The sequence below is a fragment of the Lithobates pipiens genome, unplaced genomic scaffold, assembly GCF_037356315.1.
Source record: "Lithobates pipiens isolate NorthernLeopardFrog02 unplaced genomic scaffold, aLitPip1_a1.2 Scaffold_18, whole genome shotgun sequence".
In the NCBI taxonomy this organism is placed as follows: domain Eukaryota; kingdom Metazoa; phylum Chordata; class Amphibia; order Anura; family Ranidae; genus Lithobates; species Lithobates pipiens.
Genome location: NW_027507758.1, coordinates 630,161,243 through 630,389,131, shown reverse-complemented (window position 1 = coordinate 630,389,131; position 227,889 = coordinate 630,161,243). Strand labels below are relative to the sequence as shown.

The following is a 227,889-nucleotide window of genomic DNA, read 5'->3' as shown; positions in this document are numbered from 1 at the left end:
GCCCTTGTGCCCATCAACATGGGGACATGGTGCTTTGGGGGGTACCCCAAAGCAACCTCCCAATGTTGAGGGCATGTGGCCTGGTACGGTTCAGGAGGGGGGGTTCCGCTCTCTTGTCCCCCCCTCTTTTCCTGCGGCCTGCCAGGTTGCGTGCTCGGATAAAATTTGACGTGGGGTTCCCCTTAATATCCATACCAGACCTGAAGGGCCTGGTAATTGAATTTGGGGGAACCCCACGCTTTTTTTTTTAATCAATGACTTTCAATGAGTGTTCTCTGTATTACGGGAGCCGACAATTCATGATAGCCACGAGTGATTTTAAATGACTTTTTTTCCTGCAGAAATGACACTTTGTGCAGGGACAGTTCTAAGCACGGGAAACGTGCCCCTTCACAGGCATACTATAGACATCCCCCAGGTACGAAATTTAAAGGAATATTACACTTTTATTGTTTCGCTTTAATCATTATTAAAATCACTGCTCCCGAAAAAACGTCTGTTTTTAAAACTTTTTTTGCATTGATACATGTCCCCTGGGGCAGGACCCAGGTTCCCAAACACTTTTTAGGACAGTAACTTGCATATTAGCCTTTCAAATTAGCACTTTAGATTTTGAACGTTCGAGTCCCATAGACTTTAATAGGGTCCTAAAGTTCACGCGAAGTTTAGGTCTGTTCGCAGGTTCTGGTGCGAACCGAACTGTTTGGCTCATCATTACCTGCGACCATCCCACTCCCTACATAGAGTCAAGTCTAGATGTGATCAACCTTACTCCCTACCTTTTTAGTAGTCAGGAGCTTGAGGTTCTAAAATTTGGGCTTAGTTTCTGCCCTTCTAAGAACATCGCTAAATATGAAGCCATTAAGGACATCTACTTGTTCACTCGGAATCTTACTTATAAATTCCTGTTCGACAAAGATTATCTTCGATCGAAATAGGACAGACAGATTTCTGAAAGGGTTAAGCATTACACGATGGAGGAGTTTCGAGCCCTCCGTGATCTAATGCTCCTACTTGAAAATGATAAATCAGTTGTTACTTCAAGTCAAGTACCTCCAACTCCCAACCAACCAATCTCACCTCCCATCGTTAAATTCAAACCCAAATTCCAGAGATTTTCTGATGACCAATCCCAACATTTGGGCCTTTCTGCTAAGCACAGTCAACAATATTAAACGTATGACCATCATCCCTAGACAGAATAATATAACAAAAATTCAATTAGAGGCCATCCAGAAACTAAAGAACCACCCCAACCTTGAAATCAAGGCGACAGGTAAAGGTGGTAATATTGTATTGATAACTAAGATGAATTATGAATAAATGTGCATACTACGCAACAAAGATTGGTACTCATGTATTTATGTGAACCAGACTGTGAAATTTATGACTAAATATCTATCCAATAGGGATGAGCCGAACACCACCCCAGTTCGGTTCGCAGCAGAACATGCAAGCAGGCAATTTGCTTGAACACGCGAACACCGTTAAAATATATGGGACACGAACAGGAAAAATCAAAAGTGCCAATTTTAAAGGCTTATATGCAAGTTATTGTCTTAAAAAAGTGTTTGGGGACCTGGGCCTGCCCCAGGGGACATATATCAATTTAAAAAAAAAGTTTTAAAAAATGCAGTTTTTTTTAGGAGCAATGATTTTAATAATGCTTAAAGTGATACAATAAAAATGAAATATTCCTTTAAATATCGTGCCTGGGGGGTGTCTATACTATGCCTGTAATGTGGCGCATTTTTCCCATGTTTAGAACAATACCACAGCTAAATAACATTTCTAAAGGAAAAAAAGTAATTTAAAACTACTCACGGCTGTAATGTATTGTCGGGTCTCAGCAATATAGATGAAAATCATTGAAAAAAATGTCATGAGTCCCCCCCCCAGTCCATTACCAGGCCCTTTGGGTCTGGTATGGATATTAAGGGGAACCCCGCACCCAAACTAAAAAAAAAGGATGTGGGAGGGCCCCCAGGCACTATATACTCTGAACAGCAGTATATATATACTATACGGCCTGCCCTATATACTCTGCAGAAAATTGGGGCCTTTGGTGGTGGTGGTACTAGAACACTGTAAACCCTCACAGTTAATCTTGTTGGGTGCAAGAACTGCTGTGAAATATTATATAAAGAATTGTAATTACATGCCCCTGTTAAACAGGGGCAGAAAATTGGGCCTTGGGTGGTGGTGCCACAACACTGTAACTCCACACAGGTACTCTTTTTGGGCGCAGGAATGGGCCCTGCGTTGCAATATTATATTGAAAATTGTAATTAGATGCCCCTGTTAAACAGTCGCAGAAAAATTGGGACTTGGGTGGTGGTGCCACAACACTGTAACCCCTCACAGATACTCTTGTTGCACGCAGAAAAGGGCCCTGTGTTGAAATATTATATCACAAATTTTAATTACAGGCCATTGTTAAACAGGGGCAGAGAAATTGGGCCTTTGATGGTGGTACCATAACACTGTAAGCCCTCACAGATCTCTTGTGGAGTCCCTCAAGGTTCACCCCTGTCGCCAGTGCTCTTCAACATCTACATCCGCCCACTCCTCAAAATCATCAGAACATCAGACCTCTGCTTCCACTCATACGCTGATGACACTCAACTTTACTTTCGCATCACCGGGCAAAAAGACCATCATCAACAACTAGAAAAATGCCTCACCCTGATAGACGACTGGATGACCTCTAGCTCCCTTAAACTCAAATCAAAAACAGAGCTTCTTTTCCTACACGCAAACCAAAATTCCAAAACGTAGACCCCTTGGACACCTCCCACCATCTTTGGACAGGCCATCTCGCCAAGCGCCAAAGCCAAGAGCCTCGGAGTCACCTTTGACAATGGATGCACAAATAGGATCAGTAGTTAGTGGATCTCACCATCTCCTCCGCCTGCTACGTAGACTCATACCCTTCATTCCAACAGAGAACAAAGCAGCAGTAGTTGGAACAATCATTAATTCATGACTCGACTACGCAAACTCCCTCTACATAGGGCTACCCCAATATCAGCTTGCGCACTTACAACTCATCCAAAACACAGCAGCAAGGCTGATAACGGGGAAAAAAGCCCTGGGAATCCATCTCCACCGCCCGGAGGAGCCTACATTGGCTAACCGTAAAGAATCGGATAACATTCAAGACCCTCTGCCTCACCCACAAATGCATACAAGGAAATGCTCCCCAATACCTTTTCGAGAAGATAACACACTACACACCCAACCGCAGTCTTCGATCATCTAACCAAAACCTCCTCCTCATTCCCAAATCCCGCTACAGATCAAAGGGAGAACGAAGATTCGCAGTCCAAGGACCACGGCTATGGAACGCTCTGCCGACTTACATCCGGGTGGAAGAAAACCATCAGGCATTCAGGAAAAAACTCAAGACCTACCTCTTCTAAGAAGCAACTCAGCTGATCAAGTGCCTTGAGGCGATTCATTTCGCAATTGCAGCGCTATACAAATCATTCATTCAGATACGCTTGGGTGCAGGAATGGGCAATGCTATGAAATATTATATCAAAAATTGTAATTACATGCCCCTGTTAAACAGGGGCAGAAAAATTGGGCCTTGGTGGTGTTGGTGCCACAACACTATAACCCCTCACAGATACTTTTGTAGGGTGCAGGAATGAGCCCTGCTGTGAAATATTAATCAAAAATTTTAATTACATGCCCCTGTGAAACGGGGCAGAAAAATTGGGCTTGGATGGTGGTTCCCTAATCCAAAAATATTGTTGGAAGCGAGCATCATCAAGATTGAGGAGGAATAGGATAGTCACTTAGCATGGGCAGTGTTCAAGGGATCCCACATCCATAGAAAATTCAATCAGTTACATCAGTATCAGGCGCCTGTGTGCCTATCAGTGGAGTCTGTAGACAGGCGCATTCTATGATCCGTTACAAACCCTCTAGAAGCATGGAATGTGCATTCAGAAAGAACGCTGGATGCAGGACAGGCCAGTAGCTCAATTGCATATTGAGCAAGGTCTGGCCAGTGGTCCACCCTCAAGACCCGGTAACCCAGTGAATGCTCTGTTGGAAAGGTCTCCAAGTCTGCTCTTTCCCCTAGATATTCCTGCACAATGTAATGTAGATGCTGGTGAAGGTTGCTTGAACCAATCAGACCTTGGCACTGAGGACTGAAAAATAGTTTAAAGGCTTTGGTCAGCCGGCCACCTTCTCCACCACTCTTCCTGTGACTGAACGAAGCCTCGGCAACACGTTATCCAGCACCAGGAAATTGTAACCTTCTGGGGTCTGGAAATGCATTGCACAAACCTTTCTTCAAGGCCTCCTGAAGATGTTTTATCCTCTGCTCCCTCTGTGAAGGCAGGATGTGTTCTGCAACCTTACCCTTGTAACGTGGATCAAGAAGGGTTGCCAGCCAGTAATGATCCCTCTCCTTGATACCACAAATCCTAGGGTCCTTTTGCAGGCTTTGCAGAATCAGGGAGGCCATGCAGTGTAAGTTTGCAGAGGCATTCAATTCTGAGTCCTCTTGGTAAGTAAGGATCACATGATCCATAACAACCTCCTCCCAGCCACGTACAACTCCTTGGGTTTCTTGGGACTGCAAACCTTCCTCCCGCTGTTCTGCCTCAAGTGCCCTATCCATTATTCCAGGAAGCGTGTGCTCCAACAGGAAGACGAGAGGGACAGTGTCACTGATGCATGCATTGTCGCTGCTCACCATCCTCATGGCCTCCTCAAATGGTGACAATGTATGCATCCTTGATCAGTAGCCACTGGCGTGGCAAAAAGAAGCCAAGCTCCCCTGACCCTGTCCTGGTGCCATGCTCACACTGGTACTCATTGATGGCCTTCTGCTGCATGTGCAGCTGCTGCAGCATTGCCAACGTTGAGTTCTACCTGGTGGGCATGTCACAAATGAGGCGGCTGGTGGGCAGGTTGCATTCCCTTTGAATGTAAGCCAGCCGAGCACTGCCATTGTATGACCTGCGGAAATGACCACAGACTTTTCTGACCTGCCTCAGGAGATCCTGTAAGCCTGGGTACCTGCTCAAGAACCTGTCAGGGCTGGCTTAGCCCTTCCTTCTCTGGGCTGACTGCTCAGCTATCGGCTAATTGCCAGCTCTTATCTCTCTCCACAGTTACCAGCTGTTCCTGATCATGCTCGTCTGACCTGCCTACATAAAGCTGTCCAGCTCACTTCACCTTTGTCTTCGCCTTGGTCACATCACAAGAAACCATCTCCTGCGGTTCTGTTTAAAGACTGGCTTGCTGACATCTCGGCTTCTTATCCTGCTTGCTGTTGCTCTACTTGGATCCCTGACTTCTGGCCTGGCTGATTACCGACCTGGTTATTGAACTCTGGCCTGGCTGACTACTCGATCCGGTTACTGGACTCTGGCTATGCTTTGACTATGCTTTTTCTATTTACCTTTTTACTTTTATTTAATAAACAAGTGTGATTTAATTGTACTTCTGTCTCGGTCTGATTCATGGTTTCTGACAGAACCGCTGCACCACCGAATTAAGGACATGTGCCAAACATGGGTCAAGTGTCCTTATCGGAGGGCGGAGAGAAGGTTGGTACCATTGTCACATACAACCATTCCTGGCTGAAGCTGGTGTGGCATCAACCACCTCTGAGCCTGCCATTGCAGAGCTGACAGAATCTATGCCTCAGTGTGGCTCCTGTCCCCTAAGCAGACCAACTCAAGCAGCACATGACATCTTTTTGCCTGACTGCTAGTGCAGCCCCTTGAACGCTTAGAGCACTGCTGGTTCAGAGTACAAATCTGCAGAAGAGGCCATAGAGGAAGAAGAAGAAGAGGGGTGGAGGAGATAGCTGTGGCAGACTCACAACTAGCATTTTGGAGGCGTGGTGGCGAAACAAGCTCCAACAATACTGAACCCTGTACTGCATCCTTCCCAGCTGCCAGTAGAGTTACCCAATGCGTTGTGAAGGAAAGTTAACGTACTTGCCCATGCCTGCTGGACCATAAGTGAGCAGTAATATGCACCTTACTGCTGACAGCCCTGTTCAATGAGGCCAAAACATTGCCTTCCACATGCCGGTAGAGAGCCAGATTGGCCTTCCATGAAAACAAATGGCATTTTGGAACCTGCCACTCAGGTACAGCACATTCCACAAATTCATGAAAGGGGGCAGAGTCTACCAGCTGAAAAGACAGCAGTTGCTAGTAATTTGGCCAAGCTAGCATTCAAGCGCTGAGCATGTGGATGGCTGTGACCGAATTTCTTTTTATGGTTCAGCAACTGGGGTGGGGAAATTTGCCTGCTAAAATCAGATGGTGGTGTACTGCTAGCAGATTGGCTGCAAGTACTTGGGACACCCATTGCTATACCTTCATTACTCTCAGTGCAGGTTTTTGAGAGGACTGGAGGTATAGTGGGGTTGGAGTCCGCCTTTTTCTTTGATGTTGGTCTTTCAAGTGCCATTGCCAACGGACTGCATGGCAGGTCGTTATATGTCTGGTCAAGCATGTGGTGCCCAAGTGGCTGCTGTTCTGGCCATGCTTGATCCACTTCAGACATAAGCTGCAAACAGCAATGGTGCGATCTGCTGCATACGTGTCAAAAGGCCCACACCAAGGGGTGTCAGCAGTGCCCTGCACCTGCGGAGCTCTGCGGTGTGATTCAGTAGGGTGGCTGCCCTTAAGCTTCCCTCTAGAGGACATCCTGCCTTGTTGGAGCTGTGCCTCTTCTTCCTTCTATCAGGCACCCAAGTAGGGTCAGTGACCTCATCATCCCCTCCCTCCTCATCACTGGGGCAAACTTGGTAGTGTGCTGCAGGGGGGGAACATGGCTGCCAGTTTCTTGTCCTTCTTGGGCACCCCCTCTCTCTAGGCTCACGTTACTCCCTTCCTCAACCTGGGAACCAACATCGGAGCCTTCAAATCACTGAGCATCCTCCAGCAGCATGCACCTGACACTGTGGTCAAATAATTCTGGGGACTCCTCCATGCATGATGGGGGGCTATGGAAGGAGTGACTATGGACAAGGAGCCGGCAGAATGGACTGCTTTAGCAGCTGCGTTGGAAGGCAAACTACTCTGAGCTTCGGTGACAGAGGATGAGGAGGATGAAAACAGCTTTGTTATCCACTCCACCAACTCTTCTGCATGTTCTGGTTTGATAACATGGCCAGCAGCAGAAAGAAAGGACAGGCGTGCCCCGCGGCCAACTGCAGACAATGCACCATATCCATGACCAGCACTGTGGACTGTAGATACAGTGGCTGCTTGCCCTCTTTTAGTGGCCTCTGAGCATCCGTCTTCTTGGTGGCCTTCCGGACATGATGTAAATTTTGTTCTGTAACATCACACTACACTGTATTAGATACTGTGTATACCACCAGAAGTGTAGTAGAAACTCTACATACTGTATTGGATACTGTGTACACCACTTGCACTGTATTAGCAACTGTACTACAGCTGCACTGTATTTTATACTGTGTACATCACCAGAAAAATAGTAGAAACTGTACTACGGCTGCACTGTATTGTGTACTGTGTACACCACTGTATTAGATACTGTGTAAACAGCCTGCACTGTATTAACAATTGTACTATGGCTGTATTGTGTACTGTGTACACCACTTGAAGTGTAACAGAAACTGTACACACTGTTTTAGATACTGTGTACACCACCTGCACTGTATTAGCAACTGTACTACAAATACACTGTATTTTATACTGTGTACACCACCAGAAGTGTAGTAGACACTGTACACACTGTATTAGATACTGTGTACACCGTCTGCACTGTATTAGTAACTTTACTACGGATGCACTGTATTTTATACTGTGTACACCACCAGAAGCGTAGTAGACATTGTACACACTGTATTAGATATTGTGTACATAGCCTGCACTGTATTAACAACTGTACTATGGCTGCACTGTATTGTGTACTGTGTACACCACCAGAAGTGTAGTAGAAAATGTACACACTGTATCAGATACTGTGTACACCGCCTGCACTCTATTAGCAACTGTACTACGAGTGCACTGTATTTTATACTGTGTACATCACCAGAAGTGTAGTATGTACACACTATATTAGATACTGTCTACACTTCCTGCACTGTATTAGCAACTGTACTGCAGATACACTGTATTTTATACTGTGTACACCACCAGAAGTTTAGTATACACTGTACACACTGTATTAGATACTGTGTACACTGCCTGCACTGTATTAGCAACTGTACTATTGCTGCACTGTATTGTGTACACCACCAGAAGTGTAGTAGACACTGTACACACTGTATTAGATATTGTGTACACCGCCTGCACTGTATTAACAACTATACTACAGCTGCACTGTATTGTGTACTGTGTATACCACCAGAAGTGTAGTAGAAAATGTACACACTGTATTAGCTACTGTGTACACCGCCTGCACTGTATTAGAAACTGTACTACGGATGCACTGTATTTTTTACTGTGTACACCACCAGAAGTGTAGTAGAAACTGTACACAAAGTATTACTGTGTACACTGTCTACAATGTATTAGCAACTGTACTATGGATGCACTGTATATTTTACTGTGTACACCACCAGGAGTGTAGTAGAAACTGTACACACTGTATTAGATACTGTATACACTGCCTGCACTGTATTAGCAACTGTTCTATGGCTGCACTGTATTGTGTACTGTGTACACCACCAGAAGTGTAGTAGACACTGTACACATTGTATTAGATACTGTGTACACTGCCTGCACTGTATTAGCAACTGTACTATGGATGCACTGTATTTTATACTGTCTACACCACCAGAAGTGTAGTAGAAAGTACTAGGGTCGCTTCTCTGCCTTTTGGCGAAGATCAAGTTTAGTATCTGTTCTTATCAGTTGCCAGAGGAGGTGCTGTGCCACTCCCATTGGGGAGGGCAGGCGAATCCAATGGTGTCATTGCACCTGGAAGGGCGGTTTCATTAGTGACTATGCCATGTTGCCCGACAGATACTGGGGGTTGGCCCATAGTTGTGTCTGAGCCACCCGGAAGGGTGCTCTTGGTGAGGATGGGTGCTGCATTGGGTCTGGCCAGAGGGTCAGGTCCCTGGCCTTCTGACCTTGATTGGGGTAGTTCACCTCCTTTTGAGGGGGAGAGGAGCGGTTAGTACTTCCCGAATGTAGGAGTGATGGGGGCAACGGCGGAGCCTGATGGTAAAGGGCTCTCACAAAGCTCTCAGAACTTCAGGCCTTCCTGCCTGGGGTGGGGGCCATTGGTCAGGGTTGGTACTGGAAGCCTATGGTGTATGTGCCCCTGGAGTGGCAGTCCAGGGGTGTTGTACAATCACTGTGAGTAAGGGTCACTTTGATTTATGGCACCACAGTCACTACACCATATACATGCTTTTTTTAGCACCTGTCTTCTGGGCTGGGCCTTTTGGCTGGGACTGGAGGAATTTTTTATTCCTGGCTGGAGGGCTTGGCCATTGTATTACACAATGGCCACTTTTCATTCTCCTCTCCACTTCCTTCCTCCCCCACTTTATTTTATTTATTCCTTTGTGCGTCACTTGTTGTATTTTTGTGTTTGTACACGGTTTGTTGCACTGTGTGACTGGTAGGGTGCAGGTCCTTGGGCCTGCCCTGAAGGTCTTGGGAGGGGGTGGACATGGTCTTTTGGCTTAGCTCACCCTCTCTCATGGGGTCTCCCTTCGGGGAGCCCCACCAAGTACTTGGGTGGCTCTGTTTCGGCAGACCCTCCTGAGAAAGGGGTTTATCTGGTTTCGGCCATCCCCTGGGAGGCATGTGAATATTCCCTGAATCAACTACCCTTGGAGTTATTACCCTTAAATATTAATATCCAGTTATATTATGTACAATTATGAATGCATCAAGGCCTTTTTTTTTTTAAACAATCTACTGAGCTGGCCAGAACCAGATCTTGAGGGATTCTATAACACATTTTCACAGCTCTCACTGTGAAGAAGCCTTTTAGTATTTAAATGTTAAAGCTCTTTTCCTCAAAATGTAAACAGTGTCCCCTTATCCTCTGTGATTACCTTAAGGTGAATAATTCAACACCAAGTTCACTAGTATGTTACCCTTGAGGCCCCCCTTGCCATTTTAAAACAGCGCCCATCTCAGCAGCTCCTGAGGGTTCCACTGGGTCTTTGAAAACCAGGATCCATCACTAAGTCCAGGAGTTGAAGTGATCAGGTCATGCTCTTTCCATAGTTACATAGTTAGTAAGGTTGAATAAGGACACCAGTCCATCCAGTTCAACCTGAGTGTCTACAATTGTCCCTATCCCTGTACATCGCACACTCCCATCGGTCCCTACTAGGCTTGTGCAATTCGTTTTGTAACAAATCGAAATTCGGCCGAATTTTGCATCTTTCGGGCTTTCGGATGCATCCGAATAAAAAAATAACAAATTACAACGAATACGAAAGAAATATAACGAATGAATTCGACATGATTCGAAATTATTTCAACCGCATTCGAAATTATTTCAACATGATTCGACATTATTTCAACTGCATTCGAAATGGTTTCAACATGATTCGACATTATTTCAACCGCATTCGAAAATATTTTGTGACCCGATTTTGGGGCCACATATCTCGGGGTCACTTATAGCTAGAAACCCCAAATTTGGTATGCAAACACAATAGTACTAGCACTACAACATATCCAAATATGGAGTTGGAGTTTCTAGCACCAAGTGACCCCGAGATACATGGCCCTAAAGTCGGGTCACAAAATATTTTCGAATGTGGTTGAAATAATGTCGAATCATGTTGAAATCATTTCGAATGCAGTTGAAATAATGTCGAATCATGTTGAAATCATTTCGAATCCGGTAGAAATATTTTCGAATTTGGTTGAAATAATTTCGAATGTGGCCAATTTTTCGAATTCGGTAGAAAACTAAACGAAATCCGAAAACGAATTTAAGGAAGTTAACGAATATAACTAAACGAAATTAATGAATTAACGAATTAAAACGAAACTAAACAAATTTTTTCCTTTTGCACATGTCTAGTCCCTACCCTCAAGGAGCCCACAATCCAAGGTCCCCATTCATATACTAGGACAGAAGCCAATTAACCTACCTGCATGTCTTTGGAGTGTGGGAGGGAAGGAAACCCAAGCAGGCACAGGGAGAACACGCAAACTCCAGACAGGTAGTGTCTTGGTTGGGATTTGAACCAGTGACCCTTTTTACTGCTAGGTGAGAGTGCTAACCACTACACCACTGTGCCGCCTAACTATACCACTATGCCACCCACATTTCCATGCTTTTACAGATCACTCTATAGGAGCACACTCCAAAAGCAAAATAAAACAGAATGTTTCAATGTTCTGTTTACATTGGGAGTGTAGTGATTTCACAAGTGGTGTCAGGACATCACATTCCATACAAGGTGGGGACAGATCTGTTGTAGCTCTGTTCTACCTCCTCCTGCAGCAATAGGTCACTTGTAGTTGCAGCCAGCAATAGACAATTATTAGAAGTGACCTGCTGCTGCGCAGATATCTGATGGCGATGAGGGAGGGGTTAGGTTTCCAGACCCGCCAAGAGAAAATAAAGTGTGGAAAAAAATTACTTATACAGTATGTAGCAGTGATGGCGAACCTTGGCACCCCAGATGTTTTGGAACTACATTTCCCATGATGCTCTTGCACTCTGCAGTGTAGTTGAGCATCATGGGAAATGTAGTTTCAAAACATCTGGGGTGCCAAGGTTCACCATCACTGGTATATAGTATATTTGTAATCTATCTCAATTCCATTGTTGTGCCAATTTGTGTCCATATCAACACAACTTAATGTTCCTTCAACAACTTACACAGACATTGTGTGCATCACATTGTAGTGCGGAAAGGTGACTAAAGCTCTCCTAAAGTAAGATGCAGACATTCACTTTAAGCTAAGTGATATGATATTGTAATCCACAGATTGTATTATATTTTGCAGAAGTACAGGAGTACACAAACTACCTATTTGGGAGAGATTATAGGAAAACTTATTTTTTTTTATTATGTATTCGCAATAAAAACAAAGGGAATAAAAATACATGTACCCAGGTTTCCTACCAAATGTAAGCTCTATTTGTCCCGAAAACTGATGTATAATACATTTGGACAGACTACAAATGGTAAAGGTGTAGAACTGATTCATCGCTAAAATAAAAAAAACAATCTTTAGTGAGAAAAAGGCGCGGGGACTAAAGTGGTTAATGTCAGATTGAAGCTTTTATGTAATTATTAACTTTGCCCATAGTTACACTTTAGGGCCAAAATTATAATCAAAACATTGTAATGTTTCAAGGGTCAAAAAGTGTTCTTCACAAAGTTTACCAAAAAATTTGATTTGCCCACTTAGAGTCATTAGAAAACTTTAAACAGAGGAATTTTAGTTCTCCAGAATTTCATCAGTTTGTAAGTTCAGATCTCTTGCCGTTGTATTTTGTGATTGGACTGGAGATGAGCAATAGCTGGACAAAGAAATAAGATAATACGGGCATCCAAATCTTCATTTGATGGAATCTCTTGGACTTGGACTCTGGGACAACTGGATGAAATACAAGTGGCCAGTTGGGCTTAAGGGGTACTTTCTGATGCAACCTATAAAACAGCAGCAACTCGGGTTTTGGAAGTCCTAAACCAGTTTAAGACGTTGAATTCTCGTTGAGCATAGACTTCTCCCTCCCTGGCGTCCCAGCCGCAGACCTGCCTGCAAAGCGGTCATCCATTAGAGGGGTTGGAGCTTAGAAAGGAGGTACGTATCATGGTAGGGGAAGTGAAACATAACCAGAGGGTGGGCTTAGCCTGGAGCTCTCCAGAATGACTGATATACTGTAGCAATAGACAGCCGAACCCAAGAAAGGACTCTCTCCCTGAGGATTCAGAGGCTTGGCAAGATTGCACTTGACCACTATCCAGTCTCTGGTGCTGAGGCAGTTCTGTAAGGTATCAGTTCAGGATTTGGCTATGAAGGAAGCACTTGGGAACACAGATCAGTTTGTGAATCATGTAAATTCATTACATGTTCAGCCAAGGCTTCATATAAAAAAATATAAAAAAAAAAAATTATATATGAGAATCATAAACAAAACATATTTCAGTCAATAATGGTTTGCCAAAATTTTTTTCAAATTGTCTCCACTGTGGACACTTTGGTGTGAAACAAGCTCTCTCTGGGCTGTTAAAGCTTTGTCATCTGCTGAACTCTGATTTGGCCTCTTTTTAATGTGAACCCATTGGTGTGAGCCAAGATCAGTCTTTTGTTTAAATGCTTTATCACATTCAGAACACTGATACGGCCTTTCCCCAGTGTGTACCCTTTGGTGTCTGATAAGGATTGCCTTCTGTGTAAAAGCTTTGTTACATTCAAAACACTGATACGGCCTCTCCCCAGTGTGGACCCTCTCATGTGTAATAAGGTGTTCCCTCGTCGTAAAAGCTTTGTCACATTTTGAACACTGATATGGCCTTTCTCCAGTATGAATCCTCTTGTGCCTAATAAGGTGTGACTTATCAGAAAAATCTTTATTACACACAAAACACTGAAATGGTTTCTCTCTAGTGTGGACCCTCTCGTGTTTGATAAGGTGTTCTTTCACTGTAAAAGCTTTGTCACATTGAGAACACTGATATGGTTTCTCTCCAGTGTGAATCCTCTGGTGTTTGTCAAGCCTGATCTTGGTTATAAAAGCTTTATCACATTCAGAACACGCATACGGCTTCTCTCCAGTGTGACTCCTCTGGTGCCTGCTAAGCTGTGACTTTGATGTGAAAGCATTGTCACATTCAGAACACTGATATGGCTTCTCCCCGGTGTGAATCCTCTGGTGTGTGATAAGATTTGCCTTCACTCTAAAATCTTTGCCACAATCTGAACACTGATACAGCTTTGCTCCGGTATGAATGCTCATGTGTAAATTAAGATTACTCTTCTGTGTAAACGTTTTGTCACATTCGGGACACTCAAATGGCTTCTCTCCAGTGTGAACGATCTGGTGTTTCATAAGATTTGACTTGTTTGCAAAAGATTTGTCGCACTCAGAACACTGAAATGGTTTCTCCTCCATTGTGAACCTGATGTGTGACAGACTTTCCCTTCACGGTAAAACCTTTATCGCAATCCAAAAATGAAATATCTTCTGAAATGGGTTGGACTTTACGATAAAGCTGTAGTCACTTCCACAACACTGAAATCACTTCTCTGCTGTTGTCCTCTGAGGCTGGATCAATGTTGAAGAGCATCCAAACCATTTACAACACTGATATGTCTTGTGTCCTGTGTGAATCCTCCAGTGAACTGCCATAAACACTTTCAGTCACTTAAGACACCCATATGGCTTGTTTCCCATGTGACTTCCTAGTATTTATTAAGGCCAACATGACTAGAAACATGGTTCATTAATCCACCTGTAAAAATAAATAAAAAAGCCAGAATTATATGTAAAGGGCTGAATAAAGTTGGTTTCTATTTCTAAACGTTATTAGATATATTTATACTATAGAAAGAATTTTTACAATATTATACATGTTTGTATTTTATTTTAGTGAGGACACTATATTATTCCCATGGATTGGTAAACTGGACAGTTTTTTTTTACAATTTTTCTACAGAAGAAACTCGCTCTTTGTTCCCATTCAGAGCATTGTGCTGCATAGTAATGGATGGAGGCGATTGGGTTCAATTTGCAGGTACGTTCGGCGTCTAAGAATCCAATAATTGCAGACTTAAATACATATTCCATTGGAATAAACAGGAAACGAAACTTGAAAGTCAATTCTCTCCATTTTCTAAGCTAATAGGCAATGGATTGTCAAACAAAGGGCACAGGGAGCGGGACACTGGCAAGTGAGACATGTACCAATCCAAAAAATATAATACATTTTTTTTTTAAATAATAAACTGCTCAATGTTGTTAAGTCTTAAACTGAAACATTAAAAATACAAAATTCCTTTGAAGGACATGCTTGGGCGATGCCTAAAACCTGCCTGTGAAAAGGCAATATGGTGTAGAACAGTGGTCATCAACCTTGTCCTCTAACAGGCCAGGTCAATCACAGAGCATCAAATGATATCACCTGTGATGTATTTCAGTTATCTTGCAAACCTGGCCTGTTAGTGGGCACTGAGGACAGGGTTGATGACCACTGGTGTAGAATGTAGAAAAGCAAAAAATACAAAAGCAGCAGCGATTCCCCTCAACATCCATATCGGCTCCTTATCCTTGATGAGGGTCCAGTATGAATTGTAAGAGAGACCCCCCCCCCAGAAATCCATAGCAGATCCTTATCTATGAATACAGTTGGGCGGCCAGGAAAAGAGGACCAGCAAGCATTCACACTCCATCTGAAGCATACCAGGCCACATGCCCTCAGTATGGGAAGAATGCGCTTCCAGAAGCCCCTTAGCAAAGCACTATGCTCATGTGTTGAAGGGAACAAGGTATCTTCCCCACAACTGTGCGAGGGTCTGTAGGGGGGAGAATTTATTCAGAATGTGGAAGCCCCCCCAAAAAAAAAGAAAAAAAAAAAAAAAGGGGGGGGTTCCCAGATATCCAGCTCCCCATACATTAATATTTAATCATCATCTCTAGCGATGTAGATCCCTCTGACACGCTGACCACCAAGACTCTCTGTTCCCAACAGATTCTCTCTGCAATTGACATTTCCTGAGCTGCCAGCTAAATATAAAATAAGGGCCGATATTGACAAAATTTTAACTTTGTCCTAGTAACCAGTAACATCATCAGTTACTAGGATGGAAGTTGTCATTTAGTGGTAGTAGAGATACTGCCACGAAATAAAGGAGCTCTGGCTGCAGCAGAGGTTTCGTGGGTGGATGAAGAAAAAAAGCAAAAACTAGCCAATAGGTGGTCAACCTTGTAAATTGTAAAGAATGTGCAAACAGAAGACCAGGGTTTACAGATCTGAGACACAGAAGCCTGATGAAGAAAAGCACAAATGCGCACTACTCTAGTGGGGTGGAGTTTAATGGGAAAAGGAGGCACTTTAATACACATCTCATAGGCCTACAAAACAATCTGTTTAAACTTCTTAGGCCGTGTACACACGCGGGGACTGTTCGCTCAACTTTGTCCGCTGAACAGTGTTTCAGCGGACAGTCCGCTCGTGTGTGGGCTTCAGCGGACAGTTTGACGAACAAAGTTTTTCGGAAATCCCGAAAAACTGTCCGCTGAAACTTGGTTTGAGCGGACAGTCCGCCCGTGTGTAGGCTTGTTCGTCAAACTAAGTCTCGCGCATGCTCAGAAAGAATTTACACGCCAAAGGTTGCATTGCAGTGTATAGGACGTCGTTTTCTAGTCCCGTCGTACGTGCCGTTCACGTCATCGCGCACGGTTTCAGCGGACTGTTCGTTCGTCGTGTGTGGGCAAGTCCGTCCATGTTAATTTTGAGCAGACTGTCCGCTGAAACTGTTTGACGAACAAAGTTGAGCGAACAGTCCCCGCGTGTGTACGCGGCCTTATGCCGCGTACACACGACCGGACTGTGACAGACTTGGTCCAGCGGACTGGAATCCGTTGGACAATTCGATCGCGTGTGGGCTCCAGAGGACTTTTTCTTCCCCAAAGTCCAGCGGACCTACAAATAAAACTTGCTTCAAATCTTTACGATGGACTCGAGTCTGGTCGTAAAGTCCAGTCGTCTGTATTCTAGTCCGGACTAAAGCCGACGCTAGGGCAGCTATTGGCTACTGGCTATGAACTTCCTTATTCTACGTCATCACGTTTGAATCCGTCAGACTTTTGGAGTGATCGTCGGTGGCCAAGTCCGTTCATCTGAAAGTCCGGCGAACCTCAGCTGCAAAGTCCGTCAAAAAATCCGGTCGTGTGTATGCGGCGTTAACCACAGCATCCATGGAGGATGAGGACACAACTGCAATCTGGGAGGGGGGGAGCACAGCACTCCCCAACACCTCCCCCTAGATCCATCCATGTCCATGCCACTTTTCCAGTTTGTGCAGAGGAATAGCACAGTCCCTGTCCATGTTTACTGTTCAGGTGTGGGCCTGCTTAGTAGGCAGGACCACATCTACCAATGGAGGCGGGACAGAAATAGGGGGTATATTGCTGATGTTTTACACCCCCTCTAAACGTTCAAACAGCAAATGGACCATTAATGGGATCTATATGACAGATGAAGAGTTCCTACTGGAAAATCAAAATGAGGGAGAAAAACAGTCGATTGATTATAGTAATTTGTGTTAATTATTTTGCTTACCCCATACTTTGCCTTTTAGGCAAAAAGCAGAGACCAGTTTGGGTAAAAAAGGAGATCCTTGGTCTCAAAAATAACCTTGTGACCGTATGTAAGGTCACCTAATGGAATAACAATTTCATATGTACAGTCACCAGCCACTTTATTAAGTTCACCATGCTAGTACCAGGTTGAACCCCCTTTTGCCTTCAGAACTGTCTCAATTCTTTGTGGCATTGAAACGTTCCTCAGAGATCTTGGTCCATACTGACATGATGGCATCACACAGTTGCAGATTTGTCAGCTGCGCATCCATGATGTGACTCTCCCATTCCACCACATCCCAAAGGTGCTCTATTAGATTCAGATCTGGCGACTGTGGAGGCCTTTGGAGTACAGTGACCTCATTGTCATGTTCAAGAAACCAGATCTGAGCTTTGTGACATGGTGCATTATCCTGCTGGAAGTAACCATAAAGGGATGGACATGGTCAGCAACAATTCTCAGGTAGGCTGTGGCGTTTAAATGATGGTCAATTGGTATTAGGGACTCAAACCATGCCAAGAAAATAGCACCTTGTCCCCATATTGATGGGGACAAGATCATCTTTCTGACAACCCTGGGCGGTGGTTGTGGGAGTCTGCGGGGGGGGGGGTATCTGAATCTGGAAGCCCCCTTTAACAAGGGGGCCCCCAGATCCCAACCCCCCCATGTGCATAAATATGGGGTACCCGCAGATCCCCACAACCACCACCCCATCAACTTGAGGACAAGGTGCTTTGGGTGGGGGGACAGAGCTTGGATAAGGGTCTGGTATGGATTTTGGGAGAGAACCATGGCCATTTTTGTTTTAATATGGGTTGCAAGGGGAAACCCATTACAAACCTGAAGGGCCTAGTATGGGTTAAGTGGGGACCCCCCCCTTTTTTCTCACTTTTTTTTTTATTGGTGGCAATTTTTTTTTTTCTATTCAGCCGTCAGCTGGGAAGCCCATTGACAGCTGATGATTCATTGGTTGCTAAGGAAGCCACGGCTGTCTTTCCAGTCTCGCTCCTCAACAACCAGCTATTCCCTGCACCCCAGTAAAGGCATAGACCAATTCTCAGGCAATGCAACCGCTCCTGTAGAGCGAGACATGTCTGGCCAAATTGCATAGGTTCTTTAGATGCTGGCATAGTTGCAGAGATGGGTTGTTCAGGAGCTTTCTGGAAAACAGGGGCTAAACAACCCACTGGGGTGGTGATGAGCTCCTGGAAGCGGACATGCTAAGGGCGATCAAATCATCCAAGGTGGTAGCTGGTTCATCCTTAATATGATCTGCTAGACCATGACAAAACGTTGCTTTAAGGGCCTCATTATTCCATGCGAGTTCCAAAGCCAAGATGCAAAACTGAACTACATATTGACCAACAGTTATGCTCCCTTGACAAAGCTGAAGGAGAGCTCCAGCAATGGAAGAGGCCATACCAGGTACATCAAAGATTTTGCAAAAAGCTTGCTGGAAACCGTAGGGTCTTGACACTCCTACAGTGGTGAGGCCCAAGCCAGAGAATCTCCAGAAAGGAGTGGTATCACCACCGTGGACCAACCAGTAAGGAAAATGGTGGCCCATGAGCACAAAATGAATAAAGCACTGATTTATGAAGCCCTGACAAATTTTGGATCACCAAAAAAGCGAGACGGCGAAGGCAGGTGGAGTTTCAAAGGACTGCACTCCACCGGGGGGGGGGGGGGGGGCAGCGGGAGCAGCAGGAAGCAGAACAGGAGCTGGAAGAGAGGGTGAGGAAGTGGACACAACATGCAGCTGATCCAAAATGGGAGGAAGGTTCCTGCAGACACTGCTCTTTATAGACCTGTTGGACATCAACTCTGCACCAAACACTGAAGTTGTTCCAGAAGAGGCTGCAGTGTCTTTGAGGAGCTCATGGCGTGAGCAAACTGTCAAGAGTCTGTGGTAGGGAGACCTTGTAGATCAACGGGACACGGAGTCTAAGCCCCCAGCCTGCTTCTTCACCAGAGCACCTGATGGGAAGGATGGACTTGCAGTAAGCTTGAACCGGGTTCTAGCCCCCAAGTATGCCCAGATGACTATGCACTTATGTGTGCAGAGTACAAACAGCATGAGACAACAGGAAATTCAGAAAACAAACCAAGGTCAGGATGGGCAGCAAACAAGCACAGGCAATGAACAAAGCCAGGGTCGGTACATGGGTAGTCGGGCACAGGATTCCCAAATGGCAAACAACCATGAACTCAGAGAACTGTGAAGTTGCTCAGGTAATGTGGGCTATGCTGAGCATGTCTTAAATAGGCAAGAAAACTAGTAGGCGGGCCAGGGAGTGATGGAAGGGGAGGAAATAAAAGCCCACAAAATAGCAGGCAATGCCCATAGGTGAGCACAGCCAAACCACACATGTGAAATAAAAAGGGGTAGAAAAAGCACAGCAGAAGGTATGAACACACAGGCAAGGTATTATCATTCAGCTCTCAGCCTTTACTCAATGGAATTCAGATTTGGAATTCAATTTTTATCTGAGATACAATAGCCAGAAATTGTTTAGCATAGCTTGACAGTATATAAGCAGCTTTTTTTCCTCCTTTAGGGAGGGTAATATGAGGCAGATTTTATCCTGAAAAACACAATCTTAGAGTGTATTATCTGTGAGAAAATAGCCACAAATATTTTATAGTGTGTAGACACTTTGTAAGCTGCTCAATGAAAAGGGATATAAAAAAAAGAGGGAGGTTTTATCTTGAAATAAGTACAGTATTAGGTTGTACTATCTGAGGTATAATAGCCAGAAATATTTTATAGTGGCAGGACGGTATGTAAGCAGATTGTATAAGCCGCAAATAAAAAGATTGAGATGAGGCAGGTTTTATCTGGAAATAAACATTAGCATGAATTATAGGAGAGAAATAGCCAGAAACATGTTATAGGTTGGATAAGCCGATTAATTGGCCTGTAATTTAAGGGGGTGAGACATTTCTTTTTCTTGAATACAAATTAGATTGTATTTTTTGTGAGGCAACAGTCAGTGATATACAGTATTAGCCCCTGTACACACGGTCGGAAATTCTGACAGAAAATGTCAGATCGGACCGTGTTGTCAGATAAACCGACCGTGTGTGGGCTCCATCTGACTTTTTCCGTCGGAATGTCCGACCAACAACGTTTGAGAGCTGGATATAAATTTTCCCACAACATAATCCAATCGGAGTTTGTCCAATCGTTTGTAGACAATTCCGATCAGACAAAGTGCCACGCATGCTCAGATCAAATTAGGAGACCAAAGCTATTGGCTACTAGCCTGAACGTAGTCCCGCTGTAACGAACAAACGTCATCACGTTCTGAACGATCAGATTTTCCGACAACTTTGTCCGACCGTGTGTATGCAACACCAGTTTTGGAAATAATCCGATGGATTTTGTGGTCGGAATGTTCGACCGTGTGTACAAGGGCTTAGAGTGGATGAATTGTATGTAAGATGCTTGGTTAAGCCACAACTTAAAAGGGAGAGGCAATAGAGGTTTTTTTTTATCCTGAAATACAAATTAGAGTGTATTATCTGAAAGACAATGGTAACTAATATTTGTTGGTGGCTGGACAGTAGGACATCAACTTGGCTGCAACTGCAAATAGGGTCAGATGGTGCAGGTTTGATCTCGAATCGAACATTAGAGTGTCTGAGAGACAAAAGCCAGAAATATATTAGTGACTGCATGCACACCTCATTGTTAGGATGGAATTCGAGAAGGAGAAATTAATCGGGTTTTATCTTGAAATAAAACATAGTGTATTATCTTCAAAACTATTGCCAAGGATATTTAAAGTGTCTGGACAGTCTGTAAGCCATTGAGTTAGGCCACAATTTAAGAGGTATGGTATGATTGTAGGTAATAGATGCAAGAGTGGGGTTGCAGATGGTATGATGGTGGATAGGATGTGCAGATGAGGAATTTGAAGGGCATGAGAGGGGTATATGAAAGGGTGGAGGGTATGGCAGTATGCACAGGAGAGGAGTGTGGAGGGTATGACAGTGGGCAGTATGCACAGGAGAGGAGTGTGGAGGGTATGACAGTGGGCGGTATGCACAGGAGAGGAGTGTGGAGGGTATGACAGTGGGCGGTATGCACAGGAGAGGAGTGTGGAGGGTATGACAGTGGGCGGTATGCACAGGAGAGGAGTGTGGAGGGTATGACAGTGGGCGGTATGCACAGGAGAGGAGTGTGGAGGGTATGACAGTGGGCGGTATGCACAGGAGAGGAGTGTGGAGGGTATGACAGTGGGAGGTATGTACAGTAGTGGAGCATACAGACACATGCACAGGTATATCCTTATCATTCACCATAGGAAGAGCCAATCACAGATGATTGATGTGTCTATAGCAGGGACAGGAGCCCTGTACCAGGAATAGGATATCCGCCTGACTTACTTGTGTGATCTGACATGGAGAAAATCCCATGCTGCCCCTATTGTGGCCATGTGTTCAGGATGGAGACTAAGAATCTGTTCAGCCTGTTGGAACGGGATGTAAAATGACTGAAAACAGGAAGTGACACGGCACAGGAAGTGACACGGCACAGATTAATACAGATGGTGCAGTGCGGAGAGCAGACACTAGATGGCACTGTTCCAATTAGCTAAAAAGCATAAAACACCACAGAAAAATAAATAAAAAGTTGAAAAACAAAAAAGACAAGAAAATATGAAAAGACCAAAATAAAAAAAGGACAAAACAGATTCCCCTTGGGAATTCATGCTGTCCATATTTAACTGTTGGGGAACAACCAAAACAGCAAAATAATAAAATGAAAATAACGAAGAAAACTAAAGGTGACTGGAGAGATAGAGAACATAAAATATAAATTGTGTGAACATCAGCAAGTTGTGTGTATGAAAAAAAAAAATGAAATGAAGGTAATGAGGTTCTGGTAAGAAGCACGATAGTGAGAAATCGGTATGAAGCCCCCCCGGGATTCCCCGTATGGAAGGTGTGGATCCAGAAGGAGTGATGATGTAGATCTCTCTCGGCCGCCTCCTCTATGGGGATCAGGAATGTCATTGATGACCACGTCTCGTAGTTTGTGGATTGGATGATTTGCCCCCACACACTGATCAGTGATGGGGTTGTTGCCATTAGTGATGAGGTGAGCTGCCCTGGGATCGGGTGGAATGGAATTTATGAAACCTTAAAGAAGTTTGAATGCCGAATTTGGATCCCAATGAAAATCGATGGAAGCCGAATCTGTCAAATTACAAATACCCATTTCCTGGGCTAATAGGCATGGAGGTGTCAGAAAATAGCATGGGGGATGGGCACTGCCCTGGGGAACATGAAAAAAAACAATAAACCAAAAAAATGTTAAATCTTATTCAGGCAGAAGCAGGGATTTTTTTTCTAGATACTTAAAGTGAAATATTCAGCCAGCCTCCAACACAAGGAACTGACCGCGTCTAACAGATCACATTAAGGCCGGGGATGGGGGGGGGAATTACACACATTTACGAATATATATGTGAGCTCCTGTGGCCACAAACCCCCACCCACCACCTCACTATTATCTATTATCAGTCCAAACTCTATACATTTTGATGCAGACTGGCAAGTAAGCTAGGAAGTTGTTTGTGTGCGTTTACATTTATATTTCATTTTTTTTTTTTTTTTTTTACACTCTTTTAACCACTTGTCCTCTGGAAGATTTACTCCCCTAGATAATCAGGCCATTTCTTGTGAAACGCCACTGCGTTACTTTAACTGACAATTTCTTTTGGTGGTATTGGTTACCTCTGCGGTTTTTATTGTTTGCGCTATAAACAAAAAAAAAAAAAAAGAGCAATCATTTTGAAAAAACAAAAAAAAAACAATATTTTTTACTTTCTGCTATAAAACATCCAATAAAAATAAAAAATAAAAAAAAAAGAAATCAAATTTATTCATCAGTTTTGGCTAATATGTATTCTGCTACATATTTTTGGTAAAAAAAAAATCCCAATAAGTGTTTATTGATTGGTTTTCACAAAAGTTATAGCATCTACAAACGATGGGATATATTTATCTATTTTTTACTAGTACCCACCGATGGGCTCCTCCCACATCCACCCCCTATTCGGAAGTACAGGAATATATATATATATATATATATATATATATATATATATATATATATATATATATATATATATATATATATATATATATATATATATATATATATATATATATATATATATATATAATCTGGCGCACAGCTGCCACCTTGTAGCAGTAAATCTGTTATAGGGCAGAAGGTAAGTGGATCATTGTGGTGCAGGCTGGGAAGTTTTGTTTGATGTATCCCATTCCAGTGTTCCCCCTGTACTCCCCTCCATGGTCCCCCATCCCAGTGTCCCCCCCTGTACTCCCCTCCATGGTTCCCCCATCCCAGTGTCCCCCCTGTACTCCCCTCCATGGTTCCCCCATCCCAGTGTCCGTCCTGTACTCCCCTCCATGGTTCCCCCATCCCAGTGCCCCCCCTGTACTCCCCTCCATGGTTCCCCCATCCCAGTGTCCCCCCTGTACTCCCCTCCATGGTTCCCCCATCCCAGTGTCCCCCCTGTACTCCCCTCCATGGTTCCCCCATCCCAGTGTCCCCCCCTGTACTCCCCTCCATGGTTCCCCCATCCCAGTGCCCCCCCTGTACTCCCCTCCATGGTTCCCCCATCCCAGTGTCCCCCCTGTACTCCCCTCCATGGTTCCCCCATCCCAGTGTCCCGCCTGTACTCCCCTCCATGGTTCCCCCATCCCAGTGTCCCCCCTGTACTCCCCTCCATGGTTCCCCCATCCCAGTGTCCCCCCTGTACTCCCCTCCATAGTTCCCCCATCCCAGTGTCCCCCCTGTACTCCCCTCCATAGTTCCCCCATCCCAGTGTCCCCCCTGTACTCCCCTCCATGTTTCCCCCATCCCAGTGTCCCCCCTCTACTCCCCTCCATGGTTCCCCCATCCCAGTGTCCCCCCTCTACTCCCCTCCATGGTTCCCCCATCCCAGTGTCCCCCCTCTACTCCCCTCCATGGTCCCCCCATCCCAGTGTCCCCCCTCTACTCCCCTCCATGGTCCCCCCATCCCAGTGTCCCCCTCTACTCCCCTCCATGGTTCCCCCATCCCAGTGTCCCCCCTCTACTCCCCTCCATGGTTCCCCCATCCCAGTGTCCCCCCTCTACTCCCCTCCATGGTTCCCCCATCCCAGTGTCCCCCCTCTACTCCCCTCCATGGTTCCCCCATCCCAGTGTCCCCCCTCTACTCCCCTCCATGGTCCCCCCATCCCAGTGTCCCCCTCTACTCCCCTCCATGGTTCCCCCATCCCAGTGTCCCCCCCTGTACTCCCCTCCATAGTTCCCCCATCCCAGTGTCCCCCCTGTACTCCCCTCCATGGTTCCCCCATCCCAGTGTCCCCCCTGTACTCCCCTCCATGGTTCCCCCATCCCAGTGTCCCCCCTCTACTCCCCTCCATGGTTCCCCCATCCCAGTGTCCCCCCTCTACTCCCCTCCATGGTTCCCCCATCCCAGTGTCCCCCCTCTACTCCCCTCCATGGTTCCCCCATCCCAGTGTCCCCCCCTCTACTCCCCTCCATGGTTCCCCCATCCCAGTGTCCCCCCTCTACTCCCCTCCATGGTTCCCCCATCCCAGTGTCCCCCCTCTACTCCCCTCCATGGTTCCCCCATCCCAGTGTCCCCCCTCTACTCCCCTCCATGGTTCCCCCATCCCAGTGTCCCCCCTCTACTCCCCTCCATGGTTCCCCCATCCCAGTGTCCCCTCTGTACTCCCCTCCATGGTTCCCCCATCCCAGTGTCCCCCCTGTACTCCCCTCCATGGTTCCCCCATCCAAGTGTCCGTCCTGTACTCCCCTCCATGGTTCCCCCATCCCAGTGTCCCCCTGTACTCCCCTCCATGGTTCCCCCATCCAAGTGTCCATCCTGTACTCCCCTCCATGGTTCCCCCATCCAAGTGTCCGTCCTGTACTCCCCTCCATGGTTCCCCCATCCAAGTGTCCGTCCTGTACTCCCCTCCATGGTTCCCCCATCCCAGTGTCCGTCCTGTACTCTCCTCCATGAACCCCCATCCCAGTGTCTGTCCTGTACGCCCCTCCATAGCCCCCCACCCCAGGGTCTGTCCTGTACTCCCCTCCATGGTCCCCCATCTTACCCAATCCATCTGGAAGTTTCTCCTTCAACTTCTTGTCTGTCTCAGTCTGACTGCAACTCCATGTGACAAAGAGAGGTGGAGGAGGGGCACCCCCATTTTCCTGTAGCTCAGAGAGGGGGAGGGGTAGCCTCCATTTTCTTGTAGCTCAGGGAGGGGTGAGGAGTGTCCTCCATTTTCTTGTAGCTCAAATAGGGGGTAAGGTATCCTCCATTTTCTTGTTGCTCCGAGATGGGGAGGGGCATCCTCCATTTTCTTGTAGCTCAGGGATTCAGTCTTCCTGTAATGACACAATGACTTCTCATTGTTTAAAAGAAATGTGGCCATTGATAAAGATCTTCCTCCTTTATATACAATGTATCCATGGGGAGAGGGGTGTCCTTAATTTTCTTCTAGATCCGAGAGAGGAGAGGTGATATCCTCCATTTTCTTGTAGCTTAGAAAAGGGGAGGGATGGCGTGCATTTTCTTGTAGCTCAGAGAGGGGGAGAGGTATCCTCCATTTTCTTGTAGCTCAGGGAGGGGTGAGGAGTGTCCTCCATTTTCTTGTAGCTCAAATAGGGGGTAAGGTATCCTCCATTTTCTTGTTGCTCCGAGATGGGGAGGGGCATCCTCCATTTTCTTGTAGCTCAGGGATTCAATCTTCCTGTAATGACACAATGACTTGTTTAGAAGAAATGTGCCCATTGATAAAGATCTTCCTCCTTTATATACAATGTATCCATGGGGAGAGGGGTGTCCTTAATTGTCTTCTAGATCCGAGAGAGGAGAGGTGATATCCTCCATTTTCTTGTAGCTTAGAAAGGGGGAGGGATGTCCTCCCTTTTCTTGTAGCTCAGAGAGGGGGAGGGGTATCTCCATTTTCTTGTAGTTCAGAGAGGGGGGGGGGTTGTCCTCCATTTCCTTGTAGCTCCGAGAGGGGAGGGATGTCCTCCATTTTCTTGTAGCTCAGGGATTCAATCTTCCTATAATGACACAATGACTCTTCATTGTTTAAAAGAAATGTGTCCATTGATAAAGATCTTCTTCCTTTATATACAATGTATCCATGAGGAGGGGGGATGTCCTCCATTTTCTTCTAGATCCGAGAGAGGAGAGGCGATATCCTACATTTTCTTGTAGCTTAGAAAGGGGGAGGGATGTCGTGCATTTTCTTGTAGCTCAGAGAGGGGGAGGGGTTGTCCTCCATTTTCTTGAAGCTCAGCGAGGGGGAGGGGTGTCCTCCATTTTCTTGTAGCTCAGTGATTCAATCTTCCTGTAATGACACGATGACTTCTCATTGTTTAAAAGAAATGTGTCCATTGATAAAGATCTTCCTCCTTTATATACAATGTATCCATGGGGAGATGGGTGTCCTCCATTTTCTTCTAGATCAGAGAGAGAAGTGATATTCTCCATTTTCTTGTAGCTTAGAAAGAGGGTGGGGTGTCTCCCATTTTCTTGTAGCTCAGAAAAGAGGGGGAGGGGTGTCCTCCATTCCCTTGAAGTTCAGAGGGGGGGTGTCCTCCATTTTCTTGTAGCTCAGTGAGGGAGGGGGTGTTCAGGAGGAGTAGTACAGAAGAGCGTCTATTGATTATGGCCATTAGTAGGTCTTTTGTGAGTTTAACCACTTGCTTACTGGGCACTTAAACCCCCCCCCCGCCCAGACCAATTTTCAGCTTTCAGCGCTGATGCACTTTGAATGACAATTGCGCGGGCATACAACACTGTACCCAAATGAAATTTTTTTTCCAAATAGAGCTTTCTTTTGGTGGTATTTAATTATAGCTGGGAGTTTTATTTTTTGCTAAACAAACAAAAAAAGATGCAAAAAAAAAAATCATGTTTAATAGTTATAAAATTTTGCAAACAGGTCATTTTTCTCCTTCATTGAAGTGCGCTGATGAGGCGGCACTGATAGGCTGCACTGGTGGGCACTGATAGGCTGCATTGGTGGGCACTGATAGGCTGCACTGGGGGGCACTGATAGGCATAGTTAAGGCGGCACTAAAAGGCACAGATAAGGTGGCACCGATAGGCACAGATAAGGCAGTGCTGATGGGCACAGATAAGGCGGCACTGATGGGCAAAGATGGGCTCAGATAAGATGGCACGGATGGGTGGCAGGGATGGGTGGCACTAAGGGGCACTGATAGGTACCACTGATAGATGGGACTGATGGGCACTGATAGGTGGCACTGCTAGGCACTGATGGGCGGCACTGATGGGCACTGGTAGATGACACTGATGGGCACGGATATGTGGCACTGGGGTGCAGCACCTTTGTTGAGGCAGATTGTGGGCACTGCTGGGTGGCACTGTGGGCACTGCTGGGTGGTACTGACGGGGGCACTTATTTTTTAATGAGGTGGGCACTGGCAGGGCTGATGTCCCGATCACGGCCACCGGTGATCGGCTCTTTTTTTTTCTCCTCGCGCTGTTAGCGTGAGGAGGAATAATAGCCGATTACCGGCTCCGTTATATCACATGATCAGCTGTCATTGGCTGACAGCTGATCACGTGGTAAGGGGTCGGGATCGACCCCTTGCTCGGATCAATGATCAGGCGAGTCTCATAGACTCGCCGATCACAGAGCGCGCCGCGCGCGCCCCTCAGGGGGCGCGCAGGCCACTCGTGCACGGGACGATGTCAATAGACGTTGTCCCGGCAAAGGAGGTCCGCGCTGTAGCCGTCATTCGGGGTTGAATGAGGGGTTGAATGAGAGAAGTAATGGTTGTACCCGTGGACTTGGTGTTAAATGGAGAAGGTATCTGCGCATTGGAGATCTCCTCACGAATTGTATCAATCTTATGTTTGAAGTGATTGGCGAAGTCCTAGGCAGTGCGTGAGTAATGCCACGTACACGCGATCAGAATTTCGGCCAGCAAAAGACTGATGAAAGCTTTTCATCGGAAAATGCGACCGTGTGTAGGCTCCATCGGAATTTAGCTGTCCGAATTTCCACCAGCAAAAAATTGATAGCGTGTTCTCAATTTTTCCGACAGAAAAACTTTCTATCGGTAATTCCGATCGTGTGTATGCAATTCCGACACGCCAAAACCCACGCATGCTCAGATTCAACTACGAGATGGAAGCTATTGGCTTCTGGCTATTGAACTTCCTTTTTCTAGTCCCCTTGTACGTGTTGTACATCACCTCGTACTTGATGGTCCGAATTTGGTGTGACCGTGTGTAGGCAAGACAGCTTGAGCGAAATCCCGTCGCGAAAAACCATCAGAGCTTTTTCCAACGAGAATTCTGATCGTGTGTACGCGGCATTAGTGGGTGGAGGACAAAGTAGAGAGTTAAAGGTAGAGAAGAGTTGATAGGGATGGAATGAGAAGCTTTTAATGAGAGTGATAAAATAGCCTTGGCAGCAAGAATTGTATTTTTGGGAGGGAAGATTTATATTGGTTGAAGTCTTTGTGAGACTTAGTTTACACCACAGATGCTCAAGAGCTCAGCTGTATTTTTGAGACTTCTGGTGTCATCTGTTTCCAGGGTTGTAGGGGCCGGGGCCTGATTCTGTGGGGGGTGAGCTTGTCCAGGGAGGGTAAGGGGGAAGTGTTGTAGACAGAAGTGGCTGGATTGAGGCAGGATAGGGGTGAGCTTTTGTTACAGAGGTGGTCAGTAGCAGAATAGAGAAGGGTTGAAGTGGTGAAGAATTCTATTGGTAATTTGTTTGGTGGTTGGAGGGAGAGGTGGTGGAAGAAAGGGAAGGAGTGAAACTAATAAGGTATTGATCAGAGAGAGGAAAAGGATAGTTGGAGAGGTTGCACAGAGTGCATAGGTGGGAGAAAACAAAGTCAAGGGTGTTACTAAGGATGAACCAAACACCCCCCTGTTCGGTTCGCACCAGAACCTGCGAACAGACCTAAACTTCGTGTGAACTTTAGAACCCTATTAAAGTCTATGGGACTCGAACGTTCAAAATCTAAAGTGCTAATTTTAAAGGCTAATATGCAAGTTATTGTCCTAAAAAGTGTTTGGGGACCCGGGTCCTGCCCCAGGGGACATGGATCAATGCACAAAAAGTTTTAAAAAACTGCAATTTTTTCGGGAGCAGTGATTTTAATAATGCTTAAAGTGAAACAATAAAAGTGTAATATTCCTTTAAATTTCATACCTAGGGGGTGTCTATAGTATGCCTGTAAAGGGGCCCATGTTTCCCGTGCTTAGAACTGTCCCTGCAGAAAGTGTCATTTCTGCAGGAAAAAAAGTCATTTAAAATCACTCGCGGCTATAATGAATTGTCGGCTCCCCGTAATACAGAGAACACTCATTGAAAGTCATTGATAAAAAAAAAAGCGTGGGGTTCCCCCAAATTCAATTACCAGGCCCTTCAGGTCTGGTATGGACCCATAACGGAACGGAAACCTGCGTTACATCAGAGGGGGGCGGGGTGACCCACACGTCATTGGGGAAGCCGGGCTTCCCCACCTGCGTCAGAGGGGAGCGGGGTCAGGTGACGGGTGGGTCCGCCCTCCTCATATAAGAAATGTCAGGCTGCCGGGATCCCCGCAGTGTCTCTGCCGGGGGAGACAAAGGATGGATGCGCTGCACTGGATGGATCACCCATCGCTGGATCAGATCAGCCATCGATGGACCCCGGAGAGATGATCATCCGTCGCTGGATAGCAAGAGTGGATTACCACCGCTGGAATCTTTTTAAAAAAAAAATATTTTTAAAAAAGGACTTATCCCAACGGGGTCGGGATCTGGGGGTCCCCTTGTTAAAGGGGGCTTCCAGATTCTGATAAGCCCCCCGCCCGCAGACCCCCACAACCACCGGCCAGGGTTGTGGGGATGAGGCCCTTGTCCTCATCAACATGGGGACAAGGTGCTTTGAGGGGTCACAGACCCCCAAAGCATCCTCCCAATGTTGAGGGCATGTGGCCTGGTACGGTTCAGGAGGGGGGGCGCTCTCTCGCCTGCCAGGTTGCGTGCCCGGATAAAGGGTCTGGTATGGATTGTTAGGGGGAACTCCACGGCATTTAAAAAAAAAAAAAATTGGCGTGGAGTTCCCCTTAAAATCCATACCAGACCTGAAGGGCCTGGTAATTGAATTTGGGGGAACCCCACGTTTTTATTTTATTTATTTTTTTATCAATGACTTCTCTGAATACAATTCATTATAGCCGCGAGTGATTTTAAATTACTTTTTTTCCTGCAGAAATGACACTGTGCAGGGACAGTTCTAAGCACGGGAAACATGCGCCTCTTTACAGGCATACTATAGACACCCCCCAGGTACGAAATTTAAAGGAATATTACACTTTTATTGTTTCACTTTAAGCATTATTAAAATCACTGCTCCCGAAAAAACAGCCATTTTTAAAACTTTTTATTCCATTGATACACATCCCCTGGGGCAGGACCCGGGTCCCCAAATACTTTTTATGACAATAACTTGCATATTAGCCTTTAAAATTAGCACTTTAGATTTCTCCCATAGACTTGTACAGGGTGTTCCGCTGCTTTTCGATTTAGCTGCAAACACCCCAAATTGTTCACTGTTCGCCGAACAGGCAATGTTCGAGTCGAACATGAGTTTGACTCGAACTCGAAGCTCATCCCTAGGTGTTACCATTAGTGATGGGCTCGGGTGTGTTCGAAACCCCCCACGTGCCCGATCCCGCCAGGAAGCCAACACTGCACAGGCAGTGAGACATTTCCTGATCTGTGCAGCTGAAATGTCATTTTGCTGCAGTACTGTTATAAACATGGGAAAGATGCTCTACTTTACAGGCAGAATAAGGAGACCCCTGGGCACAATATTTAAAGGAATAAAACATTGACAGTGATCGCCCCCCCCCACCCCTCCCATTTTACGTACCTGAGCCCCGTATTTCCCTCGGTGGAGATGCGCTCTCCCTCTCTGCATGCTCAAGATGATGTTCCCTGCAGATCCACAGCTTCCACTTTGCACCTACTTCGTTAATCTTATAATATTTGCTGCTATATCAAATAAATTAAAAATCTGTGCAAATTCATGTAAACATACAATATTTTGTACGCAATATTGTTCTCTGCGAGTCCACTGCTTCCACTTTGCATCTACTTCAATGGATGTATTTTTCTCAAAAAAATCCACCAATCAGTGAAAAGTTGATAAGGTATAAAGTTCCTGGTGCTCCAAACTGTGGCAGCTGTAGTGTAGCCACGCCTTCTTCCTCCTCTTACACACGTGATGCTGAGGGCGCCTCCTTAGTGGTGCTTCCCCACTCACCAGAGCAATATGACTCCCAGCTTTTCATCTACCAGAGTCACCAACATCCTTCACACCCTCCTCACTAGTGATGGACGAACTTCCGACGGGATGTTTCGCGAATGCGGACCGTGAACGCGGCCGATAGTTTGCGAACCAGAACGTTCGCAGCGGGCCCCATTGACTTCAATGGGAGGCGAACTTCGCAAACCTACAGGTCAAATTTGCAGCCACAAAATAATTAATAGCTGTGCAAACATAGTCCCACCACATGGCCAATGACATAACACATGTATGAGGTGAATCTGGGATCGACAACTACAAGCATTCTTTTTTTATATGGGAAATTGTTGTGACAATTCAGGACTGTGGAGCGCATGAAGGCAATGGAGGAGAGGGAAGGTCAGGGACCAGGGTAGGCAAAGAAGAGGGTGCAGGAGATGATCACCAGCAGCGTGACATACAGCAATGACACCTGCACCGTGATAGAGTCATCTGACAACAGCACCGTGATAGAGAGCACTGACATCAGCAGCGTGACATAAAGCACTCACACCAGCACCGTGATATACAGCATTGACAGCAGCACCGTGATAGAGAGCACTGACATCAGCAGCGTGACATAAAGCACTCACACCAGCACCGTGATATACAGCACTGACAGCAGCACCATGACAGAGAGCACTGACATCAGCAGCGTGACATACAGCAACGACACCTGCACCGTGATAGAGTCATCTGACAACAGCACCATGATAGAGAGCACTGACATCAGCAGCGTGACATAAAGCACTAACACCAGCACCGTGATATACAGCACTGACAGCAGCACCGTGATAGAGATTACTGACATCAGCACCGTGATATACAGCATTGACACCTGCACCATAAGCAGCCCCAGGAGGAAGTCAGCATAGCACAGGGATGGTGGGAGCCCCTCATAATGAACATAGCACAGGGATGGTGGGAGCCCCTCATAATAAGCAGCCCCAGGAGGATGTCAGCATAGCACAGGGATGGTTGGAGCCCCTCATAATAAGCAGCCCCAGGAGGAAGTCAGCATAGCACAAGGATGGTGGGAGCCCCTCATAATAAGCAGCCCCAGGAGGATGTCAGCATAGCACAGGGATGGTGGGAGCCCTTCATAATAAGCAGCCCCAGTAGAAATATGACACCGCTCAACCTCTTCAAAGAGGAGGGTACGGGCATATAGTACGGTGTGATTTTTTTGGACAAGGAAGTGAGCCAAATGAAGTAAGAAGGTCTCTGTGCTCGATTAAAAAATTGTTTATAGACATATACATGGTCTACTGGTCACATGTGTTGAATTCCTCCGAGATCCATGCCTCATTCATTTTTAGAAATGTGAGGTAGTTAACACTGTCGTGATCTAGGCGAGTACGCTTATCGGTCATGATCCCCACTGCTGCGCTGAACGTCCTTTTGGACAGGACACTGGATGAGGGGCAAGCCAACAGTTCCATTGCAAATTGGGCAAGCTCTGGCCAGAGGTCAAGCCTGCCCACCCAGTAGTCCAGGGGTTCATCACTTGTCAGAGCGTCCACATCGGCCGTTAACCCGACGTAGTCGGACACCTGACGGTCTAGGCTTTCCCTGATGCTGGATCCGGATGACACCTGTCGATGGGTCGGCTGAAAGAATGACCTCATATCCGAAGTCACCAACACATCTTCAAACCGGCCTCTTCTTGCAGGCGCTGTTGGATTGGTACCCGCAACTCCTTCTCTGGGAGTGGGAATTGCTCCTCTGCCAGCGCACGCAAAAGCAGAATGCAGCATTTCTCGAAGCAAGGCCTGGAAGTGCTCCATTCTGACAGCCCTCTGTGACGGCGGTAACATTTCCACCATTTTGTGTTTGTACCGGGGGTCTAAGTACGTTGCCACCCAGTACTGGTCCTTGACCCTTATGCTTTTTATACTGAGGTCCCTATTAAAACACTGGAGCATGAAGGCCCCCATTTGCACTAAAGTGGAAGCGGTGTGGTGGCCTGGCTCCTGCTCATCATCCAGGATAATGTCGTCCTCTTCATTCTCTTCTCCCCATCCACGCACAACAGGGATCCCAGAAAGATTTAAAACATGCTCTTCTTGCTCCTCCTCACCCGCCCCGGCACCATCCTCCTCTGACTCCTCATCAGACTCCTGTTGTTGACTTGTCTCAGATAAGATCTTCTGAAATGGGCCGAGATTTTCCTTGCCTGCCGCAAGATGTCCTGGACCCCAGGGTATTTGACAACGCTGCACGACCAAGTTTAAGACGTGTGCCATGCATGGCACATGCGTGATTTTGCCCTGTTTCAATGCGCTAAGCAGATTGGCACCATTGTCACACACCACTTTACCAACTGTCAAATTGAGCGGTGTTAGCCACTGATCTGCCTGTGAACGCAAAGCTGAAAGGAGTGCCGGGCCAGTGTGGCTCTTGGCTTCCAGGCACAACAGACGCAGCACGGCATGGCAACGTCTCACCTGGCATGTCGAATAGGTTCTGGGGAGCTTGGGCGGTGCAGCGGAAGAGACACTAGCAGCGGAAAAGGAGGAGTCAGCTGAGGAGGATAGGGAGGAGGATGGAGTAGGAGGAGGAGGAGAAGAAGAGTCAGGCCTGCATGCAATCCGTGGTGGTAAAACCAAATCTACACAGGTGCCACGGGTTACATGCTTGATGGCCGTCAGAAGGTTCACCCAGTGGGCAGTAAAAGTGATATACCTTCCCTGCCCGTGTTTGCTAGACCATGTGTCTGTGGTCAGATGTATCTTGGCACCGACACTGTGTGCCAGAGATACATTCACTTGCTGCTGAACATGGCCATATAGCTCTGGGATGCCCTTCTCTGAGAAATACTTCCTTCCTGGGACCTTCCATTGTGGTGTTCCAATGGCCACAAATTTGCGAAAGGCCTCCGAGTCCACCAGTTTATATGGCAGTAGTTGGCGGGCTATGTGTTCTGACAAGCCAGCCGTCAACCGTTGGGCAAGAGGGTTATCCGGCGTCATCATTTTTTTACTCTCGAACATTAGGCCCACGGAAGCCTGCCTTTTTGCAGAAAAACGTGAGCTTGGCGTGATGGAAGGTGGAGTGGAGGACAATTGTGAGGAGAGTGGAGAAGGAGAAGTAGAAGACGAGGCTGGACGTCCCTTCGAGCTCGCGTGCAGAAGCGAACACATACGTGAGTAGCGCCCGCATATGAAAGCGGTGTTCAAACCACACATGTGAGGTATCGCCACGATCGGTAGAGTGAGAGCAATGATTCTAGCCCTAGACCTCCTCTGTAACTCAAAACATGCAACCTGTATAATTTTTTAAACATCGCCTATGGAGATTTTTGAGGATAAAAGTTTGTCGCCATTCTACGAGCAGGCGCAATTTTGAAGCGTGACATGTTGGGTATCAATTTGCGGCTTAACATTATCTTTCACAATATAAAAAAAATGGGCTAACTTTACTGTTGTCTTATTTTTTTAATTTAAAAAAAGTGTATTTTTTCCAAAGTGCACTTGTAAGGCCGCTGCGCAAATACGGTGTGACAGAAAGTATTACGACCACCATTTTATTCTCTAGGGTGTTAGAAAAAAAAAGTATAATGTTTGGGGGTTCTAAGTAATTTTCTAGCATAAAAAAAATGTATTTAACTTGTAAACAACAAATCTCAGAAAGAGGCTTGGTCCTTAAGTGGCTACAGCAGGCTGTATTGAAGTGGGAGGATCCCGTAGCACAGCACACCAAAAGCCTCTGGTAATAAGTCAGGTAATTGGTATTAAAACTATATTGAGCACAAAATATTGTATGATTATATGAATTTTCACAGATTTTTAGTTTATGTAATATAGTAGCAAATATACATTTAACCACTTCGCGCCCGCGCTATAGCCGAAAGACGGCTACAGCGCGGACGCTACCTGCCGGTAGAGCGTCCCTGGACGGCCTCCTGTTTACTTCCGCAATGCGCGTTCCTGAGAGCGCGCATCGGGGAAGTTCTGTGTTGGCCATGTCCCTTGGACACAGCCAATCACAGATTGCTGTAAACGGGCAATCACAGTGGCTCTTTAGCGCGATTGGCGTGTCCAATAAGAGATGATCTCATATGTAAACATATGAGATCATCTCTCAGCGCCGCTCTCCCTCCTCACACAGAGACAGCGTGTGAGGAGGGAGAGATGAACGGCTGCAGCTGCCGTAAGTAAAAAAAAAAAAGTAAAATAAACTGCCACCTTTCCCCACTGCCACCTGTCCCCAGTGCCACCAGCTAGTGCCATCTGTCCCCAGTGCCACCTGTCAGTGCCATCTGTCCCCAGTGCCACATATAAGTGTCATCTGTCATCAGTGCCACATAGTGCCATCTGTCATCAGTGCCATATCAGTGTCACGTGTCATCAGTGCCACATATTAGTGCCATCTGCCATCAATGCCACGTATCAGTGCCATCTGTCATCAGTGCCACGTATTAGTGCCATATGTCATCAGTGCCAACGTATTAGTGCCATCTGTCATCAGTGCCATGTATAAGTGCCATCTGTCATCAGTGCCACATATTAGTGCCATCTGTCATCAGTGTCACGTGTCATCAGTGCCCCGTATTAGTGGCATCTGTCATCAGTGCCACAGTGTCACGCGTCATCAGTGCCATCTGTCATCAGTACCACGTGTCATTGTCCTGGTGCTCCAGGGCCTTCAAAAGTGTAATAGGTAGTCAACAATTTAGATGTGTAATTTATGCTCCTAGAACACATGATGGTGCTCCCTGCATGTTGGGCCTCTCTAAGTGGCTAGGCTGTGGAAAAGTCTCACACATGTGGTATTGTAATACTCAGGAGGAGTAGCAGAATGTATTTTGGGGTGTCATTTGTGGTATACACATGCCATGTGAGAGAAATAACCTATTACAATGACAATTTTGTGGAAAAAAAAACATTCTTCATTTTGCAAAGAATTGTGGGAAAAAATGACAACATCAAAAAGCTCACCATGCCTCTTACTAAATACCTTGGAATGTCTACTTTCAAAAAATGGGGTCATTTGGGGGGTATTTGTACTTTGCTGGCTTGTTCAGGTCGCAAGAAATGAGATAGACCACCAGTACATCAGATGTGATCAATTTTGTATGATTCGCACCACAGCTTGTAGACTCTCTAACCTTCATAAAGACCAAATAATATCTACTAATTTGGGTTATTTTTACCAAAGATATGTAGCAGTATAAATTGTGGCCAAAATTTATGAAGAAAAATTAATAATTTGCAAAATTTTTGGTCTTTTTTCATTTATAGCACAAAAAATAAAAAAACTCAGAGGTGATCAAATACCACCAAAAGAAAGCTCTATTTGTGGGAAAAAAAGACAGAAAATTCATTTGGGTACAGTGTTGCATAACTGAGTAATTGTCATTCAAAGTGTGAGAGCACCAAAAGCTGAAAATTGGTCTGGGCAGGAGGGGGGTTTAAGTGCCCAGTAGGCAAGTGGTTAAAGAAGTAGGTGAAAAGTGTAAGCAGTGGATCTGCAGGGAACAGCATCTTGAGCACAAAGCACTTTATGTTGTATATGAATTTGCACATGGATCAGTTTACTTTATTTATTGATAAACACCATAAGATCAGTGAAGTAGGTGTAAAGTGGAAGCAGTAGATCTGCAGAGAATATTATTTGAGCCCCTAGCACTTTATATATGAATGTCTCCACATATTTTTGTGTATTTGTGATGATTTATGTGCACACACAATAGGACAGCGCTGTGACACATAATGCTCTTCTAGTTGATAAAGGGAACACTTACCTTTGTTACAGCAGCAGTCCGGTATAAGTTATTTCTGTAGGTATTTGAGTTGTTACACATAGCGCGGGTTTTATTCTATTTATATTGGGGACATAATTGCCCAAATCTGGGGATCAGGAGCCATTTCCACCCTTTACTCTCGGCTGGGGCTCTTTGTATCCATATAACAGATGTTCTACATGACTAAATCTGACATCAATTTTACTGCAAAATCAAAGGTGCCAAAATGTCTCCCCCCGAGCAGTAATATATTTCTTTCCCCCTTGGGAGTGGAGATGACCCATCTATAAGGATATACAGTACATACACACACAGCACAGGGCACAAGTGTTCACACTACGGGATGTTTCTCGGGGCTGCAGTTCTTCTGAGCTCCACAAGGTGGTGATCTCACTTCTACCCACACAGGAAGTCTCTATGGAAGACAGGAAGTGATGTCTGCTACAGACAAGATGTGATGTCAGATTCTGGCATGAAGTTGCATTTGGTAGGACGTAGTCGTGGAGAGAAGACAATGCAGGAAATGGCAGCAGAGGAGGTAATATGTAGATTAACCCCTTCAGGGGGATCAGTTGATGATGAATATATCTTCCTTCCAAATCTGGCCATACATGGTTCAGTTTTATCGTTCATCCAGCGGGATGAGAGGAAAAAACGGAAATGATTCCCCCATCCACACATTGGAGGGGATGGGGGAATCCTCCCCGCTGCACTATTGTATTTTGACAATGGGGGGCGCTCCTCCGCTCTCAGAATACACAGATCAGTGATGAAGCTATTGGCTGCAGCCGCTGATGGAGTGACTTTTATCCGGCAGTGACCACACATGGATGGAAATGTGACCGATCCCTGCTGAACCAGCTGAATTTCCATGTCTCTATGGTCACCATAAGTGACTTCCTCCCCTCCCCCTCATCTCCTTCATTATGTAAGTCATGCTGAGATCATCTCCCATTGGCTGAGCAATATTCTCATTTGTCTCTGAGCTCCTTCTTGCTATTCCTCGTCCTGCCTGTTGTTTCCTTGGATTGATTTTCTGTGTAGTGACCCCGGCTTCATCTCTTGGATGCGCTCGTCTGTTACTTGTCCTGACCTTTATCCTGATTCCTGGATCTCCTCCTCATCTCTCCTCCATATCCTCTTACACAGCTTTTCTCCACACCTGCAGTGATCCTGGGGGGTGGGAACTTGGCACCAGCACTCAGCAAAATCCATCCCCACCATTAGGAGCCCCGGAGAAAATTGTCTGCTATTTACACTCCGTTCCTCCGCACGTCACCTGATCACATGAGAGCTTACTTTCACACATTCCTGACAGATTTCTGTATGGTAAAGGTCAAAGTTCACTCTTCAGTTTAGGAGAGGAAGGACACACCCAGGAACAATGCTTTGGTTTTCACAGGAGCCTCATATAGAGGACCCTCAAATCTCCCCATCCAAATGTCCCTCCATCCAGAGTCTATATGTCCTATGACATCACACTGACCTCACAGCTACTCCTCCCAATGTCCCTCCATCCAGAGTCTATATGTTCTTAGATATCACACTGACCTCACAGCTCCTGCTACCAATGTCCCTCCATCTGTTTATTTTTTCTGATACTCTTAGGATGTGGGCGGACCCTTGGCATCCTCACTAGCAAAGTGGGACTGTTGGTCCTGCATTGTATGTAATGATGTCAAAATGCCTGAAACCTCATATTTTCCAAGTCTATGGAGCGCTACCACACAGATGTCTGTCGTGTGCTTCAGAAACTAAGAGAACAATCTCTATTGTAAACTGGACATGTGTTCCATCGTAAACAGGTTAAATTCCTGGGTTATGTCATTTCCACTGCTGTTTTTTCGATGGACCCAGAGAAACCTTCGGCAATTCTACAGTGGCCTCGACCCGTGGGTTTACAACCTCTGCAGCATTTCCTGGGCTTTGCCAACTATTATCGGAAGTTTATTCGTAACTTCTCATCTCTGGTCAAGCCCCTGACTGATATGACCAGAAAGGACGGTAACCCACAGAGTTGGTCTCCGGAGTCCATTAAAGCCTTTGAGACTCTCAAGGCTGCCTTTATTTTTGCTCCTGTATTGGCACATCCTGATCCTACGTTGCCTTTTATCCTTGAGGTTGATGACGGGGTTGGTGCCCTTCTGTCTCAACGTCCTACCCCTGTGAGCGTTATGCATCCTTGTGGCTACTTTTCCAAGAAATTGTCACCTGCTGAGTGCAATTATGAGATTGGTGACAGAGAGCTGTTGGCGATCATTTTAGGCCTGAAAGAATAGAGACATCTCCTTGAAGGTACCACTGTGCAGGTTCTTATCCTTACTGACCATAGGAATCATCTCACATTCTTGTCTGAGGCTAAGCGACTCTCTCCCAGAAGGGCGCGATGGGCTCTTTTCTTGTCGAGTTTCAATTACATTGTCTCATTCTTACCCAATACTAAGAATGTAAGGGCTGACGCTTTGTCAGGACAATTTTCCTCCACTTCCATGTTGGAGTCTGTTTCGGTTCCTGTGATTCCTCCTGATCGTATTCTGGCTGCGGTTCGCACCAGTCTCCTACTTTAGGTGACAAAATTCTTTCTGCTCAGGTCCATGCTCCTCCTGATAAACCTTGTGACTGCTGCTTAGTCCCCGTACTGCCGTGCTCCAGACTTACCATTCTCCCAAGGCTGCTGCCCACCCTGGGAAGAATCAACACTTTTGGGCCATTTTCCAACAATTCTGGTGGCCTAGTCTACGGGCTGATGTAACTGCCTTCATAGCTGCCTGTCCCGTGTGTGCACAGAATAAGACTCCACGACACATTCCAGTGGGCCTCCTACAACCCATAGCCAATGGAGAGAGGTCCTGGACCCACCTGTCTATGGATTTCATTGTGGAGTTACCCAACTCCCAGGCCAACAAAGTTATCCTTATGGTGGTTGACCGGTTCTCAAAGATGTGTCATTGTATTCCACTTAAGTTGCCCACTTCTAAGGAACTGGCTTCCATTTTTGCTTGGGAGATCTTTCCTTACATGGGCTAGCCAAGGTGATTGTTTCGGACAGGGGTAGTCAGCTTGTGTCCCGGTTCTGGCGAGCCTTTTGTGCACAGTTGGGAATTCAGATTGCTTTCTCCTTTGCATATCACCCACATGGTGTCTAATGGGGCCGCAGAACGAGCCAATCAGTCCTTGGAGAAATTCCTACATTGCTATATTTCTGACCATCATAACAAGGGGTCAGACCTATTACTATGGGCAGTAATTCTGCTTCCCGATTTTCTCCATTTATGGCGAATTATGGTTTCCAACCTTCCATGTTGCCTGACTTGTTTGTTCCTGCAGAGTATTCCTGCATTAGAGGAGCATCTCCGTGGTCTTCTTTCCACTTGGGCACAAGTCCAGGAGCCTTTGCGACATGCTAATGATGGATACAGACTCCATGCTGACCGCAGACGCCTGCCGGCGCCTTCCTACCAGCTAGGGGACAGGGTCTGGCTGTCATCTTGCAACCTCCGACTTTGTGTTCCTTTAATGAAGCGCACACTTCGGTTGATTGGGCCTTTCCATATTCTTTGTAGGATTAATCCAGTGGCTTACGCATTAAACCTTCCTTCTAATATGCATATTTTGAATGTATTTCATGTCTCCTTATTAAAACCTTTGGTCTGCAACCGCTTTACCACCTCTGTGCCACATCCTCACCCTGTACAGGTTGAGAACCATGAGGAGTATGAAGTACAGTCCATTGTTGACTCCCGTAGGTTCTGTGGACGCATACAGTACCTGGTGCATTGGAAAGAGTAGGTTCCGGAGGAACGCTCTTGGGTCTCATCCTTGGACGTACATGCCCCTGTCCTCCTCCGTGATTTCCATAGACGTTTTTCCCTCAGGCCTGGTGGTCCTCCTCTGAGGAGGGGGTACTGTGAAGACTGGGCTCAGCCCTTCCTTCTCTGAGTTGGCCGCTCAGCTGTCGGCTAATTGCCAGCTCCTATCTCGCCACAGTTACTCAGCTGCTGATGATATCCCGCTCGTCATTCCTGCCTACTTAAAGTGGAGGGCCACCCTGAAGAAAAAAAACACATTAAAGCGGGGTTTCACCCTAAAGTGGAACTTCCGCTGATCGGAACCCTCCCCCCCTCCGGTGTCACAATTGGCACCTTTCAGGGGGGAGGGGGGTGGAGATACCTGTCAAAGACAGGTATTTACACGCTGTGTTCTGGGAACTGTGTGTCCCAGAACACAGCGCACCCCATTCACTAAGCGCTGCGCGACTCGCGCATGCGCAGTAGGAAACGGGCAGTGAAGCCGCAAGGCTCCACTGCCTGTTTCCCTTACATAGAATGGCGGCGCCAGGACCCGAGAGCCGAGGGACAGGTCGGCCTCGGGCGGCCGACATCGCGGGCGCGCTGGACAGATAAGTGCTTATTATAAGTCAGCAGCTACAGTGTTTGCAGCTGCTGACTTTTAATTATTTTTATTTTTTTTTTTAAACCGACCCTCCTCTTTAAGCTGTCCAGTCCAGAGGAGCTCTGCCTTTGCCTTGGTCAACGTCACAACAGACTATCTCCTGCATTCCTGTTTAAAGACTTGCTTTGCTGACATCCCTTCTGGCTCCAGATCCTGCTTGCTGTTCCACTACATCCCTGACTTCTGGCGTTGGCTATCTGTTCCCGGGTAACTTTGTCTATGTTTTGACTACATTTGTTCATTTTACTTTTATTATTAAACAAGTGTGATTTAACTGTACGTCTGTCTCGGTCTGATTTCATGGTTCCTGACACATGTATTATGCCATATGTTGTATCATGTGGCAATTTGCCATTACTGTATGTATATCTATTGGAATTTCTTTCCTTGGAAATCATCCTTGTTGAGTCCCGAGCTGTCCAAATCACCTCAGCTCCCGCCAGTGATTCCCCTAGGGGTTCTCTGATTTGATTTTGGCACACTCCCATTACATAGATACATATAATGTAAGTACTTTTGAGAGAAGTTGGGGGGGGTCTTTCCTGGTTAACTTTACCTCCCATTTATTCAATTTTAATTTGTCTTCCTCGACAGGGTCAGACCATATAGATTATTTTTTTTATCGTACTACAGTACTCATTTATCCACGTGCATGCTCCTGAAGAGTGGTTGAAGCTAAGAAATGCATAGAACTACTATATGCCGTGTTTTTATGCCAAATTGTACGTTTTACCTGACCAAATCATTGCATGTATTCTGCTATATGTATTATTATGTGGTAATTTGCCTTTACTGTATGTATATCTGTATGTATATCTATTGAATTAATTATTGGTTATCTATGTCTACTCATGATTACCCTCATGTAACATACTATTGATTATTATATATATATATATAAAACATATTATTGATTTCCAATAAATTAGAATTTTTACACCTGCATGCTTCATCTAAAGTCACAATCCTCTGTTCTCTTTTTTTGTCTCGGGATCTGTACATTATCTGCATCTACAATTTATGTCATTTTATTATATATTTAGAGTGAAAATCTGAGAGATTCCAAAGTGGAGGGTAAAGAAGAGATAAAAGAGGAGGATGGGGTGATGGAGGAATCAGAGTTTCTAGGACACAAAGATCTGTACCAGGACGCCATGGTGGAGTCATCCAGCTACAGAAACCCACCAGAGAGATGTCCCCGTCCTCTGTATTCCCGGGATTCCACACAGGAAGGTCACACCATCCCCCAACATCATCAGGTAGATCAGGGGTTGACAAATTTTCTTGGAATCTAGGAGCCAGCTAAAAAAGTTAGGAGCCAGGTCCGTGACGGCGATCTGGACCTGTCCCTGGCCTGACATGGAGACGAGTGAGGGGAAGATAGTGCCGCCCCCCCTCCCCCCCTGTCTCCAAGTCATTGCCCATAGCGCTTAGAGGGACATTTTATTTATTTTATTTTTTTCAAATGACAAATTTTTTTTAAATTGCATTTTAGTGTAAATATGAGATGTGAGGTCTCTCTGACCCCAGATCTCATATATAAGAGGACCTGTCATGCTTTTTTCTATTACAAGGGATTTTTACATTCCTTGTAATAGGAATAAAAGTGACACACATTTTTTTTTTTTTTAAAGAACAGTGAAAAAAATAAAGGTTAAAATAAGAAAAACATTTTTTTAAACGCGCCCTGTCCCACCAAGCTTGCGTGCAGAAGGAAAGCTTCACATGTGAGGTATCGCTACGATCAGTAGAGTGAGAGCAATAATTTTAGCCCTAGACCACCTCTGTAACTCAAAACGTGCAACCTGTAGAATTTATTAAACTTCGCCTATGGAGATTTTAAAGGGTAAAAGTTTGTCGCCATTCCATGAGCGGGCGCAATTTTGAAGCGTGACATGTTGGGTATCGATTTACTTGGCATAACATTATCTTTCACAATATAAAAAAAAATTGGGCTAACTTTACTGTTGTCTTTTTTTTTTTTATTAAATAAATAATTTTTCCCCAAAAAAGTGCGCTTGTAAGTCCGCTGTGAAAATACGGTGTGACAGACAGTATTGCAACGACCACCATTTTTTTCTCTAGGGTGTTAGAATAAAAAAAAAAAAAAAAAAATTTTTATATATATATATATATATATATATAATATAATGTTCAGGGGTTCTGAGTAAAGGCTCCATTAACATTGCTGGTTGTCATTCCAACGGCCACCACCAGAGGGCGCCAGATTCCAGAAGGAACCATAGGATCACAGAAGGCCTCAAAGCAGGGGGCTCAATTACCGGCCGGCGGCGGCGCAGCCCGACGCGATCACGCCGGGGGGTCCACGGAGATAGGATACCCCCAGCTGTGCTGCCCCAGGCGCCAGGTCGCTAATTCTAGTCGCAAATGCGACCTGGCGCCTGGGTTTTGTCGAGCCCTGAGGTAGATGATTGACAATTATTGGTAGTTCTGATTTATACACAGCATGTTTTGTTACAATTAAATTTTTATTATTTATTCAGAGTGGAAACTTTGGGGATGATAATATTTTTGTTAAAGAAGAGTATAAAGAGGAGGATGAGAAGTATGGAGTGATGGAGGAGTTTTCAGAAGGACACAAGGATATGATGGAGCCACCAAATACCAGGAACCCACCAGAGAGATGTCCCCGTCCTCTGTATTCCCGGGATTCCACACAGGAAGATCACAAAATCCCTCACTGTTACAAGGTTGGTGGGAAGGAGGTTAAAAAACACACCTATAGAGACAATGTGTGGATTTTATATGTGATGTCACAATAGAAAAGTTTATATCTTACAGACGATATTCTCTCTCATTTTCTTGATTTAGAGTGGAGATCCAATCGATATAGAATTTGAGGTTAAAGCAGAAGAAGAAGAGAGATATGTGAGGGATGATCAGCAGTCTATGGAGGAGGATGGAATAACGGGGACATTTATAGAGAAGGACACTCCTACAGAGATCAGCACAGGTGGGTCATTAACACTAAATACATTCCTCCCCCCATACTGCTCACTGATTTGTCCAGAGTAGGGCGGGGACTGGGTGACATCAGCCTGTAATCCCCTGGTCACTTTCCTGAGCTGTGTTCCCTGTCCTGTATTCCTATATTTCTCTCGGATAATCTTCCTTCTTTGTGCTGCAGACACAATTTATGTATCTAGACTGGATTTATGGAGATTCTGGGGTTCAGCTGGCAGCAAAATGTTCATTTTCACCATAGATGTTAGTAGATCTAGGCACCTGGGGTATGTGCTTTGGGTCTTCTGCCCCATGCCGGATATGGCAAAATCTCTGACAGAAAAATTCTCCCAGGGTTACTTACTCTGTTGTTTGCTGGCTGTGCCGGGTGGAAGGATATGGCTGTATAGTCTCAGACCCAAGTCACTGAGTGCAGTCTCAGGAGATGGGAGGCAGCGGTGTGGGACCTCTGCAACTTGTCTCATGTAAACACTACCACTGATTGCTGAATATCAATATTATGAATCCTGACCATTACACTGTATGATTTATATAGTACATTACATACTCCTGACCCCTGCACTATATACTCTATGTTGTACATTACATCACTCTGATACTATAAAATCCTAACTGTTGTATCCTTTATAATAAGTAGTACATTACATAACCCTTACCTCTTTTACACCCATTTCTTACCAGCTGGACCGTTTGTATCTGATTTGATTGGAGCACATACATGTTGATAATAATGTGATAACATCCTCAAACTTTGGAACCTTAAACAAAGTGATAATGAGGGAAGAATCGATAACCCAATGATGGCCTTCAGGATCAGTCTAGTGTTCATCTTGGTTGTTCTGCCCCCATCCTCACTCTCTTACCTCTGGTGGGGCTCAGCCCCGCTGTTATTCATGATTAAATCATGGAGTAAATAAGGAAGGTCAGGACTTCTTGTGTTGGGAAGATGACTATGAGTGATAGAGGGGGAGGGGACACTCATCCTATAATCTCATCATCACTGTCACTCCTATAAAAGACAGTTCTCGTTGTTTCCTCACTCTGACTAAGGTCCACGAAAAAAGAAATGAAAGAGGAAGTAAACCCTGATGGGTTTACTTCCTCTTTCATTCCCTGCAAAGGCAAAGCATAATGGACTACTATGCATTGCATAGTAGTCCATTATGTGTCACTTACCTGACACAGGAGCCAGCGAAGTCACCGCTGTCCCCTGTAGTCCAGCGCATCCATCTTCTCAGTGGGGTCTCACAGCTCCGCTGCTGTCATTCGGCGAAGCCACGATGGCGTCACTCCCGCGCATGTGCACGGGAGCCGACACGCGCGGCATCACCCTTATTGAAGATGCCGCGCTCAGTGCGCCTGCGCGCCGCTGTCTACGGTGCATGAGCCGTAGACAGCGGTGCCTGTCTTCGGGCAAATATCGTATAGGTTTAGGAGCTATTTCTTGGACCTACAGGTAAGCCTTAATCTAGGCTATCAACTATTTTCATAATCAATTAGTTGGCCTGCATACAGAATGCATTATTTCTTTACATATCGAAATATACAGCTCAGTACACCATCTATACATGTCAGTAAGTGCCTGAGAATTTGAATGCATGAGGAGCAATGCCTCATGGGACATATAGTCCTGGGCAAGAGAAGGAAGCAAGTGATTCTAAAGGCAGAGGTTTTTTTTTATCTTCCTATAGGGGAACTCTATACTATAATTTGTGACTTCCTATAGGGGAACTTTGAAGGCAGGATGAGCCAGAAGAGGAGAATCCACTTTTATTCATGACTAAAGCATGAACTAAATAAGGAAGTGCAGTACTTCTTGTGTTGGGAAGATGGCAATGAGTGATAGAGGGGGAGGGGACACTCGTCCTATAATCCCCTCATCACTGTCACTCCTATAAAAGACAGTTCTCGTTGTTTCCTTGCTCTCTTACTAAGGTCCAGGAATAAATAAATTAACTCATAGGAGATCAGAGGACCCATTTACCAAGTACCTTGAGGGGGGAATTGTAAGATCCTCAGAGACAAAACTGCCTGATGTGGGCGGAGTCCTGGTTTAGGGGAACCAATCAGCTCATGTCTAGTAATAATCTTTTTATTTCTATTTTAGTACATGGACGGGAGCTGAGGAAAACCTCAGAGGATTGTCTCACTTTGTCTCCAGACTGTAAAGTAGAAGATGAGGACATCACACAGTATAGTCCAGGAGAAAACCCGACTACCTCAAATGTCCATCCGGCACCACACAGTGTAGATGGACCATCGTATTCCTCCTATCCTGAGGAACCTCAGACTGTGAGGGAGGGTGCTTTCCATCCAACAGATAAGAGGTTTTCATGTGATGAGTGCGGGAAATGTTTCAATTTTGAATCCGGTCTCAATAGGCATAAAATAACTCACACAGGTGAGAAGCCATTTTCTTGTCCTGAGTGTGGGAAAGGTTTTGCATTGAAGTACAATCTTTACACACATCAGAGATCTCACACAGGTGAGAAGCCGTATTCCTGTCCTGAGTGTGGGAAATGTTTTTCAATGAAGTCCAATCTTTACATACATCAGAGATCTCACACAGGGAAGAAGCCATATTCTTGTCCTGAGTGCGGGAAATGTTTTTCAGTGAAGTCCAATCTTTCCACACATCAGAGATCTCACACGGGGGAGAAGCCGTATTCCTGTCCTGAGTGCGGGAAATGGTTTTCAAAGAAGTCCAATCTTTACACACATCAGAGATCTCACACGGGGCATAATCCTTATTCCTGTCCTGAGTGTGGAAAATGTTTTTCACATGAGTCCCTTCTTTACAGACATCAGAGATCTCACACAGGGGAGAAGCCGTATTCTTGTCCTGAGTGCGAGAAACGTTTTTCGGTGAAGTCCAATCTTTACATACATCAGAAATCTCACATGGGGGAGAAGCCGTATTCCTGTCCTGAGTGCGGGAAATGTTTTTCAAAGAAGTCCAATCTTTGCAGACATCAGAGATCACACACGGGTGAGAAGCCGTATTGCTGTCCTGAGTGTGGGAAATGTTTTTCAGACAAGTCGAATCTTTCAATACATCAGAGATCTCACACAGGGAAGAAGCCATATTCTTGTCCTGAGTGCGGGAAATGTTTTTCAGTGAAGTGCAGTCTTTCCACACATCAGAGATCTCACACGGGGGAGAAGCCGTATTCCTGTCCTGAGTGCGGGAAATGTTTTTCAAAGAAATCCAACCTTTCCACACATCAGAGATCTCACATGGGGGAGAGCCATATTCCTGTCCTGAGTGAGGGAATTGTTCCTCACTAAAGTCCTGTCTTCCTGTACATCAGGGATCCCGCACAACCCGGGGGGAGGGGGGGGGAGAGATTAATACCTTGAGTGCGGGAAATGTATATGAATGTTGCTGGACATCACAGCTCTCATGTGGGGAAGAAGCACACCCTGATATACACCTCAGATATACTCCATGGCTGATCTTCATCATGGAAAAAAACTGTTCCACCAGGGGTGTGGGCATTTTTTGAAAAACTACTTGTGTAAGGGACTAAATGCGGGTCCCAATCACTTGTCCCTTATGACAATCTTGTCCTTTATGACAATCTCCTTGTTCTGATAAAATAAAAAATTATTTTAACCAAAACCATATATAAATCTGAGGTGCTTTTAGGAATGTCGGGGACTTTTATAACTTGGGTGCTCAGTACAAGCGCATGCTGAGCAGACAAATCACGCTAAGGTGTCCGCTCCAATAAAGGTAAAGTTCTCTTTTTATAAAAAATAATAAATGCACATTTTCTGCAGGTAAAGAAATGTTAATTTACTAATAATTTTTTTTTAGGAGCTTGGAAAATATTGCAGCCATGTTGTTCTGATGACTGGTGCTATGCAGGACTCTTGCAGAATGTCCGTGTAATCTGTCTGCCTGTACATTATACTGGAAGGCAGTGACAGGAAGAACCAATCATCTACCAGGGAGCTCAGCAGCAGTGTGGGAGTTCATTAAAAACTACAAGGACAGGCATAGGACAGAACACTGTGAATGAATGGCACGGCCGCGCTCTTTTCATAAAGTGACAGCTGGTACGGGGAACTTCTCCCTGCACTGCTGTCACACAGAGGACTCGGTTTGATGAGCCACTGCAGGAACATGTAACATGTTCCCGAAGGTGAATGTTTTCTTTAACCCTTTCACTGCTAGAGCTGTATTTTTGCGTTTTGTTTTTTTGCCCACATGTTTAAAAAATTATTTTAGGCCTGAAGATTATTTAAAACCCCCAAACATTATTTATTTTCTGAAAGAAAACACCCTAGAAAATAAAATGGTGGTAGTTCCTTTTTTATGTCGTACAATATTACTGTAACAGCCTAGGAAATGCAAATATCAGTAAAAAAAAGTTAATTTTAAGGGGCCCAAAAAAACAAGACTTTTTTTTTGGTAAAATGTAAAAGCTGAGGTTTCATTGAGTAAACAGATACCCAACATGTCAAACCTTAAATTTGTGTGCGCCTGTGAAATGGCAAAAAACTTCAGTACCCGATATTTAATAGGTCATCAGTTTAGTGTTACAGAGGAGGTCTGGTGCTAGAATTATCGCTCTCATTCTGGAGATATGTAACACGGGTATCTCAATCAACCTTTTTCAGGCATAGGCGCCCCAATGTGCAAGTTTGTTTGTAAGTGTGTGTATATATGTGGGTGGGGGGCATAAACATTTTTTGGGGGGATTTTATGTGCTTGAGTGAAACTTTAATTTTGTACAAGTAAAAAAATATATATTTTTTTACTTAACTTTTTTTCATGCACATATCTATTATCCCGCTAATCTTTATAACTCATGACCAGCTGACTGTGCAAGCTACTTTGCTATTGCCATTTATCACTGTCTCTTTGCTATGTCCCCCAAGCATTATGTAAGCGGCACTGATGATAATTTACAATGTTATAAAATTATGAGATTTCTATGGATTTATATTCGGTATGTGTTTTAGTTAGGCTGGTTTTCTTTGCTCCCAAGACTTAAAATATCCTGAGGAAGCTTATTGATGTGAAACACGTTGGCTTCTTGGACAATTCGGTAAAGCTGAATGAGTCATAATGAATATTTATATGGCCTTATGTTTGATGGATTTGTTCCCATGTGGCTTTAAGACATAATTTTAATATCTGTAAGAAAGATTTATATTATATGTAATTTTTATGTTTGGCCTTTTTCATACCAATAAAGTCCGACATACAAGGTTCTTTTTGAAATTATATATATATATATTATGGATGTGGTATATTTATAGAAGCCAAGTCTTCTTCTTTTTAAATAGAAAAAAATATATATGTTTGAATGAATGTGACCAGCATTAGCTCAGCTGTGATGAATATTGGATGTATTTTATTTCATACACTGATTTCCTTGGCTCCATCTAGTGGTCATAATGCAGTATTGCGCTATTTGTTATTTTGTGAAAAATAAAGTTTTATGGCCACTAGATGGAGCTGACAATCATAGGATATCACTGTGTTAAATCATGGCAATATTTGTAACGGCTGAATGAATTTTCTATAAATAGAATCCTTAGTTTCCTCGGTCAGACATGGTTTTATACTAACATCATACTCATACAGTTATAAATACAGTACACACTGAAGGATAGAAGGTAAAGTGTATGTAAGCCCTCACCTTGTAAAACAGAAATGAATGGTAAAACATTTATGTAGAGATATAAAAAAAAAAATGAATGCCTTTTTTCTCCCCTTTTTATAACCACATTCCCTCGGTTCTCAGCTGCATAATAGTTGCGACAGGAGAAACAGCAGCACACCGGTCTGTCAGGAACCATGAAACAGACTGAGACAAAAGTACAATCAAATCACACTTGTTTATTAATAAAAACAAAAAGATAAATAGAAAAAAAGCGTAGTCAAGCATAGCCAGAGTCCAGTAGCCAGATTGGGTAGTCGGCCAGTCCAAAGTTCATAACCCAGAGCGGGTAATCAGCCAGTCCAGAAGTCAGGGATCCAAGGAGAACAACTGCAAGCAGGATAAGAAGCCAGGAGGGATGTTAGCAAGCCAGTCTTGAAACAAACAGCAGGAGATGGCCCCTTGTGATGTGACCAACGCGAAGGCAAATGAAAGAGTGAGCTGGAAGGCTTTAAATAGGCAGGTCAGACAAGCATCATCGGGAACAGCTGGTAACTGTGGAAAGAGAAGAGAGCTGGTAATTAGCCGACAGCTGAGCGGCCAGCCCAGAGGAGGAAGGGCTAAGCCAGCCCTGACACGGTCTTCCCAGTGAATGGGTGTGCAGGGGGGGAGATTCAAAGCACAAGTCTGATAATTGGAGGAGAGCAGACTGTTCATGTTATACAGAGGGACTGGCAGGCTCACCAGGGTTTTCACATGAAGGAAGCAATACAAAGAACAGGAGACTTCTTCATATCAGTACATGGTGCAGCAGACACATGTCACTGATATGCAGCACTAATGGGCACGATAGACTGCATTTATGGGCACTGTGATCTTTCACAGCTGCAAAGGATGTGCATTGAAGCTGAACTTCAGCAGAGAAGTCAGAGGAGACAGTATTTCCATTGTAATGAAATGGACCTTTCTCCCTGGAAAGGTGAAGAATGGCAACCTTATCTTGAAAGTTAAGGATCTGCGCAATTAGGGATCCTGGAGGAGCTCCTTCTCAGGGAGGACGTGATGGACTACAGTGTGCATGCTCAATAACCAGAGATGTGGGGAATACCTCAGTCCCCAAGGTATCCCGCAGCCACGAGTAAAGGAACCATTCTGGGCGAGAGCTCTTAGAATATTCAGGAAATCCCACAAAGAAGTTTGTTCCTACAGGAATGGTTCTCTAGGTCATCGAATTTAGCCTTGAGGGCCACCATGTCATCTGCAGCCATACGTACTGTGACAGGGTGTAAAGTGTCTTCTATAGAAGTAATACGTTCCTCTGCCGCTATTGCCATTTCAAGCAGATTTTGCACTTCTTGCTTCAAAAGAGAAAAGTCAATATGGATTGTTTCTATGTGTGTAGTAAAGGAAGCTTTGCAAGCATGATTTGTGCCAGTGTGGGTTCTGCTTTGTGAAAATCAGAATTATGGTCAGATTCTGGACTAGGAGGAGCGTCCTTGTCATGGTTATGCAATAGAGTTTGTCAGCTTACCTGTCTCCATGAATTCATCTCTAGAGACCAGCCGACTCTCACCTGACTGCTTTTATAATCCCACCTCTAGCATGGCTCCACCCTAGCTCCTATCAGAGAACTCTATATTAACCTGTGCACTGCAGGCCAACCCTGCTCAACCTTTGTGTGTTCCTGGTTCCTGCTTGCCGTGTGCTCTGTTTGTTTCTGTTACAGACCTTGGCGTGTTCTCAACTATTCTTGTCTGCTCGTGACCCTGAACTCCATTGTCCTTGTCTGCGTGTGGCCCCGACCTTGACTTACCCCCTTACTATCCCTATCCTCCTGTTGCCTACTGTGGGTGTGAGCTGGGGGACGTGACCTGGAGCCAGTTGCAGCCCAGTCCATCCTCACCACTAGAGGCTCCTGGTGAACACCTGCTGGCTCTTAGACTAAGCGCCCTGGGGAATCTTATGCTCTAACCCCGGTGGGATCCCTCTTGGTGATCCAGCGGCCCTGCCTTCCTTGCCACCTTGACTCCCATCCGCAGCAGTCAGCCGTGGGGTCCACTACCTTGTGGTGCACTCCTGATCCCAACGGTGTGCATCTGCCACCTAGCTCAAGGTGACCTGACAGTCCTGAGGGGAGAGAAGGTCTGTCTGTAGAAAAAACAGCAGGAGCAGAATCACTCACCCAGATTGAGGAGGCTTGTGCTGAGGAACAGGAGGGTTGCAGCATGGCTGCAGGCATATCAGTAGAGTCAGTGCCATCTTGCCTCCTAAAACAACTCAGCTGCTCCACTGTGGATGGGGCCACCTGTGGCCTGATTTTAACCATTATATCGGTTGCAGGGGATGCCCACCACTGTTGGGAGGACATTGTGTCATTTGTAGGCTGTAAAGGTGTAGGATTCCCTTCAGGATATAGTAGATGAATCGGAGGCACGAGTTCAAGTGGCCGCACGGTCCAACATCGACCCACGGCCCTCAGCCATTGCATTATCTAGTTTTAACTACAATAGCAGGCTGCACCTGGTTCAAGTGACAGGAGTTACACACTGATACTGATGAACTTGTACAGCACAGCTAGGGACATCTATAGGCTGTGTTTTTCTCCAGATTTTATCCAGAGGGACTCTGATAGGACTCCAGCCATTACCCCTTATGCTGCGTACACACGATCAGACAATCCGCCCCTGTGTGGGCTCCGGCAGACTTAGAAGTTTTGACTCAAAATGATCAGAGACTGGGGACATGGTACAGGAGATGGTCAGAGACTGGGGACATGGTACAGGAGATGGTCAGAGACTGGGGACATGGTGCAGGAGATGGTCAGAGACTGCAGACATGATACAAGAGATAAACGTAGCCTCCTGAGGAGGATTCTGGGATTCTAACACAATATTCCTATTGGTTCCTCAATACAGAGATCTTGTGAAGTCAGGTGATGATATGACAATCCGGCCGTTTGTGTGCTAGTCCGCCGGACTTTTGAAATGAACGGACTTACCCACACATGGAGAAAAGTCCGTTAATTTTGAATGTGGCTCCAGGTAGACTGGACTAGCGAAGACCCCGACAACCAACGGCCAGGGTTTTCGGGAAGAGGCCTTTGTCTTCATCAACATGGGGACAAGGTGCTTTGGGGTGGGGGGGCTGCAGGGCCCCACTTCCCCAAAGCACCCCCCCATGTTGAGGGCATGCAGCCAGATACGGCTCAGGAGGGGCGCTCACTGGTCCCCACCCCCTTTCCTGACTGGCCGGGCTGCGTGCTCGGATAAGGGTCTGATATGGACTTTGGGGGGGACCCCCATGCCATTTTTTTTTGGAGTAGGGCTTCCCCTTTAAGTCCATACCAGGTGACAGGGCCAGCGACGTGTCAATTTCGCTGATGGAGGTGGTGACATTGACCTTCACTAATCCTGTCTACCTGGAGCGGCATTCAAAATTAACTGACTTTTCTCCGTGTGTTGGCAAGTCCGTTCATTTCAATAGTCCGGCAGTTTGTCCGCCGGTCCTAGTCCACCGGAAAAGACCGGTCATGTGTGGGCAGGTCTGCTCGTCCGGCGGACCTCTGCTGCAAAGTCCGGCTGTTTGTCCGCCAGACTAAGTCCGCCAGATAGTGCAATCGTGTGTACGCGGCATTAGAGGGGAAGGGGGATTCAGGAGAGGGTGGGATCACAGGGTTAGGTGTTGGGTAGTGGTTGGGTATTTAGGGGAGAATGGGGGCAGGTGTGGGTTCTGGGGGGGCGAGGAAGGGGAAGAAGGTTACTTATGGGCTTTGGGGATATTATCACCAGCATGTCTCATTTCAAATAAGAGGCACACAGTAACCTTGGCAGATGCTTTATCCTTTATGGTGTTTTTTGTTATGCAGGATTTTTGGATGCATCTCGCCATATTTAGCATTTGGGCACGGTAACCTTTCTGCACTCCCAGGATCAAATTTCTTGTAGGTTTTGGTGGATTCCTTCTCCATCCTCATTGGTGCCATAATTTGATCTATACAGGTCTCCTTGTAGATAAATGACTTTAGGAAATGAAAGTAGGAATTATTTGGATGGTATTGGTTACACAATAGTGGGATGTGGATGTGAGGGGGGTAATAGGAGGGTTGCAGTACATTTAAGGACTACTGTCCACAGGGGAACACATTTAATTTGGTCTGTTCGGGTTGTTGAATCAGAAATTCACTGTTGGGTTTGTTTGGTTTCATTGCTCAATCACTGAGAGGAAAAATGGATTACATCAAATAAATGTACAATGTATACGTATACACACATATACTGTATAGACACTCAGAGTCCTGATGATCCAGAACTAAGAATATAGAAGTGAAACGTTCCCTTCTAGTGAACTGAACCAGAGAGATGAACTACAGAACGCACAGCAAAGGAGGGGTACCCATTCATAGGGATGAGCTTCGTTCGACTCGAACATTGGCTGTTCGGGCGTTCGGCGAAATCCGAACTCTTGGTCCGTTCGCGTCAAAATTCGTATGGCGCGCGCGGACCACAATGCACTGCGATGGCGCAGTGCATTGCTGGCTCATGATTGGCCAAGCATGCACTGTGACCACACATGATGCTTGGCCAATCGCTTGGCCAATCGCAGCGCCAGCGAGGAGAGCCATGATTGGCCACAGGCATCCTGCCTGTGGCCAATCATAGCTCAGGCTGTGTAGTGCACGCCCCACACTATATAAGGCCGCCTTTGAGGCGGCCTCGTGTAGTGTGTTGGAATCTGAAGCAGTGGGTGTTCTGTGTACCTTCAACACAGTTACACACCAATCGTTTTTTGCCCACATCGCTGCTCACCGAATTTAACCCCTCAATTCCCTGCCAATACTCTGCAATACCAGTGCATACTCTGCAGTACCCTGCCATTACTCTGCAGTACCCTGCCTTTACTCTGCAGTACCCCCCATTACTCTGCAGTACCCCCCCATTACTCTGCAGTACCCCGCCATTACTCTGCAGTGCAGTACCCTGCCATTACTCTGCAGTACCCTGCCATTACTCTGCAGTACCCTGCCTTTACTCTGTAGTACTCCCCAATACTCTGCAGTACCCTGCTATTACTCTGTAGTACCCCGCCAATACTCTGCAATACCAGTGCATACTCTGCAGTACCCCCCATTACTCTGCAGTACCCTGCCTTTACTCTGCAGTACCCTGCCATTACTCTGTAGTACTCCCCAATACTCTGCAGTACCCTGCTATTACTCTGTAGTACCCCGCCAATACTCTGCAATACCCTGCCATAAATTGCCATACCCAGCCATACTCGGAGATACCCAGCCATACTCGGTGATACCCTGAAATACCCAGCCATAGACGCCCCCCACCCCTCACCGCCCTCCGGTGCTTCTACCAACTCGCCAGTACGATCAAAGCCAGAATCTTTTTTTTATTTTTTATTTCAGGCTTCCCAGCCTAGAGGTGAGATGTGGGGTCATATTGACCCCCAGATTTCACTGTAAAGAGGACCTGTCACCCCATATTCCTATTACAAGGGATGTTTACATTCCTTGTAATAGGAATAAAAGTGATCAAAAATATATTTTTGGGGAAAAAAATGTCAAACTAAAATAAATAAAGTAAAATGAACAATAAAAAAAAAAAAAAAAAAAATTAAAGCGCCGATGTCCCCATGTGCTCGCATGCAGAAGCGAACGCATGCGTAAGCCCCGCCCACATATGAAAACTGTGTTCAAACCACACATGTGAGGTATTGCCGAGAACGTTAGAGCGAGAGCAATAATTCTAGTCCTAGACCTCCTCTGCAACTCAAAACATGTAACCAGTAAAAAAAAAATTATGAAGAAAAAATTACTAATCTGCTAAATTTTATAACAGAAACAAAGAAAAATTCATTTTTTCGCAAAATTTCCGGTCTTTTTTCTTTTATAGCACAAAAAATAAAAAAACTGAGAGGTGATTAAATACCACCAAAAGAAAGCTCTATTTGTGTGAAAAAAAGGACAAACATTTCATATAGGTCCAGTGTTGCATGACTGAGTAATTGTCATTCAAAATGTGAGAGCACCAAAAGCTGAAAATTGGTCTGGTTATTAAGGGTGTTTAAGTGCCCAGTGGTCAAGTGGTTAATAATAGAGCTTGCAGTCAGTAGTGTTAGGAGTGCGTGCTGTCTGCGTGTTCTGTACCCAGTACATACCGCTATAATATAGGGCAGGCCCCTACTTTCAAACATCCAACTTACAAACATCTCCTACTTGCAAACGGAAGGAGACAGTAGCAAGTGAGATGAAAAAAGATGGACGACAAAACAAATTATACAGGGGTGATAACCCTTCCCTATGTTTTCCAAAAAGCTTAAAAATGTTTTTTTTGACTGGAGCTACACTTTAAAAATGTACCAGTTGAAAATTACAAACAGATTCAACTTAACACAACAAACCTACACAGTCCCTGTCTTGTTTGCACCGCCTGTATACTGCTGTTCTGAGTATATAGGGCCTGGGGGCCACACGCATTTCCTTTTTTTAATATGGGTACAGGATTCCCCTTAATATGCGTACAAGACCTAAAGGGGCTGGTAATGGGCAGGGAGGGCTACCCATGCCATTTTTCTCAATGATTTTCAACCATATTGCAGGAACCAGATATAACATTAAAACCGCAAGCAGTTTTAAATGATGTTATTTCCGTTTAATGTCATTTTGTGCAGGGACTGTTCTAAACACGGGAAACACGTGGCATTTCACAGGCATACTACAGACACCCCCCAGGCACCATATTTAAAGGAATATTTCACTTTTTTTTTCACTTTAATCGTCATTAAAATCAGTGCTCCCGCCAAAACGGCCGTTTTTAAAACTTTTTTTTGCATTGACCCATGTCCCCTGGGGCAGGAGGCAGGTCCCCAAACCCTTTTTAGGACAGTATCTTGCATATTAGCCGTTAAAATTAGCACTTTCCATTTCGAACGTTCGAGTCCCATAGACTTCAATGGGGTTCTAACATTCGTAACGAACGCGGGGGCCGTTCGCAAGTTCTGGTGCGAACCGAACCGGGGTACCTTGTAAAAGACATATAAACAGAAGAAAAAACAGCGCCAATCTAAGTGCAGTATTGTTGAATCAAAGACATTTAATTTGTGAAGTTATGCACTCACACTCTACCAGAAAGTTTCAGGCACATCATGTATCTAGAGGACATCGCAGGGCTCCCGAGGAGAAGCGGTAACTCGTTCGGCTGTATCTCTCATCCGGTGGCGCCGGTGGTTCCCAGCGTCGCACGGCTCGGTGTAGCAGCGTCAGGGAGGTCCGTTCGTCCGTTCGTTGTTACGTTGAGGGGCGCACTGCGATGACGTTTCGTTGTGGTTTACGTTGCACTCGTTCGGAGCATGCGTGCTCCTTCATCAGGCATCTGGGTTACCATGTTTGAAGTGGTTTAAATAGGGAAAAGGGGCAGTTCTAATTGGTCGTTCGAGTTCAGGTTCCACCTTTTGGGGCGGAGCTGTTCCGACCAAGGCATGGTGTTGATAACTCATGTGTTGCAGGCTGGTTGTATGTTATTATTGTGTGTGTGTCCATCAAAGAGACAGTTTAATTTATGTGTATGTGAATACAAGTTGGAAATGTGGAAAAAATGTGGAAAAAATGATAAGAGTTGGAACTTTTTTATTTATTTAACTGTTTTAAAAATTGTTTTAAAAAATACGAAAATACTTGTAAAAGGTATAAAATGGAAATGGATTTTGCAAGAATTAATATAAAAAAAAAAAAGGTTGTTGAAGGTTGAAAAAATATATAAAATATATATAAAAAATATATAAAAAAATATATAAGAAAATATATATAAAAAATATATAAAAAATAAAAATAGAAGTAAAAATAAAAATAAAATTAAAATAGGAATAAAAATAACAATAAAAATAAAATAAAATAAAAATAGAAGTAGAAATAAAAATAAAAATGAAAATGCAAAAAATACAAGAATATAAAGAAGTAAAAAGAATTAAAAAAGGGGGGGGGGATGGGGCAAAAAATTGTTAATTGGATTGCTGAAGGTATATTTCTATGGTGGGTATTAGGACATAAGATAGTGAGAGACATGTATATTGATAGGATTTGATATTGTGAAATTTGGTACTATAAAATACAATAAAATGGTGTTCAAATGAGACGTGGATGTTAAAATAAAACATACACATATATATATATATATACATATATATACACACATACACACACATGCATGCACATAAAAAACATATTCAATAAAAAGTGGGAGGAAATATTTTATGATTGCATATGTGTGTGCATTTAAATTCACATATACACACTCACGTATACACAATATACACCCATACATATATACGTGTAGACACAAGTGTACACATATACACACACACACACACACACACACACACACACACACGTGTGTGAACCCACATACAGTGGGAACAGAAAGGGCGCGTTAATACTGATTTGTGGCGGGGGGGGGGGGATTTTAAGTCTCATTAAAAAAGTCTCATTAAAAAAGTGTGATGGGTAAAGATTAGACAACTGAGTTGATTTCTATGTCCTCGTTGAGGCCTCCAGGCGTGAGGGTGTCTAACGTATATATCCAAAAAGTTTCCCTCTCGCAGAGACGTTTGAAACGCTCTGCGAGGGGGAAGGATCCAGGTATCTGTTCAAGGGCCCAAACTTGCATGCCCTCTGTGGACCCTTGATGGTGTTCTTTAAAGTGTCGTGGGATAGTGAGATTAGAGTCCCCTTCTACTGATCGGCGATGTTCGCCGAACCTTTTTCTTAGGGTACGAATGGTACGCCCTATATAAAGTAGGTTGCAAGGGCAGCGGATCGCATATATTACAAACTCAGAGGAGCAGTTGTAAAACTCTTTCAGTTGGTATGTGTTGCCCTTTGTGGTAAAGGATTTTTGGCGGTGTTGGACAAATTTACAGGTGAGGCATTTTTGTTTCTTGCATTGGTACATGCCCTTCAGGGTGAGGAATGTCCTGAGTGGCTTTGGTTTGTTATCGGTTTTTAATTTGCTCGGGGCAATAAAACTTTTTATGTTGCGTGCTCTACGATATGTTATCTTGGGGGTATCTGTTATGGAGGTTTTTAACAGAGGGTCTTCTAGAAGGATACTCCAATGGTTTTTGAAGATTTTTTCAATTTTTTTGTGTTGGGAGTGATATTGAGTAATGAATCTGGTACTGTGGGTTTGGGGATGGACAGTCAGTTTGTTCGGTATGGTTTCATGTGGTTGGGGTGTGACCGGGTGTGTTTCTGGCTGGGTGTCCAGGAATTTGGTGAAGGCTTCATCTACTAGGGTGGGGGGATAGCCTTTGTCTTCAAATTTTCTTTTAAACAGAGTGCCCTGCTCGATATAATCTGAGTTGTGAGTACAATTTCGTTTTAAACGATTAAATTGACTCTTTGGGATATTGGTGATCCACCTTGGGTGGTGGCAACTTTGGAAGTGTAAATATGAATTTCCTGCAGTGGGTTTAATGTGGTTTCTTGCGAAGATGGTTTTATTGATATGACAGAGTTCAAGATCTAAAAAGGGTAAGGTATCTGGACTGGATTCAAAAGTGAAAGATAGGCCTAGATCATTAGCGTTACAGTGTGAAACGAAGTGGTCTATGGGTGGCGGTGTTGTCCCATATGATGATAATATCATCTATGTAGTGACCTATGTATATAATATGCTCTGTGTATGGATTGTTGTTCCAAATGTAAAGAGTTTCCCAGAAGCCCATTGTCAGGTTTGCATAGCTAGGTGCAAAATTGGCACCCATAGCTGTCCCTTGGGTTTGCAAGTAGAATTTTTTATTGAAGGAGAAGTAGTTGTGGGTGAGGCAGAACTTTGTGGAATCTAAGATAAACTCTGCTTGTGCAGTTTTTAGGGATGGGTCTAGGGCTAAGAAGTGTTTTACTGCCTGAAGGCCAACAGCATGGGGAATTGAAGTATAGAGGGAATTGACATCCAAGGACACCCATTGGTAGGTGGGCTCCCAGGAGTAGGTTTTTAGGATCTCTAGTAGGTGTGTACCATCTCGTATGTAGGTTTGGAGATTTTGTGCCAGTGGTTGCAGGAAATGGTCAATGTAGATAGAAAAGGGGCTGGTTATGCTTTCCATTGCGGCAACAATTGGTCTCCCCGGGGGATTCTCTGAATTTTTATGTATTTTGGGAAGGTGATAGAAATAGGGAGTGTTATAATATGTTTTGGATAGAAAGGAAGCTTCTGCTTTTGTAATAATATTATCTCCAAGGGCTCGTTTTATGAGTGCTTCAGCTTCTATAGAGAAGAGGGGGAGCGGGTCACTTTTTAAGGGTTTGTATGTATTATTATCGGAGAGTAATGTGTTGGCCTCATTTAAATAGTCATCCGAATTCTGAATTACTATACCACCTCCTTTGTCCACTGTTTTGATGACAATAGAGTTATTTTTTGCTAGACTCTGGAGGGCCCGGGTTTCTTGTGGGGTGAGGTTGTTCCTGTGGTGATGCAGGGGGGAGGGGGGGGGGCCTTAATTTACAAAGTCGTTTGATATCTGCATAAACAACCTGGTAGAAACTTTGTATGTATGGGCCTTTTGCCTGGCTGGGGTTGAAGATGGATTTTGGCCTAAAAGGAGTGTGTTTTATTGGGGGGGAATCTGGTTGATAATATATGCAAGAAGTGTCTGAGAGACTAATGGTGGTGACGGCGGGGTCTTCATTCATATTGTATAATTCTTCCAAAATGGCTAGGCAGGGATCATCTTGGTATATATTTTTTGTACATAAAGGAGAGGTATTATTCATACTGGGTATTGTGGTATTGTTGGGATTTTCCTTATTGGATTTGATATTGAAAAAACGTTTCACTGTGAGATTACGTATAAATTTGTTTAGATCCACAAATAGAGTGAAAGGGTTGGGCTGGCTGGTGGGTGCGAAGTTGAGTCCTTTATTAAGTAGAGAGATTTCATCTGGGACCAGGGTATGTGAAGAAAGGTTGTAGATTTTTATAGTTTGGCAAACTTTTTTTTGGGTTTTGTTTCTTCTCCCCCCTCTTCTGCCTCTTCTAGTTTTCTTTTTTGTGCAGGTTGAGGGGTTAGGACTAAAAAAGACTGATCGTCTGTCTGTGTGGGAAACTCGAGAGGGCAATTTTGGACTATTTGTGAATAGGTTTTATATTGACCCATTGGAATGTTAGTATCATGTGTGCTTTGGAGAGACTGTTTTACAGGAACATCCGGAGTTGTTGTATTGGAGGTAACCTGATTACTCTTTTTTGTGTGTCCTGGAGGGGTATTATCACCTCTATTGGTATTATTTTTATTACTATTTTTGTGTTGGTTGGGGGTGTTTGTTGGTTTGTTATTAATTACACTGTCAGTAGGAGTAGTGGTATATTTTCTATTTTGTAGGGTTTCTATATCTCTTTTCGGTTTTCTATACCGTTTAGGTTTTGGTTGTAAGGTGTGGGGGCTGTTCTCCCTTATGGGTTCTGGATTATAGGACGGTATGTGTTGGGTTGGTTGGTTGGTGTGTTTTGAGTATGGATGTTGGGAGGGATATTGGGAGGGAAGTATGGGAGGGTGGTGGGTTTTGAAGGGCCGAAAGGACGGTGGAAATTGGATCTGCATTAGAGGCACTGGAGCAGAGTTACGGGTTTTCCATTGGAAGACCCTTTTATTGTTGTAGTCGTCCACATCTCATCTCATTTTTTGGAGTTTTACCTTTATTAGTTTATCTTCATCTAATTTTGTTTTTTTCTTTAGTAGATCTAGCCATGTGCTGGGAAGGTTTGGTGTCTCCTTAGTGAGGTTTAGTATCTGATTTTTTAGCTTTTCTGAAAGAGACATGCTTTTGAGGTCCCGCTGTTTCAAAATGATATTTATCCATTTTTGGGAACAAAATTCAGAGATATGTTCCCATTCGGTTTGGAGATCAGGTGAGAGGAAGGCACATCTAGTTTTTATTCTGAGGCCCCTCGGGGTAATTTTGGAGGAAAGGTAGTTTTCAAGAAAAAACTTGTCCCATTTTTGGTGATTAAGTGTTATGATTGAATCCTCAATTTTTCTAAATAGTGTGCATAATTTCATATATACATTCTCTCCTATTTCGAAATGTACCTTGAAAAAGTATTTTGGGAATTGCGAGAATAATTCATCTAAAAAAACGTATTTGGAATGCTCTACTGATTGAAGCATGTCCATTGTAAAAAAAAAAATTTCCCCACCACAAATCAGTATTAACGCGCCCTTTATAATCCCACTGTATGTGGGTTCACACACGTGTGTGTGTGTGTATGTGTACACTTGTGTCTACACGTATATATGTATGGGTGTATATTGTGTATACGTGAGTGTGTATATGTGAATTTAAATGCACACACATATGCAATCATAAAATATTTCCTCCCACTTTTTATTGAATATGTTTTTTATGTGCATGCATGTGTGTGTATGTGTGTATATATATGTATATATGTATGTGTATATGTATGTGTGTGTGTGTGTATATATATATATATATATATATATATATATATATATATGTGTATGTTTTATTTTAACATCCACGTCTCATTTGAACACCATTATATTGTATTTTATAGTACCAAATTTCACAATATCAAATCCTATCAATATACATGTCTCTCACTATCTTATGTCCTAATACCCACCATAGAAATATACCTTCAGCAATCCAATTAACAATTTTTTGCCCCATCCCCCCCCCCTTTTTTAATTCTTTTTACTTCTTTATATTCTTGTATTTTTTGCATTTTCATTTTCATTTTTATTTTTATTTCTACTTCTATTTTTATTTTATTTTATTTTTATTGTTATTTTTATTCCTATTTTAATTTTATTTTTATTTTTACTTCTATTTTTATTTTTTATATATATTTTCTTATATATTTTTTTATATATTTTTTATATATATTTTATATATTTTTTCAACCTTCAACAACCTTTTTTTTTTTTAATATTAATTCTTGCAAAATCCATTTCCATTTTATACCTTTTACAAGTATTTTCGTATTTTTTAAAACAATTTTTAAAACAGTTAAATAAATAAAAAAGTTCCAACTCTTATCATTTTTTCCACATTTTTTCCACATTTCCAACTTGTATTCACATACACATAAATTAAACTGTCTCTTTGATGGACACACACACAATAATAACATACAACCAGCCTGCAACACATGAGTTATCAACACCATGCCTTGGTCGGAACAGCTCCGCCCCACAAGGTGGAACCTGAACTCGAACGACCAATTAGAACTGCCCCTTTTCCCTATTTAAACCACTTCAAACATGGTAACCCAGATGCCTGATGAAGGAGCACGCATGCTCCGAACGAGTGCAACGTAAACCACAACGAAACGTCATCGCAGTGCGCCCCTCAACGTAACAACGAACGGACGAACGGACCTCCCTGACGCTGCTACACCGAGCCGTGCGACGCTGGGAACCACCGGCGCCACCGGATGAGAGATACAGCCGAACGAGTTACCGCTTCTCCTCGGGAGCCCTGCGATGTCCTCTAGATACATGATGTGCCTGAAACTTTCTGGTAGAGTGTGAGTGCATAACTTCACAAATTAAATGTCTTTGATTCAACAATACTGCACTTAGATTGGCGCTGTTTTTTCTTCTGTTTATATGTCTTTTACAAGGTACCTTCTACCCTTGAACATGCTGCCTACCTGCCTGTGCTAAAGAAATCCTCCCCTGTCTATGGCTATTTTCCACAACCAGTAACTGTGGACTATAATTTGTGATCCTGCCAGCTATCCATTACTTTTGCTGCATTTACTGACATATACAGCAAGGATTGCAAAACTCTGTGATAAGCAGACTTGACATCCCTAAATCCGCCACACCAACTTACTAACTTCAGCTGTTTTTTCCCCAAACCCTCCCCCCCCCCCCCTCTCTTTTTTCCTTCCTCACTCCCCCCATCCAGGACATATATAATCCAGCAGCGCAACGCACAAAAAAACAATTTTTTTTCTCTTACTCTGTACTTTCACTAGAAGTTTGTGCCTGCAGCTCTGCTTTATGGACAAATAACATACACACATGCGCCCACGTGTGTATACACATACCACTCACATCAGAAGAGTTATACAAGCGCATCAACCTGCCCAGATACTCCCATAACAATACCACATACACACATCTACATCCCCCTCCCCTAACAATTTTTTTATATATATATTTGTTATATTTTTTTCTATATATCTTTTACTTAATCTCTTTTATCTTTTATCTATTATTATTTTTTATTTTCTCTCTAAATATATTTTTTATATATATTTTTTATACTTCTTATTATTATTTTTTCCAATTTTTCACAGTTTCCCCCCCTTTTTTTTTTTTTTTTTTTTTTTTTTTTTTACAATGGACATGCTTCAATCAGTAGAGCATTCCAAATACGTTTTTTTAGATGAATTATTCTCGCAATTCCCAAAATACTTTTTCAAGGTACATTTCGAAATAGGAGAGAATGTATATATGAAATTATGCACACTATTTAGAAAAATTGAGGATTCAATCATAACACTTAATCACCAAAAATGGGACAAGTTTTTTCTTGAAAACTACCTTTCCTCCAAAATTACCCCGAGGGGCCTCAGAATAAAAACTAGATGTGCCTTCCTCTCACCTGATCTCCAAACCGAATGGGAACATATCTCTGAATTTTGTTCCCAAAAATGGATAAATATCATTTTGAAACAGCGGGACCTCAAAAGCATGTCTCTTTCAGAAAAGCTAAAAAATCAGATACTAAACCTCACTAAGGAGACACCAAACCTTCCCAGCACATGGCTAGATCTACTAAAGAAAAAAACAAAATTAGATGAAGATAAACTAATAAAGGTAAAACTCCAAAAAATGAGATGAGATGTGGACGACTACAACAATAAAAGGGTCTTCCAATGGAAAACCCGTAACTCTGCTCCAGTGCCTCTAATGCAGATCCAATTTCCACCGTCCTTTCGGCCCTTCAAAACCCACCACCCTCCCATACTTCCCTCCCAATATCCCTCCCAACATCCATACTCAAAACACACCAACCAACCAACCCAACACATACCGTCCTATAATCCAGAACCCATAAGGGAGAACAGCCCCCACACCTTACAACCAAAACCTAAACGGTATAGAAAACCGAAAAGAGATATAGAAACCCTACAAAATAGAAAATATACCACTACTCCTACTGACAGTGTAATTAATAACAAACCAACAAACACCCCCAACCAACACAAAAATAGTAATAAAAATAATACCAATAGAGGTGATAATACCCCTCCAGGACACACAAAAAAGAGTAATCAGGTTACCTCCAATACAACAACTCCGGATGTTCCTGTAAAACAGTCTCTCCAAAGCACACATGATACTAACATTCCAATGGGTCAATATAAAACCTATTCACAAATAGTCCAAAATTGCCCTCTCGAGTTTCCCACACAGACAGACGATCAGTCTTTTTTAGTCCTAACCCCTCAACCTGCACAAAAAAGAAAACTAGAAGAGGCAGAAGAGGGGGGAGAAGAAACAAAACCCAAAGAAAAGTTTGCCAAACTATAAAAATCTACAACCTTTCTTCACATACCCTGGTCCCAGATGAAATCTCTCTACTTAATAAAGGACTCAACTTCGCACCCACCAGCCAGCCCAACCCTTTCACTCTATTTGTGGATCTAAACAAATTTATACGTAATCTCACAGTGAAACGTTTTTTCAATATCAAATCCAATAAGGAAAATCCCAACAATACCACAATACCCAGTATGAATAATACCTCTCCTTTATGTACAAAAAATATATACCAAGATGATCCCTGCCTAGCCATTTTGGAAGAATTATACAATATGAATGAAGACCCCGCCGTCACCACCATTAGTCTCTCAGACACTTCTTGCATATATTATCAACCAGATTCCCCCCCAATAAAACACACTCCTTTTAGGCCAAAATCCATCTTCAACCCCAGCCAGGCAAAAGGCCCATACATACAAAGTTTCTACCAGGTTGTTTATGCAGATATCAAACGACTTTGTAAATTAAGGCCCCCCCCCTCCCCCCTGCATCACCACAGGAACAACCTCACCCCACAAGAAACCCGGGCCCTCCAGAGTCTAGCAAAAAATAACTCTATTGTCATCAAAACAGTGGACAAAGGAGGTGGTATAGTAATTCAGAATTCGGATGACTATTTAAATGAGGCCAACACATTACTCTCCGATAATAATACATACAAACCCTTAAAAAGTGACCCGCTCCCCCTCTTCTCTATAGAAGCTGAAGCACTCATAAAACGAGCCCTTGGAGATAATATTATTACAAAAGCAGAAGCTTCCTTTCTATCCAAAACATATTATAACACTCCCTATTTCTATCACCTTCCCAAAATACATAAAAATTCAGAGAATCCCCCGGGGAGACCAATTGTTGCCGCAATGGAAAGCATAACCAGCCCCTTTTCTATCTACATTGACCATTTCCTGCAACCACTGGCACAAAATCTCCAAACCTACATACGAGATGGTACACACCTACTAGAGATCCTAAAAACCTACTCCTGGGAGCCCACCTACCAATGGGTGTCCTTGGATGTCAATTCCCTCTATACTTCAATTCCCCATGCTGTTGGCCTTCAGGCAGTAAAACACTTCTTAGCCCTAGACCCATCCCTAAAAACTGCACAAGCAGAGTTTATCTTAGATTCCACAAAGTTCTGCCTCACCCACAACTACTTCTCCTTCAATAAAAAATTCTACTTGCAAACCCAAGGGACAGCTATGGGTGCCAATTTTGCACCTAGCTATGCAAACCTGACAATGGGCTTCTGGGAAACTCTTTACATTTGGAACAACAATCCATACACAGAGCATATTATATACATAGGTCACTACATAGATGATATTATCATCATATGGGACAACACCGGACCACCCATAGACCACTTCGTTTCACACTGTAACGCTAATGATCTAGGCCTATCTTTCACTTTTGAATCCAGTCCAGATACCTTACCCTTTTTAGATCTTGAACTCTGTCATATCAATAAAACCATCTTCGCAAGAAACCACATTAAACCCACTGCAGGAAATTCATATTTACACTTCCAAAGTTGCCACCACCCAAGGTGGATCACCAATATCCCAAAGAGTCAATTTAATCGTTTAAAACGAAATTGTACTCACAACTCAGATTATATCGAGCAGGGCACTCTGTTTAAAAGAAAATTTGAAGACAAAGGCTATCCCCCCACCCTAGTAGATGAAGCCTTCACCAAATTCCTGGACACCCAGCCAGAAACACACCCGGTCACACCCCAACCACATGAAACCATACCGAACAAACTGACTGTCCATCCCCAAACCCACAGTACCAGATTCATTACTCAATATCACTCCCAACACAAAAAAATTGAAAAAATCTTCAAAAACCATTGGAGTATCCTTCTAGAAGACCCTCTGTTAAAAACCTCCATAACAGATACCCCCAAGATAACATATCGTAGAGCACGCAACATAAAAAGTTTTATTGCCCCGAGCAAATTAAAAACCGATAACAAACCAAAGCCACTCAGGACATTCCTCACCCTGAAGGGCATGTACCAATGCAAGAAACAAAAATGCCTCACCTGTAAATTTGTCCAACACCGCCAAAAATCCTTTACCACAAAGGGCAACACATACCAACTGAAAGAGTTTTACAACTGCTCCTCTGAGTTTGTAATATATGCGATCCGCTGCCCTTGCAACCTACTTTATATAGGGCGTACCATTCGTACCCTAAGAAAAAGGTTCGGCGAACATCGCCGATCAGTAGAAGGGGACTCTAATCTCACTATCCCACGACACTTTAAAGAACACCATCAAGGGTCCACAGAGGGCATGCAAGTTTGGGCCCTTGAACAGATACCTGGATCCTTCCCCCTCGCAGAGCGTTTCAAACGTCTCTGCGAGAGGGAAACTTTTTGGATATATACGTTAGACACCCTCACGCCTGGAGGCCTCAACGAGGACATAGAAATCAACTCAGTTGTCTAATCTTTACCCATCACACTTTTTTAATGAGACTTTTTTAATGAGACTTAAAATTCCCCCCCCCCCCCGCCACAAATCAGTATTAACGCGCCCTTTCTAATCCCACTGTATGTGGGTTCACACACGTGTGTGTGTGTGTGTGTGTGTGTATGTGTACACTTGTGTCTACACGTATATATGTATGGGTGTATATTGTGTATACGTGAGTGTGTATATGTGAATTTAAATGCACACACATATGCAATCATAAAATATTTCCTCCCACTTTTTATTGAATATGTTTTTTATGTGCATGCATGTGTGTGTATGTGTGTATATATATGTATATATGTATGTGTATATGTATGTGTGTGTGTGTGTGTATATATATATATATGTGTATGTTTTATTTTAACATCCACGTCTCATTTGAACACCATTATATTGTATTTTATAGTACCAAATTTCACAATATCAAATCCTATCAATATACATGTCTCTCACTATCTTATGTCCTAATACCCACCATAGAAATATACCTTCAGCAATCCAATTAACAATTTTTTGCCCCATCCCCCCCCCTTTTTTAATTCTTTTTACTTCTTTATATTCTTGTATTTTTTGCATTTTCATTTTCATTTTTATTTTTATTTCTACTTCTATTTTTATTTTATTTTATTTTTATTTTTATTGTTATTTTTATTCCTATTTTAATTTTATTTTTATTTTTACTTCTATTTTTATTTTTTATATATTTTTTATATATATTTTATATATTTTTTCAACCTTCAACAACCTTTTTTTTTTTTTATATTAATTCTTGCAAAATCCATTTCCATTTTATACCTTTTACAAGTATTTTCGTATTTTTTAAAACAATTTTTAAAACAGTTAAATAAATAAAAAAGTTCCAACTCTTATCATTTTTTCCACATTTTTTCCACATTTCCAACTTGTATTCACATACACATAAATTAAACTGTCTCTTTGATGGACACACACACAATAATAACATACAACCAGCCTGCAACACATGAGTTATCAACACCATGCCTTGGTCGGAACAGCTCCGCCCCACAAGGTGGAACCTGAACTCGAACGACCAATTAGAACTGCCCCTTTTCCCTATTTAAACCACTTCAAACATGGTAACCCAGATGCCTGATGAAGGAGCACGCATGCTCCGAACGAGTGCAACGTAAACCACAACGAAACGTCATCGCAGTGCGCCCCTCAACGTAACAACGAACGGACCTCCCTGACGCTGCTACACCGAGCCGTGCGACGCTGGGAACCACCGGCGCCACCGGATGAGAGATACAGCCGAACGAGTTACCGCTTCACCTCGGGAGCCCTGCGATGCCCTCTAGATACATGATGTGCCTGAAACTTTCTGGTAGGGTGTGAGTGCATAACTTCACAAATTAAATGTCTTTGATTCAACAATACTGCACTTAGATTGGCGCTGTTTTTTCTTCTGTTTATATGTCTTTTACAAGGTACCTTCTACCCTTGAACATGCTGCCTACCTGCCTGTGCTAAAGAAATCCTCCCCTGTCTATGGCTATTTTCCACAACCAGTAACTGTGGACTATAATTTGTGATCCTGCCAGCTATCCATTACTTTTGCTGCATTTACTGACATATACAGCAAGGATTGCAAAACTCTGTGATAAGCAGACTTGACATCCCTAAATCCGCCACACCAACTTACTAACTTCAGCTGTTTTTTTCCCAAACCCTCCCCCCCCCCCTCTCTTTTTTCCTTCCTCACTCCCCCCATCCAGGACATATATAATCCAGCAGCGCAACGCACAAAAAAACAATTTTTTTTTCTCTTACGGTGTTCGGCTCATCCTGTATAACCAAAGTAGCCCCCCCCATGACAATCATTGAAATGTTTTGCTACATTGGTGGATTGTTTCTTATGAATATGATACAAGAGATCATATAACCGAATATCTCAGTCTCCTTATTTTTCCACCCACATGCTGGATTTGAGAGATCTTACACGTTACAATTCAGCCAATGAGAGTGAATGTACCTACCTTCTCTATGAATAGGGATGAAAAACAATGGGCTATTATTGGGCTATTTGCTGTGCTGGTTGAATGTTTTCTATTGATTTAAAATTAAAAATACTGCAATTGGCAACTAGATGGTGCTAATTCCTATGATTATTATTGTAAGGGTTAAATCTGCTCAGACCTGGACAATCAGTAGAATTCTTTTGGAGCTTCGGAAGTATCCAATGCAGACAAGAGAATCGTTCAATGAATGCGCATTGGTTTTAATGGTAAGAATCGCATCTTTATGCAAATTATGGACAAACCCAAAGCGAGAGGACAGAGTTCATTACATGACACATAATTCCTATACAATAATAGCATCTCAGACATAGTTTCATAGTTAGTAAGGTTGAATAAAGACACCAGTCCATCCTGAGTGAGTGTCTACAATTGTCCCCATCCCTGTACATTGCACACTCGCACACTCACGTCAGTCCCTACCCTCAAGGAGCCCACAATCCAAGGTCCCCATTCATATACTAGGACCAATTTTGGACAGAAGCCAATTAACCTACCTGCATGTCTTTGGAGTGTGGGAGGAAACCAGAGTACCCGGAGGAAACCCACGCAGGCACAGGGAGAACATGCAAACTCCAGGCAGGTAGTGTTGTGGTTGGGATTATGAACCAGTGACCCTTCTTACTGCTAGGTGAGAGCGCTAACCACTACACCACTGTGCTGCTGTCTAAACTAGTATTTTAGCTGACAGGGGATATTATCTAAAATCATCATTTAAACTAATGCTGACGTTCTGACTTTGTCTGAAGACATCATTTCAAAACCAGTTCTTACCAGACCTTATCTATCCTGTGGTCATCGTGACAAACAAGACCCTAAAAAAAGGATATTCCTCTGTCAGCTATTTTAAAGTTTTAGTCATGTTAACGCTTTCTCCTCCTTCAATTATCATTTAATGCAGTGGCCCCCAACCTTTTTGGCACCGGGGACTGGCATTGTGGATGAAAATTGTGCCAAGGCCCGAAGCGGGGGGGCTGGCGGTCTGGGTGACGGTGCAGTTTTTCACAGCCAATTTGTCAGGAAATGGCTGGTGTTAGTACTTCAATCATAACGACACCATGGTTATTATGGTGTCAGGATGATTGAAGTGCATTATTTTCATTATTATATTGTAGCATAAATTTAAATAGTTGAACTCGCCATAATGCAGAATCTGCCACCAGATGCAGCTTGTCACATGCCACCAGATGTAGCATGCCACAGTCACATGCCACCAGATGCAGATTGCCACAGTCACATACCACCAGATGCAGCATACAACAGTCACATGCCACCAGATACAGATTGCCACATGCCACCAGTTGCAGATTGCCACATGCTACCAGACGCAGCTTGCCACCAGATGCAGCTTGCCACAGTCACATGCCGCCAGATGCAGATTGCCACATGCCACCAGATGCAGATTGCCACATGCCACCAGATGCAGATTGCCACATGCCACCAGATGCAGATTGCCACATGCCACCAGATTCAGATTGCCACATGCAACCAGATGCAGTTTGCCACAGTTTCTTGCCACATGCCACCAGATGCAGATTGCCACAGTCCACATGCCACCAGTTGCAGATTGCCACATGCCACCAGATGCAGATTGCCACCAGATGCAGATTGCCACAGTCACATGCCGCCAGATGCAGATTGCCACATGCCACCAGATTCAGATTGCCACATGCAACCAAATGCAGTTTGCCACAGTTTCTTGCCACATGCCACCAGATGCAGATTGCCACCAGATGCAGATTGCCACATGCCACCAGATGCAGATTGCCACCAGATGCAGCTTGCCGCATGCCACCAGATGCAGATTGCACATGCCACTGTCTCCTGCCACCCAGACGCAAATTGTCATTAAGCACAGAGGCGGTGCAGTGGAGCGGTGGGTTCCGCGTGAAGGGGAACAGCGGTGATGCGGGGCAGGCAGTGAGAGATGATGTCACCTCTCTGCTCCCCCGCTTCACCTCCAACAGTATACCGGCCGGACTGTGTGGGCTGAACAGCAGTGATGTGGGCGGGCGGTGGGAGCTGATGTCATCTCGCCTGCTTCGCCCCCAACAGTGTAGCGGCTGGGCTGTGTGGGCGGAGGTGTGGTGATCTCTCTGCTCGCTCGCCACCGCTGCACTTCAGATAGTGCAGACTTCGCGGCCCAGCTGCAAACAGGCTGAGGCCTGGAGTTTGGTGACCTCTGATATAATGGACAAAAGTGCAATTTTCCATTTTTAATTAATGGTTGGTTTAATACTATTGGTTTACTTAACTTATGGTTTTCAATGTCTACTGTGCACTCAAAAGTACATGAATATGATCTCAGTTATTTAAATGAGACCATGCCTGATGAAGGAAAATAGGAGGTCTATTTATAAGTAATTGGGTACACCAGTGTGACAAGCATTCATACAGCCATGACAAATTCTGGCTGTATTTAAATAAATACAGTTATTTCCTATGTCAGCTCCATCCAGTGGCCACAGTGCAGTATTTTCCTGAAATATCTCAATCAGGAAAAATAGTGCATTATGGCCATTATAATGGCACTTATGGTCATAGGAAATTATTGTATGAAATAAAATACGACTAAACTTTGTCATGGCTGGCCATATTTGTTACATAGTTACATAGTAGGTGAGGTTGCAAAAAGACACTAGTCCATCAAACCATCAACAGTCCATGTTGTTAAACACATTTTTTGTTAACAATAGACCTCTAATGCCCCGTACACACGAGAGGGATTAAGTCTGACAGACCTCCAAAGGAGTTCCGACGGAGTTCTGGCGGACTTTTCGACCGAACGGACTTGACCACACACCATCACACTAAACTCCGACGGAGTCGAACGTGATGACGTACGACTGGATTCGACGTAGGAAGTTCATAGACAGTAGCCAATAGCTGCCCTAGCATCGGTTTTAGTCCGTCGGAGTAGCACACACACGAGCGAATTTTTCGAAGGGGACCGGGTCCGGCGGAGTTCCGACGGGAAAATTTAAAGCATGTTCCATTTCTAAAGTCCGTCAGACTTTAGCGAAGATAAAGTCTGTTGCAGCCCACACACGATCGAATAGTCTGACGGACTCAGTCCATCTGAGTTTGGATGTCGAAAAGTCCGCTCGTGTGTACGGGGCATAAGTGTTTGTGAAAGCTTACACCACAAAATGTACTCAGCCAATGAAAGGTAATGACTCCATTTTTATTTTTCTACTGCTATGAATGGCCAACAGGGTACAACACTTCATCCATGTCTTTGGTGATCTCTGATCTCCTTATCAACTCTTTCTTACATGATGAAGATCAGCCATGGAGTATATCTGAGGTGTATATCAGGGTGTGCTTCTTCCCCACATGAGAGCTGTGATGTCCAGCAACATTCATATAGAAGACATTTCCCGCACTCAAGGCACTAATACACCTCAAGGGTTGTGTGGGATCCCCGATGTACAGGAAGACAGGACTTCAGTGAGGAACAATTCCCACACTCAGGACAGGAAAGTGGCTTTTCCCCTGTGTGAGATCTCTGATGTCTGGAAAGATGGGACTTCTGTGAAAAACATTTCCCACATTCAGTACAGGAAAACCTCTTCTCTGCTGCACAGTCTGAGGTTCCTCAGGATAAGAGGAATACGATGGTCCATCTACACTGTGTGGTGCCGGATGGACATTTGAGGTAGTCGGGTTTTCTCCTGGACTATACTGTGTGATGTCCTCATCTTCTACTTTACAGTCTGGAGACAAAGTGAGACAATCCTTTGAGGTTTTCCTCATCTCCCGTCCATCTACTAAAATAGAAATACAAAGATTATTACTAGACATGAGCTGATTGGTTCCCCTAAACCAGGACTCCGCCCACATCAGGCAGCTTTGTCTCTGAGGATCTTACAATTCCCCCCTCAAGGTAACAATAAATGGGTCCTCTGTAGGGCGGCAACTAATGATTATTTTCAGAATTGATTTGTTGGCCGATTATTGTTTTGATTAATCGACTAATTGGATAAAAACCTCAAAAAAAGGTTGGTGCATAATTCAGTTAATATTCTTGAATATCTATATACAGCGGTAAATATAAATATCCAGATATATCGTTGGATATTTAATCCACTCTGAGAATAACAGACAGATAGATTTGTGTGAATATTCTCATCCAAAAATGGATCCGTGTATGGCCAGCATAGGACATTTAGTAGCAGCAGCATGATTTTTTTTAAATCATATGTTATGATGGGGTTAAAAAAATAGTCCTTTATAGTACAAAAACAGAAGATAATCACTATTAAAAGGGATTCATTTATACTGTGAAATAGTGAAAGTAATATATCTTATAGGGATGACAGTGATGAGGGGATTATAGGACGAGTGTCCCCTCCCCCTCTATCACTCATTGCCATCTTCCCAACACAAGAAGTCCTGCACTTCCTTATTTACTCCATGATTTAGTCATGAATAACAGCGGGGCTGAGCCCCACCAGAGGTCAGAGAGTGAGGATGGGGGGAGAACAACCAAGAGGAGAATTGTTCTGTCAGAGATCTTGCCATACCCGGGTATGGGGCACAAGGCCAAAAACACAAACCCAGGTGCCTAGGTCTAGTAACGCCTATGGTGAAACTTAACATTTTGATGTCCACTAAACTCCAGAATGTCCATAAATCCAGTCTAGATACATAAATTGTGTCTGCAGCACAGAGAAGGAAGATTATCCGAGAGAAATACAGGAATACAGGATGCGGAACACAGCTCAGGAAAGTGACCAGGGGATTACAGGCCGATACCCCCGCCCTATTCTGGACCAATCAGTGAGCAGTATGGGTGGAGGAATGTATTTAGTGTTAATGACCCACCTGTGCTGATCTCTGTAGGAGTGTCCTCCTCTATAAATGTCCCCGTTATTCCATCCTCCTCCATAGACTGCTGATCATCCCTCACATACCTCTCTTCTTCTTCTGATTTCACCTCAAATTCTATATCGATTGGATCTCCACTCTACATCAAGAAAATGAGAGTGAATATTATCTGTAAGATATAATATAATATTTAATAATGCCTCTATAAGTGTGTTTTATAAGCTCCATTTCACCAACCTTGTAACAGTGGGGGATGGTGTGATCTTCCTGTGTGGAATCTCGGGAATACAGAGGACGGGGACATCTCTCTGGTGGGTTCCTGGTATTTGGTGGCTCGATCATATCCTTGTGTCCTTCTGAAAACTCCTCCATCACTCCATACTCCTCATCCTCCTCTTTATACTCTTCTTTAAAAACAATATTATCATCCCCGAGGTTTCCACTCTGAATATATAATAAAACATTCATTGTAACAAACATGCTGTGTATAAATCAGAACTACCAATAATTGTCAATCATCTACCTGATGATGGTGGGGGATGGGGTGATCTTCCTGTGTGGAATCCCGGGAATACAGAGGACGGGGACATCTCTCTGGTGGGTTTCTGTAGCTGGATGACTCCACCATGGTGTCCTGGTACAGATCTTTGTGTTCTTTTAGAGACTCTGACTCCTCCATCACCCCATCCTCATCATCCTCCTCTTTTATCTCTTCCTTAACTTCAACTTTATAATCTCTCAGGTATCCACTCTGAATATATAATAAAAATGACATCAATGGTAACAATGCAGATAATGCACAGATCCTAATGATACTATCAGTGATTGTTCCTTATCTACCTGATGATGATGAGGGATGGTGTGACCTTCCTGTGTGGAATCCCGGGAATACAGAGGATGGGGACATCTCTCTGGTGGGTTCCCATTAGTGATGGACGAACGTTTCGCCCGGCGGTCGTTTCGCGGCGAATTTCCGACTTTCGCCGTCCGCGGGTTCGAACGCCTTTTTCCGTCGTTCGCCCCGGCGGACTTACGTGTTTAATGTATACAAGAACTTTAACCTTTCGTGACACGTTTATCATGTGTTACAGGACAACCAATTGAGACATGACAGCTCATGGACACTTGGACATTCCCCCTAACCTATAAATACACCCGATCCGGTGGCCATTTTACATTCTTTCTTCTGTCACTGTAGGGAAAGGATCCTGTGTGGAGTAGGGACAGAGAAAACGCTAGCTATTTGGTACACAAAAGTTCTTTTCAGGACTGGTATAGGTGTTAGGTCAGCAGCCTGAGTTTCTTTTGTCAGTTTAGATAAAGGGACAGAGCGCTGTATGCTGCTATTTTAGGGACAGCTCAGCCAGATTAGTCTTTCTTCATCATCATCATCATCATCATCATTAGCTGTTACTATCAGGTCCACAAAAGAGCTATTCCAGCTAATCGTTCCAGCCTACTCTTTTTTGCCAATTTGTATAGGGACAGGCAGGAAGCAGTGTGTCAGGCAGTGAGGATAATTTTAAAGACTTGCTGTTACTATTAGTTCCACAAAGGTTCTTTTCAGGACTGGTATCAGTGGTACGGTAATAGGCTTGTACACGTATAATATTCTTTCTTCCAAATATAGAAAGAATATTATACTTGACTGCTGCCCTTCTGCTGCAGTCTGCTAATCATTCACAACTCACTTGTTCCACAAAGCTCTTTATCAGGACTGGTAACTTGGTCTGTCTAGGGTGCTACGGTACATAGGCTTGGGTGCGGTACAGTCTGCTGTTCTGTAAGGACCGCTATCGGTCCACAATACATAGGGTTGCCGTGCACTACTGCTGACCGCTGCCCTATACTGCAGCAGTCCTTCAGCGGTATAGGGACTGACGCACAGTCTGCTAAACACTAATACACAACCTGCTTGGTCCACAAAAGTTCTTATAAGGACTGGTAACTTGGTATAGGGTGCTACGGTACATAGGCCTGAGTGCGTTACAGTCTGCTGTTCTGTAAGGACCGCTATCGGTCCACAATACATAGGGTTGCCGTGCACTACTGCTGACCGCTGCCCTATACTGCAGCAGTCCTTCAGCGGTATAGGGACTGACGCACAGTCTGCTAAACACTAACACACAACCTGCTTGGTCCACAAAAGTTTTTATAAGGACTGGTAACTTGGTATAGGGTGCTACGGTACATAGGCCTGAGTGCAGTACAGTCTGCTGTTCTGTAAGGACCGCTATCGGTCCACAATACATAGGGTTGCCGTGCACTACTGCTGACCGCTGCCCTATACTGCAGCAGTCCTTCATTGGTATAGGGACTGACGTACAGTCTGCTAATCACTAACACACAACCTGCTTGGTCCACAAAAGTTCTTATAAGGACTGGTAACTTGGTATAGGGTGCTACGGTACATAGGCCTGAGTGCGTTACAGTCTGCTGTTCTGTAAGGACCGCTATCGGTCCACAATACATAGGGTTGCCGTGCACTACTGCTGACCGCTGCCCTATACTGCAGCAGTCCTTCAGCGGTATAGGGACTGACGCACAGTCTGCTAAACACTAACACACAACCTGCTTGGTCCACAAAAGTTTTTATAAGGACTGGTAACTTGGTATAGGGTGCTACGGTACATAGGCCTGAGTGCAGTACAGTCTGCTGTTCTGTAAGGACCGCTATCGGTCCACAATACATAGGGTTGCCGTGCACTACTGCTGACCGCTGCCCTATACTGCAGCAGTCCTTCATTGGTATAGGGACTGACGTACAGTCTGCTAATCACTAACACACAACCTGCTTGGTCCACAAAAGTTCTTATAAGGACTGGTAACTTGGTATAGGGTGCTACGGTACATAGGCCTGAGTGCGTTACAGTCTGCTGTTCTGTAAGGACCGCTATCGGTCCACAATACATAGGGTTGCCGTGCACTACTGCTGACCGCTGCCCTATACTGCAGCAGTCCTTCAGCGGTATAGGGACTGACGCACAGTCTGCTAAACACTAACACACAACCTGCTTGGTCCACAAAAGTTTTTATAAGGACTGGTAACTTGGTATAGGGTGCTACGGTACATAGGCCTGAGTGCAGTACAGTCTGCTGTTCTGTAAGGACCGCTATCGGTCCACAATACATAGGGTTGCCGTGCACTACTGCTGACCGCTGCCCTATACTGCAGCAGTCCTTCATTGGTATAGGGACTGACGTACAGTCTGCTAATCACTAACACACAACCTGCTTGGTCCACAAAAGTTCTTATAAGGACTGGTAACTTGGTATAGGGTGCTACGGTACATAGGCCTGAGTGCGTTACAGTCTGCTGTTCTGTAAGGACCGCTATCGGTCCACAATACATAGGGTTGCCGTGCACTACTGCTGACCGCTGCCCTATACTGCAGCAGTCCTTCAGCGGTATAGGGACTGACGCACAGTCTGCTAAACACTAACACACAACCTGCTTGGTCCACAAAAGTTTTTATAAGGACTGGTAACTTGGTATAGGGTGCTACGGTACATAGGCCTGAGTGCAGTACAGTCTGCTGTTCTGTAAGGACCGCTATCGGTCCACAATACATAGGGTTGACGTGCACTACTGCTGACCGCTGCCCTATACTGCAGCAGTCCTTCAGCGGTATAGGGACTAAGAGTTTTGTCACAGGGTGATTTAAAAAATGACAGGCAGAGGAAGAGGCAGGCCCTTCCGCAGGGGTGGTAGGGGTAGGGCAGGAGCAACAGCCTTGAGCCAAAGTGGGAAGTTGCAGAAGGTGCGTTCAATTACTTTAAAGGACGCACCAGACTTGGTTGAGTGGCTCACTCAGCCTTATTCTTCTGCACCCTCCTCATCCTCTCGATCTGCACCCTCTTCTTCACTCTCTGCTATGTGCACCCCCAAAGACACTACCACCAACAACACCACCACCACCACATACCTTCCGCTTGAGTGCAAATGGGGGCCTTCATGCTCCAGTGTTTTAATAGGGACCCCCGTATAAAAAGCATGAGGGTCAAGGACCAGTACTGGGTGGCAACGTACTTAGATCCCCGGTACAAACACAAAATGGCGGAAATGTTACCGCCGTCGCAGAGGGCTGTCAGAATGCAGCACTTCCAGGCCTTGCTTCGAGAAATGCTGCATTCTGCTTTTGCGTGCGCTGGCAGAGGAGCAATTCCCACTCCCAGAGAAGGATTTGCGGGTACCAATCCAACAGCGCCTGCAAGAAGAGGCCGGTTTGAAGATGTGTTGGTGACTTCGGATATGAGGTCATTCTTTCAGCCGACCCATCGACAGGTGTCATCCGGATCCAGCATCAGGGAACGCCTAGACCGTCAGGTGTCCGACTACATTGGGTTAACGGCCGATGTGGACGCTCTGAGGAGTGATGAACCCCTAGACTACTGGGTGGGCAGGCTTGACCTCTGGCCAGAGCTTGCCCAATTTGCAATCGAACTGTTGGCTTGCCCCTCATCCAGTGTCCTGTCCGAAAGGACGTTCAGCGCAGCAGGGGGGATTGTGACCGATAAGCGTACTCGCCTAGCTCACGACAGTGTTAACTACCTCACATTTCTAAAAATGAATGAGGCATGGATCTCGGAGGAATTCAACACATGTGATCAGTAGACCATGTATATGTCTATAAACAATTTTTGGAATCAAGCACACAGACCTTCTTAATTCATTTGGCTCACTTCCCTGACCCAAAAAAGCACACCGTACTATATGCCCCTACCCTCCTCTTTGAAGAGGTTGAGCGGTGTCATATTTCTACTGGGGCTGCTTATTATGAGGGGTTCCCACCATCCCTGTGCTGTGCTGACTTCCTCCTGGGTGTTCTTATTATGAGGGGCTCCCACCATCCCTGTGCTGTGCTGACTTCCTCCTGGGGGTTCTTATTATGAGGGGATCACACCATCCCTGTGCTGTGCTGACTTCCTCCTGGGGCTGCTTACGGTGCTGCTGTCAGCGCTGTATGTCACGGAGCTGCTGTCAGCGCTGTATGTCACGGAGCTGCTGTCAGCGCTGTATGTCACGGTGCTGCTGTCAGCGCTGTATGTCACGGAGCTGCTGTCAGCGCTGTATGTCACGGAGCTGCTGTCAGTGCTGTATGTCACGGAGCTGCTGTCAGCGCTGTATGTCACGGAGCTGCTGTCAGCGCTGTATGTCACGGTGCTGCTGTCAGCGCTGTATGTCACGGAGCTGCTGTCAGCGCTGTATGTCACGGAGCTGCTGTCAGCGCTGTATGTCACGGAGCTGCTGTCAGCGCTGTATGTCACGGAGCTGCTGTCAGCGCTGTATGTCACGGAGCTGCTGTCAGCGCTGTATGTCACGGTGCTGATGTCAGTGCTCTGTATTACGGTGCTGCTGTCAGTGCTCTGTATCTCCTGCACCCTCTTGTTTGCCTACCCTGGTCCCTGACCTTCCCTCTCCTCCATTGCCTTCATTAGCTCCATAGTCCTGAATTGTCAGAACAATTTCCCAAATAAAAAAAAAATGCTTGTAGTTATCGATCCCAAATTCACCTCATACATGTATTATGCTATTGTCCAGGTGGTGGGACTACGTGCTACCCCCTAATAATTACCCCGTGGCCGCAAATTCGACCTAAAGGTTTGCGAAATTCGCCTCCCATTGAAGTCAATGGAGCCCGCGGCGAACGGTCGTTTTCGCGAACGTTTGTGTCCGTTCGCGTTTCGCGTTCGCGAAACGTCCCGTCGGAAGTTCGTCCATCACTAGTTCCCATTACTGGATCCATCTGTAGGAAACACACACACTGACTGAATACATTGTTTCTATGTGTTTATCAGATGATGGGGGATCTAGGTGGAGCCTCCGTACTGCTCTCTCCTTTACAATAAAGTCTCCTCTTACCCGGTGATGTGAGGGGCGGCTGATTGTCCATCATGACGTCCTTGTAGAGATCCTTATGTCCTTCTAAATACTCCCACTCCTCCATGGAGAAATAGACAGTGACATCCTGACACCTTATAGGAACCTGACACACACAATGATACAGTCACCATCCAGACACATCCCTTGTCTGTTACTGGATAATGTCCCAGAATTCCCAGAATCCTCCTCACCTCTCCTCCATCATCTCTCTGGTGACTTCTAGAATCTTCTTTGTATTTCTCTATTCTATCAGGGAGGGAGGTGGAGGCAATGTGATGGTCATATGATCTCCAGACTTCACAGGAGGAAAACTCTAGATCTGAAGACAAATAAAAACATGTAAATGATATTCCCAGAATCCTCCTCACCTCACCTTTCAGGTTTCAGTTTTATTAAAGCTCCACTTCAGACTGAGATATAATTTACCCACACAGGACCCCCACACTATGCAGGTTAAAAGCTTGCAGCAGGTATTCTGATGTCATTACATACAATGCAGGACCAACAGTCCCACTTTGCTAGTGAGGATGCCAAGGGTCCGCCCACATCCTAAGAGCATCAGTACAAAAAAAGCCAGATGGAGGGACATTGGGAGGAGGAGCTGTGAGGTCAGTGTGATGTCATAGGACATATAGACTCTGGATGGAGGGACATTTGGATGGGGAGATTTGAGGGGTTCTCTATATGAGGCTCCGATGGAAACCAAATAATTGTTCCTGGGTGCGTCCTACCTCTCCTAAACTGAAGAGTGAAATTTGACCTTTACCATACAGAAATCAGTCAGGAATGTGTGAAAGTAAGCTCTCATGTGATCTGGCGCCGTGCGGAGGAACGGAGTGTAAATAGCAGACAATTTTCTCCACAGCTCCTAATGGTGGGGATGGATTTTGCTGAGTGCTGGTGCCAAGTTTCCACCCCCCAGGATCACTGCAGGTGTGGAGAAAAGCTGTGTAAGAGGATATGGAGGAGAGATGAGGAGGAGATCCAGGAATCAGGATAAAGGTCAGAACAAGCAACAGACGAGCGCATCCAAGAGATGAAGCCGGGGTCACTACACAGAAAATCAATCCAAGGAAACAACAGGCAGGACGAGGAATAGCAAGAAGGAGCTCAGAGACAAATGAGAATATTGCTCAGCCAATGGGAGATGATCTCAGCATGATTTACATAATGAAGAAGATGAGGGGGAGGGGAGGAAGTCACTTAAGGGAAGACTTGACAAATTTGCTTTGAATCTAGGAGCCAGCTAAAAAATGTTAGGAGAAAGTTTTTAATAGCGTAGCTTGGGTTGTCAGCGCCCAGAGCAAGGTAAGTAATTTGTGGGTGCTGAATATGGGGTTCAGGGGGCAGAAAATGTGGTGAAGGGTGCAGAACACAAGAAATGGGGTGCAGGGTACTGGAGAAGGGTGCAGATCACTGCAGGACATGGGATGCAGGAGAAGGGTGCAGAATGCTGGTCATGGGGTGTAGGGTGCAGAATGAAGAACGTGGGGTGGTTTGCAGAACATGGGGTGCAGAATATGTGGTGCAGGGTGCAGAAAACAGAACATGGGGTGTAGTACAAGTGGTGCAGGGTGCAGAACATAGGACATCGGGTGAAGGGTGCAGAACACAGGACATGGGGTGCAGAATTCAGGACAGTAATCCAATCCCCCCTCCCCCCGTGTCCTCCTGCATGTCCTGTACATCTCTCCCAGCAGTGTGTGAGAGCAGAGTGGATGGAGAGGACATCTTATGTACATAAAGCCTGGCTGGTTTCTTAGCTGGCTGCTTTGCAGACTTGTCCTGGTTCCTCCTGTAAGGACCCTATATTCCTGTTTCTCAGCACCTTGTGGGGAGCTTTGTGCCAGTGCCAAGGCGGCGCCATGTTGGAAACTCCCACGTTCCCGATCCTGGCAGTGAGATCGCAGGCAGTGAGACATTTCCCGATCTGTGCAGCTCTGGACCAGGAAATGTCTCACTGCCTGTGATTAGCGCTGTGCAGTGTCGGCTTCCTGGCGGGATTGGGAACGTGGGGTTTCGAACATGCCTGAGCCCATCACTATTCATTATTAACGATGAGCTCAGGCTTGTTCGCTGCAGAGATTGGGAAATGTCTCACTGCCTGTGATTAGTGCTGTCCAGTGCCGACTTCCTGGCGGGCTCTGCGCGTGCTGTTTGCGAACGCGCCCCAGCTCATCTTTATTCCTTTTCAACTGATCCTCCATGAAGGGGTTCTTCTACATTTCCACACTATATATGTGTGCATCATCATCTGCTGGAGATAAAAGACATCACAGTGACTATGGAGGAAGAGGACGGACATGACGGGGGGTTACTGGGTGTAAATAGAGAATAAGATCTTATTACCTCCTCTGCTGCCACTTCCAGCAACGTCTCCTCTCTACTTCCTCCTGACTCACCTCTCACCCGCAACTTCCTAACTTCAATTGCTGTCTTCCATAGAGTCTCAGATTATGCGACCCCTCAGAATTGGTAACGGAAGTGACGTTCCGTCACCACCATCTTGCTACACTCCGCACTCCTCCACAGTAATGATACACTGTGAAGGGGGTGCAGACATCTTGTTACACCCACCAGAGTTTTGCATTTCACAATTTATTTTTAACAGTAAAAAGGAGCTTATCAGGTGAAATACAGTATTTAGAAATCCGATGGACTGTTTACAGGTTTCATTTTAAAAGCAGTGGCAAACCTGCTAATCTCATAGGTTTGCAAATGTGACAGAACACAGCTGTTTTTATAATTCAACATGACAACGCGAGTTTACGCACAACTAGTTTTTATCAATACCTTCATCTTCACCATCCATGTTCTATTCAAACCAGGTCCACATCTCTCATACAGATAGACAATCCACTCATAGATCAAGTAGATACTAGCAAGGAGAAGAAAGGTCTTATATCATCTTTATATGGGTCTCTTCTTCTATCATCTTTATATGGGTCTCTTCTTCTTTCATCTTTATATGGGTCTCTCTTTATATCATCTTTATATGGGTTTCTTATATCATCTTTAGAGATGGCCTTGCGGTTCGCCTGGCGGTCGGTTCGTGGCGAATTTTGCTTGTTCGCGATTCGCCAAACCAGCGGACTTCTGGCGCTGTTCGCATGGCGGACATATGCGTTTATATTGTGAAGAACCTTGACCCATGACACATCCATCATGGGGTACAGGACCGCCAATTGAGACATTTCAGCACATGGACAATTGGACATACCCCCTATCTTATAAATAGACCTGATCTGGCGGCCATTTTACATTCTGTATTTTGTCAGTGTAGGGACAGGACGCTGTGTGGAGCAGGGACAGTCAGTTTAATCACTAGCTATTACTATTAGGTCCACAAAAGTCCTTTTAAGGACTGGTATAGGTGTACAGTATATAGGTTTGTAATACACTTATAATATACTTTCTTTCAAATATACAAAGTATATTATGGTGCACTGCTGTACTGCTGAGTGCTGACCGATTCTGCAGCTGTCTTTTATCAGTGTAGGGAGGAACAGTTTGGTGTTTGGAGCAGGGACAGTCTGCAAATCACTAGCTACTAGGTCCACAAAGGTCCTTTTAAGGACTGGTATAGGTGTACAGTATATAGGGTTGTACAAGTATAATATGCTTTATTTCAAATATAGAAAGCATATTATACTTCACTGCTGTGCTGCTGAGTGCTGACCAATTCTGCAGCTGTCTTTTATCAGTGTAGGAACTGTGGACAGTTTGGTGTTTGGAGCAGGGACAGTCTGCAATTCACTAGCCACTAGGTCCACAAAGGTCCTTTTAAGGACTGGTATAGGTGTACAGCATATAGGGTTGTACATGTATAATATACTTTCTTTCAAATATAGAAAGCATATTCTACTTCATTGCTGTGCTGCTGAGCTGAGTGCTGACCGATTCTGCAGCTGTCGTTTCTCAGTGTAGGGGGGGACAGTTTTGTTTTTGGAGCAAGGACAGTCTGCAATTCAGTAGCTACTAGCTAGTTACTACTAGGTCCAAAAAGGTCATTTTAAGGACTGGTATAGGTGTACAGTATATAGGGTTCTAATACACGTAAAATATACTTTCTTTCAAATATAGAAAGCATATTATAGTGCACTGAAGAAATAAAAGTGCAGCGCTTAGCCTCTAAATATGAATGTGACTTAATAAGAAAATATATAAATTTTAGTGAAAAACCTAAATAATGTGAATCTGAATATTGTGAATCTAAATAATGTGAAAGTCATTAATAAAAAGTACTTTCAAAGATCAAATATCAAATAGAAGACGTTTGTCTGTAACTCAAATGTCCAATGAAAATTAAAAACGGATTATAAATTATAAAACCAAATAGTCAAAAAATGTATAATGGTGCAACACAGTGTAGATAATGTCCCATGTGAATATACAACAAAGTGTAGTTAATCTTGTTTGTTCTAACAACAATAATGCTTGACCACGTGGACCCTTCACCTCTGTAAATCAATAATGAATGGAGGCTTACCAGATCACCGGTCGGTATGCGTGGATACGAACACGTAGGCGTTTCGATACAGGAAGCCGGAAAACAACCCACTCCTTCGAATATCTCGTAATCACCAAATCAGCTCGGATCCTCTCATAAGCCTCGAAGCGTTATATCACCAGAAAACAAAAATAAAAGTGCGCCAAATCGTGTAATAAGGTTTGAACAAAAAATTTTTTTTATTATTCAACCGAATGATTTAAGCGCTTAAAAATGACTCCACCGAGTCACACGAAAGTAAACGTATCGTTAAAAATGAACAAATTGCTAGCAACAAATAAAAAAAAAAAAATGAACGAATGCTAAAGCACAAAGGGTGAGCTCACAAATATAGAAAGCATAGTATAGTGCATTTCCACTGTACAGCATTTCCCACTCCCAGAGAAAGAGTTGTGGGTACCAATCCAACAGCGCCTGCAAGAAGAGGGCGATTTGAAGATGTGTTGGTCACTTCTGATATGAGATCATTCTTTCAGCCGACCCATCGACAGGTCTCATCCGGATCCAGTATCAGGGAATGCCTAGACTGACAGGTGTCCGACTACATCGGGTTAACGGCCGATGTGGACGCTCTGAGGAGTGATGAACCCCTGGACTACTGGGTGGGCAGGCTTGACCTCTGGCCAGAGCTTGCCCAATTTGCAATCGAACTGTTGGCTTGCCCCTCGTCCAGTGTCCTGTCCGAAAGGACGTTCAGAGCAGCAGGGGGGATCGTGACCGATAAGCGTACTCGCCTAGCTCACGACAGTGTTAACTACCTCACATTTATAAAAATTAATGAGGCATGGATCTCGGAGGAATTCAACAAATGTGACCAGTAGACCATGTGTATGCATAACTCTATAAACGATTTATTTAATCTAGCACACGGACCTTTTTTCTACCTTTGGCTCAAGCACAGGTTTGGCTCACTGGGACACTGGCACAGGACTGCACTGCCCTGACTGTGGCACTGATCATCTCCTGCACCCCCTTCATAGCCTGCCCTGACCTTGCCTCTCCTCCATGGCCTTCATGCGCTCCTGAATTGTCAAAATTTCACAGATAAAAAAAGAATGCTTGTCGTTGTCGATCCCAGATTCACTTTATACTTTTGTCATGTCAGTGTCCATGTTGTGGGACTATGTGTGCACAGCTAGTAAGTATTTTGTTGCTGAAAATATGACCTGGAGGTTTTTAAGGTTTGCCTGCCATTAACGTCAATGGGGTCCGCCCCGAACCTTGCGGTTCGCGAACTTTTGGCCACGTTCGCGGTTCGCGTTTACGAAATGTCACGTCGGAAGTTCGTCCATCACTAATCATCTTTATATGGATCTCTTCTCATATCATCATTTTATGGGTCTCTTCTTATATCATCTTTATATGGGGCTCTTCGTATATCATCTTATATGGGTCTCTTCTTATATCATCTTTATATGGGTCTCTTCTCATATCATCTTTATATGGGTCTCTTCTTCTTCCCTCTCAGAGAACTCTGTAGCTTTATGTCAGGACAGGGTGGTCTACAGACATCTCTAACATGGATGGAGAGTGATGGCAATCTATATTACAGCAAGTACCTTTAATGTCTATTTCTCCTACCCAACGGTTGTCACAACATAGAACTCCCCTTAAATTGTATGAATGGCAATGTAGAGAGAGTCCAGAATGTCCAAGGTGTGGAGGTACCCCTGCAGACCATTTACACATGTGTTGGTGGCAGGGCCACCATCAGGGGGATATAGCCGTTGCAACTGCAAGGGGCCCCGGGCCGCCTGAGCCAGAAGAAGGCAGGACGGGTGAGGGGTATCTATGCTGTGCAGTATAGAAATGATCTCACAGTTTCTGCAGTTCTCATGTCATTGATTTTAGACATCGAGCTGTTTACTGCCACCTCTGGCTACTATGTGCATGTGCACCCCTCGTGTGACAGTGATCTGCCTGTACTATGCTTCTCAGCAACATGTCAGCTTTGTAAAAATGAGCTGGGACCAGGTAGGAAGCTACAAGTAGGGACTGTGAAGGAAAGGGAGGGGCCAGAGGCTTGTGTGTGTACAGATTTGTGTATGTGCGAGGCTGACATATATACAGGTGTGTCTGTGGGGGGGGGCGCTGACATATATACAGGTGTGTATGTGGGGGAGGGCGCTGACATATATACAGGTGTGTATGACATATATACAGGTGTGTGAGGGGTGGTGGCTGATATATGAGGGAAGTGGGGGAGGTGCTGATATATATATATATATATATATATATATATATATATACAGGTGTGTGTGTGTGTGGGGTAGCTGACATATATGCAGGTGTGTGGGGGGGCTGACATATATACAGCTGTGTGTGTATGGGGGCTGACATATATACAGGTGTGTGGGGGCTGACATATATACAGGTGTGTGTGTGGGGGTCTGACATATATACAGGTGTGTGTGTTTGTGGGGAGGCTGACATATATACAGGTGTGTGGGGGGTCTGACATATATACAGGTGTGTGTGTATGGGGGGGCTGCCATATATACAGGTGTGTGGGGGGCTGCCATATATTACAGGTGTGTGGAGGGGCTGCCATATATTACAGGTGTGTGGGGGGCGGTCATATATACAGGTGTGTGGGGGGGCTGACATATTTACAGGTGTATGTGTGTATGGGGGGCTGACATATATACAGGTGTGTGTGTATGGGGGCTGACATATATACAGGTGTGAGGTGGGCAGACAAATATACAGGTATGTGTGGGGGGGGTGACAAATATACAGGTGTGTGGGGGTGACATATATACAGGTGTGTGTGTATGGGGGGCTGACATATATACAGGTGTGTGTGTGTGTATGGGGGGCTGACATATATACAGGTGTGAGGTGGGCAGACAAATATACAGGTGTATGTTGGGGGGGTGACATATATACAGGTGTGTGTGAGGGGGGCTGACATATATACAGGTGTGTGTGTATGGGGGGGCTGACATATATACAGGCTGACATATATACAGGTGTGTGGGGGGTCTGACATATATACAGGTGTGTGTGTATGGGGGGGCTGCCATATATACAGGTGTGTGGGGGGCTGCCATATATTACAGGTGTGTGGGGGGGCTGCCATATATTACAGGTGTGTGGGGGGGCGGTCATATATACAGGTGTGTGGGGGGGCTGACATATTTACAGGTGTATGTGTGTATGGGGGGCTGACATATATACAGGTGTGTGTGTATGGGGGCTGACATATATACAGGTGTGAGGTGGGCAGTCAAATATACAGGTATGTGTGGGGGGGGGTGACAAATATACAGGTGTGTGGGGGTGACATATATACAGGTGTGTGTGTATGGGGGGCTGACATATGTACAGGTGTGTGTGTAAGGGGGGGCTGACATATATACAGGTGTGAGGTGGGCAGACAAATATACAGGTGTGTGTGGGGGGGTGACATATATACAGGTGTGTATGGGGGCTGACATATATACAGGTGTGAGGTGGGCAGACAAATATACAGGTGTGTGTGGGGGGGTGACATATATACAGTTGTGTGTGGGGGGGGTGACAAATATACAGGTGTGAGGGGGGCTGACAAATATACAGGTGTGAGTGGGGGGGTGACATATATACAGGTGTGTGTGGGGGGATGACAAATATACAGCTGTGTGTGGGGGGTGACATATATACAGGTGTGAGGGGGGCTGACAAATATACAGGTGTGAGTGGGGGGGTGACATATATACAGGTGTGTGTGGGGGGTGACAAATATACAGGTGTGAGTGGGGGGGGTGACATATATACAGGTGTGAGTGGGGGGGTGACATATATACAGGTGTGTGTGGGGGGTGACATATATACAGGTGTGTGTGGGGGGGTGACATATATACAGGTGTGAGGGGGGCTGACAAATATACAGGTGTGAGTGTGGGGGCCTGGGGGTAACAAATATATAGGATTGAGGGGGCCTGAGTACAGGTGAGGTAGCTGGTGTGCAAATTCAGTAGGATAGCCCGTGGGCAAGCACTGGGGAATGTTGGTGGCCAGGCTTGGGTGGGGAGGGGGGGGAACCAGGTCTAAAGCTGTGTAAGAATTTCTGATGGCTACCCTAGTTGGTGGTGCCCTAAACTGGTGCCCTATTGTGATAAAGTAATATCGGTTATAAACCAAGCGTTTCAGGTGAACCTACCAAATGTCCCTTAGACCTGTATATTGGGGTTTTTGGATGAAGAGCTACATACACCCCGTGTCTGGACCGCTATATCTCACTATTAATGGGTTATCTTTAGAACAATAATGTGTGGATACATATGGAGCTCTCGTAATTCAATATGCTCATAATCTGCTATTTACAGGAGATTGGTATTAAACCTCCAAATGTTTAGTGTTGTTTGCCGTCTCTTTGGGCATCTATTGGTTATACCGTACTATATATAACTGACTGATAGTGATAAGAAAGTATTTATGTCTAATTGATTGTTTTCAAGATTCGCAGCAATATTCTTGTGCCAAATACACCCTCAGGGCTCTGCCCCTTCATACGCACTCAGAGCTCCGCCTCTTCATACACACTCAGAGCTCCGCCTCTTCATACGCACTCAGAGCTCCGCCTCTTCATACACACTCAGGGCTCCGCCTCTTCATACACACTTAGAGTTCCGCCTCTTCATACACACTCAGAGCTCCGCCTCTTCATACACACTCAGGGCTCCGCCTCTTCATACACACTCAGGGCTCCGCCTCTTCATACACACTCAGGGCTCCGCCTCTTCATACACACCCAGAGCTCCGCCTCTTCATACACACTCAGCGCTCCGCCTCTTCATACACACTCAGGGCTCCGCCTCTTCATACGCACTCAGGGCTCCGCCTCTTCATACGCACTCAGGGCTCCGCCTCTTCATACACGCTCAGGGCTCCGCCTCTTCATACGCACTCAGGGCTCCGCCTCTTCATACACGCTCAGAGCTCCGCCCCATCATACGCACTCAGGGCTCCGCCTCTTCATACGCACTCAGGGCTCCGCCTCTTCATACGCACTCAGGGCTCCGCCCCTTCATACACACTCAGAACTCCGTCTCTACATATGCACTCAGAGCTCCGCCTCTACATACTGTCACGTACCTGGTGGAAGGAGCCAGGAGTGCAGGGAGCAGCCTCTCGTAAGCCTCTGGCTCGAGATTCCCTGAGAGTGGGAACAGGGTCTCTAGAGGTCAGAGGGCACAAGTGCCAAGTCCGTGATGGTGGGTATGGCCCTGGAGCTGGCGTCAGACAGCAGCGGGTGCAGGCAGGTGGTTCTGGAACAGCTGGCGAGCAGACAGCGGCTGGCAGCAGGTGCAGGAGATAGTACAGGAACGGCTGGCAGGCAGGCAACAGGCAGCAGCAGTCACAGAAGGCAGACTGGAGCGACTGGCAGGCGGCAACTGGCAACAGTGGTCACGGATGGCAGACTGGATCAGCATGCAACAGCAGGGTCAAACACAGGCCGGGTCGTCAACGGGCAGGCAGCAGAAGTACCGAAGGAGAAGGCAGAAGCGTGGTCAGGAAGTCCGAGGGTCAAGGCTGGCAGCAAGCAGGAGTAATCAGGAACAAGCCGGGTAGATCAGAGGCAGGAACAATCAGGTTAGCAGAGGTAACTCACAGGAACGCTGTAGACAGAACAGCACTGGGCCACTAGAACGGATTCCTTAAAAAGCCCTCTGGGCACCAAGAACGGTCGCACGGCGTGCCCGCGCGCGCCCACGTGAAACCGTGTAACCGTTCGTGACCCCGCGCACCCGCGTGTGCACGTTCGCAACCTCGCGCACCCGCGTGCGCCCGTTCATGCCTGCTCGCACCCGCTTGCGTCCGTTCGCGCTAACGCGCGCCCGGAAAGACCTATTAGCGCTCAACGGACCAATTCTGTGGGTAGGTCTTCCATGGGCCGCTGGATCTCGGGAACGACCATGACATTGCCCCCCCCCAAGGGGCAGCCTCCGGATGCCCAATTGAGCCATTTTACTCGGATGGGCCCTTTCAAAGGCGAGAATCAGTCTCCTGGCATGAATGTTGGATTCAGGTTCCCAAGAATTTTCTTCGGGTCCGTACCCTTTCCACTTCACCAGGAATTGAACTTGATTCCGTCTACGCCTACAGTCCAAGATAGATTCCACCTCGTACTCGACTTCACCGTCGATGATCACAGGTTCAAGTGGAACAACCCTCCGGCTGTCAAAGGGATCCGGGACGGCTGGTTTGAGTAAAGTTACATGAAATACGGGGTGAATCCGGAACGATTCTGGCAGTTTTAGCTCAAATGCTACGTCATTTATCTTCACAATTGGGAAGGGACCCACAAACCTTGGCCCCAACTTCTTAGTAGGACAGGCCATCTTTAGGTTCAGCGTGGAGAGCCAAACCTGGTCCCCAACTTTGAGTTCAAGTTCCCCCCTTCTCCTCCTGTCAAAGACTTCTTTATTATATCTTTGGGTCTTTGCCATGGTCTCCTGCAGCAGTCTGTTATTGGAGCTGAAAAAGTCAATACTCTCCTGGACCGCTGGTACCGGGCTTTCAGGCAGGTCTTGGGACAAGAATGAGGGATGGAAGCCGTAGTTAGCGAAGAACGGGGACTGACTTGTGGCGGAGTGGATGGAGTTATTGTAAGCAAATTCTGCTAACGGGAGGAAAGGAGCCCAGTTGTCCTGAGAAAAAGACGAGAAGCAGCGCAGGTACTGCTCCAGCGTCTGGTTCGTCCGTTCTGTTTGCCCATTGGTCTGTGGGTGGTAAGCAGACGAGAGACAAAGATCAATCTTCAAGGCCCTGCAAAGTGCTCTCCAGAATTTAGACGTGAATTGCACACCCCGATCAGAAGTAATGTTTGCGGGGACGCCATGTAGCCTCACAATTTCCTTAATAAATACCTCGGCTGTTTCCGCAGCGGAGGGAGTGCCCTTCATCGGCAAGAAGTGGGCCATCTTGGTTAGTCTGTCCACTACCACAAAGATTGTGGAATAGCCTTCTGATGGTGGAAGCTCTACGATAAAGTCCATTGATATCATCCGCCAAGGCCTCTCTGGAACAGGTAATGGTTTCATCAGACCCCAGGCCCTGGACTTGTTGCTTTTGTTCCGGATGCAAATGACACATGCCTCCACGTATTTCTTACAGTCAGATTTCAACTGGGGCCACCAAAAGGTGCGCTGAACCAATTCGGTGGTCTTGAGGGCTCCGAAATGGCCGGCCAGCGGGTGATCATGGCATGCACTGAGGACTGGCACCCGAGTCTCTTGGGGAACAAAAATTTTGCCTTCATACCAGAGAAGTTCGTCTTTGGCCAGAAGTGTGACATTAGGTGGAGGAGTGGCACCAGCGGAAGCTTGCTTGATCAGAGACAGCAAATCTGTTTGAAGGAGAAGAAAGTTCCCTGAGGTCAGGATGGTATCTGGATGTGGGGAAGTCTCTGGCTCGTTGAACATTCGGGACAGGGTGTCCGGTTTGGTATTCTTGGATCCCGGGCGATAAGTTATATGTAATGAAAACCGGGAAAAGAAAAGAGCCCATCTGGCCTGACGTGGCCTCAACCTCTTGGCGGACTTCAAATACTCCAGATTCTTATGATCTGTGTAAATAAGGATTGGATGTGTGGCCCCCTCCAATAGGTAGCGCCATTCCTCGAGGGCCACTTTAATGGCTAATAGCTCCCGATCTCCGATGTAATTCGCCTCTGCTTCGGATAGCTTACGGGAAAAGAATGCGACTGGGTGCAAACGGGACCTAAGCCCATGTCTCTGGGATAGAATCGCCCCAACCGCAATCTCCGAGGCATCGACGTCTAGGATATAAGGCCGGGTCGGGTCAGGGTGCTTGAGAATAGAGGCCGACACAAACAAGTTCTTCAGAGTAGAGAAGGCCTCCTGAGCCTCTGGGGACCATTGAAACTTCAGACCCTGCCTGGTCAGTCTTGTGATGGGGGCTATAATGGTGGAAAATCCTCTAATAAATTTCCTGTAAAAATTCGCAAATCCAACGAATCGCTGGACCCCTTTTCTGTCAGTGGGAGCGGGCCAATCACGGATAGCGGAGATCTTCTGAGGGTCTATCTCGATGCCATCTACAGAAATTACCAGCCCCAGAAATTGAATGCTTTGCTGTTCGAAGGTACATTTCTCCGGTTTGGCATATAGCCCGTGAAGTCGGAGTCGGAATAGTACTTTCCTGACGTGTTCCCGGTGCTCTGCCAGGGAGGAGGAGAAGATCAAGATGTCGTCCAGATAGGTAATGACGAACAGATCTAGGTAGTCTCTGAAGATGTCGTTGATGAAGTGCTGGAATGTGGCGGGAGCGTTACATAAACCGAAGGGCATGACCAGGTACTCAAAATGCCCGAAGCGAGTACGGAAAGCAGTCTTCCACTCGTCCCCATCACGGATGCGGACCAGATTGTAGGCCCCCCGGAGATCCAGCTTCGAAAATACTGCTGCTGACCCAAGTCTTTGGAAAAGTTCCGGCACAAGTGGTAGAGGATAACGATTTTTAATAGTTATCTTGTTAAGGGCCCGGTAGTCAACGCAGGGGCGCAGGGTCTGGTCCTTCTTTTCCACGAAAAAGATTCCCGCTCCCGCCGGTGAAGTAGAGGGACGTATAAATCCCTTCCTTAGATTATCATCCAGGTAGGACTTCAAGGCCACCAACTCAGTCTCAGATAGTGGGAAAATTCTCCCAAAGGGGATTTCTGCCCCTGGAAGTAATTCAATAGGACAGTCATATGGCCTGTGAGGGGGTAAGGTCTCCGCACCCTTTTTACTAAACACATCCAGGTAATCATGGTAGGCAGGTGGTACAGCTTGGCGGGTTTCTGCGTCAACTTCCAGGCAGAGCAACGAAGAGGAGGCTTGGTCGGTTCCTGACAAGCAGTGCTGGAGACAGTAGGGTGAGAGGAATCTTAATTCCCCGGTGGACCAGTCAATAAGGGGGTTATGTGCCTTTAGCCAGGGCATGCCGAGAATGATAGGGAAGAGGGGGGAAGTAATAACATCCAGACAGAGCAATTCTTGGTGGATCCCGGCAATAGAGGTTAATAAGGGCTGAGTCTCCTGGGTTACAGGACCGGTCTTGAGAGTAGAACCATCGGCCAGATGTATAGAAAGTCCCCTTGCCCTGGGCCGGAGAGGGATGTTATGTCTTGTGGCGAAAGTTAAGTCCATGAAGCCACTGCAAGCTCCCGAATCAATAATGGCGTTGGTCTGGACGTTCCCTCCTGGTAGCTGCAAGGAAATGGACACAGTCAAATGGGAGGTAGTACTAGGACAGTCTAACGTAAGGGCAGGAGATACAGAGAAGCACTTACGGAGCTTGGCAGGGCAACTACGCACAAAGTGTCCAGACCCTCCACAGTATAAGCAGAGATTTCCCTCCCGACGGCGTTGGCGTTCTTCTGGCGTTAGGGAAGGCCTAAGTAGGCCCAGCTGCATGGGCTCAGGGAGATCCTGACTCGTCGTGGTGACAGCGGGAGAAGCAGGATGAGGAGAGCTGGGGACCCGAGGAAGCATCCATACCGGACGAGGAGTTGTTGAGGACCGCTCCAGACGGCGTTCCCTCAGCCGCCTGTCTATTTGGATCGCCAGCTCCACCAAGGCTTCTAGAGTCTCTGGAATGCCCACTCGGGCGAGCTCGTCCTTCAAGGGCTCCGATAGGCCCATACGGAACTGATAGCGTAATGCCGCATTGTTCCAATCTGTGTCGGAACTCCAGCGTCGGAATACCGACACGTAGTCCTCTACAGGTCGGCGACCTTGCTGTAGTGAATGCAGGGCTGCTTCAGCGGTGGCGGTTAGTTGTGGATCTTCATATAACCGCGACATGGCCTGAAAGAAGATGTCCAGGGTTTCAAGGGAAGGATCCTTCTTCTCCAGTAGGCGGTGGGCCCTGGACTGAGGTTCGCCGGTTAGCAGAGAGATGACATAACCCACCTTAGTGGCCTCAAGGGAAAATGTCCTGGGCTGTAGAGCAAAGAACAGTTCACATGAATTGCGAAAAGTCCGGAATTTTCCGCGATCTCCAGAGAATCTCTCGGGTGTGGGCACCCTGGGTTCGAGGGGCAGCATCACTACAGCAGGAGTAGCAGAAGTCCCGGAAGCAGCTGGAGAGGTAGTAGACAGGGCCTGGACCCGTTCCTCCAGTTGACTATAGCCCTCTTGTAAACTCTTCACCACTTGAGTGAGGCCTGCGAGGTGGCGGCAAAGTTCGTCCATAGGAGAGGCTCCCTGCGTGGGCTCGGACATGGCTGTTCTGTACTGTCACGTACCTGGTGGAAGGAGCCCGGAGTGCAGGGAGCGGCCTCTCGTAAGCCTCTGGCTTGAGATTCCCTGAGAGTGGGAACAGGGTCTCTAGAGGTCAGAGGGCACAAGTGCCAAGTCCGTGATGGTGGGTATGGCCCTGGAGCTGGCGTCAGACAGCAGCGGGTGCAGGCAGGTGGTTCTGGAACAGCTGGCGAGCAGACAGCGGCTGGCAGCAGGTGCAGGAGATAGTACAGGAACGGCTGGCAGGCAGGCAACAGGCAGCAGCGGTCACAGAAGGCAGACTGGAGCGACTGGCAGGCGGCAACTGGCGACAGTGGTCACGGATGGCAGACTGGATCAGCAGGCAACAGCAGGGTCAAACACAGGCCGGGTCGTCAACGGGCAGGCAGCAGAAGTACCGAAGGAGAAGGCAGAAGCGTGGTCAGGAAGTCCGAGGGTCAAGGCTGGCAGCAAGCAGGAGTAATCAGGAACAAGCCGGGTAGATCAGAGGCAGGAACAATCAGGTTAGCAGAGGTAACTCACAGGAACGCTGTAGACCAGCACCGGGCCACTAGAACGGATTCCTTAAAAAGCCCTCTGGGCGCCAAGAATGGTCGCACGGCGTGCCCGCGCGCCCCCACGTGAAACCGTGCAACCGTTCGCGACCCCGCGCACCCGCGTGCGCACGTTCGCAACCTCGCGCACCCGCGTGCGCCCGTTCGTGCCTGCTCGCACCCGCGTGCGTCCGTTCGCGCTAACGCGCGCCCGGAAAGACCTATTAGCGCTCAACGGACCAATTCTGTGGGTAGGTCTTCCATGGGCCGCTGGATCTCGGGAACGACCATGACACATACGCACTCAGAGCTCCACCCCTTCATACGCACTCAGAGCTCCACCCCTTCATACACACTCAGAGCTCCACCCCTTCATACACACTCAGAGCCCCACCCCTTCATACACACTCAGAGCCCCACCCCTTCATACACACTCAGGGAGGAGAGAAAGGGGAAGGATATACGGTACATACACACATAGCACAAGGCCGTGTTCACACTACAAGACATTTCTTGGGGCTGCAGTTCCTCTGATCTCCACAAGGTGGTGATCTCACATCTACCCAGACAGGAAGTCTCTATGGAATACAGACAGGAAGTGATGTCAGATACAGACAGGAAGTGATGTCAGATTCTGGCATGAAGTTGCATTTGGAAGTACGTAGTGAAAAGACACTGCAGGATGTGGCAGCAGAGGAGGTAATATGTAGATTAACCCCTTCAGGGGGATCAGTTGATGATGAATATATCTTCCTTCCAAATCTGGCCATACATGGTTCAGTTTTATCGTTCAGCCAGCGGGATGAGAGGAAAAAACGGAAGTGATTCCCTCATCCACACATTGGAGGGGGATGGGGGAATCCTCCCCGCTGCACTATTGTATTCTGACAATGGGGGGCGCTCCTCCGCTCTCAGAATACACAGATCAGTGATGAAGCTATTGGCTGCAGCCACTGATGGAGTGACTTTTATCCGGCAGTGACCACACATGGATGGAAATGTGACCGATCCCTGCTGAACCAGCTGAATTTCCATGTCTCTATGGTCACCATAAGTGACTTCCCCTCCCCCTCATCTCCTTCATTATGTAAGTCATGCTGAGCTCATCCCTATTGGCTGAGCAATATTCTCATTTGTCTCTGAGCTCCTTCTTGCTATTCCTCGTCCTGCCTGTTGTTTCCTTGGATTGATTTTCTGTGTAGTGACCCCGGCTTCATCTCTTGGATGCGCTCGTCTGTTGCTTGTCCTGACCTTTATCCTGATTCCTGGATCTCCTCCTCATCTCTCCTCCATATCCTCTTACACAGCTTTTCTCCACACCTGCAGTGATCCTGGGGGGTGGAAACTTGGCACCAGCACTCAGCAAAATCCATCCCCACCATTAGGAGCTCTGGAGAAAATTGTCTGCTATTTACACTCCGTTCCTCCGCACGTCACCTGATCACATGAGAGCTTACTTTCACACATTCCTGACAGATTTCTGTATGGTAAAGGTCAAAGTTCACTCTTCAGTTTAGGAGAGGAAGGACGCACCCAGGAGCAATGATTTGGTTTGCACGGAAGCCTCATATAGAGGACCCCTCAAATCTCCCCATCCAAATGTCCCTCCATCCAGAGTCTATATGTCCTATGACATCACACTGACCTCACAGCTTCTCCTCCCAATGTCCCTCCATCTGGCTTTTTTTGTACTGATGCTCTTAGGATGTGGGTGGACCCTTGGCATCCTCACTAGCAAAGTGGGACTGTTGGTCCTGCATTGTATGTAATGACATCAGAATACCTGCAACAAGCTTTTAACCTGCATAGTGTGGAGATCCTGTGTGGATAAATTATACCTCAGTCTGAAGTGGGGCTTTAAAAAAAATGGAAACCTGAATAGAGAGGTGAGGAGGATCCTGGGAATATAATTTCATTTGACTGTGTTTAGATCTAGAGTTTTCCTCCTGTGAAGTCTGGAGATCATATGACCATCACATTGCCTCCACCTCCCTCCCTGATAGAATAGAGAAATACAAAGAAGATTCTAGAAGTCACCAGAGAGATGATGGAGGAGAGGTGAGGAGGATTCTGGGAATTCTGGGACATTATCCAGTAACAGACAAGGGATGTGTCTGGATGGTGACGGTATCATTGTGTGTGTCAGGTTCCTATAAGGTGTCAGGATGTCACTGTCTATTTCTCCATGGAGGAGTGGGAGTATTTAGAAGGACACAAGGATCTCTACAAGGACGTCATGATGGACAATCAGCCGCCCCTCACATCACCGGGTAAGAGGAGACTTTATTGTAAAGGAGAGAGCAGTACGGAGGCTCCACCTAGATCCCCCATCATCTGATAAACACATAGAAACAATGTATTCAGTCAGTGTGTGTGTTTCCTACAGATGGATCCAGTAATGGGAACCCACCAGAGAGATGTCCCCGTCCTCTGTATTCCCGGGATTCCACACAGGAAGGTCACACCATCCCCCATCATCAGCAGGTAGATGAGGAACGATGATAGTATCATCAGGATCTGTACATTGACGGAAAACAGAACATTGGGACTTGAAATGAGGCGGTGACCTGGTAAGGTCAATTGCCTCAAACCTACAGAGGAGTGGGACTTTAGGTGAAGCACGCAGGTGTAAAAATTGTTACATGAGGGTAATCATGAGTAGACATATATAACCAATAATTCATTCAATAGATATATATACAGTAATGGCAAATTGCCACACAATGATACATATGGCATAATACATGTAATGATTTGGAATTTTTTACCTTGGAAATCATCCTTGTTGAGTCCCGGGCTGTCCAAATCACCTCAGCTCCCGCCAGTGATTACCCTAGGGGTTCTCTGATTCATTTTGGCACACTCCCATTACATAGATAAATATAATGAAAGTACTTTTGAGAGTGGTTGGGGGGCGGGTCTTTCCTAGTTAACTTTACCTCCCATTTATTCAATTTTAACTTCTCTTCCTTAACAGGGTCAGACTATATAGATATTCCTTTTATCATACTACATTACTCATTTATCCACGTGCATGCTCCTGAAGAGTGGATGAATCCATGAAATTCATGGAGCTACTATATGCCACGTTTTTATGCCAAATTATGTTTTACCTGACCAAATCATTACATGTATTATGCCATATGTATTATTATGTGGCAATTTGCCATTACTGTATGTATATCTAGCGAATGAATTATTGGTTCTCTATGTCTACTCATGAGTACCCTCATGTGACATATTATTGATTTCTAAAAAATTTGGAATTTTTACACCTGCGTGCTTCATCCCAATTCTCTGTTCACTTTTTTGTCTCAGGATCTGTACATTGTCTGCATCTATAATTTATGTAATTTTTATTATATTTTTATATTAATTTTATTATATTTTTATTATATATTTAGAGTGAAAACCTGAGAGATTCTAACGTTGAGGGTAAAGAAGGGATAAAAGAGGAGGATGGGGTGATGGAGGAGTTTCTAGGACACAAAGATCTGTACCAGGACACCATGGTGGAGTCATCCAGCTACAGAAACCCACCAGAGAGATGTCCCCGTCCTCTGTATTCCCGGGATTCCACACAGGAAGATCACACCATCCCTCACCATCATCAGGTAGATGATTGACAATTATTGGTAGTTCTGATTCATACACAGCATGTTTGATTTTATAATTAATGTTTTTTATTTATTCAGAGTGGAAACCTCAGGGGTGATAATATTGATGTTAAAGAAGAGTATAAAGAGGAGGATGAGGAGTATGGAGTGATGGAGGAGTTATCAGAAGGACACAAGGATATGATGGAGTCGCCTAATACCAGGAACCCACCAGAGAGATGTCCCCGTCCTCTGTATTCCCGGGATTCCACACAGGAAGGTCACACCATCCCCCACTGTTACAAGGTTGGTGGGACGGAGGTTATACACTTTTATAGCGACAATGTGTAGATTTATGTGATGTCCCAATAGAAAAGCTTATATTTACAGATGATATCCACTCTCATTTTCTTGCTTTAGAGTGGTCAGCCAATCGATATAGAATTTGAAGTTAAAGCAGAAGAAGAAGAGAGGTATGTGAGGGATGATCAGCAGTCTATGGAGGAGGATGGAATAACGGGGACATTTATAGAGGAGGACACTCCTACAGAGATCAGCACAGGTGGGTCATTAACACTAAATACATTCCTCCACCCATACTGCTCACTGATTGGTGCAGAGTAGGGCGGGGACTGGGTGATATCAGCCTCTAATCCCCTGGTCACTTTCCTGAGCTGTGTTCCCCGTCCTGTATTTCTCTCGGATAATCTTCCTTCTCTGTGCTGCAGACACAATTTATGTATCTAGACTGGATTTATGGAGATTCTGGGGTTCAGCTGGCAGCGAAATGTTAATTTTCACCATAGGCTTTACTAGACCGAGGCACCTGGGGCATGTGTTTTGGGTCTTCTGCCCCGTACCGCATATGGCAAGATCTCTGACAGACAATTCTCCCAGGGTTACTTACTCTGTTGTCTGCTGGCTGTGCCGGGTGAGGGGATATGTCTGTATAGTCTCAGACCCAAGTCACTGAGTGCTGTCTCAGGAGATGGGAGGCAGCGGTGTGGGACTTCTGGAACTTGTCTCATGTAAACATTTAAGCTTCCACTGATTACTGAATACCAATATTATGTGTCCTCACCATTATACTATATAATTTATATTGTATATTACATACTCCTGACCCCTGCGCGATATACTCTGTTGTACATTACATAGGCCTTACCTCTTTTGCACCCATTTCCTACCAGCTGGACATTTTATATCTGATGATCTAATTGGAGCACAGACTTTTACATGTTGATAATAATGTGATAACATCCTCAAACTTTGGAACCTTAAACAAAATGTGATAATGAAGGAGGAGTCAATAACCCAATGATAGTGGTCTTCAGGATCAGTCCAGTCTTCATCTTGGTTGTTCTTCCCCCATCCTCACTCTCTGACCTCTGGTTGGGCTCAGCCCCGCTGTTATTCATCACTAAATCATGGACTAAATAAAGAAGTGCAGTACTTCTTGTGTTGGGAAGATGGCAATGAGTGATAGAGGGGGTGAGGACACTCGTCCTATAATCCCCTCATCACTGTCACTCCTATAAAAGACAGTTCTCATTGTTTCCTTACTCTCTGACTAAGGTCCATTAATAAAGAAATGAACTGGTAGGAGATTCAGAGATGTAGGGCTGAAACAACTAAACGATTATGAAAATAGTTGTCAACTATTTTCATAATCGATTAGTTGGTCACTCGATTAATTGGCCTGCTTACAGAATGCATTATTTCTTTACATATCAGAAAATACAGCTCAGTACACCATCCATACATGTCAGTAAATGCCTGAGAATTTGAATGCGTGAGGAGCAATGACTTATGGGACATGTAGTCCTGGGCAAGAGAAGAAAGCAAGTGACTCTAAAGGCAGACTTTTTTATCTTCCTATAGGGGAACTCTATATTATACTTTGCGGTTTCCTATAGGGGTACTTTGAAGGCAGGAGGAGCCAGAAGTGGGGGGGGGGGTCCAGAAGAGGAGAATCCACTGTTATTCATGACTAAATCATTGAGTAAATAAGGAAGTGCAGGACTTCTTGTGTTGGGAAGATGGCAATGAGTGATAGAGGGGGAGGGGACACTCGTCCTATAATCCCCTCATCACTGTCACTCCTATAAAAGACAGTTCTCGTTGTTTCCTCACTCTCTGACTAAGGTCCATGAATAAAGACATGATCTGGTAGGAGATCAGAGGACACATTTACTAGTTACCTTGAGGGTGGAATTGTAAGATCCTCAGAGACAAAGCTGCCTGATGTGGGAGGAGTCCTGGTTTAGGGGAACCAATCTGCTCATGTCTAATAATAATCTTTTTATTTCTATTTTAGTAGATGGACCGGAGATGAGGAACACCTCAGAGGATTGTCTCACTTTGTCTCCAGACTGTAAAGTAGAAGATGAGGACATCACACAGTATAGTCCAGGAGAAAACCCGACTACCTCAAATGTCCATCCGGCACCACACAGTGTAGATGGACCATCGTATTCCTCTTATCCTGAGGAACCTCACACTGTGAGGGACGGTGCCGTCCTTCCAACAGAGAAGAGGTTTTCCTGTACTGACTGCGGGAAATGTTTCAAGTTTGAATCCGGTTTTAATAGGCATAAAATGACTCACACAGGTGAGAAACCATATTCTTGTCCTGAGTGTGGGAAATGTTTTTCAGTGAAGTACAATCTTTATACACATCAGAGATCTCACACAGGAGAGAAACCGTATTCCTGTCCTGAGTGCGGGAAATGTTTTTCAATGAAGTCCAATCTTTACATACATCAGAGAACTCACACAGGGAAGAAGCCATATTCATGTCCTGAGTGTGGGAAATGTTTTTCAGGGAAGTCCAATCTTTCCACACATCGGAGATCTCACACGGGGGAGAAGCCGTATTCCTGTCCTGAGTGCGAGAAATGTTTTTCAAAGAAGTCCTTTCTTTACAGACATCAGCGATCTCACACAGGTGAGAAGCCGTATTCTTGTCCTGAGTGTGAGAAATGTTTTTCAGTGAAGTCCAATCTTTACACACATCAGAGATCTCACACAGGGCAGAAGCCGTATTCCTGTCCTGAGTGTAGGAAATGTTTTTCAAAGAAGTCTAATCTTTACAGACATCAGAGATTTCACACAGGTGAAAAGCCATATTGCTGTCCTGAGTGTGGGAAATGTTTTTCAGACAAGTCCAATCTTTACATACATCAGAGATCTCACACAGGGCAGAAGCCGTATTCCTGTCCTGAGTGTGGGAAAAGTTTTTCAGTGAAGTGCAGTCTTTCCACACATCAGAGATCTCACACGGGGGAGAAACCGTATTCCTGTCCCGAGTGCGAGAAATGTTTTTCAAAGAAGTCCAACCTTTACACACATCAGAGATCTCACATGGGGGAGAAGCCACATTCTTGTCCTGAGTGAGGTAATTGTTCCTCACTGAAGTGCTGTCTTCCTGCACATCATCAGGGATCCCATACATCCCCCGGGGGGGGAATAAGTGCCTTGAGCGTGGGAAATGTCTTCTATAAATGTTCTATATCTCATGTGGGGAAGAAGCACACCCTGATATACACCTCAGATATACTCCATGGCTGATCTTCATCATGTAAGAAACAGTTCCAGGGGTGTGGACATTTAAAAAAAAAAATGACTTGTCCAAGGTACTAAATCGGGGTCCCAATCTTTTTGTCTCTTATGACAATCTCCTTGTTCCTCATCTACCAGAAAGCTCAGCAGCAGCGTGGGAGTTCATTGAAAACTACAAGCCAACATCAGCAAAGGACAGAACTCTGTGAATGAATGGCACGGTCGCGCTCTCCTCATAAAGTGACAGCCGGTACGGGGAACTTCTCGCCGCACTGCTGTCACACAGAGGACTCAAATCGCTGAGGCGCTGCAGGAACAGGAACATGTCATATCTTCCCGAAGGTGAACGTTTCCTTTAACCCTTTCACTTCCAGAGCTGTATTTGCTTTTTTTTGCTCACATGTTTAAAAAATTATTTTAGGCCTGAAGATTATATAAAACCCCCAAACGTTATATATTTTCTGAAAGCAGACAATAAATTGGTGATAATTTTTTTATGTCAAACGATATTGCTGTAACAGTCTAGGAAATGCAAACTATCAGTAAAAAACACACTAAAGTTAATTTTAAGGGATCCAAAAACACAAATTAGCCAATGTTTTGGTAAAATGTAAAAGCAGAGGTTGCACCGAGTAAACAGATACCCAACATGTCAAAACTTAAATTTGCGTGCGCCTGTGAAATGGCGACAAATTTCAGTACCCAATATTTAATAGGTCATCAGTTTAGTGTTACGGAGGAGGTCTGGTGCTAGAATTATTGCTCTAATTCTGGAGATATGTAACGTGTATCGCAATCAATATTTTCAGGCATAGGCGCCCCAATGTGTGAGATTATGTTTGTAAATATGGGGGTGGGGGCATCAGCATTTTTGGGGGGGATTTTATGTGCTTGAGTGAAACTTTTATTTTGTACAAGTAAAAAAAAAATATTTTTTTACTTAACTTTTTTTCATGCACATGTCTATGATCCCGCTAATCTTTATAACTCATGACCAGCTGACTGTGCAAGCTACTTTGATATTGCCATTTATTACCATCTCCTTGCTATGTCCCTCATGCTTTGTGTAAGTGGCAAAGGTGATAATTTACAATGTTATAAAATTATGAGATTGCTATGTATTCATATTCGGTATGTTTTTTTTTTTTTAGTTAGGCTGTTTTTTTTTTGCTGCCAAGGCATAAAAGGTCCTGAGGAAGCTTATTGATGTAAAACGCGTCAGCTTCTTGGGCAATTCAGTAAAGCTAAATCAGTTATTATGAATATATATGGCCTTATGTTTGGATTTGTTCCCATGTGGATTTAACACATCATTTTAATATCTGTAAGAAAGATTTATATTTTATGTAATTTTTATGTTTGGCCTTTTTTGTACCAATAAAGTCCGACATACAAGGATCTTTTTGAAATTATATATATTATGGATGTGGTATATTTTATAGTAGCCAAATCTTCCTCTTTTTAAATATAAAAAAATATATATATTCGAATGAATGTGACTGGCATTCGCCCAGCTATGATGAATATAGCATTGGTGGGCACAAATGAGGTGGCTGTGCCTCTTCCTCTTCGGTACCGATGCCCCTTACACAGAAGCCGGTGATCTCCTTGCTGACAAGGGAGAAGAAAAAAAACCTATTACAGATCTTCTGTTTACATCACATGATCAGCTCTCATTGTCTGAAAGCTGATCACGTGATTTATAAATATGCACTGTTTACTGTATAAATGTTACTGGCAGGGAATGGGTTAACACTAGGGGGTGATCAAGGGGTTGAATGTGTTACCTAGGGAGTGATTCTAACTGTGGGTGGAGGGGACTGACTGGGGAAGGTGACTGATCAGTGTTCTTATATACAAGGAACACACAAGCTATTGCCTCTCCCCTGACAGGACATGGATCTGTGTATTTACACACACAGATCCACATCCCTGCTCTGTGACAAGCAATCGCGGGTGCCTGCGAGACATCACGGCCACCAGTCACGTGCATCGGCTCCTGAGCGACGCGGCGGCACGCACGTGCCCACTAGATGGCCAGGAAGCCGAGGACGTCATATGATGGCCGCCCAGGATGGCAGAACCATCTTGCACCCGTCATATTACTATTAGTGATGGACGAACTTCCGATGGGACGTTTCGCGAACGCGGCCAAAAGTTTGCAAACCGCAAAGTTAGCGGCAGACCCCATTGACTTTAATGGCAGGCGAACATTAAAAACTTACAGGTCGTATTTTCAGCCACAAAATACGTACTAGCTGTGCACACATAGTCCCACAACATGGACACTGACATAACAAAAGTATTAAGTGAATCTGGGATCGACAACGACAAGCATTCTTTTTTTATCTGTGAAATTTTGACAAATCAGGAGCGCATGAAGGCCATGGAGGAGAGGCAAGGTCAGGGCAGGCTATGAAGGGGGTGCAGGAGATGATCAGTGCCACAGTCAGGGCAGCGCAGTCCTGTGCCAGTGTCCCAGTATGCCAACCTGTGCTTGAGCCCCTCCCTCTGCCCGGCCCTTACCCCCTCCTATGCCGGGCTCCACTGCGGTGGTCCAGAGGTGCCAGTCCAGTGCTGATCCTCAGCCATGGTGCTGGCACTGCCTGCTGATTGGCTTCTCCGCTACTATCTACCTCACTGTCTGAAACCAGCACCGCGATAGAGACTGAGCGCTGACACCAGCACCGTGATAGAAAGCACTGACACCAGCACTGAGATAGAGAGCACTGACACCAGCACTGAGATAGAGAGCGCTGACACCAGCACCGTGATAGAGAGCACTGACACCAGCACCGTGATAGAGAGCACCGACACCAGCACTGTGATAGAGAGCACCGACACCAGCACCATAATGAGAGCACTGACACCAGCACCGCAATGAGAGCACTGACACCAGCACCGTGATAGAGAGCACTGACACCAGCACTGTGATAGAGAGCGCTGACACCAGCACCGAGATCTTGTGGGCACCCACGTGACATCACTAGACACATCATTATCAACGTCACCTTCCCCACCGCTATAATTAGAGATCTTGGAGTAGGTAGCAACACCAGGGACCAACCTCCTCCTTGGGCTGATCTGGGTACTGTCGTCAGACTGCTGAGTGGCGGTTGTTTCTACCTCCTCTTCCTGATCCAATGCCAAGAGTGGCTGCGAATCGGCAATGTCTTGTGATGGATCGGAAAATAATTCCTGTGACTCAAGCGGCTGGTATATGGTGGTGTTGTTGGTGGTAGTGTCTTTGGGGGTGCATATAGCAGAGAGTGAAGAAGAGGGTGCAGATCGAGAGGATGAGGAGGGTGCAGAAGAGTAAGGCTGAGTGAGCCACTCAACCAAGTCTGGTGCGTCCTTTGACGTAATGGAACGCACCTTCTGCAATTTCCCACTTTGGCTCAAGCCTGTTGCTCCTGCCCTACCCCTACCACCCCTGCGGAAGGCCTGCCTCTTCCTCTGCCTGTCATTTTTTAAATGACCCTGTGACAAAAGTCTTTAGAGAAGTGCAGTATATGTGGAAGAAGGTATATAACACCCCGCTTCAATCGGTCGTTTTGGGGGGGCCACTGGTCTATCACACCAGTTATAATACTTTTTTTAATTGCGTTTGTCACTCTTTGTAGTATCGCTGCAGAACCGCTCAGCAGTCACAATGCTGCACAGTGGAAATGCACTATACTATGCTTTCTATATTTGCAAGTATTTTATACGTGTATTACACCCCTATATACTGCACACCAAATAGTACACCTATACCAGTCCTTAAAATGACCTTTGTGGACCTAATAGTAGCTTGCTAGTAGCTTAGTGAATTGCAGACTGTCCCTGCTCCAAACACCAAACTGTCCCTCCCTACAGTGAGAAACAACAGCTGCAGAATCGGTCAGCAGCACTGCAGGCAGTGCACTATAATATGCTTTCTATATTTGAAAGAAAGTATATTATACGTGTACAACCCTATATACTGTACACCTATACCAGTCCTTAAAAGGACCTTTGTGGACCTAATAGTAATAGCTAGTGATTAAACTGACTGTCCCTGCTCCACACAGCGTCCTGTCCCTACACTGACAAAAGACAGCTCAGAATCGGTCAGCAGTGCACTCAGCAATCAGCAGCATAGCAGTCAGCAGCAGTGCACCAGAACCCTATATACTGTACACCTATACCAGTCCTTAAAAGGACTTTTGTGTACCTAATAGCTAGAGATTTGTGTCACTACTGTCTGTCCCTGCTCTACACAGCAACCTCTCCCTACACTGACAAAAGACAGAATGTAAAATGGCCGCCAGATCAGGTCTATTTATAAGGTAGGGGGAATGTCCAATTGTCCATGTGCTGAAATGTCTCAATTGGCTGTCCTGTACCCCATGATGGATGTGTCATCATGGGTCAAAGTTCTTTCACAATGTAAACGCACAATGTAAACAGCGCCAGAAGTCCGCCGGTTTGGTGAATCGCGAACGCGCAAAATTTGCCGCGAACCGACCACCGGGCAAACCGCAAGGCCATCCCTAATTACTATACATGGTATGGGAAGTGGTTAAATATCGTGCCTGGGGAGTTTCTTTAGTATGCCTGTAAAGTAGCGCATTTTTCCCGTGTTTAGAACAATACCACAGCAAAATTATATTTCTAAAGGGAAACAAAAGTCATCTAAAACTGCTCGCAGCTCTAATTAATTGCCAGATCTTGGCAGTATAGATAAAAATCATAAAAAAAACAGCATGGGTTCCCCACCATTCCATTACCCTTTGGGTATGGTATGAATATTAAGGGAAATCTTGCACCAAAATATTTTTAAAAAAAAGCGTGGGGCACCCCCCAAAATCCATACAAGGCCCTTCAGGTGCTAATTTCAGTCTTATATGCAAGTTATTGCCGTAAAAAGGGACCCGGGTCCTGCCCCAGGGGACATGCATCAATGCAAAAAAAAGTTTTAAAAACTGATTTTTTTTCAGGAGCAGTGATTTTAATAATGATTAACGTGAAACAATAAAAATTTAATATTTCTTTAAATATCACGCCTGGGGGTGTCTTTAGTATGCCTGTAAAGTAGCACATCTTTCCCATGTTTAGAACAGTACCACAGCAAAATTACATTTCTAAAGGAAAAAAAGTCATTTAAAACTGCTCGCGGCTGTAATGAATTGTCAGATGTTGGCAATATAGATTAAAATCATTTAAAAAAACACCATGGGTTCCCCTCCAGTCCAATACCCGGCCCCTTGGGTCTGGTATGAATATTAAGGGGAACCTCGCACCAAAGTTTAAAATAAAATGCGTGGAATTCAATTTTATTGTTTCACTTTAAGCATTATTAAAATCACTGCTCCTGAAAAAATGGGCGTTTTAAAACTTTTTTGCATTGATACATGTCCCCTGGGGCAGGACCCAGGTCCCCAAACACTTTTTTTATGGCAATGACTTGCATATAAGCCTTTAAAACAAGCACTTTTTGTTTTTTCTTGTTAGTGTCCCATAGACTTTAACGGTGTTCCACCTCATAACTTGCGTTCGAACATCAGGCTCGTCCCTACTGGTGATCCCTCTAGTTATATATAGGAATCAGAACCTGCTTCCTTCTGCTGGTGATCCCTTTAGTGATATAAAGATTTAGAGGAAGCAGGACTTCCTTCCCCTTCTGATGACCCCTCTAGTGATATATAAAGGAATCAGGGTTTTCTCCCTTCTGCTGGTGATCCCTCTAGTGATATAAAGATCTATATAGAGGACTTTGGACCTCCTTCCTCCTGCCAGTGATCCCTCTAGTGATATAAAGATCTATTTAGAGGACTTGTTACCTCCTTCTTCCTGCTGGTGATCCCTCTAGTGCAGGGCTCTCCAAACTATGGCCCACCAGCTGTTGCTGAACTACATGTCCCATAAGACATTGTAAAACTCTGATAGTCACAAGCATGATGAGAATTGTAAATGAAAAAGAAAAGTGAGATTGCTCTAAGGATAGGGCCAAAAATACCGTGGGTATGAGCTGCCTCTTCCTAATATCTCCTCCCAAAAAGGGTGGATTAGACTGGTGAAAAAAGAAAGAGTAGACTTGGCGCTATACCTTTAAGGCGTGAGATATCACAAACTTTGAATAATATTGTGCTCTTTCTAGCCTAATTTGCCTAGTAAGTCAATTGAATACTTAAATGGAAAATAGAATTAAAAATAAAAGTAAAAGTGAAAATAAAAATCTCAAAGTGTAAAATCCCCTATTGTTGGGGTTAAATGTAGTCCAATATTACCAAATGTGATGGTGGTGATTGAAGTAAAAAAAAAACAAAAAAACTTTTATACTTTCAATCAATATGCGTGCATATAAATGTATACAAATTTAAAAGTCACACAACAAAAATTTATACATAAGTGCATATAACAAAAAATGTGAAGCTGTCTGCTGAACAGCCAGTATACATGCGATTAATATTAATAGTGCTAAAATACAAATAATAATTCAATTGAAAGTCCCAAAGAATATTGAAAGTGACTTGTGCAAGAGATGTATAACCACTTATAAAGAGCTCCCCGGTGCATATTTCCAGTACAAAGTAATGATATTGCCCTCACCAGATACCCTGCCCCTGCAGGGGTGTGGCTGGCATGAGTTCCACGTCTCAATCCTGAGACCAATGAGTGGAACAGAGCCAGTCACATGACAACATGAGTTCCAAGCCTCGGTTTGGGAGCCAATGAACAGAGCAGACCCGGTCACATGACAAGAGTAACATCATGGGGGCACAGCGTCAACCTGGAAGTGGCACAACCAGCACAAGGCAAACACCTCACTTGGAAAGCCCGTGGGTGGAGTAACGCTGGTCGCGTAACCCACGACGATACGTTTAAGCCTTATTGTGGTCAGGAGCGTAATCAAGTCACCAATGTGGTGACCAAATGCGCCCCAAGCCTCACAATAAAAAGGAATAATAAACTCAGGCACGCATGATACAATCAAAATGTGGCATGAAGATTAGGCTTGATTGAAGAAAAAATTCAGGTCCCAATCGATGTTCATGCCGAATGGCGAGTAGGACTTGAGCTCATGTATCCAGTATGTTTCGAGACGAGAGACTCCACGAAGGTGGGACTCCCCCCTCCAATGTGGAACAAACGTATTAATGATTTTAAACTGTGTTCCTAGAGGGTCTTTATTATGATGTTTTAAATAATGATGGGGACTCTATGATTGATCCATCCCTTCTTGATGCAGATCAAGTGTTCGTTGACCCTCACCGAGAATGTCCTAATGGTACGTCCCACATACTGTTTCTTACATGGACAGGTCAACAAGTAGACAATAAATCTAATAGAAATGTTTCATTGGGTAAGTACGTTGGGTAATGGATGATGTAAATGTGTCTGTTTTGCGTCTCCCACAAATATTGGGGAGGCATACATTACACCTGCGGCATGGGTAGTAGCACTTACATTGGTGAAAAAATTAAATGGTTTTAGAGAGTCAATCACATTGAGCGCAGTTTGTCCCTGTATTGACTGAGCCCCTCTATATATGACACCAGCATGTTCAGGAATCACCGGACCCAGGTATCTATCGCTCTGAATGATTCTCCAATGTTTACTGATTATCTCTTTAATCTGTCTAAATTGAATAGAATACGTTGTGAAAAAGGACCACTTTAACTTATCCAAGAGAGGCTTAGGACGATCAGCCAACAGGGAGCTCCCATCCATCAAGGAGCTCCTATTGATCTCTATGTCTAGATCAGTGGATCTGTAGCCCTTCTAGAGAAATCTGCTTTTCAAGATTTGGGACTGAGAAAGGAAATCAGCTGTCTTAGTACAGTTCCACCGCAGTCTTAAGAATTGGCTGCATGGAACCGACTTAAGCCATTGTGTGTAGTGACAACTGTCGACCGGAATGTATCCATTTCGGTCGGTGGGTTTAAAGTACAATTTGAATTATAAATGATGATCTATTACTGATATCTCAAGATCAAGAAAATGTATAGTGGTAAGACTCATAACTCAAGATGATACCCCTGTTGTTATAATTAAGCAAAGTCATAAAGGCATTTAGAGAGTCCTGGTCACCCTTCCATAGGAGGGAGATGTTGATGTACCTGGCTCAGAGAACTAGATCTGGTCTCTTTAGGGCATAGATGCCATCCTCCTCCCACTGGGTCATGAACAAGTGTACCAAACTGGGGGAAAACTTGGCCCCCATGGCTACACCCCTCCTCTGCAAGTACAATTGGTTTTGAAACAAAAATAATTGTGTTGTGTGGCAAACTTAAGAATTTCCATGATAAAAAGAGTTGTGTTTTTGGATGAATAATGTTCAACCGCAGGAAAAACCCAAATCATGGGGGATACAGGTATATAGAGTGGCAACATCAGCTGTTGCCAGAATCATACCGTCCCGATATTCAATGGATTTTAAGAGTCTAATAGTATCTTGAGTGTCCTTGAGATAGGACTAATCGACTAATGGTTGAAGATGGAAGTCTACATACCGTACCTTCTTATTCTGGATGTGAGTCAAAAAAAAATGTTGGTGTCAAGACTAGCCCCTTATATCAGAGGAAGGAATAGTGCCCCGAGGGCAGGATAAAGGCAAGCAAAGGGCCACACCCCTGATCTTTATAGAGGAATCAGGACCTCCTTCCTCCTGCTACTGACCCCTTTAGTGATATAAAGATCTATATAGAGGAATCAGGACCTTCTTCTTCCTGCTGGTGATCCCTCTAGTGATATAAGAAACTATATAGAGGAATCAGGACCTCTTTCCTCCTGCTGGTGATGGTATATATATATATATATATATATATATATATAATAGAAATATTACATTTCTAAAGGAAGAAATGTCATTTAAAATTGCTTGCTGTTGTAATGTAATATACATAAAAAAATCATTGAAAAAGCAGAAGAGGCAATCTTCAAAGGATCCTAGATCCATAGAAAATTCAAACAGTTACATCAGCATCGGGTGCTTGATAGCTGCTGTCTCCAAGTCTGCTCTTGCCCCTAGATATACTACACTATATAATGTAGACGCTGGCGATGGTTGCTGGAACCTATCAGACCTTGGTGCTGAGGTCTGAAATATTGTTTAAAGTCATCGGTCAGGCCTTTTCTACAGCTCTTCCAGCAACAGGAAATGCTAACCTCCTAGGGTCTGGAAATGCATTAAGCAAACTTTTCTTCAAGGCTTCCTGAAGATGTTTCATTCTCTGCTCCCTCTGCGAAGGCAGGATGTGTAATGCAACCTTACCCATGTAACGTAGATCAAGAAGGGTTACCAGCCAATAATGATCCCTCTCCTTGATACCACAAATGTTAGGGTCCTTTGCAGGCTTTGTAGAACCAGGGAGGCCATGCAGAGTCCTCTGGGTCACTAAGAATCACATTATCCCTAACTACCTCCCCCCAGCCACGTACAACTCCTTGGGTTTCTGGGGACTGAAAACCATCCCTTGAAGACTGCTGTTGAGTGTTATCCTCTACATCCATGCTGACACAATCCTCCTTCTCCTCTTCTTTCTGTGTGTTTGGTGGACCCATAGGAATGCTATCTGGATAAAGGGGACCTTGAGAGGAAAGTCCTCCTCTTCCTTCTGCTGCTCTGCCTCAAGCGCCCTGTTCATTATTCCACAAAGGGTGTGCTCCAGCAGTAAGACTAGTGGGGCAGTGTCACTGATGCCTGCAATGTTGCTGCTCACTATCCTTGTGGCCTCCTAAAATGGTGACAGGACAGTGCATGCATCATTGATCAGTAGATACTGGCATGGCGAAAAGAAGCCAAGCTCCCCTGACCCTTTCTGGCGCCATACTCACACAGGTATTTACTGATGGTCCTCTGCTGTGTGTGCAGCCTCTGCAGCATTGTCAACGTTGAGTTCCACCTGGTGGGCATGTCACAAATGAGGCAGTTGGTGGGCAGATTGCCTTCCCTTTGAGCACTGGCATTGTATGGCCGGTGGAAATTACCACAGATTTTCTGGCCTGCTTCAGGAGATCTTGTAAGCCTGGGTACCTGGTTAAGAAACGCTGCACCACCAAATTCAGGAAGTGTGCTAAATATGGAACATGGGTCAAGTGTCCCTGTCGGAGAGCGGAGAGGGGGTTGGTGAACTTGTCGCATACAACCATTCCTGGCTGAAGCTGGCATGGCATCAATCACCTATGAGCCTGCCCCTGCAGAGCTGATAGAATCTCTGCCCCAGTGTGGCTCCTGTCCCCTAGGCAGACCGCCTGACTGCTTGCATAGCCCCTTGAGCTTTTAGGGAGGACAATTCTGCAGAAGAAGCCATAGAGGAAGAAAAATAGGAGGGAGGGGAGCATACAGATTTTGTGGCAGAATCACCACTAGCTTTTTGGAGGTGTGGTGGCAGAACAAGCTCCAACACAACCCTGTCCTGCATCCTTCCCAGCTGCCGGCAGAGTTACCAAGTTTGCCGTGAATTAAAGGTATCGTCCATGCCCATGCCTGCTGGACTATAAGCCAAAGGTAAAATTAACTTTACTGCTGACCGCCCTGTCCAACGAGGCCAAAACATTGCCTTCCACATGGTGGTAGAGAGCCGGAATGGCCTTACGTGAAAAGAAATGGCGTTTTGGAACCTGCAACTGTGGTACAGCACATTACACAAATTCACAAAAGGGGGCTAAGTGCAGTCACCACTGATGACTGTAAACACAGAGGCTTCTTGCACTCTTTTAGTGGACTGTGCGCGTCTGCCTCTCCTTGGTGGTCTTCCGGACATTATGGGGATTTTTTCTTTTCACAGCACACTACACTGTATTATATACACCGTACACCGCCTGCACTGTATTAGAAACGGTACACAGGCTACACTGTATTATATACTGTGTACACCACCTGAAGTGTATTAGAAACTGTACACACTGTATTATATAATGTGCACACAGCCTGCACTGTATTAGAAACTGTACACACTGTATTTTATACTGTGTACACCACCTGAAGTGTATTATAAATTTTACATCACCGAATGAACTGTATATATATATATACGCTACACTGAATGCAGAGTATATTTATATTTATACTAGACTGTAGATATATATATATATATATATATATATATATATATATATATATATATACAGGGTAGTTGTGTGTTCTAGCTCTGCACATCACCCTGCTTGGTCAGACATCCATCTTAGACACACTTTCCCATTCAATGAATAGTCGTTTACTTGTTTTTGGTATTTTTATTAGGGGATTAAACTTGGATGGGGAAAGGAGACATGGGATGCCCAAATGATGAATCTGTCTTAATGAGAAAATAAAGTTGGTTGAATCTAAATTGACAGTCTCTTCTGCTTCACATCTCCTCCAGCACATATATATATATATATACCGTGTTTCCCCAAAAATAAGCCCGGGTCTTATATTCATTTTATCAGTAAAAGACACAGTAGGGCTTATTTTCGGGGTAGGTCTTACCATGTAATGTGCTGTCTTCTCTCCCCCTCTCTCTCCCTGCCTGACAGGAATCCCCAGTGTGAACAGAGTTTAAATGCTTGTAAAATCCTATAATCCACTCTATTACAGTAGTATATAATGTACAATACTAGCTTGGCCAAATTGCTATCACTGCAACTGCTGCCTTTTCAGCTGGTAGACTCTGCCCCCTTTCATGAATTTGTGGAATGTGCAGTATCTCGGTGGCATGTTCCAAAACTCCATTTCTTTTTACGGAAGGCCATTTTAGCTCTCTACCAGCATGTGGAAGACAATGTGTTGGCCTCATTGGACAGGGCGGTCAGCAATCAGGTGCATATATTACTGCTGACTCATGGTCTGGCAGGCATGGGCAGGGACATTACCTTTTCTTCATGGCGCACTGGGTAACTCTGTTGGCAGTTGGGAAGGAAGCAGGAGAGGGTTCAGTATTGTTGGAGTTTGTTCCGCCACCACGCCTCCAAAATGCTAGTGGTGATTCTGCCACAGCTCTCTCCTCCACACCCCCTCTTCTTCTTCATCTATGGCCTCTTCCGCAGTTTTGTCCTCTGAACCAGCGGTACTCCATAAGCATTCAATGGGCTATGCAAGCACTCAGGCAAAAAGATGCCATGCCGTGCTTGAGTTGGTCTGCTTAAGGGACAGGAGCCACACTGGGATAGAGATTCTGTCAGCTCTGCAGGGGCAGGCTCAGAGGTGGTTGAAGCCACACCAGCTTCAGCCAGGAATGGTTGTATGCAACAGTGGCACAAACCTTCTCTCTGCCCTCCGACAGTGACACTTGAACCATGTTTCATGTTTGGCACACATCCTGAATGTGGTAGTGCAGCAGTTCTTGAGCAGGTACCCAGGCTTACAGGATCTCCTGAGGCAGGCCAGGAAAGTCTGTGGTAATTTCCATACAATGCCAGTGTTCGGCTGGCTGACATTCAAAGTGAATGAAACCTGTCCACAAACTGCCTCATTTGTGACATGCCTACAAGGTGGAACTCCATGTTTGCAATGCTGCAGCGGCTGCACACGCAGCAGAAAGCCATCAATGAGTACCTGTGTGAGTATGGCATCAGGACAGGGTCAGGGGAGCTTGGTTTCTTTTCACCACGCCAGTGGCTACTGATCAAGTATGCATGCACTGTCCTGTCACCATTTGAGGAGGCCCCCGAGGATGGTGAGCAGCGACGATGCATGCATCAATGATACTGTCCCTCTTGTCTTCCTGTTGGACACACTTCATGGAATAATGAACAGGGCACTTGAGGCAGAACAGCGGGGGGAATAGGAGGACTTCCTTACCTCTCAAGGCCCCTTTTATACATATAGTATTCCTGCGGGCCCACCAAACACACAGGAAGAGGAGGAGGAGGATTGTGTCAGCATGGACGTGGAGGATAACATTCAGCAGCAGTCTTCAAGGGATGGTTTTCAGTTCCCAGAAACCCAAGGAGTTGTACATGGCTGGGAGGAGGTTGTTACGGATCACATGATCCTTAGTGACCCAGAGGATTCAGAATAGAATGCCTCTGAAAACTTACGCTGCATGGCCACCCTGATTCTGCAAAGCCTGTAAAAGGACCCTAGGATTTGTGGTATCAAGGAGAGGGATCATTACTGGCTGGCAACCCTTCTTGATCCACGTTGCAATGGTAAGGTTGCAGAACTCATACTGCCTTCACAGAGGGAGCAGAGAATGAAACATCTTCAGGAGTCCTTGAAGAGAGGTTTTTTTCTTGGTGCTAGACAATGTGTTGCTGAGGCTTCTTTCAGAGGAAGAGCGGTGGAGAAGGTGGCCAGCTGCCCGACACCTTTAGAAAATTTGTCAGTCCTAAGCGCCAAGGTCTGATCGGTTGAAGCAACCATCACTAGTGTCTACATTACATGGTGCAGGAATATCTAGAGGTAAGTGCAGACTTGGAGACCATTCCAACAGAGCATACACTGGGTTACTGGGTCTTGAGGATGGACCACTGGCCAGAACTTGCTCAATATGCAATTGAGCTACTGGCCGGTCCTGCATACAGCTTTCTTTCTGAATGCACATTCAGTGCTGCTGGAGGGTTTGTAACAGATCATAGAGTGTGCCTGTCCACAGACTCCGTAGATAGGCTCACATTCATAAAAATGAATCAGTATTGGATCAGCAGCTATCAAGCACCTGATGCTGATGTAACTGATTGATTTTTCTATGGATTTGGAATCCCTTGAAGACTGCCTATGCTGAATGACTATCCTATTCCTCCTCAATGTTGATGATGATAGCTTCCAACAATATTTTTGGTTTAGGGCACCACCACCACTGCCTAAGGCCCAATTTTTCTGCCCCTGTTTAACAGGGCATATAATTACAATTTTTGATCTAATATTTCACAGCAGGGACTGTTTCTGCGCCCAACAAGAGTATCTGTGAGGGGTTACAGTGTTGTGACACCACCACCACCAAAGGCTCAACTTTTCAGCCCCTGTTTAACAGGGACATGTTATTACAATTCTTGATGTAGTATTCCACAGAAGGGCCCATTCCTGCGCTCACCAAGAGTAACTGTGTGGGCTTAGCCCCTGTACACACGGTCGGACATTCTGCCAACCAAATCCGTCAGATTTTGTCCATCGGATTTTGCCCGTCGGATCTTGTCTGAAACTGTTGCATACACACGGTCGGACTACGTTGTTGAAAAATCCGATCATTCAGAACGTGATGACGTAATTTCGTTACGATGGGACTAGTAGCCAATAGCTTTGATGTAGGAATTTGATCTGAGCATGCGTGGCACTTGGTCAAAATTCTCTACACATGATCGGAGTATGTCCTATCAAACCAGTTGGTCGGAAAATATTTCCAACATGTTGGAAAATTGGGTCCGACTGAGATCAGTCCGATGCATACCACACACAGTCGGATTATCCGACGACACGGTCCGATAAGACGCATTCCGACGGATTCTCCGACCGTGTATACAAGGCTTTACAGTGTTCTGGTACCACCAACACCTAAGGCCCAATCTTCTGCAGAGTATATAGGGCAGGCCATATAGTATACATATATATATATATATATATATATATATATATATATATATATATATATATATATATATACCTCTGTTCAGAGTATATAGTGCCTGGGGGCCCTACACCATTTTTTTTTTATTTGGGTGCAGAGTTCCCCTTAATATCCATACAAGACCCAAAGAGCCTGGTAATGGGCAGAGGGGAGGGAAACCCATGCCGTTTTTCTCAATGATTTTCATTTATATTGCCAGGACCCGACAATACATTACAGCCGCAAGCAATTTTAAGTGACTTTTTTCCTTTAGAAATATAATTTTGCTGTGGTACTGTTCTAAACATGTCGAAACTGTGTCATTTTACAGTCATACTATAGACACCCCCCAGGCATGATATTTAAAGGAACATTTCATTTGTATTGTTTCACTTTAAGCATTACTAACCACTTCAGCCCCAGAAGAATTTATCCCCTTCCTGACCAGAGCACTTTTTGCAATTAATCACTGCATCGCTTTAACTAACAATTGCGCAGTTGTGCGACATTTCACCCAAACAAAATTGATGCCCTTTTTTCCCGCAAATAGAGCTTTCTTTTGGTGGTACTAGATCACCTCTGCTGCATTTATTTTTTGTGCTAAAACAAAAACAGAGTGGCAATTTTGAAAAAAACACAAAAATTTTTACTTTTTGCTATAATAAATATCCCCCAAAAATATATAAAAAAATAGTTTTCCTCAGTTTAGGCCAATACATATTCTTCTACATACTTTTGGTAAATAATCACAATACGCGTATATAGATTTGGTTTGCACAAAAGTTATAGCGTCTACAAAATAGGGGGATAGTTTTATGGCATTTTTATTATAATTTTTTTTTTATTAGTAATGGGGGCAATCTGCAGTTTTTATCATGACTGCGACATTATGGCGGACACATCGGACACTTTTGACACTATTTTAAGACCATTGTCTTTTATATAGCGATCAGTGCTATAAAAATGCACTGATTACTGTGTAAATGACACTAGCAGGGAAGGGATTAGGGGGCGATCAATCGGTTAAGTGTGTCCTAGGGAGTGATTCTAACTGTGGGGGGGGGGGTGGGCTTCAACTCACATGACAGCAATCACTGCTCCCGATGACAGGGAGCAGTGATCTCTGTCATGTCACAAGGTAGAATGGGGAAATGCCTCGTTTACAAACATCGAAAAAAAAAACATTGAAACAGTGATCCCTGGCCCTCTCCGTCCATCCGGGTTTTCCGCGGCTGCGGTACACAAAGTCCTGTAAGTAGGTTTAAAGTGTAATAATGTGGCTCCTGCTGGGTGGTCCCAGCCTTGTAAGTGGCTCCCCACAATGGCCTCACCGGGCCCAAGCAGTCACCTCCGCCATCAGAATCCGGCACCCAGGACAAAGCAGACAGATCTTCGCTAGCAAGGGTAACTCCATATAAATTTGTAATCCAAGGTTAAAGCAGTTCAAATTGAATTAAGGATGATCCTAGTATTGCTTCCACAAATATAATACAGTGCTTGAAGTGTGATAGTAAGTAGGCCTTATGCCTGCCTAGCGTCAGTAGCTATACTCCTTCTCCGTGGGACTAGGTATCCCAGCGTGGCCTGTATATAAGTCTGACTAGGTGCAATGGTTTAGAAAACAATGGGTAGCAACCCACTCACCAACTGGATCGGAATCTTGGTATGGTAACTTTGGTCCGGTAGTTGCAGTTTGCTTCTGTGTCAGCCAGCTCCGTCACTCCGTCCCGTTCCGACAGGTGGACCTGGTCTTCTGATGCTCAAACGAGTGTCTCTGGATCCTCTCAATCTGATCTCTGAGTCGCTGTTACTTCAGGTCACTCACACAACCCAGCAGGGTTGCACTCCGTACAGGCAATAAGTCGCTTCCTCCGGGAGGCCTCTGCACAAGTCCTCACAGGTAGGCCATGCGTTCCCAAGAGACCTAAATGGCCGCTCAGAGTCCTTTTATCTCCTACCCTGCATGCAATGCAAGAGAGGGTGTCCATGGGTAGGTCACTCAGCATCCTGGGTAAAGGGGTCAACTCTCCAATGTAAATAACAGTCACTTTCTATAAATAGTTCAATGCTTTGAAAGCCAAATATCATTTAAGTTTACTTTCAGTATTTGGCGGCTAGATGGTGCCAAACACTAAGCTATAGAACCATTCCATAGACTTTCATTATAATGCTAATACACAGAAGACAAGGATATCAGCGCTATATATATATATATATATATATATATATATATATATATATATATATATATATATATATATACATTTATATACATATATATATAAATATAAATATATATATATATATATATATATATATATATTTATGTAGCATCCCGGAGTTTAGGCAGGGTTGCTCCTCACAAATTTACTTGCCAGGAATAGTTATCCTGGTAGATTGTTAGAAATCTCTTTCTCCCTAAGTTTGGCCTTGTTGCACTTTTCTCTTCTACCACTAGGTGGCCGGGTACTTGGTGGTACTAGATACGAGAAGGAAAAAGCAAGGTCAGGTTATGGGTATATGGGATATCTCAGCCAATGGGCAGGGGTTTTCTTGAATCCCTTGGCCTGCTGGGAGAACCTATATATTTGGCAATAGTCAGGAGATCGGTGTTCTGTGCCACCTGGATGGCTGTTTGGGTGGATGTGTGTTGTACTGCCCGGGCTGCTAGGCTAGAGATTGGGCCTATCCCGAGCACATCTGGCTGCTAGGCTGTCTGAGGGCCTATCCATAAGTAAGAGAGCTGTGCAGGGTTGGGATTGCAGCTTGCAGTCCAAACAAAAGTCTACCGGCCAGAGAACCTGTTGTAGTCGGAGGTAGAAGGGAAGCTCTCGTCACTAAGGGACCAGCCACCTTATTACCAGGGACCACAGTGAGTAACTGAAGCAAGTACCGGAGCAGCATTCTCACAAACCGGGCATGGTGAAGAATCTGGAAACTTCAGTGTGTATCAAGCCAGGGACCCAACCAGCGGAGGTGATGCTTGCAGAGCAGCCTTGTGTGTCAAGCCAGGGACCGAGCAGGCCAGTGGGGTGAAGCTTGAGAGATATCTTGAGTGCCAAGCTAGGGATCAGAAGAGAGGCGGGGGTGACGCTTGAGGAACATACTACCATAAAGATTGGAGGAGCTCAAGGGATTCAGTGGTAGTGAATCAGAGGGTCAAGTGAGAGACCAGGAGCTCAGTGGGCTAAAGTGATTGTAGTGGAAGTGAAAGGAACTGTTAAGCTTTGTGTTAGGAACTGTTAAAAACTGTTGCCATAGGAGACAGCATTTTGTTAAGAGAAATAAAATCTCTTTTACATTCAAAAAGTGTCTGGCGCCCAATGACTTTAATCATCTTGCACCCACTATGCCTCACAACCCACCATATATAGAAGGATGTCAGCTATCTCTGACCGTGGAGGTTCTCATTAGACAAAAGAAGTCGGGGACCATGCTACATATATTAGAGTGTATATATATATATATATATATATATATATATATATATATATATATTGTGACAGAGCGAGGCTCTGTCCCTGTGAAATTGGAGGAAAAAGGGATCTCCAACCCTGTGTCCAGGTCTGGATGATAACGAGCAGGGTGTGTGCCCAGCTGCAGACAGGCCATATAATGAAAGAATGTTGGGAGTAGAGTGTGAGGGATGGTGGAGTGGAGTAGCTTGAAGCTGTGTGCATGTCCAAAGAGCCCAAAGCTGTGTGTGTTGAAGGATTGAAGCTGTGTGCGTCCAAGGAGTCCAAAACTGTGTGTTAAAGGGCTTGAAGCTGTGTGCGTCCAAGAAGCCTAAGACTGTGTGTATCCAAGCAGCTCGTTTGAGGGGCAAGTACTTATAGCAGCACTACTGCTGAAGAGTAGCCAGGTGGGCTAGCATTTTCGTTTGGATTTTTTTCTGTATTTAAGCTTGGACCCCTGCGTGGGATTTCTGGATGGACTAATATTTTGTTTTCTTATAATAAACGTGGGCTACCAGGCCCTTAACCATAAACGCCTGCCTGATGTGAACTAAAAAATGCATCTACCAATTGAGCTAAACACCCCAATATCACAATATATATATATATATATATATATATATATATATATATATATATATATATATACTTCCTGCGCTGCCTGAATATAGAGTATACACTGAATATATACTCTACGCTAAATGTAAATGTATATAGCGCCCCCTACGTTTAGGTAGGTGCTTAGTGGTTTTTTTTGATAGTGTAGGATATAGAGACAGGTAAATTTATCCAGGGTCCTACTCTTTTCTAGGCCTGGTTGTTTATTTGGGGATGGGAGTGTCAGAGTAGAAGGGGGTGTGGCCGCCTACACTTGGGCTCAGGGATACCTCCACTGCTGGAAAGAGAGGAGGGACTGAGGCCTGAGTGGCAGGAAACCCATGTGAGAGAATTGACCAATGGTTCATTTCTTTGGTCAATGGGAGGTCTCTCATAAAAAGGGGGGTCACATGCTCTGTGGGGAGTCCAGGGGGAGTCTAGGAAGGACCAGAGGTTCAGGACCGGGGGCCCGGGGTTTCAGAGACCCTGGAGCCTCCGGGAGAAGGCTTGAAGGCCCGGGGGTGCAGAGACCCCGGAGCTGGATAGCCGGAGGCGAGTCCAAGGAGGCCAACGTCTGGCCCCTGGAGGAAAAGTCATCATGTATTACTGCAGGAAGACTGGGTGTCCCATGCGGGGATGTGGCGGACAGCGTGGAGGAGGAAGTAGGAACTAAGAGGATAGAGAAAACTGGGAATCAGCTTTCTGTGAGTAGAACATGGACTGTTGATTGGGAAAGAGCAAAGGGAGTGCAACCCAGTGGTACTAATCCGTAACCTAATACTGTGAATCCAAGGACCACAGTATCAAGCACTTTTCCAGGACTGAAGGTGGCTTGACGACATGAGTCATGGAAATAGGCAATGTGGCCTGTGACTTGGGAGTCAACATCTACATCATTATTCAGAGTGATGCTTATCTGTTCATATTGGCAAGGAAAGGATCCCTAGAAGGGATTTAACTACCAAGTGCTACGGCAACAAATCACTACCCTTTTTGGATTCAGAGCTGGGGTCGGATGGGGCATCTCATACACTCCATTCAACAGCCCACAGATTATACCCAGAATAAAGCCTTATAAAATCCAGAGTTTGTTTGGGGTCATGAAATTGCATGTGGGATCAAAAGCGGGGTCGTCTGACAAAAAGGTAATGAATAAACACAGCAGCCCCCAAGGGGGTAGTGCTCTACATATACTAGACTGACTGTGATATATATATATATCTATATAGATAGATAGATAGATAGATAGATAGATAGATAGATATAGATATCTATATACATATATAGATATCAAATACACTGCAACTAACTAACCTGCCTGCCTAATCTAGCTCAAGCTATCTCTCTGTCCACACCAACAACACTGCTTGTGGCCGCTCTGTAAGCAGCCTTATATAGTGAGGGGCATGGACTTAGTCCCCCTGAGCCACGATTGGCCAAAGACATCCTGCCTTTGGCCAATTATGGCTCTCTCAGCAGAGCGCACTGTAATTGGCTAAAGCATGCAGGTCAGGTATATGCTTTGGCCAATCATTAGACACTAATGCATTGCGATCTCACAGTGCATTATGGGGCAATCCACTGTGCTTGAATATCCCGCGAACACCCCATATTGTTCACTGTTTGGCAAACAGGACAACACCCGATGTTCAAGTCGAACTTACATTCGACTCGAACATCGAGCTCATCCCTAGTTGGGACATTCTGAGTAGTCTGTCCCTCTCTCTCTCTCTGATATGAAGGATGGGTAATTCTGGGTAGTCTGTCTCTCTCTATGATATAAAGGATGGGACATTTTGGGTAGTCTGTCTTGGTCTCTGATATGAAGGATGGAACATTTTGGGTTGTCTGTCTTGGTCTCTGATATAAAGGATGGGGCATTTTGGGTTGTCTGTCTTGGTCACTGATATGAAGGATGGGACATTTTGGGTTGTCTGTCTTGGTCTCTGATATGAAGGATGGGACATTTTGGGTTGTCTGTCTTGGTCTCTGATATGAAGGATGGGACATTTTGGGTTGTCTGTCTTGGTCTCTGATATGAAGGATGGGACATTCTGGGTAGTCTGTCTTGGTCTCTGATATGAAAGATGGGACATTTTGGGTAGTCTGTCTTGGTCTCTGATATGAAGGATGGGACATTTTGGGTAGTCTGTCTTGGTCTCTGATATGAAGGATGGGACATTCTGGGTAGTCTGTCTCTCTATGATATGAAGGATGGGACATTCTGGGTAGTCTGTCTCTCTATGATATGAAGGATGGGACATTCTGGGTAGTCTGTCTTGGTCTCTGATATGAAAGATGGGACATTTTGGGTAGTCTGTCTTGGTCTCTAATATGAAGGATGGGACATTTTGGGTAGTCTGTCTTGGTCTCTGATATGAAGGATGGGACATTTTGGGTTCTCTGTCTTGGTCTCTGATATGAAGGATGGGAAATTTTGGGTAGTCTGTCTTGGTCTCTGATATGAAGGATGAGACATTCTGGGTAGTCTATCTTGGTCTCTGATATGAAGGATGGGACATTTTGGGTAGTCTGTCTTGGTCTCTGATATGAAGGATGGGACATTTTGGGTAGTCTGTCTCTCTCTATGATAAGAAGGATGGGACATTCTGGGTAGTCTGTCTTGGTCTCTGATAAGAAGGATGGGACATTTTGGGTAGTCTGTCTTGGTCTCTGATATGAAGGATGGGACATTTTGGGTAGTCTGTCTCTCTCTATGATAAGAAGGATGGGACATTCTGGGTAGTCTGTCTTGGTCTCTGATATGAAGGATGGGACATTCTGGGTAGTCTGTCTTGGTCTCTGATATGAAGGATGGGACATTTTGGGTAGTCTGTCTCTCTCTATGATAAGAAGGATGGGACATTTTGGGTAGTCTGTCTCTCTCTATGATAAGAAGGATGGGACATTCTGGGTAGTCTGTCTTGGTCTCTGATAAGAAGGATGGGACATTTTGGGTAGTCTGTCTTGGTCTCTGATATGAAGGATGGGACATTTTGGGTAGTCTGTCTCTCTCTATGATAAGAAGGATGGGACATTCTGGGTAGTCTGTCTTGGTCTCTGATATGAAGGATGGGACATTCTGGGTAGTCTGTCTTGGTCTCTGATATGAAGGATGGGACATTTTGGGTAGTCTGTCTCTCTCTATGATAAGAAGGATGGGACATTCTGGGTAGTCTGTCTTGGTCTCTGATATGAAAGATGGGACATTTTCGGTAGTCTGTCTTGGTCTCTGATATGAAGGATGGGACATTTTGGGTAGTCTGTCTCTCTCTATGATAAGAAGGATGGAACATTCTGGGTAGTCTGTCTTGGTCTCTGATATGAAAGATGGGACATTTTCGGTAGTCTGTCTTGGTCTCTGATATGAAGGATGGGACATTTTGGGTAGTCTGTCTCTCTCTATGATATGAAGGATGGAACATTCTGGGTAGTCTATCTTGGTCTCTGATATGAAGGATGGGACATTTTGGATAGTCTGTCTTGGTCTCTGATATGAAGGATGGGACATTTTGGGTAGTCTGTCTTGGTCTCTAATATGAAGGATGGGACATTTTGGGTAGTCTGTCTTGGTCTCTGATATGAAGGATGGGACATTTTGGGTAGTCTGTCTTGGTCTCTGATATGAAAGATGGGACATTTTGGGTAGTCTGTCTTGGTCTCTGATATGAAGGATGGGACATTCTGGGTATTCTGTCTCTCTCTATGATATGAAGGATGGGACATTCTAGGTAGTCTGTCTTGGTCTCTGATATGAAGGATGGGACATTCTGGGTAGTCTGTCTTGGTTTCTGATATGAACGATGGGACATTCTAGGTAGTCTGTCTTGGTCTCTGATATGAAGGATGGGACATTCTAGGTAGTCTGTCTTGGTCTCTGATATGAAGGATGGGACATTCTGGGTAGTCTGTCTTGGTTTCTGATATGAAGGATGGGGCATTCTTAGTAGTCTCTCTCTTTTATGAAGAATGGGACATTCTGGGTAGTCTGTCTCTCTCTCTCTTATGCTGCGTACACATGATCAGAAATGCCCCAGCAAAACTCGGATGAGAGCTTTTTGTCAGAAAATGCGACCGTGTGTATGCTCCATTGGTCTTTTGCTGGTGGAATTCCAGCCAGCAAAAGATTGAGAGCATGTTCTCTATTTTTTGGTTGGGAAAAGTTCCCCTCCGAAAATGCAATCGTCTGTATGCAATTCAGACGTGCAAAAAATCATGCATGCTCGGAAGCAATTTGACGGAAACAATTTGACGCATGCTCAGAAGGCTCATTGGACTTAATTTTCTCGGCTCGTCGTAGTGTTGTACATCACCGCTTGCTTGACGGTCGAAAGTTCAGAGAACTTTTGTTTGACCGTGTGTATGCAAGACAAGCTTGGGCGTAATTCCGTCGGCAAAAAAAAATCCAAGATTTTTCGGACGGAAATTCCACTTGTGTGTACGTGGCATTATATGAAGGGTGGGACATTCTGGGTAGTCTGTTTTGATCCCTCAGATGTGAAGAAGTCTAAAGAGAAGTAGAACATTGTGTTTCCTGTTGAAGAAATGAAACTGATGCAACCTTTATATTTACAACCCCCAGCTCATCTTTCATAGTATTTTCTGTGGTCGCAGCTGCCTGAACCTCTCCGAATGAACCCGCCTGACTGGGAAGGTAAAATTTTATTCATTTCAAAACACCCTCATTGACCATAGCCTCATACAATCTACTAGATATAATGTATAAGATGTTCGGGTGAGATATAGTGAGGTGTATACAGCTATGTGATGGATCAATGTCATGTCAATCATAACCAGTATGAGTTGGGTCCTCTGATCACTCTCCTTGGGTTCGGTATTGTAAGGTCACTTCAATGTTCTGCCTCTAAAAACCTTTGCTGGTCCTTTTACCTCTTGGATCTTTTTAGCCACTTTGTATTGAAGTTCTTTTCGATAGAACCGAGGATGAGGTATGATATGAGGACAAAGTCTTTTCACAGTTGCACCCTGAAGGATCAGTCCACCTAATATTGATAAACCGGTTATAGGTGGAATTCTGCAGTTATTTGCTAGTTTTTATTTTATAACTATTGCAGACTTTCAGTGTAAAGGATGTCCTACATCTTCTTCCACCCTCTTCATGATATGAACTATGGCATATTGTATAAAGACCCTCATAATGTCCGGCCCTGAAATGTAGACAGTTTAATTGATATTTGGATTTTGGTTTTGGTACTCAACAAAATCCAAAATATCACTTTTTCGATGATTTTACCCTGTAAAAGAGTTTTGTACAAAGTTCAAAAACATTTGTAGCATCCTTTTTTGTAGTTTGGTTGGGACATTTTAGCTGACTCGCACTAGCTTGTGTGAGTCTGGGTAATTGTTGCGGGGTTGAGATTAAGGTCAGGCTAGAAGGCTCTGCAGACCAGGCCTCTATTGCCTCCCCCAGTTATGGAGGTCCATGGAAACTTATAGAAACCAGTGGACGAAGGTACAGACAGGGGCGGACTGACCATTGGGCCACTCGGGCACTGCCCGAGGGCCCCATGCCACTAGAGGGCCCCATCAGGGTTGCCAGCCTCAGTAAAACCAGGGACAGTATGTAAAAATTTGTGTTTTTTTTTTTACATCTGTCCCTGAAATGTCCCTTACCGACATCCTTTTGGTCTAAAAATCCTGAGATTATAGCTACCCCACCTCTCCAGTACCTTCTCAGCCAATAGAAACATGTCTGTGTATACTGTGTGATTGTATACTGTGTGTGTGTTTGTGCCTACTGTGTGGCCCCATGAGTTGTCAGTCCGCCCCTGGGTACAGAGGCAAGGATCTAAATATTTATGGGAGTTTAACCATTCCCCAAGCCAGAGGCCTGGCAAGGTGGTAAGATAGGCCCATAAATATTGAAAAGCCTGGCCAGCAAGGGGCTGTGGTTGGGAGGAAGATGAAGTGCTGAGGTTTATGCGGTGAGCCCCGGGGCTGGGAGCTGAGGAAGGAAGGAAAGGAATGGGGGGGGGGGGCACTGTGGTAGGCTAATGAGGTGTTTGGGGGGAGCAATGTGGTAGGCTAGTGGGGTAGGTGGGGGGAGTACTTTTGCAGTCCATCAGAGATACCTCATAGCCGCCAGAGACCCTGTATAGCCACCAGAGGCACCATACAGCTAACAGAGACCCCACATAGCCAACAGAGACCCCAGACAGCCTCCAGGGACCCCACATAGCCAACAGAGACCCTGCACAACCACCAGAAACCTCACATAGACAATTGAGAAGGAAGGGATGGGACAAATTTAGATGGGGGCGCCTGATTTTAGTCTTTAGTCGCACCATGTCCGGATAATACTAGACATGTGCATTCGTTTTCGTCCGAATGCATTTTCGTCCGAATTTCAGCTATTTTCGTTTTCGTTTTGACAAACGATAACGAAAGCACAAAATCCGAAAAACGAAAGATCCGACATAAATAAATGCTTTATTTTCGTTTTCATTGTTACAACAGTTCGATATAAAATAGGAGATTCGACATGACTCTGACGATAACAATCTGTCTATAGAACCTGTGGTCGAATGTGCTTAACCTTACCTCTATTAGTCCAAGATTATATAGAGAAAATATTCGACAGAGAAAAAAGATTTGACAGAGAGAAAAGATTCTGCAAGTTACTGTCCTAAAAAGTGTTTGGGGACCCGGGTCCTGCCCCAGGGGACATGTATCAATGCAAAAAAAAGTTTTAAAAACGGCCGTTTTTTCGGGAGCAGTGATTTTAATAATGATTAAAGTGAAACAATAAAAGTGTAATATTCCTTTAAATTTCGTAGGGGGGGGTTGTCTATAGTATGCCTGTGAAGGGGCGCATGTTTCCCGTGCTTAGAATTGTCCCTGCACAAAGTGTCATTTATGCAGGAAAAAAAGTCCTTTAAAATCACTCGCAGCTATAATGAATTGTCGGCTCCCGTAATACAGAGAACACTCATTGAAAGTCATTGATAAAAAAATAAATAAATAAATAAAAAAAAAAGCGTGGGGGTCCCCCAAATTCAATTACCAGGCCCTTCAGGTCTGGTATGGATATTAAGGGGAACCCTGCCTCAAATTTAAGAAAAAATTTGACGTGGGGTTCCCCCTAAATATCCATAACCAGACCCTTCAGGTCTGGTATGGATATTAAGGGGAACCCCGCATCAAATTTAAAAAAAATTTGACATGGGGTTCCCCCTAAAAATCCATACCAGACCCTTTATCCGAGCACGCAACCTGGCAGGCCGCAGGAAAAGAGGGGGGGACGAGAGAGCGGCCCCCCCTCCCTCCTGAACCGTACCAGGCCACATGCCCTCAACATTGGGAGGATGCTTTGGGGGTCCGTGACCCCTCAAAGCACCTTGTCCCCATGTTGATGAGGACAAGGGCCTCATCCCCACAACCCTGGCCGGTGGTTGTGGAGGTCTGCGGGCGGGGGGCTTATCAGAATCTGGAAGCCCCCTTTAACAAGGGGACCCCCAGATCCCGGCCCCCCCCCCTGTTTGAAATGGTAAGGGGGTACAAAAGTACCCCTACCATTTCACAAAGAAAGTGTAAAAAATGGTTAAATAAAACAAACACACTTTTGAAAAATTCCTTTATTAAAAATAAAAAAAAGATTCCAGCGGCGGTAATCCACTCTTGCTATCCAGCGACGGACGGTCAGCTCTCCATCGATGTCTAATGTCATCCAGCGCAGCGCAGCATCCTTCTTCTGTCTCCGTGGAGGAGACACTACAGACATTTCGGCGGCTTGACGTTTCTTATATAGGGTGGGCGGGGCCACCCGTCACCTGACCCCGCCCCCCTCTGACGCAAGGGGAAACCCGGGGCTCCCTGTGACGTAGGGGTGACCCGCACCCCTCTGATGTAACACAGGCAGGTTTCCGTTACATCAGAGGGGGGCGGGGTCACCCATACGTCACGGGGAACCCCGGGTTTCCCCTTGCGTCAGAGGGGGGCGGGGTCAGGTGACGGGTGGCCCCGCCCTCCGTATATAAGAAACGTCAGCGCCGGAATGCCTCCAGTGTCTCCGTGGAGGAGACAGAAGAAGGATGCTGCGCTGCGCTGGATGACATTAGACATCGATGGAGAGCTGACCGTCCGTCGCTGGATAGCAAGAGTGGATTACCGCCGCTGGAATCTTTTTTTATTTTTAATAAAGGAATTTTTAAAAAGTGTGTTTGTTTTATTTAAACATTTTTTACACTTTCTTTGTGAAATGGTAGGGGTACTTTTGTACCCCCTTACCATTTCAAACAGGGGGGGGGCCGGGATCTGGGGGTCCCCTTGTTAAAGGGGGCTTCCAGATTCTGATAAGCCCCCCGCCCGCAGACCTCCACAACCACCGGCCAGGGTTGTGGGGATGAGGCCCTTGTCCTCATCAACATGGGGACAAGGTGCTTTGAGGGGTCACGGACCCCCAAAGCATCCTCCCAATGTTGAGGGCATGTGGCCTGGTACGGTTCAGGAGGGAGGGGGGGCCGCTTTCTCGTCCCCCCCTCTTTTCCTGCGGCCTGCCAGGTTGCGTGCTCGGATAAAGGGTCTGGTATGGATTTTTAGGGGGAACCCCACGTCAATTTTTTTTTTAATTTGACGCGGGGTTCCCCTTAATATCCATACCAGACCTGAAGGGTCTGGTTATGGATATTTAGGGGGAACCCCACGTCAAATTTTTTCTTAAATTTGAGGCAGGGTTCTCCTTAATATCCATACCAGACCTGAAGGGCCTGGTAATTGAATTTGGGGGACCCCCACGCTTTTTTTTTTATTTATTTATTTATTTATTTTTTTATCAATGACTTTCAATGAGTGTTCTCTGTATTACGGGAGCCGACAATTCATTATAGCTGCGAGTGATTTTAAAGGACTTTTTTTCCTGCATAAATGACACTTTGTGCAGGGACAATTCTAAGCACGGGAAACATGCGCCCCTTCACAGGCATACTATAGACAACCCCCCCCTACGAAATTTAAAGGAATATTACACTTTTATTGTTTCACTTTAATCATTATTAAAATCACTGCTCCCGAAAAAACGGCCGTTTTTAAAACTTTTTTTTGCATTGATACATGTCCCCTGGGGCAGGACCCGGGTCCCCAAACACTTTTTAGGACAGTAACTTGCAAATTAGCCTTTAAAATTAGCACTTTAGATTTTGAACGTTGGAGTCCCATAGACTTTAATAGGGTTCTAAAGTATGCTATATAGTTAGCTCCGTCGAATCTTCTTTATACATTCGACAGACACCATAAGCCTTCCAAGACAGATTCGACCGTAATTCATGTGGATTTTCGGACGAATGCAATTTTTGAACGAAAAACGAAATAAATAAAAACGAATTTCGGGAGTAACTAAATAAATTAAGTTTTCAGACGAAAACGAAATTCCGAAACGAAATATTTTACTCTGCACATGTCTAGATAATACCAAGCCAAGGATATGTGGAAGGGGGCTTACCAGAGGAGAAGAGGGTTCAGGGATCAGGTGTCCCCAGAGTGTGAAAGAAGAGGGAGCAAGAGAAAGAGAAAGAAAGTCTACAGGTAGGGCTTCTCGCCCAGGGAATAGGATTAATTCTAGAAGGTCAGCCTGATTGTGCCATCTCCTGAAGATAGGCATCTGTGTACACAAAACGATTCCAAGGTCTCCAGGTCTCATGGAAGATTTCTTCCCGGTTGTGCAAGGTCCTCCATATCTCTCAGCTCATTTACTTTAGCAAACCACAGGGATAGGGATCTCCGATCTCCAGCAGAGGTTGATGCATCATGCATGCCTTGGCCGCATGAAGCAACTGGATTGCAAGAGAGGCCTTGCATTTTTTAATTGGCCTCTTTGAGAGATGAAGCAGGCAAGCCGCAAGGTTTCCCTCTAGATAAACATTTGTCAGGTGTTTGATTGTGCAGGTCACCTCGCGCCAAAAGGGCTCAAGCTTGGGACAATCCCAGAAGATGTGCAGCATCGTTCCCTCAGCATTGCCACATTGCCAACATACGCTGAGGGAAAAATCAGTGCAAAGCGGTATGCCCTCTGTACCACCTGGTCAGAATCTTGTAACAGGTCTCTAGTGGCTAAGCTGTAAAGGCATTGAAAGTGTCGCCCATTGATAATTCTAAGTATCATCATTTTTTTCCTGTCACATTGACACACGCAGTTTTGATGTTGCACACATTTCGTATCTGTTTTCTCACCACAATCCTCATCTTATTTAGTGCCAAGAATAGAATTAACTACTTCATTACTTTCACCCCCCTCCTGCCCAGTCCAATTTTCAGCTTTCAGCGCTGTCACACTTTGAATGACAATTGCGCGGTTGTGCAACTCTGTACCCAAACTAAATTTTTATAATTTTTTCCCACAAATCAAACTTTCTTTTGGTGGAATTTAATCACCACTGAAGTTTTTTATTTTGTGCACTAAAAATAAAAAAAGACTGAAAATGTTATAAAACATTGTAAATAAGAACATTTTCTCCTTCACTGATGAGGCTGCACTGACATGCACTGAGGAGGTTGCACTGATGGGCACTGATGATGAGGCACATATATGCAGCACTGATAGGTGGCACTGATATGCAGCACTGATGAGCACTGATGAGGTGGCACTGATGGGCACTCATAGGTGGCACTGTTGGGCACTGATAAGTGCTACTGATAGATGGCACAGATGGGCACTTATAGGCGGGACTGATGGGCACTGATGAGGTGGCACTGATGGGTGGCACTTATAAGCAGAACTGATGGGCACTGATAGGTGGCACTGATGGGCACTCATTGGAGGCACCGATGGGCACTCATAGGTGGCACTGATGGGTACTCATAGGTGACACTGATAGGTGGAACTGGTGAGCACTTATGAGGTGGCACTTATGGGCATTGATAGGTGGTACTGATGGGCACTGATAGGTGTTACTGACATGCAGCACTGATGGGCACTGATAGGTGGCACTGATGGGCACTCATAGGCGGCACTGATGGGCACTCATAGGTAGCACTGATGGGCACTCATAGGTGGCATTGATAGGTGGGCACTTATAGGCAGCACTTATGGGCATTGATAGGCGGTACTGATGGGCACTGATGAGGTAGCACTGATGGGCGGCACTGATGAGCACTGATGAGGTGGCACGGATGAGCACTCATAGGTGGCACTGATGGGCAATCATAGGTGGCACAGATGGGCACTTACAGGCGACACTTATGGGCACTGATAGGTGGCACTGATGGGCACTCATAAGCAACACTGATAGGCCCTCATAGGTGGCACTGATGGGCACTGATAAGTGTCACTACTAGATGGCACAGATGGGCACTTATAGGCAGGACTGATGGGCACTGATGAGGTGGCACTGATGGGTGGCACTGATAGGTGGCACTGATATGCAGTACCAATGGGCACTCATAGGTGACACTGATAGGTGGCACTGGTGGGCATTGATAGGCGGTACTGATGGCCACTGATGAGGTGGCACTGATGGGCATCACTGATAAGCAGAACTGATGGCCACTGATATGCAGCACTGGTAGGTGGCACTGATGGGCACTCATAGGTGGCACTGATGGATGGCACAGGTGGGCACTTATAGGCGGCACTGATGGAAACTGATGTGTGTCCCCTCAGCGCGCGCTTGCGGCTTATCCTGCTGGACATCATATGACACCCAGTCAAGATAATACAACCACTTTCCGGCTGTCATTCTGCTATATGGGGGAGGGGAAGTGATTAAAATGTGTGTGTGTGTGTGTCTACAATTTACCACCTCCTAACCCTGCCCCTGGCTGACCCTCTTTATATCCCCCCCGTTCCAGGCAGGGGTCTGGATACCACACCCGTAAATGCTAATAGGCCTGGGAAAGGGCATCTACATTCCATTGCACGCTCCCAGGTCTATAACACTACCATTAACATGCACAGAGACCACCCCAACCTTTTCTCCTGGTACCAGCTTTCCCCGCAACCTGTCCAATCAGAGCAGCGTAACCCCACTCCCAAGGAGCACTACAGCCTCTTGTCCATTATCTCCCACCACACACTCATTATATACTTTAACCGCTTCCCGCCGAGCGTACCCAGATGTGTGTACTCGGCTTCCGGGGGTTATACCGGGATGATGCCCGCACCTGCAGGCATCATCCCGGTACCGTTTTTTCAGAGCCGGCGATCGGCTTTCCAGCCATAACAACCGATGCAGCCAAAAGCCGCTCGGTTGTTATGCCAGAGGAGCGGGAGGGGACGTCCCCCCCTCCCGCCACCTCTCGCCGCTGTTACCGGTGCTCCCGTTCAGTCGGGAGCACCGATGCACAATCTGATTCCTCCGGCTGCTGGGCAGGGACTGGAATGAAGCCGTAATCGGCTTCATTCCAGTCTCCTAATAGTAAACACGGAAGCGACGTCATGACGTCACTTCCCGTTTACTCGGCTGTCAATGGTGCCGGATTTAAAAATATATACACTATTCAGAATCGCCGAAAACGGCGATCTGAATACTTTGAAGTGTAAAGGAGGGATCGGAGGTCTTGTAGACCCCCGATCCCTCCATAAAGAGTACCTGTCACCACCTATTACTGTCACAAGGGATGTTTACAGTCCTTGTGACAGCAATAAAAGTGATCAAAAAATAAATAATTTTATTCATTTTAAAATAAATAAAAAAATAAATATTTTTTTTTAAAGCGCCGCAGTCCCTGCAAGCTTGTGAGGCAAAGAAAACACATACGGAAGTCGCGCCCGCATATGTAAACAGTGTTCAAATCACACATGTGAGTAGGGATGAGCTTCGTGTTCGAGTCGAACGTACGTTCGACTCGAACATTGGCTGTTCGTGCGTTCAGCGAATTCCGAACGTTTTGGCCGTTCGCGTCAAAATTCGAGTGACGCGCGCGCGGACCACAATGCACTGCGTTGGCGCAGTGCATTGCTGCCCGATGATTGGCCAAGCATGCACTGTGACCCCGCATGCTTGGCCAATCGCAGCGCCGGCAGCGAGGAGAGCCATGATTGGCCACAGGCATCCTGCCTGTGGCCAATCATAGCTCAGGCTGTGTAGTGCACGCCCCACACTATATAAGGCCGCCTTTAAGGCGGCCTCCTGTAGTGTGTTACTTTGCATCTGAAGCAGTGGGTGTTCTGTGTACCTTCAACACAGTACACACCAATCGTTTTTGGCTGATTTCCTATCTTGCTGCTGTGTAGTGGTTGTTGTCTGTGCCCTGACTGCAGTATACACCACTATATTCACCTCACCTATATAGCTAGTGATCTAGCTTTAACCACTTAACAACTGCCCATTGCCGATTAACGGCTTCAGGGCGGTTGTTTAACTCAGAGAGGCCGTTAATTAACGGCCTCCCAGAATTCTGCTCTCGCGTGCCCCGAGGTGTGCGCACTCGAGAGCATCCGTGACCGCCGGGTCCAAATGACGGAGTGATCACTTGGAAACAAACCGGCGTCATGTTATGACGCCTGTTCCTCCCTCCCCTTTCTGTACCGATCGGTACAGCGGAGGGGAAAGAGATCGGTGTCAGCAGCGATGTGGGCTGCATCTGCAGTGCCCACATCGCTGCTCACCGAATTTAACCCCTCAATTCCCTGCCAATACTCTGCAATACCAGTGCATACTCTGCAGTACCCTGCCATTACTCTGCAGTACCCCGCCATTACTCTGCAGTACCCCGCCATTACTCTGCAGTGCAGTACCCCGCCATTACTCTGCAGTGCAGTACCCTGCCATTACTCTGCAGTGCAGTACCCTGCCATTACTCTGCAGTACCCCGCCATTACTCTGCAGTACCCCGCCATTACTCTGCAGTGCAGTACCCCGCCATTACTCTGCAGTGCAGTACCCTGCCATTACTCTGCAGTGCAGTACCCTGCCATTACTCTGCAGTACCCCGCCATTACTCTGCAGTACCCCGCCATTACTCTGCAGTGCAGTACCCCGCCATTACTCTGCAGTGCAGTACCCTGCCATTACTCTGCAGTGCAGTACCCTGCCATTACTCTGCAGTACCCCGCCATTACTCTGCAGTGCAGTACCCCGCCATTACTCTGCAGTGCAGTACCCTGCCATTACTCTGCAGTACCCCCCCATTACTCTGCAGTAACCCCCATTACTCTGCAGTACCCCCCAATACTCTGCAGTACCCGCCATTACTCTGCAGTACCCCCAATACTCTGCAGTACCCTGCTATTACTCTGTAGTACCCCGCCAATACCCCGCCAATACTCTGTAATACCCTGCCATAAATTGCCATACCCAGCCATACTCAGAGATACCCAGCCATACTCGGTGATACCCTGAAATACCCAGCCATAGACGCCCCCCACCCCTCACCGCCCTCCGGTGCTTCTACCAACTCGCCAGTACGATCAAAGCCAGAATCTTTTTTTTATTTTTTATTTCAGGCTTCCCAGCCTAGAGGTGAGATGTGGGGTCATATTGACCCCCCAGATTTCACTGTAAAGAGGACCTGTCACCCCATATTCCTATTACAAGGGATGTTTACATTTCTTGTAATAGGAATAAAAGTGATCAAAAATATATTTTTGGGAAAAAAAATGTCAAACTAAAATAAATAAAGTAAAATGAACAATAAAAAAATAAAATAAAAATTAAAGCGCCCATGTCCCCATGTGCTCGCATGTGCCACACATGTGAGGTATCGCAAACATTATGCAATGTTTATGCAAACATTGGGCTAACAAGTGGTTAATAATAGAGCTTGCAGTCAGTAGTGTTAGGAGATAGTGCGTGCTGTCTGCGTGCTCTGTACCCAGTACAAACATACCGCTATAATATAGGGCAGGCCCCTACTTTCAAACATCCAACTTACAAACATCTCCTACTTGCAAACGCAAGGAGACAGCAGCAAGTGAGATGAAAAAAGATGGACGACAAAACAAATTATACAGGGGTGATAACCCTTCCCTATGTTTTCCAAAAAGCTTAAAGATAGTTTTTTTGACTGGAGCTACACTTTAAAAATGTACCGGTTGAAAATGACAAACAGATTCAACGTAACACAACAAACCTACACAGTCCCTGTCTTGTTTGCACCGCCTGTATACTGCTGTTCTGAGTATATAGGGCCTGGGGGCCACACGCATTTCCTTTTTTTAATATGGGTACGGGGTTCCCCTTAATATGCGTACAAGACCCAAATAGGCTGGTAATGGGCAGGGAGGGCTACCCATGCCATGTTTCTCAATGATTTTCAACCATATTGCAGGAACCAGATATAACATTAAAACCGCAAGCAGTTTTAAATGGTGTTATTTCCGTTTAATGTCATTTTGTGCAGGGACTGTTCTAAACACGGGAAACACGTGGCACTTCACAGGCATACTACAGACACCCCCCAGGCACCATATTTAAAGGAATATTTCACTTTTTTTTTTCACTTTAATCGTCATTAAAATCAGTGCTCCCGCCAAAACGGTAGTTTTTAAAACTTTTTTTTGCAGTGACCCATGTCCCCTGAGGCAGGAGGCAGGTCACCAAACCCTTTTTAGGACACTATCTTGCATATTAGCCGTTAAAATTAGCACTTTCCAATTCGAACGTTCGAGTCCCATAGACTTCAATGGGGTTCTAACGTTCGTACCGAACGCGGGGGTCGTTCGCAAGTTCTGGTGCGAACCGAACCGGGGGGTGTTCGGCTCATCCCTACATGTGAGGTATCGCCGCGATCGTCAGAGCGAGAGCAATAATTCTAGCACTAGACCTCCTCTGTAACTCTAACCTGGTAACCGTGAAAAAAATGTAAAGCGTCGCCTATTGAGATTTTTAGGTACCGTAGTTTGTCGTCATTCCACGAGTGCGTGCAATTATAAAGTTTGACATGTTTGGTATCTATTTACTCAGCACAACATTATCTTTCACATTATGCAAAAAAATTGGGCTAATTTTACTGTTTCATTTTTTTTTTTAATTCATGAAAGTGTCCCTTTTCCCAAAAAGTTAAGTTTAAAACACTGCTGTGCAAATACCGCGTGACATAAAATATTACAACAATCGCCGTTTTATTCTCTAGAGTAGGGATGAGCCGAACACCCCCCGGTTCGGTTCGCACCAGAACTTGCGAACGACCCCCGCGTTCGGTACGAACGTTAGAACCCCATTGAAGTCTATGGGACTCGAACGTTCGAATTGGAAAGTGCTAATTTTAACGGCTAATATGCAAGATAGTGTCCTAAAAAAGGTTTGGCGACCTGCCTCCTGCCTCAGGGGACATGGGTCACTGCAAAAAAAAGTTTTAAAAACTACCGTTTTGGTGGGAGTACTGATTTTAATGACGATTAAAGTGAAAAAAAAAAAAGTGAAATATTCCTTTAAATATGGTGCCTGGGGGGTGTCTGTAGTATGCCTGTGAAGTGCCACGTGTTTCCCGTGTTTAGAACAGTCCCTGCACAAAATGACATTAAGCGGAAATAACACCATTTAAAACTGCTTGCGGTTTTAATGTTATATCTGGTTCCTGCAATATGGTTGAAAATCATTCAGAAAAATGGCATGGGTAGCCCTCCCTGCCCATTACCAGCCTATTTGGGTCTTGTACGCATATTAAGGGGAACCCTGTACCCATATTAAAAAAAGGAAATGCGTGTGGCCCCCAGGCCCTATATACTCAGAACAGCAGTATACAGGCGGTGCAAACAAGACTGGGACTGTGTAGGTTTGTTGTGTTAAGTTGAATCTGTTTGTAATTTTCAACTGGTACATTTTTAAAGTGTAGCTCCAGTCAAAAAAAATATTTTTAAGCTTTTTGGAAAACATAGGGAAGGGTTATCACCCCTGTATAATTTGTTTTGTCGTCCATCTTTTTTCATCTCACTTGCTGTTGTCTCCTTCCGTTTGCAAGTAGGAGATGTTTGTAAGTTGGATGTTTGAAAGTAGGGGCCTGCCCTATATGCTCTGCAGAAATGGTGGAACAAGGTGTTGGTTTTGCAACAACATTGTAAGCCCTCAAAGTGACTCTTGGTGGGCGCTGGAGCGCCCTGCTGTGAACGATTATATCAAGAATTGTAATTACATGCCATTGTTGAACAGTGGTAGAAAAATTGACCTTTGGTGGTTGTGGTGCTGGTGCCACAACACTATAAGTCCTCACAGTTACTCTGGGTGGGCACAGGAAGGGGCCCTCCTGTGAAATATTATATCAAGAATTGTAATTACATGTCCCTGTTAAACAGGGGCAGAAAAATTGGGCCTTAGGCACTGGTGCCATCACACTGCAACCTCTGCCATACACTATAGTTTTATTGCAGGAATTAGCCCTGCTGCAAAGCATTGCATCAAAAATTTTACTTAAATGCCCCTGTTAAACAGGGGCAGAAAAATTGGGCCTTAGGCACTGGTGCCATCACACTGCAACCTCTGCCATACACTCTAGTTTTATTGCAGGAATTAGCCCTGCTGCAAAGCATTGCATCAAAAATTTTACTTAAACGCCCCTGTTAAACAGGGGCAGAAAAATTGGGCCTTAGGCACTGGTGCCATCACACTGCAACCTCTGCCATACACTCTAGTTTTATTGCAGGAATTAGCCCTGCTGCAAAGCATTGCATCAAAAATTGTACTTAAACGCCCCTGTTAAACAGGGGCAGAAAAATTGGGCCTTAGGCACTGGTGCCATCACACTGCAACCTCTGCCATACACTCTAGTTTTTTTGCAGGAATTAGCCCTGCTGCAAAGCATTGCATCAAAAATTGTACTTAAACGCCCCTGTTAAACAGGGGCAGAAAAATTGGGCTGCTGGCATCACCCAGAACCAAAAATGTTCTTCCAACATATCAGCGGAGGAGGAAGAGGATAGACAATCAACATAACAGGACAGTCACTCAGCATCAGCATAGGCAGTCTTGAAGGGATGTGGTATTTCAAAAAAAATTATTCGGTTACATCAGCTTCAGGTGCTTGGTAGCTGTGGGTGATCCAAGACTGATTCATCTTGATGAAGGTCAGTCGATCAACTGATTCGGTGGACAGGCGCACCCTGTGATCGGTAACGAAGCCACCAGCAGCACTGAAGGTGCGTTCCGAAAGAACGCTGGATGCAGGACAGGCCAGTAGCTCAATTGCATACTGTGCAAGCTCTGGCCAGTGATCCATCCTCAAGACCCAGTAAGCCAGAGGATTTTCAGTGGGAAAGGTGTCCAAGTCTGACCTTGCCCCTAGGTATTCCTGCACCATGTAAATTAGACGCTGGCGATGGGTGCTGGAACCAATCATACCTTGGGGCTGCGGACTAAAAAATTGTCTGAAAGCATCAGTCAGACGGCCACCTTCTCCACCGCTCCTTCTGGCTGATGCCTCAGCAACACGTTGTCCAGGACCAGGAGTTTGTGACCTCCCAGTCTCTGGGAACGCGTTGCACAGAGCTTTCTGCAAGGCCTCCCGGAGATGTCTCATCCTCTGCTCCCTCTGCGATGGCAAGATAAGGTCGGCAACCTTACCCTTGTACCGTGGATCAAGGAGAGTGGCCAGCCAGTAATGGTCCCTCTCCTTGATCCGAAGAATACGAGGATCCTTCCGCAGGCTTTGCAGGATCAGGGAGGCCATGCAGCGTAGGTTAGCTGAGGCATTCGGTCCGGAGTCCTCTGGGTCACTAAGGACAACATGATCCGCAGCTACCTCCTCCCAGCCACGTACAAGTCCACGTGTTTCTTGGGACTGTAAATCATCCCTATAAGACTGCTGCTGCTGATGCTGAGTGCCAGCCTCCACCTCCATGCTGACACAATCATCCTCCTCCTCCTCTTCCTCCTCCTCACCCTCTTCCTGTGTGATGGGTGGCACAGCAGGAACACTGTCTGGATAAAGGGGGCCTTGAGAGGCAAGGAAGTCCTCCTCTTCCTGCCTCTGTTCTGCCTCAAGTGCCCTGTCCATTATTCCACGCAGCGTATGCTCCAAGAGGTGGACAAGAGGTATAGTGTCACTGATGCATGCACTGTCACTGCTCACCATCCTTGTGGCCTCCTCAAACGGTGACAGGACAGTGCATGCATCCCTGATCATGCCCCACTGGCGTGGTGAGAAAAAACCAAGCTCATTGATGGCCCTCTGCTGCGTGTGCAGCCGCTGCAGCATGGCCAATGTTGAGTTCCATCTGGTGGGCATGTCACATATAAGGCGGTTCTTGGGCAGGTTCAACTCCTTTTGGAGCTCAGCCAGCCGAGCACAGGCATTAAATGATCGGCGGAAATGCACACAGACTCTCCTGGCCTGTTTCAGGACATCCTGTAAGCCGGGGTACCGCTGCACCACCAGGTTAAGGACGTGAGCTACACAGGGCACATGGGTCAGTTGTCCCTGTCGGAGGGCGGAGAGGAGGTTGGTGCCATTGTCGCAAACCACCATTCCTGGCTTAAGCTGGCGTGGCGTCAACCACCTCTCGGCCTGCCCCTGCAGAGCTGACAAAACATCCGCCCCAGTGTGGCTCCTGTCCCCCAAACAAACCAGCGCAAGCACGGCATGGCATCGTTTTGCCTGCGTACTTGCGTAGCCCCTGCAACGCCTACGGAGCACCGCTGGTTCTGAGGACAGAGCACTGGAAGAGGCCATGGAGGAAGAAGAAGAGGAGGGGGTGTAGGAGAGAGGTGTGTCACAACCAATAGTAGCATTTTGGAGGCGTGGTGGCGGAACAACCTCCAATACTACTGCACCTTGTCCTGCATCCTTCCCAGCAGCCAGAAGAGTGACCCAATGGGCCGTGAAAGACAGGTAACGTCCCTGTCCATGCCTGCTGGACCATGAGTCAGCGGTAATATGCACCTTACCACTGACCGCCCTGTCCAGCGAGGCAAGGACATTGCCTTCCACATGCCGGTAGAGAGCCGGAATTGCCTTCCGTGAGAAAAAGTGGCGTTTGGGGACCTGCCACTGAGGAACCGCACATTGTACAAACTCACGGAAGGGGGCCGAGTCTACCAACTGAAAAGGCAGCAGTTGAAGTGCTAGCAATTTAGCCAAGCTAGCATTCAACCGCTGGGCATGTGGATGGCTGGGAGTTAATTTCTTCCGCCGGTCCAGCAGCTGGGGCAGGGACATTTGTCTGCTATAATCGGACGTGGATGTACCACTAGCAGAGTTCCCGGAAGCACTTGGCTGTGACACACCTAATTCTACACCTAAATTCCTCTCAGAGCAGGTTTCAGAGAGGACTGAAGGTCTAGTGGGGTTGGAGATGCCAGCTGATGAGGAGCAAGGAGAGGTCCGCTTTGTTCTTTGGTGTGGGTCTTTGAGGTATGCTTGCCAACGAGCTGCATGGCAGGTCAACATATGTCTGGTCAAGCATGTGGTGCCCAAGCGGCTGATGTTTTGGCCACGTGAGATACGCTTGAGACATATGTTGCAAATAGCAGCGGTGCGATCTGATGCACTCGTCTCAAAAAAGGCCCACACCAAAGAACTTTTAGAATAACGCGCAGAGGAAGCGCTCTGCGCAGGCGGAGCTCTGCGGTGTGATTCAGTCGGTGTGCTGCCCCTAAGCTGGCCCCCGGAGGGCATCCTGCCTCGTTGGACATGTGCCTCCTCCTCCTCCTCCTCCTCCTCCTCCTCCCTCCTTCCAGGCACCCACGTGGAGTCAGTGCCCTCATCATCCCCTCCCTCTTCATCGCTGTAGCAAACCTGGCAGTATGCTGCAGCTTGTGGAACATGACTGCCAGATTGCTGTCCTTCTTGAGCATCCCCTCTCTCTGCGCTCACGCTACTGCCTTCCTCTAGCTGAGTGTCATCATCAGAGCCCACCAAACACTGGGCATCCTCCTGGAGCATGTACCCAACACTGTGCTCAAAGAGTTCAGGAGACTCCTCAGGAGGACGTGGTGGGTCTAGGGAAGGAGTCACTGATGATGACATTGAGAGGAGGGAAGACGATGCGTTGGCAGCTGCTTTTCTACTACCCTGAGACTGGGTGAGAGAGGATGAGGAGGATGAAGAGGGCTTGGTCATCCACTCTACCAAGTCGTTGGCATGTTGCGGTTCAACATGTCCAGCTGCAGAAAAGAAGGACAAGCATGTCCCATGGCCACGTGCTGATGACAATGCACCGCGTCCACGACCAGCACTGTTGTCTCTAGACACAGAGCCTGCTTGCCCTCTTTTATCGGCTCGCGCCTGTCTGCCTCTCCTTGCTGGCCTTCCAGACATGGTAATGGCCTGAAGGGAGTTGGGTAAAACAGTAGTTGGGTAGTTTATATTGTGCTGGAGGCACACAACACCCACTAACTCCTGCAGATGCCTTTTTTATAGAACAGCAGAGTTAAAGGGGTATATACAGATGTATACTGTGCTGTACTGGAAGCACACACAACTTCCAATAACTCCAGCAGATGTCAATCGGGCCCAAATAGAGAACAGCTATGTAGGTGGATAATAGCGGTATGTACTGGGTACAGAGCACGCACACAGCACGCACTATCTCCTGAGTGACACTGCTGACTGCAAGCTCTATTGTTAAAGATGGACCACTAGCTATATAGGTGAGGTGAATATCACGGTGTGTACTGCGGTCAGGGCACGCAGACAATAACAAGAAAACAGCAGAGTTAAAGGGGTATATACAGATGTATACTGTGCTGTGCTGGAAGCACACACAACTTCCAATAACTCCAGCAGATGTCAATCGGGCCCAAATAGAGAACAGCTATGTAGGTGGATAATAGCGGTATGTACTGGGTACAGAGCACGCACACAGCACGCACTATCTCCTGAGTGACACTGCTGACTGCAAGCTCTATTGTTAAAGATGGACCACTAGCTATATAGGTGAGGTGAATATCACGGTGTATACTGCGGTCAGGGCACGCAGACAATAACAAGAAAACAGCAGAGTTAAAGGGGTATATACAGATGTATACTGTGCTGTGCTGGAGGCACACACAACTTCCAATAACTCCTGCAGATGGCAAGTGGGCCCAAATAGAGAACAGCTATGTAGGTGTATATAGTGGTATGTACTGGGTACAGAGCACGCAGACAGCACGCACTAACACTACTGACTGCAAGCTCTATTATTAAAGATAGATCACTAGCTATATAGGTGAGGTGAATATAGTGGTGTATACTGCGGTCAGGGCACAGACAGTAACCACTACACAAGAGCAAAATAGTAAATCAGCCAAAAACGATCGGTGTGTAACTGTGTTGAAGGTACACAGAACACCCACTGCTTCAGATGCTAACAAACACTACACGAGGCCGCCTGAAAGGCAGCTTTATATAGTGTGGGGCGTGCACTACACAGTCTGAGCTATGATTGGCCACAGGCAGGATGCCTGTGGCCAACCATTGCTCTCCTCGCTACTGGCGCTGCGATTGGCCAAGCATGCGGGGTCACAGTGCATGCTTGGCCAATCGTGAGACAGCAATGCATTGCGCCATCGCAGTGCATTGTGGGCCACACGAATTTTGCCGCGAACGGCCCAAACGTTCGGAATTCGGCGAACGCACGGACGACCGATGTTCGAGTCGAACATGCGTTCGACTCGAACACGAAGCTCATCCCTACTCTAGAGTCTCTGCTAAAAAAAATATATATATATAATGTTTGGGGGTTCCAAGTAATTTTCTAGCAAAAAATATGGATTTTAACTTGTAAACACCAAATGCCAAAAATAGGCTTAGTCATGAAAGAGGTGTATATATATATATATATATATATATATATATATATACACATTTATGATGTTTTAAATTAAATAATTAAAAAATGAAGGTCGTGTCATGGTGAGGTCTGCAGAGAAGTAGAACATTTTATTTCCTGTTCATTGTGAAATGAATGCAACTTTCACATTTCCTTCCCCCCCCCCCCCCCCCCCCCCCGGTCTTGTTGTGGTTTCTGTGGTTGCAGCTGCTGAATGTCTCTGGATGTACCGGTCTGACTGGGAAGCTCAAATTTTATTTATTACATAGCACCCTCAGTGACTGTAGCCTCGCACAATGGACTAGATATAATAGTGAGGTGTATACAGCTGTCTGTATAGTGGATCAATGTCATATCAATCATAATCAATAGACTTTGGTCCTCTGATCGTTTTCCTTGGGTTCGGGATTGTAAGCTTACATTGTAGTACATCAGTGCAGTCTTGCTGCAGTATATTAAAGTACATCAGTGCAGTCTTGCTGCAATATATTGAAGTGTGTCAATGCAGTTTTAGTGCAGTATATTGTAGTGCATCAGTACAGTATCAGTTCTTCCTGCAGTATATTGTAGTATGTCAGTGCAGTCTTACTGCAATATATTGCAGTGTGTAGGGCGTAGGGGTTAGAGCTGATTCTGTTTGCTTCCATTCCAATTTCACATTTTTTGTTGCTTTGAAGGTATCAGAATACCTCAGTAGAGGGGTGTAATCTGAGGTTTGTAATGTGTTAGAGCTCAGCATGTCTTTTAGAGTTAATATGTCCTATACAAGATACATTTCCAATGTAAAAACGAGGAGAAGAAATAGATATGGCGCTATACCGATAATACCAATTATTATTATGGACCTCTGGGTGAGGACTCTATTGTATGTAATTCTCAGTGTGCTGGCAAGTTAGGTACTAACATAAATGTGCTATTATACACCCTATGCTATTTGTTAGTGAACATCTCATAGGTGGAAACACATATTGCATATAATTCTCAGCGTGCTGGTTAGTTAAATACAACAACACATATTACGTATATTTCTCAGCGTGCTGGTTAATGAAACCCAAAAACACTAAAACCACAAAGAACTTTGTGACCATAATATGGAATGCTTATCCCTGTACCATAACCATGTATAGTTATTGATGGAGTGCAAGTGCAAATAAATACTTATGTGCCTTAAAGGTAAAGATATACAATAAAATAATATAAAGAAGAAAAAAAGGAAAAAAGGACTGGGTGTAGTAACGGTGAAATAGCCGTGAATGTGGTATAAATAGTTAGAAATTTAAAATGGTGCTCAAACGTAATGTTTGAAGTGAATATCACAGTGGTAGTACGATCTGATAGTTGGTCCAATTATAATAAATAGTACTATATAAGATAAAAAAATTGCAGTGAACATAGAAATACCATGATACTTAAATAAAATACCATAAAAATTGAATAAAAATTAGAAATGTGCAAAAATGCAGGTGAACTGTGAACAATAAACGTAGTGAAACAAGTCTCTGATAAGTGACGGAATCTTCCGTGAGTGAAGGGGGGAGGTGATGGTTTCCAGTTGTGTTCCTCGCGTTCGGTGGCTACGTGTATATTATATTATTATGCTCTCACCGGAAAAAAGACCCCATCCGGGGGTGGATCAGCCTTCACAATATCAGCTATTGTGTCGCTCTCTGGCTTCCTTCAGGTGTAATATTGGGCATCCCTCGTTTCTCCGTGAGAAGCAGCGTGCCACGTTATATAAGGTAAAGAAGAGGCACATCCATAGTGTGATACTGTTTAAACATTGCTTTTATTCCAAAAATAGATTAAAACTACTTACAAACAAGATATTTAAAATTGCGGTAGTGCATGTAGCTTTAAAAGTCCCGCTCTGTTATCTCCGCCTGAGCTCGAGGTGTACGTTGCCTGGCCACGCCCTACGCGTTTCGTCACACGGACGTCATCTGGAGCGGCCATTTTCGTACACCTTTCATGCTTTATAGCAGGGGTCTCAAACTGGTGGCCCTCCAGCTGTTGTGAAACTACAAGCCCCATCATGCCTCTGCTTGTGGGAGTCATGCTTGTAACTGTCAGTTTTGCAATGCCTCATGGGAATTGTAGTTTCGCAACAGCTGGAGGGCCGACAGTTTGAGACCCCTGCTTTATAGGGTGTATTATGTCTATCGCGCATGCGCGGTCAATCGGCGCCATTTTAAGTGAGGGAATGCCCTCATAATCTTATACTGCGTGACAGACAATACACGATCAAGTATAGGGACTGCACAGTGAACTAATACCGGAAAAAGAACTTTTATCTAGCATAATTTAACAAGGAGAATAATAATATGCTAATAAAACAAATGTAAAATTTCAAGCGAGTGTGAGGGCGTCTGTACTGAAAACTTAATGAGGAGGTTGATTATGTTAAAATGAATGTGAGTGCTGGCTGCTTGATTTGGACATTAACTCTCTAATGTCTTACAGGGGTATGGAGGACATTATACAGTGGTGTGAAAAAGTGTTTGCTCCCTTCCTCATTTCCTGTTCCTTTGCATGTTTGTCACACTTAAGTGTTTCGGAACATCAAACCAATTTAACCACTTGCTTACTGGGCACTTAAACCCCCCTCAGTCCCAGACCAGTTTTCAGCTTTCAGCGCTGATGCACTTTGAATGACAATTGCGCGGGCATACAACACTGTACCCAAAGGAAATTTTTATCATTTTTTTCCCACAAATAGAGCTTTCTTTTGGTGGTATTTAATTACAGCTGGGAGTTTTATTTTTTGCTAAACAAACAAAAAAAGATGCAAAAAAAAAAAAAAATCATGTTTTAATAGTTTGTTATAAAATTTTGCAAACGGGTCATTTTTCTCCTTCATTGAAGTGCGCAGATTAGGCGGCACTGATGGCTGCATTGGTGGGCACTGATGGGCTGCATTGGTGGGCACTGATAGGCTGCATTGGTGGGCACTGATAGGCTGCACTGGTGGGCACTGATAGGCATAGTTAAGGCGGCACTAATAGGCACAGATAAGGCGGCACCGATGGGCACAGATAAGGCGGCACTGATGGGCAAAGATGGGCACAGATAAGATGGCATGGATGGGTGGCACGGATAAGTGGCACGGATGGGTGGCACGGATGGGCACTGATAGGTACCACTGATAGATGGGACTGATGGGCACTGATAGGTGGCACTGATAGGTGGCTCTGATAGGTGGCACTGCTGGGCACTGATGGGCGGCACTGCTGGGCACTGATGGGCGGCACTGGGGTGCAGCACCTTTGAGGCAGATTGTGGGCACTGTGGGTGGCACTGTTGGTGGCACTGCTGGATGGCACTGTGGGTGGCACTGTGGGTGGCACTGTGGGCACTATGGGCACTGCTGGGTGGCACTGATGGGGGCACTTACTTTTATTCAGGATGGCACTGCGGTGGGCAGGTGGGCACTGGCAGGGGGCAGGTGGTCAGCTGTATTGCTGGCCGTGATCGGGACTGATGTCCCGATCACGGCCGCCGGTGATCGGCTTTTTTTTTCTCTCCTCGCGCTGTCAGCGCGAGGAGGAATAATAGCCAATTACCGGCTCCGTTCTATCACATGATCAGCTGTCATTGGCTGACAGCTGATCACGTGATAAGGGGTCGGGATCGACCCCTTGCACGGATCGGTGATCAGGCGAGTCTCATGGACTCGCCGATCACAGAGCGCGCCGCTCGTACCCGGGACGACGTCAATAGACGTAGTCCCGGAAAAGTAGATCCGCGCTAATGCCGTCATTTGGCAATAGCGCGGATCCCAAGTGGTTAAACAATAGTCAAGGACAACACAAGTAAACACAAAATGCAATTTGTAAATGAAGGTGTTTATTATTAAAGGTGAAAAAAAATCCAAACCATCATGGCCCTGTGTGAAAAAGTGATTGCCCCCCTTGTTAAAACATACTATAACTGTGGTTGTCCACACCTGAGTTCAATTTCTCTAGCCACACCCAGGCCTGATTATTGCCACACCTGTTCACAATCAAGGCATCACTTAAATAGGAGCTGCTTGACACAGTAAGGTCCACCAGAAGATCCTTAAAAGCTACACATCATGCCGAGACCCAAAGAAATTCAGGAACAATTGAGAAAGAAAGTAATTGAGATCTATCAGTCTGGAAAGGGTTATAAAGCCATTTCCAAAGCTTTGGGAATCCAGCGAACCACAGTGAGAGCCATTATTCACAAATGGCGAAGACATGGAACAGTGGTGAACCTTCCCAGGAGTGGCCGGCCGCCCAAAATTACCCCAAGAGCGCAGCGACGACTCATCCAAGAGGTCACAAAAGACCCCACAACAACGTCCAAGGAACTGCAGGCCTCACTTGCCTCAGTTAAGGTCAGCGTTCATGCCTCCACCATCAGGAAAAGACTGGGCAAAAATGGCCTGCATGGCAGAGTTCCAAGGAGAAAACCACTGCTGAGCAAAAAGAACATCAAAGCTCGTCTCAATTTCTCCCCAACACATCTTGATGGTCCCCAAGACTTTTGGGACAACATTCTGTGGACCGATGAGACAAAAGTGGAACTCTTTGGAAGGTGTGTGTCCAAGTATATCTGGCGTAGAAGGAACACTGCATTTCATAAAAAGAACATTATACCAACAGTAAAATATGGTGGTGGTAGTGTGATGGTCTGGGGCTGTTTTGCTGCTTCAGGACCTGGAAGACTTGCCGTGATAAAAGGAACTATGAATTCTGCTGTCTACCAAGAGATCCTGAAGGATAATGTCCGACCATCTGTTCGTGTACTCAAGCTGAAACGAACTTGGGTTCTGCAGCAGGACAATGATCCTAAACACACCAGCAAGTCCACCACCGAATGGCTGAAGAAAAACAAAATGAAGACTTTGGAGTGGCCTAGCCAAAGTCCTGACCTGAATCCTATTGAGATGTTGTGGTATGACCTTAAAAAGGCCGTTCATGCTCGAAAACCCTCTAATGTAACTGAATTAGGACAATTCTGCAAAGATGAGTGGGCCAAAATTCCTCCAGGACGCTGTAAAAGCCTCATTGCACGTTATCGCAAACGCTTGGTTGCAGTTGTTGCTGCTAAGGGTGGCCCAACCAGTTATTAGGTTTAGGGGGCAATCACTTTTTCACACAGGGCCATGATGGTTTGGATTTTTTTTCACCTTTAATAATAAACACCTTCATTTACAAATTGCATTTTGTGTTTACTTGTGTTGTCCTTGACTATTGTTTAAATTGGTTTGATGTTCCGAAACACTTAAGTGTGACAAACATGCAAAGGAACAGGAAATGAGGAAGGGGGCAAACACTTTTTCACACCACTGTATATAAAAAGTGTATTGCGCTAGTTCATTACTAAAAATGGGAATAAGTGAAGGTGAAATTAAATGTGATATTAAACTTGAATATTAGGAATAAGTGGAAGCAAAGATATAAAAATGAAAATCAAATAAAAAAATAAAAATAAGAATAAGACCGGGACAGGAAGGAATATGGTATTGCTGTAAGGAATATAAAAATGTATAAGATATGCAAGGTATAAAAATATATAAAATGGGAGGAAATAGGACCTTATCAAATGATAAATATGTGAGCGAATGTATAAAAAATGTATAAAAAATCTATAAAAAATCTATAAAAAAATCTATAAAGAAAATCCATTAGGTATATATATATATATATATATATATATATATATATATATATATATATATATATATACATGTATATGTGAAAAATCTTCTTATAATGTAAACAGAGCCTATAATGAGTGAGTTTCCGTTTCTAACCTGAAAATTACCTCAAAGGGGTTTTGTTTTTATTTTTATGAATGACGAACGGAGATATTCTTTACAATGAATAACGTTCGAACCCTATTCTCAAACTTCCGACTCAGCTATTGGTGAGGGTGGGGTTCATAATTAATGTCATCCTAGCAGTATTATATGATATTAGCTTTTGTTTCTATTCCCGTGGGGGAGAGATATATACTTCTATATATAAAAATTATTACATGATAACAATATAAGAAAAATAGTTATTTGTACAGAAAATGTAGAGAATCATGTGGTGCATCTTTATATATAAAGGTTGCTCTAGTAACTATCTCTGTAAATATTAGTGTGGAGAATATCAAAAGACTTTTATGCCTATGAGTATCGGTAAGGAGATAAGGATAGGGGAAATGGTTATCCTGTCTGTGTTGGGTGGCGTAGAATCAATTGTATGAATGTGTGATTTTTTGATTAGTTGAATGTATTACATTCGACCTGGATGCATGCTTAAATTAAAAATCAGTTTAAATAACAATTTAAATATGTTAATAACAGTTAAAAATTAGTTAAAAAGCAATTGAGGTCCAGGTCTATATTCATTCCTGCAGGATGTAATGTTTCAAGGTTAAAAATCCACTTCATTTCATTCTGTGAAATTTTAATAGTCATATCTTCTCCTCGCCAATGTCCTTTAATTTTGTCGATGGCATAAAAGGTCATTAGTTTGGGGTCTTGGTTATGAAAGTCTCTAAAATGCCGCGAGACACTGTGTTTGTCATAACCTTTTTTAATGTTTTTGATATGTTCCCTAATCCTCTCATGTAGTTCTCGTGTAGTCCTTCCTACATATTGTTTGTGACAGGGGCACTCTATGACATATGTCACATGGGTGCTTTTGCAAGAAATTAACTCTTTTATCGGGAATTCTCTTCCGTTAGTAGTGGAGGTAAATTTAGTGGTTTTCCTGTGGGTCTGTTTGCTTCTTCGACAGGGAAGGCATTGACCGCATTTAAAGAACCCTTTTAGATGTTTACTGATCTTGATGTTACGTGGAGGATCAATTGTGTTTTTGACTAGTTTACTTCTCAGGTTGGGGGCTCTTTTATAAATAAAAGCTGGGTTATTAGGTAGAATTTGTTTTAGCACATCATCAGTTTTTAGAATGGGCCAGTGTTTCTTTATGATCCTTTCTATTTCTTTATGCTGTCTGTTGAACCCCGTGAGGAAGGCTGTCTCTACGTTTTTGTTTTTCTTAGCAGTTGTTTTATTTTCTATTAGTTTTTTCCTCTCCATTTTATTTACAGTTTCTTTGAGGGCCCTAAGGTAGGACTCTTTGTACCCCTTGTGTATGAATCTTCTGATGATAATTTCAGCTTGTGTGTTTTCACCCATTTGGGTGGAAATTAATAGTGGCTGCTCTTACCCTAAGGCCTCTTTCACACTGACGTGCCGTTCAGGCCCGCCTGTCAGTTTTTCAGGCGGACCTGAACGGGTGCTCCATAGAGGTCTATGGAGCGTCGGATGTCAGCGGTGACATGTCCGCTGACATCCGACCCGCTCCGATCCGAAAAAGTGTGACGGAGGAAAAAGCTATTTTTCCATCCGTCTGCGGATCGGATCGGATGACGACGGGCACTGCGGTCCGTCGTCATCCGATCTCCCATAGGGGAGAGCGGCGATGTGACAGGTCCGTCCCTGCGCAGTGTGCAGAGACAGACCTGTCATCTCCCTGTCATCTCACTCCGCCGATCCCCGCTGAGCAAACGGACATCCACGGGGCGGATCAGAACTGATCCGCCCCGTGTGAAAGGACCCTAACTTCTTATTTATTTCGTATCTATTTCTTATATATTTCTTTATTTGTATCCAACTGAATATTCTAAGGCTCCATAGCGCAACCTGTACCCCACACATTTCCAATGTAACCCACTAGGATTATAAGCTTACATTGTAGTGCGTCAGTGCAGTCTTACTGCAGTATATTGAAGTACATCAGTGCAATATTATTGCAGTATATTGAAGTGTGGCAATGCAGTTTTACTGCAGTATATTGTAGTATGTCAGTGCAGTCTTACTGCAGTATATTGAAGTGCGTCAGTGCAGTCTTACTGCAGTATATTGAAGTACGTCAGTGCAGTCTTACTGCAGTATATTGAAGTACGTCAGTGCAGTCTTACTGCAGTATATTGTAGTGCGTCAGTGCAGTCTTACTGCAGTATATTAAAGTACGTCAATGCAGTATATTAAAGTGTGGCAATGCAGTTTTACTGCAGTATATTGTAGTATGTCAGTGCAGTCTTACTGCAGTATATTGAAGTACGTCAGTGCAGTCTTACTGCAGTATATTGAAGAACATCAGTGCAGTCTTACTGCAGTATATTGAAGTACGTCAGTGCAGTCTTACTGCAGTATATTGAAGTACGTCAGTGCAGTCTTACTGCAGTATATTGTAGTATGTCAGTGCAGTCTTACTGCCGTATATTGAAGTGTGGAAATGCAGTTTTACTGCAGTATATTGTAGTGCGTCAGTACAGTCTTCCTGCAGTATATTGTAGTATGTCAGTGCAGTCTTACTGCAGCATATTGTAGTATGTCAGTGCAGTCTTACTGCAGCATATTGAAGTTCGTCAGTGCAGTCTTACTGCAGTATATTGCAGTGTGTAGGGTTAGAGCTGAATCTGTGTGCTTCCATTCCAATTTCACTTTTTTTTTTTGTTGCTTTGAAAGTATCAGAATACCTCAGTAGAGGGGTGTAATCTGAGGTTTGTCATGTGTTAGAGCTCAGCATGTCTTTTAGCCCTTGTACACACGGTCCGTTGGATTTTGTCTGAGGCCGCGTACACACGCGCGGACTGTTCGCCCAACTTTGTCCGCTGAACAGTGTTTGGGCGGACAGTCCGCTCGTGTGTGGGCTTTCAGCGGACAGTTTCAGCGGACAGTTGGACGGACAAGGTTTTTCGGAAATTCCGTAAAACTGTCCGCTGAAACCTTGTTTCAGCGAACAGTCCGCTCGTGTGTAGGCTTGTTCGTCAAACAAAGTTGCGCGCATGCTCAGAAAGGATTTTTACGCCGAAAGCTATAATGCAGTGTATAGGACGTCGTATTTTTCGTCCCGTCGTACGTGCCGTTCACGTCATCGCGCACGGTTTCAGCAAACTGTTCGTCCGTCGTGTGTGGCCATGTCCGTCCATGCTAAGTTTGAGCGGACTGTTTGCCGAAACTGTTGGACGGACAAAGTTGGGCGAACAGTCCGCGCGTGTGTACGCGGCCTGACGGATTTTGTCTGACGGATTTTGTCCGAAACTGTTGCATACACACGGTCGGACATCGTTATCGGAAAATAGGATCGTTCAGAACGTGGTGACGTTATTTCATTACGACGGGAATACGTTCAGGCTAGTGGCCAATAGATTTGGTCTAGGAATTAGGTCTGAGCATGCGTGCCACTTTGTCTGATCGGAATTCTCTACAACCGATCGGATCATGTTGTCGGAAAATTTTATAGCCCAGCTCTAAAACTTTGTTGGTCGGATATTCAGACGGAAACAGTCCGATGGAGCCCACACACTGTCGGATTATCCGACAACACGGTCCGATCGGACATTTTCCGTCGGAATGTCCGACCCTGTGTATAAGGGCTTAGAGTTAATATGTTCTGTATAAGATACATTTCCAATGTAACCCACCACTGAGACCTCTTGTTAGGACCCGGGTCTGAACATACAACCTTTGCTGTGTCAGGCCGTAAGGAGGGTAGGATGGCGCGCTGGCAGGAGCAACTGATGAGATAAATAAATAGGTAATAGTAATAAAATAAAATGGTGGTTGAAGTCCAGTTTTGATTTGGGGGGATTTTAGTCAATTTTCCTCTCTGGAATCAGACCTATGTTGGAGATTCTGGTTGAAGTTAGGAGCGGAAGCCGTCTCAGGAGAGCAGAAGTACTCTATGATAACAAGAAAAGAGGGAAGAAAGAGAAGCGCCGATCTAAGTGTAATAAATAAGTTAAAAAAGAGCTTTAATATGCTTAAAATACACTCACATTCTGGCAGTGTTAGTCAGGCATTTGGGTAAAAGTTTGTTCTTCTTCAGCTGTGCTGGATATTCCCTCGGTTTCCTGGCTGGGCAGCAGTGATGGAACAGTCCCTGGCCGCTGCAGTGACATCCATAGCTCCAAGGCTGAAGGTATCACAAACAGACATGTCAGCTGGGCACATCAGCAGGAATCGTCAGACGCTGGAGAACAGTGGGCGTGGCTTGAGCGCTCGCGTTCGGGGCATGCGTGCTCTTTTGTCAGGCAGGGGATTCGGCCGTCCTCGGCAAGGTTCATATAGACAGAGGGGAGGGGCAGGACTGGGGCAAGGATTTTTGACCCCCTTGGCTCCAACCCTGACCACACCCCCCTTTCCCTGCCCGTGTAAACCGCACCTTTTTAATGAAGCACTCATCAAACGCAGCTTCACGGGCGCCCATCAAATTCAGCTTCACCAGCGCTTATCAAATGCAGCCTCACCAGCACCCATTAATCCAGCCTCACCAGTGCCCATCAATGTAGCCTCACCAGCGCATACCAATGCAGCCTACAAGCGCCCATCAATTCAGCCTCACCAGCACCCATTAAATGCAGCCTCACCAGCTCCCATCAAATATAGCCTCACCAGCACCCATCAAATATAGCCTCACCAGCACATATCAATACAGCCTACGAGCGCCCCATCAGTGCTAACTCACCAGCACCCATCAAATGCAGTCTCACCAGCGCCCATCAAATTCAGCCTCACCAGCGCCCATCAATGCAGCCTACCAGTGCCCATCAAATGTAGCCTCACCAGTGCCCATCAAATGCAGTCTACCAGTGCCCATCAAATACAGCCTATTAGTGCCCATCAATGAATGTTTGGTTGCTTCCAATCATTCGGGAGTCGGGACACAGACACAGTCCTCCGCCGCTGCGCTATGTCTGAACAGAGCAGTGGCTGCCTGCTGATCCTGAGACTTAGTTGCTTCCTGCAGAGAGAAGCGAGTAGGAACAGCAGTGGCCAGGCACCCTAGGCGGCTGCCTAGCTTGCCTAGTGGTAGCACCGGCCATGGGAGGGGTCGGCGCCATGGACTGCAAGGTTCAGCAGACAAACGCTGTGATTTAGAAGTGCAATAGGATACTTCTATTGAGCAAGGATTAATATGGGCTGGTCCCCACGAATAAGTCTTTTTACGACGAAACGTATGTCGGGTGGCAGACGCGCTAACGTCATCGCGATACAGCTTAGGTTGGACGGGCGATTGTATGCCGGCCGGCATTTTTTATGGGCGTTTTTAATGCTTTCTATGTAAGTGTATTACTTTACGTCTATTAAATTTGTTATACGGAATTATGCTATGGTGAGTCTTCTTTCCATTTCCCTGGGATCCTGAGTACTGCCTCTCTGCCTCACGTGCTGCTGTTGACGGTCCCGGCCTGTTTTATTCAATAAGGGAGCCTACTGTGATCATGGTCTGAGGAGGTGCTATGGAGATTGACTATGGGCATGAAATCGCTTGCCTTTTGGTAAGCACATATTTTGTGTGGTGGCGGTTACGATCCATGGTGTTTTTTCGGTTACACAGAAGATTGAACACTTTTTTTATTTTATTATTTTTTATTTTTACATTATTATTACACTCATTATTACCACACATTTTTTTTTACTATTATCACTAATATATATTTTTTTTACATTTAATTTTTATTTTTATTGTTACTATTAACTTAATATTTTCTATTTTTTCATGAATTCTTATGAATTTTTACTTTTTATCAATTTAGGTATTTATTAATTTCTCACTGGACTATTTTTCATTTATTGGGCTTTTTTATCACTTCACTGGGATTTTAAGAATTTCATTATTAACTCTTGTTATTTATAATTTTTTTTTTTTTTATAAATGATGTTATGTTTGATTTATTAAATGGGTAGATACATTTTTCTCACTATTATTGCAATCAATTAATTTATCACTCATAGGTGTTTATATTTAATTTATTTATAGTATTTATGTATGTGCGCTGCTTTTTCCTTTTGTTATCTTATTGTGTTTACGTGTATCTTGTAAAACTGAGCTGCAGGGATTTTTAGTTGTACTAGTGTAGATTTAGGTTTAGCGCAGGAAATTTATTTTTCTTTTTGATCTAATATGGGCACGTGCAAGACACGGGGCTGTGGGTTATTAATGAATTGGCCATACAAAGATCATGTATGAGTAAAAACAAGGAACAAAGAAATAAGGATAAGGGTTATATTACTAGAATGGAATGGAACTTTTTCATATATAGAGAAGAAAAATAATAGTAATATAATAAAATCAGTTATAATAAAAAGGACTAAAAATATTGATAGAATGATGGGGCCTCCTGTACCTTTTGTATTGTACTGTAATTGTGTTGTCCCCCCTATACATTGTAAAGTGCTGCGTAAACTGTTGGCACTATATAAATCGTGTGTATAATATTGGGGAGATAAATGGAACATAATAAATGGAACAATGTATATAGATGTGACCATACAATGTTTAAAGCTATATATCTATATCGTTTTTAGATATTCACTAATTCATCGGGTATGCTTACAAATATACGTTATGAGCAATCTCGTTGGCCAAAAAAATCCTATAGGAAAAATTATATTTGAAAAAAATTATCATTATTATATATAATCATGAATTTTAGTCATATATACAGGTGTTAATTTGTTATTCTACGGGCAACTTTATTATAACAATATTTTGATAAGACAAAAAAGCACAGATTGTAAGGTGTTCAAGAGCACATCCGTACCCATGTATATCTAGAACCTGCGCATGCGCACACAGGTACCTACAGGGGAGGGCGATGGTTGCAGGACAGGCAAATCCTAAACACACATGCATGCACATGGGTCTAATGGGGATAAAATTGTGGGATAGGTGAGGGGTGAGGAGGGGGAGGGTGTGGAAAGAATGGGTTTGGAAAGGAAGGGGTGTGGGAGTCTAAGGTTTAGCTGGCATATTAGGTGAGTACTGATGATTTCCTCATTTAAGCCCCCAGGCTTTAAACTAGAGAGAGCGTCACTGAGCTGCAGCCGCAGGCTGTGAGCGCAGGACGGCATGACAGATGCTTTGGATGCACTGTCGCCGTTTTTAGGAAATAAGGTTCCGCCGCTTTAAGAGTGCGGCGGGCGGGGCGGTGGGCGGAGCCAAGAGTTAGGAATCACGAGGCTGAGAGGAAGACAGGGTCAGTGTAGAGCGGAGGAGGAAGCGATTCCCACTCACCCTCCCCTTTTTTGTTACGGGTTTTTGGGTAAAGGTTGGTTTTGGATTGGCAGTGTTCTGGGGGGTAGTGGAGAAGGTCAAGTGGTACAGGTGGAGAATAGGTGGTACCCATCCATGGTGATGGGGGTGGTTGGATTGGTACTTCACGGTTACAGGGGGTTAAACGGAAGAGTAAAACGGGTAGGTCACTGCATTGGTTGGGATAGCCTCCAAGACAGGGGATTCCGTTTGGAGGTCAAGAGGTTAAAAGGTAATGTGCAGTGACCAGTAGGGTCGATTATATGCTATGACCCAGGATACAGTTTACTGGAAAGTTTACAAGTTATGGTTATTTATTGAAAGTTATATTTGTTATTTATATTTATATATATTTTGGTTAAATAAATCAAGGCCTGTCGGCCCTTTACTCCAAACTTAGTCTGGTCTGGTTAATGGGGGAGTTGGGTTTGGAGAGTGGGGAGGTATTGATATGGTTAAATTATTATGCAAAAGAGGGTCAGACAATACAGAGGTCATGTAGATCCAGAAAGTTTCCCTTTCGCAAAGACGCCTAATGCATTCAGCTCGAGGGAAACTACCCAGAATGGTCTCTATGGCCCAAACCTTTGGTCAACCTTTGGCCATTGGTGGAGCCCTTATGAAATTCAGTGAAATTCATGTCTAGGGATGGTGAGGTCACTATTGCCATCAGTGAAGCGTTTGTGTTCCCCCAGTGGCGGAATTATCATGGTCGCAACAGTCGCAAGTGCGACTGGGCCCTGTAATTCTCTGCCACTTCAGGGGGCCCACCGGCAGCTCGCCCGCCCACCGCCCGCCGCCTGAGGGGCCCACCTGACTGTCTGGCTGGGGGTGTGTGGTGTGATTCACTGTTGCCGCGGGTTCATGCCGTGGGGAGGGGGGGGGCTTCCTTTCACCCACTACAGTGGAGAGACCAGCGTGAGAGAAGTGCTTTGTGGGCTCCGCCCCCGCCTATCCAGAGCGACTGTAAAGGAGGCGGGCGGACACAGAAAAAAACTTCAGACAATTCAGTGAAGGCGGAGGAGGAGCTCTCTGAAGCAAGGCATTCCTGGAGGAGGCACGCTTTGTGGAGGAACTTTGCGTCTGCAGGATTCTGAGGAGGGGGAATTGATCGATCATCGATTGATTGGCGGTAAGTCACCACCCCCCTCCAGATTGTGTCAGCCCACCACCCCCCCTTCAGTGCCACCCCCCCTCCAGTGCCACCAGCCCACCACTCCCTCTCCAGTGCCACCAGCCCTCTAGCTACTGTATTTGTGTTTGTATGTGTGTGTGTGTGTGTGTGTGTGTGTGTGTGTGTGTGAGCAGGCTTGTGTGTGTGTAAGCATGCTTGTGTGTGTGTGTGTGTGTGTGTGTGTGTGTGTGTGTGTGTGTGTGTGTGTGTGTGTGTGTGTGTGTGTGTGTGAGCATACTTGTATGTGTGTGCGTGAGCATGCTTGTATGTGCGTGAGCATGCATGCATGCATGTATGTGTGTGTGTGTGTGTGAGTGTGAGCATGCTTGTGTGTGTGTGTGTGTGTGTGTGTGTGTGTGTGTGTGTGTGTGTGTGTGTGTGTGTGTGTGTGAGCATGCTTGTATGTGCATGTATGTGTGTGAGTGTGCTTGTGTGTGTGTGTGTGTGTGAGCATGCTTGTATGTGCGTGTGTGTGAACATGCTTGTATGTGCGTGTGAGCATGCTTGTATGTGTGCGTGTGTGTGTGTGAACATGCTTGTATGTGCGTGTGAGCATGCTTGTATGTGCGTGCGTGTGTGTGTGTGAGCATGCTTGTATGTGTGTGTGTGAGCATGCTTGTATGTGCGTGAGCATGCATGCATGCATGTATGTGTGTGTGTGTGTGAGTGTGAGCATGCTTGTGTGTGTGTGTGTGAGAGCATGCTTGTGTGTGTGTGTGAGCATGCTTGTATGTGTATGTATGTGTGTGAGTGTGCTTGTATGTGTGTGTGTGTGTGTGTGTGAGCATGCTTGTATGTGCATGTGTGAACATGCTTGTATGTGTAAGCATGCTTGTAACCTGATTAGAGCCATGGGCTCTAATAGGCTTCAAAATAGGTGAACTGCGAGCACCATGCTTGACGCTCACAGTCTACCCAGGTGTGTTAGAAAAGTGAATTAATATTCACTTTCCTAACACTGAACCGCCTCTCCACCAATCAGGTGTGTGGGTCTGTTACCCATGACCCGATTGGCTGAAACGATAGACACAGCTATTGGACGCCCATCAGGAGGAGAGGACGGGAGATGAGGATGGCAGGAGATGCATGGAGAACCCCGCTCATGGCCGTTAGCCACTGCCCCACCAAGACAGGGTAAGTGGCGGGCAGACAGCGAGCGGGCGGTGGGGATTCACAGTGGCAGCATTTGATGGGCACACCAACAGCATTTGATGTGCACAGTAGCGGCATTTGATGTGCACAGTAGCGGCATTTGATGGGCACAGTGGCAGCATTTGATGGGTACACTGGCGGCATTTGATGGGCACAGCGGTGGCATTTGATGGGCACAGTGGCAGAGCTTGATGGCACAGTGGCAGAGCTTGATGGCACAGCGGCAGAGTTTTATGGGCACAGTAGTGACATTTGATGGGCACAGTAGTGACAATTAATGGGCACAGTAGTGACGTTTGATGGGCACAGTGGCTGTAATTGATGTTTTTTAAATCGGTTCCTTTATATGCGGCCACCCACTTGGGACTGGGCCCTGGTGTTCCACCATCGGGCTCGGAGAAAAGAGCCCTGTCCGGAGGTCGGGGGGGGGGGGGGGGGCCGCCATGGTTTCCTGCATCGGGGCCCTGAAGGTTCTAGTTACGCCACTGTGTTCCCCAAACCATTTTTGTAGGGTTCTGGTAGTGCAGCCTATATAAAGCAGGCCGCATGGGCATGAGAGGCAATATACAACAGAATTTGCCAAGGGGGTATGTTTTGCCTTTTGTGGAAAATGTTTTTGTCGGTGTTGGACAAATTTGCAGGTCAAGCAATTAAACTTTTGGCATTGGTACATCCCCTTTTTGTCTAAGAAGGTAGGGGTTGATGTTAATTTGGGTTTAGGGAATTTCAATTTGCTGGGTGCTATTCTACTTTTTGTTTTATGCCTTTCTGTATGTCATTTTTGGTATATCACTGAGACTGTTTTGGTGGTTGGGATCTTCTCGCAGTATGCCCCAATGTTTGCGAAAGATGTGTTCCATCTTTTCGTGCTGTGTGTGGAACTGGGTGATGAATCTGGGTTTCTGGGAAGATGTGGTAGGTTGGTGATGATTGAGACTGGGTGCTTCGCTCTGAAAATAGTTATAGGCACCCTCAATTAGAGGGGCGGAGTAGCCCTTTTCGAGAAACTTCTTCTTAAAGAGATCACTCTGTTCATTATAGTCCTCTATGCGGGTACAGTTGTGTTTTAACCAACAAAACTGACTTTTGGTATATTGGAAATCCATCTTGGATGATGGCAGCTACAGAAATGAAGATATGAGTTACCTGCGCTTGGTTTCGTGTAATTCTTAGCATGGATAATGTTATCAGTATGGCTGAGTTCTAAATCTAAAAAGGCTAACGTGCCAGGATCACAGACTGAAGTAAAAGATAGGCTTAGATTGTTGGTATTGCAATATATCACAAAATCGTCAGCCAAGGGCCGGGTCCCATCCCAAATGATGACTATGTCGTCTATGTATCGACCGAAGTACACAATGTGTTTGGAGAAAGGATTATTATTCCAAATCATAGGTTGTTCCCAGAGACCCATTGTCACGTTGGCATAGCTAGGGGCAAAATTTGCTCCCATGGCTGTGCCTTGGGTCTGTAGATGGCATTGGTTGTCAAAGAGAAAATAATTGTAGGTCAAGCAGAATTTGGTGGATTCTAGAATAAATTCTGCCCGCCTGGAGTTGATTAGTGAATCTTGAGAGAGAAAGTATTGTATTGCTTCTAATTCCGATATCATGGGGGAATTGATGTATATAAGGAGCAAATATCAAGGGATAGCCATAGATAGGTGGATTCTCAATGGTAATTTTGCAGGGTGTTTAGTAAGTGGGTACCATAGCGGATATATGATGGTAAATTTTGAGCTAGTGGTTGCAGAAAATGGTCGATATATATTTTGAAGGTTGGCAACACTGTCCATGGCTGCCACTATGGGGCATCCAGGGAGATCAGTTTTATGAATTTTGAGGAGGTGGTAAAAAATATGGTGTGTTGTAATTTTAACATTTGAGAAATGCAATTTCGGGTTATAATTTTCATCTAAGTCTTCAAAATGGGCTCTTTTGATTTATCCATTTAGGGTTTGTTTTTCAGCTCCAAACTTTTGTGATGTTCGATGTTGCGATGTTGTGGTTCAAACTATATGGTTGTTTTCACTTTTCCATTAGGATTGATGGTATATGCCAGTGAATATGTCTAGTAAATTGTGCTAAAGGATTTTTTGAATGTTTTTTTTTTGTATGTTCAATAAAATATCTATATGTTTTTTAAACATATTTTTAGTGTTGTTGTGCCATAAAAGTAATTTTTTTCTTATTTTTCAACATTTACTATGTAATCTAGGACGAGGCACTGCTTTATGTAGTATGTCCACAGTACCACTCTGTGGTGACATCAGTGGCGGACAGTCCACAAAGTGTGCAGGGGCACCGTCCCCCTAATCCCCCTAATCTAAATGCGGGTCGTCGGATGCATGGATTCCAATTTTTATTTTTTAAGCACATGGTTAGAGCCTGAGGCTCTAACTGGCTTCAAAAAAGCGTGGGCTTGAGGCACAGAGCACTGCTCCCCGAGCCCACCCAGTTGTGTGACAATAGCAAATTAAATATTCGCTATTGACTTCCTGATTCTCCTCCCAGCCAATCAGGAAGCGGGTCCTGAGACCTGCCACCCGATTGGCAGAGAGGAGAAGCGATCCTATTGGCTGCCTAGGAGGAGGAGGAGGGAGGAGACACATTACAGAAGCCGTCGTGATGCCGAGGAGGAGGAGATGCAGGGGAAGCTCCCGCCTACAGGAAGCGCTGCAGGTGACCTAGATGAGGTAAGTGCGGGGCTGGTGACTGACCGGCACTGGCAAAGGTTCAAAGTGTTCTACTCCTGTGTCCAAGCCTTGGCAAACCTGGTGGAGCTTGAAAACCAAATGTTTTGACATTTGACCTTCGGGAATATGCAACACCAACCCTAACCCTTCTCAGTATCTGTACCGGCAATAACCCTAACCCTACTCAGTGCCAAACATAATACCACCAGCCGCCACTGGGTGACATACAGTACAATATTGATCTAATAATCCAAACTGATCTGTGCTGCCCACTAGTGGGAGTAATGGTGCAGCTGCAACAGGGGATAAAAGCCCCAAAAGTAATGTTGAGGACACAGCACCTGAACGTATTGCAGAACAACTGGCTGCTTTAGGCCCAAAGTTAGAGGTGTTGGGGTGCTCCTGAAGCTACCCCTGTTCCCAGACACATGAGGTATTGCACTTCACTGTCCTCTCTTTCCTTTGGGTGTGATGGTTGATTTGTACTCCCTCAGTCCCTTTAACACTTCCAGTCCAGTGCGGGGTAATTCTGACATTCCTCTCCTACATGTAAAAATCACAATTTTTGCTAGAAAATTAATTAGAACCCCCAAACATTATATATATCTATATATAGATATATATATATATGTATATACTGTATGTGTGTGTATATATATATATATATATATATATATATATATATATATTTTTTTTTTTTTTTTTTTTTTTAAGTAGAGGCCCTAGAGAATAAAATGGTGTACATTGCATATTTTTGGGGGAAAAATACACTGTGATGGATTTTAATGCACAAAAACACAATATAATACCCAATTGTTTGGTAAAATAAAATATAAAAGATGATGATGTTATGACGACTAAATAGATACCAAACATGTCATGATTTAAAATTGTGTCTGCTGGTGGAACCGTGCATAATTCCGGTACCTAAAAAACTCCATAGGTGTCGCTTTAAAAGCCTTTACAGGTTACCAGTTTAGAGTTACACGGGAGGTCTGGTGCTAGAATTATTGCTCTGCAGTGATGACCAAGATTTATAAACGTATGGCAGATGGGAAGTGGTGGCTCCTAAACCCCAGAAGGTCGCTGCGCTGGCTTTCCTGCTAAACAAGGGCTACTTCTGGCTTGGCTTGAAGTTTGCAGCTAATCCTAGCAGCTGAGTGCCGTCCTGGAGCTTCCTCTCCTTCTTTTTCCTCTGCTCTTGCTCCTTCTTTTCTGCTTAGCACAGGGGTCCTCCTCTCCACGGCTGGACCTTGGACTCTGCTCCCAGACTTCAGCATATTTATGGGCTGCTTCCCCACATTCTAGGCCCATCTTTCCAGGGATTGGTGAAAGCTCCATGAATATTCAGGCTGCAGCCTCTCTCCCTCCGCCCACTATGTTCTGGAAACATCCAGTGAGCTCCAGAAGATGGGGAGGTAACAGAGCCATAGTCTGGAAAGCACTGCCCTGCAGTGGCGGCGGTTGCTCAAATTTCTTGGGGGCAGTCTGCGGCCCCCAACCAGCCAGTCACCCCCCCACCAACTAGTCAACCGACCACCACAGACCCCCTCCCACCCCCCCATTGCTTGATCGATTGTTGCTACCCTCCCAACCCTGTCAATCTTCGCTTAGCTCGCATGGCTGTCGTCCACCAGGCCCCACCATCAGCCTCGCACTTACCTTCATCCCTGCATCTCTCTTACCATGTCTTGGCTCTGAGTCCCAGCGGTCTCCTCCCGCCCAGGAGTCCTGGAATCCAGCCAATGGGATTTGCTGGCTAATCGGGTCACAGGACCCGCTTCCTGATTGGAAGGGAGGAGAAGCAGGAAGACATTGGTGAATATTAATTCGCTATTATCACACAACTGGGTGGGCTCCAGGCGCTTTGTTCTGTGCCCAGAGCCCACCCTTTTTTTAAACCAATTAGAGTCTCAGGCTCTACTCATGTGCTTCCAAAAAATAAACCCCATTTTAATCCATTTGTCCGGCACCCTGCATGTAGAATAGAGGCCGGGAGCATGGATTGGGGGGGGGCATGAGTGGCCGCCACTGCTGCCCAGTCTCCTATACACAATTAACCCCTGCCTGACTGCCTACAACGGAGCCAAACTAACTGTACCTATACTTGCAACTGTGGGGGTGCTGCAATCAGGGGTTTAAACAGACCCCTGATGTCTCACTTTTGAGACAAAGAAAGGGATTGAGGACAGAGATTCCTCAGTCCCTTTCTCTGCAGCCTCAGCTGCACTAGACAGTGAATGGATGGGAAGCACTGTGTCCTGAGGCTTCCTGTTCATTCACAAACACAGTTTACTATGCTTCAGTGATGAGTGAACACAGGAGGGATCAGTACTAATCACTCAATGTGTTTATTCAGTAAAGGAAAGGAAGGGTAAATATGACATTTACTAGCTCCTTCCCCAACTCTCCATCCTGAAACAATCCGCCTGTGTGCCCTTGGCAGCTGCTGGTGGAAGAGGTGGGAAGCCAGCAGCTCTTCAGGGGAAGGGGAGCACACAGTGGTGCCAGACAGTAGGTGGGAGGGGACGCAAATCCAAGAACTGATCCTCCTGTAGCACAGATGGAAAAAGAAAGAGTAGCTGGCAGTGCTGCTGGGGGATGCAGAAGAGTCATAAGTGTCAAGCTGGCCCTCCCCGTTTAAGCTGATGGGGTCCGGTGCAGGAGAGCCAGCTGTTCTGACTTATCAGCGTTCCTGCATAGGCTTCCCACCCTTCCAGAATGCAGGCATAGGGGAAGGCAACAGCAAATGAAGGGGATAAAATACTATGACCGGTTTGCAGAACCTCAATCCATACATACAGTAAGCAGTAAAGTAGTGTGCACCAGAGAATCACGTATATACCCCCCATTGCCATGGCTGCCAATAAATTTAGGCAATCGCCATTATTAATAATATCAGGCAGGTCTAAAGGAAGAAGCAGAGGTTCTGTTCTGTACATGGAGGTAGTGTGGGGTGGGCCGGTTCTGCAGGACCAAGCGGGGTCGGGCACATCATGGCAGATCTGTCTTTTCAATCTAGGAATATCTTGAATGTCACTGAGACAGAAAATGAGAGTGACACAGCAATGAAATCTCCGAACACTTCTCCATCAGATGCCACCACAGCAGTTCGGGACGGATTTCCACATACTTTCCGCAATGATATTTTGGGCAGATCTCAGTTCCTCTTTTCATGTGATCAGTTTAGATAGTGCTGATGCAGCCAAAGTCCTGAGACGAAGAATGAGGAAGAGGAACCCATCTGTGTGAGATTTTCTCAGACCATGGAGGGGAACAGAAGTTTAGACCATGGCATAGGACAGAAGTTCAGTTCATGGAGGGGGGGGTGAGGTCCAGTCCATGTATGGGGACAGAAGTTCAGACCATGGAGGGGGGTAAAAAGTTCAGACCATGGAGGGAGATAGAAGTTCAGTCCATGGAGGGGGACAGAATTTCAGTCCAAGGAGGGGGACACAAGTTCAGACCATGAAGGGGGATCAAAAGTTCAGACCATGGTGGGGGATAGAAGTTCAGACTATGGTGGGAGACAGAAGTTCAGACTATGGTGGGAGACAGAAGTTCAGACCATGGAGGGGGACATAAGTTCAGACCATGGAGGGGGACAGACGTTCAGACCATGGTGGGGAACAGAAGTTCAGACCATGAGGGGGGACAGAAGTTCAGACCATGAGGGGGGACAGAAGTTCAGACCATGAGGGGGGACAGAAGTTCAGACCATGGGGGGGAACAGAAGTTCAGACCATGAAGGGGGAAAGAAGATCAGACCATGGAGGGGACAGGAGTTCAGACCATGAAGGGGGAAAGAAGATCAGACCATGGAGGGGACAGAAGTTCAGACCATGGTGGGGGACAGAAGATCTGACCATGGGGGGGACAGGAGTTCAGACCATGGAGGGGAACAGAATGTCATACCATTATGGGGGACAGAGGTACAAGTCGTGGTGGGGGACAGAAGTTCAGACCATGGAGGGGGACAGAAGTTCAGACCATGGAGGGGGACAGAAGTTCAGACCATGGAGGAAGACAGACGTTCAGACCATGGTGGGGAACAAAAGTTCAGACCATATAGGGGACAGAAGTTCAGACCATGAGGGGGACAGAAGTTCAGACCATAAGGGGGGACAAAAGTTCAGACCATGAAGGGGGAAAGAAAATCAGACCATGGAGGGGGAACAGAAGTTCAGACCATGGTGGGGACAGAAGATCAGACCATAGTGGGGACAGAAGTTCAGACTATGGTGGGGGACAGAAGATCTGACCATGGGGGGGACAGAAGTTCAGACCATGGAGGGGAACAGAATGTCATACCATGATGGGGGACAGAAGTTCAAGTCATGGTGGGGGACAGAAGTTCAGACCATGGAGGGGGACAGAAATTCATTCCATGGTGGGGAACAGAAGTTCAGCGCATGAAGGGGGACAAAAATTAAATTCCCAAGATTACAAATGATTTGTATTTTTTTTCTAGATGACGTTCAAAAGTTCGGCCTGCAGATGTCCAGGTATGAGCACTGGTCCCTGGGGAGGATAAACCAGCATTTCCAGGAAGATCTAATCTGTATATTGGAGGACTTGGACCCTCACGTTCTGTGGAGGGAACTTGATTCCCGGGAAGTATTAAAGGTGGAGGTAAGAAAAAAGGATTTCTGAACATCCTGCATTACAGTGATACATCAGATGGTAAATACGGTGGCGGAGGAGGGAGACTTATCACTGTTACTTTTACATCACCCCGATTGAAAACTTTTATTGAAAGAGATGTATGGCAAGATGTTATATACACTATATTACCAAAAGTATTGGGACGTCTGCCTTTACATAGACATGAACTTTAATGGCATCTCATGCCGCGTACACACGGGCGGACTGTATGGCGTACTTAGTCCGTCGAAACACATTTCAGCGGACAGTCCGCTCGTGTGTGGGCTTCAGCTGACTTTTTCAGCGTGCAGTCCAGCGTACTAAGTATTTCGGATTTTTCGAAATTCTGTCCGTCATACTTTGGTTTCAGCGGACAATCCGCTCGTCCGTATGCTAGTTCGACGGACTAAGAATGGCGCATGCCCAGAAAGGATTTACACGGCGGAAGGGTGCTTTGCTGTGTATTGGACTTCCTATTTCTAGTCCCGTCGTACGTGCTGTACACGTCATCGCGCAAGGTTTCGACGGACTGTTTGTGCATCCGTGTGTGGTCAAGTCCGTTCATTCGAAAGTATGACGGACTGTCCGTCGGATTGTATGACGGACTAAGTATGCCATACAGTCCGCTCGTGTGTATGCGGCATTAGTCTTACTTTGTAGGCCCCTTAGTTCCAGTGAAGGGAATTCTTAAGGCATCAGCATACCAAGACATTTCGGACAATTTCACGTTCCCAACTTTGTGGGAACAGTTTGGGGATGGCCCCATCCTATTCCAACATGACTACGCACCAGTGCACAAAGCAAGGTCCATAAAGACATGGATGAGTGAGTTTGGGGTGGAGAAACTTGACTGGCCTGCACAGCATCCTGGCTTAAACTGTCCAAAATGTCTTGGTATGCTCAAGCCTTCAGAGTTCCTTTCACTGTAACTAAGGGGCCAAGCCCACCATCTGAAAAACAACCCCACACCATAATCTCCCTTTCCATAAATAGTTTTCATTTAGATTACAAATAACAGTGCATACAGTGAAGGCATGACAACAAATTGCGCAAATTTCCAAGGCATATAGATACATTATTGTTTACAAATGATTATAAATCCCCTGTAATATTCTAATCCCGCAATCTGTAACTAACGGGATACATTAATAGAATCGTGTAAGGTGGCCTAAGGAGTTGGTTCTTACAAGGAGGAAGGATAGTAGGAGTGTGAAAAGTGAAAAGAGAGAGAGAGGGGAGGAAAGAGGAGGCAAGGGGGTAGTGGGAAGGGGCATAAAAAAAAACCACACACACAGGGGGGTGGGGGGAATTTATTGTTGGGGGGAGAGCAGGATACAGAGTATGGGGACATATCAGTCTCCAGCAATACTCTGCGTCTCCGATTAACTTTCTTATATCTCCAACTGCTAAAAAAGTGACAGTTTGATTTCAAGAGCCATATGTTTGAAAGCGCTGAGTTGTTTTGAAGCATAATCCCCCTTTCACCAAATGGTTTGGACCAGTGCACAAAGCAAGGTCCATAAAGACCTGGATGAGCGAGTGTGGGGTGGAGGAACTTGAGTGGCTGGCACAAAGTCCTGACCTCAACCCGATAGAACACCTTTGGGATGAACTAGAGTAGAGACTGCGAGTCAGGCCTTCTCATCCAACATCAGTGCCTGACCTCACAAATGTGCTTCTGGAAGAATGGTCAAACATTCCCATAGACACACTCCTAAACCTTGCGGACAGCCTTCCCAGAAGAGTTGAAGCTGTTATAGCTGCAAAGGGTGGGCCAACTCAATATTGAACCCTACGGACTAAGACTGGGATGCCAATTAAAGTGCATGTGTGTGTAAAGGCAGGTGTCCCAATACTTTTGGCAATATAGTGTATAAAAGAAAGGTAAATTGCTGTGCTACACCCCTTATTCCACACTTAAAAGGATGAGACTCAGATGCTTGTGGCTGGGCATAGGCTGTACTTACCGTCCAAGAAACAAAGTGAAAATCCGACACCAAGTCACCCTGGAGTAAAATCTTGGACTTTATTGAAGATCTATTAGGACATAAAAAAAAAAATCAATTCCTGTGGTAAAAGTTGACGCCTTTCAGCCATATAGGCCACATTTACTTTAATATTACTCTATTGTCGCCATCTGGCAAGGAGCCAGACAATATTTTTCATGGATGATTCCTGTCAATGACACCTCTGGTTCCCCTTAATGAACCAATTCCTGATCATGTGATTGCTATGTCAGCTATAATATCACATGCAGGCTAGAGACATAATTTATAAAATAAGCCTGCAGCCTGTAGATGTCGCTGCAGCCTGAAGATGGCAGTGTTTCCCTTTTTAATACTATAAATGCCAGATACCATTACAGTATTAAAAAAAATCAAAATATATATATTTTTTATACATTTGTGTAAAATCTACAAAAAATAAAAGAAAAACAAGGCAGAGCACTACTTATTTGTCCATAAAATTGTATATTTGAATATTATTTAGGTGGGCAGATTAGTTAGTGCTACAGCCAAATAACTGATGCATCTTGACAGCCTTGGTATTGGCATCTAGGCTTCAGTATTTCAGTAACAAGTCCTATTTGCAACCCTGAAGCACCCAATAAGGAGATAGCATGTGACCAGTATAAACTACGTGGCATGTTCACCAATGCCAGGAGCCTGGCAGACAAGGTGGGAGAACTAGAGCAACTGTTGTACGAGGAGGATTTCGATTTTTTAGGAATTACAGAGACTTGGTTCAACAGCTCTCATGATTGGCTGGCAACCATTCAAGAGTATTCCCTATATCGCAGAGATAGAGAGGGTCAAAAGGGGGTAGGGGTATGCCTGTATATCAAAAATTATGTACAAGTGAATGTGAGAGATGATATCACTAAGGGAGCGGGGAGGAGGTGGAATCCTTATGGGTAGAGCTCCAAAGGGAGGAAACTAAGGGGAAAGTAATACTGGGAGTATGCTATAGGCCCCCTAACCAGACGGAGGAGGCGGATCACAATTTGGATTAGTGGCGCCCACAGAACTTTTTTCGTGGGGGGGGGGCATCATTTTAAGGTCACCTCTGCTCAGCCCCCTTTTTGACAATTACGTGAAGGGGAGGGGCTTAGTCATTATCTTATAAAGCGTGATAACCCTCCCCCCTTCCACTGCCACATTTTGCACTTTTTGAGGGGGAGAATGTACCTGGTTTAGCCACATACATAACCATGCAAAATATGCTGCGACCACAGCAAGTGAAGGTATAAATAAACATACAATTATACAATTCAATCAATCGATTACAAAAAAACTACACCTACATGATGCAGCATTGGCTTAAGTCAGTGGAGATCTTAAATTCTATATGGGCACAATGGCATCGTTATGCTATGTTGCTGTGCTTAACCACTTGCTTACAGGGCACTTTCAGGCCAATTTTCAGCTTTCCGTTGAAATGAATGACAATTGCGCGGGCATGTGACACTGTACCCAAATAAATTTTTTTTTCACACAGATAGAGCTTTCTCTTGGTGGTATTTAATCACCACGGGGGGGGGGGTTATTTTTTGCTAAACAAAGAAAAATGACTGACAAAATAAAAATAAAAAGTTTTGCTTAGCTTCTATTATAAAATTTTGCAAATAAGTAGTTTTTCTCTTTCACTGATGGTGACTATATAGGCGGCACTGGTGGTCACTAGGGATGAGCTTCGTGTTCGAGTCGAACATCCGTTCGACTCGAACATCGGCTGTTCGCCCGTTCGGCGAATTCCGAACGTTATGGTCCGTTTGCGCCAAATTCGTGTGGCGCTCACGGCCCACAATGCACTGCGTCATCGCAGTGCATTGCTGGCTCATGATTGGCCAAGCATGCACTGTGACCCCGCATGCTTGGCCAATCACAGCGCCAGCAGCGAGGAGAGCCATGATTGGCCACAGGCAGGATGCCTGTGGCCAATCATAGCTCAGGCTGTGTAGTACATGCCCCACACTATATAAGGCCGCCAGCGCGGCGGCCTTGTGTAGTGTGTTGGCGTCTGAAGCAGTTAGTGGGTGTTCTGTGTACCTTCAACACAGTACACACCGATCGTTATCGGCCGATTTTCGATCTTGCTCTTCTGTAGTGGTTGTTGTCTGCTTGCCCTGACCGCAGTATACACCACTATATTCACCTCACCTATATAGCTAGTGATCTATCTTTTATAATGAGCTTGCAGTCAGCAGTGTTAGAAGCTTGTGCGTGCTGTCTGCGTGCTCTGTACCCAGTACATACCGCTATATCCACCTACATAGCTCTTCTCTATTTGAGCCCACTTGCCATCTGCAGGAGTTATTGGAAGTTGTGTGTGCCTCCAGCACAGCACAGTATACATCTGTATATACCCCTTTATCTCTGGTGTTCTATAAAAAAGGCATCTGCAGGAGTTAGTGGGTGTTGTGTGCCTCCGGCACAATATACACCTGTATCTACCCTTTATTGCTGTTCTCTAATAGAGCCATCTGCAGGGCTTAGTGGGTGTTGTGTGACTCCATTACAGTATACCCCTTTATCTCTGGTGTTCTATAATAAAGGCATCTGCAGGAGTTAGTGGGTGTTGTGTGCCTCCAGCACAATATACACTACCCAACTGCTGTTTTACCCAACTCCCTTCAGGCCATTACCATGTCTGGAAGGCCAGCAAGGAGAGGCAGACAGGCGCGAGCCGATAAAAGAGGGCAAGCAGGCTCTGTGTCTAGAGACAACAGTGCTGGTCGTGGACGCGGTGCATTGTCATCAGCACGTGGCCATTGGACACGCTTGTCCTTCTTTTCGGCAGCTGGACATGTTGAACCGCAACATGCCAATGACTTGGTAGAGTAGATGACCAAGCCTTCTTCATCCTCCTCATCCTCTCTCACCCAGTCTCAGAGTACTAGCAAAGCAGCTGCCAACGCATCGTCTTCCCTCGTCTCAATGTCATCATCAGTGACTCCTTCCCTAGACCCACCACGTCCTCCTGAGGAGTCTCCTGAACTCTTTGAGCACAGTGTTGGGTACATGCTCTAGGAGGATGCCCAGTGTTTTGTAGCCTCTGATGATGACACTCAGCTAGAGGAAGGCAGTAGCGTGAATGCAGAGAGAGGGGATGCTCAAGAAGGACAGCAATCTGGCAGTCATGTTCCACAAGCTGCAGCATATTGCCAGGTTTGCTACAGCGATGAAGTGGGAGGGGATGATGAGGGCACTGACTCCACGTGGGTGCCTGGTAGGAGAGAGGAGGAGGAGGAGGCACATGTCCAACGAGGCAGGATGCCCTCCGGGGGCCAGCTTAGGGGCAGCACACCGACTGAATCACACCGCAGAGCTCCGCCTGTGCAGGGCGCTGCCTCTGCGCGTTATTCTAAAAGTTCTTTGGTGTGGGCCTTTTTTGAGACGAGTGCATCAGATCGCACCGCTGCTATTTGCAACATATGTCTCAAGCGTATCTCGCGTGGCCAAAACATCAGCCGCTTGGGCACCACATACTTGACCAGACATATGTTGACCTGCCATGCAGCTCGTTGGCAAGCGTACCTCAAAGACCCACACCAAAGAACAAAGCGGACCTCTCCTTGCTCCTCATCAGCTGGGATCTTTAACCCCACTAGACCTTCAGTTGTCTCTGAAACCTGCCCTGAGAGGAATGAAGTTGTAGAATTAGGTGTGTCACAACCAAGTGCTTCCGGGCACTCTGCTAGCAGTACACCCACGTCCGATTATAGCAGGCAAATGTCCCTGCCCCAGCTGCTGGACCGGCGAAAGAAGTTCACTCCCAGCCATCCACATGCCCAGCGGTTGAATGCTAGCTTGGCTAAATTGCTAGCACTTCAACTGCTGCCTTTTCAGTTGGTAGACTCGGCCCCCTTCCGTGAGTTTGTACAATGTGCGGTTCCTCAGTAGCAGGTCCCCAAACGCCAGTTTTTCTCACGGAAGGCGATTCCGGCTCTCTACCGGCATGTGGAAGGCAATGTCCTTGCCTCGCTGGACAGGGCGGTCAGCTGTAAGGTGCATATTACTGCTGACTCAGGGTCCAGCAGGCATGGGCAGGGACGTTACCTGTCTTTCACGGCCCATTGGGTCACTCTTCTGGCAGCTGGGAAGGATGCAGGACAAGGTGCAGTAGTGTTGGAGGTTGTTCCGCCACCACGCCTCCAAAATGCTACTATTGGTTGTGACACACCTCTCTCCTCCACCCCCTCCTCTTCTTCTTCCTCCATGGCCTCTTCCAGTGCTCTGTCCTCAGAACCAGCGGTGCTCCGTAGGCGTTCCAGGGGCTACGCAAGTACGCAGGCAAAACGATGCCATGCCGTGCTTGCGCTGGTTTGTTTGGGGCACAGGAGCCACACTGGGGCGGATGTTTTGTCAGCTCTGCAGGGGCAGGCCGAGAGGTGGTTGACGCCACGGCAGCTTAAGCCAGGAATGGTGGTTTGCGACAATGGCACCAACCTCCTCTCCGCCCTCCGACAGGGACAACTGACCCATGTGCCCTGTGTAGCTCACGTCCTTAACCTGGTGGTGCAGCGGTTCTTGGGCAGGTACCCTGGCTTACAGGATGTCCTGAAGCAGGCCAGGAAAGTCTGTGTGCATTTCCGCCGATCATTTAATGCCTGTGCTCGGCTGGCTGAGCTCCAAAAGGAGTTGAACCTGCCCAAGAACCGCCTTATATGTGACATGCCCACCAGGTGGAACTCAACGTTGGCCATGCTGCAGCGGCTGCACACGCAGCAGAGGGCCATCAATGAGTACCTGTGCGACTACGGCACCAGGACAGGGTCAGGGGAGCTCGGTTTTTTCTCACCACGCCAGTGGGGCATGATCAGGGATGCATGCACTGTCCTGTCACCGTTTGAGGAGGCCACAAGGATGGTGAGCAGTGACAGTGCATGCATCAGTGACACTGTACCTCTTGTCCACCTCTTGGAGCATACGCTGCGTGGAATAATGGACAGGGCACTTGAGGCAGAACAGAGGCAGGAAGAGGAGGACTGGCACTCAGCATCAGCAGCAGCAGTCTTGTAGGGATGATTTACAGTCCCAAGAAACCCCTGGACTTGTACGTGGCTGGGAGGAGGTAGCTGCGGATCATGTTGTCCTTAGTGACCCAGAGGACTCCGGACCGAATGCCTCAGCTAACCTACGCTGCATGGCCTCCCTGATCCTGCAAAGCCTGCGGAAGGATCCTCATATTCTTCGGATCAAGGAGAGGGACCATTACTGGCTGGCCACTCTCCTTGATCCACGGTACAAGGGTAAGGTTGCCGACCTTATCTTGCCATCGCAGAGGGAGCAGAGGATGAGACATCTCCGGGAGGCCTTGCAGAAAGGTCTGTGCAACGCATTCCCAGAGACTGGGAGGTTACAAACTCCTGGTCCTGGACAACGTGTTGCTGAGGCATCGGTCAGAAGGAGCGGTGGAGAAGGTGGCCATCTGACTGATGCTTTCAGACAATTTTTTAGTCCGCAGCCCCAAGGTATGATCGGTTCCAGCAACCATCGCCAGCGTCTGATTTACATGGTGCAGGAATACCTAGGGGCAAGGTCAGACTTGGACACCTTTCCCACCGAAAATCCTCTGGCTTACTGGGTCTTGAGGATGGATCACTGGCCAGAGCTTGCACAGTATACAATTGAGCTACTGGCCTGTCCTGCATCCAGCGTTCTTTCGGAACGCACCTTCAGTGCTGCTGGTGGCTTTGTTACCGATCACAGGGTGCGCCTGTCCACCGAATCAGTTGATCGACTGACCTTCATCAAGATGAATCAGTCTTGGATCACCCACAGCTACCAAGCACCTGAAGCTGATGTAACCGAATAATTTTTTTTGAAATATCACATCCCTTCAAGACTGCCTATGCTGATGCTGAGTGACTGTCCTGTTATGTTGATTGTCTATCCTCTTCCTCCTCCGCTGATATGTTGGAAGAACATTTCTGGTTCTCAGTGATGCCATCAGCCCAATTTTTCTGCCCCTGTTTAACAGGGGCGTTTAAGTACAATTTTTGATGCAATGCTTTTCAGCAGGGCTAATTCCTGCAATAAAACTAGAGTATATGGGAGAGGTTGCAGTGTGGTGGCACCAGCACCAGTGCCTAAGGCCCAATTTTTCTGCCCCTGTTTAACAGGGGCGTTTAATTACAATTTTTGATGCAATGCTTTGCAGCAGGGCTAATTCCTGCAATAAAACTAGAGTATATGGGAGAGGTTGCAGTGTGGTGGCACCAGCACCAGTGCCTAAGGCCCAATTTTTCTGCCCCTGTTTAACAGGGGCGTTTAATTACAATTTTTGATGCAATGCTTTGCAGCAGGGCTAATTCCTGCAATAAAACAAGAGTATATGGGAGAGATTGCAGTGTGGTGGCACCAGCACCAGTGCCTAAGGCCCAATTTTTCTGCCCCTGTTTAACAGGGACTAGTAATTACAATTCTTGATATAATATTTCACAGGAGGGCCCGTTCCTGTGCCCACCCAGAGTAACTGTGAGGACTTATAGTGTTGTGGCACCAGCACCACAACCACCAAAGGTAAATTTTCTACCACTGTTCAACAATGGCATGTAATTACAATTCTTGATATAATCGTTCACAGCAGGGCGCTCCAGCGCCCACCAAGAGTCACTTTGAGGGCTTACAATGTTGTGGCAAAACCAACACCTTGTTCCGCCATTTCTGCAGAGCATATAGGGCAGGCCCCTACTTTCAAACATCCAACTTACAAACATCTCCTACTTGCAAACGGAAGGAGACAACAGCAAGTGAGATGAAAAAAGATGTACGACAAAAGAAATTATACAGGGATGATAACCCTTCCCTATGTTTTCCAAAAAGCTTAAAAATAGTTTTTTTGACTGGAGCTACACTTTAAAAATGTACCAGTTGAAAATTACAAACAGATTCAACTTAACACAACAAACCTACACAGTCCCTGTCTTGTTTGCACCGCATGTATACTGCTGTTCTGAGTATATAGGGCCTGGGGGCCACACGTATTTCCTTTTTTTAATATGGGTACTGGGTTCCCCTTAATATGCGTACAAGACTCAAAGGGGCTGGTAATGGGCAGGGAGGGCTACCCATGCCATTTTTCTCAATGATTTTCAACCATATTGCAGGAACCAGATATAACATTAAAACCGCAAGCAGTTTTAAATTATGTTATTTCCGTTTAATGTCATTTTTTGCAGGGACTGTTCTAAACACGGGAAACACGTGGCACTTCACAGGCATACTACAGACACCCCCCAGGCACCATATTTAAAGGAATATTTCACTTTTTTTTTTCACTTTAATCGTCATTAAAATCAGTGCTCCCGCCAAAACGGCCATTTTTAAAAACATTTTAGGCATTGACCCCTGTCCCCTGGGGCAGGAGCCAGGTCCCCAAACCCTTTTAGGACAGTATCTTGCATATTAGCCGTTAAAATTAGCACTTTTAATTTCGAACGTTCGAGTCCCATAGACTTCAATGGGGTTCTAAAGTTCGTATGAATTTGGGGTCCGTTCGAAAGTTCTGGTGCGAACCGAACCGGGGGGTGGTCGGCTCATCCCTAGTGGTCACTGATAGGGGGCACTAATAGGTGGCACTGATTGACAGCACTGATAGAACTGGTTAAACAGAATGTTGCTTTTAGAGGGTGGTGCTGTGAAAAAGAATAATGTAGTTCAATGTGGCCACCGTAAGGCAATTATTGGGTTAAATGAGGTGGTGAGGAAGCAACATATTGCCTCCTCACCACCTCCTAAACAGCTCTGAAAAGCGATCCAAGCATGGATCTTTTCAGAGGAGCAACATTCGCTTCCACACATGTGAAGGAGCCCTAATGCCGCGTACACACGATCGGAATTCCGGCCAGAAAAAGACAGATGGGAGCTTTTCATCGGAAAATGCGACCGTGTGTATGCTCCATCGGAATTTAGCTGTCCGAATTTCCGCCAGCCAAAAAATGATAGCATGTTCTTTAATTTTCCCGACGGAAAAACTTTCTATCGGTAATTCCGATCGTATGTATGCAATTCCGACACGCCAAAAATCACGCATGCTCAGATTCAACTACGAGACAGACGCTATTGGCTACTGGCTATTGAACTTCCTTTTTCTAGTCCCGTCGTACGTGTTGTACGTCACCGTGTTATAAATGATCGGAATTTGGTGTGACCGTGTGTAGGCAAGACAGCTTGAGCCGAATTCCGTCGGAATTCCGTTGGGAAAACCATCAGAGCTTTTTCCGACGAGAATTCCGATCGTGTGTACGCAGCATTAGAGTAGCCAAGCAAAAGCATGCAGGGAAGTAAAGTGTTAAATCTCTTTACATGATAACACAGTCTATGCTGACAGTACCACAGTTCTGCAATTGGAGACACATTCCACAAGCAGTTCACTTATAACAGAAGATAACAGTGATTAGGCAGCCTGTGACAGCAGAGAAGGAGATCCAGGTGTCAGACCGACTATGGCGGCAAGAATGGGAAGTGTCATTATAATGGGGGATTTTAATTATCCAGACATAGACTGGGTGGAAGAAACCGTGTATTCATCAAAGCCCTTGTACACACGGTCGGACATTCCGACCACAAAATCCCTTGGATTTATTCAGACGGATTTTGTCCGAAACTGGTGTTGCATACACACGGTCGGACAAAGTTGTCGGAAAAAATCTGATCGTTCGGAACGTGATGATGTTGGTTCGTTACGACGGGACTACATTCAGGGTAGTAGCCAATAGCTTTGGTCTCGTAATTTGATCTGAGCATGCGTGGCACTTTGTCCGATCGGAATTCTCTACAAACGATCGGACAAAGTCCGATCAGAACATGTTGTCGGAAAATTTTATATCCAGCTCTCAAACTTTGTTGGTCGGACATTCCGATGGAAAAAGTCAGATGGAGCCCGCACACGGTCGGATTATCCGACAACACGGTCCGATCGGACATTTTCCGACCAACAATACAGACCTGATCACAGATGTAGAAATACCGGGAAATTTAGGAAACAGCGAACACAGGTCAATTTGTTTTAGGATAAATCACACAAATAAGAAACATAAGGGGAGTACAAAGACACTGAATTTCAAAAGAGCCAACTTCCCTAAACTACGATCCTTGCTAGTTGGGATAAAATCTTAGGAACAAAGAACATGGAGGAAAAATGGGTATGCTTTAAAAGCATATTAACCCTCCTAGCGGTAATCCCCGAGTCTGGCTCGGGTTGGGATTTTACTAACATCAGCGGTAACCCCGAGCCAGACTCGGGATCGCTTCGCTGGATGCAGGGGAGGACACAGGGAGAGTTACTTACCTTGTCCCCTGGATCCAGCGATGTCCCCCGTGCTGTGTGATCGAGCTGTCCTCCACTCGATTCACAGTGCCGAATGCCGCCGAGCTCCGTTCCCTGCGACGTTACGGCACACGGGAGCGGAGAATGGCGGCAAATTCAAAAAAGTAAAAAGACACAAAACACACACAGCATTGTAATCTTACAGATTACAGTGCTGTATTAAAAAATACACACACCCTTTGTCACTAGTGGTCTGTGCAGTGCCCTGCATGCACTTTTATATTATAAATACTGTTTTTTCTGCCTGGAATTTGGAGATTGTCCATAGCAACAAAAAAGTGTCCCTTTTTCAGTGTTTTAGGATTTGATTACATTATTGAATAATTTTTATTATTCTTTATTATATTATAAACTTTATCATACCCAGAATGTCTGCTAGACTGGTTTGAACAGATTTAAGAGAGTTATTCCTAAGAATTACAGGACTACAAAATAAAACTCCAAATTTCCATGCAAAATAATTGTACCGCTTTCAGCACCTAAAACCAGACTGAATCATACCGCCAGGGAGGTTAAGTAAGGACATTAGCCAGTGCATCCCAATGGGAAATACCTTTTAAAAGAGCTAATAAAAGTCCTGAAAAGTCCTGAATAGCTTAACTCCAATGTAAAAATGCATATAAAAGCAAAGGAGAAGGCCTTCAAAAAGTACAAGGCTGAGGGATCATCATCAGCATTGCAACTTTACAAAGAATGCAACAAGAAATGTAAGGGTGCAATCAGGATGGCTAAGATAGAACATGAAAGGCACATAGCGGAGGAGAGAAAAAAAATCCCAAGAAATTCTTTAATGATTATGTTTTCTCCGTCTCAAAAAGTGGTAGATTGCTGCCACATCCCTGTCACATCCCTGTCATGTGGAAAAAAGAAAAGACCCCCCTGAATGGGATTTTAAAGGCAGCAACACCCCTAATGTAGAATAAAAAATGTTTATTAATACATATGAAATGATATTACTTCACATATGAGATTATCAGTTAAAACCATAACATAAAACAAACAAACAGAACACAACACAGAGTATATGAATCGTGGTACTCTCCAAGCTCTGATAGTATTCAGGGTACCGGAATGATATTTTTGTCTTCCAGGGATGTCCACCCATAAAAATAGAAGCAAGCGAGATTCTACAACAAATTCTGGAGAAGGGAAGAAAAGCTGTGATTGGATTGTGGAAATGTCTCCACGCTCTGAAGAATCTCCACCCTCATCCCAATTTATTGGCCGTTCTGGGAGAAATCGACAAGAGAGGTAACCAGACTTTCGGGGCCTGGATATATAAAAATGTGCTTTGTGATTGGCTCATCATTCAGGAAAACATAAACATATATCCGTGTATCACTTTCTATTTGTTGCCTTTCACCAAGTGAATGTAACATTCTGTAACGTTCGACCCATTCAGAAAAATAGCCATAAGAACATTCATAGCCTAACACTATAGACCAGGGGTCTCCAAACTACGGCCCTCTAGTTGGTCAGGAACTACAATTCCCATCATGCCTAGTCATGTTTGTGAATGTCAGAGTTTTACAATGCCTCATGGGATGTGTAGTTCCGCAACATCTGGAGGGCCGGAGTTTGGAGATCTCTGCTATAGACAAAGGATATTCAACCATAGAGTTCAAGAACGCTCATCAAGAGAGGAAATAGCTATAGATCAGTGATTTCCAAACTGCGGTCCAAGTTTGTTTGCTTGCCTTTAGATGGTTAATTGGTTAACCACCAATTACGGGGCACCATTCCCCCACTGACCACTGACACCATAAATGGGGCACTAATTTTCCATTGATTCCTCCCATTATAACCAATGATAAGGCATGGTTGTCGGGGCATTTTCTACTCCCGCTGACCACAGTTTGCCCCCCCCCCCCCCCCCCAAAGCCTGAAGAATAGTAAACTGGCCCTTTGCTTGGAAAGTTTAGAGACCCCTGTTATAGACTGCGGACATTCGACATTCGACCAGAAGAGGAAATAATATGAGGGAAACCTCTGCACTCTATACAGTCTATAGAGATTCCTGTGGGAATGGCCAAACAAATGGGAACCTCCAGCTGCAGTGTGAGGCAAAACACTTGGCGTAGGGTTCCCCTGAATTCCATACAAGATCCGTTGAGTCTGATATGGATTTCAAGAGGGAATGCAAAAACAAGAAAAAAAAGGTGGGGTCCCCCAAAATCTTTACTAGATCGTTATGTAGCACCTTCCTCTGGAGCACAGCAAAACTGGATCTTCTAGTGTTACTAGAAGATTCTTTTGGGCCCACATGGCATTAAGCAACATAGTGTGCTCACACATGGGAGCAATGCCCCTAGGCCCAGGTTTTGATCACAGGGCCTCAATCCATGCACACAACCTTCTCAATGTTCTGTAGGCCTGGGCTCCAGTCATACGGCCTCAATCTAGGCACACAGCCTACTCATACAGGGAGCAATGCCCTCTATGCCCAGGCTTTGGCCATAGGGCTTCAATCCGGGCACTCAGCCTTCTCACACAGGGGAGCAATGCCCTCTAGCCCCAGGTTTTGATCACAGGGCCTTAATCCCTGCACACAGCCTGCTCAAGCAGAAGAGTGAAGTTCTGTAGGCTTGGGCTCCAGACATAGAGCCTCAATCTAGACACACACCCTACTCATACAGGGAGCAATGCCCTTTAGGCCCAGGCTCTGATCACAGGACCTCAATCCAGGCACACAGCCTTCTCAGACAGAAGAGTGATGTTTTGTAGGCCTGGGCTCCAGCCATAGGGTCCTAATCTAGGCACACAGCCTGCTCAAACAGGGAACAATGCCCCCTAGGCCCAGGCTCTGGCCATAGGGCCTCAATAAAGGCACACAGCCTTCTCACGCAGGGGAGCAATGCCCTATAGGCCCAGGTTTGATCACAAGGCCTCAATCTATGCACACAGCCTTCTCAAACAGAAGAGTGATGATCTATAGGCCTGGGCTCCAACCATAGGGCCTCAATCCATGCACACAGCATGCCCACACAGGGAAGCAATGCCCTCTAGGCCCATGCTCTGGACATAGGACCTCAGTCCCCTGCCTTCTCTTACAGGGGAATAATTCCCTCTAGTCCCAGGCTCGAACCATGGGGCCATAATCCAGGCACCCAGTCTGCTCACACAAGGAAGTGATGCCCTCTAGGCCCAGACCCCAGCCAGGGGGCTACAATTCAGGCACATAGCCTTCATACACAGGGGAGCAATGCCCTACAGGTACAGGTCCACCAACAGGGCCTCAATCAAGGCACATAACCTTCTCATCTAATGCCCTCTAGGCCTGGACTCTGGCCATGGAACCTCAATCCAGGTGCATAGTCTTCTCACAGAAGACCTCCCCTGCAGAGGTTTTCTGGCACAGGACTCTCCCACCACTGACACAGGACTCTCCCACCACTGACACAGGACTCTCCCACCCCCCAACCCACAGGACTCTGCCACCCCTGACACAGGACTCTGGAGCCTCCTCAACAGACTGACTGGCAGACAATGTCATATAAATCACCCCTGGGTGCAATGCTTTGCAATAAGAGTAAAACAAAATTCAGCAAGGCTTTCGCTATACAAATCTGAGTGACATGATTATGACCTTCTTCTTCTTCTAGGGGAGTGTCTGGTGGAGGAGATCCTCCTGGATGAACATGGACACACACTGAGAGAGCTGACCGGTGAGTACTCGATATGCATGTGATGTCCAATAAGATCAATGTTATTGTCAGGAGAAGAACCTGAGCAGACAAGGAGGAACTCGACCGTTGTACATATAGGAGAATACAGGTAATGCAGGGTGATTCATAATACTAATAATGTCAAACAATTAATTTTATTGAATCTTCATTCCCCTGTGTGAGATTTGGGGGGCGAGAACCTTTATTTTATTGGTAGAAACAAAACCGAAAAAGAGGGGTCAAAAATAAAAAAAAACACCACATCACAATAGCAAAATAGCAAAAAAGGGGGCAAAACTGGGCTTGAGGTCACAAACCTCTGGACTTTTTAGGTGTTTATTATATTTGGATGTATAGACACAAATAGCATTATTTAAAAAATCATATATCAATTTTATTATATTACAAAATTTATTAAAAAAATACACGAGACAATTCTAAATTTACAAAATCTACTGTCGCATTTCCAAACATAAATATTTCTCAATAATACCACTCTTCTCTCAACATGTTTTGCTCTGTGGAGCTTCTTCAGGAGATATTGCGTGGTGATTTATAAAGCTATAAGCAACAAAAGAATCAATAACTGCTTATGCAAAAAATCATTTATAAATCAATTAATAAGTCACAAAAATTATTCAACACCTTTAGAATACTTGTACTTAAATTGATATAGATTATGAAAATGCACATACATGAGAACAAAACAACCACACATAAACATAAAAAACAATACAAAAACAAAAACAAAAGAACCTTACCAGAGCCAATTTTATATATATGTTTGGTTTTGCAAAAACTCTAGATTATTCTCAGATTTAATGAAATGGCAGCCCCTCATCTGTCTTCTCCTTTTATATCGATATTTAATTTAGAATAATCCCAGAGAAATTCTATTTATTTGTAAATTTGTTCAGTTCATAATAACTTTTAGCTTACATTGTGATCATTTTTTGATTAGTAAAACAAACAGTCGATCTGATCAATATACAAATTGTACAATTTAGCCCGGCCTCCCTTGGTAGTGGTCAGATTTCCCCTTTTTTGATATGTACGGACGCAAAGGGCACATATGGTTCAGGTTTTAATTTTTTTTAATAAATGTATTTTTTTAATACATTTTTTAATATAATAAAATGTATATATGATTTTTTAAATAATGCTATTTGTGTCTGTACTTCCAAATATAATAAACACCTAAAAAGCCCCCTTTTTTGCTTTATTTTATTGGATTTTATTTATGTACTGTCATATGGAAATTTGATGTTCATATTCCAGGTGAGAGTGTGACATCACTGTGAGGTCATAAGCAATGATGGGGTTGCTTTCAATTGGCTTCTTTGTATATTTAAGGGGATCATTGCTATTATACAATGTCATTAGGGCCAGGATGGAGAGCACTCTGCATGATCATGGTCCATTGCACCTCATCCATCTGATGACTGTTGAAATAAAGCTTCTTTGTAGAACATAAGAAGGGTGGGTGCTCTAGTGGTGTCCTGGAGTTTGCAAAAGTGTTGAAAATATGGTGTGGGTTTTCCACCTTATTTCATACCAGCCTCTTCAGTTCTGGTATCGTTTTTATAGTGGACCCCACAATAAAAAAAAAAAAAAGGAACAGTGTGGGGTCCCCATCAAATTCTATACCAGAAGCTCCAGGCTGCCACCATTGTGACACCATTGACCAAACCCTTAGTTTATGTCATCTGTTGGAGATGTCATTGATGAGCGAGCAGTCATTGGGATAGGATTGTGTCAGTAGTCTTTTTTTCATTTGGGGTGTCAGCATGCGTTATTAATTTTGGTACATAATTTCCCAGGTTCTGCTTTAACCTTAAATATTTTCTTTCCCTTCCCAGATATTCAAAAAGAGCACAAGCAGCACCTGATGGAGAAGACTCAAAACCTTGTGGAGCATAAACCTCCAGGGACCACCCTGGAACCCCAAGCCTTCCTTATCAATGAGCGTTATGTGAACCTGATAGTGGTCTCCACCCATCAATTCAGGCAGCGCCCCCAGAATGAGCTCATACAGACTGGAGTAAAACACGAAGAATGCTTGAGGGAAGCCAAGACTGGACTGGAACACATTTCCCCCAACAGGCTGTTCCGCTGGAGCCACCAGTCAGGATGTGTCCCCCATGCGGTCATGGTAAGCGGAGTTCCCGGAATAGGAAAGACCACGCTGGTGCAGAAATTTGTCTTTGATTGGGTGAACGGAAAACTCTATCAGAGATTTGCTTTCGTCTTCTTCTTCAGATTTCGGGACCTTAATAGACTGGGAGAGGTCAGTCTGGAGGAGATGATCCTTCAACAATATCTGTATCTGCAAATTCAGATAGAAAATATCTTACAGCATCCAGAGAGACTTCTGTTTATTTTTGATGGCTTAGATGAAAGCATTCACCAAATGGATTTCAGATTGAGTAAACGGTTGGATCCAAAACAGAAGAGAGATCTTGGTGAGATTGTGGTCAGTTTGGTGAGGCAGAGTCTCCTTAAGGGTTGCTCCATACTGATCACTAGCCGGCCAACCAGACTGGCATCAATTGATACAGATGTTTTCCAGAGAATGGCCGAGATCATGGGGTTTCTCCATAGGGACAGGTTTATCTACTTTGAACATTTCTTTAATAACAGTGAATTATCAGCCAGGGCTTTTCATTATGTTCAGGAGAACGACACGCTGTATACCTTCTGCTATATCCCATCATACTGCTGGATCATCTGTACGGTGTTATCAATGTGCTTCAGAGCCCAACCAACCAATAACCGTCAGCTGATGGCATCATTGCCCACAACAGTCACACAGCTCTTTGTGACCTTTGTCTCTAACTTTCTGGCAAATCACAGCCAGGACAGTGGTGACGCTCAGGAACGGTTGAAATCCATTGGTTGGATGGCGGAACACGGAGTAATGAATCACATCATTGTATTTGATAAGCGTTATCTGGAGTCGTTTGAAGTGACCAATGATACGCACCTCATTTCGTGTTTCCTGATGGAGTCTGGTCAGCCTCCCGATGTGGATTACACCTTCTTACATCTCACTCTTCAGGAGTTCTTTGCAGCTTTGGTTCATTTTCTAGACTATGATCATGGCAAATTACAGAACACACTTGATAAGGCTGAGTCTTACAAAGATGGCCGCGCTGAAATATTTCTCCGTTTCCTCTGCGGCCTCTCAGACAAGTCTACCAGATACATGTTAACATCCCATTTGGGAGAATTGTCTTCCCGGGCCTCCAAGGATGTCATCATCTGGCTGCAGAAAAAAATAATGAAACAACAAAAACCCAACAAATCCATTAAAGGGAAGGCAGAGCTCCTTCATGTCTTCCATTGTCTCAGAGAGAGCAGGAATACGGCTCTGGTGTCGCAAAGTATTGGGCCAAACAAAGAGATTGACATCTCTGATGTCCCCCTCACCCCTCTGGACTGCTTTGTCTTGTGTTTTATTCTTCAGTCCTGCACAGAGATAGAAGAAGTCAATCTAAATTCATGTAATATTAGGAGTGAAGGCTTGAAGAAAATTCTACCAGCTTTAAGCACCATCAAAAACCTGAGGTAAATGTCATGTCTCTCTTATCCCAGGGGTCTCAAAACGTTCGAAACAAAGGGCTAGTTTACTGTCCTTCAGATTTTAGGGAGGCCGGACTAGGGCCAGCGGGAATCAAAAATGTCCTGGGGTCCAGTGGGAGTAAACAATGTTTGTGTCAGTGGAAGGAATTGTGCCCTTTTGATGGTGTCATTGGGAGGAATAGTGCCCCATCTTTGGTATCAGTTGGAGGAAAAATGCTCCATCAATGGTGTCAGTGGGAGGAATAGGGCCCCATCTTTGGTATCAGTTGGAGGAAAAATTCCCCATCAATGGTGTCAGTGGGAGAAATAGTGCCCCGTCTTTGGTATCAGTGGGAGGAAAAATGTCCCATCAATGGTGTCAGTGGGAGAAATAGTGCCCCTGCCCTCCTCAGCTTTTATAGGGAAGGATAGGATGAGTATTTTCTACCCTGGTCATGTCATGTTTCTCTTAAACCAGGGGTCTCAAAACTTTTGAAACAAGGGCTAGTTTACTGTCCTTCAGATTTTAGGGAGGCTGGACTAGGGCCAGCAGGAGTCAAAAATGTCCTGGGGTCCAGTGGGATTAAACAATGTTTGTGTCAGTGGAAGGAATTGTGCCCTTTTGATGGTGTCATTGGGAGGAATAGTGCCCCATCTTTGGTATCAGTTGGAGGAAAAATGCCCCATCAATGGTGTTAGTGGGAGAAATAGTGCCCCATCATTGTTGTCAGTGGGAGGAAAAGTGCCCCATTATTGATGTCAGTGGGGGGAATAGTGCCCCAACCATCATTGGAGCACAGGTGTGTCAGGAGAAAGGTGACTCTCCTGCTGTGATTCGGAGGCTGCTGCAGATGATCTGTGTGAGAGGGGAGTGTGGTGAAATCTCTGCCAGCCCTCCTGGCCCCTTTCTGGGGAAGCCATGGAGGCCAGCGGGGCCTCTCCTGCTGGAAGCTCGCAGCCATCTCCTGGGCCGTCTGGTGACATGCCTGTCCCTGTACAAGCCATGGCTGGAGATCTCTCTGCCCCCAGTGAGGGCTGAAATGTTTGCAAAGGCAGAGTGAGGGCTTGCACAGCATGAATCGTGGATCGATGGATTCAGAAATCCAACTGGCTAAAGTCCAGCTAAAGTCATTGTGTCCATGATGGAAGGAAAAGGTGGGCCCTTCAAGGAGAAGTTTGGCAATGATCAAAGGTTTGCAAGGATGGCAAAGGTGGAGGTGGAGGAGGAGACCCCCAGTTCAGACCCCCTGCCCCCTCAGGGAGAGGTAAGCAGTCCCATGCCTTCCTAGGAATCAGGAGGCATGCTGAGGGCCATCCAGGCAATGGATGGCCCTTCCAAGCTGGCGTTTGGTGATGAGGACATTACTGATGATGTGCCTAATAATGTTAAGCCCCAAGCAGGGGATGAAACTGTTTTTGTGCCATCTATCACCATGAGTAATACTGAAAGTGTGCCTAGTGACAATCAAGTTGCTAATCCTATGTGTAGCAATGCTGTACCTGATGATGCTGCAGTGCAGCAAAAGTTGCATTTAAAAAATGACATTCCTGCAAAGGAACTACAAGTGTCAGCCCAGCCTGTTAACCCTCCTTTAGCTGAGTCCAAAGCTGTTTGCCCCATAGCTGCTGAAGACTCTACAGTGCCGGTTCAGGAAACAGCTGGTATTGCAGTAGAAACTGTGACTTTTCCTGATGGGAAAGTGAATGTGCGTGTGATGGATAGCAATCGTCCCAGCATAAGTGTGATGGACAATCATCCCAGTTCAGTCCAAGCAATTAAAGAGGAAGTAAAGGCAGTTGAAAAAATAAAATAAAAAAAGGAACCTGCAAGGCAAAGGCATAATGAGCTAGTATGCATAGCATACTAGCTCATTATGAATAACCCCCGAAGCGGTCCTCCGTCTTCATGTCCGCCGCTGCATTGGACCCCGGAGTGACTTCCGTGTCTCGCTGCTTCCGGCGCTGTGATTCGCCGGAGCAGTGATGATGTCACTCCCGCGCATGCGCACGGGAGCCGACACTCGGGGCATGTCGCCGTGATCTGCGGCCTGCGCGCCGCTGTCTAGGGCGCATGTGCCGTAGACAGCGGTGGCTGTCTTTTTGTAAATATCTCCTAAACTGTATAGTTTTAGGAGATATTTCTTGGACCTACAGGTAAGCCTTAATCTAGGCCAGGGGTGTCCAAACTTTTTTCAAAGAGGGCCGGATTTGATGAACTGAACATGCGCGAGGGCCGACCATTTTGCCTGACATTCTTTGAATCGTTAAAATTCGGTCTAAGTGTGTTCGTTCGAGCTCTAATACACTGCCCAACAAGAATTCTCTTGCCTTTGTGGCTGTGTGTGGGAAGAAATGAGCTTGGGCGTATTTGTACATACTGTATTAATTGGCGTATAACACACACCTTCACTTTAAGAGGGAAGTTTCAGGAAAAAAAAATGTTTAAATAAAGAACTGTGAAGCAAAATAATGGTCAGTGCCCACCAATGCAGCCTAATCAGTGCACATCTGGAGACCCACCTTTGCCAGGAACACACCCACCACAGCCAGGAACACACCCACCACAGCCAGGAATGCCCCCACCATAGCCAGGAATGCCCCCACCATAGCCAGGAATGCCCCCCCCCCATAGCCAGGAATACCCCCCCATAGCAAGGAATGCCCCCACCATAGCCAGGAATGCCCCCACCATAGCCAGGAATGCCCCCACCATAGCCAGGAATTCCCCCACCATTGCCAGGAATTCCCCCACCATTGCCAGGGACACAGCACCATTGCCAGGGACACAGCACCATTGCCAGGGACACAGCACCATTGCCTGGGACACAGCACCATTGCCAGGAATGCCTCCCCAAATGCCTCACCATTGCCAGGAATGCCTCCCCAAATGCCTCACCATTGCCAGGAATGCCTCTCCAAATGCCTCACCATTGCCAGGAATGCAGCACCAATGCCAGGAATGACTCACCATTGCCAGGGACGCAGCACCATTGCCAGGAATGCCTCCCCAAATGCCTCACCATTGCCAGGAATGACTCACCATTGCCAGGGACGCAGCACCATTGCCAGGGACGCAGCACCATTGTCTGGGACGCAGCACCATTGCCAGGAATGCCTCCCCAAATGCCTCACCATTGCCAGGAATGCCTCCCCAAATGCCTCACCATTGCCAGGAATGCCTCCCCCAATGCCTCACCATTGCCAGGAATGCAGCACCATTGCCAGGAATGCAGCACCATTGCCAGGAATGCAGCACCATTGCCAGGAATGACTCACCATTGCCAGGAACGCAGCACCATTGCCAGGAACGCAGCACCATTGCCAGGAACGCAGCACCATTGCCAGGAATGACTCACCATTGCCAGGAACGCAGCACCATTGCCAGGAATGACTCACCATTGCCAGGAACGCAGCACCATTGCCAGGAACGCAGCACCATAGCCAGGAATTCCCCCACCATAGGCAGGAATTCCCCCACCATTGCCAGGAATTCCCCCACCATTGCCAGGGACACAGCACCATTGCCAGGGACACAGCACCATTGCCTGGGACACAGCACCATTGCCAGGAATGCCTCCCCAAATGCCTCACCATTGCCAGGAATGCCTCCCCAAATGCCTCACCATTGCCAGGAATGCCTCTCCAAATGCCTCACCATTGCTAGGAATGCAGCACCATTGCCAGGAATGACTCACCATTGCCAGGGACGCAGCACCATTGCCAGGGACGCAGCACCATTGCCAGGAACGCAGCACCATTGCCAGGAACGCAGCACCATTGCCAGGAATGCACTGACGAGCGCCAAAGGAGAATCTCCTGTTTACATGGCGGCTTCTTTAATAGAAAGTCCCGCCTCCTTTGATGGACAGAAAAGTCGTCCAATGGCAGTGCAGGAGAAGGACTTCCTATTACAGAGGCCGCCCATAAACAGGAAATTCTCCTGTGTACGGCGCTCGGTCCTGTCCTCCCTGTACCTTCCGAAGCATATATATCAGGGGTAATGAATTAAAATTAAAGGAGGTCCGGTCGCCAAAATTTTCTTTGGGCCGAGGTCCGAATCTCAAGTCTGTGCTACGACTCAGAAATATTGTAGTAACTGTATATCTATCAAAAACATGAGAAATGTACAATTTCCTTAGCATTTCAACAATATTTATTGTCAAGTTAAATCTGGTGTCCCCATCACAGTGCCCCTTTAAATCAGGTGTCCCCATCGCAGTGCTTCTTTAAATCAGGTGTCCCCATCACAGTGCCCCTTTACATCAGGTGTCCCCATCGCAGTGCCCCTTTACATCAGGTGTCCCCATCAGTGCCCCTTTACATCAGGTGTCCCCATCACAGTGCTTCTTTAAATCAGGTGTCCCCATCACAGTGCCCCTTTAAATCAGGTGTCCCCATCACAGTGCCCCTTTACATCAGGTGTCCCCATCACAGTGCCTCTTTAAATCAGGTGTCCCCATCACAGTGCCCCTTTAAATCAGGTGTCCCCATCACAGTGCCCCTTTACATCAGGTGTCCCCATCACAATGCCCCTTTACATCAGGTGTCCCCATCACAGTGCCCCTTTACATCAGGTGTCCCCATCACAGTGCCCCTTTACATCAGGTGTCCCCATCACAGTGCCCCTTTACATCAGGTGTCCCCATCACAGTGCCCCTTTACATCAGGTGTCCCCATCACAGTGCCCCTTTACATCAGGTGTCCCCATCGCAGTGCCCCTTTACATCAGGTGTCCCCATCGCAGTGCCCCTTTACATCAGGTGTCCCCATCGCAGTGCCCCTTTACATCAGGTGTCCCCATCACAGTGCCCCTTTACATCAGGTGTCCCCATCACAGTGCCCCTTTAAATCAGGTGTCCCCATCACAGTGCCCCTTTACATCTGGTGTCCCCATCACAGTACCCCTTTACATCAGGTGTCCCCATCACAGTGCCCCTTTACATCAGGTGTCCCCATCACAGTGCCCCTTTACATCAGGTGTCCCCATCACAGTGCCCCTTAACATAAAATGTGCACATCAGGATTTCCCTTAACATAAAATAAGTGTCATGCTGATGGGCACATTTTATATTAAGGGGCACTCTGATGGACACAACAAAACATGCCCCTTAACTTAAAATTTGCCCATCAAAGTGCCCCTTTTAATATAAAATGTACCTATCAGTGTTGCTCTTAAAATAAAATCTGCCCATCAGCGTGCCCCTTAACATGAAATAAGGGTCACACTGATGGGCACCTATTATGTTAGGAGGCATTCTGATGGACAATTTTTATTTTAAGGGGCATGCTGATGAGTATATTTTTAATGTGCACATCGATGGGCATATTTTGTAGGGCACATTTTGTTGTACCCATCAGCGTGCCCCTTAACAAAATATGCCCATCGATGTGCACATTAAAAATATACCCATCAGCGTGCCCCGTAAAATAAAATTTGTCCATCGGATTACTCCTTAACATAAAAGGTGCCCATCAGCGTGACCCTTATTTTATGTTAAGGGGCACGTTGATGGGAAAATTTTATGTTAAAGGGCACTCTGATGGGCACATTTTATTTTAAGGGACACGCTGATGGGTATATTTTTAATGTGCACATCGATGGGCATATTTTGTTAAGGGGCACCTTAACAAAACATGCCCATCAGTGTGCACATAAAAAATATATCCATCAGCGTGTCCCTTAAAATAAAATGTGCCCATCAGAGTGCCCTTTAACATAAAATTTTCCCATCAGCGTGCCCTTTACAAAAAAAAGCCCCTTAAAATATGCCCAACAGTGTGCACAACACTGATCACTAATAGATAACTAATGTGCCCACATACCTTAACTGCAGGAGTGTGGGCACAACTGAAGCTGCCTTGCGATGAGATCCGGGAACCGCGGGCAGCAGGGGGGCGGGGCACGCACGTGACGTCACACCCCTACTGCCCGTGTCTCTTCAGCTCCGAGAGACGCGGCCAGGAGCAGGGGGCGGGCGCTTGCGCGCAGCGTCACTGGTTGCTGGGGAAACCCGCGGTCCCAGCAAACCAGTGATTGCTGTCGCTTGCTACACTGGCAGCGCTCGGTCCAGCCATTTAGTGACGGCTGATATATATCTTTTGTGGCCCCGGCGCTGGGAGATCGTCGGGGGCCACAAAAGATATGTATGTCCAAATAACCAGGCGGGCCGTTCAAAACCGGGCCGCGGGCCGCAATTGGCCTGCGGGCCGGACTTTGGACATGCCTGATCTAGGCTTACCTGTAGGTCAAAGTGGTTTGTAAGGCCGCGTACACACGGGCGGATTGTCTGCCCAACTAAGTTCGTCAGACAATCCGACAGACAATCCGTTCAAAATTTGCATGAACGGACTTGACCACACACGATGAGCAGACAGTCCGCTGAAAGCGTGTGTGATGACGTGTACAGCACGTACGACGGGACTAGAAAAACGACGTCCAATACACTGCAATGCAACCTTCGGCCGTGTAAATCCTTTCTGAGCATGCGCCATACTTAGTCCGTCCAACTTGCCTACACACGAGCGGACTGTCCGCTGAAACCAAGTTTGGACGGACAAAACCAAGTTTGAACGGACTGTCTTACGGAAATTCCGTAAGACTTTGTTCGTCAGATTGTCCGCTGAAAAAGTCAGCTGAAGCCCACACACGAGCGGATTGTCCGCTGAAACACGGTTCAGCGGACTAAGTTGGACAGACAATCCGCCCGTGTGTACGCGGCCTAAGGGTTTACAGCCACTTTAATAATAATATACAGACTAATGTTACATCAGCACACCAGCATCTGGTCTTGGGTCTCTGGCTTCTGCTGGGGGTCCGAGACGAAATGTAATCATTCTTAAATGGGAAGGTGGTGCAATCCCTCCAGCACAGCGTGCGGTGGTGAACATGATTTTGGAGATGGGTTTTGGGGCAAACGATCTGTATGCCCTAATACATGCAGCTGGGAGCCGGGAATATACTATTAGCTTCACCAGGCCATAGGGTCTTGACCTGTTCTGGGAGCGATATGAGGCTCAGTGCAGGTTAAGACGAGAATAAGAAGGTCTGGCCCCAGTTGCAGTTTCACGAAGGTCAACAGTGAAAAAGATCACAATTATTCTCACTAATGAGAGCATCCCTGCTCGGGATCTGGAGGTCTGGTTAAAGAATTATGGTGAGGTTTTGACTAAGCTTGACGTAATATCTGGACTGGGGGATGGTCGGTAACAGTCAAGTTGGCCAGGGATGGGAAGCTTCCTGACGACGCTCAAATGCGAAACACGTAGGAGTTGTGGAAGACATACGGTCCTTGAATACAAGCCAGGAACAGGTCGGCCCAGTGGAGGGAGACTAACACCACCTGCGGAACATCAGTGGCTTGCCTGATTTTAACGGTTTTCTCATTGCTGGAAAGGCTTGGTGTCGGCCAATAGACACATTGAAATGTGAGTGCAATACGTTTTTTATTGTTTTTTTATTGATTTTTCCATTAAAGTTAAAACGGTTTTACACTATATTGGTTCCATTTAATTTTGTATGAATATATGGACGTTGAGGAATTGCTAACGGGAGGAATGCGTTGTGGATTGGTTATCCGTTGAATGAACCGAAGGCTTACTGATTGGGGACATCTGGTGAGTGGCCATTCTGCTTGGTGACAGTGGCACAGTTTTGGTTATTTTAGTTGACACAAGTGGACTTTTGATTAGAAGATGATCGATGATTAAGACGGCACAGTTGAAGCAATCGAATTAAAATATCACACAATAAGGACGCTATATTTTTTGCAATTATAAACTAATGTTTTGTGTATATATTTTGGATAATATGGGGGCACAGTGATTATTTAGTGAATATAAGTATTATTAAGCATACTCTATTGAGAAGGGGGTAGTATAAATAATGAGTGGGAGGCGCAATCCCCTAAAGATATATATATATATATATATATCATTCACTTACCCTGGTTTTTCTGGGGGGGGACTAGGATTGGGATTGCAGCGGACCCTCAAGCACAGCAAGAGGGAGGTTGAGCGCCGGTACAACTTGGTATTTTTTGGGTTGCACTAGTTCCCACTTGACCACAGGTGTCGTTGTCACCGCCGGTAAGTGTGGAAATGCAGCAGGTTGGATGTATTAGATACTATCTCTTGCTCGGAAATGGTTCAGTGGGAGTGGTTTCCCTGATGTGCATTCTGGGAGAGGGTATTTAAGGTACCAACGCCATTTTTGGTGGTTCGTTTTCCGCGGTCCACTATCCCAACCTTATGGCCCTCCTGGCTTGGGGTTGGTGTCGCATGGTCCTGCGCCTCGGGCCGGCTGGCCTGAGGCTTTGCAACTGAGAGTGTGGGCCCAGAAATGTTTTGGGGCCTGCTGATCCAAGGGTGGTCCTGCGCTGTCTCACCTGCGGGGAGAAGCCAAGAAAACTGGAGGATCCAGGGGAGGACTTTTTCAGTAGAGGACTGAGCGCAAGGCTGGTGTCTCTGAAGGAGCCTGGAAACTCAGTTGGAGTATGCAATCCGGATCAATATCCATACAGTATCACTGGGTCGGCTGAAAGAATCTGGTACTGTATGGTAGTTCTTCTAAAACTCTCAAGATCTCTAAGTTCATGTGACAAGTGTGTGGCAGAGACTTTGTTGAGCACCTCATCGGCTGCTAGGTCAAGTGAGAGGGGCCTATCTGGTGACTGCTGGAGCTGTTTGTTCTCTGGATCTGACTAATACCTCGAACCCGCAATTACTAGGTGCCTGAACTCCCCTTTATCCTCTAACCCTCTATTGAAGGACTATGTTCTCTTTCTTCCTGTGTGTTACCCCTAAATAAATCTTCAAAAAAGGACTAAGTGTCGGATTCATCATTATTTGGGCTATTTTCCAACGGGACCCCCCTAAGATGAAGAGGCGAGCAGGTGAGGTAACGGTAAGCCCAAATAAAACCAGCAGCTCCTTCGGGGGTTAGTGCTACAAAAGCAAGAGATGAGAGCATCTCTGAAGCTGACCTGCAGTACCTGGAAGAGAGAAGGAAGGTTGGGAGGTGGAAGAAGCAGGCAGTGAGGACGTAACGGGGAGGGGAAGCTCCAGTGCCTGTCTCCAACCATCATAGGGCTTCTAAGTTAGATATTTCCTCATCTGGGGCTTCTTCGGAGCAAAGTTGGGATTCAGAAATGGCGTTGGAGACGGCCTCAAGAAAGAAAGAGGCTTCTGGTGATGAGCAGCAGAGGGGAGCTAAGAAGCAAACCACTTAATAACTCAAATGGTGGTTCCCCTTCCATTAAAAGCGGTGACAATAAATGTCGCTAGCATTAAGTCAGTAGGAGCTCGTTCTATGGCCTTCTTTTTGTTCAGCCAATTAGATGCTGAAATTTTGTTTTTGCAAGAGACTAGTCCTCCTTGGCAGATATTCATATGGCCAAGAGAGAGTGGAGATATGGTCCATCTTACTGGTCTCATGTGGCCTTACGGTGGGGTAGCGGTGTTGTTCAAAACCGGCATGGTAACTGTCCGGCAAGTTATTGAGGTTAAGATTGGGAGATATATGGTCTTAGACGTCCTTGTGGGAGGGCAGGACCTGTGGCTAATTAATGTTTATGGGCCACACACAAAGTACGACAGGAAGTGCCCTTTTACAAGGATCAAGCCATTTCTTTTTACATCCCGGCAAGTGGTCTTTGGAGGTGACTTTAATACAGTAACTAGGCCCAAGGACAGGAAGGACTTCAAGGACAGGCTGAGATATGATAGCGTTTTTTTAAATAGTATGGTTAGAGATGCTGGTATTGTGGATGTGCACATTAAGCAGCTCCCGGATGACACCTGGTTCACCTTTCATCAAGGTAGTAGTCAGAGTAGGATAGATAGTTTTTTTTTAAAGAGACCTCTACTTTCTTGCCCCCAGTGGTGCAGGCAGTAGAGTTCTCTAATCACTGTATGCTATCTGTGGTTCTGAATGCTTCAGACGCCCCTCAGAGGGGCAAGGGCATCTGGAGATTTAATTTGACTCTTCTCAAGGAAGAACATGTTAGACAATCCTTTGAGGATTTTTTTTCAGGCACAGGTGACCATTCTGGACTTTTGTAGCAGCAAGGCTGAGTGGTGGGAGTTTACCAAAAAGAGGATCGCTGGATTCTTCAGGGGCCTAGCCAATAGAAAACAGTTTAATAAATACATGACCTACCAACATTTACGGAGGAGGCGCGATATTCTTGTCTCAAGAGAAGGAGATCCTGGGGCATCTCTGAAATGAAACTCCTTCTCAGGAAGTGTCAATATGACCGGCATGCCTCTTTGGTTCTGGAGAGGGACTATGGTAAGTACCACTCGCCTGACCCTTACCAGAACTGCAAACAAGGTGTAGTTGTTAAAACGGTCTTTGGCCTTAAGGACAAAGTCCAGGTCAGAGATCCTGGAGGTCATGAGGTCCTTTTATGCTGACCTTCTTGGGAGGAAAGAGCTTGACCGTGACAGGATGGAAAGTTTTTTGGACTCTACTCCAGGTCTAAATGATGGAGATGTCCCATTGATGAATTTGACAGAGGAGATCACAGTTGAAGAGGTGATGAGGGCAATTGAACAGCTTGCCATCAAAAAATCACCTGGACTGGACGGCTTGATGGCTGAGTTTTACAAAGCCTTTAATTCTATTCTGGCTCCACATTTGGTAGAGGTTTTTAACAGTTGCCTTGCTGAGGGGGTGCTTCCTCCTTCCATGAGGCACTTGGCTGTGATTCTTCTTTCAAAAAGTAAAGATCCTTCGATGATTGAGACTTGACACCCCATCAGCTTTCTTAATATCGATAGAAAGGTGCTGGCAAAGATTTTTTCTGGCGCATATCATCAGTAGCAGAGTCTTTGCTTTCTCGCCATCAGCACTGTTCAGTCCAGGGTAGGAGCACCTTCACAGTGCTTTTAACTGTCCGGGAGGCCTTGGAGCGGTGCAGGGCTGCAGGCTGGGGAAAGTATTTGCTGACATTGGATCAGGCAAAGGCTTTTAAATGTGTTAACCATGAGTAGCTGTGGTTGCTCCTTAGTAAGTGTGGTCTGCCGGGTGGTTTTGTCGATTGGTTAAAAGTCTTGTATAAGGGGGCAGAAAGCTTTCCTCTTGTTAATGGTTGGGTTGGGCAGTCCTTTGAGGTTGGCTGTGGGGTGTGCCAGGGTTGTCCCCTGAGTCCCCTGCTCTATGTGTTTGCAATCGACCCCTTCGTCGGGAGGCTAGAGAGTGGCATGTTGTGTGGGGTTCACGGGTGAGCTGCCATTGAGGGTTTTTGCCTATGCGGACAATGTGTCAGTGATTGTCACTGGGCGGATGAAGTGGAGGAGGTGGTCTCTCTGATATCATGTTACTCTGAAGCATCAGGCTCCAAGATCAATCAAGAAAAGAGTGAAGTTTTCTGGATGGGAAAGGAAGGTGAGGGGTTTAATCTCCCGGACACCTTTCCAGTGCCCCATGAAAAAAATGAAGGCATTGAAATTGGACCCGGCAACTATGGCCTCAGAAACTGGGAAGGCAGACTGGAAATTGGCAATACTAAGATGGTCAGATGGAAGAAATGGAAGTTATCTCTGAGGGAAATGGTTGATCTGATTAAGACTTACCTGATTCCGATCTTCTTATATGTCAGCTTTGTCTGCATCTTGCCAGTGTCTCTCTATGCTTGGGTCAGTAGTGTATTCTTCCAGATGCTGTGGGGGAACAGACTGAACCCCATTAAGAGGAATGTCACCTATCTATCCAGGAGGGAGGGTGGCTTAGGTATGGTCAACCCAGTTCTTTTTGCTGCTTTTTCTCAAGTTTAACATTGGTAATATGCTTGCAGTGGAACCTCCTGGATAGGTAGGCATATTTGAATCTTGGTTTAGGCCTTTTCTATGACTTTGGAAAGAAGGTGGCCAAGTGAAGAATCTCATGAGTCATCATGGTCAGCTACCAGCCTATGTCGCTCCGTGCCTGAAGTTACTACGGCAGTGGCGATTGTTGGCTGAAGATCTCAGATCAGTTCAGAGGAAAGTCCTTATGAGTCAATTCTTTCATGACCCACTGGTCTTAAGGGATTGCCCAGGCCCAATTTTGAGGGCAGGGTTAAGACTGATAAATTTGGATAGAGTCCCCCTTAAATTTAGGGATCTGGCCTAGTTGTGCTTCCATGGAAGGCTCTATGTTCGGGGCAATTTAAAATTCTGCAGTGAGATGGATCGTTGCTGTCCTCGGGAGGAGTGTGCAGGTGAAGAGGAGACTATGGACCATTTTCTGCTTCATTGTCCTTTTAACATAGAGGTGTACAAACAGGTGGGGTGGGCCTTCGGTGTTCCTTTCCCCTCCAGGCTGGGGTATGCTGAGTGGGTGTACAGAGCATTCAATACTGGTGGGGTTTTTTGTTTGGATACACTTGTAGCGGTGGCTCCTGAAGAGCACGTGCTATGCGGTTTTTCCAAAGTTAAAGTTTGCCTAAACTGCAGTTTGATTTGGGTACAATTGTCTAAATTAGACTTCAGCATGACTGACTGGACCGTGAGATGTTCAGCCTGGCCACAGGGGGCGCTGTTTCTCCTGGCAGGCATGGAACTATGGTCTGGTTGGGTGCTTAAGTTACTCTCCCTTTGGAGCCCGCCCAGTGGGAGTGGCGTTCTCACTGTGTTTTCTGGGAGAGGGTACTTAAGATGCGGACGTCACCTGATTCAGGGTTCTGGTTCAGAATGATGTACTGACTTCATGGTCCTGGTCCTCCCGACCAGCCCCCAGGAAGGCTATGGCCACCCGACTTTAATGTCTTGGGGCTGGCTAGCCTGAGGCATGGAAACTAAAAGAAGGATTCTGAGCTGGTTGGGTGTTGTCTCCGAACTAAACTTGAAACACTTGTAGGATACCTGGATCTTTCAGCCAGCTTGGCGATATCCACAAGACCAGATCCTCTCAGTTACTTCAGCCCTTCCAGGGGAGGACTCTTCAGAAGAACACCACGTGTGGTTGGTTTCTTAGCAGGAGCCTGGAAGGGCTGAAGTAACCGAGAGGATCTGGTCTTGTGGATATCGCCAAGCTGGCTGAAAGATCCAGGTATCCTACAAGTGTTTCAAGTTTAGTTTTCCTACGTGTTCCAAAACAACGTCTGTGGCAGGGACATTATCTTGTACATTCTATAACAATGTCTGTGGCAAAGACTTGTTCCTGAGTAAGCACCTTGTTGGCTGCTAGGCCTTGTGAGAGAGGGACTAACCAACCAGAGTGATCATCCAGTTGCGAATGGCTATTCTCTGGATGCAGTCAAAGTAAGCAAGTTCTTCAGCAAATTTGACTTTGACACTAAGAGTACCTGAACTTCCCTTAACAACCCTCTGATCCCAATTCAAGAGACTGTTTCATTGTCTACGTTTTTGCAAATAAAATCCATTCAAGTGGATCTGTTGTCAGTCTCTAAGTTACTGGGCCATCTACCACGGGAACCCCTAGACGTACAACGAGGAGAACGGGCAGTAACGGTAAGTCCAAATCTAACTAGCAGCTCCTTCGGGGGTTAGTGCTACACACTTTTTTTAGTTAACCTAGTAGTCCATTATTTCACCTGGAACGCAAGGTGTCAGGTCAGCACTCGGCATAAAATCCTTCCTGTTGAGGTGGTGGTGTATGACATTTTGCATGAGGTGGGGAAGATTCGGGTGCTTTAGAGAAACAAGCGGGGGCAGGGGGCTTGGTTGAAGGCATGGAGGGGCTTCAAGCCTCACTCACTGCCAGGAGTCTCTTTCTTGGATGTGGCTGTCTGTCTCTTATCACCCTAGATTTTATAATTTACGATTCATTTTTGATAAATGGCTGCGTACATAGGTGATGGGTTGTGCCTCTTAGGCCCTCTCTGCTGCTTTGGTAGCGGATTATGTATATGTTGTATATATTCTGAACATGGATGTGTATTCCTTTGATTTCTGTAGAAGAATTTTACTATGGTTTTTGTTTTTTACTTTTGTATAAAATTGGTTGCTTGATTCTTTTCAATAAAAAAATCAATAGTGTCCCATCATTGGTGTCAGTGAGAGGAATAGTTCCCCATCATTGGTGTCAGTGAGAGGAATAATGTACCATCATTGGGGTCAGTGAGAGGAATAATGTACCATCATTGGGGTCAGTGAGAGGAATAGTGTCCCATTGTTGGTGTCAGTGGGAGGAATTGTGCCCTTTTCGATGGGGTCAGCAGGAGGAATAGTGTTTCATTGCTGGTGTCAGTAACAGAAATGATGCCTCCATCGTTGGTGTCAGTGGATGGAATAGCACCCCAAGTACTGTATGAGAGATTATCTGGATACAAGAGTAAAAATCTGGACTTTTCTTCTACGTAAGACAATATTTCGAAGAGTTTAATAAAGTGATCTAAATGTATTTTATTTATTATACAGAATCGGTTCCATTCATGTGACGATCAATAAGTAGTATTCTTGGTGAACACATTTCCATCATTGACATTGTCCTATAAATCTTCTTCTCTTCTACAGTCTGAGCGATAATAATCTGACACACAGTTCCTGCCCCCACCTGGTATCGGTAATAGAAAATAACCAGATCCTGAGAAGACTAGTCCTGTCTGGTAACAAACTTGAGGGTCCTTATCTCCAGGACCTGATGACAGCTCTGACAACAAGCCAGATAGAGGAATTGGAGTGAGTATTCCAGGGCTGGTTGTAGTAATAATTATGGGGGACATGTCTAAGCCTTTACATGATAGGTGATCATACATGGGGGGGATCTAATCCTCCAGCAGATAACTATGAGGAGTCTCTACCTGACATGACAGCCAGTGTTTTTTAGCTGAAAAAAAACAGCTAACCCTACTGCTGGTCTCTCATAATACATGTTATGAACATATGGCAAGGATTCCATGATACCATGGGGGAGAAGATCACATGGTGACTATGGTTTGTGTGTTAGGTAATAGTCCTGTGCACCACAATACTGGTGTCTCTTCCCATCTGTAGCTAATTTTAGAGGGAAGACAGGTTAAAGCATAAACTTGCACACACTCATGTGACCATATACATGGACCTGATTAAAGTGTAGATTTGTAGGGACTCAAATGGACACACACACACAGAGTCGATTAAAGTGTTGACTCGTAGGGACTCATGTGACGTCATGTAAATTCCATGGGTATTCCAATTTCCACACACACTTGGCTCCTGTCTAAACTGGCCTTAGTATGTGATGTGAGATAGGGACCTTAGATTGTAAGCGCCTTGAGGGTAGGGACTGATGGAAATGTTCAATATGTAAAGGGCTGGTTATATATAAATAATTCATTCCCGAGGAACACATAATTTTAACAAATTTCTGACTACCTTCTTCTACAGACTGAAATATAATGACCTGAAAGACAATTCCTGCTCATACTTGGCATTGGGAATAAGAGATAACCAGACCCTGAGGAGACTGGTCCTGAATAGTAACAGCGTGGAGGGTCCTCATCTCCAGGATCTGATGGTGGCTCTGACAACAAGCCGGATAGAGGAATTGGAGTGAGTATAATAATACCACAAGATGAAGATATCATTCAGGGAGAGCTGATGTTAAAATCTCCCTATGTCTTTGTGTATACAGTATACAGTGTATACATGTATCCATGCCCCTTTATTGGACTGTGGGATGTTGAAGATTTGACTGTTGTGAGGTTCTTGGCAGCTTATCACACTACTTTTATGTGTAAAGAGTAACTTTTTAAAAAGGCTTTAAGGTGCACCTAGAAAGAAGATTAGTCCAGCCAGATTTGGTGACCATGTCAGAAGAATAGAACTTGGACAGCACAGAAAATTCTGTAGGTCTCTATAATTGATTAGTAAGTCAGTGGTGTTCTTAGTATCATCCTCCTTCCCCTTTTCATAGGTCAGATTTGAACATTTAAATTCCCTTCCTCTACAGATTGGAAAATAATGAATTGACAGACAGTTCCTGCACCCACCTGGCACTGGGAATTCGAGAGAACCAGACCCTGAAGAAACTAGTCCTGTCCAGCAACAAAGTGGAGGGTCCTCATCTCAGGGATCTGATGGTAGCCCTGCCAACAAGTCACATAGAAGAATTACAGTGAGTATGAGAAAATACAAATGTTCAGGAGTACCATAAAGGTCCGGTGATGTGTTATTCCCAATGCTGGTCTGGTGGTGTCTGTTCTCAATGGTGGTCCGATGGTGTTGGTTCCCAATGTTGGTCCGGTGGTGTTGGTTTCCAATGCTGGTCCGGTGATGTTGGTTCCCAATGCTGGTCTGGTAGTGTGAATATAAATATTGACAGGGAAAAGGGGAAATGAGGGAGAAAAATAAAAAAAGGGAATAAAAGAACCTTCACATAAAAAGACCTCAAAAAAAAGAATTGTGGGTTCAATTGGACTTTTTAGGCATAAAGAAAGTTGTAAACACAACCGGTATATTCAAAAAGAATTATTTCTATTTATTTAAAAAAAAAAAAAAAAAAGACAATTTAAAAAGAACAGGGAAAAGTTCAATTTCCTTTTTACACAAAAAAAGGGAAAATGTTTCCTCCTTAAAACTACACATTTAAGACGGCCATCTTTTACACACAAAAAACAATATGATAGGGGTGAATGGGCCGATTAGTCTGCCTCTTTGATTCCCCCTTTACTTTCCTTCTTTTACCCAGTGGGAACTTGATCCGTTTTTTGCAACTTGAGCTCAGGAGATACTAAAGAGTATCCATCACGGATTTATCTGTGTTCATTTACGCCTCAAGAAGTTTTACTAAAAACACTGAAGATTTAAACTTTATGAGTTTTGTGTAATCAATCATACCAATTTCCTCTTTTGGAAACGGTGATTTCCCTATTTGGGACACACTTTTACGAAGGAATAATTCAGAACATTATTATCAGCTCCTGAAGAAGTGTCATCGTAGACACGAAACATGTAGAGCACCAAAAATATATGTAACCTTTGACTGTATGATTGATATCCTTGATCCCTCATTTGTATAGATATATATTTTGTTTTTCTTTCTTTCCCTTTTGGAAATTTGAAATGGTTGTTATTATGTTTGATAGGATGTCAATTAGGTCTTAAATGTGTAGTTTTAAGGAGGAAACATTTTCCCTTTTTTTGTGTAAAAAGGAAATTGAACTTTTCCCTGTTCTTTTTAAATTGTCTTTTTTTTTTTTTTTTAAATAAATAGAAATAATTCTTTTTGAATATACCGGTTGTGTTTACAACTTTCTTTATGCCTAAAAAGTCCAATTGAACCCACAATTCTTTTTTTTTAGGTCTTTTTATGTGAAGGTTCTTTTATTCCCTTTTTTTATTTTTCTCCCTCATTTCCCCTTTTCCCTGTCAATATTTATATTCACAAAGTGATAATTAGGACGCGGCATTTTTTCTATCAGTGTATCCACAGACACCACCCTGTGATAGATACACACTTGTTCAATTTTTTTAAAAATGGTCTGGTAGTGTGTCATTCCCAATGCTGGTCCGGTAGTGCGTTGTTCCCAATCCAGTGCTGGCCTTGCTCACAATGCTGGTTTTGTGCTGTTTGCTCCCAATGCTGGTCTGGCAGTGTGTTATTCTCAATGCTGGTCTGGCAGTGTGTTGATCCCAATGCTGGTCTGGTGCTGTTTGCTCGCAATGCTAGTCTGGTAATGTGTTGTTCCCAATGGTGGTCTGGTGCTGTTTGCTCGCAATGCTAGTCTGGTAGTGTGTTGTTCCCAATGCTGGTCTGGTAGTGTGCCAATTCTCAATGCTGGTCTGGTAGTGTGTTGTTCCCAATGCTGGTCTGGTAGTGTGTTGTTCCCAATGCTGGTCTGGTAATGTGGTGTTCCCAGTGCTGGTCTGGTAATGTGGTGTTCCCAGTGCTGGTCTGGTAATGTGGTGTTCCCAATGCTGGTCCGGTAGTGTGCTGATTCTCAATGCTGGTCTGGTAGTTTGTTGTTCCCAATCCAATGCTGGTCCGGTGCTGTTTAGTCCCAATGCTGATCCAGTGGTGTTTGTTCCCGATGCTTGTCCAGCGGTGTTTGGTCCTACTCCTCCTTTAATGTGAGCCTCCTGTAGTCTCCAATATAGCAGGCTGGGAGGGGGAGGTACTGCTAGTCTGGCTCTGCTGCCGTGCACATGTGCTGACAAGAGGAGAGAACAGAGTGAGCAGAGTGATGACCTCATTACTTTACAGTAGCCCCTTTGTTGTCCAATCAGCATGGTGTGATGATCACAAAAACTGTGTCTGGTAAAACATTTCTTATTGGAATACCTCCCAATCATACGTGATATGAAGAACCATAAATTGTAAGACTGGGCTTTCATGAGGGTAACCAAATCTGTGACTGATAAGGATAAGTCCTGATCCGGCCACAGTTTATATCTCAGGATCTCCTATTTATAAATGTTTACAGACTCAGCACAATGTTCCAATCCTGGACTCGTCACCATTGTTCAGGTAAGTAATGGCGGGCTCATTCTTGGCGGAATAATATTATCCAATTTTTTCCTCTTCTTCTTCCACAGCTTGAACGATAATCAGCTGACAGATGGTTCTTGTCCCCACCTGGCATTGGGAATTAAAGAGAACCGGACCTTGAAGAGACTGATCCTGTCTGATAACAATCTGAATGGCCCTCATCTCCAGGACCTCATGGAAGCTCTGCCAACAAGTCAGATAGAGGATTTACAGTAAGTATATCACAGCTGATTGGTTCTTAATATAAGAATGAGAAAAATAAAATAAAAACTACCAAAATCAAAGATCAGCCAGTAGTAGGTGGTCACACTCAGCTGGACTTCTCCTGTATGACTTATCTAAGAGGCTTCCTTAGGTCTAATGAATGTCAGGAACATTTCCCAATATTCGTAGCCACCTTCATGCAATCCCCATAAATTCCTGGGTGATGGATTAAGTCTGATGTAATTTCATTGTCTTCTACAGCTTGGATGTGAACTCGTTGTCACACAGTTCTTGCTCCCACCTGGCATCTGGAATCAGAAATAACCTGACCCTGAGGAAACTTTATTTGTCAGATAATGATCTAGAGGGTCCTGGTCTCGGGGAGATGATGGCGGCTCTGACCACCAGCCAGATCGAGGAATTAAAGTGAGTACACAAGACTGATAGAAACAGTCCATTTTACATCCCAAGTGTTGTAAAAATCGAATTTCATAATTTTTAGTCTCTTCAGACTAGTAAACACAAACTCCATCAATTTCCACGATGACCCGTGGGATCCCTGTGATGTCACTGACTAAATATTGTTATTTCACATTTGATCAATGATCCCTGTCTCTTTGTCTACCTTTAGTGGCAGTTAAAGAGAGCTGTCATTCACAGTGAGTGTAGCTTTGGGAGTGGATGTGTCTGCGGGTTTTTTGTTTCAGTGGGTTGGCAGGTCTTATTCATTAAGATTGATGAGGATTTGTATCTCTGGATGATGTGATTGATGATAGATTAGGCCTCGAAAACCTAACAATCCATCTCCAGTTTCCACCCGGACAACTCCTCCCCAGCTGGGCTGACCCTGAGTATTTGAGGAGGTCTGCCCCCTGCCAATCCAAGTTGGGGATTGGTCAGGGCCCTCAGAAGACATCAATCTCCAGAACAGTTTTCCAGTAGAGCCTTGCCCTCATCCGAATATACAAACATGTTCCAATATGACCATGTTTTTGTGTATTACTCTCGCCTGTTCTGGGCGGTAAGCACCTTTTTTTTTTTTTTTTTTTTTTTTAATCAAAATGATTTTTAATGAGACAATGCATAAAGCGACATTACAGTCATGCAGAATATGCATCCAACATCAGCAGGTCACCACTCATGTAAGATAGTCAACATTGTCTAAACAACTTGTAAACTAGTACTAGGTACAAAATCTGATAGAATAGTAGGAAATCCTGTTTTAGCTTTTGGATATCAAAATATACACAAAAAAACAAAAAAAACAGGTAGTAACATTTGTTCTCTTCCTTCTCTTCCCAGCTCCTGACTCTAGGTGGTTCAAAATATCAGTAACCTATCCATCCAACCTATCCATCACCAACTGCGGTGGGCAGGCATGTACTGGCCACCGGGACTACCGGGAGTTTCCCAGTGGGCCGATGGCTCAGTGGGCCACTCTGATGTAAGGGGGCTGGTGATGGGACACTCTGATGTAAGGGGCCTGCTCATGGGACACTCTGATGTAAGGGGGCTGGTAATGGGACACTCTGATGTAAGGGAGTGCTGATGGGACACTCAAAATGTAAGTGGGCCGGTCTGGATGAAGTGCAGGGCCAAATTTCTGTCCCAGTCCAACCCTGGTGGTGGGTAGGGATGAGCCGAACACCCCCCGGTTCGGTTCGCACCAGAACTTTCGAACGGACCCCACGTTCGTTACGAACGTTAGAACCCCATTGAAGTCTATGGGACTCGAACGTTTGAAATGGAAAGTGCTCATTTTAACGGCTAATATGCAAGATATTGTCCTAAAAAGGGTTTGGGGACCTGACTCCTGCCTCAGGGGACATGGGTCAATGCAAAAAAAAGTTTTAAAAACGGCCGTTTTGGCGGGAGCACTGATTTTAATGACAATTAAAGTGAAAAAAAAAGTGAAATATTCCTTTAAATATGGTGCCTGGGGGGTGTCTGTAGTATGCCTGTGAAGTGCCACGTGTTTCCCGTGTTTAGAACAGTCCCTGCACAAAATGACATTAAACGGAAATAACACCATTTAAAACTGCTTGCGGTTTTAATGTTATATCTGGTTCCTGCAATATGGTTGAAAATCATTCAGAAAAATGGGATGGGTAGCCCTCCCTGCCCATTACCAGCCTATTTGGGTCTTGTACGCATATTAAGGGGAACCCTGTACCCATATTAAAAAAAGGAAATGCGTGTGGCCCCCAGGCCCTATATACTCAGAACAGCAGTATACAGGCGGTGCAAACTGCAGAAATGGCGGAACAAGGTGTTGGTTTTGCCACAACATTGTAAGCCCTCAAAGTGACTCTTGGTGGGCGCTGGAGCGCCCTGCTGTGAACGATTATATCAAGAATTGTAATTACATGCCATTGTTGAACAGTGGTAGAAAAATTGACCTTTGGTGGTTGTGGTGCTGGTGCCACAACACTATAAGTCCTCACCGTTACTCTGGGTGGGCACAGGAAGGGGCCCTCCTGTGAAATATTATATCAAGAATTGTAATTACATGTCCCTGTTAAACAGGGGCAGAAAAATTGGGCCTTAGGCACTGGTGCCATCACACTGCAACCTCTGCCATATACTCTAGTTTTATTGCAGGAATTAGCCCTGCTGCAAAGCATTGCATCAAAAATTGTACTTAAACGCCCCTGTTAAACAGGGGCAGAAAAATTGGGCCTTAGGCACTGGTGCTGGTGCCACCACACTCCAACCTCTGCCATATACTCTAGTTTTATTGCAGGAATTAGCCCTGCTGCAAAGCATTGCATCAAAAATTGTAATTAAACGCCCCTGTTAAACAGGGGCAGAAAAATTGGGCTGCTGGCATCACCCAGAACCAAAAATGTTCTTCCAACATATCAGCGGAGGAGGAAGAGGATAGACAATCAACATAACAGGACAGTCACTCAGCATCAGCATAGGCAGTCTTGAAGGGATGTGGTATTTCAAAAAAAATTATTCGGTTACATCAGCTTCAGGTGCTTGGTAGCTGTGGGTGATCCAAGACTGATTCATCTTGATGAAGGTCAGTCGATCAACTGATTCGGTGGACAGGCGCACCCTGTGATCGGTAACAAAGCCACCAGCAGCACTGAAGGTGCGTTCCGAAAGAACGCTGGATGCAGGACAGGCCAGTAGCTCAATTGCATACTGTGCAAGCTCTGGCCAGTGATCCATCCTCAAGACCCAGTAAGCCAGAGGATTTTCGGTGGGAAAGGTGTCCAAGTCTGACCTTGCCCCTAGGTATTCCTGCACCATGTAAATTAGACGCTGGCGATGGGTGCTGGAACCAATCATACCTTGGGGCTGCGGACTAAAAAATTGTCTGAAAGCATCAGTCAGACGGCCACCTTCTCAACCTTCTGACCGATGCCTCAGCAACACGTTGTCCAGGACCAGGAGTTTGTAACCTCCCAGTCTCTGGGAACGCGTTTTACAGAGCTTTCTGCAAGGCCTCCCGGAGATGTCTCATCCTCTGCTCCCTCTGCGATGGCAAGATAAGGTCGACAACCTTACCCTTGTACCGTGGATCAAGGAGAGTGGCCAGCCAGTAATGGTCCCTCTCCTTGATCCGAAGAATACGAGGATCCTTCCGCAGGCTTTGCAGGATCAGGGAGGCCATGCAGCGTAGGTTAGCTAAGGCATTCAGTCCGGAGTCCTCTGGGTCACTAAGGACAACATGATCCGCAGCTACCTCCTCCCAGCCACATACAAGTCCACGTGTTTCTTGGGACTGTAAATCATCCCTATAAGACTGCTGCTGCTGATGCTGAGTGCCAGCCTCCACCTCCATGCTGACACAATCATCCTCCTCCTCCTCCTCTTCCTCCTCCTCACCCTCTTCCTGTGTGATGGGTGGCACAGCAGGAACTCTGTCTGGATAAAGGGGGCCTTGAGAGGCAAGGAAGTCCTCCTCTTCCTGCCTCTGTTCTGCCTCAAGTGCCCTGTCCATTATTCCACGCAGCGTATGCTCCAAGAGGTGGACAAGAGGTACAGTGTCACTGATGCATGCACTGTCACTGCTCACCATCCTTGTGGCCTCCTCAAACGGTGACAGGACAGTGCATGCATCCCTGATCATGCCCCACTGGCGTGGTGAGAAAAAACCAAGCTCCCCTGACCCTGTCCTGGTGCCGTAGTCGCACAGGTACTCATTGATGGCCCTCTGCTGCGTGTGGAGCCGCTGCAGCATGGCCAATGTTGAGTTCAATCTGGTGGGCATGTCACATATAAGGCGGTTCTTGGGCAGGTTCAACTCCTTTTGGAGCTCAGCCAGACGAGCACAGGCATTAAATGATCGGCGGAAATGCACACAGACTTTCCTGGCCTGCTTCAGGACATCATGTAAGCTGGGGTACCTGCCCAAGAACCGCTGCACCACCAGGTTAAGGACGTGAGCTACACAGGGCACATGGGTCAGTTGTCCCTGTCGGAGGGCGGAGAGGAGGTTGGTGTCATTGTCGCAAACCACCATTCCTGGCTTAAGCTGGCGTGGCGTCAACCACCTCTCGGCCTGCCCCTGCAGAGCTGACAAAACATCCGCCCCAGTGTGGCTCCTGTCCCCCAAACAAACCAGCGCAAGCACGGCATGGCATCGTTTTGCCTGCGTACTTGCGTAGCCCCTGGAACGCCTACGGAGCACCGCTGGTTCTGAGGACAGAGCACTGGAAGAGGCCATGGAGGAAGAAAAAGAGGAGGGGGTGGAGGAGAGAGGTGTGTCACAACCAATAGTAGCATTTTGGAGGCGTGGTGGCGGAACAACCTCCAACATTACTGCACCTTGTCCTGCATCCTTCCCAGCAGCCAGAAGAGTGACCCAATGGGCCGTGAAAGACAGGTAACGTCCCTGTCCATGCCTGCTGGACCATGAGTCAGCGGTAATATGCACCTTACCGCTGACCGCCCTGTCCAGCGAGGCAAGGACATTGCCTTCCACATGCCGGTAGAGAGCCGGAATCGCCTTCCGTGAGAAAAAGTGGCGTTTGGGGACCTGCCACTGAGGAACCGCACATTGTACAAACTCACGGAAGGGGGCCGAGTCTACCAACTGAAAAGGCAGCAGTTGAAGTGCTAGCAATTTAGCCAAGCTAGTATTCAACCGCTGGGCATGTGGATGGCTGGGAGTAAACTTCTTCCGCCGGTCCAGCAGCTGGGGCAGGGACATTTGCCTGCTATAATCGGACGTGGATGTACCACTAGCAGAGTTCCCGGAAGCACTTGGCTGTGACACACTTAATTCTACACCTTCATTCCTCTCAGAGCAGGTTTCAGAGAGGACTGAAGGTCTAGTGGGGTTGGAGATGCCAGCTGATGAGGAGCAAGGAGAGGCCCGCTATGTTCTTTGGTGTGGGTCTTTGAGGTACGCTTGCCAACGAGCTGCATGGCAGGTCAACATATGTCTGGTCAAGCATGTGGTGCCCAAGCGGCTGATGTTTTGGCCACGTGAGATACGCTTGAGACATATGTTGCAAATAGCAGCGGTGCGATCTGATGCACTCGTCTCAAAAAAGGCCCACACCAAAGAACTTTTAGAATAACACGCAGAGGAAGCGCTCTGCGCAGGCGGAGCTCTGCGGTGTGATTCAGTCGGTGTGCTGCCCCTAAGCTGGCCCCCGGAGGGCATCCTGACTCGTTGCACATGTGCCTCCTCCTCCTCCTCCTCCCTCCTTCCAGGCACCCACGTGGAGTCAGTGCCCTCATCATCCCCTCCCTCTTCATCGCTGTAGCAAACCTGGCAGTATGCTGCAGCTTGTGGAACATGACTGCCAGATTGCTGTCCTTCTTGAGCATCCCCTCTCTCTGCGCTCACGCTACTGCCTTCCTCTAGCTGAGTGTCATCATCAGAGCCCACCAAACACTGGGCATCCTCCTGGAGCATGTACCCAACACTGTGCTCAAAGAGTTCAGGAGACTCCTCAGGAGGACGTGGTGGGTCTAGGGAAGGAGTCACTGATGATGACATTGAGAGGAGGGAAGACGATGTGTTGGCAGCTGCTTTGCTACTACCCTGAGACTGGGTGAGAGAGGATGAGGAGGATGAAGAGGGCTTGGTCATCCACTCTACCAAGTCGTTGGCATGTTGCGGTTCAACATGTCCAGCTGCAGAAAAGAAGGACAAGCATGTCCCATGGCCACGTGCTGATGACAATGCACCGCGTCCACGACCAGCACTGTTGTCTCTAGACACAGAGCCTGCTTGCCCTCTTTTATCGGCTCGCACCTGTCTGCCTCTCCTTGCTGGCCTTCCAGACATGGTAATGGCCTGAAGGGAGTTGGGTAAAACAGTAGTTGGGTAGTTTATATTGTGCTGGAGGCACACAACAACCACTAACTCCTGCAGATGCCTTTTTTATAGAACAGCAGAGATAAAGGGGTATATACAGATGTATACTGTGCTGTGCTGATCTCCTGACACTACTGACTGCAAGCTCTATTATTAAAGATGGACCACTAGCTATATAGGTGAGGTGAATATCACGGTGTATACTGCGGTCAGGGCACGCAGACAATAACCAGAAAACAGCAGAGATAAAGGGGTATATACAGATGTATACTGTGCTGTGCTGGAAGCACACACAACTTCCAATAACTCCTGCAGATGGCAATTGGGCTCAAATAGAGAACAGCTATGTAGGTGGATTATAGCGGTATGTACTGGGTACAGAGCACGCAGACAGCACGCACTATCTCCTAACACTACTGACTGCAAGCTCTATTATTAAAGCTAGATCACTAGCTATATAGGCGAGGTGAATATAGTGGTGTATACTGCGGTCAGGGCACAGACAATAACCACTACACAAGAGCAAGATAGGAAATCAGCCAAAAACGATTGGTGTGTAACTGTGTTGAAGGTACACAGAACACCCACTGCTTCAGATGCCAACACACTACACGAGGCCGCCTCAAAGGCGGCCTTATATAGTGTGGGGCGTGCACTACACAGCCTGAGCTATGATTGGCCACAGGCATCCTGCCTGTGGCCAATCATGGCTCTCCTCGCTGCTGGCGCTGCGATTGGCCAAGCATGCGGGGTCACAGTGCATGCTTGGCCAATCACGAGTCAGCAATGCACTGCGCCATCGCAGTGCATTGTGGGCCGTGCGCGCCACACGAATTTTGACGCGAACGGACCAAGAGTTCGGATTTCGCCGAACGGACGAACAGCCAATGTTCGAGTCGAACGTACGTTCGACTCGAACACGAAGCTCATCCCTAGTGGTGGGGCATGACTAGGATTATCTAACCAAGACTGCCAGATAAAGTAAAACTTTAAGGCTGCATTTCTGTGTCGGTAGGCCAGTTGTTCTCTAAGAAGGAGGGAGTTAACATATGATATCCATTGCTTCCCCGTGGGTATTGTAGCCGCTATCCAGTATCTAGCAATAAGTTTCCTAGCCAGGTACAATAGTCTAGTGATCATAAGAACCATTCCCTTCTGGTACATTTCCTCTTCTATAGCTCCTAGCAAACATACTTATGGGGGGGGGGGGTTATTGGGGTTAGAATTATGTTGCATGACTTCAGTCCAATAACAATTAAGTTTTGGGCATCTCCAAATCATGTGTATAAAGCCACCTAGTTGTGCTTTACATTTTGGGCATAGAGGAGATTCTCTTATCCCCCAGTCATACAGTCTCTCGGGTATCCGATAAGCCCTGTGTAGTATAAATAGCTGTGACAGCCTACGAAACGCTGAGATAGAGACGACTGGTATTGATTCCAAGGCCATATCCCACTGGTTCCAATCAATGTTCCCGATGTCAGCCACCCATTTTGCTCTACACTTCAAAGATCCAGAATCTTGGATAGAGGACAATAGAGTTGCATATATTTTAGATATTAAACCCTTCCTTACATCCGCCTGAACAATCTCCAGTAGCAGAGGAGAGGTAGACACTGTCAAAGAAAGTGTGTTTTTTTGTGTCTGCAGAGCAAGCCTGAGTTGGAGGTATTGGTAGAAACATTTTGAGGGCAGTGAAAATTCAGCACTAAACTGTGCAAAATATTTTAGTATATTACCCATGTACAGTATATCTGTGGGAAGAACCAAATCCCTTTTTGTCGCCATATAGAAAATCTCTGGAGTTTTTTTAATTCCGGGTATCCAGGGTTATTCCACAAGGGGGTAAACCCCAAAGGACCCTTAACAGACAGGGCCTCCTGAAAAGCCTTCAAACCTTGTTAAGGAGGACGGCCGTTGGGGAGGAGGGGGCACACTCGGCAACTCCATTTCCATATAAGAACCGGTCTTTAGTTCCTGATTAATCTGGGTCACTAAATGTACTATGGGGTCGTCGTTACCATCCTGGCCCCAGCCAGCGAGTTGCTGCATTTGAGAAGCAGGAACTAGCTTTCGGTTGTAATGTCACTTCATACATTGTCTCAATAAAAAACATTTTGATTTAAAATAAAAAATAAATAAAGGTGCTTCCCGCCAAAACAGGCGAGAGTAATACACAAAAACATGGTCATATTGGAACATATATGTATATGTATATGCGGATGAGGGCAAGGCTCTACTGGAAAACTCAAGAAAAAGGAAAAAAGGGAGGGTTATGGACTTTCTAGGCACAATTACAAAAACTGTTATTTAAAAAGGTATACTTTTATTTACAAAAATAGCAGTACATTTATAAACATCTTAAAAAGTCATAAGCAATCGTAGGTTCATCAACAGAAGATGTTACCGCTATTAGTACCGTAGCCATAATATAATTAATAGTGAGAAGAAGACATTCTCTTCATTATTAAACAATCCGAGACTTTTGGTATAATAGACAAAATTGCGGGACATCAAGGATGACTGAGTGCTGATGCTGGATTCGTGCTCGACATGTTTCGCGTACCTTTACGCTTCTTCTGGAATCTGGAGCAAGTTTATGACTAAGTTTAAACAAGAACAACAATAAGAAATTTTATAGGAAGGATTTTCTTTCCAAAATGGTTTATTAGAGTATATATCACATTTTTTTAAAAACATGAAAAATGCAGTCTGGACAGTCTAGGCTAGAATGATGTAGAGGCACAAAAAACAGAATAGCTAATTTTCTACTGGAAAACTGTTCTGGAGATTGATGTCTTCCTGCCCTTCTTCCCACCCTAAATACATTTTGGGGTGGGAAACGGTCAAACCACCTTTGTCTTTCCCATGCTGTAATATATACAAACTAATCCAAGCTCTCCCATGTTTCCAGATGAGATCTCACATCTGTGTGTCCACCCTCTTGTAACCACTTATTGGAAATCCGTATAGGGGAATTGTGAAAGATGTACAAAAGTTGTGGGGCCCATACCATTTTGATCAGATTCACTCTTCCTACTACCGAGAGGGGGAGTTTACACCAACTAAGGCCCTTTTCCCGTTGTCTATCTAGCAATGGGCCCAAATTTAGTCAGAGGTAACTAGAGGGGTCCAGGAACACTATCGCACAAAAATATCTAAAAGAGTTGGCAATGGCTATCTGTCTGGCGCCCGTGGGCAAAGGCGCAGTGAGTGGGTGTAGAGGCATAAGAATTGATTTTGACCCATTAATAGAAAAGCCCGAAAATTCCCGAACGTAATAACCGTTTTCATTAGCGTCTCTAAGGAGGTGGCCGTGTCCCCTAAATAAATCAAACATCATCTGCATAGAGGGAAATCTTCTCTTCCAGGGGACCCCTACAAAATCCTACTATTTTGGGCTTATTGCGAATTAGTATCGCCAATGGTTCCACCGCCAGTGTGAACAGCAGAGGGGAAAGTGGACACCATTGACAGGTGCCCCAATACAGTGCCAATGGGGAGGAAAGAGTATTGTGGGTGAAAAGTAGAGGACCATCATCCAATTTATGAACTGATCACCCAAGCCGAGTCAGGATCTCCCAGAGGTAGGACCATTTGACGCTATCAAAAGCCTTAGCCGCGTCCAAGGATAGAATGGCCCCACCTCCAGGATTAGCCACAGGTATTTGCAAATTAAGGATTGGTCTTTCGATATTGTCCGTCGTGGACCTAGTGGGAATAAACCCAGATTGGTCCCTGTGCACCAACCCCCCAATTACTCTAGAAAGCCTAGTACCCAGGACCCTAGCCAGTAGTTTGACATCTAAGTTTAATAAAGAGATAGGACGATAAGAGTCTGGGAGAAGCCTGTCCTTTCCTGGCTTGGGAAGCACCACTATGATGGCCTCCTGCATACTATCAGGCAAGCATCCCGTTTCCGCTGCCTAAGTTAGAGCCTGCAAGAGTAGTGTCAGAGGATATCACTATAGTGAGAGTACACCTCTGCTGGTATGCCATCTGATCCTGGGGATTTATGGTTTGGAGCATCCGCTAAGGCTTCCGACAACTCCTCAGTAGTAATTGGAGAGTCCAATGAAGCTCTGTCTATGTCAGATACCCGGGGAAAGGGGCAGCTATGCAAGAATAATGTCAGGGCAGCAGGGGTAGTGTGACTTTTAGAAGCATAAAGGTCAGCATAAAAATGGTGAAACACAGTCAGTATATCAACAGTGAAATTATGTGTCTCCCCTGACCGTGCCCAAATAGCTAAGCTTGAGGAAACATCCCTCTGTTCTCTGGCCACTAACGCCAGTATTCTCTCCTTCCTCAAAGTAACTGTTGAAGAAAGCACCTTCTCTTCTCAGCAGCTGACAGTACCACAGAGTTGTACAGGGATTTAGCCTCAGTCCACGCATCTTGGTTAGCTTGTTTAGGGCTAGTGACCATAGTCTGTTCTCTATTGTGTAATTCACTACGCACTCTAGCCTTCCACTCTCCTGACCTTCATTTAAGGCCTGTGATCTGGCAAATAAGGCAACCTCTCAGGAATGCCTTGAGGCAGTCCCATACAACAGCTGCACTATTGGATCCCTTGTTATATCGGAGAAACTCCATCAAGGCATCTGGGATCCCATCCCGGGCTGGAAAAAGTGTTAACCAGAAGGGATTCACCTGCCACAGCGGTCTAGACCTCAATACCGTGACATCCAATTGTACCCAGAAGGGAGATTGGTCTGATAGAAGTAAGGGCTCATATGCAGAGTCAAGTACTCATTGCATGAGCACCGCATTCCCCAATCCCAGAACATTACGTGAGAGGCCTCTGTGAGAGGCTGAGTAGCAAGAAAAGCATGTAGCAGTAGTATGCCTCTCTTGCCAAACGTCCCGGAACCCCAGTTCAGACAGTAGGGAAGCAAATGCAGTGGAACCAGCCTTATGTGTACCCACTCTCGGGGGTCAAGGATAGCCTATCCAGTTCCGGGTCAAGGATATTATTAAAATCACCCAGCGCGAGCACTGGTACATTTGGGTGTAATGCTATAATCTAGGCCAATTTTTTTAAGAGGGTCTGAGGTGAAAGGGCAGAGGAACATACATGGCAGCAATAATACATACAAGATCATTGAGTTTGTACAATAAGAAGACAAACCTGCCCTCCTTGTCGACCACCCGCTGCAAGCATTTAAAGAAGAAGGGGCTTGATGCCAATACACTAACAGTAGGAGGAACATGTAGCGTGATACTAGACAGGGTGAGCGACAGCAGGCGAATCGAGTCAGTTTGCAGGTGCGTCTCCTAAAGGCAAATCAAGTGGGGTCGCAACCTAGAAACATATTTAAAGATTGCTCCCCTCTTAATCTTGCCCCCTATACCTCTTGTATTCCACGTTAGCAATAGCATACCTCACAACTTTTTGAGATGGGAGAGCGAGAGACACCTATTAGCAAATGTATGTAGGCATAGGACACACCCACTGCCATGCCCCCTTAAGGACAATTATACAAACAAATTATTAGTTAAACCCACAAGTGCTAATATGAGGAGGCATGAGGGACAGAGGGACTTTATTCCAAATCAGGGACAGTCTCTTGAAAATCAGGGACAGTTGGGAGGTATGAGCAATAGCAGTCCCCTATTTGTACAACAATTGAAAAAGGAGTGAAGTCCTAAAGGCTTCACTCTTAAGTAAGATAAAGTTATAACATTAGCCTATATCAGCTTTAGGGAAAATTGCATATAACAGTTAGCTGAACAAACCAGTCCCAGTATGCTGTGGATGCTTAGCTTAGTGCGCCACCTGGTGGTGGTTGAGGTAATCTTTCGCAATGTATAAGCAGAAGTCAGTTCCATCTGTAGGGAAGATAGGAGAGACAAAAAGAACAAAGGGCAAAAACGGTGCTGTAAACTGAAAGTTAGTGCAAAGGGCCTTGTGACACAAAACAACTCCCCAGCAATAGTGAATGAATGAATTAATGAATGACTTGTATAGCGCTACCTATGCGAACTGAATCGCCAGCTTTTACGCGGTCCTTTAACCTGTAGGGTCCCGACACAGTTACAACACATACAACATTGACATACCCATACACATATTATGGCCAATTTTTTTTGGACAGGGTCTAATTAACTTACCAGCATGTCTTTGGAGTGTGGGAGGAAACCGGAGTACCCGGAGGAAACCCACGCAGGCACAGGGAGAACATGCAAACTCCAGGCAGATAGTGTCGTGGTCGGGATTTGAACCAGCAACCCAATTGCTGCTAGGTGAAAGTAGAATGGTCTGAACAGGGACAAGTCACTGGTTGATATGATGCCGACAGTCACTGGCTCCCTAATAACCAGGAACCCTGAGCAGGAAGGGCTGGACAGGGTATGAGTCACTGGTTGCTATATGCAGGCAGTCGCTGGCTCCCAAATAACCATTTGCCCTGAGCAGAACAGGCTGAATGTGGATAAGTCACTGGTTGCTATGACGCCAGCAGTCACTGGCTCCCTAACCCCCAGTTATGCTGGGCAGAAAGCTGTAACATTTATCAGAGGTAGAATATGGCAGTTTTGTGATTTGGGAAGATTTCCAAATTGCTGAACTCCCCAAGATGTGAAGGAATAATCTGATTGTGTTTGATCCTGGTTTTATTTATTCAAAAGGATGTTTTGGGGGTTTTATGCAGATAAAAAAAGTTCCTGTCTTATATTTGGAACCCCCGGCTGGATTAAAGTGTATTATCAGTGATACTTTTCAGTGCTAGGCAGTTTGTGTGTCTAGGGAGGGTGGAATGCAAGCTCACCTGCATTCCCTGGGATTTCATTGTTTTCAGAATAACCTTGTCCCTTCCTCTAACATAGCGGTCAGGTACAAATGCATGGATAATGTGCAGCGAGTCTATACAATATTTGTGGCTGCTTTCTTTGAAATATCACACAGTTATTTCTTGGAAAAAAATTACTTATTTCCCCCTTACATTGCTGCTTGGGGCCCAAATCAAACTGCTTGCATACTCTCCAGCCACTGTGCCGTATGTTTGGCTGCTGTCTCTGAAGCATGGCCATATTTTTTTTTAGTTCACTTTAACAACTGCCTCATCTGTGGAGTGTGGAATGCTGTTTTGAGATGTTTTGGTGCTCTCTGGGTTGATATTTTGTTATACTTTGTACATAATACAATGTGGTACTGTGAAAAAGATCACAATCTATGCTATGGGGTTTGTTTTTAAACTGTTTGGCAATGTATATGAAATTGATAGCGTTAACTTTATTTTTTCAAAGTGTGATAGACTTTATCTATATTGTTTCTGCTACTTCTAGCACTCAGTTATGGTCTACCACTGCTATTGTCATGGTATAGAGTAAGGCTCAGAGGCCAGTAGTTAAAGCAGTAGAGAGCCTCCTATCAACCAGTTGGATAAGTACAGCAGCAGGTCACCATGGCTGATTATGCAAGCTCACCCAAGATTCGGGTCTAAGCACTAACTGGTGTTCACCAGAGCTCCTGATGGTGGGGGTGGGTGGGTTTGTTGCATGTTAGTACCAGGTCACGATCCACAGGATGGCCCCACTAAGAGGTGAGCAAGCCAGGGTCCAGTAGCATAGATAGCAGGTAGGCATCAAGCAGAAATGTAGTCAGTAAACAAGTCAGTAGGGTCAGTAACAAGAGACTGTCGGTAGGGATAAATCAGAAGCATATTCAGTAAACAAGCCAAAGGTCAGTAACAAGTGGTTGCAGGTTGGGATTAACAGAAGCATAATTGAGAAACAAGCCAAAGGTCGGTAACAAGTGATAGTGAAGAGAAGGACAGCTGCAGATATGCAAAGGAGCAAGATATCGGCTGGAGAGATCACTGTAATCTGGCAACCAGAAAGGCCAAAGGCATGGCTAAAATAGGAAGTTCATGGGAGAAGCAAAGAGTTAAAGGGTCAAGAAAAACAGGGTTCAAGGCAAGTTCATTCAAGGAATTGTCCTAGGTGGCTTAGCAAGAAGAGACATCACCAGACACAGACAAGTTTGCAGGTTGTAATGGACTCTGGATGCCCTGTCGGGTATTTCCATTAAGTCCTGGAACACGAGACCAATGGATCTGGCTAAAGAAACCACAAAAAACAGACAACACCAGTCTTGGAGTGAACTAGAATAAGAACTCTTTATTAGAACACGAATACAGGCTTTTAAACACTTGAGTAGAAGGTTCCCCCCTCCTGATCATATTACTCTAACAATACAGCTGTAACCAGAAACATAAATTAACATGAGCTAATTAACTAATCATTTAACCAGACTAGGTGACTCAGAGATATGACCTTTCAGGTCAGCCTTGTCGTCTCCTAGCTCACTGATTATCATACTGTAAATATCAACCCAGAACTCCTTCGCACAATAGCAGAGTTAATTAGTACAAACAATGGGTGAAAGACATAGAAGCCACACTAGACTTATTCACAATAAACACATTATAGCAGACAACAGACAGACAGGTGGCTGGAGTTGATGACATAAGCATCTGCTATGAGTCCTAACAGTATGAAGAAGTCACCATTTCTAATATGGCATATACAGGGTTCCCAGTATCGGTGTGTCTTGGGGGGACATGGACTTGAATCCAAAGTAACATTACTTCAAGGGTCTCTGGGCATAAACCTCAAAAGAATGGTGCTTCCTTAAAATCCAGGGCCCATAATCAGAGGCTAGCATTCAGTCCCCTCCAAAAGCCTCCGTCCCGGATGAGTCTATCACACAGGTTCAGACCCAGGTCCTGACAGCTACACAAATCACTGTCTTTGAAAAAACTACATAAAAAAGCCTTTTCTTTTGGAAATCTACCATATTGGGTTGCAGCTTATGTGATGTCACAATTCGGTGTCAATGAGTCTGTCCCTGATAATTGTAAGGTTCTATGAAACCATGTATCACTTTAAGGCATCCCCTAGGCATGTGATTTGAAGGATTTTTGTATTTTTAATGTTGCCTTTTACACACCATGAAAAGACCCTCTTCATGCTTAACAATAATTGAAAAGAAAAGTTTTCATCGGTTGTTTGGAAATCTGTTGCCTTTTAGCCCACCCCATAACCGGTTTCTAAGGTTTGGCTCCTGTTGACTTCAGTGGGTTTTGAATTTGGGACTTGAACTTCAGTCATGTTCTGAATCTGCGTCAAATTAGACCCAGCTACATTTGGCTCTTCCCTACTTCCACCATAGTTTCTGGCTGAAAAATTAACTCTGGCGTCATTTCATTCTCTTCTATAGATTGGATGTCAACTCGTTGTCCAACGCTTCCTGCATCCACCTTGCATCTGGAATCCGAGATAACCTGACCCTGAGGAAACTCAATCTGTTACAAAACGATCTGGAGGGTCCACATCTGAGGGAGATGATGGCAGCTCTGACCACCAGCCGGATTGAGGAATTAAAGTGAGTACACAGGACTGATAGAAATGGTCAAATTTACATCCAAAATATGGTTAAAATAAAATATAATTTCATCCTCTTTAGATTACATAAAAAGCCAACTCCTTCAACTGAGGCCAATGTTGAATGACTGTGATGGAACATGAGATTGTTTGAGGGCCACATAGGTGTTTATAAAGTATAGAGTCCTCATAGGATCACAGAGAACATAAAACAAGTCCAGAAATGGGAAACCAATATGATGAAATGTCTGAGGGGTGATGAAACATGAGGTTGTTTGAGGGCCACATAGGTATACTGTATATGCAGTATAGAGTCCTCATAGGATCACAAGAGAACATAAAACAAGTCCAGAGACAAGTAGCAAAAATGATAAAAGATCTTAGGGGTCATGGGACATGAGGCTCTTTGAGGACCATATATACTATAATATCCAAATGTATTGGGACATCTGCTTTTACATGCATATGAATTTTAATGGCATCCCAGTCTTAGTCTGTAGGGTTCAATATTGAGTTGGCCCACCCTTTGCAGCTATGACAGCTTCAACTATTCTGGGAAGGCTGTCCACAAGGTTTAGGAGTGTGTCTATGGGAATGTTTGACCATTCTTCCAGAAGTGCATTTGTGAGGTCAGGCACTGATGCTGGACGAGAAGGCCTGGCTCGCAGTCTTCCCTCGAATTCATCCCAAAGGTGTTCTATCGGGTTGAGGCCAGTCAAGTTCCTCCACTCCAAACTCACTCATCCATGTCTTTATGGACCTTGCTTTGTGCACTGGTGCGCAGTCACATTGGAACAGGAAGGGGCCATCCCCAAACCGTTCCCACAAAGTTGGGAGCATGAAATTGTCCAAAATGTCTTGGTATGCTGATGCCTTAAGAGTTCACTTCACTGAAACTAAGGGGCCAAGCCCAACCCTGAAAAACAACCCCACACCATAATCCCCCCTCCACCAAATGATTTGGACCAGTGCACAAAGCAAGGTCCATAAAGACATGGATGAGCGAGTTTGGGGCGGAGGAACTTGACTGGCCTGCAGAGTCCTGACCTCAACCCGATAGAACACCTTTGGGATGAATTAGAGTGCAGACTGCGAGCCAGGCCTTCCTGTGCAACATCAGTGCCTGACCTCAGGGCCGTTTTTAAGGCAGGGCAAAAGGGGCAGCTGCCCTGGGCCCTGTCATTGTTGTGGGGCCCAAAGAAGCTGCTTCATACTTGCCAACTATCCCAGTTTAAATTCTGTCATCCCTTGAGGTTTTAGTCCCAGACCGTCAGGATTCATATGTAAATAGGGGCGGTATTCATATGTATATCATGCCCCCCTGAGGTCATATCCACCATCACCTATACTGAATACTGCCCACTGGGGAGGTGAAGGGACATGCTCGAAATTCTGCACTGCACTGCCACTGAGCCCAGGAGTCCTAGGTTACCTAGGAGTTTAGTGTGTTAATGGGCCCCCTCATCTCCCCAGTCCATGGTGTGCAGGCAGTGAGGAGATGATGTGCTATAACCTCTAGAAACCAGTCAATGAGCAGTATTGATGTACAGTAAGCTCTAGCAACCAATCAACAAGCATAAATAGCAACCAGTCAGTGAGTGGTAATGATACACTGTAACCTCTGGCAACCAAACGCAATCGCTGCCTGATCTGATTCAGTAAACTGATCTTAAGTCTTGTTGTTTTTTTATTACATGTCTCAAAGCAGGTGGAGAGCGAAACTGCATGGAGCATGGAGGGGGGGGGGGGGGGGCAAAAAAATGTTTGCCCAGGGTCCAATCAATATTAAAGATGGCCCTGCCTGACCTCACAAATGTGCTTCTGGAAGAATGGTCAAATATTCCCATAGACATACTCCTAGACCTTGTGGACAGCCTTCAGAAGAGTTGAAGTTGTTATATGTTAAACATATCAGGAGGGACTGGGGGAACTGCGGGTATTGAGTAAAGAAGGGAAAGGATGGACATGACTGAAATATATAAATACATGAAGTGTGTCTGGATAGAACAGAAACATGTAACATTCTGACTTTTTTGCATAACATCATATGTACCAGAGTCCTGTAAAGTGATATAAAATATTTCAGTGCAATAAGCATAGCGGGTTCCATTCATATGAGTGATATAAAATGAATCCCTGGAGGGTACATACAATACATGGCACACACAGCTTTTTTTGCAAGAAAATATGTGCCTGTGCTCCACAAGAATACATTTTATCTGATATAACATAGCGGTTACCATTCATAGAAGGGATATAACATACATCTCTGGAGGGTACATTGATTTTATCTATTCCAATTCTGCTTTTCTTCTACAGTCTGAGTAATAATGACTTGGCAGATAGTTCTTGCCCATACCTGGCACTGGGAATAAGAGAAAACCAGACCCTGAGGACTTTGATCCTGTCCAGGAACAATCTAGAGGGACCTCATCTTACCGACCTGATGGAAGCTCTTACCACAAGCCGGATAGAGGAACTGGAGTGAGTACAGTGTGATACATACTGTATGAATGATGGGTGGTCATACAAGAGGGATCTGGTCCTTCTGTAGGATACGACTAGTCTTTTAAAAGGAACTTCCTTTACATAACATCTATCTACATCTAATATTCCTTGGATTAATAATCCAACCAGTCCCATCACTAGACTGAAGACAGATGCACAGTACAGAACATATGACTGATGAGTGGTCATACAAGATGGAATCTGGTCCTTCAGTAGGATCCTACTAGACCTTTGTAGGAGCTTCATCTATAAAATATCTACAACTAATATTCCTCACATTAAATAATCCAACCAGTCCCATCACCATACTGAGTACAGTGTGATATACTAGACATATCACTGATGAGTGGTCATATAAGTGGGGATCTGGAGAACGTTTTTTTTTTTTCTTCTTTATTTTTGACAATTTGGTGAATCAGTAGGGGTACAATGTACCCCATACTCATTCACATGGAGGGGGGCTGGGATCTGGGGGCCCCCCTTGTTAAATGGGGCTTCCAGATTCCAATAAGCCCCCCGCCCACAGATCCTCACAACCACCGCCTAGAGGTGTTAGGAAAAGGCCCTTGTCCCCATCAACATGATCACCTGCCCCAAAGCACCCACCCGTGTTGAGGGCATATGGCCTGGTATGGGTCAGAAGGGGGGACACTGATTGCTCACCCCCCCCTTTCCTGGCCTGCCAGGTTGCGTGCTTGGATAAGGGTCAAATATGGATTTTTGGGGGGATGGCGTACGCCGTATATTTCTTTTTTTATATATTGCCGGCTGGCAATTGCAACCGCGAGTCAATTTAAATGTGATGTGACTCATTTTCTTCTCTTTATAAATGTCAGTTTTGCTGCAGCTGGTTCTATATACAGTACAGATGTGCCACTTTACAGCCAGACTAAGGGGACCCCCCAGACACGATATTTAAAGGATTTTTTCATTTTTTATTGATTCACTTTAAACTGGGATGCCCCCTAAAAAAAATTTTTTATAATTAATTAATAATCGGACACTTACCTGTCCCAGGGTCCAGCGATGCAGGGGAACGAAGCCCCCTCCTCGTTCCCCGCTCCGCCGGCATTCTTACTGTGGGCAACCGGCCGCGCACCGTGATACACCGCACAGTCATCTGGGACACGTGACAGGTCCCAGATGACTGTGCGACGCCGAGGGGAAGTGATGTCACCAGCCCGGGCAATGAAGGAGGCACCCCCTAGCAACAGGCATTTAGAGGTGAGTAAAAAAAAAAAAATTTCCAATTTTTATTTTATTTCTGACATCTTTTAATCCAAAACAGCTTAATTATACTGTGTGTATGTGTGTAGAGATAGAGATATATATATTATATTCCTGAAAAGCTTAAGTTCGATCTAAGCCTTGGTTCAGACTGAACCATTAGCTCATCCTTTTGCCTAAGGAGACGTGATCTGATAAATGTCCTTCCTATCATTCATTCATGGAGGTCTCTGAGGAGACCAGACCTAATAAATGCCCTCCTCCTCTTCCATTCATAGTCTCTGATGAGTTCAGACCTGGTAAATGTCCTCCACATCTTCCATTCATGGTCCCTGAGGAGTCCAGACCTAATAAATGCCCTCCTCATCTTCCATTCATAGACCCTGAGGAGTCCAGACCTGGTAAATGTCCTCCACATCTTCCATTCATATTCCCCAGGAGTCCAGGCCTCGACATCTTCTATCAGGGGCAGCTGATGCTCAAAATGTTTGGGGGGGCGCAAACAAACTGAAAAATACTGACCTTCCCAATCATTTGCAGCCTCACTGTGCCCATCAAATGCAGCCATTTTGCCCATCAATTGCAGCCACTGTGCCCATCAATTGCAGCCACTGTGCCCATCAATTGCAGCCACTGTGCCCAAGACCCCCCCCCCACTCACAGGGATCACGGCTCTGGCAGCACCCCCACCCCCCCCCCCCCCCCCCGTGTGGCTCTGACAGATGGACCCCTTGGCACTTATCGCCAGGCAGCAGCTCCTCTCAGTGCACCAGAGAGGTGGCGACCTCTGCTCCAGCGTGCGTCTCCTCCGTTCCTCTTCCTAAGCCCGGCATCCAGTAGGGTGGCCTGGGGCTTAGGCTAATCAGGAAACAGGTCTGACGCCCTGCCTCCGGATTGGCGGGAAGGAAGGTTAGTGTGAAAATAAATTTGCTGTTGTCACACAATTCGGTGAGATCAGTGCGCACTCTTTGCGCCCCAAGCCCACCCTATTTTGAAACCTATTAGAACCTCTGGCTCTAAACAGGTGCTTCAAAAAGTACCACCCCCACCTGCACCCCCATAGATGGATGGGGGGGCAGCACCTGTGCACTCACAGTGCACAGGCCGCCACTGTCTTCCATACATGTTTACTGAGGAGACCAAACCTGACACATGTCCTCCCTATCTTCCATTTATAGTCCCAGGGGAGACCAGATCTGATAAATGTCCTCCCCATCTTCTATTCATGTTCTGTAAGGAGACTAGACCTGACAAATGCCCTCCCCATCTTCCATTCATAGTTTCTAAAGGGGGAGCAGACCTGATAAATGTCCTCCCCATCTTCCATATATGTTCTGGAAGGAGATTAGACCTGATAAATGCCATCCCCATCTTCCATTCATAATCCCTGAGGAGACCAGACCCCATAAATGTTCTCATCATCTTCCATTCATGGTCCCTGAAGACTACTACCCTCTTCTGTATTTCATCATCTAATGTCTGACTTTCCATTAATTGGCAGGATTCTCTCTCTTCTTTTCTCCAGTTTAAGTAATAACGAGTTGGCAGACGATTCCTGCACCAGGCTGGCACTGGGCCTACGAGAGAATCAGATACTAAGGAAATTGAGCCTATCAGGGAACAGACTAAAGGGTGATAAATTCCAGGAGCTGGAGGCGGCCCTGATGGGCTGTGGGTTGGAGGAATTACGGTAAGTCCAAATCTATAAAGGACTGAGAGAAACATGAGATCTATACAGGGCGGGGTACACGTCCTAGAGGAAGAATGAAGTATTCTGATTGGTTATGTGACATATTTTCTGACACTTCTTGTCCTCCATTCCAGAACCGTCTCTTTAAAATATCAGAAAACAAAGGAAGCTCCGGCCAAGATAGAGGAGAGATGATTATGGGTGGAGCTCCAGATGAGAAGGATGTTCAGAAACGGGCGGATGAGCCGTCAGAGATGACCTCACACAAGGGACGTCAGGAGGGTTTCTTGTGATAAATTATAAATACCCCCCCCCCCGGAGATAAAAGGTTCGGGAAACCCTAACCAAAAAGTAACACTCCACCCAAAATAGGAGTCTTGATCTCCAGAGAATGTATCATGTCCATGTATCACCATCTTCTATAGATTTTATTTTTATTGGTCAGGACGATGAAATAAAATATTTTTATCATTTCTATTAAATATAAAAATATTACAGATTGTTACTTTGTATGCTGATATCCAGTCCTCGGCTCCTCCCACATCCAGGATTTCCATACTGCCTGCTGTATACAGAGTTATATAGCTCAAACAGAAATCTACACAGACAATGACAAAAAGTCCAGAACAGAGGCCCCACCCCTTCAATACTAAGTAACTCCTCCCTGCACCCCATAGGTTGGTCTGATGTGTCAATCATAGACAGAGTGTCTGAAAGGAGATAAGATTTCAATACATTTATGTAAATTTATTTATTTATGATATAAAGGGAACCTGTCACTAGAGAAGTGCTGGATGCTGATGTTGCTGACCTCTCTCTGGGAATGCTTGTTGCCTGGCTAACATTTCTTGCCTCATTGACTAAACACAATTCATAGATTTTACCAGATGTGCATTTGTTTCAGTTCAGATTCATAAAGTTTGGATACCTCTAGATCGGTGCGACAACCAGACTTCTGATGAGTGCAGTCACAATAAGAGCACAAATAAACCCCGTATTCTGTGCGTACTTCCAAGAGGAAATACAGCAGCGGGGGTTTTTTTCATTCACCAACACAAAGCACTTTCATCTGTTCAATCTTTTTTGGACTATGAACTTTAATATTTGTTTTATATCAATATCGAAACAGAATATTCACGTTGAAAATATATAATCATGTTGGAGATATATGGCTCGGTATAGCAGGGGCAGACTAAAGTGGGTAAGGAGGAGGGACATATTAGTGCCCCTTTTGTGTGGCTTTTAGGTGCTCTTGCCAATGGGCTGAGTGGTCGGACATTAAATGCCTTGTTAAGCATATGGTACCCAAATGGCTGGTGTTCTTGCCACTTTGGATGTGCCTGAGACAGTTTGCAGATAGCAACAGTTCGATCTGCTGCAGATCTGTTGAAAAAGGCCCAGACAGCTGAGCTTTGGGGAGTGGGCTGGGAGATGACAGCTGCAGAATGTGATGGAGTAGCTGCTCTCTACTCTTTCTTGACGTCAGCTTCCTGGGTGTTGTGCCACCTCACCTTCTGTTTCCTCCTCTGCTCTATCTGGCACCCAAGTCACATCAGTGACCTCATCATCATCTCCATCTCCTCCATCTTCATCATTACCACTGGAGACAACTTGGCAAGATGCTGAGGCTGGGGGAACATGAATGCCATTTTGTCTACCAGTGTTCGCCCCTCTCTCTAGGCTCATGGTCCTGTCATCCTCAACCCCAGAACCAACATCTGAATCCAGTAATGGCTGGGCATCATTAAAGAGCAAGTGGCTGATGCTGTGGTCAAATAACTCAGCTGACTCCTCCATGGCTGATGTTGGGGCTATAGCAGGAATAGGTGTGGACAAGGAGACAGGTTTATCCACTCTAGCAACAGCAGGGAACCGCACACTTGTCTCTGCTTTGCTTGCGTGACAGAGGATGAGGAAGGTTTAGTAAGCCAGTCCACCACCTCCTCTGCATGCTGTGGCTGGTAGCACGGCAAACTCACGAAACAGAGGAAATGATGCCCTGCCTGAGGACTAACCACCATGTCT

At 45.4% G+C, this 227,889-nt stretch overlaps 5 protein-coding genes and 1 pseudogene across 8 annotated transcripts; 4 read left to right on the top strand and 2 right to left on the bottom strand.

Annotated features, from left to right (window-relative positions):
• Window positions 1–8,818: 8,818 nt before the first annotated feature.
• Window positions 8,819–8,923, top strand: LOC143990637 (U2 spliceosomal RNA; annotated as a pseudogene).
• Window positions 8,924–12,210: 3,287 nt separating this feature from the next.
• Window positions 12,211–25,876, bottom strand: LOC143989795 (uncharacterized). Of its 2 annotated transcripts, none has more exons than XM_077490063.1 (2): window positions 25,400–25,876; window positions 12,211–14,407 (listed from the first exon to the last, which is right to left on the bottom strand). In XM_077490063.1, the coding sequence occupies exon 2, from the start codon at window positions 14,065–14,067 to the stop codon at window positions 13,102–13,104; it is 966 nt and encodes a 321-aa protein (XP_077346189.1). In that variant the 5' UTR covers window positions 14,068–14,407; window positions 25,400–25,876; the 3' UTR covers window positions 12,211–13,101. The 2 variants fall into 2 exon arrangements, with proteins under 2 accessions (XP_077346189.1, XP_077346190.1); XM_077490064.1 differs by lacking the exon at window positions 25,400–25,876 and adding an exon at window positions 21,650–21,752.
• Window positions 25,877–37,808: 11,932 nt separating this feature from the next.
• On the top strand, window positions 37,809–105,090 carry LOC143989932 (uncharacterized). Its single transcript, XM_077490203.1, has 6 exons — window positions 37,809–37,908; window positions 42,866–43,081; window positions 44,327–44,533; window positions 44,655–44,796; window positions 46,915–48,044; window positions 102,725–105,090. Exons 1-6 carry the CDS (start codon window positions 37,828–37,830, stop codon window positions 103,511–103,513), a joined length of 2,565 nt encoding a protein of 854 aa, XP_077346329.1. The 5' UTR covers window positions 37,809–37,827; the 3' UTR covers window positions 103,514–105,090.
• Window positions 81,087–83,728, bottom strand: LOC143989887 (uncharacterized). 3 transcript variants are annotated; one of them, XM_077490168.1, is made up of 4 exons: window positions 83,596–83,728; window positions 83,348–83,503; window positions 81,438–81,565; window positions 81,087–81,349 (listed from the first exon to the last, which is right to left on the bottom strand). In XM_077490168.1, the coding sequence occupies exons 2-4, from the start codon at window positions 83,451–83,453 to the stop codon at window positions 81,158–81,160; spliced, it is 426 nt and encodes a 141-aa protein (XP_077346294.1). In that variant the 5' UTR covers window positions 83,454–83,503; window positions 83,596–83,728; the 3' UTR covers window positions 81,087–81,157. The 3 variants fall into 3 exon arrangements, 2 of the variants coding, with proteins under 2 accessions (XP_077346294.1, XP_077346295.1); XM_077490169.1 differs by having other exon boundaries at window positions 83,348–83,500; XR_013277093.1 differs by lacking the exon at window positions 83,348–83,503 and having other exon boundaries at window positions 81,233–81,349; window positions 83,596–83,716.
• LOC143989841 (uncharacterized) lies at window positions 97,122–102,393 on the top strand. The gene is made up of 4 exons (XM_077490120.1): window positions 97,122–97,220; window positions 99,926–100,135; window positions 100,217–100,423; window positions 100,538–102,393. The coding sequence occupies exons 1-4, from the start codon at window positions 97,146–97,148 to the stop codon at window positions 100,739–100,741; spliced, it is 696 nt and encodes a 231-aa protein (XP_077346246.1). The 5' UTR covers window positions 97,122–97,145; the 3' UTR covers window positions 100,742–102,393.
• Window positions 105,091–126,778: 21,688 nt separating the features above from the next.
• Window positions 126,779–226,626, top strand: LOC143989531 (NACHT, LRR and PYD domains-containing protein 3-like). The gene is made up of 14 exons (XM_077489663.1): window positions 126,779–126,876; window positions 167,418–167,578; window positions 180,016–180,175; window positions 182,527–182,589; window positions 184,449–186,156; window positions 200,608–200,772; window positions 201,460–201,624; window positions 202,025–202,189; window positions 204,610–204,774; window positions 205,028–205,192; window positions 220,276–220,440; window positions 222,759–222,923; window positions 225,700–225,864; window positions 225,999–226,626. Exons 1-14 carry the CDS (start codon window positions 126,855–126,857, stop codon window positions 226,057–226,059), a joined length of 3,495 nt encoding a protein of 1,164 aa, XP_077345789.1. The 5' UTR covers window positions 126,779–126,854; the 3' UTR covers window positions 226,060–226,626.
• Window positions 226,627–227,889: the final 1,263 nt, after the last annotated feature.

Bases quoted from the DNA above. Each gene is read 5' to 3' on its own strand.
- LOC143989795 (XM_077490063.1), bottom strand. From the start codon at position 14,067: ATGGAGGAGAAACCATTTCAGTGTTCTGAGTGCGACAAATCTTTTGCA.
- LOC143989531 (XM_077489663.1), top strand. From the start codon at position 126,855: ATGAACCCGCCTGACTGGGAAG. The intron at 167,579-180,015 runs GTAAGAAAAAAG...TTTGTCTTCCAG, and splicing joins GGGAAGTATTAAAGGTGGAG to GGATGTCCACCCATAAAAAT. The intron at 202,190-204,609 runs GTGAGTATGAGA...CTTCTTCCACAG, and splicing joins AGTCACATAGAAGAATTACA to CTTGAACGATAATCAGCTGA.
- LOC143989841 (XM_077490120.1), top strand. From the start codon at position 97,146: ATGTCAGATTCTGGCATGAAGTTGCATTTGGAAGTACGTAGTGAAAAG. The intron at 97,221-99,925 runs GTAATATGTAGA...TTATATATTTAG, and splicing joins AGGATGTGGCAGCAGAGGAG to AGTGAAAACCTGAGAGATTC. The intron at 100,136-100,216 runs GTAGATGATTGA...TTATTTATTCAG, and splicing joins CCATCCCTCACCATCATCAG to AGTGGAAACCTCAGGGGTGA.
- LOC143989887 (XM_077490168.1), bottom strand. From the start codon at position 83,453: ATGGAGGATCAGTTGAAAAGGAATAAAGATGAGCTGGGGCGCGTTCGC. The intron at 81,566-83,347 runs GTGAGACATTTC...ATTTGTCTTCAG, and splicing joins GACAGCACTAATCACAGGCA to ATCTAGAGTTTTCCTCCTGT. The intron at 81,350-81,437 runs GTGAGGAGGATT...TGTGTGTGTCAG, and splicing joins AGAGAGATGATGGAGGAGAG to GTTCCTATAAGGTGTCAGGA.
- LOC143989932 (XM_077490203.1), top strand. From the start codon at position 37,828: ATGTCAGATTCTGGCATGAAGTTGCATTTGGTAGGACGTAGTCGTGGA. The intron at 37,909-42,865 runs GTAATATGTAGA...TTATATATTTAG, and splicing joins AGGAAATGGCAGCAGAGGAG to AGTGAAAATCTGAGAGATTC. The intron at 43,082-44,326 runs GTAGATCAGGGG...TTATTTATTCAG, and splicing joins CCATCCCCCAACATCATCAG to AGTGGAAACTTTGGGGATGA.